Source organism: Natrix helvetica (genome assembly GCF_964273705.1).
Source record: "Natrix helvetica genome assembly, chromosome: 2".
Lineage (NCBI taxonomy): Eukaryota > Metazoa > Chordata > Lepidosauria > Squamata > Natricidae > Natrix > Natrix helvetica.
The window spans coordinates 128,025,508-128,313,865 of NC_138552.1; the positions used below are offsets into that span (position 1 = coordinate 128,025,508).

Consider the following 288,358-nt stretch of genomic DNA (forward strand, 5'->3'; position numbering starts at 1 on the left):
ATGAAGATTGCTTAACATTCCCACTAGTGCAGGGGTGGCGAACACGCGGCTCGCGAGCCACATGCGGCTCCCGGCCAAAATAAATGAGGCTCTTTGCCTCTTATCATTATTTAGTATACTGTGGCTCGGATCGCGCGCTCCCTTTCGGAAGCTGGGGAGGTCCTTTGCAGGCAGCTAGAACGGGCCGCCTGCAAAGGACTTCCCCAGACTTGCTTTGAGGAGCACGGGGCGACTGAGGCTAGTTGTGAAGCCCCAAAGCCCCCACCGCCACCGGAAGAACTGCTGCCACCTCCTCCTCATCCTCCTCTAACAGGCAGCACTGCCGGATTTGCCGCCCGGTGCTGCGGCTGAGATGAAGCCGCCAAAGCTCCAGCCGGCATCTCCGCGCGTGGCAGCGGCGCCTCCCCTCCGCTCGGAGCAGCTGAGCTCAGTCAGCGCTGGGTTACCCCTGCCCCCTCCTCCTCCTCCGCCGTGCTTTTGAGGAGCCATGAGGCTGCAGGAGCCAGTAGGAAGGCGGGGGGGAGCAGGAGAAAAAAAGCCTCATGGTCCTCAAAAGCACGGAGGAGGGGGAGGGGGCAGAGGTAACCCAGCGCTGAGCTCAGGAGCAAATCTGGTGATTCTGTTGGAGGAGGAGGAGGAGGAGATAGCAGCAGTTATTCTGGTGGCAACTCGTACTCGTCGGCATCTTCAGCAGAAGCCCTGCCCACAATGAAGAAAGCAAAGATGGAGCAGATCCACGCAGATGACGTCGCTGCAACATGACTGGAGGAGGAATTCTGGGAGTTGAAGTCCACAAGTGTTAAAGCTGTCAGGTTTGAAGACCCCTGGGGGATTTTTCCCCTAAAGGGTTAGGGGTGCAAGGGTCTTGTAACTTGACAGCTTTAAGAGTTGCGTGCTTCAAATGCCAGAGTTTCTGAGCCAACATTTTGGTTGCTAAGCAGGAGCGTTGTTAAGTGATACTGATATTATATAACACTTTGAATTAAGTGGGTACCTTGAAGAAACATAACTTTGAGTTTCAAATAATACTGATTTCGTTGTTGTCTTAGGTGACATCTGTGAAAAAAATTCGGGTGCTCAGGCATGAAAATGTGCCGCTCAAACACTATACTTTTCTGCTCACATCGAAAAAAAATTAGAGGGAACATTGCTTCCGGGTCTGTTTTGGCAGGTCACTGCGTGGTGTGGCTCTCTGACTCTCACAGTTTAAAATTTTGGCTCTTTTTGTCGAACTTGTTTGCCACCCCTGCACTAGTGGGAAACGGATCCAATGTTCAGCCTCTTGAAACTGAAAATAGCTCAGTTTGGGACTTTTGCACTATGGGTTTTTGGCAGCTGAGACACATTTTTTAAAAAATATCAAATAGGTCAACTTGGCTGCCCACGAGGAAATGTTAGCGTGGGAACCAAGAGGTTGTATTCCCAACAAGGCAGAGATTGGATTTGATAGTTATCACTTTCTTCTCTCTCTGTTTCCTGCAGTCAAGAAGTCTGTGGCAATTTATGGGCCTCCCACAAACATCTCTTTCAGAGTTGGGAGATATTCTGAGGAATGATACAAAAGTTGTAGTGAGGCTGCAAAAGTCCAGATGATTACTAGAAATGTAGAAAACTCTACACCTGGATGTTTTTCAGACTACATATGATAGCCTTACATCATAGGAACAATGCCAAAGTCTTATATGGAAATGTCTTGTCTGTCCTTGTGGTGTCCACTGATCTACACACACACCTCACTCCATTGTGCCTGTCATCAAGCAAATGAGATCGTATTGAAAGCTTGTCGTGCAAATTTTGCCACTCAACACTAGTATAGCTGGGCCAATTTCCAGGGCCCTGCAGCTAAATGGCAAACATTTGAGGCAACATGCATAGGCCAACAGGAGTGGGATTCAGCTGGTTTGGACCGGTTCAGGTGAACCAGTAGCTCCAATAATCAGCTGGGGAGAATTGACAATTGGATGGTCCCACCCGCCCGCCCTTCGCCCCTGCGGATTGCCGTGCCTCAGTTTCCAGGAACCACAAGGCTGCACTGCCCACATTGCCCCTCTGCCAGCTGGCCCTCCCTGGCTGGTTGGCTGGCCCAAACCACCGCCCCGTGCCCTTTCAGTTGAGCACAGCAGGCCTGGAGTGGGTCTCCCTCCCCCGCCATTGGCCTTACCTTCGCAGACAGCCATGGTGAGCAGAGCGGTGCGAGCCTATGGGCTGGAAGGTGGCCAGGGACCACAAGACTGCATCACCCGCATTGCCCCTCCACCAACTGGCCCCCCGGCCCGCACACTTTGGCTGAGCATGGTGGGCCCGGAGCAGATCTCCCTCCCTCGCCATCTGCCTTACCTTCCATCTCATGGGGCTCGCATCGCTTTGCTCACTGCAGCTGTTCACGAAGGTAAGGCTGATGGCGGGGGGGAAGGAGACTCACTCTGGGCCCATCGCACTCGGCAGAAGGACAACTGGTTGGGAGCCACGGTAGGCAAGGTGCCTCCTCCCCAGGCCCCCGTCCATTTTTCACCCCAACAGCCGTACAAACCTAGGCAAAAGCCATCCAGGAGATGAGTGGCTGGAAGGAGAGGGGCAAGGGACAGGGACAGCCAATGGTGGGATCAGCCAGTTCACCGAACTGCAGAAAAAGTTAGCTACCATTTCGGGTGAACCGGCACGAAACAACTGAATCCCATCACTGGCTTTCTCTTTCAGAAATGCTGGGACTATAACTCCCACCTCTACTTTGTGAAGAATGACATTTGGTAATGTCCTAAAAACTATGACTATTTAGGAAACCTTGAGCTTGTGGTCTTAAACCTATCTGGAAAAAAATCTCATTGAGATAACTGGCCAACATATTCCATTGCAGAGAGCCCCTTTGAATCAGCTACCTGGAAGAATGTTCAAGCTGATCCCTAAGGTATCAGTATTTCTGCAAATCTCAGACACTGGAGTGTTTTATGATCATTGTAATATGTGTCTTGCTAGTAATAAACATTCATCTTTTGGAACTAATGGAAAATGATAGAATAATCTCATGAATGTTGTTTCCTAGATATATTTGTGTTGATTAGGTGGGATGACATATCTCCAATACGTAGCATGATATTAATGTGGTTTTAGTATAATTAGAGTCCTAATAATATTACAGATGAGAAAACAATATGGTAAGCATCCTGTGGAGAGGAAACTCTAATCAAATAGTACATATTAATTACATGATACATTATATAAATAAAGCCATAAAAGTCATCTTGACTTTGCTTCACAAATGTTTGTCAAATGCCTTCTAATAATAGCTAAACTGCTAATAGGTACTTCATAGAGAAGGGTGATCCAAATGAGTAGTAAGGACTTGCAATCTAGATATTTCACAGAGGAAAGGAATTGGGGCTGTCCACAGGAGGCTAAAAAAATCAAATTTTCTTTCATTTATCAATTTAGCCAACATGTTCACATTTCTCTATGATTTCCCATCCATCCTAAGCGGTTATGACCCTATTTAGCTTTTTTGAACCAATATTTAAGAAACATATCTTTATTCAGAGTAGTGAAAGTGCCACAAAACAGCATTCAAACATTTGACTTTCAAGAGCAAATCACTAGAAAAAAAGGCAGAAAGTTAAAAGAAAAGGGAAAGAGCCCTGTCCATATAAAATAACATTTTTGAAGAAATTGTGTCTGTTTTGACGTTCAAATTAGGTTTTTGAGATTGTTGGAATGATTCTATGTCAGCAAAGGCATGCTTTTTGGGTCACAATCAATGTCACTGTTTAATTGAAGAGACCTAGAATGCAAACTGCATAGGTTCTTGCCTTGGAAGAAACAAGAATAAATAAACACTATTGTTTTAATATTAGGAAAGCCAAATCATAATATGGATGAACTCAGTGGTGGGATTCAAGTAATTTAACAACTGGTTCTTCCTAGTGATCGGCTGGGTAGGCGTGGCTGGCTGGGTGTCATGTGACTGAGTGGGCATGACCAACTTGATGTCATTCACAGCAAGGCCCCGCCCCCTCATTGCCTGCCCACTGGCAAACAATGGCTCAACTGCTGCAGAGACAGGCCGATTTCCTAGGTACCATTCAGCAAAAAGCCCATTCAGTCTGCACTCACCAACACTATGGCAAATCTCTTTTCCAGCTCACCCAGTTTGAGCATTGGGAACTTGAGGGGTAGATTGTGTGCCCCGAAGTCCATCTGCTGAGAGTCCATGCTTCCTGCATTGCTCATGGTGGGAGATCGGTCTACCTCTCTGTCTGGATTTCCAAACCAATAGACCCGAATTAACGGGACCATTTCATTGGACATTGAACATGTTTCTACACACTTTTCTAATGTTTACTAAGATGATCAACATTAGGGACAAAGTAATAGACAAGCAATCATGTTTCCCACAAAATTATTAGTACAAAATTATCCTTGGGAACTCATTATCAATTATTTTCAAATGTTTTAAATCCTAATTCAATCAAATCAAAGCTGAATCAAGTCTAATACCAGATTTCCATTGTGGTATTCAATGATTAAGCTCCTGTTAATTAGAACCATCTCTACAATGTGTGTTGCCTAAGGGGGAAAAAAGCACACCCTTGGGTATAAAGGGAACTTGTATGGTAGTGGGATTTTCACTTCAATTCTGAAGACTGATATTTTCACTTGTCCCTGAGAATCCTAGCAGATTATACAACACACACCTCTGTCCTCCATCAGAGAGATGCTCAGGAAGAATTGCTGGCAGAGACCTGCCTCTGTGGCTTCCTAAAATCTGCCATTTGAGGTAGTCACTTCATTCTGCCCAATGTTAGTGGTAGCTCTGCCATCAACAGGATCCAAAACCTACATCAGACCATTTTTCTTTAATGCTTGATTACCTCAAATACCTTATTTTGGCATCATCAGGAAGGTGCTACGAACACTATGAATGTTAATCTTCCCATTATGCTCTTTTCCTCACTCTTCCAGGGCCTAATTGTAGCACAGCAATCTGAACTGCACACATTACCCGGCTGCTTTATTTCCAGTTCCTGCACTAATAAGGCCCACCACATTCTCAACTAGTCTATGTAGTCTGAGATTGCAGTGATTTTTATATTGTTCAAAAGTTTAGATTTCAGGTGGTGTGTAGCATAAAACCAGCTCTCTCCAAACAGAAAAAGGCAGCACCTAGATGTAGATTAAAACTTGTTCAATTAAATTATACACAACCTGGTGTCCCCAGTTTTTTTAAGACAAGTACTAAACTTCCTAGCTACATACCTCGTTAGCTGAAAACACCTGGAGGAAAACAGATTGGCTACCCCCATTTTAATCAGTAACTAGTATTATTGGAAGTATTTTGTTATATAGCATTGTAAACTTGAGGAGTACCTCAAAGATCATCTCTCTACCTTATGGAGGGTATGGACAGGGAAAGGCTTTAATAAATGATTTAATAGAGAATTTGTAACAGTTAATTTGAATAGGGCTAAAATGAATAAATAGTCCATTAAAATATATCAATCAGAATAGAGATGGAAGGGACCTTGGAGGTCTTCTAGTCCAACCCCATGGTCAAGCAGGAAACACTATACTATTTCAGACAGGTGACCATCAGTCTTTTCTTTAATACCTCTTTTCTAAGAGCATATGAGAGGGGGGGTGTTTTTCTTTTCCTTCATACTTTAATTTTTACATGGAATCTTAATTGTTGGTCATTCAGTAAAAGCAATCATGTTCTAAAGCTTTTCTAATTCAGTTTTGGGTGTTATCAATCACCCAAAGTAACTAAACTTAAATAGCGCAATCTCTGGTGAAGATTTTTGGATGGTAAAAAAAATGATGATGGTGATGGCCATGATAATGTCAATGACACAGAATATGAATACTATTATATGCAAGCTCAAATTGGTTCATCCATTCCAATCCACTGACTCGTGATGCAGATGCCCCAAAGTGACATATAATAAGCAGATGAGTGTTTTGATCTTAGCACTAACTATTACAACATGGTTGGTGTTAAGACTTCTTTCTGGAAGAATGTTAGTATCATAAAATGCCTCATAATCATGCTCAATAACATTTATTGCTAAAGCATCCATGGAAGCTGTTTACAAAATGATGTTCTCTGGCATGTTGGAAATTGGATGGACCTCAAGCATAGGGTGCCATCTTGTGGCATTGTACAGCCAACACAATACAAAGCATATGTTGATTGTTTCTGAAATAACCTCTTAGCATTTCTATCCAAGCTGTGTTTTTATAAGAAAGACTATGAACATGGTCTCAGTCATTTTGGGAATTCCTGATCTGGGCAGATAGATGTTTCCATCTGTGGTGGGAATACTGCAAAGTAGGAACATAATGGCAAAATCACGTATTACAATTCTTGATCCAGATCATTTAACATTTTTAAAACCAACAAATTCTATTCATTCTATTAAGCTAAGCCAAGCATAAAGACATACAGTGATATACAATATACAAACCACAATTTACAATTACCCAAACTGCTTCAAAAGATATGAACCTCAATCTAAAGAGTATCCTAATAGAGTTACAATGTCTATAGGGCAACTATCTGGTCCTCAGATCAGCTATATACTATACCTATATAATTTATGGACTCATCTAATTCCATTTAATGCTAAGGATTTTTTAAAATTAGGACTGCAATCCCCCTTATGTTAAATTTCCCAGTTATTAAAAAAAAAGCCTTGAACTTTCTTAAGAAGTTATCCTATGGTTCCTTTTGATTTTCCCCTATGGGTATATTTTTGCATTATTTCAACCTGATGTTTTGGAAGATATATAAAGAACATAGTTGGACAAGTTGGAGAAGGTTCTTATTACAGTATGCACTGAAAACATTTTATTTTACACCTCAAACTTCAGAGTTTAGCCAACAAGCAATGTTAACAATGTTAAAATGCAGAATTTCAATCTACTGTCAAGCATGGAGAAAAATATCCCTGTTGGACTCAAGAAATAATCTGCAGAAGTTTGTTAAACATAAAGACTGTCAGATGTACCCAAACTATTTTAAAGTGTCGTGCTGTGAAACTAGAATTAAATAGAAAACGGTAAACCCTGTAATCTGAAGTCCTTCAGATAAGAAGTGAAAAAATGTTCAAAGAATAGCTTTGAAATTCCATGGAAAGAATTTCAAGAACACTTCAGCAAGAGTTTTATTGGTTTATTAGTGCTTGAAACAACTAGGAGTAAAATCCAAATAAAACTTTTATTTTTGTCTTCTCTTGTTTTTCAAAAATCATAACAGTTGAGGATAGTGAACAAAATTTAGATGAAGCAAGGACTTTAATAAATGAAATCTTAAAATGAGAAGGAAATATTTATTTCACAATCATGATAAAACGACAATATTGAGCAAGTCAGTTTCTTGAGAAAAATAGCCATCTCTGCAGAAATATCTAAAATTAACAAACTGAACTGAAAACTTCTGAATTCAGAGTATTGATAAAAACTTAATTTTGAAAAATGGAGTTTCAGTGTTTTTCATACCTTTATATCTGCGTGAAGAAATATAATTGGGAGACTTTCTGAAGTAAGACTAACAGTGAATATATTACTGTAAAATACAGACATTTATTAAATCATGCATTTTAATTATGTCATTAAATCTATTAAATCAAACTTTATATACTGTATATAAAGGTTTAAATAATATAAACAGGCAAAATTGTTCTCCTGCTTGCCTCTCCACATGAAAGCAGTGGTGAGCTCAGCTTTCAAACTCAACTCAACTCAACCTCAGTTTTCCCTAATCTGTTGAAATTGTAATCCACTACATGAAAAGTCAGGGTTTAGGAAGTCAAAAAATATATGCCTGTTTGTTGATTCTGGCTGCTCTGTATAATCCTCCTTTTATCACTGAATAGTGAAGACTAAATAAGGCTACCTATAAGATTATTTTGCATGGATTATTGACATTTTTCCATCAGTAAAGTTGTACTTTTGTAATTTTCAGGGATCCTAACCGGAGGATCTTCCAAAAATGATTGCACGTATTGTCTGCTTTTTTAAACTTCTATATTCCCAAAATGGGATCACTGTGGAATAAGCCTTGCTACAAACCTCAAAGTCAAGCAGTTGTGCTAACTACCTTGATGTATGCCAGTGAGACTTGGATTGTATATAGGAGGCACTCTAGGCAATTGAACCACTTCCACTTGACCTGCCTCCACAGACCTCTGAGGATCCAGTGACAGAACAAAGTGCCAGACACGGAAGTCCTCTCCGGAGCAGACCCACCCTGCTCATGAAAGCCCAGACATGCTCGGCAGGCCATGTTGCAAGGATACCAAACCCCCGTATCCCTAAACATTCCTCTATGGTGAGCTATGGCTCTATGGTAACAAAGGAAGGGATACAAAGACAAAGGAAGGGATACAAAGACAAAGGAAGGGATACAAAGACAATGGAAGGGATACAAAGCCTCCCTCGATATCAACACCACTTCCTGGAGAACTCTGGCACAAGATCAATCGACATGGTGCATATTGATCCACCAAGGCTGCCAGACATTTGAAGACAGAAGAACAACCATAGCACAAGAGAAGCCAGAGCTGCAAATGCTGCAACAATGATGCTCACATGTCTGCCCAACATGTGGCAGAACGTTCCGTGCCGTATAGGCCTTACCAGCCACCTGAGGACACACCCTGGACAGCCCACAACCTGTTAGATGTCAAGGTCCTCTTCGAAAATGATGGACAAACATCATCCCTGCGGCCAATCCGCTCTCACAGGGAGGGCCTTCTCCAGGTGCCGTCCACCAGGCAATGCCAGCGGGCGGCGCCAAGGAATAGGGCCTTCTCTGTGATGGGCCCAACCCTCTGGAATGACCTCCCCCCAACATTAGAACCACCACGGACTTCCGCTCCTTCCGACAAAAATTGAAGACTCACCTGTTTCGATTAGCTGGCCTGGCATAATTTTAATTGTTACAACTTCTTCCTCCTGGAAGTATACTCTCAACTGGTTATTTTAAGGGTAGTATTTTAAATTTAATTGATTTTAGGGCTCTTAGAGCCATATTTTATTCTTCTATACAGTTCTTTTAATTTTTTAACCTCCTCCATGTGTATATGTATATTTATATTTATATTTATATTTATACTGTACTTATTACCTGTTATGTGTTGTGTGAACTGTACACCGCCCTGAGTCCTTTTCTGGGAGAGGGGGCGGTTTAGAAATGCGAAGAATAAATAAATAGAATAAATAAATTCCCAAAATAAGGAAATTACAAGCGCCACAAATTTCATTTATTTTAGAGCACTTTTAGATCCCTCTGGTTTTCAAATACATTTTCTAAGTACTTGGGCACTTAAATAGTGCCATGTGAGAATATTTGTTGCCCTTCAGGAGCTAAGTAGTACTTGTTCAAATAAAAAAATTCATAAAATCATGGGAGTTGTGGAGGAATCAGCATTTTCCCAAAAGAATCAGAATAGGCTTGAAAAAAAGCTTCAGAGAAGCTTTCAGAATGAGTTATTTTGTTCTGAGCTGGCCATGGTAGCCAAAATCAACATTGATGATGGGCAGGCCCTGCCTATCTGGTTTGACTATAGCTTGTAAAAATTCAGATACGGTCATCAGATTTTTCAGTGATTCAGAAAGGGCCTGGTTTCTTTATCACTCAAAAGTGCAGGCGGGGTGGGGTTGTGGTGGAAACACAACTGCTGATTCAAGGCACTAAGCTATATCAGCCATACAAATACAGAATAGTAGTCCCCCACTGCATGTGTAGCTCATGAAAATTATGTCTTTTGATTAAGTGATTCACCTGGAAAAGGTGCTACCAGACTGCTCCCGAGTTTTTAGAATAGTTGCCTCATAAATGTGGCACTGATAGCCGTACAGTAGCTAAGGCTCAGGAAAAAGGTACTGAGAGGTGATTACAGAGAGGAAACTAAAGGCAAAGCAGAAGGGATATTTAATCTTTCATTTGCTTTAACTTTGTAACTTAACTCCTTCCCTTACTAGGTTTTACACGGCAAATTTTTGTGACTGTGTCTAGTTCTCTAACTGGAAGAAGGCCTCAGAATAAGAAGGTAGGTAACTGAAGAATTATACAACTTCCTTCTACTCATTCCCTTTTGATGCCACTGCAGAAATTGATATAACAGGCTGTGCTTCAAAAATACAAAGTAGAGGCATTCTAGGTCTATTATGGTTATATGCCCCCCTGCACATCAAAACTACTTCCCGGATATGGAATCAAGACCTGATTAACAATTGGCTGGGGAGCCCATAGCAAAGTTGAAATTCCCCACAACTCCCCCCTATTCAGGTAAAAAGAAAGTGTTTTTATCCTTTTGGAAAATCAAGATTCAGCAGGAAAGAGAGAATCTAGAAGAAATTAAGGCTTATAAAAAGACCTAAGATAATAATTGCTTCTAAAATTCAGATTTAAAGCTCTGATCTAGAAGAGTCAAAAGAAGCAAATAGAACTTTTTTTTTGCTGTAGTGACCATGTCTCACAGGTCTAAATAAACATTTTAGCCAGGAATCTATTAGATCTTTGATTTCTTTAATGTGTGCATTGAGATCTACTCTATTTGCACTCTTTTTATAGTGGAGGTCAACAAACTCAGAAATTTTGCAGTATCAGGTGTCTTTTCAGAATCTTGTACCTTTCTGTGAGAAATATTTTGAGGTTTTTAAAGGTCTTTTAATTTTAGCCTCATCCCAGAACAATTTAAATAATATAACATAAAGCAGGAATGTAAAACACATTGGATCCAAAGCCAAAAAGATGCTTTAGAGTAGATACATGCAGACTATCAACACTTCCTTAACTCAAACATGTATTTTTGTGAAAATCTGCATCTACCCAGTCAGTTCAGGAAAAGATGCATATTTTTTAAAGGGGTGGCAATTTGTGTGCTTTATGATCCTCTAGCCATGCAAAGCATCTTTCCACTGCCTAATATTCCTGTTAATTTAAGTATTCCTAGTCATTTTGAAATTGCTAATAAATGATTAAAATAAATTAAGTTGAATGATATTCTTTGCTTGTGGGCATTTTAGGGTTTATTCAAAAGCTGTGGATACTGAAACCTGTCAAGAATAAAAACATTCCTCATCCACCAAATATACCAATGTTTGCCAGCAATGTGACATTACTACTCAGAAAAAAATCCAGTCAACACTCCCATTTCATGCAGATGCTGTAAGGCAGAAGTAAGCAAATTGACTTGCATATTTTCATGCTTATTAATGGAAGACTGTTCGTTTTTTTAAATCTACCAGTATCAAAATCTTTGTAATGTTTATTTAGCTGCCTATCAAAAGTAGGTATCCCTGCCTCCTGCAGGGATAAATATGTACTCTAACAGTTTTATTTGCAGGATTTAAAAAATGTATATAGCCTATTCTGACCAGTGGCTCTTGGTCAAACCAGTGAAGTCACAGGCATTGCGATCCAAAATCCATCTGTGATGGAGGGATAATATTAGAGTAGACAGGTGATTCCAATACCAACTATTTTTTTCATAGAAACTGTTTTCATCCTGGCCATTGGGTTTACCTAAAAAATCTGAGTTGGAAATATCTCATTGATCACTTCGTGGCAGTAACAAGATTCAGATACCCTTGACTCTGCCCCTATCTAGTGGCCACCCTTGCTTTCCAGGCCAGTTTTGTTAGCTTTAATGTATCGTGCATAGGTAGACAGCTTTTTCTCCAAAGTACAAGTATTCTCGGATTATGATGGTAATAAGAACTAGAATTAGCAACTGTAATCCTAGCAGTTCCAGTTGCTATTGTTAAGTGAGGATCTTATGTGACTGCAACTTTTCAACAGGCAAAGTCAATTTGATCCCAGCCAGATACTATGAAATGGAGACAGGGATGTTAGCAAGTGCTCAAATTGCAATCACAAGCTTGCTGCAATGGCTGTATCTGAGGACCATTTTTAAGTATCACTTGTACAGTAGTCACAACTTTGAACAGTTGGTGAATGAATGGTTTTTAATGAAAAATTACCTATAAATGCCAATTGGATTGTAGCCACATATAAAAGGCAATATTTCCTCCAGTAAAGTCCAACAACTTCCACTGACTATTGTGGACATGCCAATGTAGCTTTCCTGGTAATATAAAAATGTTTGCCATTGCTATTTTCCAGGATGATTCTAAAGTACCAAATCTAATCTATATTTACTTTTCACATTTATATGGCCACCCATTTCACCAGAGGTGACATTAGACCGTTAGGATTTCCAAATGGTCTCCTACCCATATTCTGGGTGGACTCTGCTGAATATTTAAAGATCGCGCCAAATGGTCTGAACATACCTACTTTTCTCTTTCCTAATCCTGCCTCTTCATTCCATTTCAACTGATTAAAGATTCATTCCTGAGGATTACACTTCTGTACAAATATAAGCCACAAAAGTTTCTTAAAACTTTTAACTTTAGAAATGCCTGTAGTTACAGACTCTTGTATTTTTTCAAGCTCCTGACCTTAGACAGGGCTTCTAGATCTGGACAAAAGAAGATGGCAGCAAAGAGAGGTTTCAAAATAAAAAGAAATCCTAACTCTTTCTTGCCATCCAGTTGTTCAGATTTTGGCAGCCCAGATAAAGATGGGATAAAAAATATAATAAATAAAATGACATGATTAGCCAATGAAAGTAGTCATTTGTATAGGCTTACGTAAAGGAGGAGAGTGTCCTTTGGAGTCAGCTTTTGACACCTGGTGACCACTTGCCATGCCTCTTTTCTAGAGCTGTGAGTTGATATGTATTTATTGGGGGGGGGGGTGCACGACTATAAAGATTGAATTGAATTGAAGTAACTGGCCCAAAGTCGCCAGCTGGCTTTGACTCTAAGGCAGCACTTGAACTCCCGTCTCCCGGTTTCTAGTCGGGTGCTTCACCATTAGATCAACCTGCTAAAATTTTAAATCCACATAGTACGAAGCCCGCTTTCCTAATACAAGTGGGCAGAGGCAAGCATGACTTTGGTTTGCTTTGCCCTTCAAAGTTGGAAAAACGAGGATGAGGAGATCAAACTTTTCTCCCGGGACCTCGTCAGCTTTATTTTATTAATCTACAATTCTCTTTAAGATCTCTATATATCTCATGCTGGGCTTTGTAGCGTTCACCGGTAAAAAAACGGACCGTAACGATAGTTCGAATACATTTTAGGATTCCCGGGCACCGCCCTCTTCGCCAGGTATCCGAGCAGCCCTGGAGCGCATGCAGATGTCAGAACTGCAACAGTAGCAGCTGAGAGACCAAGTTGCACGCGAGGCGGGGCCCGACGTAGACTGCGGGTCCGAAGTCGGCCCCCCCCGCCCCCCGCCAACTAAGGGAATTCTGCCCTCACCAAACATGGCTGCCTATGCACCGATTCAGCTTCCTTTTCCCGCAGACTTCAAAATGGCCATCCCGTTCCGCTATGGATCAAGCGTGCCCACATTTGATATGGCGGGTCTCGCTTCCTTTGGCAAATAGACTGGGGCATAGGGAAAGTTAAGAGAGAGGTTCGGCTTCTGATGCTTTCCTAGTCAACACCACAGAAGTGGGCTTTTCCGGAGGGCTCGGGATTTATAGAACTTTTCAGATCTCTTCATCATGGCACCACTAGATCCAAAATAATTACGGCGAAGTAAGTCGACGATCTGAAAAAAGCTTTTCCCACCTCGCCCCCACCGGATGTGACGTTGACACGGGATGTGGCGCGTGGAGGGACACGCAGAGCTAGGGGAGCGTTTAGCCGCGCGGCATGCCGGGAAGCGGCGAACTAAGTGGGCGGCGAGGGGAGGTGGGTCAGTCCAAGGCGTTTCCTGGGCTCTCGGGGCGGGAGGGGGAAGTTCGAGATGGATTCACCTTAATGGCGGTTGCCGCGGGAGGCCTCGAGTCACCCTCCCAGTCCTGTCTGGCCCGGCCATGCCCGGCCCAGCTGCCCCTGCAGGAGCCCAAAGGTAAGAAACCAACGGCTGCTCCTGCCGCCGTTGCCTGATGTGAGGAGGCGCTCAGCCGGACGGCCAGCCGGGACCCTTCGCCTCGGCTGCCTGCTGTGTCCCATAGTCCGGAGCGTGGAAGGGAAGCCGCCACCTGTACGCCGGCCTCCCTCTTCGCTCCGCCCCGCACCCCTCGGGTCTCAACAGGGGAGCGAGTCCGTCCCCCCCCCCCGTTTCGGGTGGCGGGGTACGAGCCAACATCCCTTTTTCTGCCCGGCTGCGGGGGAGCGTGTTGCTGCGAGTAACGTGTCTTTGGAAAAGTCCAAAGCGGGAAGGAAACCGCCATGTATCCCGGAAGGTTCCCTCTTCCTCTCAATTACTAGGCGAGCGCATTTCCTCCCTTTGAAAGTTGGAAGAAAACAACCAGGGAAGGAAGGGATGGAGGAATGGGTCCTGTCGTCATGACGTCGTGCTTCTTCTTCTTGGCCTGGTTTGGGCAGTCAGAGGTGTTGGGTTTCTTCTGGAGTTGTTCCCAAGCTTGTCTCTTGTCTTTGTTCTCCTAAAGCAGGAATAGCTGCTGCATCGCTGGCCTGTAAGTACCGGGGTTTCTTCACCTCTTCTTTTCCCTCTCTCATTCCTCCATAGGCGAAGACGGATCAAGCAGTGGTGAATTTATGCTAACTGGCACTGTGCCATATTAGTGTTTTTTTAATTGTGGGAGTGTGACACAAATTAGGTTGCTGGAATTGCTTCCCACCTACCTATCCACAGTGTTGTTTTAACCCGTAAAATGAGTGTATTAGGGGATTCCAATCTGAAGGATAGTATTATAAATAGCAGAGTCAAGATTCTCATTCTCCTCATTGGAAAAGTGCTGAAAGATAATAACTGTTCATTTTGAAAGCAAAAAGAGAGAGAGATAAAACAGCTGTTTAATGCCACAGCAACATTGTGGAAGTTGCACTTATCAAGTCTTATTTTTGTCGTTACATTAAAGGTTAAAAAGTAGGTTTCGATTAAAAATTCTCATAAAAATACTCCTCCTCTAATCTTTTGCTTCATTGGAATTGTAGGGGGCCGTGTGTACCCCATTTTGGCTGCCAGGGGCACCACAGGCCAGTCCTTTGCTATTTCCAGGCCAGCCCCATGGGTCACATTTGAGCATTTCTGGATCTGGTCTGCGGGCCTTGAGTTTGACACCCCTGCACTAGATTCAAGAGATTTGCTGTTTTTCTCAAAAGTATTCCTGTAGTATTTCTATTTTATTTCTTTGTGATATCAGTGGAGTACTTCCTGCAACTGGAAGAGAGATGCGAAGTCAACTATCTCTATTCAAGAATGGACTTCTTCCCTTATAAAAAGCTACATTTGTGGGTTCTCCTCCAGTCACCAAATCTTTCTATGATGTTTTCACTGACTTTTAAAAAAACAAAATTTAATTCTCTATAGTTGACCATGTAACCCCTCCTTTTTAAAGCACATTTTCATATGAAGAAGAGTATGCCAAAATTCCTGAACTACCATGTTGTAAACATTCATATATGACCTTACTCTAAGAGAGCAGGACTTTATACTTTTTGTTTTGATGTTTCATGCACTTGTAAGCAAGAGAGAATGCAGCAACACAGGTAGTAATGGGGATGTTTTAAATGCCCATGTGTCATCAGTGCTGTGTGAGTTGCTTGGTTGCCACATGACTTCAAATGCTGATCGTCACTTATAAAGTCCTTCATGGAAAAGGACTTCATCATTTGAGATACCATGTTTCTCCAGTGTTTTCTGCCCACCAGATAACATTGGGAAGAGTAGGGGTGCTCCAGTCCCTTCAATTAGTCATCTAATGGGACCCTGGAAGCACACTTTCTCTCTTGTCATCTGGAACGGCATGCCCCTTGAGATTTGTATGGCTCTTGCCGTACAAGAGTTACCTATGTCTTTGAAAATGGGATTTGCTCCTATTTGAGGTTAGGTTGTTGAGCCCAGGGTTGTTTTCTTTCGTATTACATTAAGTAATTTTGTCTTGTGCATGTTCTTTTCTTTTTTGTCTTTTTTAATTATGTAGGCCACCTGGAATTACCTCAAATCAAATAAATAAATAAAGTTGTAATAACAGTCCTGTGAGAAAAAATAAATTTTGCGTTGAATCACACTAATAACTAGTAGACCCACTGGAATGAATGGGTTATATAGTACTTGGATTTGTTAAGGGGATTTAAATTTCAGTGGGTCTGTTCTAAATATGTCTAAGCTTAAATCTGTCCCTGTTAATTTACATTAAATATAATACACACATCTTTGCTATAGAATCAGCTAAAGGTGTGGTAAATAACTTCAATTTAAGTTATAAAAAGTTCCAGGACAGATACATTGTATGAATGCTTTAGTGTTTAAGGCAAGGAAATTCCAAAATGTGTGATTCTTCTCTAGATATCTTGGTTTTCCTGTTAACTGCCTACTACTTTTTATTGCTAATTATTACAAGCTACTCTGCCAAAACTTCAAAGCTATGTTTTTTAACTCACTTCAATTTTGATGGAATTTTTCTTCCAGCAATCCTGTTTAATTCTTGGGGGCTGACTGAACAAGTCCTTGTGGTTTTCTTGGCAAGGGTGTACAGAAGTGGTTTGCCTTCTTTCTAGGACTGGAAATGACTGGCCCAAGGTCACCCAGATGGCTTCGTCCCTAAGGCAGGACAGAACACACAGATTCCCATTATCTAAGCCTGACACCAAATTAACTCTCAAAAGTAGGATATCTTTCTTTAACTTACTGTCTCAAAATCCTTTGTGGAACTTTGCCTCCAATATGCCATTTGGAAGCTTGATGCCCTAAAACAGAATAGTATTGAAACTTTCCTGTTTATTCAAAACAGTGGAACAAGTAAAGAGCATTAGGAGGAAACTGGGAAATACTGAATTGAGGAACCAGCACATCCATCCTCAAAATACAGGTCGTCCTTGATTTAAGATCCCAATTCATTATCCACAGTTAATATTACCCTAAATTGCTGACCAAGCTTTCAATTTTGATATTAAATAAGTATTGAAATTGAATATTAATATGGATGAGAAAAGCCATGAGTTCCCAACCGCTTGTTATATTATGAAATAGATATCTCTGTAAATTTTTTCTCTGATCTCAAGAGGTATGTGTGAATTGTTGCTATTTTCAGTGTTGGTTGTACAATGCATTCATACATTCTCATGAAATATATGTGGCTACAATTCAGTAGAATGTTGCAATCTGAATAGAAACATTAATGCACTAAAGATGATAGCCACTAAAGATAAGATATATCCTGAATTCATGTTTCCATTATAATCAAATGAAATATATCAATCTTTATATGATTGCAACAGTGTTTCTAAGAGGAATCTTAGCTGCAATCAAATAATATTGTAGATCAGAGGTCCCCAGGCCCCGGCTTGGTACCGGGCCATGACCTGTTCGGAACCAGGCCATGCGAGTGGCGGACGAGCGCCTAAACATGCACAAAGTTCCCCTTGTGCAAGGGGCAGCCAAAGCTCCCTTCGTGCAAATGGTGGACGCTCACACGCACCTGCCTATCACTCACAGAGAACTATCCCCTCTCCCCCTACTGTGCCCCAAACCAAAAAGGTTGGGGACCACTTTGTAGATGATCTAAACTTAAATTGGCTAAGCTAAGTACAGACTTAGTTTTAGCATGAATTACCATTTAAGAGGACATCATTTACCACCTCTAGCTAACCACCTCTCAGACTTTCATTCTTTTTCATTGACAACAAGTGGCAATGAAATCTAAAGAGAGAATACGCTGTATAGCCTCTACACTCAGGGATCAAGCATCCAAATAGGATTCACATATTTTATATCGTTTAAGCTAAACCCCTGCTTAATTTTGTATTATAAGCTATTTAGTCTTTTAAAACTAAAAACTAATACAAATATAAAACAAGGAACAAAAAGAGAAAAAGAAAAAACAAGAAAAAAGAAAAAGTGATAGCAAAAAAGGCAAGAAAAAAAATAAAAATAGAAAAAAAATACAAAGTGGTTTCCAATATTTTTCACAGCAGATTTAAGCAAAATTGTATTTTAGCCTTTCTCTCTAAAGTTACATGATAGCAATAGCAGTAGCACTTAGACCCAAATACCTCTTCAAAGTGCTTTACAGCACTTTCTCAGCAGTTTACAAATGTCAGCATATTGCACCCAAGAATCTGGGTCCTCATTTTACTGACCTCGGAAGGATGGAAGACTGAGTCAACCTTGATTGAATTCCTGGCAGTGGACAGAGTTTGCCTGCAATACTGCATTCTAACAGCTCTTTCTCTTTTCTTTAATCTGTCCTGTAATCATCAAAGCTGTAAATCACAGCTCTTTTTTTCATTTTATGCAAAAACTCCATAAGAGGCTTCCACTCTAATCAAAAAAGTATCTCACCAAGGACTCAATTTTACTAATAATTCCTCTATAGTAGGTAGCTTGAATTGTTCCATCTTTGTGCATATAATAATATCACCACAATAATCATATATTGAAATCATACTCCATGGCTTTTTTGTAGCTGTTTATCCATTAGTCCTAAAAGGGAATTGTTCTGACTTCAAAAATCTTTAAATCTTTAAAATCTTCTGTGTATGTTTGTGATGCAATAAAATAATGGAATGGTAAGTCTAATCAGAGATATTTGTGATTCTGCCAGTGGGTAAGCTGAGTTACCAGAAATTGCCAAGTATAGAGCATTTTCTATACACATTGGCTGTGATAAGAAATGTTTTATTTGGTGCTTTGATGTTTTTATTGTATTTTGTATTATAAAATATAAGGAATTGTTTCAAATATAGTGGTCTAAATGATTAGTATTCAACACCTACTCTGTTTCAATGAATTTCTATTTTATTACAGGTGCAAATTAATTTTTATAAAGAACTAAATAATGGAACCAGACATCGTTCGAATGTATTCTTCGTCCCCTCCCCCATTAGATAATGCACCAGATGAAGAGGAGGAGGAAGAAGAGGAGGAGTTTGGTGATTTTGGTGGCTTTTCTGATGTTGGAAATACTAGTGTAAGCTTTGATTTTGCATCAGAGTATTCCAGTTCAAAAGAAGAACATAAGTCTTCATTTAACTCCGATTACTCAGGAAGGGTAGATAGTGTTATAACTTTTACCACAATAAGATATAGTAACAATAAGGACAGCATTGCAGAACTTCCTACTTCTATAAAAGAACTTCCTGATAGTACTAAAGAAAAATATGAGTGTAAAAACTTGGGTACATCATTTGAAGATGTCATTCCAGTAGAAGTAAAAAAAGCTGGAAAACTGGAATCATCATATTCTGAAATTATTAGGACTGATCTAAAAGTTCCAAATGATGATCAGCAAATAGACAGCTGTAATGGCGAGAGGCTACCGTGCCCAGAAGTTCTAACAAATGGATTTTCAGAACCAGATACAGCAAACTCTCAGGGAGTAGAGGATCTGGACAGTATTGATGACCCAAAGGGATTAAAAACAATTAGCACTGAATTAAATTTTGATTCTATACCCAGCACACACAAGAATTTTGCCACATTCTCACATAAACAAACAACCCAGGTAGAAGAAACAAAAAATAAAATATGCAAATATTTTAGTGGAAAAAAAGTATTAAATGCACAGGAAAATTATGTAAATAGAATTGGAGAGGCAGAATCTATGAAGGAAGAAAGCTGTGAATGTGAAGGGGAAACTTTCACTGAAGGTGAACACATCTGCATTTCAAAAACTAATTCAATAAATAATGTGAAGGTTGAAAAAGACTGCACCGAATTGGAATCTAATGACACTGTCACTTCTGTACAAACAAATGTGAATTCAATAGGCACAATTGAAAATCCTGAAGAATGTAGGGAGTATGGCACCGGAAACAACAAAGAACATGCTTTTTCTTCTACCAGTGATGCTGCAAAAACAGCAGACCTCAGTCTAAGTAGGCTTGAAAGTCTTAGCAGTCTTCCTAGTGGCGAGAAGGTACATGTTTCTGAAATAGTAAAAAATGGTGAAAGTGACCCTGGGCATGCATCATATAATGATGTTAGTGAAGATGATTTTGGTGATTTTAGTATTGTCAGTAATGGATCTCTTGCTTTTGCGGATAGTGTTCAAATTTCTGCAAGCCAAGAACATTTTCAACCCCCTTTTGAAAACCTCAGTAATGAATGTAGTGAGTTCACAGCTAGTAGTCTTCATCAGCAATCAACAAAGATAGCTCCTGGTCAACCAAATGAGATTTCAAGTACTCTGTTGGAAGAACATCCTATGGTTGCTTCTGATTTTAGCAAGAAGATACAACCCTCCGTAGAATTGGAAAATGGGAAAGATAATGAGTTTGGAGATTTTGATTCAGGGTCAAAAAGATTTCCAGACACGGATGAATTTTCAGACTTTAGTTCAGCTGGTGGTAACCAAGCTGCAGAGTGGAATGCTTTTGAAACTGAACAAAAAGAAAGCTGCTTGTGGGCTACTTTTGAAGATGAACAAACAGTAGAATCTCATCCTAGAGAAGATGTGTGGCCATCCCATACAGTTAGCACAACCTATAGTGCTGAAGATTCAATTAATCCAGCTGCCAGTGAACAGTTGCAAGAATTACAAGTTTCAGCTCAGGTAACTATCATATTTGGTTTTTGTTTTTCTTTCTACAATAGAAAAGCATATGCTGTTGGTTTGATCCTACATTAAGTATGTTTTGGACTAGATGCAAGATTGCCAGTTTTTCTTTTTGGACATGATACTGCAGGAAATGCCTTTATAGCCACAGCCTTTGTGCTGTATTAAATGCTGTTAATCTAAATTCCACAAGTAGTTTTGCATTGGTGAAAGGGATCTATGAAATACAATAGAGGAATACCTTTCCAAAAGCCATAGTGTATGCATAAAATGCATTTGTTTGGATCATTGTTTATAGGTCAAACAAAAGGGCCATTAACTCTATCTACAAAGCAGGTTTGAAATAATATTTATTTAATGTACTTTGGAAAGCACATATTTGTTCTGTAACTGAATTTAGTACTGTCTGGTAGAATAGAAGGTATTGTATACCTCTTGTTCTCCACTTTTTAAATGGAAGAATATTTGATTTAATTTTAATTAATTGAATTAATGTACATTTCTGATATTAGAGAAAATATGTTTACTATTCCTTAACAAAAAACCAACAGTGGATTGTATCAAGGAAGCAAAAGTAATGTTCTGTGAACTTTAAAATGCTACTTCATAATATAGCTGGTATTTTGATAGAATAAATACACTGATAGTTTAGACCTGTGTTTCTTAAAGTGCGTTCCTAAGACATCTGGGAATTTCCCAATACTTTCTCAGGGTTCCACAAAATCAAAATTATTTGTCAACTTAAGTTGAAAAATAATATATTAAAGTGCCATCAAACAAATTGTGAAAAACAGTACTGCCAGCAAATGCATCACTTTTAATTTTTCATATAGAAATAGCCACAAATATAACCCAAGAAACAAATGTATATACTACTAAAACTCTCATGTTTGTCTATGTGTAACTTTTAACTGGGCAAAACAATTTTTGAATCAATGTAGCTCAAATGGGCTAATTTAGAGATTGCATCAAAAATCCAGAATCTCTGACTGTCATGGAATTGAAATTCAGCAAATTTTATAAAATATTTAATGACATAATTATTGTTAAACATAACATAATATAAAATGTCATAAAGTATTTCCTGTGGTCAACTCCTGATGTTTGGCTGTGCTATACAATTCAAAATGAGCTACTTTCAAAGCAGATACATCTTTAAATATTTCTGATTTTTTAAAGAACTTTGCCATTGTTGAAAGCATTGAGGAATCTGATATGGAAATGTTTCTTAAATGATGACCTAACAAGTCATGGGTTGTCTAGTAAAAGTAAAAAGTGCAAAGTTGTCCTAAGAGCAACAAAAACTAAGAAGCACTGCTTCAGATTATACAATTGGATCATTAAAAAATAAAAATTCAATAGAGAACAGATAAAAACTTGAATACATTGAACAAGTCTTCACTTTTTATCTTTGTTTCATACACAGTGATCTTAAGTGAAATATAAACATTGTAAACATCTATATAATATTTCTGCCCAAAATGATGTTTATACAAGCAAAAAGTATTCTCTAGGAGCAATATGGTTAATACAATTCATGGTTGATCAGATTTGTAGAAAACTCTTTTTGTAGTTGTTTCATTTTTTCTTTTTGCTAGAGCAGTTTTCCACATATTAAAGATTATTGAGCCAAATATTTTAATTTTCTGCTCTTTTGTGATAACAAGCTTGGCAGCTAATGAGAGGAATAATTGAGTTCTTATGTTGCCATGATGTATATATGCTAGAAGAAATACAGAACCTAAGCCAACTGAAGGGTTCATTACAAAAGTAGGATGAGTGATTTTCTTAGGTTCTTCAAAAGCTTTCATCCAAAAGTTGAAAAAAATCAACGTTGTCATCTAACATAGTTATGCATGGCAAAAGAGTCAACAAAATCTATTACAATTAATGTAAGAATTCATTGGTGGGATTTCCTTGTTTTTAAATTAAAATATTTTATTATTATTATTTTCAACTCTGTTGAATTAGTTGAGTTGTATATGAATATTAATTCAACAATATAGTGTTGAATTAATGGTATCCTAGATACTTTATTAATGAATAATTATACTTGACTTATCTGAAATCAAGTTAGTACTTGTGAAATTCCTTTTAAAAGACTTACTTTTGAAAGAAGGCAAGGGCAAACAGTGTAATTGAGGAAATTGCATGGCTTTATTTTATTTACTTAAGAACATTTACCGTATTTTTGGAGTATAAGACGCGCCTTTTTGCCTCAAAAAAAGAGGCTGAAAATCTGGGTGCATCTTATAAACTGAATACAGCATTTTTTGCCTCCCGAAGTCCTGGCCCTTCACCAAAATGGCCGTGCATAGCCTTATGGAGGCTTTTAGAGAGCTCCTTTTGGGCTGGGAAGGGCAGAAAAGAGCGGAAAATGGCCCGTTTTTGCCTCCCCAGCCCCCAGCAGCTCTCTGTAACCTTCCTAAAGGCTATGCATGCAATTATTTTGACAACAAACGAGGCTGTTTTTTGCTCGTTTTTGGCGCCCCCCCCAGGAGCACTCTGCAAGCCCCCTAAAGGCAATTTGTGCCTCTCTTTTTTTAAAAAAAAAAAGAGCCCATTTTTGCCAAAAAAAAAAAAAAAAAGGGCCGTTTTGGGGAGGTTTGTAGAGTTCAAAAACTTTTTTCTTTTTCCTTTTGGAAAGTTCTTTAGTTAGAGTGGTTGATGAGAATTACATTGATCAAGTGCTGTGCCTGCAGAAAAAAAGTCTTAGGTGCTGCAGATTGTCAGCAATTTCCTTCTCCAGCACATGGATAAAAACACCTGGAAACATCTACCTACCTACTGTATTTCTCTCTCTCTCTCTCCCTCCCTCCCTCCCTCTCTCTCTCTCTCTCTCTCTCACTCTCTCTCTCTCCCCCACATATATGCTGGTCTTGTATTCGGGTCTTTTCCCATGTAAGATTGAGATTGTCTTGGCAATGTTTCGGCGAGGTCTCACTCGCCATCTTTAGGCTGGGTTTTGGGCTTAAAGTGTGTTCGGAGCTGCTGTCTTTCTATAAATCTTGGTGGGGGTGGGGGTGGAGTGCTGGCTTTGTTTCCGTAAGTGGAATGATTGGTTGTGTGGTTGTATCATGAGTGGTAGATTGGTGCTGGCTGTATGTCCGTTGTTGTTTCGTGTTGTAACGGCCTGGGTGATAGGTGGGGCTTGTTTGTTGACTAGAGCTGGTTTCCAGATGTCTGGTAGGCGGGAGGTATCATCATGTTTATTCATGTTGTGGGGGTGTTTCTCTATTTCGATAGCTTCCATAATTATTCTCTTGTTGAAGTGTTCAGTTTTGGAGATTAACCTGGTTCCTTCAAAATTAATTTCATGTCCTGTAGTTTTAAAGTGCTGGAAAAGGGAGGAAGTTTTTTCTTTTTTTCTGACTGCGTTCTTGTGTTCTGCGATGCGTGCATTTATTCTCCTGTTTGTTTGTTCTATGTATGTTGCAAGGCAGATTTTGCATGGTATTTCGTCATACATTTTAACGGGTGTAGATATGCTGGTCTTGTTGTATTCTACCTGAACACAACAAAACCAGCATGCATATATATATGTGTGTGTGTGTGTGTGTGTGTGTGTGTGTGTCTACTGTATTTCTCTCTCTCCATCTCTCTCTATTTTTCTCTATCCCTCTACCTACCTACCTACCTTCTCTCTCTCTCTCTCCCTACCTACCTACTGTATTTTTCTTTCTCTCTATTTCTCTCTCTCTCTCTCTCTCTCTGTCTCTCTCTCTCTCTCTCTCTCTCTCTCTCTCTCTCTCTCTCTCTCTCTCTCTCCCTCCCTCCCTCCCTTTAACTACCTAACTACTCACTCTTCCTACCTATCTACTGTATTTCTCTCTATCCTTCTATCTACCTACTTACTTTTTTAAAAAAAATTGCCTATTTAAAACTTTGGTGCGTCTTATACTCCAGTGAGTCTTATACTCCGAAAAATATGGCACATGGCCATTCAACTCACTCAGAGTGACTACAAGCAGTTTACAAAGGTAAAACCTCCTTCCACAGGGAATCATTAATCGCAGTCAGAATCTACCTGCATGTCATCTCCATAGAAGCTTTCACAAGCCAGGTAGGGCATGCACTAATACTCCCTATCCATTTCCTCAGGAGCAGTGGGGGGCAGACCTTTTCCAGGTAACCGGACAAGAATTGCCTCGGATGCTTTCACCAGATTAGCAAACATACTAGCATTTTACTGGGAACAAATTTGAGCAATTTTGTCTTCCAGAAAATCAGAAAATTCCTCAGTGTGCCTCTTCAGGTGAATTACTGTATCCTCCTTCCCTAGGAAGAAGTGATTCACCTTAAAGAGGGTCACTGGCCAATTATCTACAGACTCGATTAGTGCAGAGAAGTATTTATGGTTTACCCCCGAATCATCATGCTTTAATAGCAGCTCTTACGCATGTTCAATTGAGTTTGTCCCTTGTCTTCTTCCAGCAGCACTCTGGATGTCTCTTTATCCATTTCATTCCTCTCAATTCCTCCATATATCATGGGAGACAAAGAGGTTTATGAGTTAGGAGAGGTCACAAGGGTGTAATTCTATCCAGAGCCTCAAGTCATCTTCCTATTCCAAGTGGTGACTAAGACTTTGGCAGGACTATACAGAACATCTGCAGTTATAACCCCAGTTTCTTCTGAAATACATCTAGGTCAATTAGTTGCTAGGGGCGGATTGACCTAATAGATCCTGCCTCCCCGCAGGGCGTGTACATTTCTAGAAAAACTGATCACCACCAGACTGATCTGACCATGACAGGGGGACAAAAGATATATTCACTCATTCCAGGTCGCATAGGCACTGCTCCATCAAGAACATCAAAATCCATGTAAACACTTAAGAATTTGTCTATTTTTATTTAATAGTTTATCTTTTCACATTTAAAATGACAATTCTGTGACAGTTTTTGAGGGACTCTAAGAACCATGCCCAAAGCTTTTAACAGGAATACAGCAGATCATACTTTTAATGTAAAAATTATGATCATTTTAATTTTAAATGATCACAATTAAATATACAGTCTACTTTTCAAGCCACGATGAAAGAGTAGATTGACATGAATATAATTATTAAGCAAAATAATGTGGGCAAAATAAAAGCCTTGCTTTAAAGGTCAAGAGTCCTGAAACCTTTGGAAGCAGTCATCTAGGTTCTTTCAAAATTGTTACCAAGTTGTAATTTTCAAATAGGAAGAATAGGAAAATTATTAATTACTTGGCAAATAATTATATTAGCTACATGTTAAATTAAAAAATCAAATTCTAACAATTTTCTTTTTGTTGAACATGCCTGTTCTGGATTACTTAGTCTCTGCTTTGATGCTTAAAATTGCTTTAATTTCAAGCTGTGTACCTCAGCCAGGTAGCATTGTTGCATTATTATATTATTCCACAGATTTTACTCAGAAAGTGTGTATGGCCAAGAAATCGTTGGCAGAGCAGAAGAATGAATGTTGATTCAAACATACTTTTTAAAGAAATCTGCCTCTAGCACTGACCAGCCAAATGCTTTTAAAGTGTTTAGAAGCCTCTAAAAGCCTAAGCAGAAAGTACAGAATAGCACAGCAGGTATAATTTTACCATCATTGCCCCAATTTTTCATAAAATGGAATGTAATATCCAGGTCTTGGCTGTGTGTTGCATACTTAAAATACATGCTGCCCTGATTTATTTTTATTTTTAATTAGTCATAATCTTTTCAGAAGATTATCCTGGCTATTGCACTGTTTCTAAGAGGTTTGTAACTGGAATTGACTGTAAATTTTTGCTGAAGATTTTTAACTGTAGAAGGCACTTTGAGGTCTCTTCCTGAATCATAGGGAAGCAATACGCAGGATCCCAAGATATTTGTCATTCCTTTAAGATAGTTCAGGCCACAAAATAAACTCAACAAAGACCATTGAAGCTGTATTATATAAATGCATTGTATTCCCCAAAAACTTTTAAAGACTTGCAGAGCTCTCAAACCCACCCACCCATAAATAGAATCAAGGCAGAGCAATTTTGATCCCCACCTTATTGCTACCTTTCAGAATTAAATAGGTGTTTACCAACTACCCACTGCTGAATTCATTCAAAGCCCTCTCCATATTCTTCTATACTCATCAGATACTCATCTGAATATAAAACTAAGAAGATTTATTCATGAACACATATTCCAAAAATATTGAGAGGTTATAATGTCTCACAAAGGTAATCACTGAAACCATCATTAGCTATACTCGTGTAAGTTGCAATGGAAATGTTGCAGGCCCTAGGATTAAGATTGATCAAGTTGAAAACTCAAGTGCAGCTATTCACAAATAAATAGACATTTCAATTGCTTGGAAAATTCTGACAACAGGTAGTACTTCCTTCATAGAATTGGAACAGGCAACTCTATTGCTAAGTGATGCGGTCATAAAGCTAAACTTAACATGACTGTGTCAATTTAAGACAGCAGTTGTGGCAGTTCTATTTGCATTTATTAGGTAAATTTCATGTAGTTGCAGTGTCCCACATTGCATGATCATCATTTGTGATGACCTATCAGCTGCTTCACTGATTTTACTTTCAAAAGCCAGTTAAGTACACAAATGGTGATCACATGGACAGTAGATGCTGTGGCCAATCTAATTGTGAGTTGGTTGCCAAGTTTCAAACCTGTACCAAGGGACGCTGTGACAACCACATTTGTAAGGAACAGTACCCTCTGAATAAGTACCCTCATTCAGCGCATTTGTAACTTCAAAGAGTCATAGAATAGGACTACTTATGCAATCAAATATGGTGTGTTTGTGAATAACAGAAAACTAGATAAATTCTTGTACACATTGCTTATAGGAAGTGTTTCTGCTTGATGTTCTACTGCATTCTCAGAGAATCCTAGGAATTCTGTATAGACAATTATATCTGAAAGTTATCATATTATTTTTCCTGTAATTAAAAAGATACTTGGTTTTCTTTGTCCTAATACAGGTTGTGCTTCTAAATCGTCTTGAACAAATATTCAAGGCCTGTTTTCCTCCAGTTCTTGTTTCTGAAATGAGAGAGGAAATTCCTCCTTTAAATCTCATGTTAGAAGTGGGCAGAAAACCAGAGAGAACAGTGAACTTGTCAGAAAGGTATGGAATATTTAGTGGCATCAAAACATGGAGAAGAAGACATTTACATTTTTGGGAATATTTTCTGAGACAAACTGTCCTGTTGGACAGAAATAGATAATTTGGATGTGGGGTACTGCTTATACTTACAAAAAAGTATTTATTATATGTAGTGTTTTCTAAGTAGACACCAGTCTATTTGCTGCAAACCTCATTTTTTCATTGTATGGTAAAAGAATAATTGTTCTTAACTATCAGTGTTAATTTCCATAGCGGTTAAGTGCTTGGGTGGGATCTTAATCTGTACTTTTTAAAATATGACAGTCATTGAAAAATGCAGAAGACAGCAATTAAATCTGCTGAGTGCCAGTGTTTTTCTTTTTTGCTGTTTCTCTTGACTTATAATATGCTTTGTAGGGAACTACTTGATGTGTGGGCAGAGCTTCAGGATATCCATGATGCTTATGGACTGAGATACCAGTGGGGTGGCTCCCATAGCAACAAAAAGCTTCTCTGCTCTTTGGGAATCGACACAAGAAACATTGTGAGTTTTCAGTTAAGGTAGAAATTCTTCCATTCTTCTGGAATGCAGAATAGTGTATAGTTTTAACTCTTTGAGAGTATTTTACGTGATATTATATATTTCATAAGTAAACCTACAAAACTGTTGGTCTTGTTTGAAAAATGGTTCTTGAGACTAATTGAATAACTTTGCAAATAGCTTGAACTAATTCGATTGAAATGTCTTTTGTTTTAGCTTTTCACAGGTAATAAGAAGCAGCCCGTCATAGTTCCCATGTATGCAGCAGGGTTGGTAAGTTACAACAGCTCAATGCGGTTGCATCTGCATAGTAGTCAAATCGAATGCCCTTTCAGGTCAAATGCAATGGAACCTCCAAGTCATGTATTGGTTATTTAAATTTTAGATAAATTAGAGTAGCGTTTAATTTAATGTATTAGCACACTTTATAATATCATTTCTTGTAATATTATTTTACTGAGGGAATGTATCATTTAATGTAAGATTCTTCCACTTCCCTACACATTTTCTCATGTGTGGTGGGGCAGTTCTGATATTGGGGAATTATAAGGAGCTCTATTCTTTGATGATTACTTAGCTCATAATAGAGCTTTTTGGGTGCATCAGGTTTAGACAACAAGGTCTGTTGCACTTTTGGATCAGTTATTCTGCTAGGCGCTGCTTGGAGTGTCCAAGCATGGGTTAACTTCAGCTTGCTGCTCAAGGACTGAGTTTACATCTTTAGTGCAACCACGCCTCCTACTACTTTGGAGGTCAGTTTGAAAAACTCAGTTGCCCTAAAAGGATGTGTTTGAGATTTCCAATCCTTGAGCTGGATTTCTCCTAATAGCATTAGTATACCCTTTTTATTGTTTTTTTTCCACTGTGGTAGTTTTAGATAGACGAAGGTTTTTTTGTTTTACCAATGAATAGAGTTCCCTTCGTCTAATTGCTTCCTCACGCGCAGACCAGGCTGCTGGGAGCATTACAGCCTTCCTCGTTTCCACGAGGCTCTGGCAGCACCAGGAGGCTCGTTAGCGGCTGCTGGCGAGCCTTGGGGTCAGTTAGGTACCCCTGTAATCCATCGGAAGACTCCTCCTAGCTCCGGAGGCTCTACTGGGCACTCCGGATCTCCAATGGCAGCCCGGTATTGCTCCAAAGCCATTTTGGGAGAGAAAAAAGTGCGCGCTTTAAATCCAAGCCGCTTTTTTCCTGTTCTCTCTGCTGCAGCCTGGTCCCTTAGCAGATCGCCACCAGGAGGGGTGCCAGTCAAGTGGCCTTGCTCTGGGTCGCCAGGCAGGCCTTCCCCTCCCTTGAAGATCTTGATTGGCAGCCACAAGGAGTTTGGCTTTCTGGGCCATTCCTTGTCCCTATTAACAGCACGGATCTGCAGCGCCCTGAGGACTTCTCCTATTGGCGCCATTTTGTTGCTGCATTCCCTGCCGAGCCGTTGCCTCAGAGACTCATCTCCTATTGGGAGTCTTCTTACTCCCCGCAACCTTCTGAATACCAAGGTTTGAGAGCTGAGAGTTCACCATAGACAGCAAGAGTGTGGAGAAGGCCGCAAATCAGGCAGGGCTTACCAGCAGCAAGCGCAGCAGGCCCAATTCTGTGGCCAAGGGTGCCAGTGCAGCATGCCCCATTAAAGGGAAGCAGCCTAGAACAAAGAGAGGGTCCAAGGCAGAGGAGATGGTGGCTGAGAGACACCAGAGAGCCCTAGAAAAGCAATTTCAAAAGGCTCAGGGCAACCAATGGCTTCAACAGGATCTCCCTCCACCTGCTGAGATTCCTGCTGATCCTCCCATTCTAGATCCTCATCCAGATGAGCCCCCATCAATGGCAGATGAGGGTGATTTTGGGTTCTCTTCCAATCCCTCTAGAGCCTCTCCCAGATCTTTAGCCTCAACCCTAGAGGAGGAGTACTTGGAGGAGGTCGGTTCCCTATTGGAGGAAGAAATCCCTCTTTCTGGGCCTGTCACCAGGGCTTTGCCCCAGGACCAGGATCACACCCCCAAGCTGACCACAGCCATGAAGGAGGTGGTTGCAAGAGCCATATCTCAAGGGATTGCTGATGGCATCCAGCAATAGGGCCTCTCCCTACCCCTCCCAAGTTGAACCAAAGCCAAGGCAAGGGTTCCTGATCCCCCGCAGCAAACTGGCAGGGTCTCCCCTCTGGCCTCCTCAGCTGTCAGTGAAGCATCTGACATAGAGGAGGGCAGTCAAGATGCCCCAGATTTGTCGGAGGATGAGAATCCGACCCTTGACGTCCCCACATTTTCAGGTTTATTCAAGCCCTCCATGTTCCGGGCCATTCTTACCAAGGCTACAGCATTTTCTATCTAAATGGGGCTTCCCGCCCAATCGGATAAGAATTCGACTGATCAGGACAATAAGCCAACAGAGGGAACTCAGAATCTAGGTGCAGGACTGTTCAAAGAGACCACTCCCCCCCCACAGGAGCTGGTTCCAGCTCCCCAGTTTTTCCTGGACATTATTCAGCGCCAATGGGCCCAGCCGGGTTCCATGGCAAATCCAAGTGGGGTGGATAAGAAGCTGTATTCTATGGAGGCTGCCATGGAGGATATCCTAAAGCTTCCTCAGGTGGACGACCCCATAATGTCCCTAACCTCAAATTCGTCTCTCCCAGCTGACCTGCTGAAGGGACTTAAGGCTGAGGACAAGAGGGCAGAGAGAGCCTGTCACAAGACTCACATAGCCACTGCATGGGCCATAAAGGCTTCCTCTTCCTCCTACTACTTTGGTAGGGCGGCACTATTTTGGCTGCGCAAATTGCTGTCCACTCTCCCGGCTAGCTATGTTAGGTCATGCCAGGATGTTGTCAAAATAATCACGGTGTTCGAGTATTCGGCCGCCGCTTCGCCAGGGCCCTTGCCTCCAATATGACCTCGCGTCGCCTGCTGTGGCTTCATCACTGGCAGGCGGACATGAAGCCGAAGTAGAAGCTGCACGTCCCCATTCACCCAGCGCACCACCAGTTTTTGAGGTTCCAGTACGCAGACCATCATTACCAGTACAAGGCCCTTCCCTTTGGCCTCTCATCGGCACCAAGGACATTCACAAAGCTCCTAGCCGCAGTCGCAGCGTTTCTCCAGTCTCGTCCTATTCGTCTCGTTTGTTACCTGGACGACATCCTCCTATTGTCGTCATCTGTCCCATAGGCACGGCGGAACCTCAGCCTCACCATTCGCACCTCGAGCAGCACAGCTTCTCCGTGAATCTGAAGAAAAGTCCCCTGACTCCAACCTCCAGAATTCAGCATCTGGGCACGGTGATCGACCACCATTTGCAAGGTTTTCCTCACACAACAGTGAGCGGACAACATAACCTCCCTTGTGCGTTGCATCAAGACGTCTAGGCCAGTTTCCATCGTGACCTATCCCAGTTGTTGGGGAAATTAGTCTCGTGCATAGGGGTAGTTCCCTGGGCTCGAATGCACGCAGAAGAGCAGTGGTTCTTACTCCTGGTTCAGCGGCACAAGGCCAGCAACTCCAAGAGGATGGTCAACGTTCCTCCAAGAGTCATCTGATCGCTCAGATGGTGGCAGTCGCTGGCTCTGCATCAAGGTCTCCTCTTCTAGGATCCAGAGCGCCTGGTTGTCACAATGGATGCCAGCTTGTACGGCTGGGGCGCCCACTTTCAGACTCAGGTGACACAGGGCAGATGGTCGCCAGCAGAGTTCGCCCACAATATAAATTGGCTGGAGCTCAGGGCGGCCAAGCTGGCACTTCAACATTTCCACCAGCAGGTATCCGGCGCACACGTCCTAATAATGACGGTGTCAGCGTTCCAAATATCATGCAGAATTAAATCAGAATCAAAAACAAACCTTCCTTAAAGTTCCAATTTAATAAGACAGACATGTTGGCATTGTGCTATGAAATCCCAAATCTGATTTGCTTCCTGGGATACCACCTAGTTGAAAGTTCATGATCTATCCCCACACCCACAAATCCATCACATGTTCCAATCATCATCTTCCACGCTGGCATCTACACCCCTCTGCTTCCGGTCAGGTGTTGAGGTGCGGAGACAAAAGATGACCTTGGCTTCTATAAAAGAATGTCAACAATACATTCCACAATCCTACTCCTTTCTATTCCCCCCTCCCAACTACTACACTAATGAAACAGCATAGGAAATTAATAAAAAGTGTGGCAGGCCAAAGATCCTAAAAAGAAACATAACTACAGGCCTGACAGACGGACTACATTGCCACCAAGGCATACATAAATCATCAGGGCGGCACTCGATCGAAGACCCTGATGCTGGAGGCAGAGGCTATCGGGCGTTGCGCCGAACGCCACCTGGGGTCGCTGAGGGCCGATCATATCGGGGGAGGAGAACACAATGGCAGACTGGCTGAGCAGAACGACAATCAGCAACTCGGAATGGCGACTACATACATCTCTCTTTCACCAACTGTCTGAGAGATTCGGTCTTCTGCCGATAGACTTGTTCACCAGTCCGTTGAACACACAACTCCCTCGGTTCCTCTCATGCTACCAGTGCCCCAGAGCGGAGGGGATGGACGCCCTGAAATGTTGCTGGCCTCCAGGTCTCCTTTACGCCTTCGCCCCTCTCAACCTCATTCCTCAGGTGATCAAGAAGATCCTGCGGGAGGGGGCCGAGGTGCTGCTGATTGCGCCCCATTGGCCGAGAAGATCCTAGTTTGCCGACCTCGTCGAGCTGTCCATGACCAAGTGCTGGTGCATTCCTCAGGAGCAGATCTCCCTCAGGGGGCCATTCGACACCCGGATCCTCAATGCTCCAGTTGGCCGCCTGGCACTTGAGGAGGGATTCCTGAGCTGTGACAGCTTCTCAAACAAGGTCATCCACACCATTCAGGCATCTAGACGTCCCTCCATGGTGTGTATCTATGACGTTACTTGGCCTGGCTTTTCAGCCTGGTGTCTACCGCATCAAATTGTCGCCACGGCCGCAACTATACCACAAATCCTTGAATTCCTTCAGGATGGATTGGACAACGGTCTTGCCCCTAACACCCTTCGGGGGCAGACTGCCACCTTGGCAACCATCTTATCCAGAGACGACTACACCGCTTAGCAGACACCCATGGTTCGCAGCTTCCTGAAGGGAGCTGCCAACTTACGTCCCCCGACGGTCCACCGATACCCGACTTGGGACCTGGCAGTTGTTCTGCAGACATTGACTTCTGTTCCATTTGAACCACTTTGTTCTGTCTCTCTGCGCCACTTATCATTTAAGACTGCATTTCTCATTGCAATCACTTCGGGTCGCAGACTCTCTGAATTGGCGGCCCTGTCGATCAGGGGGGACCTTTATGTTGTGCATCTGGACAGGGTCATTCTTCAGCTTGACCCCTCTTTCCTCCCTAAAGTCAACACCTTGTTCCACCGGTCACAGGAGGTGATTCTCCCTGATTTTTGCCCACATCCTAGACATCCCAGAGAGCGGGTCTGGCACAAACTCGACGTATGACGGGCAATATGCATATATAAGAAGAGGACAGCCTCTTTTCGTAAGTCCGAATCCTTCTTTATTTCCTTCCAGCCCGCCTCAATGGGCAGGAATGTTTCTTCTTCGACTATTGGGTGTTGGCTGCGTGCCTGCATTAAGCTGGCTTACGAACATCTGGCACGGCCAGTTCCTCCTCGAATCACTGCTCATTCCACGAGGAGTGCTGCAACCTCGGCCGCATGGGCAACCCAGGCGCCCATCGAAGAGATATGCAAGGCAGCGACTTGGACCTCGCCATCCCCATTTGTTCGTAACTATAAATTGGACTCCTTTGCAGCAGCGGACGCCTCTTTTGGAAGGAGGGTCCTGCAGTGAGTCTTGGTGGCTCCGGAACAACGGAATGTTTCTGTTTCCCACCCTGGGACTATATAGCTTGGGTATGTCCCATGCTTGGACACTCCAAGCAGCGCCTAGGAAAATGACCGTTGGCTTACCTGAATAGTCGTTCTCTAGGCGCTGTCCAACCCCACCCTGGGGTAATCTGGCAGAGCCAAATCACCTCTCCTTAAGACATAGTTCACCTTCTTCGACATCCTTCTGGACTTCACCTCCTCATTTTTCAAACTGACCTCCAAAGGGAGCAAGAGGCGTGGCTACACTAAAGATTTAAACTCAGTCCTTGGGCAGCAAGCTGAAGTTAACCCATGCTTGGACACTCCTGCAGTGCCTAGACAATGACCATTCAGGTAAGCCAACGGTCATTTTGTGTGTAAGGTATGGAGTAATGTTCTTGAATTCTATTGGCTCTGGGACACGAGCTTTGTTCCATTTTGTAGGGCATTTGGTTACAAACACCTGATAGTTAACTGTAGAAAATATCATACCTATCACTAGATAGGTCTTTCCTTAGATTTTTCCATGACTCTTAGACATTTAAGGAAAAAATAGGAGCCAGAAAACAAACCATTTTGATTGCTTAGGCTCATTCAGCCCCTGTCCTCCTTTGCATACTCCAAATCCTTCCATTTTTCCCAAGTTCAGAAAAAAATCAGATTGAGATGTAGCTTGAATTAAACAAATTCTGAATGCTACAGATTATATTTTGCCTCAAGATCAAAATGGGAAATCTCAGTCTGAATTGATATTCACTTACATTTTGGGAATTGATTACAAATCGTTGCCTAACTTGCCTGATTCATACTTGATGAAAAACCTTTTAGTAATAACCAGGAAATGATAGAGCTAATCCCAAAGCTATAAAGATATGACAAATCATTCTCTTTGGTAAGCTAAAACTGCTATTCCATCTTTAGCCAAATCATTTCAAACAGGAGCACTAGTACTTCTAACGATACTGATTATAGATACTGATAATGAGAGTTGTAGAGCAGCTGTACCACATCACATACTAGAAAGAGTCCAGTTTTGGGGCTGAGAGACAAGCTCTGCAAGAGCTTAGGGATGGACCTCTTATGCGCTTCTCCAGTAACAATGGTTTAAATTAACACATGAATAAAGCGGTATGGACTAGAAGGGAGATGCTGTTTCTGTACTAATTGGTCATCTGGGGAAAAACTCTGAGGTCCCTTTCATGTTGAGGGCAAATGTGGGTGAGCCACAAATGTGTGTCTGTCTAGAGTAAAAATGGTGGGGATGTGAAAATGCCCATTCTACATCATTCAACAGCACACATAAATTACAATGTTGTACTGTAATGTAAATATAAATACAACCTGCTAATTGAATATATTTATGCAATGGGGTGCAATGAATTTTTTGGGAAGTAGGATTAAACAAAAAACACCTTTATTTTCAGTACTATGCAATCATATTTTAAAAAGTAAAAAAATGTTTCTATGATTTTGAATGTAACAATAAAAATAAATATAACAATGCTAGTCTTTTTTCTTTTCAACCAGAAGTAAAGGTTTCTTTATGCTCAATAGTTGATAAACTAGACAGACATCATTGTTTTAAAAATATGCTTCATGTTTGTTTATTCAATGTTACTAAAATGGTATGTTTTGTGTTCACAACAAAACACAATAAGTGTTTTTTATTGTGTTAGATTTAGTTGACCATATGCTGATTTTGTTTCATTGTTTTTATAGGTTTTTTTAGTTTTCTGTTCGTGTACATGCTTTTAAAAATCTTTTTAAACTTATTTCTTTTATATTTTTACCTTTTAAAATTACTAATTGTAGCCCACCCTCCTTATTTTTTGCCTATGACCATAATAAAGAGTTGATTGATTGATTGTGTTCATTTCTAGGGTATGTTAGAGCCTACGAAGGAACCCATGAAACCAATTTCTGCTGCAGAGAAAATAGCTTCAATAGGACAGACTTCTACTATATCACCAGAAATTAATATATGTACACCTGATCAGTTGCAGGTAAAAAAAAGAAAAAGAAAGAGTAAGACTATTTACTGTTCAATCAATACATTCTTAATGACAATATCTAAAATTTTGTCAATCGGCCTCTGAAATATAAATCTTCATCTGCTCAGAGAAAGCTGCTGAATTTCTCAGAGCTAGATTCATTAGCACTCATCTGGTGATGGAACAGCTTAACATTTCTGAGCGGGACTGAATTTTTTCTTGATTGTCCCTCCTGTTGAACATCTACCAATCTATTACTAAAACTTTGGGAAACGCTTCAGATTGAGTGGATGCAAAGGACCAATGGTGTGATAAAAGGACAGGCTCATTGGTCAAAGAAACCTGTAACATAATTTGGATGTTGCATATTCCATAATTTCAGTTTCTAATGTTATCTAAGCTCATGTGTCACTTCCCCAACTCTTCCCTACATGGATTTTGTCCCCCTCGTGAGTGAGTGAAGCCTGTTTCCAAAGTCTTGCTTCACCAGAGAAAAGAACAATCTCTGTATTAGACTGTAGGAGTCTATTCTGTCTTAAGAGTTGTCTACTTTTTAACAATAATAAATAGATGAACAGTTATACTTCTAACAGATAACAGTGGCTTAACAAATAGTTTGGTGCTTGTTCATATTGGCTCTCTTCTGTGCTAAAATTGCTAAGCTTTCCTTATAAAAAACTTACCAAGCTTTAATTATGCTTTTCCTATTATATTAACATTTTATTTAAACTTACATATCCACTTTTGATTTTGAAAAAAGTCACCTAATCAGTGAGAGGAGCAGCATATAAATTTAATGCATAAATAAAAGAAATCCTACTGTTGTGATAGAATGGCTATTTTTGCTTAATTTTAAAATAGCATTTTGATAAAGATTGTATATATTATATAAGATTACAAGTAGTCCTCGACTTATATCCATTGTTGGCACTGGAATTTTGATCATCAAGCATTGTAGTGGTTAAGCAAGTCATCATGTGACTAGACCTCATTTTACAACCATTTTTACTGTGGTCATTAAGTGAATCATGTGGTTAGAAGCAAATCTGGCTTTGCCCATTGATTTTGCTTGTTAGAAGGTCACAAATTGTGATCATGTGGCTGCAGGACACTAACAATCGTAAATGTGAGCAGACTGCCAAGCACCCAGATCGCAATCATGTGACTGCAGAGAGAGGGCAGGATAGTCAGCCTTGCAAGGGTGGGTCATAACTCACTTTTTTCAGTGCTGTCATAACTTTAAGCCTTCGTTAAATAAATGGTTGAAGACTACTTGTATTGGGTGTGATTCAGGGGAAATGTTCAACTAATATTGAAATCTTTTGAGAATATGAACAAAATGTAATGTAGAAGTAGTGAATATTTATTTTATATCTAAACAAAACAAAATTTTAAAACAAAATATATATCCAAATAGAAATATATTTCAAATAATAGAGTGATTAGATGAGTTTCTTTGTAAAGTACGTAGACGTTTTGAATCACAGAGGCTTGGCCAGAAGATAGCGTAATGAGGTACTGCTATCTTATATTTCCTTTCAATTGAAAATTATAGTAATAATTGAAGAAGTAGCACTTTTTGGCATTTCTGACATTTCACTTTAGGTAAAAGCAACAATATCTTGAGCTATTTGATTTAAATGCTGCCATATATAAGGTTTTTGTGATAGATGATGGTAATTCTGTGCCAGTGCTGGACATCCTCAGATATGGGGATTGTCCTAATCATCATCAGTTGTTAGAAATATGTAAATATAGCCAAAGCAGTGCTACTACATTGTGCTCTTCTCCACTGAGTAGGTTAGAAGTGTAGTGTTTTGTAATTTTTGCAGGTCATTGACTGAATAAATATAATTGGTTGATTCTATTAGCAGACAATTTGAATAAATTAAAATTAAGCATTCTGTCATAATTTAAGTTATATGAAATACTAAGTAAAATCCTAAATTGCTTTCTTATACATTCAGTATTACATTGTGCAGTTTTGTACGCTTTAATTTTAGTTAAAGAAGATTTAGTGAAATTTTTGACACACTTTGCTCTTGCTTTGCATTTATGCCTTTTTGCAAAAAAGAGATAAAGTTCGAAAAGAATAAAGCATGAATATGCTAAACAGAAGGTATCAGATGGATAAGGCAACACCTGTACAAAGAGATAAAATATACAATAGTAATAAAGAATAACGGTGTTTGCATTTGCTTATTTTCATTTAAGCATCATGAAGCTCTAAAGCAGGGGTCTTGTAGCTGGCTGAGGAATTCTGCAAATTGAAGTCCACAAGTCTTAAAAGTTGCCAGGTTTGGCGACCTCTGCTCTAAAGGACAGTACAATAGTTTTATTCTCTTTGCCTGTCAAGGTAAACTTAGAATCTAGAGATTCTTTGGGACATTTAGTTAGTGTTAGGTCAGGATTTCTTTTCAGAAGATTTGTGTTTATTTTAGAAAATGTTAATTTTTGTTAACTCCCCTTTTTTCAGCATTGTCCTATAAAAGTTGCTATGGTTCTGCAGAATTTTAAAGAGTAGCATGGCACTGCGGGAGTACAAAGGAAAGGTGTAACCAAAAAAAGTCCCTTATCCTTTCTTTAGTAGGAAGTTACTGCTGGATCCTTGATTCTTTTACAAATGAAAGTAGTCTTTTTTTTGTAACATCTGCAACTTTTTAAAAATGCAATATGCATTACTAGTTATTAGTGTGCAATTTGTCCCTTTGTCTTAAGTTTCAAAATTAGAAATTTAGGTAGTAATAGTCTTCATATTTTTGTTGTTTTCTTCATTCTAATTAATTGTCATTCTTAATACCTGGTGTACTAACCATTTTGAAACATAAGCTTGCTGATTGTAAGAGTTTGCTTTTTAGTGCAATTCAGTGTTTTTTTTAATTATTAAATAATTATGACTTTACTATAATTATTTAGAGAGTTCTAGTAACCCATTTTTGCCCCTTTATTAAATATACTTCATTAAATACATGGTGATTGTCCCTTTGCATTTTCAAGTACTGAAGAATTAGAAAATTGTATTTTGCTGTTACTGTTCTGCTTCTCTTGTATTCATCATTTATACTTTTTATCTGCCTGTTGTGCCAGAGCAATATCCCTGTCTGGAGTAATATATTGTAATTTCTAAATATATATGCCCATCAGACATATCTAGACACACTCACCCACCCCCAAGTATTAGGAAATAATTAAACCTTTTCATGGGTTACATGAAATGCATTTTAAGGATTTCATTTTGAACATTTCAGCATTGTGCCTTAAGTCTGTCTTTTGGCTTTTCAATGGTAGCCTTTTTGCTTGCATGCACAAGAGCACATAAGACTTTTTATTATATTATGACCTAACTATTAAATCTGATTTCTGACTTTTCAACTCTAGGAATCCCTACCACCTGTCCAGTTTGACTGGAGTAGCAGTGGCCTTACTAACCCTTTAGATGGTACGTCTCTCCGTAGAGCCTCTAGCACCAGAGCTAGAGTTAAGAAAGCTACAAAGTTCAGACAAACATCTCTCTGCTGATAGCTTAAATATATATTTTCTTAGCTTTGGAAATTCAGGCTTTCTTTCTGTTTAACTATGCTCAATTTAAAGCAGTCTGTAGTGTTTTAAGAGCAAGGTAAGACATATTTTTGCTCAATTTGTGTTACATACACATCACTGTGTAATATTGTATTAATAGAACATAAGTTTGGAGTAATTAGATTATTTATATTTAGTTTATAGCTTTCATCTCAACAGACTGTTGCCTATTTAGGCTTCTTTATAGTTCTAAATAGCAAAATCACATGTGTAGTAATTGCTTCAAAGGTTTTTTTTTAATCAAAATATGTTTGTAAAACATTCACTTTTTAAAAGCTACTTTTCAACCATGTACAAATATTGTATATGATAAAATGCTAGCCCACTTTAAGTTTTGTTCATTGTGAAATTTTACTAGAGTAAATCTTTGTTAATGGCTGCAAACTTGTATTGTCATGATTTTCTCTAGTTAAGTGCCAAAAATAAGAACAAAGCTTCAAAATGTAAAAATATGTACATTAAATACATCTGATAAATTAAATAAGATTTAGTAAACATAGCATCTATTCTGTTACAGTTCAGTCATACATCATAATTACCAGCCATGTCGGTGAACTGAAAACATTGCTAAACAGTGTTTGAGGATGTTACGGTTTTGTGATTCATATGAAGGTGCTGAAGGAAAGCCTGGATGGACTCTCTTGCTGTTGTCTGGTGTCTTATTTCTTCAGTCAATTCATCATGCTTTCCTTTAAAAATTTCTTTAAAATGTATTTCTGATTTTTCTGTTTCAGTATTAAAGGGGAACAATGTAACTTCACACCAAGGAGTTGGTTGTAATGAGAACTACTACTACCAATATTCCTATATATTGCTTTGCTATTTTATTTAAGTTGATAAATCATTCTATGCCTGCCAAGCACCTGTGGCAATATATAATGAGTTATCACAGGGAAAAAAGTAACAATGCACAATAAAATTTCAAAACAATAAATGAGAACATACAGTCCTTACTGTATTTTTATAGACAACACATTATTCATTCATGCACAGTTCAATTTAAAATGGTAAAGATATGCGCATTTATTACAACTCATACTAATTTTGTACAGAAGTATCTTTTTTCATGTAGGGCAGTAGCTTTGAATTTGCAAAATTGTTTCCCTTTAATTGGACATACCCTTCTGATTCTCTCTGGTTCTGTCCATTGTTCTGAAAATGTGGGCTAGCTTTTAAGTTACTAGTATTGGGATCTCTGCTGCATTTGTACATGACAATGTACATTGATTTGTTAACGGCTATAGAAACTGCAAACTAATCTTGTAAGCACTATTATATTTTTTTATAAAATGATGTAATAAGTACTAATTATAACTGGCATGTTCAAGTGTGTGTCTTACCCCCTTTTTACACATAAATCCCTCCCTTGGCTTACCTTCTATATGGCTGCCTACCAACATGGTCATTGAATTTCAAGCTAGTGGAGGTTCCACTCTTCTGAACCTTGATTTCTTTGGGCCCGTGGATGACAGTAGCTCTAGCACCACCACCACCATCCCAGGTCAGCCAAAACACTAAACACTGCAAATTTAATCTCTTAACTTTTGTACTAAAAGCATGAGCTGCATTGTGTGACTTTCCTACAAACAAGAATATATGAGTTTTAATTTATTCTTGGATGCCTATCTTTGACACATAGCTTCCTCCATAACTTGTTCCAGTCAGTAGTTAATTCTTCTTTTTTTCTACAAGCAAGTTTGATAATTAGTTTGGTTAATGTATCTCAAATGTGTAGTATTTATTGATGTGCTTTAGCCAGAGATATCCAACTTTTAAAAGTATTTGGAACAAAATACGAGTATCACTAAGAGTATTTTCAGTTCGCGATCTTTCTGCTTGAAATTATGCTCATTGGTCTCAGTATCAAACTCTATAGAATGTAGCAATAGGTAGGTACAACTAATGAAGTTGCATAAACAAGAGCTGGCATCTTGCTGCTTGTAGAACAATTGAAAAAGTTGATATTAGGCAAAAGCTTGTGTTGTAATTCTAAACAACAATTTAATACTTCTGAAAGATTTCAAAGCTGAATATGGGAAGATTCTGCCAGCTTAGAATGAAATATGAGAAGGGCATGTTAACAGAGTACATTTTGCTTCTGTTTAGTTCTCTTGATGGGTAAAGGTTTCAGTTTACTTGAAAGATTAATCTGTAGCAAAATTAATTTTTAAAAAGAAACGGTCATTCATCAAGGTTGTTCTGTTAAATGTTGCAGATACAGCCTTGCTCTAAAACTCTTGTTTACTTTGAATTATCCATATGGATCTTAAACAGCTTACTGCTTGAGGCAAGATTCTCCTCTATGGATGAAGCAGTCATTTTAAGATGTAGAAGAGGCCTCTCTTGCCTAGTATTGTTCAACAAAAGTCCAAGCTATGATGAGGCCGAAAGATCTGTATATAGTGTGTCTCTTATATCCCTTTCTAATACTTTGCTGGGAGTTCAGATGTCTTTCCGTGGCAAAGCATTGCCTCTGTGTACATATGAGACGGGTAGAGGAGTACAAGTCTCTGTTAAGCTTTGGTGATCAAATATCTAGGAAGAGCATCCCTTATCTTTGTAACTATTGAAGCTTTTGGTAGTACATTATGCATTTTTAACTCTTTAATTTCAGAATTGATAAATCAACTTTCTTAGAACTTGGTGATTTAATTTTGCATGAGGCATACGTATTATTTGATACATTAATTTTTATCCATCAATTTTAATTTTCATAGTATTGCTCAGCAGTGCAGTTATTGGCCTCTTGTAAAATCAAATTTGATTTCTGACATTAATTTAAAATAATTATTGTGAAAATACATAATTACCTACTCTTGAATTTTCATTAAAATTTTGTCCTCAAATTAATAGAAAGCATATAGGAAGTAGTGACATCTATCTTGTTTCTTGGAAAGTCATTTGCTTCTAGCCTGCAATTCTGAGTGTTGAAAGTGGATGTAACAGTGTATGTTCCTAAGCTTAAAGCTTGGTCTTAACTTAGATCCTGAATTCTCTCAATCTCATTACGGTTTTTCAATATGACCATTTTTATATTAAAATGGGATGGATATTTCCAGGCATCACAGATTAGTTGTACTTACACAGTCATGTTTCATATTCATTTTATTTCAAAGGCCTTAGTTTAAAAGTAGTGAAATCAAATTTAGAACAACTTTATTTCTTAATCATATGTGAAGACAAACAGTTTTAGCTATTGAATGTTGTTGGTTTATGGCTTGAAAATGTTAATTGTAACAATATGTTAAACATATCAAATGATTTCATTGTGACTTTTAAATTTAGAAATACTGGCAGGTTTATATGCTGCCATACTTTAATGGGATTTCTGAAAATCCATTAACTATTTTTACAATTGTATGTTTCTGTTTATTTAAGAATTCTGTAAATATCTGAAAAATTTAAAATACTCTATACCCTGAATTTAAAGTTCATATGTTACTTCCATATTTTCAGTTGAGTAATAAGTTTACAGTGGATATAAGGTTACAAGGGCCTTATTGGGTTAATTAAAATGTTTTTTTTATAGTTATAGAAAATGACAAATTGTGTGCACTTTAATCTTCTCAAACCCATTCTGAAAACAATTGGACGTTTTCCTCAGAGCCCTCATTATGCTACCAGTATATTTTCCTCTCTTTGGTTTCTACTCCTAGATATGGCAGTTAAAAAAAATACTGAATTTGGAGTTTTCCAAAAAACACTACTTTCAAAAATTGATTTATTTTATGGCTCCTATTGGTTTTCAATATCCATGCCTTTTTTAATTGCGTTATCATAAAACAGGAGAAACCAAAATATTTTTTAAAAAACTATTGAAACTTTTTTTTCGTTACTAACATGGAGAAAAAAATGGCATGAGAACTCTAAATATTACTTGTGTAGTGATAATGGAATGAAAATTGATTTATACAGTAATGTAGAATTTAAACCATTCTGTTCCTGATTTCATTTAAAAAATACTATTTAATTTAGAATAAACTTCTGTCTGACTTTTATGTCATTTTATCTGCTGCTCTTGACTCTCACTTAATAGAATGTGATGGAAATTAACAAAATGTCTATGATTTGCTTATCAGGAATGTTGATAGTTCAGATGTTTACAGACAATGCAAATAAAAATTCCTTAACTGAGATTATATGCAAACAATTTCTGCTATCTGCTATTAATTATAATTTTATGCTATAAGGTGTCGATCCAGAATTGTATGAGTTGACAACTTCCAAGCTAGAAACTTCCAAAACCACCAGTAAAGTTACTGATGCATTTGCAAAGCTAATGTCTACGGTAGAGAAAGCAAGTACATCGGCAAGGTAAATTGCATTGACTAATGACATTTAATGATTCTTGAGTATTGATATATTTTGTAAATTCAATGGATTGCCTGTCTCACAACTAGGTGATGAACAAGGACTAAAGAGATAGCTACCACCAATAACTCATGATGTCTAAAATAAAAACAATACATCCCAATCATGAAAAGCCACATCAGATGTAATTATATTCTGAGAATCCAGGAAAAAGAAGAATTTCTCACCAAATTTCAACAAATCAAATCAACTACCATAGACTTAAAATTGTTAATTTTCTTTTGAAGTCTTAATATAGCACAAGGGATTGCACAGTGTGCAGTAAACACTGAAAGTTCAGCAGTCCAGGCCAAGCACATCAGCAGAATGCCTTTTAATGTACCGTAACACTATCAGATTTGAGGTGCAAAAAATCTATATGTTCTGAGTCTCACTTTACTCTTTTTATTTTTGCCAACTAGTAATTGGACATTTGTAGTGTTTGATTCAGTGTTTTTGATTCAGTGAGCTTGACAATCAACAGGATGCTAGTGCATATATTTTAACACACTAAAATACTCAACATTCAATCAACTATCCAGAGCAACATGGAAAACTTTCTGAAACAACATTATGTTGTTAGATTGATAGGCCTGGGGAGAAGAGTATATCTGTTATGCATGTTCTTATATCCTATAGATTGTGGAACTTTCAGTTTGCCTTTGAAGATACAGTCTCACCTCATTTCTAAAGATAACCTAAATTTGAATATCACTTACACACACAAATATCTTCACACTCAATAAGACAACTAAACCAAACCGGCAACAATACTGTTTAAGCAGTGGTCCCTACTGCTTGTGGCTTGGTGGCCCAGCTGTGGTGGAGAGGGGAACTGGTCTGCGTGAACAGCAGAAAGGCAGGCATGTGCATGCACCCCTTGTGCAAATGAGCCACTGCACATGAGTACAACTCGACTTGCGTGAGCAGTGGGCTGGTGCGCATGCATTCAAGTGGCTGCGAGCCCACCCTTTGCGCAGATTGAGTTGCGTGTGCATGCCTTCTGGCCAGCCATTCACACAGCCCAATTCTGAATGGCCCGGTAGTGGGTCACAGCCCAGGGGTTACAGACCACTACCTTAAAGTATGTCCAACACTTAACATTGAATTAGAACACAATTGTGCATTGGCATATATTCAGTTTTTTATTTCCCTGCCACCTTCCTGTGAACCTGCCCTATCAACTATAACAGTTAATTCTTTTTACTGAAAAAAAGAATAGCAGTTTATGTTCCAGAAAAGTAGACAATGACTTTATAATACTGGAAGTCGAATACACCCCCATTTCTGCCCAGGTTATGATTTGAGAGTCAGAGCAACACTTAATGCATTGTGTATACAGTGTGGAGTGAGGCTTCACAGCTAGTGTACTGCAGTTGTTAGACCTGGGTCAGTAAATAGGACCCAGCAACCTCATCATTAGCTGTATAAATAAAGCATGGGAGTGGAGCTGAAGGTAGGGAGGGAGGCTATTAAAATATCGCCTTTGGGGAGATGGGCAGCATATGCATTTGATAAGTAAAAGATACAATTACAGTGATAATGCTATTTGGGGTATCCAGCTAATATGAATACGATAGGTGTTTTATTGTTATTTTTGGGAGGAAGTCAAGACGAAGCACCAGCAGGAACACTCAGTCTATCTTTTTTGAAAAAAAGTTTTTTATTGGTTTTATAAAAATTTAAGGGAAGGGGTAATAGGTATGGGTACAAATTTTGACAGCTACATCGTGCAGGAAATGGTATTCCCCCCAAGTCTCATAACCTTTACAAAATGATAAACAAGATATTATTGCTTAACTAAATCTTGACAGCTTATTTTTGCATTGTATCTTTCATTAATTTCAATCATTTACTTTGTATCAAACAAAAAGATTCATTGTATCAACAATTGCAATGTTTTTCTAGCTTACTTTTGTGATCTGAGTTTTCTCATTGTTGCCTCCTCCTCCCCACCTGCCAGCAAAGCCTCGGCCCCTCCCTCCTTCATATCTTGTGTATTGTCTTCCACTTTGTCTAGGAGTGCTTTGTTTTTTTCCATGAAGGCCTCTGCCTTTTTCCATGAAGGCCTCTGCCTACACTCAGTCTATCTTTATTGTGTGGTAATATTAACAGAATCTTGCAAGTCTGAAAGTTCTCCTCCTGTCCCTCAGTTTCTTTCTCCTGAAATTAGGGAAGGTTCCTTCTGGGATACTTTTGCCACCCCTTCTCCCTCTTTCAGATTCTAATTTATCAGACAGGCTGAGGTTCCTCCTCCTGTCTCCCCAAGGTAATTTCCAGTTACCATTACAGTTGTTCAGGAATTGAAAGATGCCAGAGTGAAAAATGTGGACTTGGGGGGCTCTTGTTTATTCAATCTACTAAATCTAGCTCCTGCCTTTCTGAATATTCCATTCAGGGCATTTAAAGCTATAAATCATAAGGCAGTAGGAGTGACTCACAATCTACATAACTGCTAATCCTTTGCAGGTCCTTTCCTGGTCCATTCTTTCTCTCCTATGACTTTCAATCCAAAATGGCTCACTGGGCCATGTGGTGGTTAAAGGTCTGCTTCTTCCTTCTACTATTTCACAGCTGCCTCTTGAAGTTGGTTGGGCTGAGAGTGAAAGACTAGCCCAAAGTTGCCCAATGAGCTTGGTGCTCAAGTGAGGAATTAAACCTGGATTTTTCTAATCTAAGCCTAAAATTATAATTGCTGGTCCCTGACACTGATTTGTCCTGGTTGCTGAATTGATCCAAGCAGAGAAACCCAAAAGTCAGTTGTTGGATGGAAGAGGCTAGACATCACTCCATTTACATTGCCCAGAACAGCAGTGAAAACTAGAAGCAGCTCAGGTTGAACTGGGACGGTTGTGTTCCTCTTATGAAATGCTTGAAACAGCCATTTGAAGCTCAACACAGTTCATGCACAGAGACTGTTTTTCACACCCCTATTAGCACTTCACAGTGCTTTGTACAATTGATTTTCTCATATCTCTATTTATAGGTGTGTGTGTGTGTGTGTTGCATTATAGTGTGTCCTGGGAGTGCCTCACCATGCTTCTAGTCTGTCAATTTTCTGGTATGCTGCAAAAATTTCCATTTGAATTTTGTATAAAACTTATTTATACAAATGTCTACATAAGTAGGAAATACTTATTTAAGTATTTGATTTTTAAGAGCAGAATATAAATCATAACAATATGACTAGTGCTGCTATGCAAAATAAAAGTAGAAAATGACAAAAAGAAAAGGGCTGCAACTGTTTTTTTCTTGTTAATTGCTAGAATTCTTGCATTTAATTGCAAGATTAAATTCTGTCCACAATTACTGCATGTAAAATGAGGATATGTTCGTCCTAGAAGTATAACATTCATCCCTCACAAGAAATGTATTCCAAATTTCAGAAACTGTTTCCTTAGCAACTGAACCATTTTAAATTGCTACTATATAAAATAGCCTTCTATCATCTCCAACACATCTGGATGTTTTGGGCTGTTAGTGTCTAGCCAACGTGAAATCTCACCTGACTAGAGAGCACCAAGCAGAAGAAAGCTGGGCTAACCTAAAGTACTTACATTACTTTAATATTGTGCCACTAGGGGGAGTGCTAAGCCTCAATGATTTGGGGTTATTTTAAACTTCGTTCTTCATAAATACAGGGAAGTTTCCCTTCTGACACACAGGTCAGTGTTTGTTTATTTTTTTAGATAACATATTAAGCTTTTTTTGCATTGAGACCATTCCTTGATTTCATTACTAGAACATATAGATGATAGATGGTCTCCAAAAGCAGATTTAGTTGCATATTATTTTTGTCAGTTATTTACCATGTGAGTTCTCTCTGCATTTGGACTAACATTCATAAATTTGCTCTAGGTTGCCTGAATTTTGCTCTACTGGTATATTAAACTTAACAATATTTTTCATTAAAATTACAATTTTCTTAGTATAGTCATTTAGCTGATTTTTTTTAATGTTACAGAACAAATAATAGTGGTTCAAAATAAAGCTATATTCGGACATAAAATGTAAGGTCTCCAAGTTTTCTGTGACTTCACATCCATATCTCTTGTAGTTATCTTGGCAACAATATGGAAGTAATTTGCCATAGCCCCTTCTGAGATGTTTTTTTTTTTACCTCTCAGCCTAGCCTGCAGTTCTGGTAGTCCCTAGTGTCTTCCATCCAGATACTATCAAGATACAACCCTGCTTAATTTCTTACATTCAGTGGACTAAAATTTAAACAAATAGTTCCTTCCCAATTATAAGAATTAGTAAGTTGTACCTGCCTCAAAGCATGATCTTATTTTCTATTGTTTAACCTGTTCTTACCCATACATTTGTAATTGAACAGCCATGAAAAGAGTTAACATTTGTTAGATTCTGCTTGTTGTAGAAGAAGAATTATAAAAGAAAATTGGAAGCTGCTTATTTTATGGACTGTCTTCCTGTAACTTAGGAGCAGCTGGAATAATATACACATTTCCAGAATTCCTAGTTGGGGAATAAATATTCATTTAAAATTAATGTTTAGCATTTAAATCAAATGTTGCTGAAAGGGGAAAAAATACAATTGGGTATGTTTCAAGGATCAGGGGGAAAAAACAGCCGCATTCCTGATAATTTGATATTTTGCTTGGAACTGGGATGAATTAAAGTCAGGGTTGCTCACGCTACAAAAGGAATGTACAGTATGTGAGATACCAATATGTTTATGTCATTTAGGGGGAACAATTTGTTTTCATAATCATTACAGTAGCTAAAACCTAAATATTAGGTGATTTTTATAAATTTAAATAATATTTTAAAAGTTTGGTTAAGCAGGGCTATAGTTTAAAGAAATAATTATGAATGTTGAGCAGATACTCAGAAATAATGGATAGAGTGAATAGAGAATTTGAAATAATGAGATAGTTTTGGACCAGGAAGTGTCTAGATATAAAGGCAAGGGATCAGGAAAATAGAGGATGAAACTAAAAGTATGTCAAACTCATCCCTGCAGCCCTGAACTGTCCTATTGGTTAACTAAAACAACACACTGGGGGGAACCCATTACGATGAATTTGAATACTTCTGGGTAAGACAGTCAGGTACTTAAAAAATAAAATTATTTGCAAAGAATCATATGACCTTGCATCCTGAATGAAGCACTATTTTGAGAACTGTCCCTGCTTATTGATGATTTTAAAAGAAGCATTTCTGAATATGAGACATTTAGGGAAACAATTGTGACACTCTTCTTTTTATGAGAACCATTAGTTTTACTGTGATAAGGGCTTTTTGGATAAGCTTCCCAAAATCACTGTAGAGTACTTGAGCAAAAATAGAACTATCACATTGTGGCCTAGAGTGGTTTTTCTTAAGCCCCCTCTTGAGTTCTATGGCCCTGATCATCATTTCATCTGCTTATTCATACTTTTGTTCCCCAAGCTGCATCACAATAGGTCAGTGATACTGTGTGCCTAACACTCTACCATGCTGCACCTTGCCCTTCTGCTAGGTTTAATTAACTACTTTTGGTATTCTTATACACACATAACTTCGTATTGCTCAATGAAATGTGACATGGGAGTAAAGCCATCATCCCATTTTTAGTGGATACCTGAAATAATCTGGTTAATTGATTTACATGATACGTCATCATCATTTTAGCCATTGTCTATCCACTGCAGGATGAAGGCCTCTTCTGCATGTTTCCTACCAATATGGTCCTAAGCTTTCTTTTGCCAATTTGGGCCCACATTACTTGCTGATGTTGTCTCTTCATCTCGTTTTAGGTCTCTTTCGTGGACACTTTTTATCAAGTGAAATCCATTCTGTGATTGCCTTGGTCCACCTTCTTCTTGCCAAGTTGACCAGCCCATTTCCATTTCAATTCTTTAACATTCTTGATGATTTTGTATACTTTTGTTTGTTCTCTAATCCATGTGCAGGTCTTTCTGTCCTGTCTTGTAGTGCTGAGCATGTATGTTTCCATGGCTCTTTGTGTCACTCGTAGCTTTTGTATTGATTGTGAGGTTAGTGTCCATGTTTCACTGGCATATGTTAGAGCAGGTAGCACACACTGATCAAGGTTGTTTTTGAAAATTATGGTTAGCTTGCCGAATGCCTGCCATACACATTTAACACGCTGTTCAATTTCCTGTATTGTATTACCTTCCATTGAAATACATTGGCCAAGGTATATGTAGTGATCTATTAGTCTAGTTCTTCTCCAGATATTTTTCTTTCTTCCTTTGGTAAATTTATTAAACATTACCTGGCTCTTTTTCAGGTTTATTATGTACATTCCAAAAACAAAAATGCATTGTTTTTTTTTTTATATTGAAGAAAATGCATTAAAGCTATGTAAAAAATAATAATATGCACTTTTATTAGAAATGATTACAGATTGTTCCTAACTTGTCAATAAATTGTGATTTAAGTCAGTGTCTCAACCTTGGCACCTTTAAAATATGTGAACTTGTGGAGTTGAGTTCCCCATATGTTGAAGTTGCCATGCTTGAGAAGCACAGATCTAAACCATTAAATTAAATCTCCCTTATTAGTAATTTAAATTAATATAATTGAAATCCACCATACTGGTGGCATGCAGGATTAATAAAAAAAATGAGTAAGACCAAATATTCAAGGCACATATTACATTATACTCCCCAAAATTGGTGCCAGATTAGATGAAGTGCAAGTAACAGCCGACAAATTGACCTATCTCATGAAATCCAGTTTTCTTCATTCTTGATTGTTTACCATCTTGTGTGTTGAACTACAATCCCCTTAACCCCAACTATTACATGAAGATGTTTACTGGCTGGTAAGAGTAGGTAGGTTATTGCAAAGTTTGCAGATTTAAAAAAGAAATAGCTGTATTTATATGGAACAAGTTGTGATCTTGCTTGGTCTTTTAAAAACAGAGAGAAAAATAAGACGTTGTGTTACTTTGTGGCTAAGTTCCAGGTTTTGAATGAGTTAAACTTGTCATTCAAGGAAAGTGGGTTTGGCAGCAAAATTGGAGAGGAAGTTAAAACCTGGATCCAATGAAATAAAAACAACTATTGTGATATTTTATTACCTGATTTTTATGGAGACAAATGAGAGAAACAAAGATAGTTCTGTAATGTACCATATATACTTGTGTGTAAGCCCCTCCATTGATAAGCCAACTCTTAAATTTTTAACCAAAATACCATGACAAAATGTGCCATCTGCTGATAAGCCAACCCTTGAAATTTTCGTATGTTTTAATTTTCACACTTAGCTTATCCACAGATAGCACATTTTTCACTGTATTTTAATTTATCCACAAATATATACAGGGCATGGTGGCACTTTTAAAAAGTATTGCTGTAAATATTTGAGGAGAAGCCTGCTTGCAGGTAAGCCACACCCATTTTTAATGTATTTTGGCACCTAAATTTCTCAGCTTACCTGAAAGTATATATAGTAATATTATTTGAGAATGCAGTTACTCCAATTTGAGGGGATTTATTATGTCCCATTGTATCATTTAAAAAGCTTTTTTTTTACTGGAAAAGGTTTAGGTAAAGTCCATAGCATAGGACCTAGTTATCTGCAGGATCACATCCTACCACACACGTCCCTACGACCAATCCGCTCACACAGGGAGGGACTCCTCCTGGTGCCGTCCGCTAGGCAATGCCAGCGGGCGACACCTAGGAGTAGGTCCTTCTCTGTGATGGGCCCAACCCTCTGGAATGACCTCCCCCCCGACATCAGAACCACCACCGACCTCCGCTCCTTCCGTCAAAAATTAAAGACTCACCTGTTTCAATTAGCTGGCCTGGCACTCTCTTAGTTTTGCCTCCCGGGGATATATTTTAACTGGGTTTGGGTATTTTAATTGGGGATGTATTTTAGGGTTTCCATAGCATATTTATTTCTTGTACAGTCTCATCTCCTCCACCTAAATGTCTAGTATTCAATTGTTTTATATTATTTATATTGTTATTCATGTATTTTATCTGCATTTTATCTGACTGTACACCGCCCCAAGTCCCTTTTTGGGAGAGGGGGCGGTTTAGAAATCTAAAGAAATAAATAATAAATAAATAGAGAAGTTTATGGAACTTTTAAATCAAAAACTATTGAAAGATCTGCTACTTTTTCCTTCAATATATTTTTGAAAAAAATAGATTCTCAGGACTTAGTATAACTTATACTAAATATTTTAAAACAATCTTTAGAAAAAATTGTATAAAAATGGGTTTTAATATTGGGAGGAGTCAGCTGCAATTATTAATTTGTACTGTCCAGTATGGTATAATGCAGTTCTCAGTTTTTCCCTTCTTACAGCAACAACTGCTCTATCAAAGAAACCTTGATAAAAGACCCACTTTTTCCAAAAAAGTTGTATATTTACAAGCAACAAGATCAGAGTCTGGTGCAACTCAGTTTAATACCAATTACATTGTTCTTCTCTTCATCTTGCATGATGAAATCTTCTTGGAAACCACAGAGCTTATTTTGTAAACTGGTTTTTTTAAAAGCATTACCTCAGTAGCATTTTTTGGTTTTTTTTTTTCTCACTGTTAACTGCTTTTCTCATAATTAAACATACCTGCTTTTGTTTTTTAAGGTACTGGCAGGCAAATAAGAGAGATCTAAAAATGCCCATAAACTGTTCCCACTCCCAAATAATAATTAGCCATTAAAATCTGCACAAACATTATGAACAAAGAGAATGTAGTTGTCACCTTCCTTCTTCAAAAATTTAAGCAGGAGGAACATTAGAATTTGGCTCTGCAAATAACTTTAAACAAACAGGAATATAAACAGGATATACTTTTGTATTGGAGGAATGTATTTATACTTTGGTATTGCCACTTGAAAGAATCCCATTCTTAAAAGAGGGGTGCTAGGTCTGTATTATCAGTAAAGTATGCAGATTTAAATTGCAGCTACAGAAATCTCATGGTACTTAAGTAAATGTATGCATTTGGGATTAAATTAAGCAGATTCATAGATCTTTTGCACATATTTGTGCACAGTTGCATATGTTGAGGTAACCTGAGGGACTTGTGTCTACCCAAGTGCACAACAACATGTGATTCCACTTAGGCCTTCTTCACTTGAAGGAATGTGTTAAGTGTACATTTATACTTTCATCTGCCTACTCATTCTGATCAGAATGATGACCCACAGAGAATGGCAAACTTGAGATCAGCTCTTCATTTATTATATACTATGTATGCCCTCTTCCATCCTGATTTGAGCCTTATATCATGAATGTAGACTTTTTTGCATGCTTTACTATAAGGAGATATCCATTCCAAAAGGAAATTTAAGGTCTCTCTGTGTTTAGTGAGGCGTGTGATAGTAGGAAATAAATTTAAAATTAAGGGTGGGTATAAACAGATTACTTGGTCTTCCTGCAGTTCCATTTGAACAGTGAAGAACAATAAAACTTAGTGTCATATGACTGATTTGAAAAGACAAGACAGTGATCTTGTTATCAAGCTTGGCAACAGTTGAACTTGAAATGTACTTACACAAAAGGAAGAACCCTTTTCTTCCCGCTCTCCCTCCCAATCATGGCCCATGGCTGCCCTATAATTGTACATTTCTTGAAATGGAGATCCCATCCCATCCTTTCCACATAGACGAGAGTTTTCAGAAGTTAGGATTCTTAGTTGATGGGAACAACTTCTGCAAACATCATCTTCAATGAAGAAACTGTTGACTCAAGACCTACACATTCTTGATATAGTTAAAATCAGGATGTCAGAATGAAATTCTAGTCATCAGAATAATTTCAGATTGTGTATGTGAGTTCAGAATCTATTTAAAGTTAAACTGGAATTGACTCTCTTGCACAGGCTTTAGTTGTATGTGCAGGATCAACTTAGCAAGACAAAGTCCTGAATGGTATTCAGAATAGAATAGAATAGAATTCTTTATTGGCCAAGTGTGATTGGACACACAAGGAATTTGTCTTTGGTGCATATGCTCTCAGTGTGTGTGAGGTAGTGTGTGATTTTCCTTGTTGCAATACCAGCAGTGAACCTTGCCCTACTGAGAGGTGCTGCAAATAGAATTTGTCAATGGAAAGGTTTTCTCTGAATAACTTGCTTCTATAACTGGTTCCAATTATATTAAATATTAAATCTTTTTTTAATAGAAAACCCCCAAAGGAAGAACAACTCAGCGACGAAGCTGCCAAGGTGATTTCTAGCCTTCCTGACTTATCTTTCATGCATGCCAAGGTGTTGATGTTCCCATCTACATTGACACCTTCAACAGTTTGCCAAGGCAAGGTAGACTAAAAGTGAAGTGGAGTGGACAATTTGTATTAATTTTACCCTAGCTCTTTTCTGTGACCTACAAATTATCTTGCTTTAATTAAAAATCCAAGTTCAGGTGATTTGTTGGTAAGCAGCACTAGAAAGATATACATAATAATGTATATTTATTTACATACTGGAGCCCTGGATTTATATTAGAAAAAAATGTAAATAATTGGGGAGAATTGCACCTTTTTTGAAAACATCCTTTTTTCTGTGTGCTGGGGTGTAAACATTTGTCTTTGTGGAATACACTGGTTGTGTCCTTCTTATAAAACTTTATAAACATTTTTTTAAAATGAAAACACCCAGTTTTTGCTCTTCATGAAATTTTCCAGGTTTGTTTGTTTGTTTGTTTGTTTGTTTGTTTTTGGTCAGAATTAATCACTTAACATTTGATGATTTTTTTTTCCAAAAATGGGTCAGGCCTTTTGTTTTTGGGGATTGGGTGTTTTTTTTTAAATGCAAGGCCCTTTTCATCTAATGAGGCCTTTCCTTAGGGACTTAATGGTTGATTTTTAGTTTTCTGCCTTCTATTAATAAGGCTTAACATGATCTTTTAAGAGTTTACTTTGGGTTCATTTTAGAAAAGTAATAGATCACTGCCTAGCCATTTGATTCTTGTGATCTATGTAGTAATCAATATGGTTTGGGATGGAAGGACCAAAACTATCTGAATGTCTTACAATGAAATATACTTGTTACATTTTTTTTGTTGTTGTACCACTATTCTTATGTTTGATTTTGCACAATGTAAATTTGACATAATCATAGGTTGCTATGGTTTAGGCTGTATGTACAGAAAAAAACTATGGGTTGTAAATGTTTGGGGAAATTCCTATGGAAAAAAAGAGAATGCTATGTAGAACAACCTCTAACAAGGTTCATGTGCATGCCTGAGGTCTTTTTGAAATTTCAGTGTACAAATTTCTCTTAGCCTAATCAAAATAAACAAATAAAGTTATATAGTCTGTTAATGCGTGTACTGATGTTCTCTCTATGTTTTCAATACTGCTGAAGGCAGAACTGAAGAATTCTTTTTTCCATACATGGAAAGAAAATGTGTACCTAAATGACTTCTTACCCCAAAGAAGTAACAAAACATACACTATTATTAATTTAAAAGTAATATATTTTTATTTCCTATTAGTATGTGAAAAATTGATTCCTTCTTCTTGGGATACCTGCCTGTAAAGAACTGGATCTTTTGGGAACTTAGTTACAGTTTCTCCTGAGGGCCAAAGCTGTCCCATTTTAATTAGGAAGCTTAAGGATTATCCAAATGCTTCAGTTTTCTCTGACACATATATTGAAGAGCTATAGGTAAGTGTATAAAGAGACAGAAAATAGGAAATGGAATGGAAGTATTACTGTATTTTTCGAAGTATAAAATGCACCTTTTTCCCCAAAAAAAGAGGGTGAAAATTTGGGTACGTCTTATACACCGAATGTAGCTCCACCCACCCCCACCAGAGGCGCAAAACGCAAGCATGGAGGTAGTGATGGTCTGTGGCAATCCCTGCAGCCTGGAACAGCTAATTGGGGGTCTTCCTGAAGTCCGATCCACCCACCAATCAGCTGTGCTGAATCAGGCTGCAATAAGTGCTAAAGCTGACCTGGCTGGTCAGAGTTTGCAGCAGCAATCACATTCAGAAAGTACACAAACTAACTGATTCAGCAGGATTAATAATAATAATAATAATAATAATAATAATAATAATAATAATAATAATAATAATAATAATAATAATAGCAGCACTGGAATTACATTTAAAACAGTTAAAAATTGACAAAATCACCATCAGTCAAATGCAAAAGGCTGCACTGCTTGGATCTGCACGTATATTACGAAAATACGTTACAACGTCCTAGGCCCCTGGGTGAGGCCCGACTAGTAATCAATGCCAAATCCGGCGAAACAACTGGCCGCTGTGATACACTTCTGATAATAATAATAATAATAATAATAATAACAACAACAACAATAACAACAACACAACGCAATACAATACAATACCAAAAGCAGGTTTTCCAAGGTAGCAGTAAATACAAGCAAAACACAAGCAGTTTCACTTTCAGTTCACAGCTAAGCCAGGCTCCTTGTCTCCTTGTTGCTCACACAGCAAATACTATTTCAGAGTCCAAATAGCCTTCATTGGCTGACTTAATTGATATGCCTATTCATTGGCTGACCTTGTTACCATGGGTTCCAAGTCATGAACTCACATTGACAGGAAGTTAGCCAGCTGAATGCCATGGATGCTGGTAGTCAGAAGCAGAGTTTTTTTTCTTCTCATTTTCCTCCCCCACAACTAAGGTGAGTCTTATACTCCAACAAATACGATACATAGCAAAGAGCCAATTTGGTGTATTTATTTATTTATTTATTTATTCGCATTTCTAGACCGCCCCCTCTCCCAAAAGGGACTCGGGGCGGTGTACAGTCCACACAGCAAATACATCATCCACAATAAAATTCATTAAATAGATAAACAGATAAATAAGTGAATAAATATAAATATGAAGGAGGTTAAACGAATTAAAAGAACTGTACAGCAAGAATATAAATATGACTTTAAAACTCTAAAATCAATTAAATTTAAAACAATACCCTTAAAATACCAGTTAGAAGTATATTTCCAGGAGATAGCAGTTATAACAATTATAATTATGCCAGGCCAGCTAATCGGAACAGGTGAGTCTTCAATTTTTGTCGGAAGGAGCGGAAGTCCGTGGTGGTTCTAATATCGGCGGGGGGAGGTCATTCCAGAGGGTTGGGCCCATCACAGAGAAGGCCCTATTCCTTGGCGCCGCCCGCTGGCATTGCCTAGTGGACGGCACCTGGAGAAGCCCCTCCCTGTGAGAGCGAATTGGCCGCGGGGATGTATGTGGGAGGATGCGATCCCGCAAGTAACTAGGTCCTGTGCTATGGAGCGCTTTAAAGATGGTGATCAGAACCTTGAAACGCACCCGAAAAACCACAGGCAGCCAGTGCAGCTCGCGCAGGAGTGGTGTTACGTGGGAGTATCTGGTACTCCCCATGACTACCCGCGCGGCCGGCCGCATTCTGGACTAGCTGCAGTCTCCGGGCGCGTCCCAAGGGAAGCCCCATGTAGAGAGCATTACAGTAGTCTAGGCGAGACGTCACCAGCGCATGAGTGACTGTGCGTAGGGCATCCCGGTCCAGTAGAGGGCGCAATTGGCGCACCAGGCAAACCTGGTGGAACGCCCCCCTTGCCACGGCTGCCACATGGTCATCCATTGACAGCCGGGCATCTAGGAGGACGCCCAAATTGTGCGCCCGTTCCACAGGGGGCAATTGCTCGTCCCCTATGGCCAGCGATGGGGTCAGCTGGCTGAACTAAGGTGCCGGTAGCCACAGCCACTCAGTCTTGGAAGGGTTGAGTTTGAGTCTATTGTCCCCCATCCAGACCCCGACGGCTTCCAAACACCGGGACATCACTTCGACAGCCTCGTTGGGGTGGCTTGGGGTTGAGATGTACAGCTGGGTATCATCAGCGTACAGATGATATTCAACCCCAAAACCACGGATGATCTCACCCAAGGGCTTCACATATGCATTGAACAGAAGGGGCGAAAGAACCGACCCCTGCGGCACCCCACAAGAGAGTGGCCTCGGGGTCGATCTCTGCCCCCCTGTCAACACATATTGCATCCTGCCGGAGAGGTAAGAGCTGAACCACCGTAAAACGGTGCCTCCGACTCCCATCCCCTCCAGCCGGCGCAATAGGATACCATGGTCGATGGTATCAAAAGCCGCTGAGAGGTCTAATAGGACCAGGATAGAGGAACAACCTCTATCTCTGGCCCTCCAGAGATCATCAACCAACGCGACCAAGGCTGTCTCCGTGCTGTGCCCGGGTCGGACTGGCGTGGGTCTAGATAGTCGGATTCATCGAGGTGACGTGGAAATTGCTGCGCCACCACATTCTCAACAACCTTCGCCAGGAAGGGAAAGTGGTGTAAAAAATGGTGCTGTATAGCAGAATTTTTTTATGAAAACATAAACATGTCAAATACACTCATATTTTATAAAAAGGGCTAGTGACCTTGGGCTAGTCAATCTCTTTCAGCCCTAAGGAAGAAGGAAATGGCAAAGAATTTCTTTAGAACATTGCCAGGAAAACTGCATCAACACTGACTATAGCACAGAAACAAAAATATTAGATAGCAATATTCAGTTGAAAACTCTTGGCAACATTGTATGACAATATAGCAAACAAAAGGGTAGGGTGATAGGAAAGGAAAGGAATTTCAAGTAAATATTAGAAGGAATTTACTGAGGGTTATGATCCATTTGACAATGAATGGACTACTTTGGAAAGGGGCCGACTCAACTTTGTTAATCTAAAATAGTACTGTGCACAGCATACTGTGATAAATGGGCCTTCTGAGTCAGTTTGAAGGTTCAGCTAGGTGAGATCAGCTAGTTGATTTCAGAGATCCCATTCACCTTCAATCTAGCCTACACTTTATTGATACAATTGGATTGATTTGATTGCATTGTCCTATGTCAGGGGTGTCCAAACTTGGGAACTTTAAGACTTGTGGACTTCAACTCCCAGAATTCCCCAGCCAAGTTTGGACACCCCTGTCCTATGTGAAAGGTAAGGCTACAAACTGGGTAACAGATATGTCAAGACAGCTGTGTGTTGATGCCAGCTTTGAAAAGGCACAAACTTTCCAGAGATCCTATATATAAATTTAAGTCAAAATCATTGTTTACTAATTATGAACTTGCAAACAATTAACTGTGAAGAATAAACCTTTTAGCCTCAAAGTAAGAATGAATGAAACTTTCAGAAATATCCCCCCTGGACTACAGGAGAGTATTTTGTTGCAGGCTTTTTCTGCAAGGTACAGAAAAAGCTTTTTTTGAAGTGAGCATTTGCTTATTATTTGCCATGAAAACATTGCAGGAAATTGCAGTAAAGCTCTGCAAAACTAAGTAACATTTTGTGGGATTGTATGACATCGTTAACTGATAATACTTGAAGATCATTTCAGCGGAGGTGAAATGCTTTAACATTATTTCTCTTCCCTTCCCACTTAGAACAGCCTTCTGCATGGTAACTGCAGCTGCTTTTGTTGCCATGGCCTAAAATACCTTTTTTTTTTTGAGCGGGGGACAGCACTATAGCTGTAGGAAAGAACTAGATGGCTATTGTCTCAGAGCAGAAGCTGAGAGTTAACTCAAGATTCAAAGCTAGTCAGGTGAGCTGTGGAAGGGGTGGGGGGAGAGACTCAGTGGCGTAGCGTGGGTTGTCAGCACCCGGGGCAAGGCAAGTAATTTGCGCCCCCTAACCCGTGGCAACCCACGCTACGCCACTGGACTCGGGACATGAAAGGGAGCTCTGAAGCAGCCGTCCTCCTTAGCAAAGCTCGCAGTGCCCTCTATAGGCCCAAAGCAGAATCATTTTCTTCCCTCGGTTCTGGGAAAATAGGAAAGGGAAAGCCGCCCGAGGTCTTCACTTGCTCTAATTTAAACGTATCGCGTTATTAACGTCCCTCGCCCTGCCCAGCAGTCTTCAAGAGACCCAGATCTGCAGAAGAAAACTTTGGCCCTCTTTCGTGCTCTCGACCCCGGAGAAGACCTACTCGCGTCTCTTTTGTATTAAACGTGGGAAGCGTTCCTCGGCTTCATTCAATTCAAATTCAGCCTTGAAATACATGCAAGTCAACAGCAGAGAGCTGCGAGCGAGCACCCCCTCAGATGTTGTGCCCGGTGCGACCGGCCCCCCCTGCACCCCCCACGCTATGCCACTGGAGAGACTGGAGTGGAAATGCCAGCTGCAAATTTTGGGCTGCTGAAAATTTTGCCTTTGGGGGCAGCTGCCCAATTTCTCTCAATGTGCAGGGCTGGGGTAGCTGAGCAAAAGCCAAATGCAAGCACAGCTAGGGAAACCTCTTCGATAACTCATTGTAGTGTGGCCTGCCATTCTTAGCTAAAATTGTCCATAAAGGGCTCCTCTGCATTAAATTATTATTTTTTTCAGCTCCCCTCTTATTAACCTTCCCCCAGCAATCCTTTTCTTGTCTAAATTGCCTTTTTTAAAAAACAAAAATGCTTGGATTCCTTTATTGCTTCCTTGTATAAAGGGGCTCTGCATCACACCTGCCCTGCAGTTGTTGTAACCTTGACATACACAGTATATGTTGCACCAAACCTTCTGTTCTTATGCTGTTGTTGAGCCTGAGCCTATTGCAAAATTTTCAGAGCTGCTCACTTCCAGGAATGCCTTTTGCTAAGCAAGAGCCCCTCTTCTGTAATCCCTTTTACCACAGGCAAAAATGCAGTAGAAAATTTTTTTTGTGTGTGTGTGTGTGTGTACATACATACATACATACATACATACATACATACATACATACATACATATATATATATATTCCTTTTTGATATGGACAAAACCAAGGCCCCGGCAAAAGTTACTCTTTGCATCACTAACATTTCATAATCATTCAAGCTACATATGATAGTTCCTCATCTATTTTCTGAAGGAGATCACATTGACTGGATGGAAAAGGAAATGATAAGCAGCACGAAGGACAAAACACCAGCAGGAAAGAAAAAAAAGCTATTATATGCCTCTAATGACCTTCTAGAACATGCAAAATATAACCATAACCCAGCCATGCCAGCCATATATGAATATTTCTCCTCTTCCATATTAAATAAGCTTTCCTATTTACTCTCTGTTTTATTTGTTTTAGAAAGCACATGGGCAGGGCTACCAGATCTGGGCTGCAAAAGTCCAAATGGCCACTAGATGGCAGCAAGGAATTACAGAACTCTTAACTGTTGCTAGGCTAGCCATATTTGGGTAGTTGCAATGCAGATCTGATTGATTGAGCATCTGAGCAAAGAGCATAATCTCAGTTTAAAGATTTGTTGCTGTTCTCCAAGCCTATATTGGTGTAACTAACATTGCTTGTTAATTCAGTCCTTGTTCAAATCAAGATAGAGCTTCTTTTTTAAAAATGAGTTGCCAACTAAGGATTGATCAATGTGAGTATGCATTGTTCTGCACTATGTCTAGACTAGTCTACAGACTTAGTCTAGATTATGCCGCTGTGCATATGTAAATGGAAAAATATTCATTTGTGTATTGCAAACAGGCATATGGCTGGGTGCCCGGTAATCACTACAAAGATATTTGAATTTGAATACTACTGCAATGTGTGTACATCTCCAACCATGGCAGTGTAGAGGACACATTTGTGCCAAACATCATGGAACAATTACATTATCTAGCAAGAGTTAATTCTTAACTCTAAACAGAATCTAATTTGTTTAACTTTTTTTAAAAAAAAATATTTTTTCCCTTTTGTAAAAAAAAGGGGGGGGATAGAAAAAAAATCTGCTGACATGCTAATAACTTTTGGGGAGCAGGGCCATTGAGTGCATTGCTGAGAGTTATTTCTAGCCTCACAAGGTAATTTTGTGGCACAAATTTCTTTGTATCAGGTGATATTGATCTGAACTGCCCTTGAATAACTTTGAGGTGCCAATGGAAAGCTGATTAGAATGTATAAATGAATAGACTTTCCCCAAGGGCAGCAATAATTACATTTAAAACACTATACATTATTTGCTGAGTAATCTGGGATTTTTTTTTCTTTTTGAAGCTTTGTGTATTCTGAACGGTTGCATCCTCAAATATGACTGACACTCTTGGTACAGAATAATTTCATCACAGAAACCTTACATCTTTAATTCAATATGCTGATCGAAGAATTCAAAGAGCTGCCATATATGATACAAAATCCTTGAAAAGCAGAATATTTATTTTCATCAATATACAAATGACAAAGATGTTGATGCTACTGCATCTGTTAATTTGGGTATAATAAAATTTCACAGTTGTTTGATATATACACTTCGGGGGATAAATTAATCACGCCAAATTAGTCAAGGAACCTATTATATATTTGCCCATTTATGGTCTTAAACACTCTAAGATGATTTTCACAGCAAAGGAATGAATGGAAGCAATACATTTGCTAATTATTCTTTTTTTTTTTTAAAAAGCAAATGAACAGTTGCAAAATGTATTCATAAATAGTTATTGCTTATCCAACCTAGCAAGGTTTAACTAGTAACTGGTCTTCACTGTGGATTTATATTATTTCTGCCTTTGCTAATAGAAATAGACATGGCTCTGTTCAACTATATTAGATTCTAGTTTCCTTTTATTTATTCTCCACTCTGCCTCACTTATTTTCTACAGATTTGTCTAATCCTCAATTGTTTTGTGCTTCTATCACTAATGTTTGGTTCCCTAGAAGCTAAATAATTAAAACAATATTATGTTCTTGGCACTTAAGAACATTACTATAGTTAGATTAGATACCATTTGCCTGAATGAATTGTGAATCTGTTCATTTCTCCATTTATCCTATAGCTGAGCCATGAAACTTCTTTCTCTCCTCCATCCTTCTGTAAATGCTGTGCAAAATCATTGTTGGAACAAATGGAGATGGATGGGAACCCATCAGCCTGATATGGAAATGGGTTTAGCTTTAGTCCCCAAAATAGTAATTAACTCAGCTCATTGCCAAACCAATCCAGACAGCTCTTCAAAGCCCACAAGAAAATAAGCCGAATGTTTCTCTCCAATATAACCAGGGTCTGTCTTCAGAGAGCTGCCTCTGAGAAACGTGGCCTTGGGAAGTAAACAGCCATCCTGCAGTTTGGTTAATCCCATGGATGGGATTGTGTTTTATTTCCCTAATTTCTGAGGATAGTTTGCTAATGTAGCTCTGTAGCAAATTGAAGAAGAACCGTCACTGTTTCTTTGGTAGGACATCGTTCGAAGAACTGACCCATGTAAAAAAAATCAGCCGTGGGAATGATTTCCATCCAACCCCATTCAATATAGCATCTCTCAAAGATCCCAAATTGGGCTAGGCTGAGATTGACACTGAGGCGTTCCTAGTTTTTAAGTTAATCTATCAATTCTGCATGGTATGGGGGGTGGGAGTTTGGTGTGGCTAGAAATCTGAATCTTTGAACTTAGAAAACAATTGCTCTAAGCCTTCACTTACTAAAAGAAATGAAAATGACCTACTTGCAATGGGTGCACTTAAGGACTGGTTATTCTTGAACTGGAACCCTTATTTTAATTCCTTAGCTTAACATGTGGAATGGCAGCTATGCAACAATCCTTCCCAAAACAACAACTCTGCTGATGTGTCTCTGCTCATGTCTTTTGAACTGTCATCATACAGGATGGCCTGACTCATAGAGATGCGTGATTTGGCTGGCTGGTGTAGATGCCTTGATATTCATTTCCTGTTACCTTTTCCCTTTCCTTGGAGTGGGAGGAGAGACTCTCTTTAGTGCAAAACCCCGTGGCCACTAGGGGGCAGCAAAAGGGGTTTCTGTTTGTTGCCATCTGCAGTGCAGATCTGGGAAGCCTTCCTCAGGGTTTGCAAGGTGATTGACAGGCGTGTCCATCTGCTCACCTAAGGAGAGTGAGCCCCCAAGCTATTCCCTATATAGTCAGCATACCTTGAAACAGGTGCTATCATAAAGTGGCTTTGGCTGCTGCTGTGCAGAATAGGATTGTGTTACAGTGCTGGTAAGGCTGTCTTCTATCCAAGTGATTATCACAAGAAATTATCTCTCTGCTCTGCTTAAATTGAAGCAGTTTAGAAAATAGGGAGAGGAAGGAAAGGAGGGAGGGAGGGAGGAGCAGTCTAACTGCAAACGTGGTGCTGTATGCTGCTGTCGTGAAGATAGCGAGTTTAAAGCGGCAATGCTGAGTGAAGCCTGGAGCCGTGTCCAAGCCAACCAGCCACCCTGTCATCAAGCACTTCAGCAGCCCGCTTTCCCTCCGCTAGTTTTTCTGCCTTTCTTCTCCTCTCTCTCCTTACGCATCAGGAGCTCTGTGTTCCTACCCCTGTCCTCCTTTTTGGCTGAAAGAAAGGAAAGGCTGGGGGAAGTTTGTTTTCAATACCGGGGGGGGGGGGGGGGGGCTTGTGAAACAGTTTTCCCTTTGAGTGAATTCCTTTCTGCCCACCCATCTTCGGATGGCTTGCCAGAGCCCTGGATCTGTTCGTGAGGAAGTGAGACACGCTCCTACTGTTGGCATTAGGGCAGCTTCTGAAGTAGAAGCTGTTGAGAATTTGGTAAGCTAATGCCAACACTTGGAATGAAGCAACCGCCTGGTATTAGGATAGAAAGAAACCTTAATTATTACTTTGACTCTGTTAGGATTCAAAAGCTGTCAGTTTTGCGAGGTAGATCAGTCTGGAAACTGGCTAGATGAGCGAATTCTACTTTATTTTTTAATGGTTTAACATTTTTAATAAAATTAGTGAACGTTATTAATTCATTTTTATTGAATTATAAAATACTGTAAGATACAAAATACAAAAGTAAATAGGAAAGTGGTGGGGAGGAAGAGGGGGAAGAGACGTGAGGCAGGAAAAGAAAGAAAAGAAAAAGAAGCATTGACTTCCGACTCTCTCTGTTGTAGTAGAATAAGGCATTAACATCAAATCACAACTTTTTGCTTTTTCATAATAATATGGACAAGCCATTTCTACAAAGATCAATCAATCTACTTGGTAAAACCCAAAATAAAAGTTTCATTCTTTTCCACCTCAAGCACGAAGTTCAGAAGCCGTCTCCATGTGGAAATAAAAGCATTTATGTTCTTTTCTTTAATCAAAATAGTCATTTTTGCTATTTCAGCCAACTCCATCAACTTCTGCAATCACTCGTCCACAGTACGAATAGACAAGTCCTTCCATTTTTGAGCATTCAATAGTCTTGCTGCTGTCAACATATATAGTAACCAAGTTCCATTTTTTCCTGCAGTTCTTTTTCCAATAGGGCCAAAAGGAAAATCTCTGATTTCATTTTTATCTCCATTTTCAAAATTTTCTGAATCAAAATATGAATTATACTCCTTTTTTTTTTTTTTGCTTTATCACATGTCCACCATAGGTGATAAAAAGTCCCTTCTTTACTTGTTATTCTATCCATCACACCACAAGGTGACTCTGGGTGGCTTACAATGTTAAAAGCAGTAAAATCATAATAATATACAGTATATATATATATATATATATATATATATATATATATATATATATATATATATATATATATATATATATATATATATATATATATATATATATATATATATATATATATATATATATATATATATATATATATATATATATTAATAATAATAAAAATGCAAATTATTATTAAAGATTAACAATTTGAAAGTATATTCCCCACCCCTTTTATATCGCAAGAAACTAGGGAGTCCCTTGCCCTGCGAAACACCCTTCCTCTGAGATTGGCAGGTCCTCAACTTTTAAGCCTCCTGAAAAACCCTAAAGACTTTGCTATTCTAATCAGCACTCGGGTGGTTTAAGGCTGAAGCCCAATAAAGTTGTGGATGTGTATGGGAAATGTTGCTTTTGGGGGCACCAGTGTGGAATTTTTGTGTTGGATTTTATTTTCCTTTATTTATTTTCCTCTTTCGGTTGTTATTTATGAGACATAAAATGGGCAACTATATACCGTATTTTTGGGAGTATAAGACGCACCGGAGTATAAGACGCAGCAAGATTTTGAAGAGGCAAATTAAAAAAAAATGTTTTACACTCTGCAGACCTCCCACAAACGGCCCATTTTTCGTGAAAGGGCATGCATAGCCTTTAGGAGGCTTGTAGAGTGCTCCTGGCGGCTGGAGGGGGGGGCAAAACCAGCAAAAACCAACCTATTTTCCACTCATTTTTCCCCTCCCCAGCCCCCCAGGAGCACTCTATAAGCCTCCTAAAGGCTATCCATGGCCATTTTGGTTAAGGGGGTGGGGTTTCAGGAGGCCAAAGATGCTGTATTCAGTGTATAAAATGCACCCAAATTTTCAGCCTCTTTTTTAAAGGAAAAATGTGAGTCTTATACTCTGAAAAATACGGTAAGCCTTTTAAATAAATATATTTAAAAACTGCTCTCATCTTTTTTACAAAATGTTTTGGGGATTTCCTAATGAGAAATGGTTAGCAGGTAATTTAATAAATAAAAATAGGGTTGTGCGATTCTTCAGTTGGGAAAAGATGCACTGAGTCGAAAGAGTTGTGCTTTGAAGCAGTTTTTGCCTTCAAATCCTAAATCCCACTCAGAAAATAAAATGCCTTGAATTCATCTGAAATTATGAAATATGCATCTCTCTTCTCCCATCCAAGGAAGTACTATGAGTTACCCAACAAGAGTATGCAAGACTACACTCTGAATGCAAGACGACATTCAGAAAAACAAAGTTACATTTCCTTTGAGTTCCAGCAAAAAAGGGAAAGTTTTGTTTGTGGCCAAACATCAGTAATTAGATGTAGATTGGAATTAAAATTACATGTATTTCAGTTTTAAAAGATAGTGCTCTTCTTCATTTACTCTGCATGTTTCAATTTACAGCAATATACAGTCACAGAGTTTCAGATGAAACCTAAGCTTGGGTGATATGGAAAAACTAAGCTGTTTCATTTATTTGTTTAATTTATTGATCACATTTTAAAACCATCCATCTCTCTCACAGAGGGACTCTGGGTGGTGTACAATAAGGTATTCATGCCGGGTTGAGAAATACTGGGAATTCCCACAGTATTAGACTAGACCTGTGTTAGCTTGTTTTTAGGCTTTAGATTTTAGACACTGTCTTGATAAGAATATTGTTCACGCTTTTCTCTCCTTTTCTGATTTATGACTGTTTGAAATATTTGCATTTCAATCAAGGCAGTTAGATGTGAGGATGGTCCTTGATGATCTCACAAAGTTGCTTTACACTGCCCAAAGGTAAAGGTTAGTCTTTTGTCTTTGGCCATGAGATGGCACTCTGCAGAACAAAGGAATGCCAAGTAAAAGAATATACAGTAGTCTTTGTTTTGGTAGTGATACTAAAGATTATAACAAAGAATAATGGTTTAAATATAAAGGGAAACAGTGTACATGCATAAAGGAAGACATGTTGGCGTTATTAACTCATCCAAAACCATAATTTTACCGTTGCTACTCACAGGGCTGGAAGGGCCCATTTAGTTCCATCCCTGCATCCCCAAAAGATGGCGATCCAGCTTCTTAATCATATGCAATCAAAGGGAATTCATCACTTCCTCTTGAAATGGCTCTCACTCTGAGGATATTTTTCTTTAGTTTCCATAAAAACAGCCTTCGAGTAACTTCACGACTTGCATTTTGGAAGGACCACAAATAGGTTTTGGTGTTCTTTTCTGTGACGTTTCTTCAGGTTCTTGAAAAGTCCAACGATGTTCCCTCTGGCTAAACAAAAATCCAACCATGTTCTTAAGGTTAAACAGACCAGTAAGCCCAGGTCTCTTTCCCATTGAAGGGCATTTGCCCAGCCTTTGGTTGATTAAAAACCACAGTAAGTAAAAAAAAAAAAATCAATTCCCAAGCCCCATCCTGATTTAACTTCTGGCTCACTGTCAAATGGGGCTCCATCAGCTCTGTGTTCATGATGAGTAAAATAGTTCCTCTGGATTGTTGCCTTCTCTTTTTTTGCACATAAGCAGTTGGTGGGAAAGCAACCAATCATGGCGCTGCAAAAGAAATGGGGAAGTTTGGCTATAGATTCTATCACTTCTAGGGTCTTTCCTGTGTCCTTCCTCTAACATCAAACTCAAGTGGTGACTCAAGTGCAATAAAGTTTGAAGACAAGATTGGAATCACGAGATCTGAGTCATAAGAGGACTTTTACTGAGATTGCTGTCTACCATTCTTTCTTCATGGAGATAACAAATCCATATTCTTCCATGCTGGGTTGCAAAAGCAATGCTAAGCTTGGTCCCGTCTCTACATTATTCCCAGCATTTGTGACTTGCAGTGAACCAGTAACAGCCACAGTGTAAGCACCCACACAGGATTGCCAGTGGCATTGCACAATTCTGGTAGGCCCATGCTACATCTAGTGCTTCTGGGAAGCAACAGCAGAATAGCTTCTGGGACTGAGAAGGGAGCAGGCCCATATTAGAAGTGCCACTCTTGGTCACTCGACTTTGCCTCCCATAGAACAGATTTTACACATCTCGAGGCTGTACTTGGAGGTATCGAAATAAGATGGAAAAATTCATTACTGACTACATAAAATTAAGGCATCTTACATATGCTTACATATGTTAAATGAAGGCAATGTCATAGCAGAAAAAAAAGATGTTGCTAAGGTTTGTTTGTACAAAAGTACAAGGGGGAACCGAACCTTGAATCTTACCATAAAACATGTTGTAATCTGGCAATAATACAAATTAAAATGGCAGTAGCAGCCATACCACACTGCTGACTCCTATTTAGCCTATGATCAATTATTGTTGCAAAAGTCAGATAATATCAGCTTTCAGCCCCTGTGTCCTTGATATCTGTTTCTTAAGAGAAGAATCTGCACTTTTCTTTATTCACTTCTGTACTATTATTTTATGCCCATTTCCCTAACCTCTAAAGGCAATTCTGAATGGTTTTTTTTCTTTATTTCTAGCTATTTCCTATCCCAATCAATTTTGTGTCATTGACAATGCGTCTGTTCTTCCAAGTTCTTAATAAAGATATTCAAAGGTAGAGGGCCTATGAATGAACCCCACGGCACCCCATAACATTTTCCTCCAATTTAATAAGGAATCATTCACAAGCATTCTTAGAATATGATTTTCAAGCCATCTGCAGATTTCCCTAATAAACATATAATCCAACCCATACATAAAAGGTTGGTCAATCAGAATGTTCTGAAGCATAAATTCATATATAAATACTTATCATGCTCTTCCTTTTCAGAGTGAGAACATAACTATTCCAGAAAAGAAATAAGTGATAAGTCAAAAATCCAAGAGGTGGGAAACAAGAAAACAAAGAGGAACTAGGACAGAGGTGAGTTGCTGCCGGTTCAGCCTGGATCGGTCGAACCGGTGGTAGTGGTGGCAGGAGGCTCTGCACACCTACCCGCTTCTGCACATGCGCAGAAGTGTTGCGCGCGTGCACAAGCGTGCACGGAAGCGCGCCTGCACCAGTAGTGAAAAAATTAGCAACCCACCTCTAAACTAGAACATAATTAACTTACATCACTTAATTCACTGATTCTTCCCATTCATGCAAACATCTTTGTTTCCACAATATTTTACATTTCCTTTGTGAGTGGGGCTCAGTAAGCTCCATTTATTTCCTAGTTAGTCAGACGCAGGCAACAATATGTTGGCTTGCAAAATAATATCTGAAAGAGAGATTGTAACTTGCGCAGAACATGCTGAGTATGTTTGGGATAAAACTGTGTTTCAGTGATAAACTAGCCAAAATATATCAGATCTGATGAGCTTTGTTTTCATTGTTTTGCAAGAAATACTGCATGTGTCACAGGTGTGCCTAAGGATGGCAACCTGATCTATACCCTCTCTTAATTTTTATTTATTTATTTATTAACAACTTTTTATATGCTAATCATTCCACTCTGGGTGGTTCAAAAGTACAAAATAATGAATCTATGAATCCTTAACCAGCATAATTTAATTAGGAAATGGTTACCCAGTTATCATCAACTCAGATCAAATGCCTGTTTAAATGAGGTGATTTTTTAAGAATGTCACAAATGAAGGAGAAAGAAAAAACTGGAGACTACAAGAATTACTGAAGGAGAGGTGGAGAACTGGTGCTTTTCTAGATACGTAATATAAGAAATATTGCAGCCTGTAAAATCTTCATATAATTATAGACAAACTAAAACAAAACAGAAGGATTGGATAGGGGAAGTCCATTTGTACATAAGGGACTATTGCAGTTTTTCTGAACTTTAGCCATTTTAAGTTGTGTGGACTTCAGCTCCCAGAATTCTCTAGAATGCTAGAGAATTGAATCCACATATCTGAAAATTGCTAAGGTTGAAAAACACTGTACTATGATATTGCTTCCTGAGTTACATAAATTATCAAAACTTTTTCTTTCTCTCTGATTATTATAATGGAGTGAATGCAGGAGAGAACTATAAAAATCTTAAAATGAATCCTAGCCCTGCGTTTGTAGAAATCAGCCGAATGTAAGTGATCCTAGGCTTGCAGAACTGATAAACCTCCAATGCTATTCATCTGAGTCTGCAACTGAATTCTTCCTATTACTACAGAAAGAGACAACTGGAAATATGTGTCCCTTTTCAGTTAATATAAAAGGCTCTTCCAGATGGCAGACTTAACTTAGAAATCAAAAGATAGCAATTCATTCCTTTACTCGTTGGGGCTGCCTGATTGCCAGCACTCTCATCCTTGTGTACGGTTTGGTGTGTGCGTGTATTAAAAGAAGCAACAGGTCATTTAGAATGGGAAGATGTTCTCCAAGACCCTATAAATTCTGCATAAGGCAAAACAATTGCAGAATCAAAGAGTTATGTGAGTAACTTTAGAGTTCCTTTCTGTTTACATGTAACTGTAGCTACATGAAAGTTTTTCCACAGAATCAAAACTCCAGTGTACCTTGGGCATTTCTAACTGAGAAGAAGGCACTTAATGCACATTTCCTCCATAATACTTTTACGCTGTAAGCAGCTGTAGAAAGAATATCATTCCTGTCACAGCAGATGGCAGCACCTAGCCAGCTTCGCTGATCTTGAAAAATCTATGCAGGATTGGATCGGGTTAATAGCTAGAATGGAGACCACTAAGAAATGTCTATAAACTAGACTGGAAGGTTAAGAACAAAACCAAAACTTTCAGAAGAAGACAGTGTCAGATTAACCCCATGTTGCTACCCCCACAATTATATGGAAGTGTTCATATAATTAATTGGATGCTTTCCAAAGTTTCCACAGCCTAGCTAAGGCGTGAAGCCAAACAATCATTATTGTGTAGTTCATGTTTTTTAACCATGGTGCAAGATACTCACAATGGCTAGAGACTTTGGGGCTGCTGGGGAAATGGGTCAGCCTGGGTAAGACATCTCATCTGGAGCCTTGCTCTAGCCTGCCACACCCATACTGCTACCAAAGGAGGAGACCTTCGCATCATTCTCTTGTTGTGAATTTTTGTCATGCTCTGCCACCCACACTTAGGCCTCGCCTGGTTCCCTCAGGCCAGGAAGCAGTGGGAGGGTGAAACAGCTGCATCCATCTACAGCAGAGGCTTGGGGATGAATGAAAAGGAAAGGAAAGCAGGAAGGAAGACAAAGGGAGCCCCTAGAGAGGAGAGGGGAAGCCTCCCTTGGAATGAGCAGCATCAAGATCCAAGAAGCAAGAAATGGAGTGGATTGCCTTGGGGACGGAACTGGATGGTTTAGAGAGCATGGAATCAAGCGTCCTTCTGCCTAACAACACTTGAGTTACTGACATTCAGAAAACTGACAGTAGCTAACAGTTCTTGAGTGGGCTTACTGACTCCAGGTCTGCAGTTACTACGCTAAGTGGAAGGGAACACAATCATGAATGTCTAAAAATGAGATTTCATTGGGGCTGGGAGGTGGGGGAGAAGAATCCTGTACTTCTCCTGTATCTGGTCAGTATTATACCAGAGCATTCATTACCAACAAATATGTGTTTTCAGAATATGGGGCACATAAAAGAATTTGCTTACTTACTAAATCAGTATTTAATTCTTAATTAAAATTATTTAGTATTATTATTGTAAAATGGAAAGGAAGACATTCACAAACACTTGCTATCGCCTGTGACATCCACATGGGCTTGCTGCTTTGGTCAGAATGATTTGTCAGCGTTGCCATGTCTTGCCACAAGTTCTGTCCTCTAGATGCAATTTAAGAGTGCACATTGAAAATGGGCAGAACTGGCATCTCAATCCAGCTACATTCCGATATTGCTTACATCGCTCTGACTGCCTGGCCCCCTGCACCCTGACCATAAGTATAAGCTTATTTGCCAAAAATGTACAAGGGAGGTATTTGTTTAACTGGATGTCCTCCCACTTTTTTTGAATGATGGTTTAGTGGCCCATGGCTGCAGAATGTTTGAGAAACACTTTTCTAGCCTAAGAAGAAGAACAAGAAATGAGTGATAGGTATTTTCAGGAACTTATTTTTAAGCCATTCTGATTACATGTAACTTTCTGCATTCCTGAATAAGTAATTGGTTCTTTCTGTTATATGATGTGTTCAGATGTAAAATTCTGTTATGTGTGATAGCATTTGACAAGTGTTAGCACACAGCACCACTAATTTCAAATCTCACAAATAATCTACCTTTGATTTCAGTTGATTTTACTATCAAGTCACCATCTTGTGACCAAAATATAACCTGGAACTTTAAAGATTTTGGCATGGTCATCCTCAAGGTAGCCCTGAAAGTGTACTGGCAGCATATCATAAATGTTACCTAGGGTCAAATATTAAGAGGCAAGCAAGCTGTTGTCATTTCCTTTGTAAGGATTGTTAAAGATGTAGATTACCTGAATATTATGCTAAAATTCCAGTCTCCTAAGGATTATTTCTGTGAAACCACTGGGCATGTTGTGCTCTTGATCATGTAATGTTAGAAGGAAACTAGGATAACATCTTGGCAAGATCCCGCTCGGCTCTTTTGAATTCTAATGCTGCAGCCAGTTGACTTATAAATGTGATCCGCTTCTAATTGCTAATCTTCTACAACTTGTACATGCATGCATGCATACATGCATAAACAGAGTTGCTTTTCCAGTTGACATGACCTTGATTATTTGTTTTGGAGATGATCAAGATGCTTGGATAATTACACTAATACCACAGCATGTTGAAGAAATATTTTCTTCAGTAAGTGAGCTGAACAGTAAATATAGCTGACTTACATATTGCTACTAAATGTATTCTAAATTGTACTGTTGGAAGAAATGTCCTTCTGGATTCGGCTCCAAGTGGGGAAAAAGACACTGGAGACATGGAGGCTGCTTGGAAAGATGGTTTTAATGGTGGACAGGACCGCATGGCTTGAGTCCTGAACAGAAAAGGTGATCGCATGCTTCAATGTTGGTGGAGAAGAAGAGAAAACAAAAGAAGGGCTTGCAAGGATTTTTATAATCTGTTCGGCCCCACCTATCTGTTTTCTGTTCCTGTGTAAGAAATGTATTCTGATTGGTTGCCAGACTCCCATGGGCCCGTGCAAGGGCAATCCTCTAGGCTGAGTTTTGAATCCAGGTTTGGTTGAGTTCTCAGATGCCATGTGGTCAGTTGAGTAAAAGCTTATATTATCATGCCTTCATTCCCATCCCCCTGGAGCTGAAGGAGAGAACTCTTTATTATGTAAAGTGGACTAGCTTGGCCTTCTTAATGGCCCATTGACAAAGTGGGGATGGGCCGGAAGCTGCAGGAATTTACTTTGTGTTTAAAATGTGTTTCTCTCCAGTTCCGGTTCCGGCGGCAGCGGCGACGGGCAGCTCTTTGCCCGCTCCGGCTCTCCGGTGGGCTTCCCCACTCCTTGGGGGGCACAGGACACCCCTCAGAGGGGTCCTGCCGGAGGGGCGGCATCGCGGGGAGCTCCTGCATCGGCGGCGGCCGGCGGGAGGTCTCTCGCGCGCCCAAGGCACCGGGGAGCTAGATCGGAGGGCGCCTCGCGTTTCTGCGCTTCGCGCCTCGCTAAAGCCGTCGGGAGAATGAAGCAAGTGAAGGAAGCAGCTGCGGTGCGGTGAGGCTGCTTCTCTCTTCATGCCCTATTTTGCACAAAGAACTAGTTAGCTTTCTTTAAATAACTTTCGGAGTATTCTGGAGGCGCGGCTGGAGGGAGGGGGGTTTCCCCCCCCCTTGGATAAGCGGCGAGGAATAATCTTGCTCTCAGCCCCCGGGGAAGGAGGAGGGGGGAGAGCCAACGAATGAAGCCTCACCCAGGTTGGATGATTTTCTTTGCAATTTAATTTCACTATTTACTGAGATTTGAGGACCTTTGGAACTTTTTAAAACTTTGATATGCCTCTGTGCCCAAAACTGGCAGGGCAAGATGGCACACTTCCGTTGTCTTTATGAACTGTGAAACCTGACTCCACCTTTAAAATTCAGGCTTCCGGTCTTTGTCTCCGTGTCTCCCAGAGGAATCTCTTGTGGATTGGTCTTTTTGAACTTTCTAGGGGAAACCTTTCATCTATTGCCAGACTTATTAGAGAGATTCTCTTCTGCCTGGTTCTTCTGCTCCCGGACCTCACCTGGCTACCCTTCTTTTCTAACTGTTTATCTTATATATGGACTGAACTTCTAATGTTATAAAGGATGGCATCCAAAAGACCACCTCCTGGGAAATCTGGCTTTGCCACATCTGCTCCAACATCTGTAACATCCAGTCCAGCCACACAGTCCAAGATAACAGAACTGATGCAACCTAAGACTATAGAGATGGACTTTCAACAAATGCTTCAACAAATTTTACAGGGCCAGGAGGAAATCAAGAAACAGCTAAGGGAAATGAAAGATGAAATTAAAGAAAATCAAGCCCAAATTTATAAGAACTCACAGAGACTGGATCTTGTGGAAGGGGGGGTGGAGGAGGTGAGGGGGGGGGTGGAAGCTGTGCAGAAAGGGAACAAAGATCTTGACATCCAACAGATGAAATTAGAATTTGAGAGAATGTCCTATTATCTTAGATTTCAAAATGTTATAGAAGAAGATGGGGAAAATATAAGGGACATCATGACAAACATTCTGGCTGACTACACACACAAAGAAAAACAACAGATGGGGTGGGATATAGATCTGGTTTATAGAGTGAATTCAGCTTACGCTAGAACACACAATGTACCCAGGGAGGTTCATATTAAATTTCTTAGAAAAAGCACAAGAGATGAAATTCTGGGTGTACAAAGGGGGCAAGCATTGATATATCATGATATGGAGATAACCATTCTGAAGCAGATCCCTAAGAAGATTAGAGAAAAAAGAAAAAATTATTCGCAATTAGCGAATAAATTATACCAGAAAGGGGTGTGGTTTAGATGGTTGATGCCTGAAGGTATGCTGATATTCTGGGAGGAGACAAGAATTAGAATTAATTCACCCATAGAGGCGCAGGCCTTTATGGAAAAAAATAAAACATTCCTAGAGAAACCACCAGATACCACAACGGACACGCAGGACACGGGAGGGGCCAGAGCTCTGCCAGTGGAGGGAGATGGGGCAATAGCAAGAAGACTCAGATCACAAAAATAAACAAGAAAATCATATTATTATAAACTGACCGAAAGTGAAAATGGAATTATATTTGGATTTTATACTGTAATGTTTAATTTGATTGAATTTAATAATAGAACTAATATGCTGACTGTAATCAATTATATACTAATGCATTATATTAAATGTATACTATGGGTATGGAGGGAGGGGGGCCTCACACACTTTGCAACTGCCAAAATTTGTATACCTGTCCATTTACCCTTTTCCCTATAAATCTTGAAAAACCAATAAAATTTTATTATAAAAAAAAAAAAAAAAAAAAATGTGTTTCTCCCTTTTTCACATCCAGGAAAATATAATATTCTGCCTTTTCAATATTTCCTAGGATATTTCATTTTTTCTGGGAGAAGGCTGGGTGATAACTTCCAACAGTACACTACGTACAAATTCCCATCAGAAATAAGTTTCATGTGGCTTATTCTGAGATAAATGGAGAGGATCTGGGTAGTAGGACTTACTCCTAAATGTATTTGATTGGTTTAAGAATATATGAAAGCAATATGAATGGGGACATACTGTCTTCTCTTCTAAACATTTTCCTTTTAAATTCCTCATGTATCTCCTTCTAGACTTCTAGACTTATTTTTTCTAAGCTTGCTTTTTAGCCAGTAAAAACATACATTCTACCCTCAAATCTGGAATTTGATCATATAAGGCTTAAGACAAACTCATAGCGAAGGCCTTCTTAATATAGTAACAAGGCAGCAAACACACAACAGTAGATTACATACCATTGTTTCATTTGTGCTATTCTCCATCCTCCCCACAAAAATATTAAATGGCGTACTGAATAGACTTCCCACTGACAGCCAATCGGTAATTGTGAACAATATAGGAAGGAATTGGGACAATATAAGAATAAATTAGCATCTGTATTGATAATTATGCAGTCCTGTGATTTAGCATTATATTTTGAATGTGTCTTATCAGTTGTTCTTATCAGTGGGGAATTGCTGTTGGAAGTCTCTGTTATGTTAACCCTCAGGCTTCTGTTAAAGTTACACTATATAAAGCATCTGCCTTTATTTTGGAAATGAAGAATTTGGGCACTTGAGTTTCCCTGCTTCCAGACTGGCAATGTAAAAGAAGATGGGGGAATGAACTGTTTTTAGACCTGGACAAGCTTGAGGAAAGACAGTATTACCATAATTATTATTATGCTAAAATAAATTATGACTCTCCAATCTTCTTAAAGCAGGCCCTCCCTGTTTTTGTAGACCTGTTTGGAATTCTGAGAGGCCTTGTTCACCCTCACCAAATGGTTAGCCTTATGGCTTTTCATAAAATGGATCGCTTCCATGGAAGCCAGGACCAATTTCCATGTATTGTTTCACCTGAAGGCGACATGCCACCCTCTGTAGCATCCTCAACTGCCCGATGCTCCATGTGACACTTCTTTCTTGGGCAACTGACCCACTTACAAATAAAACTCTGGGCTGCTGCCAGCCAGCATTTATATTTCCTCAGAACACTTAGGGGATCCTTTGGGCCCTACAGGTGTTTCTAGAAAGAGCGCATTTGGAAAACAGGGCTCTGCTATGCAACAGATAGGTAGTCCTCGACTTATGAACGGTAATGAACCCTGTCCGTTGTGGTCCCAAGTGATGACAATTGCTAAGTAAGATGGCCTTGCTTAACAACTCCCTCCCCCTGCTCTCCTTGATGCCATGGATAGATGAACATGGCAGGTTATTAAGTACGCATGAGGGACTTAATAGTCTAACTTAACTTACGAAATGATGATGATTATACAGATAGTCCTCTAGATATAACCAGTCACTTCAACCATTCGGAGTTACGATAGACCAAAATCGGCATTCTGTATCAATCGTACAGCAACCGCAGTGCCTCCCTGGTCATTCACCCTTATAACTGACCACAGGGATACTGCAATTCTCCCCCATTTCTTTTTTCTTCACATCCTGCTCCAATACCCTGGAGCATTTGGACCTGCTCACACACCTCCCAGAAGCAGCTGCCATTTTCATGGCATCATTTTGAAAACCCAAGGTTGAAGGAGGAGGAAAAGAAACCAACCGTAAATAAATAGTGGGAACCAGCAGAGCAAAGGAAGAGACCTGTTGGAGGAATGGCTGACATGTAGGAAAGAAGGACTCAGAAAGCCATGTCTCTGTAGGAGAGCCATGAGGGGGGAACATTTTCACTGAGAAAATGGTGTGGTGGCAAGAGGGAATGCTATTCCTCAGGGCAGTGGACCCAAACTATACACAAGTTTCAGGAATGACCTTACTGGTTTTATTTGAAAGGTCGTATATCTGCTTTTTCTCTGAGAAATTCCATGATTTTCTTTGGGGAATGCAAAGAGATGAGAGGTCCATTTGTGGATCACATAACCTTGCTAATTTGGACTTATGGTTATAATTCTCCAAGGAGAAGCTGTCTTTTCATTTAGAGACACGGCCAGTATATAATGAGCACATTTCCCCTCTAAGCAAATCAACACCAATAGGATCCAGACACCCAGATATTTCCCTTGATCACAGGCCCCAGCCCAGAATTAAACCAGCCCTCACTTCATATTCTGAATTAAGAGAGGTTTTGTGCTTAATTAAGCACATTAATTAGACAGTTTTACTAAACCTCAGAAAAGTAAATTATGTTGTAGCTATGCTACTTAATAGCCCTTTAAGTTGCTGCAAAAAAAAATAAATCAGGTGGCCTGCTTCTGAATGTTGGCAAGAGCAATAGCACTTAGACTTATATACCGCTTCACAGTGCTTTAAAGCCCTCTCTAAGCAGTTCACAGAGTCAGCATATTGCCCACAACAATCTGGGTCCTCATTTTACCAACCTCGGAAGGATGGAAGGCTGAGCCAACCTTGAGCCGGTGAGGATCAAAGTCATGGCAGTGAGCTGAATTATACTACAATATTGCATTGTAACCACTGCACCACCACGACTCGTTATATTCAAAGTATGATCATGTCCCCTTGCAGTCACTAAATGGCATCTCTTACTTCAATTTCTCTGTTGGCGTTTGCCCTCTTATTTAGGACTTGGCCCCAGGATATCCCTGCCAGCCCTTTTTGAAACAAATCACTTTGCCTGCTCAGAAGCTCTGCTATCTTTCCCCATCCACTCCTGTTTCTCTGATTCTCTCCTTCCACCTATACAACCTATAATCATAGCCACCTACCCCAGAAAGTGTAGAGCTGAGGCCTGCACAAGGAGAGAAAGATGCCTGATCCAGCTCAGTGGCTTCAACCTGACACAGTGTTGGTGATTGTGCCTCCCAGTTGAATGTTCAAATGTTTTGGCCCACATAACTGTGCTTCTACAGTGGAGAAGAGGTGAAAGGAATCCGGAAGAGAAGTAGACTTGCACAAAGTGAAATGGCACAAAGGTGAATTGGAAGTGGCAGGGATACGGGAGCCCTGCTTTTCCTTGTTGTAGCATTTATGCAGTGTTTCTGCTCACAGCTGACGTTGCTGAAGGAAAAGAGTGACTGCAGCAGAAGAGAGAAGTGGTTAAAAAAAGGTATTCTGGCACACCCACAAATCAAAAAAAGGCAATTTGGCAAACAATCCCTCCCAACTCGAGTGATCTAGACAACCAAATTTATGAGGGTATAGTTTTTGCTGACACAAAGAAGATATTATGGTGCGTTAAGCCAGGAGTGGGGAAATGGCCTTCACCTGCCATAACTTGTAAATTGTACTCTGGGCTTGCTCTGTTCAGAAATCTTTTCCTAAAATTCTTGTCTCAAGAAAAAAAAAATTCTATGTGTGTGAGAGAAAGTGTGCGTGTGCGTGTGCATGTGTGTGTGTAAATATTACATGAGGAGTGTAAATCAATCCAGTTGTTTGGTAACACAACGAATCCCAAATGCAAAAGTGTGAAAAAAGGTAGGAGCATGATTCCAGATTGCCCTGGATATCTAGGCACAATGTCTTTAGACAACATTTTGTATTAAGAGATCATATAGATGCCAACATATTTTCTAGCCTTGGTGACTTGTGGCTGGAAATGACACCTGCACAATCACAAATAGAGCATCTCTCCATAATCAGCTTTGATATGTTTATTTTAGGTTTTGTTACATGAGTTAAACTTCTTTACTCCACAAAAGGCTCTCCTAGAGTTACTCAAGGAAGGAATTGCCTCAAATTTAGCAGGCCTCGGTAAGATTTTTCACTAACTTCAGAGGCCCTTTTTCCTTTGCACACCTTATTCTCTCCTAGACCAGTGGTGCAAGTTATTGCATGTGAAGGAGACTGAATCACAGTTTAATTTAGATTTCCTTAGCTTTCTGAATATTAACATAACTTGACACTCAAGAAAAATCTCAACAAAAAGTCCAATGATCTTTCCATGAAATTGTCATTTAACACTTGGAAATATCTTACCAATAGTGCAGAAAGAAATAAAGAACCAGGATTGATATGTAGCCCTTCAGGATTCAATTTGAGGTCCCTAGGAAATGTCCCTGAAATGCCCATATTTCAGCAGTATAATTTCAGCTTATTTTGAGATTCTGGGGTAGTTTAGGATGGCAATGAAAATGATTTTCCTTGGGGGGGGGATCTTGTTTCCCTCTTCTCCTTTAATTCCTCTGAAAAGACCATTCAGCAAGTTTGTTGGTAGACAAGGGGCAAGCAGCTTAAAAAGTTATAACTATTGCCTTGCTAGATTCATCATTTTTAATTTTTCCTGATTAAATGATTAATATGATTAAATGTTCTCAGGAACAGAAATGCTATCCCCGAAGTATGCGTCAAGAAATAAACGCAGCTGGGACTGGATAGTGGTGTGTCTGCCCCTTCTGCACACGATCCCTTACTCTGGGGGATGATCTAGATCAAAGATGGGAAACTATGGCTCTTTTATGACTTGTGGAACTTCTGACTCCCAGAATTCCTGAGCTCAAGAATTCTGGGCATTGAAATCCACAAGTGATAAAGGAGCCATAATTCCCTACCTCTGACCTAGATCATCCCTCCAGGAATGACAGTGTGACAGGAATCTTGAAGAGCCAAAGTGGCACTGTGGTAAGAGTGCAGTACTGCAGGCTACTACAGCTGACTGCTAGCTGCAGTTCAAATCTCATCAGCTCCAGGCCTTCCATCCTTCCGAGGTGGGTAAAATGAGGACCCAAATTGTTGGGGGAAATATGCTGACTCTGTAAACCATTTAGAAAGCGCTGTAAAAGCACTATGAAGCAGTATATAAGTCTAAGTGCTATTGCTAATAAAAGCCTCTCAGTCTAGACTCTTCTGTTGAATTGACTGTGAGAATGTTATATCTCATGTGGTAAGAAATAGCAGGTTAATACAGAAAACAGTACCTGAAAAACAATATTGCACATTTGCTAATGGATCTTTGGCATATCACAGGAATTATAGGATGAACAAATGGAATCCAACTTTTACCCTACCTGTGTTCAGAAACCATCAGCAGTTGAATATGTACACCAGGGGTTTCCAAACTTGGGAACTTTAAGACTTGTGGACTTCAACTCCCAGAATTCCCCAGCCAGCTGGCTGGGGAATTCTGGGAGTTGAAGTCCACAAGTCTTAAAGTTCCCAAGTTTGGACACCCCTGGTGTACACTATTACCTTTGAATGCCAATGCAAGAGTTGTGGTGTTTCCCCACCACCACCACCACACTTTTCTCTGAAAAAAAAAAGATCTATTTCCTCCCCACTCCCCCCACCCCAAATCTAGAAATCTTCACTTTCACTCACACTTCTCTATTGTGGGCAATTTGGAGTTGAGGACTCCTATTAAAAAAAAATGAAGCAAAACAAATGGACTTGTTTTTAAACTGTTTATTGTATAATATAAAACTACAAAAGTAAGACTGCTCATTTCCATGTAATTTGCCCATTTTTATTATTATTACAGCCCATACCTACAAGTGAATACAGTAATCTGGTTTCAGATGTATATGTCTGTAATATTGCATAGAAAAGGCACAGCTCTAAGGTCTGTCGCGGGATAGGAATGGGGGCAGGGGGAGAAAATATCAGCGTTTTGGACAAAACAGGCCTTGTTTTAAAACAACCATGCACCAAATATATCCTCTTTTTTACATCTTTCTCTTCCCCCTCCCCTGATATCTCTGCTTTAGAGAGTCTTGTGTGTTATTACAATGTTAAGCATCTGCAAGGTTTTAACTTACAAAAAAAAAAGCCCAAAGTTAGCATTAGAATGATTTTTAACATTGAAAAAAAAAGACTATAAAATGAGTGGAAGTCCCCCCCCCCCAAAAAATAATAATAATTCAGACACATTATAAGCATATTAATAAAAGCAAGGTCTTGGATTTTCTTTTTCTAAGAATCACAATTACATTCTAGATCCAATGAGCCATTTTAGGAGGGTGCATGCCCATTTGCTCACGGTTGTTATCGAACTGTAAACTTTAGATTCACGGGTCAGGTTCTACAAGACAATTGGGGAATCACATGGTACAATTTATTCTCATCCTGGCCTCTCTGAAAAAGCAGCCTTAATTCTGTCTCTTAATGTAAAGCAGAGCAACTAGCAGGAAGAGTAATGTTGGTGGCAACAGTTCCCATGTGCAAGTCTCTCTCTTGCAAGTAATTGGGAGGAAGAGGGACTTCAGGGCACTTTCCTTGGCATGGTCTACAAAGTGCCCACAATTCCGTCCAAGAATCCTAAACATTGCCTGCTTAGACTTCGCTCTCTGGAGCCAAGCCAAGGCTGGACCTTCACCTTGTTTCCCTGCACAGTTGATGTTCTGAAGAAGGGTGGGAGATGTGAATCTGGGCCTTTGACTCACAGTTCATCCAGCCTATCAAATATTCTTCACTCCACCCAAGACACTAAAATGACTCCCCTCACAGAATACTTCAAACTACAGCATTTTGCCCAAGGTCTTAAGGTCTGTTTGCGCTTGTCTAAAAACACTTCCCTAGGAAGGCTGGAGGTTATGTGGTCAGATTTGCCTCTCTGCTGATGAAACTGTCTTAAAAAGTGGAAACAAGGATCTCTCTTGGAAACCAATAGGAAAGCTTTCCACCAAACCTGTTAGCTTTCAGCATGGCTTACTACACCTACGAGGTATCTCCTTATTAATCCTTGGAAATTTGGTATAAACATTTGCACCGACAAATCTACATTTTGGCCACCTATCTGCGCATCCAAAGCTGCAAAACCCAACAGATATGTGAATGCAAATACTTTTAGTTGATTTTTGTCCCTTATTTTGTCCCTCCACCATGTTTCTCATAGAGGTTTCCTTGTCCAGTTTCATATAATATGTCTAGGACAATTAATCTGAAAGCTATATAATACCTAGCAGATAAAAGGAGATGTCGCAAATTGTGTCCTACAGCTAGCTCTACTAAGACCTAAAAATCAACGTTGTCATGGAATTCCACACTTTCCTTCTCCCTCTACTGTTTTCTGCATTGCTTTGTTTTCTCCTGAAAAGTCTCATCAGGAAATGCTACTGGATACAGGTGTATCCAATACACAATAGTGCACTGTACATTCATCATATTTGATCTACAACAGGTCACTTTCAACAGTGCTCTTTAAACAACTACTTATGCATAATCATTTGAAGCAAGAGGGACAAGTTATAAATATGCATTTTTGAAATAGGTTGTGTTATGCCACTTTACACTCTCTCTGCAGAAGAAAAGGCACACTTATGTGTAAAGTAAAGGCTAATCTTACCTTAGGTTGTTTAATGGATTTTGGCACCCCCGTCTCCCGCTTAAAATTTCCCAGTTTTAAGCACTAGCAGCTCAAACTGAAATTTGGGGGGGAGGGGGGGGGACGACACAGATTGCTGTGATTGTGATGGCTCAGGTTGCCAAAGCAATTGAACTTTTCGGTCGGAAAGCTGCTTTCACCTTACATCATCTTCCATTGCAAGAAGCCAGCTTGCTCTGCCCAGTCTCTCTAGGGTGAACAAAGTGGTGCATGCTGCTTCTGTGCAACTTTGATGGAAGAGGAATCTTAAACACTCTTCCTTTATTCATCAGCAAACATATACTTCAGGCTAACTTGCATCCTTATTCAGTTCCAGCTACCAGAGTGAGAATATATCATTTTAGGCCTTTTAAGACTGAAATTCTATACAGGCTTATTCAGGAGTAAGTTTAATTAAACTCGGGACTTACTCCTGCGTAGACATTATACAACAAAGTCTCACTGAAACCAAAGCTGTATTTGACTGTTTGAACTAGTATCTGGCCCATTTGAAATACCCAGTGATACCAAAAGTTTGATTTGTATAACCAAATTTATAATTTTTTTTTTTTTTGCACGTCCTACAGAATCAAAGTGACTCTCAGTAGAGAAAAGCAGGAGAGACGGGAGAGAGATCTAATGAATGACATGTATTCTGAACAGAACCCAGATAATAATCTCCAAATCTAACTTTCAGTTCCCTCTTGTATAGATTTCACATTCCTACAAGATAATACATTCCTACCATACATTCTGTACATGTTACAATCCAGATGTTGTTAGCTTCACAATAAAATAAATATATTTACAAAAGAAAAAATGGAATAAATAACTTATGAAAAACAAAATGGAAAAAAAATCACTTCAAATTCAAACAGCTCTTTTTAATTCTGCTCTCTTCTTGTCACTTCATTGCACATTTTGTGTCATCAAAAACGTCCCCAGCATTCAAGATGGAATTTGGAGAGTGGGGAAAAGAAGAATTTGTAGTCTGGCAAAATCTGATCCTTTAAGGGAGGAGGTTATATTACAGAGACAGAAATATTTAAATTGGTATTTCTGTGAGGCCACTCATCATACTTGAGTGTCTAATTCTATGGAGTGGATGCACTATCTGCCATAAATCATACTCATTTGCATCAGAGAATGTTGCAATCAGGACTGGTTTTTGCTCAACATTTCAAATGGCTTTGTTTTGTAGGGCAAGGTTAGCATTTGGAAAATCTACTATTCCTCTCTAAAATGGTGTTAATTTGAACTTCTGCCCAACATGTGGTACTTGTTTACATACTCCATTACCTCGTCCAAAAAGGAAAGTATTGTTTCTGGATTACGTGTAAAATCAGATTTTGACAATGGTAAATGTTTGTTTATTTTTTCCTTGATATTTTAATTTTAATCTAAACCTAGACTGTTCCAGCAAAGCCTTGGGATGCTGCCATCCTGATTAAAACTAAATTGAGTGTTTTCTAGCATTGCACATATCTGCACCCAAGATTATCCCAGTTGGCTAGTAACACATCAGTAAACATCTTATTTCATCTTTTCTACCATATCTGGCTAGTTCTGCAGAGATCTGGACAACCAAATGGCGGAAGCAAATATATATATATATGTATACATATACATACACACACACATATACATATGTGTGTGTGTGTGATGTGTGTGTGTTTGCTACAATTTGGTGGTATTTTGGATTTCTGCAGCCCAGATTTGAAAGACCTTCTCAAATCCACAAATTCCTAATGAAATTGTAATTCAGTGTTATTTTATACAATATCAGCCATATTCCTAGTGATTACCAGACTAACAAAAGAGAAGAGATCCTTGTTCAGGGCATTTTGTAATCTAAATCAGTTGTTATAACTGCTAATTAATTTTTTTGAATATGCCAGCTCTCTTTTTCCTCCCCACTGCAGGATAATTGGGGAAAATATGCTTGCTTATAAAGATGAGCAACTTCGAATTATAACTATATTGTTATTTGAATGAAATAAACTTTTCAAGAAAGATAGCAAAATATGATTAATGTATTAGAATTTAGTTGATAATTTGGCATGGCAAATTTAGTGTAGGCATGCAGCACTCTAATTACACAGATAGTTTGGACACAAATGAAAAACTTGTGGTGTGTGCATTATATATAATAAATTACATGCATTTTAAATAAATATATATGGCCCGTTCTAAAGTGCCAGTTTATAAAGCTGCCATCTTAAAAGGCAGAAAAGACCCAATTTTAAAAAAATCCATGACAAGAAGTAAGCAGAACCAACTGAATATTGCCAAATTACATAAACATAATTTAAATTTTCTTAAATAAATATAAACGTTATTCCTAAAGAAGCCATATGCATATCAACAGTATAGTTTGTAATCTGCACTCAATTAAGTACCATTTAAAATTAATATGCCATAGCAATCTCGGCAACAGGCATGAAAACATTGCAAGTTTTCTTTAACACAAATGTACATCACAATGAACAGAGAGAGAAAAATTGCAACAGGTGCAGAAATGAGACGACTAAAGTGGGGAGGAAACATGCATAGAAGATTGCAGTTTCAATACATTGTCAAACAGGCCATATAAAGTATAAAGCAAGGAACAGAGTGGAATCAAGAAACCAACCCCCCCAAAAGATACTAAGTGTTCAAAGCACAACTAGCTCCAGTTTTAAGAGCAATGGATACTTGAGTGAGTCCATCCAGTGCTGATAAGAGATGATTTCACTGCAGTAATACTGAAGTTAGATTTTTTTTTCAGCACTTGCCAACAGAGTGAATAAGAATATTAATGTTCCAAGCAAAGGGCAAGAATCATCATGATTAGAAGAAATAAGGTACATTAGAATTATACTGTCACAGAGACAAAAGGCCTTTTTCCACTCCTGATCCTAAACTCAGTTTCTTGGAAGGAATCTCTACTGATTTCAATGCAACTTGCTTTCAGGCTTTAAACAAAATAAAAACCCAAAACAATTAAACAAAATAATTTGCTACAAACACAACATGCTTCTCCTTAAAACTGGTAAGTGTCTCAATTGTGACGCTCTAAAACTAGATGTCATTACTATGGTAATACCTCAAGACAGAGCAAAGTATACCAAAGCTCACCCATTTCTACTGTTTGAATCTGAACGGGGCACTCTTTCAACTGCACTTACTGAAAAGAAAAAGATATTTCCAGGAACACAACTTTCTCACCAGGAAAGCTGTAAAATATTCGAGAAGGCTGAGCTCAACAGACTTAAGGACACTCTACTCTGTCAGAGGAAGGATGGAATCTGTTTTGCACATTTTAAAAAAGCTTGGTTTGACGAAATATGTTTTTATTTCTTGATCCTTTTGGAGTGAGGGAAGGGAGAACAAGGGAGTTTCATCAGAATAAAGTTTCACAGCTATTTCTTGCCAACTGTTTGACATCAGTGTTGGAAAATACATGGCTCTAAGGTTTTTGTTAATCACAGTAGTAGGCAGCAGGGAGTAAATATCTGTGAAACTTAAGGGAAGAGCCCTTGGTCTTTTCCTTCAAGCATGGTGTCTGGATTCAGGGAGGCCAGCTGCAGACTGATTTGATCCAAACTTCTCTTTGCACCATTATATGCATATAAAACACTACAAGTCTGTATAAAACTACAAGCAGTTCTTGTACATCAGAAGGTATATGCAGGAATGGGGTGAGCAAATCCTACCAAAATAACTATTTCCTTTTTTGTGTGTATGTGAGTACAAACAGCATTTTGTTTTGTTTCTTTTTCTTTTTCTAAGAAAAAAACCCAATATCATAAATTGCAGAATCTATACAAAAATATAAAATAAATTTGGGGAGCAGTTTCTAAAGAGCCATGTAAATGTAACATTTAAAGAGGAATCATTAATACCTCTAAAAAGGCTGGATTGCTAAGTCAACCTAGACAGTGCTAAAATGCCAAAAAGGTACTGCAATTATCTAAATAATATTTGAACCTCTTGCAATAAAACTTATAGAAAAAATAGACAAATATGCACATGCAATTTACAGCTTTTTCCCAACATAATCCTTGTGCTTAGCTTTTACATTTTTTTTGTCAAACATATTTATGTTTTACAATATGCATTTTCTTCCTATATTAGGATTTCAGGTCTCCCTTGAGGAACCACTTTCAGAAATACATTAAAAGTGGTCATACATGAATGAAGGCACTCCAACTCTGCTTGAAGCAAAAACAAGTATGATCCTAAAAAAAAAAAAAGACAAGCAAAGACGCATGCACAGTGGTGTGTGTATTTGCGTGCGTGCATATATGTGTGTGTCTATGTGTTTCTTGGTAGGTTTGGAAGGAGAGGGGGCCTTGTGAAAATACTACCAAGGATTTATACTGGTGCGTTTAAAAAGTTGCTATTAATTTATGACCCAACAAGCACCTCCATAATGTGATCCAGTTCTGTAAGGTCCATTTTGAAAGGCTGATTGGGGGTTACTGGCTGGGTACTGTAGGGTGCCAGAGTTTTGAGGAGGTCATCTGCGGAGACAGGAGCCATTTTTGAGGCAGCCCCTGTAGAGGATGTGCAAGGGTCAAAATCATACATAGACGTATCAATGTCTGCAAAGAGAATATCATCCAGGGTCAAGTCTGTAAGAAAACCTGTAGAAGTTGTGATCTCAAAATTGCCAGGTAAAGAGTCCATGAGTTTAGGCTCACTCATTCTGTTTTCCTGTATACCCTCAGGCTTTTGAATGCTGGATTCACTGGAATTCTCCTTAGAGTTATCTGGTGCAGTTGTATCTGCTGCTGCTGTAGTTACTACTGCCTCAGCGGAGGTAGGTGTTGGACAGAGCTCCTCAATTTCATCCAAGGCTGAGGAGAAGCTGTCCTTTACTGGTTGGATCGTTGGAGGTGGTAATTTTGGAGGACCATCTAGTGAGATAGTCTGGGAAGTGCAAAAAGTGTCATCCTCAAGCAGAGAGGCAGGGGTGAGGCAAGACTCCAGTGGTGTAGGGCTTGCTAAGTCAGTGGGGTGGACTGGCGGAGAGGCCAGATGGCTAAAGGCAGGCTGAGCTTCTCGAAAGTTGTCTCCAAGAGGATCTGTAGGCTGTGATGGGGTGAGGAACATAGGCCTCAAGCTGCCTTCCTGTTTGAGCTCCTCTTGGATCCGCCTCAACATGTTGTTAATTAAAACAGTCTTTTGCAGGCTCGGCTCTGTTAAGGGCCTGTGGTTATAAAGTTTCATAAGGGAAATGTTGAAGATAGTCTGGCGCTGTAAAGTGTAAGACACCTTAGATGGACCATCGGTAGGAGACACCACTTTGCCTTCCAGCCCATCTTCATGCTCATCAAACTTCCGTTTTCCTCCTTTCCCCAACATATATCTGAAAATAAAAGAAGAGAAATATTGACTAGGATAGAACAATCATCGGTATTGTAGCCACTCTAGTTCAGTCTATTCAAACCTGAAGCCCTTGTGATGTGTTTAAGATATTTTTCGCTGTGAGCTGTAGTACCAACATATTGGAGAGAACCAGATATAGGAAGCTGGCTCACAATCATCTTAAGAAGACACAAAGAAAACAAACCCAAGTATTGTCAATCTATTTATCTTGCCTTAAAAAAAAGTCATCCAACTATTTAATCAACCTGTCAATTGCAACCTAATAGTGAACTAGAAACTGAACCAAGACTATAATCTCAGAAAAAACTGGTTGATGATAGAGATAGATGCAAAAGCATCAGAGTAAGTAATTAATAGAGTAACAGTAATCCTTCACACTGCTTATCTCAGACTAGTCCTAAGACTTCATATTCCAATTCACCAGGAATAGAAAGAGCAGGATGTGAATCCAAGAGATTTTTATTCTAACTCATAGCACATTAAAAAAAAAGGATCACGTGGCCAGACATGGATTTCAGATCCCTTTGCCACCAAGCAATTTAACAAAAGCAGTAGATCTTTTTCCTGAAAGCCTGCCAAGCAGGAAGAAATATATGAGAGGCATGTAGAGAAGAAGGTGTAAACAGGAGGTCAAAGAAAAACAAAATGTATAAATGCTTTCTTTTTTGGCTTTGGTATAAAGATTCATTATTTTATTAATTTAGATTACAGCCTATACTTGGCTTTTGAAAAATGTATTGAACATTTGCACTTCAAAACCACAGATAGAGCCATGGCCAAAAATAGACTTGGTTTCCCATGAAGATTACTTCCTAAACCAGTTAATAATTGTTCTCTTTAAATTAAATAATATTGAACATTAAAACATCCATTTAGCAACACGTTTTGAAGGTGACAATCAATATTTTCAAGGGCTATTTATAGCTTTAGGGCTCCTTCTCTACCATTTGCTTTAGTCTCTCCTTCCTTAGTACTACATCCTTCCTCTCCCCAATAAATTACCTCAAAGGAATAGAAAAGACACACCCATCCATCCAGGAAGTCCCTAAATATAATGGCAATAGCAATAGACTTATATACCACTTTACAGTGCTTTACAGCTCTCTCTAAGTGGTTTACAGAGTCAGCCTACTGTCCCCAACAATCTGGGCCTCCATTTTACCGTCTCGGAAGGGTGGAAGGCTGAGTTAGCCTTGAGCTGTGAGGATCAAACTCCTGAGCTCCAATGAGCTGAATTAGCCTGCAATACTGCATTTTAATCACTGTGCTACTATCACTCTAATACAATGGCACTCCAACTATTGAATCAGTTAGTTATGTAGATATATTAATAAATAATTATTAATATGTTATTTATTAATAAATAATTGCTAATTATAAAACAAAGGGACATGGTGGCTCAGTAGCTAAGATGGTGAACTTGTCGATCAGAAAGGTTGGCAGTTTGACGGTTCAAATCCCTAGCACAGTGTAACGGAGTGAGCTCCCGTTACTTGTTCCAGCTTCCGCCAACTTAGCAGTTTGAAAGCACGTAAAAATGCAAGTAGAAAAATAGGAACCACTTTTGGTGGGAAGGTAACAGCATTCCGTGCGCCTTCAGCGTTTAGTCATGCCGGCCACATGACCATAGAGACATCTTCGGACAGCACTGGCTCTTCAGCTTTGAAACGGAGATGAGCACTGCCCCTGGAGTCAGGAACGACTAGCACCTATGTGCAAGGGGAACATTTACCTAATTATAAACCACACTCCTGTGACCCTCACAAGAGCAGAAATGCTCAAGAAATTCAAATCTTCAAATGCAAATGAAATATGAGAGTCCATCTGAATTGGTGGTTTTCTTGAATGTCACACGAGAGCAAGAGCAGGAAATGCCTTTCACATTATGGCCACATATCAGAGCCAGCTACAGCGTGAATGTAAAATAGCCCTGAAGGTTCCACGCCTGGCCCATTCTGTAGTCCGCCCATCAGTCTTTAACAAGTTGCTCATATAAAGTGGAGGAATTTTCCAGCTCTGAGAGTTACAGAGAGAATGCTGAACCTGGTTTCTATTAAGACAGCTGGAGTTTTTCTGTGATGATTATGGAATGGGGTTTCTTTTTCTAGCTACAACTGCCACTGTCCCATGATATTGAAGGAGTCCCTATGCCCCCCTCCTGGCCCCTGACAGGAAGTGAAATACTGGGGAAACTGGCAAGGATGCCCTCTAAAACAACAGGACCTCAAAAACAATCCATGTGAACACTGAATTAATTATAAATATCAGTGGGCATGCAGGTTATAACACTAGGAGTTACTTGACGATTTTAGGTTCTTCGTGTTCTTTTGTAGATAGCCCACAAAAGAAGGACTATGTTGCAGCCTCTTAAAAGTTTACAGACGAAAGCTGTAAGCTACCAACAGATGAAGAGATAATAAAAAAGATATTAGATTGTGCAGAGATGAATAGGTTGACAATGAAAATAAAGGATAAAGAGGAATCGGAGTACTTCATGACGTGGGGAAGATTTTATGATTGGCTAGAGAAAGCAAGCTAGAAAAGAAAGTAGGGAGAAGATAAAGTACCCAGACGATGAACTATTAAATGGAAAGGGGGGGGGGTAGAGAAGGGGAAAACAGAAAATAAAATATTAAATATTTAAGTATATATTCAAGAGCGAGATATAAAGGGGGAGGGGAACATGACTAGGGTAGACTAGCGAAGGTAAGGGAATAAGAAATGATACTAAATTAAATTTGGGTTGGCGGAAATACCATCCCAAGGAAACATAAACTGAGTTTTGAAATATACACCAACAAAAACAGAAAAAGAAAGGGAGGAGGAGAGAATGAAAGGAAGACAGGGGAAAGAGGAATGAGGTAAGGAGAGGAGGATGGAAGGTAGAAAAAGAGAAGGAGAGAGGGTAGGAAGGGGAAGAGGAAGAGTAGGGGTAGGAGAAAGGGAAGGGAAGAAGGAAGGGGAAGGAAAGGAGGAAGGAAGGAAGTAGAGAAGGGAGGGAGGGAGAAAAGAAAGGGAAAACAAGGAGGTGTTACAAAAGGAGGAAGGGGTGGTAAATAAAGCAACCCAAACTGTACATTATAACTTATTAAATGAAATAATGAATGTATAAGAATGGTAAATGTAAAGAAGAATAACAATTATGTGAATGTATACTTAAAAGGGTATGTAAAAGAGAATAAAAAAAATAAAAAATCCTTTGGGGGAAAAAAGTTTACAGTGGAAAGAGGCAGGTTCCTCTATCTGCTTTGTACCACAACACTCATAACCAGCAGGTGTTTAATAGAAGGTTTATAACAGACACACAACGTCTAGCAACTTTAACTCCTTGGTGCTGAGTCTGGTTGTTTTTCATTACTCAGCTAGGTAACATTTTCAGTGCTAGAACTGGGGCTAACACCGCAGAACCAGAGAAAGAATCCATAGCAACAGTGTCATGCAACTACCCAACCTAATCAAATAAGTAAGATCTTAACACCCAGAATGATGGACCTTCCCATCCTCTGCTTCACTGCCTAATTTCAGTTTGATATGGAGATATATCAATAAATCAGAGGAACCCCTATGAGATCACCACTCTTAGAACACATAGCAGAGATATGCAGCAGGTCTTTAAAACTACGGTATAATACCCCAACGCATACAACCCTATCTTTGGATCCAGCTGTATATAACACTTTTGTCATAATAAAAAAGGAATAACTAGAAAAGTTACGTGAACAATCAATGTATTCAAAAGAATAAAATTCACATGGGCAAAAGAAAACACCAACACCACACTGTCCTTCCTGGATATCCTCATCAGCGGAGGAAATGGTGGCAAATTAGAAAGACAAGTCTATCATAAAACCACCCACACTACCCAAGTGATCCACCTCAAAAATGCTATCAGTGACAATGTTATCTAGCCAATGTTATCTAATGAACACCTGTATGAAAGCAATCAAATTCAGAAAGCATCAAGGACTCCACAGTTCAACCCTGTGCTATAGACATTCTTTTTCATTGGTACTTAAAAGGCATATAACATGACAACACGCATGATTCTGAATTACTTGGCTACCCGCCTAGCTGAATCCTGAGTTGCTTTCCCATCTCAAATACAGCTGCCTATTTTATATGTGGTGGAATGTTTCTTAAGCTCCAACTATCACAGCTAGAACCCCAGGGCTGTGAAGTTTTTAAAAACTATCTCAACTGAATAAGGTACCTCAACCTTGGAATTGCAGCTGTAAAAGTTCTCTCTGGAATTATTCCAAAGCAGAAAATACAAGCACGCACAAAGCATTCCTTCAACTGCACACACCCGCACGTAGAATAGAAATGAAAATAATTATGAAAATGCTAACCTGATAGCATATAAGAAATACAAAACGTATATTGCAAGTAGAGGAAAAAATAACAAGGATGTTAACTGTAATATTTTTAGCATTGACTTATTAACTTTGTTGAGAACTATCTATAGGCTTCTTTTCAATTAAAAACTCTTCACAAAGCAATTTATAAATTAAGCATGCAAAAAGCTGAGTCAATGCAATTGAAACAACAAATGAAAAATAACGTCCATACCAAATATCTGGGGCCAACACAGACAGAGGCTCTAGGTGTAGAACAGATTTTACTGCTCTTATGGAATATGAAAAAAAAAGTTCTCAAGATTCTAACTCTATCATTTAAGCAAATTTATACAACATAATATTCCTACAATGTTCTTAATATTTCTAGAAATAAAAAAATAGTGTCAGTTATATATTACCCAAAACTTAAATCAATTTTTTATTTAGGTCACAGAATGAACCGCAATTTCAATAATAAAATGCTTTCCTTCTCTTTCCCAATGTATTCAGCTACTGCTTCCTTTGTTTGTTTCCTGAATGTTCAACATCAGGACCATGCTTTAAAGCTGGAGCTGTTTTGCCACTAGATTTTTACAAAGTTTGAATTCATTTCTGGAGAAAAAATAAAATGCACGAAGTTGTCTTCCCTCGTGCATTAGAAATGCTATTTTATAAGGAGCGAATAGAGTGAGTAAAGATAAGATGCTGGACCCACAATCACAATCCACTTGAGCCAGAGAAGAAATGTTGTAAAATAAGGACACTTTCTTGTTCTTAAAAGAGGAGAAGGGTTTTACTATAATTTACTCTCTGTCTCCTCACAGGGTCATAGTTAGTCAGGATGCCATAAAAATAACAGTATGATTTTAAAAATGGGCTCAGCCAACTACCAAAAACAATTGATATGGAACTTGGTAAACTGACAGACTGTCAGACTAAAAATGTTTTTCATCAACTAATAAAACACGGAGGAGGAACAATTCAACCTCACGGGACAATTAATTATGTAATGCAGTCATGACCACTGAGATGGTCCTTTCTTTTATCCCTGTGGAAAATCTGGTTCTGAGGGGCATTTATGGTCTTAATTGTTGTTTATCTGTAAGGATTTTCTCCTGTCCTCCCCTGAGACTTCTCAGTGAGGCAGAGCCACATCTAACAATTATGGTGGAGAATATGGACCACATATCAACAATCTGAGGAGAGATGATAGAGGAGGAGAAGGCATCTATTTCCCTATTTTAAATGCACACAAAAGGTCCTGACTTCAATGTCTGTTCTCCTAATACCCAAGGATAGTTTTTGGAGAACGAAGTCGATAGCAAGATAGAGAAGATATCTGGGAGGGGTGGGTTGAAAAATAACCTGTGAGAGGGGAAAGGGCTTGTCACTCTAAGGGCATCAGAAGATCATGAGAACCAGTATAGCATAGTGCTCAGTGACTAATAGGTAAGAGTCCTGAGAAGGCAACTCAAGGAAACTTTCAGTGAAACAGTCATAAAAAGGAAGCACAATTTATTTGGGGAGAGGGGAAACAACGTTGTGTGTGGCATCGAAACTTTGGCTAAAGTATGTATAGGTCAGAAAGTAAAAATGCACCTGCAGTGCAAGATTCTATACAGAACTGGGACAGAAACCTGGATGTACCTTTCTGGCACATTACATACAACCAACTCCATTCTTTATGGACATCACATGAGGTTCCTATGGGTGCATCTTTTTGCCTTTTATGTCAGTATCCAAGCAAGAGTACACAAAGATCACATGGCTTTACTTACTACATTAAATATCAGTAATTCCAAAATTAAATAAATGAATCTTAATCCCTGAATGTGCCAACTTATTCCTGTATATGCTAATGAGGAGGGAAATGGGTTTATTCTCAATTTTGCCATTGTTCTTGTTGGTTTGTTTAAACTTTCCTGAGGCAGAAGCATGGAGAGAGAGAAATGCTCAGATATAAAGGCAGATGTTTTAAATAAAGGAATAACATCTTTGGAAGATACATATGTAGATAAGAACACTGTATCAAAAATACTATAAAGTCTTCTCTTGTAACACCTTGAACTAAAGATATACATATTTATAATGGCATATGAGCCACTTCATGGAGTTGACTGGCTTATATACAGTTCCTTGGTCAGGAAAGTCAAGAGAAGAATTAAAAGTTCAGACTACAGCAACTACATCATAATTAAAAACTTAATGTATGAAAAATCATTACTGTGGCCTTTTATTCTTAGAAGAGCATATACATCCTTAAGTATTTTCTAATTAGGAGAAACAAAGGGCACTGTGGCACCCGAAAAACCAACAAATTTATTATGCCATACATTATTGTGTCGGGCAGCAGTGGGCTCATGTCCACTACTTTAAATGCAATTAGTAGACTGCTTTTCAAATTCTACTACAATTAATTCACAACACAGCAAAAATTATAAATCTTCAGACAAATTGTCTACAGGAAGGAAAAGGTTGCTGTGGACTATATTAAGAACAAGAAAACTGCAACACTATTGGGTTTACTGACTTCATGAGAACATATTTATCACATGCATAATTAGAATGAGGTGTACATCTTTCCCATTTAGCACAAAAAGAAGAAATCTGGAGGATTAATGCAAAAACAATCTGAAAACTGCTTTTAGCCCATGATGTCATGGAATGTGCCTTAAAAAAAAACCCCTCACTTCTTTCCTGCCTTTATGGTGAATCAAAATGTGGCAGATTTAACAGAGGCCTCTAATGTATGATTTATTCCTTCCTTCCTTGTTCTAATAGCAAGAGATGATCCCTTCCCCCAATGGCACACTTCTTGCTTTGGCTTCAAATGGGTGTACTGACAGCAAAAAACACAAAGCACACAGACGCTAAGAAATGATCCTGATCCTTGTTATTTTGTATTGGGGTGAAAACTGGGTATGCTGGGAGAAAATTTTTAGAACATTCTGATGTGAATTTAAATGCTTGTCGACAACAATAACTTGCATTTCTTGACAATGGTACAGAACGAACACTACACCACCACATAATATTGGGAGTGACACTGAATATATATTCTGGTGGAAGGTTAAGGGAGTGTCTTCTCACTCCCACATTCTCTCACAAAAAAAGTCGCCTTTGAAATGCTGGGGACCACCAGCTTTTCTTACAGAATCTCCTCATACAGCAGCCGCAATTCCCCATTAAGCATTAAGAGCCGCAGCATGGATCAGTTGGATAGACTGGAGGCAGTTTTCTGGGAGTTCATCTTAACTATTGCTTTGATTTTTAACATTTAATAGATTATGTAGAAATTGTTTCATCATTAGAGAAACAAATGCTTTAGAAATGCTGAACAATTTCTACATAGCCATTGAAGTAGATACACTAATGCAGAGGTGTCATACTCAAGACCCATAACCTGGAACTGGTCCATGGGGTGTTTAGATCTGGTCCCCAGGGCTGCCCTGGAAACAGCAAAGGAATGGCCTGCGATGTCTTTGCCAGTGAAAACGGCGCTCGGGAGGACAGTGAGTGGCCCTTCCGAGCTCCGCTTTCGCAAGCAGGGGGTTACAAGAGGCCATTGAGCAGAAAATGGAGCTCAGAAGCCCATTTTCTCTGGCAGAGCGCCACCACAGGCGGCGACACGAGTGATGTTGACCTGGCCACGCCCATTCTGGCCCCGAGGTCAAACACAACCCTGATGGGGCCCTCAATGAAATTGAGTTTGACACACCTGCTCTAACGCCACAGGAACTGACATCCAATGTAAGTAGCTTTATAATGGCAGCTTCGCCCTAATTTTTATCTGAGCTGACTTTTAAATAGGACATAAAAAGTGCAGTACTTGGTAGTTAAGAGTTATTATATTCCTTCTCCCTCCCTCCATTCCTTTCTCTTAGAAATTTTGGTGGAAGGGAATCATGCACTTCTAATTTATAAGACTGTTTGCTTTCAACTATCTGTTTTTTTATTAAAATAAAAATATACCCTGCTGAAAACTATTCCTTTATCACAACTGAGACAAAACAAAATAAAAAAGTGCTATGCTCCTGACATACAATTACAGTAACTGCAACTTCAAATGTCACTTATAGAATTATATAGAAATAAGATATGGAGGTATCCAGAAAACACACTGAACAGGGAAATCTTAATTAATACTCCTCTGAATTGTCCCCTCTGTAAAAGGCCCTTTTGGGAAATTAGTCAAAGCATGTCTAATTATCTTTTAGCCAAAATATTCCTTTAAATTCCTTTTCAATGGCAGGTATCCAAAGAACTTCCCCAAATCTCAAAACTTTGGGCCTATCTTAAGGGATTTCTCGACTTCTTTTTTTCTTTGAACAGCAGAACTTCTGTTTCCTATCCTGTAATCATATCCTGATTTTAAAAACTGTCACTCCATTTAAGTTGTTAAAAGTTCTTTCATCTAAGTTTGTGTTATTCCTATTGTCACACAGGACAACTGTTCCTTCCTCTCCCTGTGGCATGTCTCCAGAGCGACTACTACTGTCAATGTACAGTAGTTTACTTGGCAAGAAAATGTGTGGTGTGTTTTTTTTAAACTTCCCAATGTATATTCCTGGAATTCTGGTAGTCTCCTATTCAAGAACTAGCCAGGTCTGATCCTCATTAGATTCCAAACCGAGATTGTCAGATGCAGTCAGCTGTTGATCTCCCTCCCAAATATTACAGTGTTAATTTGAGATACACATAGAGGGCGGTGAAAGAAGAAAATGAAAAAGAAATCTGAGAAGTACTGCTCCATGAAGCAGAATCATTACAAACTTTAAATGAAATTTGCTAAAAATAAAGAACAATTGAGCTAGTCTTGAGTAAAGTCATAGTACATGTATAATAAAGGAGTGTACTGAAGAAAAGGAAATGCAGCATAATCTCATGATGCTCCAAAATTATTTATGGAGGAAAAAGTAAATATTGATAAATACTGAACTGCATGAAAAGCTGATTTTTAACATGTTAGACGGAAGCGTTTACACCAAGGAGACTTTTTTTTAAAAAAAAAATGTTTCTTTTGCAGTGAAGAGAAATTCAGAATAGGTGGTCCATTTGTGAACACAATTGCACAAGAAATTCCCTATTAATTCAAGATCTTGACAGAGAAGAAATGGGGTTGGAAAGCAACAAAAAAAAAACCTTCCAACAATTAAATACATTTTGTCTTATTCCATTGGAAAGGAGGGTACACTAGTTAGACCAGTGGTCGGCAAGCCGCGGCTCGCGAGCCACATGTGGCTCTTTACACATTTTAATGCGGCTCTTCTGTGTGCCGGGCGCCCGCTCCCCTCCCTCCTCTCGGGCACTTCAAAACAAGCGCCCCTTTCCCTTTTTTCTTTTCGACCCACAATGATTAGGGAGGATCCTGAAGTCGGGCGGGGACGAGAAGCGAGGAGGCAGAAAAAGAAACTGAGGCTAAGGAGCTTCCCCCCTGCCCCCTCCCAGCAAAAATCTAACCGGGGAGCCGGGCGGGCAGTAGCAAATTAGCCGATCACGCTGCGTGCGTGATCGGCTAATTTGCTACTGCCCGCCCGGCTCCCCAGTTACATTTTTGCTGGGAGGGGGCGGGGGGGGAAGCTCCTTGGCCTCCATCTCTTTTTCTCCCTCCTCGCTTCTTGGGGCTCCACCAATGGGGGAGCAAGGCCCGCCCAGCGCCAGGCTTTGGGCTAGCACAGAGGTCTGCAAAGTTGGCTGTTTTAAGACTGGTGGACTTCAATTCTCAGAATTCTGGGAGTTGAAGTCCACCAGTCTTAAGAGCCAATTTTGCAGATCCCTGGGCTAATATGATTGATGCCCTTGGTGGACTTCAATTCTCAGAATTCTGGGAGTTGAAGTCCACAAATCTTCAAGCTGTCAGGTTTGAAGACCCTGGGTTTTTTTTTCTAAAGGGTTGGGGGTGCGAGGGTCTTGCAACTTGACAGCTTTAAGACTTGCATGCTTCAATGCCAGAGTTCCTGAGCCAACATGACTGGAGGAGGAATTCTGGGAGTTGAAGTCCACAAGTATTAAAGCTGTCAGGTTTGAAGACCCCTGGGCTTTTTTGTCTAAAGGGTTAGGGGTGCAAGGGTCTTGCAACTTGACAGCTTTAAGACTTGCGTGCTTCAAATGCCAGAGTTTATTGAAACTAAAAACAGTGTACCATCCTATGTATTTTCGGTTTTAAAAATGTGGCTCTCAAAATAAATTTCAATCGTGGTTTTGGCGAGATTTGGCTCAGTTGAAAAAAAAGGTTGCCCACCACTGAGTTAGACCATCAAATGTCAGCAAGAAATATTTCACAGAGGAAGAGCAAAATATGCAGTCAATGGCCTGACTTTCCCAGCAAGCTAAGTCATAGTTTAGCAACTCTGAGGAAGCAACAGAGCTGGGATACTTCCTTACTTTACATTCAGATATGGCATGTGGGGAGCAGTGATTCAATCTGCTGAAGGATCTTACCAGGTATAGCAAAATATTAAATTGTGCTAAGGATTTCCCAAATTTTGCTGCAAACAAAATATTTGTAGACTCTCCATTTTGGGGAATTTAAAGTAAAATATGAAGTGGTCCACCCTACCTGAGCCACGTGGCCCAGAATTCAATTCTGATGTCTCCAGCAAGGAAAAGCTGAATATTTTGCCGGTTTCTTTTTTTAACGCCCCACCTTTTATACCTATGAGGCCATATGAACTGCTTTCTGTGATTCATTCATCACATTCCTGCCATCTTCTCCTTGACTGGCTGAGCAGGAACGGGCACAAACATTTTCCAACCCTTCTGATTTCCTGCTTCTTTTTTATTGCAACATTTCTACAGGACTCTTCTTCCTTTCCAGCTCAACACTTTTCTCTGGATTTGCCCTCTGAAAAACAAACTATTTAGCTGACTGGGTTGCTGTCTCTGCTTTCTGTTTCTATTTCTCAGAAAAGGGAAAACAATTTTACACCAACTCCTTCCTCCAGCCTTTCTGCCTTGTTGCAAGGCTGATGGGCCAGTTCTTTCTCTTTAGTGAACTGGGGAAAACAAGTTATTACAGTTCCGGGTAGCTCGATTTCTGATCTTGAGCACATTCACAGGATACCCAAGCCAGTTTGGGTGGCATTTTTTTTTGTTTGATGGGAGTTTCACTTCTAACATTGGGTCAATTTCAATTAAACAGCCCGGTTTCTCTATCTTGAACTATTATTTTCTAATGTGCTAGTTTTCCTAGCTTGACTTTCTGTGTTTCCCATGTTATTTGGAAGTAATTCCAGAAAACATTATATTGATGAATTTATCCCATTATAGTTCCATACAGTTAAGGATACAAAACCACCCTATCAAGTTTAGTGGTCATTAAAATTTTTAATGGTCATTAAAATGCTTAATATATATCAAATGTGGTCAGATTAAATTCTCAGGTATAATTTTTCATTATTTTTTATAAAAAGACAGAAATCCACTTAGAAAAAAAAGAGAAAAATATCTTAAAGTGGGCCTTTATAGAACCTATAGTTTAGAAGCAACAACTTGTCCTGTTATTTCTTAACTGGTATCTTCAGATATTTCAAAAAGGACGGTCCTAATTCTAATGAAAAAATATAGCAATTTTAAATTTCTATAAACAAAGCAATTAAATCTCAGTTAAAATACCAAAGCATACCTATTCAGTTTGCAATACACCTTGAGGGCACTAGCTGAAGTAGACTTTAGTTTGCAGCCAACTAGGAACAAGGCAAAATTAATAAGTGTTAAAACTAGTATTAACTCCCCCAAAACACTTCGTTTGCACTCTTTATATGTCTATCTAGAAATAAATCCCATTAAATTAAATAGGACCTAAGCTTGGGTAAGTGAAGATAGGACTGTAAACAGAAATACTGCCTCATTTTAATCATTACTAGAAACAGGTATTAGAACCCAAAAAGATGTAAAAGAGGAGGGGAAACCCACAGAAAAATTCACATGATTAAAGAGCTGGAGGAGCTCCCTTATAAAAGAAACACTACAGTACCCTGGATTTCTTTTTCTTTTTTCTTTTTAAAGGAAAGAGCTGTGTCAGAAAACAGGAAACAAGTTGGAGGTACATAAAATCATGAAGAGTAAATAAACTCAACAAAAAGAAGCTTTCTCTTTCTCTCGATGTGAGAATGTAACGGTATGTGAAGACTGACTTTGAGAAACATGGCAAAGAGATAGATACTGCCTGGGGAAGGGTCAGATAAGGGAGCGCATAGCCTGCAGTTGCATAATGGGCAGAGAAAGAAGCTCAGAAGGGACCTTCCCCGACTTCTCAGCTGTAAAGGAGCTCGAATAGGAGATTCAGAGTTGCAAGATTAATGTAGAGCCTTGAAATAAAGTAGAATTAGTTCATCCAAATAACATTTTCTATCTGGCATACCTGGGGAATTTAGGTCATATCTTAAAACTGACTGTGGGGAGATTCAGACTGATAAAGGCAAGTAAGCGTAGCATCTCTCTCTCTTTCTCTCCTATCATATTTTTAAAGGTAAAGGTTCCCCTTGCACATATGTGCTAGTCGTGCCTGACTCTAGGGGGCGGTGCTCATCTCCGTTTCAAAGCTGAAGAGCCAGCGCTGTCCAAAGACGTCTCCATGATCATGTGGCCAGCATGACTAAATGGCAAAGGCGCATTGAATGCTGTTACCTTCCCACCAAAGGTGGTCCCTATTTTTTCTACTTGCATTTTTACATGCTTTCAAACTGCTAGGTTGGCAGAAGCTGAGACAAGTAATGGGAACTCACTCCCTTACGCGGCGCTAGGGATTCAAACCCCTGAACTGCCAACCTTTCCGATTGACGAGCTCAGCGTCTTAGCCACTGAACCACCGCGTCCCTGTCATATTTTTATCCTGCCCATATTACTTTATAAGTAACTCAAGGTGGAAAACATCGTTCCTCCTCCTATTTTCCCCACAACAGCCTTGTGAGGAGGGTTGGATTGAGAAATATTAACTGGTCCAAAGTCACCACCTCTTTAGTTTTGAAAGGGGACAGAACAAATGTATGTAGCTATCAAGGATTACTATTTTTGCTGGTTCTGGAATCACAGGTAGAATGCCTTGAATACCAGCAGCTAAAGAGCAAAAGTGGGGCAGAACACAGGTAGTCCTTGACTTACAACCATTTGATTAGTGACCATTTGAAGTTACAATGGCACTGAGAAAAGTGACTAATGACCATTTTTCACATTTATGATCGTTGCAGCATTCCTATGGTCACATGACTGGCAAGTGGTTCATATTTATGACAGAAGCACTGACCCAGGGTCACATGATCACGTTTTACAAACTTCTCTGACAAGCAAAATCAATGGAAAGCCAAATTCACTTACCAGCCATGTTACTAACTTAACAACTGCAGTGATTCACTTAATAACTGTGGCAAGAACAATTGTAAAATAGGGCAAACTTCACTCTTGCTTGCCAACAGAATTTTTTGGCTCAATGGTGGTCGTAGGTTGAGGACTACCCACATTACTTTTCTCTTTATGCGGGTGAGCTTCCTGAAGGCATATGGTTGGTTGGTTAGGATGACGCAGAATGGTGAACAAATCCAGCAGAACTTGTTTTATGTTCCTATGGCCCTCACATTGAACACATGTGACTACAATATAGGATGTACAGGTTGTCCTCGACTTACATTAACAATTGAGTTCAAAATTTCTGTGGATGACACAGTTGTTAAGTGACTTTTGCTCCATTTTACAACCTTTTTTCCTCAGTTGTTAAGTGAAATCATGGTAGTTGTTAAGTTAGTAACACAGTCTTAAGCGGATCTGCTTTCTCCATTGACTTTGCTTGTCAGAAACTTGCAAAAGGTAATCACATGACTCTGGCACACTGCAACCATCATAAATATGAGTCAGTTCCCAAGTGTCTGAATTTTGATCATGTGACCATGGGGATGCTGCAATGGTTGTAAGTGTGAAAACTTTTCAGTGCCGTGTAACTTTGAATGGTCATTAAATGACCTGTTGTAAGTCGAGGACTATCTGTACTTCCTAAAATGGACCTAACTACCAGAACTGGCTGGTACCAGCTGAAAATGTCTGGCCCCTTTATTTGTGTTTGTGAATAGCAGTTTTAGAATTCAAGTAGATTGACCGTTGGCTTACCTGAATGGTCTTTCTCTGGGCGCTGCGGGAGTGTCCAAGCACGGGTTAACATCAGCTTGCTGCCCAAGGACTGAGTTCGAATTCTTGTAGCTCCGCCTCTTGCTCCCCTCAGAGGCTCAGTTTTAAAAAACGAAGGAGTGTCCAAAGGAACTGTCAATGCAATAGTCCAATCCAATGAAGAAACTACCCCGCGACCCGATAGGGTGGGGTTGGACACTCCCGCAGCGCCCAGAGAAAGATCATTCAGGTAAGCCAACGGTCATTCTCCTAGGCGCTGCTTGGAGTGTCCAAGCACGGGACATGCCAAAGCTATGATCCCCCAGGGAGGGAAGAACTGTTCACGGGCGCGGGGCTAGCCACAACCCTCTGCAGAATTCTTCTCCCGAAGGCTGCTTCAGCCAAGGCAAAGGTGTCCAGTCTATAGTGCTTGACAAACGGTGACAGGCCTGACCACGTAGCAGCCCGGCAGATGTCCTCAATGGATGCTTGGGTGGCCCATGCGGCTGATGTAGCAGCACTTCTTGTCGAGTGTGCAGTGATATGAGGAGGCGCCGGCCTGCCCTGATGTTCGTAGGCCAGCTGGATACACGCCCTTATCCAGCGCCCTACTGTAGCGGAGGTGACCTTCTTGCCCATGGTGGCAGGTTGAAATGACACAAAGAGGGCCTCCAACTTGCGGAAGGGAGCTGTTCTTTTCATGTAGATCCGCAGGGCACGGCGGACGTCCAGCTTATGCCACTCACGTTCCCTGGAGTGCTTGGGATGCGGACAGAAGTCCGGGAGGATCACTTCCTGCGAGCGGTGGAAAACGCTGTTGATTTTTGGTACGAATGCCGGGTCCAGACGTAATATCACTCTGTCGGAGTGGATGATGCAAAGGTCCTCTCTGACTGACAAGGCCGCCAGTTCAGAGATCCGGCGTGCCGAAGTGATGGCAATGAGGAATGTCGTCTTGAGGGTCAGGTGGTGTAGTCCAACTGTCCGAAGAGGTTCAAATGGTGGCCCGGACAGAGAACGTAGCACCACGGACAAGTCCCAGGTAGGATACCTGTGGATGGTAGGAGGAGCCAGATTAGTGGCTCCTTTGAGGAAATTGCGCACCTGCGGGTGTTTGCTGAGGGACAGGTGCGACTCAGTAGACAGGATGGAGGCCAAGGCGGCAGTCTGGCATTTGAGAGTGTTGGGTGCCAGACCCCTGTCAAGACCGTCCTGCAAAAAGTCCAGCACTTGGGGAACGGTGGCAGAAGTGGCAGAGATCTGGTGATGAAGGCACCAGCGAGAGAAGGCCGACCAGGTAGTTTCATAAATTCTGACTGTTGATGGACGTTTGGAGGCCTGGATGGTGAGGATCACCTTATCCGAATATGCGCTGAGCCTCAGGATCTCCCCTTCAAGTGCCACACGGCAAGTTTCAGCCACTGGGGTTCCGGGTGATGGATGGCCCCTTGGCTGAGGGAAATGCGGTCCTGAGGAATGCGCCAGGGACGAGACACTGAGAGACTGACCAGGTCGGCGAACCAGGATCTCCTCGGCCAGTGAGGAGCTACCAGCAGTACCTCCGCTCCCTCTGTCAGGATCTTCCCGATGACCTGTGGGATTAGCGGCAGGGGCGGGAAGGCGTACAGCAGACCCGGAGGCCAGGGAGAGCGAAGAGCGTCCGTGCCTTCCGCCCCTGGGCACTGGAACCTCGTGAAGTACCTGGGTAGCTGGGCGTTGGCCGGAGACGCGAAGAGGTCGACAACTGGAAGGCCGAATCGCAGAGACAACTGATGAAACAGGTCTGGGTGAAGGCGCCACTCCGCGTTCTGGATGGTGGATCTGCTGAGCCAGTCTGCAGTCGCGTTGTCCTCTCCCGAGATGTGGTCCGCCCGCAGAGACCTGAGGTGTCGTTCCGCCCACCGACCCAGGGATTCCGCCTCCGTCATCAGAGCAAGGGATCGTGTGCCGCCCTGATGATTGATGTACGCTTTCGTGGCGATGTTGTCGGTCAGGACCAGCACATCCTTGTCCCTGACCAGCTGGAGGAAGTGCCTCAGGGCCAGTCTGGCAGCCCGGAGCTCTAGCCAGTTTATATTGTGGGCGAGCTCCGCTGGTGACCATCTTCCCTGGATCACCTGGTTCTGAAGGTGTGCCCCCCACCCGAAGAGGCTGGCATCTGTCGTGATGACCAGGCGCTCCGGCTCCTTGAAGTAGGAGCCCTTCAGGAGAGCATCCGACTGCCACCACCGGAGGGAACGAATTACCTTGGGAGGGAGACGTATCACCCTCTTGGAGTTGCTGGCCATGCGTCTCTGGAGGGGCAGCAGGAACCACTGGAGGTCCCTCGCGTGGAGGCATGCCCACGGGACCACCGAAATGCAGGACACCAGCTTCCCTAGCAGTTGAGAGAGGGAAACTACCGTTGCTGACCTGGTGGACCGGATCCTCCGCACGAGAGACCTGATGCTGTCCACTCTCTCTTGTGTGAGGAAGACCTTGCAGGACTCCGAGTCGATGATGGTGCCGAGATGCTGGATCCTGTGGGTCGGGTTGAGATGGCTCTTGGCCAGGTTGACCGAGAAGCCGTGCTGTTGCAAGACCTGAATGGTGGTGTTGAGGTCTTGCTGCGCCTGATCCCTGGATGACGAGTGGATCAAGATGTCGTCCAGGTAGCACTCCAGCCTCACTGGAATTGAGCGTAGGTGGGCTGCGATGGCGGCCAGCAGCTTGGTGAAGGTGCGTGGGGCTGACGAGAGTCCGAAGGGAAGGGCTCTGTACTGGAAATGCTGGTTGGCAAACTGGAACCTCAGGAACCTGCGATGCGCCGGGTGGATCGGAACGTGCAGGTATGCCTCCTTCAGGTCTATCGAAGTCAAGAGGTCTCTCTGCCTGATGCAACCCAGGATGGTCTGCAGGGACTGCATCTTGAAGTGCTTGTATTCTAGATGCCTGTTGAGTCGCTTGAGGTCCAATATTGCCCGCACCCCTCCCGATGGCTTGGGGACTAGGAACAGGATGGAATAGAAGCCTGTGCCCTCCTGACCCTCGGGTACCCTTTCTATGGCTGCTATCTCTAAGAGGTGGTCTATCTCCGCCCTCATTAGTTGGAGCTTGTGAGGTGACCTGGGAGTGGGGCAGCGAACCCGGGATCTTGGGGGGGGGGGGGGAAGGAAGTCCAGGGTCAGGCCGTGACGGATCGTGTTGAGGATCCACACGTCCGTCGTGGTCTCCTCCCACTGGGCGGCATAGAGTTGGAGACGGCCGCCTATGGGAGGGTCCCTGTGACTGTCACTTGGATTTCCTGAAGGGGCGGTTGGAGAACCCCCCTCGGGAAGGTTTACGGTAGCCCTGTTGTCTATTTCTATCCCTGTAGAAAGGTCTGTCCTGGGAACGTTCCTGTGACTGGGAAAAGGGACGGCCTGAACCACCTGAGGAGGTGGAAGGCTCGGAACTCCGAAAGGAACCCTTCCGAAAGGGCTGGCCCTTGCATTCAGGTTTCTTGGTCATGGCTGGGAGTACCTTGCGTTTATCCTTGGATTCAATCAGAAAGGAATCCAAGCCTCCCCAAAAAGTTTCCCACCCTTAAAGGGAGCGGAAGCCAGCTTCCACTTTGCCTTGACATCTGCCTGCCAGTGGCGGAGCCACAGTAGGCGACGTGAGGTCACATTGGCGGCTAATGCCCTGGAGGAAAACTTAGTGGCACTAAGTGAGGCATCAGCAGAGTATTCTATGGCTGCTATGATTTTATTCACGTTCTGCCTCATTTTAGTGTCCCCAGCCAGTAGGCCGGACAATAGTTTGCGGAGCCAGAAGAGCCAGAAGTAGGAAGAGGCAGAAGATGCTCTCATGGCCCAGGCAGTGGCCATATGCGTCTTGATGGAAGACGATTCAGCCCTTTTGTCCTCTGCCTTGAGCCCCTCCAGTAATTCAGCAGGCAGAGCCGAATTGGAGGTAAGGGACATAATGGGGTCATCAACCTGGGGGAGCTTTAGGAGCTCCTCCAGAGGCTCTTCCATGGTATATAACCTCTTGTCGTTCCCGCTGGGATTTGCCAAGGAACCAGGCTGGGTCCATTGGCGTTGGATAATGTCGAGGAACAGCTGAGGGGCTGGAACCAAGTCTAAGGGGGGGGGGGGAAACTTCGTTGAAAAGCCCTGCCCCTGGGTCTTGGGGACCGATGGTCTCCATGGAAGCCTGATCCGAGGTAGGTTTGGGCTTAGGGGCTGGAAGGCCCATCTGGGGTCCTGCAGCCCGGGCCTTAGTCAGAATAGCCCGAAACATGGAAGAGTTGAAAAGACCCAGAGAGGGGGGAGGTTCTGGTGTGGGATTTTCATCCTCAGAGAGGTCTGGAGCATCACGCTCCACCTCCTCTGAATCAGAAACCTCGCTGATGCCCGAGGGGTCAGGTGAGGCCTCCCTAGCTGGAGGACCTTGTGCCCTAGCCGGTTTTCCCTTACTGGGATTAACAGAGGCAAAGGGAAGCTTAGATGCCAGTTGCATCATTCCATCAGTGATACCCCGAGAGATGGCCTCTGCCACCACCTCCTGCATGCTTTTGGGCAAGGGAAGATCGTGGGCCTGAGGGGTATCTGGCCCAGTTATTGAATAGATGAAGGAACCCTCCTCTGCCAGGGAGTCTGCCTCATCAAGGGAATCTGCTGCCAGGGAATGGCCTGCGGAACCCATAGAGGCCCTGGAAGGATTAGGGGGAAAATCAAATTCCTCTCTTTCCCCTGGAAGGGAGGGAGGAATCCCCTGCCTGGAGGTAGATGGAACAGGAACCCCTTCCTCCCCAGGAGTAGGGGCTGGGGGAAGGGCCTGCTGGGCAGATAGGGCCTTCTGGAACTGTTTCTCCAGGGCCCCCTGCCTCCTAGCATCTAGTCTCTCCTCAGCCTTAGAAGGCTGCTTGGCTTTAGGAGCCTTCCCCTTAGCTGGGCATCCCACCCCTTCACCTTTAGCAGCAGGGTTGGTCCTGCTGCGTTTAGCTGCTGGTGGGCCAGCCTGCTGATCCACTTGCTTCTCCATAGCGTTGGGAATCCTTCCCGATGGCTGAGGTGCTGGAGAATCTGAGGCTTGCATCGCTGGGAACCTCGTGCTGCAGGCAAGTGGTGGCTGGAAAATGGCTCCGGCTGAGATGAGGCTGGAAGCCAGCAGATCCGCGCTGAAGAGGCAAGGGTGAATGGTCTAGATGACCAGAAGAACCCCTGCGGCCGCTTTGTAGGTCTGGAGGGAAGAGACCCAGTCAGGAGACCCTGCGATGGTCCTCTTCAACCCTTACTGCGGCGATCTGCAGAGAGCGCAGGCAACGCTATGAGGCTAAAAGCCCCGGCAGAAAAAAGCGCGCCAAATTTTTCAAATAAAAATGGCCACCGTTCGCGTTTTCGCGCCTGGAGCGGCACCGGGGGAAAAGGCTACAGCCTAATGCTGTCCTTTGGGGTACTAGCCTCCTACCTGCTCTCCAGTTGTTCGTCGGCAGCCGCCAAACGAACCCCCTCCGGTGCGATCGCTCTCGTCGCTGCGAGAAGCGAGTCGCGCTCCAGGCAGCCTGGCTCGCGCGCGAAATTCAAACGGCAAACAGTCGAAAAGTACTAAAAAAATAACAAAACTCTATCTAGGAGCTAACTAAACTTAAAATTTTTACTTAAAGGGAGCAACTACACTAACCAGAGGGTCCAGTCTGCTGCTCAAGGACTGGATCTCCCCAAATTGCGTCCTGTAGGGCGACTGAGTTTTTAAAACTGAGCCTCTGAGGGGAGCAAGAGGCGGAGCTACAAGAATTCGAACTCAGTCCTTGGGCAGCAAGCTGATGTTAACCCGTGCTTGGACACTCCAAGCAGCGCCTAGGAGAATGTCCTGAAACCGGAGAGATAGAAAACTATTGTCTCAAAGAAAACGAAGAGTATTATGCCAGTTCTAAGCCCTCACCTAACTAAAGAGGGTTTGGGGGACAGTAAGTCAACTAGAAAATATTGAAATAATAGACAAGCTTCAGTAAAAAGATTAATTCTATTCAAATAAGAGGCAGCAAAACAATTGAGGAATTAAAAAAAACAGCAGCAGTAAAATAAATAGAAGCAGTATCCCTTCCCAGGCAGTGAAAGTTGGAATAAACTTATGTTTTTGCTTCATTTCTTAGTATTAAAAGCTATAAGGTTAAGCTCACAAACAATATTTATTTTGTGGATTTCACTAACAATAAATTGAATCTGTTAGTATAAAGGGCTTCACAGAAAGCTGACATGTTAACAGCTTAGTACTATCGTCTGCTGCACCTAAACCTGTGATAAAATTTTTTGAAGTGCTGCAAAAATAATAATAATAATAATAATCTGGGAGCTCAACCTTCGAAAGGCCCTTAGTTGTACAAAACTCCATCGGTGTACTGTCCTACCAGTAGGTCTGCCAAGTTTTTTTTTTGTTAAAGCCATTCTTCTCTATTCCTATGACTAGCCCTGAAATTTTTGTTTGCTTTAAGCTGTATCCTATGGAGACCAAATGAGAATGAATTTCCAAATGCATACTCTGCAACATTCAACATATTTGACCATGTGTAGATTTCTCCCCAATGTACATTTATTCCTGGATATGCCTTCTCAGTAGCAATCTTAGAGGACATGATTACTAATCTTGAGATGATAGTGAGGTGAGTCAGAAACCCACTATTTGCCAGACATAGTTGCCATCTGAGGACAAAATAAACAGAAAAGAGAGCTATCTGTAGACTTTCAGGCAGGAAACATGTTTGCCAGCAGAACATGGACCAAGTTCCATTTTTGCTCCGTGAAATTATTCATTCCAGTGGGGTGGAATATGCAGAGAAATTGTACTACTGTTCCAGGGGTGAAATACTACCAGTTTGGACCAGTTCACCCGAATTGATAGTAAAAAAAATGCTACCAGTTCAGGCGAACCAATATTTCCGATGATCAGCTGTGACACACGATTTATAGTTGTGAATGCCCCAACACTGGAAGTCTTTAAGATGTTGGATAGCCATTTGTCTGAAATGGTATAGGGTTTCCTGCCTAGGCAGGGTGTTGGACTAGAAGACCTCCAAGGTCCCTTCCAACTCTGCTATTGTATTGTATTGTATTCTATTATATCAGCTAGAAAGCAGGCTTCCTAGCTAATCTAAATCATGTGGCACAGCGGATCCCCCTCCTCGCTGTTCTACTTACCTTTCAGGCACACTTGTAGCAGGCTCCACTCACTTGCCCGGGCATCATCACATCCATTTTTGATGCTCTGCGCATGAGCGGTAGGTCCTGCACATGTGTGGAGGTGGCACATGTGTGCGGAGCGCGCAGATGCTCATATTTGCGAACCGGTAGCAAAGGCAATTAGATTTCACCCCTGTACTGTTCCCAAATGTAGCCCTTTATGTGGAAACAAAGTCACTCAAGGTAAAGACCAGGTTATGATTAATACTTTCAATTTATGGCTGAAGATGACTTTCCACTATTTCCAATTGTTTTACAGCTACTTGGAAATGTGAAATCAAAGAGAAGTCAAAAGAAGCAATGCTAAATCAGTATTTTGCTGTAGTTATGGATTGGATACAGAGAAATAATCTCGAGTTTGAACTACCTATTTACTTTTTATGTTGCCATGGGGTGTGGTATCATTAGTATGTTGATACCCAATTATATATCTCTGTCCCTGGCAAATTAAGTGATGCTATGGATGTCTTTTCCCAATGGTGGCTGTGTGGGTCTGGATGGGAAGGAACAAGCTCCTGTTGAATCGTGACATGAGTAAGTGGCTTTCCTGGCTTATCAGTTCTAGGATTATTCCATTGTTTGTGCTGGATGGGTTGCAATGTTCCAGGCAGACCCAGTGTGCAATTTGGAGATTCTCCTGGATTCACAATTCCTGCTTGAAGAGCAGGTGGCGGTTATGGCTAGGAGAGCCTTTGCATCTCTCAATGGTTGGAGGTACCATTGTCTAATGGCCTGAAGTAATACTATTCTCCTACACTAGACTATTTCTTCTATATAAGGTCCTTGACTTACTCTTCTCATGGAAGCCTACATTGCTTTTAGAGGACCATTGATTCTACATCTAATGAAGATGTTGGCTACATCATAAATAGCCTTTTGTCTAAGTTATTCATATTCTAATAATGTGCAAGTTAGACTACTATAATGAAGAGAGATAAAAATTGGTAATTATTGCAAATTGCAATTATGGTAACTGCTATATTGTAATGCCAATTCATATTATGCCAGTAGCTCAACAAGAGTACTCACCAAAGATGCCCATGGTGTATGTTGTCCCATAAAGTTGAGATAGGGACTGTAACTATGTGATTAAAGTCCTATCCCCCTTTTACATGTATCATGTTTGTAACACAAATAAAAAGGGCCTAGTACTCACATGCAATCACTATCTTCATTTTTTAAAATCATTCAGAGATCATGTAGAGGACTCCTCTTTAGTGGCTCAATAACCTAAAGTTGTTATTAAGATTCATGGCTGTTACCTTCAGCCATGATAACTTTTTAAAAAAAATATCATTCCATTTATAGTTTGTTTTGCCAGAAGTTTAAAATCTCTCTTTATTTCTTCATCTTTTGGGGGGATTTGGATTGCTTCTTTATTATGCTGCTCACATTTTAATTTATTAGATCATTGGTTTTTAAAAAGCTGCCCTGACAACTTGATAGGAGTATAGAGTAGGAAAAAATAATGCAGTCCAGAAAATAAAATATGTATATTTGACATGTGCATATACAGTATCTTCAAGAACAGAAGGATATTTGACACTAAGGTTGTAAAAAAAGCCCATAGATTTAAAGGTGTTCAGGGACTGCTGAGGTTATCATTAGGCAATCAATCATATAAAACTGGCCCTATACATGAACTATTGAGTATATGTTTAAATTAGATATTTTAATGTTTTTTAGTATTTTAGTCTGTCAAATATTTAATTTTCTACATAATCCCCTCCTAAATCCCTCTCAAGAACTGTGAGAAATTGCACTGTTTATCAAGCTTATGTTTTTCTGAATGACAAAATTAGCCCTTTTTCAGTTTAGCGAAATAGCTAAACTGAGAGGCAGGGAGCCAAAGCTTGCAGAATTTCCTTTATACAAAGGATCCTCACTACAAAGATTTTGATGCTGCCAAAAACTACCCATTGGAGAGTCTGCTGCTTTATATATTTAAAACAAGCTGATTTTCCTCATTTTCTTCAGTATGGATGATGGGTAGAGTCAGAGGTTAATCCAACTGAAGCCAGATCGCACACAACGACAGAGAGCAAGTTTATAATCCCTAAAGAATACTTCATGCTGGCGGAAATTCAATTCACAAATATTGCTTTCAGAAGCCTTTTGAGGACTGGCTAGTAAATGTATATGAGCTACAGACTTGTCAAGAGTTATTTGCTGATGTGAAAAATCAGGAATACTCAGTAACTGAAGACTCAAATTCACTAACAGGACACCAAAGGAGAAGATGGGGAAACAGATTGTGCTGATTCTTCCTTCTTCCTGCAGATCTTTTATACCTGCTGAAATGCTGCTCAAAGGGCTGCACTAGAAGGAGGAGATGAACAGGCGAAAATGGACTCTCTTCTGTTATGGGACGATCTCACACAGTCTCACTTCTACTCACGATCAAGTCACAACTTCCAGGACTTTTAAAACATGTCTTAAACTGAGCCAACAAAATAAGCTTGGTTTACCTGAAATTGGGTTTCCAATTTAAGGAGCTGGAAAACTAACACATTAAAGATATTATATCTAAAGTAAGGATCACAACATTTTCAGCTGATGGGCATCATGTCTTGGAATCACCACGCTGGAAATAAAACTAAAACGGTCCAGTTCTTATCAAATCTCATTCAAGAAGCCAAAACTTTGGGGCATTTAACACATTTATTTTTTTAAAAAAAAAACTTTATAGAAGTCAATAGAGACTACCAAATGGTGCTATGGTCAAATAATGCCCATGGGCCTTGTGTTGCTGATCCCCATTCTAAATACAATAATCAAGGATGATAATACCAATATAATTTATTGGGGAGAAGGGTGTTAATTGAACTGCAAAGAGAAGACATTTAAAACGCCTTGCTTCTGAATCCTCATTGATCGAGCTTTGCACCCACGTTTTTTTTTTTGCAGCGTACTTGTTTCTGCTTGTATGTATTGAACATCACCACGCTTGTATCCTGAGTTCAAATGCAAAGAAGGAATTAGATATAACTGTGCAGATTAAATTAAAGTACAAGGGTACACAGCTCTTTTAGTTTGCTAATTTAAACTTGTTTAGTTGAGAGAAACTCCACTTAGATTTCTACCATGTTCAGAGTTGGTCGAGTTCAAACAACAACAACAACAACAACAACAACAACAACATGTTCAGTTGACTGAGTTTCATGTTGAATGAAATAATGAATAAAAGAGACGACGACGACAATAATAACAATAACAATAATGCTACTGCTAGGTGACTATCATGATTTCTACAAGCCAACCCAGGAGTTCTAATATCTTAATAACAACATCCATATTAATTGGGAAGAAAAGGGAAGCCTTTTCCAACAAATAAGCAACACAATTATGCGGCAAGTCAATAGCGTAAGCCAGCTAACACACTCCAGTTATATTTTGAAACTGTAATCTGATACTACTGTTTCCATCCTCGTGCCTTGCCCGCACTCCCTTGTTGTACACTGTACTATTTGAGGCCCAGAGGGCGAAGTGAGTGCTTGCTGTTTATTAATGATCAGACATTGCACTGCAAAGCTGGCCAATGGGGAGGGGGGGAAGAGGAGGAATACCACATTACTTTCTCCAGAGTTGATGAGCCTAGACTCAGAAGCTCTTGCAATAAAACAATACCAAGCATGTTTTCTTCTCTCTGGTGTCCTCAACAAGATTTTATTGCATTAAAAGAAGGGGGGGGGGTGGATAGGAGAAGCTGCAATCTACATAGGCCAAGATGTGGCTTGCTAAGATTTTGCAGGAAGGTGTAGTTTGTAGTGTTGCCTGTTTGTTCAGGGTAACCCTCCTTTCACCTCCAATAAGAGATGCTTGTTTAACGGTTTTGACAAATTGCAGTCGGTTGACAGGACTATGTCAAATAAAGCGGGGAAAGCCCTTCACTAAATATATCCTTTGGAATAAATTACCACCTCATTAACTAATCCCCTGAAAGAGGTCCAGGACGTGTACACTACAAGAGTGCTTATATATCTTGAAATACTAAATCCACAGTTCAGCAATAACTATTAGAATGAACTAAAATGGCACAGAGGAGCAAGCAAGCTTTTGAACTCTTCAGAATTCTTGCTGGTACTGATGGAAGATTAGGGACAATTAAAAAGCTTTGGACCTATTTTACATTATTTGTCTTGTCCCTAAAAAAACCCTCTTCCTCTACCAAAGAATCTTTTCCTAACAGACCAAAGTGAAAAACTAGTTTTAAAAAAATATAAATGTAAAGAATTGTGTTGCATTTTCTAAAGCAAAATATGAATAAGCTTCTCTCCCTTATTTTGGTATTCTATTAGAAATTGCACTAGAAAAATCAACCCCCTGTGCTAATTGATAAAGTAACTGTTGGATATTAGTGGTTAAAGGGCTGGCTTAGAAACCAAAAGGTCATGTGTTCTAGGCTTGAATGCCAGCTGGGTGACTGGGCCAGTTACCTTCTTTCAGCCCAGCCTACCTCACAGTGTTGTTGTTGTGGGAAACAAAGAAGGAAGAGGGAATATTAGCTTTGTTTGCCACCTTGAGTCATTTTTAAAAATAATAAAGGCAGGATATAAATGGAGATCCACTAAGATTAATAGTTATCTACTGAGAAATATAATGGTAGAACATAATTTTGCTTAAAAAGGAGCAGAGACACAGAAGTGCTTTTAAACAAATTCATTGTTTTATCTTGTGCATATTATATTTTATATCAACACAAACTTTTGAAACTGTGGCCAGAATATGAAAAAAATAAATGTAGAACTTTTATACTTACTGTTGTTCTTATCATGTTATGAAAGTGATAGTAACTGATCATCAAGAATAAATCTGGACTGTTGCTACTTTGGTTTTAGAAATATAATTTTGTACTTGTTCGCTCCTTGTTTAAAGTTTTACTGAGCCACTGGAGAAGGAAGTGCTTGTATATACAGTATGCAGGAGTGTGCATGTATCTGGACTAACCAGGCTTTCTTCAGAAAACCTACACAGATTTTCTTCTGTGTGGTATTCTTCAAATAAACATCACTTTGATGAACATGTTACAAACTAAACTGAATTGAATCTAATGTGGCAATAGTGCAATGAAATCTGCTTGCCAAACATAAATCAAATTATACCACACTGTTTACATAGAATTCAGACTTCTATGAAATTATGTACCACATTTTATGGAAATTCCATTGTTTCTGAAATAAAAGACTAGTAACAGTAGTTATCAAACTATTATTTGACTATGTGGGCACACAAAACCAATTAAGACATACATACTATGAAACTAAAGTCATAAACATGATCACAAGATACCCCCAATTTTGCATTGCGGTTGCTACAGAAAACACTAAAGACAAGTCTTCCACTTATAACCATTTGTTTAGAGACCACTCAAAGGTAGAACCGCACTGAAAAGTGACTTAGAACTAGTCTTACAATGTACTTACAACCACTAATGCATTCCCAGTCAGGATGATCAAAATTTGCAACTGGCATCTATTTACAACAGCTGCAGTGTCCCCGGGTTATGTGATTGCCACTTACAACCTTCCCAAGCAGAGTCAGTGGTGAAGCCATATTTACTTAACAACAGCACGATTGATTCGTTTATCAACTGTGGCAAAAAAGATTGTAAAATCAGACATGGCTCACTTAACAACCACTTTGCTTATAAAGAGAAATTCTGCTCCCAATGGTGGTTATGTCAAGAACTACTTATATCATTGGTGGAATATACAGTTGAATGTTCAACTGAATTTGGCTTCTCAAATGGCTTGGCTCCCATCTTCCAAAAACTGTAATCAAATTATAGTTTTTAATTCAAAGTAAGTGAAAAATTATTAAATGTATGCAGGAGAATCCTCCTATTACTGAATTTCAATATGAATCAAATCGAATTTTCTTCTAACCCAACACATTACTTCCTTCCAACTGAAAACTAACCCAAAATATCTCTTAAAGTCAATCTTCAGCCCTAGAAAAGTTGAAGATTATTCCTGAGGGATGTAAGAGTCATATAAAGAAAAGTCTGTTTACACTATCAATAGATAGAAGCCTTTACCAAATAGGCTTCTTGCCCTGAGGATACATAGTGGATCCCTACAAACTACACTGATAGAAAAACAAGTTATAATAGTTATGTAAATTTAAAACATCTAAACTGTACAGAAAATGTTGTTTCCTACTCTTCAATTAAGAAACAAACTTAGCTGAACAAAGAACCGTGACTCTAAATTAAATTTAAAAAATTTAAAAATCCCTGCGAAACATGAGCAAATCCCATTAATTACTGTGCACTGAGCTTCCTCTTTTAAAACCTTACTTGAGGTTTGAGGAAAATATAATAAATAAAATTGGATAATCTTTTAACCCTTTGATAATCTCAGTGTAGTAACCCATGCAGTATAGCTGAATGGAAGAATGTTAATTATTGATGTATGTCACTGTCTAGACAATTTAATTTGTGCATTTAAAATCCCTGAATCTTTAGGCTCTCTTCTCCAGTGCAGGCATCCATTTTATATTTTTTAAAAAACCTAATGAGTTTTGAACCTCTATTCCAAATCACTTGGCATTATACTAGGTGATTTCCCTCCACCCATATTAATAATTACTTGGCTAGAGCCTTTATTTTTAATCCTGATGAAAAGTCTTTTCCCTAAAGATACCTTGTTTTTCTCCTCACGGCGGACCCTTAATAAAATGCACTAGGGGAGATGGGGTGAAATGAAAAAACAATATTTAGTTTGAAAGCTCAAAACTTTGTTCCATCACTGCATCAGAGCTTGGGGTGGAGTGGGGGAGTTATTTGATCAAACTTAGAAGCCAAATCAGCTAGCAGAAGGAAAAAGTTCCACTGGTAGATACATGTGGTTTACTTTTAAATAAAGACACGAGGGACTGGTAAACCAATACTGTAAAGAAGAATACCAGAAAAGTTACATGACTCCCTCACCTCCACCAGTCAAAGGTAAATAGGGGCAACTGCAATTCTCTGATAAATTTTATTACAAAAATTGGCTTCTAAATCAGGCATCCTGTGAACAACAGGAAAAAGGTAATGATGAGGGATAAAATGAGGTACTTTCCACCCTAATAAACATTCTGAGACTTAGACACATTACAGGCAGTCCTCGACTTACAATATAGTTCATTTTGTGACTGTTCAAACTTGCAACAGCACTAAAAATGACTTATGACTGTTTTTCACACTCTAGAGCAGAGGTCTTCAAACTCCGCAACTTTAAGACTTGTGGACTTCAACTCCCAGAATTCCCCAGCCAGCAGGCTGGAGAATTCTGGGAGTTGAAGTCCACTAGTCTTAAAGTTGCGGAGTTTGAAGACCTCTGCTCTAGACCATTGCAGCATCCTCATGATCACATGAACAAAATTCGGATACTTGGCAACTGGTTCATATTTATGACAGTTGCAGTCTCCTGGGGTCATGTAATCCCTTTTGCGACCTTCTGATAAGCAAAATCGATGGGGAAACCAGATTCACTTAACAACCATGTTCCTACCTTAACAGCTGCCATGATCCACTTAATAAATGTGGCAAGAAAACTCGTAAAATGGGGCAAAATTTACTTAAACTCAGCAATTGTGATCGTAAGTTGAGGACTATCTGTGGTTGACCTGAAAGTCTCTTTTTGAAGCACTTTTTTTGTTGGAAATGAATTCTGGAAAAAAGCATATGGCAGTCATGGCTCTAGTTGAACTGCAATAATTCAGTCCTACAACTGTTTCTGGAAATACAGACTTCCTTGGTTCTATGGCCATTTACACACATTATAAACCACTCAGAGCCAGATATGACCGGAGTGGCATATAAGCCTTAGTGATTAATTGCCCCTGAACTTGACTAAATGTAGAATGACACTCATAGGCCAGAACTGACTAGGATAAAATTATTTAACTTTCCCCCCTAATTCTTCTCCTGCAAAAGACCCTGACTTACTTTCAATTTCATAGAGCATGAAAAAAAAAAGGATTTGTAAGATATTCACACTAGAAAATACAATAAAGTTAAACACCCCTTGCTTTCTTTCTTGGTTTGTTTTCCTCCTACAAATCCTGTCCCACACTTCAAACTGATACCTTTTTGATTTTCTCCACAATTTGCATGTGCATTCTCTCTCACACCAGCTTTAGTCTAATAACATCCTTTCAATATCAGTTCTGCTATTTTCCACCAGACTTAAAATTCAAAAAGTTGAAAACTGAGGCCACCAGACATAATCTGTAGCTACTAAAATGGAAGTTCCATTCCAGGATCTGTGTTCATAGATTTTATTAAGCCATAACTTGTTTGGTTTGCTTGTTTTTGACCTATTCATTGTGGCATGTAAACTATGCTTTACGGCTTTAATGTCATATGTATGACTCAAACTCGTCTACTTTGTTAAACAAAATTATGGTTAAAACAAAATCTTGGCTGAGAATAATGTGTGAAGCCAACTAGTTCTATTTTCTTCTCCTGACAATATTATTTTCTTTGGACATCCATTCTTAAATACACAGGGAGGCTGGAAGAGCAAACTTTAATATACTGCTAAGCACCCACCATGTGAAATGTTTAATGTATTAAAACGGTGCTTCCCAAACTTTTTAAAAAATTACCGACAGCCACCTATCAGAAAGCCCTTATTTAAATGTCCATGTTGTGATTGGATAATAGATTTGTCATTACCGCCACCACCCCAAAACCCCATTTTTACCTAATTCTAGGTAATGTACCCAAGTTTGAGAAGCACCAGATTAAACCATTTACTTTTCTAGATCTGACTAGTTTTGACTATTGTAGTTAAACTAGTTTCACCCATCTCTCTTCCCATTGTCTGTGGATCACTGAAAGCTCCACCATATTCTAAGTCCAGATCTGGAGAAGACCCTGCTTGCTCTTGGAAGATATGGCCATTTTTACAGACACAGCATTCCCTTCATAGAACTGAAGATATCACAGAAGCTGCCTCTCTTAAGTCTAACCGGGTTTAGGTTCTTGGATTTCTGAAGCAGAGAACTTTAGCTTCATAATTTACCTTTACAGAGATGTTCTTGATAAAGAGATTTTTAAAAGGTGATAATATTTTAGCAGGGGAATAATGAAATGAGTAAAGCTTTGTTTTGAGTAATTTCCCCAGGCTGGATGTGTGGAAGGGGAAAAAATAACTAATTCTCTACCTGTGAGTCCATAGGATACAGAGGCTTGGTATTCTTAAATCTTAGTTTAAGGTTACCATCATTGACTGTAGCCAAGTTTGAGTGCTTTCAAGTGGTTATGATTCTTTGAAAATGGCCATCCTGGCCTTGCGTGAAATTTGTCTCTAATTTTTCACTTGGTACCACCACCAACAAAGAGGTGTAGTCATTGAATCTTTGGATTATAATAAAGCTATTAGTCTTGTAACACCTTGAACACTCACTAATGTGACTAACTGTCTAGAACAGGGGTCTCCAATCTTGGCAACTTTAAGACCTGTGGACGTCAACTCCCAGAATTCCTTAGCCAGCTGGCTGAGGAATTCTGGGAGTTGAAGTCCACAAGTCTTAAAGTTGCCAGGGTTGGACCTGATCTGGATGGTGTCTCTTTAGGCCTCTCACTTTTTTTCCTGCTATTGAATTGGTTCTACTTCCTCCAGCCTGCTGGCAACCAGCCAATATGCTTTACTGCTCAGCCTTCTTATTTATCACTCCACCCTGCTTCCTGCCAACAACACTCTCTCTCTGCAGAAGCTTTTTTCTACACCCACGCATCTTGCACCCCTTCCATGCCTCATCTTCTCAGTTGTCTTCCAAGTTCCCATTGTTCCCTGTATTCTTTGATCTGGGTTCTGTATCTCTATTCAGTGCAAGTACCTCTCTCTCTTTCTTTGGACACCCAGAGACCATTACCAATTCTGCATTCCTGGGCCTTTCATCAGCCTGCTTACCAACAACTTCTCCATCTATCTATCTCTATAGCTAAGACAATGTTTTAGTTTAAGCTTGCAAGTGCCCTCAATTCACTCAGAGGAGAGATAGTAAACAAAACACCTCCTTCTATTTATCAGTATCATATTTAGTTTGGTCAACTGAAGGGGAGGGGGCATTCATAGTTCATTAGTGCAAGTCAACATCTGCTAAAATGTGGTGGCAGAACCAAGTGAGTAATTTTAAGAGAATCACAATCTGGGAAGGTCTGAGATAGGGCCAGATAGAATAAAAGAATTAAAGAAGATTCAAAAAAGAGAGAAGCAGCCAAGAAAGTAAAATGATCAGTCAGTATAGAATAGTATGGATATAATCTTGAAGAAGGAATGCAAGATCATTAAGTAAATGATAAATTAATCCTGGGAAACCCAGAGGGTGAGAAAGAAACTCAAGATAGCCCACTTTGATTCTGTTTGGTATGGGAGAGGCTAGAGTGGAAACCAACAGGTTTTCAAGGTTCTGCTCATATGTCCTATAGCAGTGGTGGGCAACCTTTTTTTTCAACTGAGCCAAATCTCGCCAAAACCACGATTGAAATTTATTTTGAGAGCCACATTTTTAAAACCGAAAATACATAGGATGGTACACTGTTTTTAGTTTCAATAAGTTTTTATTGAGAATATTCTGCATGCAAGTATCCACATAGGTCGGGAGGATACAAATAACACAACTAATAAAACAAAAACTTTAGAACGATATTATTTATCGATAACGTTAAATTCCGTAAAATTTGCCTTACAATGTAGAGAAAATTACATCCTGACAATGACTGAGAAAGTCACAACCACTAATGTGAACATTGGCCTTGTATTTCCTTGGATAGTTTGAGTAAGTCAGGTTTGTATGTTGTTGTTTTTAATTTCATCTCTCTCTCCCACTTTCTTTCTTTTTTTCTTTTTCTTTCTCTCTTTCTCTCTGGCTCTTTGTCTTTCTCTCCCTCCCTCCCTCTCTGTCTCCCTCTGTCATTTTCTCTGGGTGTCTATCTGTCTGTCTCTCTCTCTGTATCTCTGTCTCTCTTTCCTCCTTCCCCCATCTCTGTCACTCTGTGTGTGTGTGTCTGTCTGTCTCTCACTCACTCTGTTTGTGTGTGTGTCTGTCTCTGTCTCTCTCCCCTCCCTTCCTCTCTCTCTGTCACTCTGTGTATGTGGGTGTGTCTGTCTCTCACTCATTCACTTAATCACTCACTCTGTGTGTGTGTCTCTCTGTCTGTCTATCTTTCTCTCCCTCCCTCCCCCTCTCTGTCTCTGTGTGTGTGTGTGTGTCTGTGTGTGTGTGTCTGTCAGTCTCTCTCTGATTCCCTCCCTCACTCCCTCTCTCTGTTCCTCTCTCTGTCTGTCTGTCTGTCTCACTCACACACACACACACACACACTGTGGTCACCTTGTTGAGTGTTCCAATCACATTTGAAACACTCAACAACTGGCCTGCATTTATGGTATTTTGCAGCATTCTGCAGTCATAGGACCAAAATTGGAACTTGTTGTCACTCGCCCGGGCTTTTGCAGAAGCTTCCCTCCGAAGCGTTCCGAGGGAGGAAGGGCCAGTTGGGAAAGGGGCTTTGCTCCTGCTCCGGGCTGTAATTGCGCCTATGTTTTCCACGGCGTGGAGCAACGGCGAGCTCTGCGCAGCCAGCGATGATTCCGGAGGCCATCAGTGGGGGGCAGGGTCCCCCCTCGCGTTCCTCGTCTTCCCGGATGGCCCCCGGAGTCATCGCTGGCCGCGCAGAGCCTCGCCACTGCTCCACGCCGTGGAAAACAGAGGCGCAATTACAGAGGCTAGCTGCAGAATCCTGACTTTTGGGGCGGCCGCCCGAGAGGAGGAAGGAGAGCGGGCGCCCGGCACACAGAAGAGCCGCATTAAAGGGTGTAAAGAGCCGCATGTGGCTCGCGAGCCACGGCTTGCCGACCACTGTCCTATAGCAACTGAGTTCCAGTAGTCCTTGTCTTGTTTGTTCCCTGACCTAGCCTACTTCAAAGGGCTGACAGAGACAGCCTATGATAAAGTCTGGAAAAAGGAGATTAGAGATTTTCTAAGCAGGAATGCATAGGCCCCCCCAAAAAAAAAATTCTGAAGGCTTGAGGGGTGGAAGGGACGACAACAACGATGAAAGAAATCAAAGGTGCCAAACTGAGTTTCACATTGTTTCGTCACAGGGTTCTATTTGCCAGACTAAATTGGCTTGAAAAATCTAGGTTGAGTTTCTAAGCAAGCCATAGAGACAGCTGCCTGCTCCCATGCATGCTGTTGCTGAACTGCAAACACTGTGTTATCTCTCAAAAGGTTGTCCCAAATATAATGGGGAACATAATCACTGTATCTTCCTTAATCACTAACCAACTACCTTAATTTGAAATACCTTCATGTTGAATTGGATTTTGCTTCACGGGAATGGTAAGCTCTGCACCAACTGTTGAGTGAAGCCTAGATGAGAAAGCACCCTTGTACTGTATTGGGGGAGGGGGCCGATAATGAGAATGAAAGAGAAACTTTCCTATACAACCAACAGAAGAACAAGTGGAACTTTCTCCATTATGATACATTTAAAACAGTGGCAACGCAGTGGTACACTTTTTTTTCCTTTCTTGGGACCATTTAAATCTGTCTTCTTTTTACTGCACAGTTAAAGGCAAGAGGAAGAAAGTAAGAGTATAGTATTGTGAGATTGCATCACATGTATCATGTTTCATTCACACTTGGAGCACAAGGCAGCTATGTAAGATTAAAAAAAAAAGAAAAAAATGAGAAATAGGGAACATATTCTGGCAGGAGGATTTTGTGCAAACAATAAGTTGATCTGGATCTGCTTCTCTAACAGATGGAGAGGAAAACACAGCAGCCAGAGATCAATAAAAGGAAATGCCAGTTGGGGAAATGAAGAAACCAAAGAAAATTTGTCTCATGGCAGAAAGTTCACTTATCTGGAATACAAAGTGTCCAAAAGTCAAAACACTGATACCATTAAACATAAGGATTTCCATGTTGCAGAGGATTCCAAAAGAAAACGCCTCGCTGTAACCTCCCACATGCACGTTTCGGCTTTCTGCAATCTCTGCCTTAAATATAAAGCTATCTTTCTATTTTGTTCTAAAGACTTCAATCCTAGAGTCCTTTGGACAGAAATTTAGAAATCACCATTCAGAGTCAGCAAATACTGTAAAAGTGAAAGAAAGCAAAGCAAATTGTATCTCGTGTAGCTTTCTTTTTAATTTGGGAGGGGGGAAAAGAGAATTTTATGAAAAATGTTAAAGTGGCGCTACACAGACAAATTTGCTTTTTAAGAACTTTGTTTCATAGCTACCTACACTTCATTAAATCAAACCTACCCCAGGGCATTTCAAAACTCGTTGGACCTGCTGACTGACTAGCTGTACAATCTGATTTAAATAGGCTCTTTTTTCAACACCCCCCACTTCAACATATCTGCATAGTTTACTTGCCATTGTGGGCGTTTCTTCCTATGTTGTTGCTCACTTTGCAGAATCTTGAACATGGGAAATGAAAATACTCTGCATCTAACACAGGAGCCACCTCTTATTTGTCAGAGGTACCAAGAAAATAAAACTGAAAGCAATAAACCAAAAAATCCCTTCTCTTTTTGTAAAATCATAGAACATAAAATAAGTTTCTGTAGCCTGCATATGAAATAATTTATAAACTAAACTATGCCATTAGTGCCTTTGTTATTTGCCATCCGGAACACAAGTATTTCTTTTCCCTTCTAGCTCTTTCCATATTTCAACAGTTAAAATGGGGCACACAATTTCTGATGCCTCCTAGAGTTTTGTGCATTTCAAATGTGTGGCTCTCATTTTTGGAAACTTAGTAATTTTTTTAAAACAGCAATTGCATCCATTCCATCGTCTTCCAGTTTTCTAAGCTCGACCACAAAGCAGAAAACTGTTTGCTGTTGAAATTAACTAATCTGCTGCTTTATTTGGTCCCATCATTCTCTGGAACTACTAAAGGCACACTTTTTTCCAAACCTTAAGGCAAAAACACTCCTTATTTAATTACCATTTAGCCCCCCAAAATGCCTGTATAACTATTGAGTTGATCTTCTCCGTAAAGTAACACAACACTTCATTCTCAGTCCACTTTTAAATGGACTTAGAATGGGAATGAGAAATACAATTTTAGATTGTATATTTTAATTTTTAATTCTCGTCAGAGAGATCTGCTTTGGATCTCTCAAAACAATTCCCAATCCCATTACAGATGTATAAAATGATTAACAACAGGCCTAGATTACTAGAAAGTTGCTTAGCACTCTAAATAACTTTCTGACATACAGGAATACTCAAAATTTTAATAAAACTTCTCAGTAACTCTGAGTTAATATTACACCTCATTTATGTCCTCAGTATTATATAATAATGGCTGAATCAAAAGACCCAAAATCAACCACTATCGTCTATCCCTATGCAATAAAACAAGGAGTGGGTTTTGTTGTTACTTGCAGAATCAGATTTTCTTAGAAAAACTCATGGGAAGACATGAAGGCAACAACACAGTTTTGCATCCATTATGGCTGAAAATAGAACTGGTTGTGTAACAAACAACTTTTGTGTCACCTGGTCAGCAATAATGGCTGAATTTACCAAAACCTCACTCTGATCTTTAGTCATGTGACTCAGCCATGTGTATTGGGAAAGTATAAAATGTTCTCATAAATGTTAATAAGAATATTTGGATTCTTCCCGTTCAAATCCCTAAATCTAGTGCTACTAGGCCTTAGTAGCAAAAGAATCCCGACAATCATTATATAACAGCAAAGATCTGATTATGATATGTTCTGTATCTCTTTACTGCCAACTAATGGTTGCCTGGGTTTCGGCAGCCTAGATTTCCTTGCCCTGCCTAAAATGTAATTGTTAACTTTCATGGCATTTAAACATGATTAGTGTCTTATTCACAGATTAGCAATTTAAGTTAGCTTAAGTAAAATGGAGTGTCAGGCTAAGGCTACTTTCTTTAGATATTGACAGATTCTTTGTCACTTTTAAGACAGAAATTAATCAGACCCTCTTTTAACTAAAGCTGATTTGGAGCCAGTAATTTGCCACAGCAATAGAATGTTAAAAGGTGGCCATCTAATTTTTTTTTAATCTCCTTCATATCTTTATAAAGAGTTCTGCTGGGGAGGGGAAGAGTTAAAACACATCTTATGCTTTTAATCATTCTTTGAAGTCAAGACAGATTATCAAATTAAGCATGTGTGAAATAGGAATCCATGCTATTCCTAGTCATTTCTGCATCAAAAAGCTGCACAACCCAACATGGAAAGCAAAATCTATCCGCTCAGTTTCAACTCTAACAAACTGCATGCATTGGAATAACAAGTTGAGAAAAGCATAGGAGATAGCATGGCACACATAAAATAGCTTTTTAGTCATATACTCAGTTTCTTTTAGATTAAACTGCACCAAATTTAAAAGGAACTAATACCTTTTAAGTAGGGGCATCAAACTCACGGCCCACAGAACGGATGTGCCACGCACTGGCCACGCCCACCCCCGTTTAGTGAAGGGAGGAAAAGCTGCGACATGTCACGTGACAACGTGTCGCCCGAGTTTGACACCCCTGCTTTTAAGAGTTAGGGTCATGACATCAATGCACAAGCTTTAGAACTTCAGCTCTATCACAATGACTGTATTTTATGATTGATGTCCACCTGAAGCAAATTGATGGAACAGATTAGGCCATGAAACTATACCACACCACGGTCGGCATAGTTTGGTCTAGTGGTAAAAGCACCAAGGCTAGAAACCAGGAGACTTGAGTTCTCATCCCACACCGTTAGGCATGAAAACCAGCAGGGTGATTTTGAGCAAGTCACTCTGTCTCGGCCCAATTCACCTCACACAGTGGTGGTGGTGGTTGTGAGGAAAATAGTAGGGATGGGAATTATTAAATATGTTCACGCGTGAGTTAAAAAAACTAAAATAAATAAAATAAGCACTGCTGAAAATCGGTTATCTAGACCAGTGTTTCCCAACCTTGGCGACTTTAAGTCCTGTGGACTTCAACTCCCAGAATTCCCCAGCCAGCTATGCTGGCTGGGGAATTCTGGGAGTTGAAGTCCCCAGGACTTAAAGTCGCCAAGGTTGGGAAACACTGATCTAGACCAGGCATGTCCAATTCGTAGCCCTGGACAGCTAGTAATGCAGGCTCAAAAGTTTGTAAACTGTTAACTTTCTGTGGTTTATATACCGTGTTTCCCCCAAAATAAGACAGGGTCTTATTTTCTTTTGATCCCCGAAATAAGAACTTGGCCTTATTTTCGGGGAGGTCTTATTATTTTTGAGGGCATGCCTCACACCATAGCATGCTCCCCCTTGCCTGTTCAATTCTTTACTTCTGTTCAAGTGTCAGGCTTTTTTGCTCTGGTTAATAATGGAACAATTAGCAAAAATCTTGCTGATTATGGGAAAAATAGATCAGCTGTTCTTATGTCCTAGACTCATTCCCTCCCTGCAGTCATTTAAACTGGACCTTGGACTCACTCACTGGCTTTCCTTTAGCGCATAAAATGATCTTTGGACTCGGTAATCAGAGCCTGCTGTTTCTGGCATAGTTTCTTTTCTTTTCTCTCTCTCTCCCCCCGCCCCCCATTTTGGCCAAGAAGCTGTTGCAACTGGCGCTGTCTCCATTTGTGTTATCTTTTAGACAAAAACTGTACTTCCAAAGGAGGCACTAAAGAGCCCTTATGAGAGGGACAGAAGAACACAGCTACATTAAAAAAAAATATCAGTCTCCTTTCTGATATGGTGCACTCTCAAATACAGATGAGGCAAATGCAAAATTCACAAGCCTCACTCCATTTAAAATGTGCAAAATATCAAACGAAGCTCTATTGTACTTTTCACACTGATGTGTCATACCAAAGGTGAAGAATGAACATTTGTCAGCAAAGTAGTTCAACTGACTATTGTTATGTAAGATCCTCCAGAAGTTTTAAATTCAGGGACAAACTGTTTTGGTATATATACAAAATCAATCTATCATCATTAAGATAGCTTTTGAAAATCTGGTATCTAGATTACCAAAAGTTTTTCCCAATATAAGCTTTTTCTACTGTTTTTTAAATGTTGGAACAAGTATCCTGTGTTTTTTTTTAAAAATGAAACATTTTTTTTAAAAAACTAAACTTGTGAACACATATATCTGTGAAGTTTTTGTACTTTTAGAGGACACTACTTGTACAAGCTGTCTTATTCAGAATAAAATTAATATTAGAACAGGTTTTCCCATCTATTTTAGGCAACATCAGAAAAAAAAACCTGCAGCACAAAACATTTTAGGAAATTCTCTATTACACGCTTGGTGTAAATCTCAATAAACATAATTGCAATATTGGAAAATTCTTATTTCCTGCTCCTGAAGACAAACTTTTTTTAAAAAATGATGCCCCCAAAGGAAGAAACTCATTGCAGCTGTTATACTAGATGCTACAATTCCTGTTTGAACAATGGAAGTGTTCCCTAGGATACAGACTTATATACCTGTCTGGCATCAAAGCTGCTAATCCCTTCTTCATCTCCAATACACACTGTCAGTCAGAAAATGCTTCCTCTTAAACTTAAAATTGGTTTCCTTCTATGGACACCAGATTGTTTTATTATTTCAAGAAGAAAGAACATAACAGGGCACTGCAAAGCTTCAGATTCAATTCTAAAAGTTGCCTTAAAGTGCAAGGAACACAAATGTAGCACCTATCTACACAATCTACAATTCTTGGGGAAAGGATATGGCTGCTTTAAAGAGCTGCCCTAAAAAAAACCAAGAAGCTTTTGAAGGGGGAGGGGAGAAGAGATTGCCTTTTCCTTGCTTTGCAATACATGTATCAAATATACGTTAGTAAAATATATTAAAACTAAGAATTCTTTCCTACTGCATCAGACAATTAATAAAACAATAAATAATTGATCAGTTTCTTCCTGCCACCTTTTCTGTATCTCTAAAGCTACCCAATTTGGTGCAAATTTAGGGTAACATGAGTCTTGAAGAGGAGAATGGCTGAAATCAAGAGTAAGATTTCTCTTTGGGTGGCACAGGCCATATAGCCCAATTGAATCACATGGTCCATATAGCAACACAGTAGCCTTCCTCAACCCATAACCTCCAAAAGGACTACAAATCCAATCTTCTCTACTCAGCACAGCTGTTGGCTATGGAAGCAAAATTTGTAATCCTAATGTGCCTGGAGGCCAGCACATTATAAAGACTGGGTTACAGTGTCATGGGCTAGATGGGAGTGGTTAACACAAGGCTGATCTTTGAGGGCAGGAAGCCAACACTTGGATACAAAGTCTAGGCTAACTCTGAACACTATTTTTCTGCCACTTTCAATTAAAAAGAAACAATCACTGAACAAACCCAATTGTATACTTGATATGGCAGTGGAATCAGGCCTTTACTCCAAGCATTTATAAAACTTCACTGAAGCCAAAAGAGGCATGCTTCTTTGGAGCAGTGTGCTATTCGATCTCAAGGGAGCAACTGGAGGGGGTGACTCTGATTAAGAATTCTGAATGGTCACCATTGCCGTATGTATGTATATATATTGCAAGATCTTACATGAACTTCCAGTCAAGTGAAACAAAGTTGGAGAGCTGTATTTCAATTAGTCTTGCCAACTTCTGCTCAGTGGCGACCCTGCTCTATCTGATTCAAGGAATGGAACTTTGCATTTCATATTCAAGAGTTGCTTTTAAACCTACTGCAGCTTTTAGGAAGCCAAAATTACAGCTATGATTTTCCAGATATACCAATCCTGCTGTTCCATACCAAGACATGCATTAACCCAGTTGGAATATACATACTTACAACCAGGATAAAACGCTAATTCTACAACACAGAGAGCCGCCTCTTTAAACTTCCTCCTCAGCAGGCCATCATGTCCTAACCAAACAGACAAATAATGCACAAATACTCAGGCTTTGCTCACTCAGAACCCCAGTTTAAGGTTCTCTTCCACCCACACATTTGCTTTTTCTCCAACATGAGAAAAACTGGTAAGCAGCTGCTACACACCGCATCTCCGACTCCACAGCACACACGGAAAATTGTCAAAGCAAAACCAAGTTGCACTGTATAAAGATGGCTCTGAAAAACTCTCGATATATCACACTCGGAGAGTGAAGAAGAGAGCGACAAAACGTGCATAGAGTTACATTCCTGCCGTAAGCCACACGAGTAGGCAGGCACACACACACACCTGCTCCAAGGAACATCGGACCCTCCGATCCTCTCTGCACGTTGGGATTCAATGGTTTTGTGGCCAGAAAAGTAACTCTTCTTACTGCCCATCGCTCTCTCGGAAGGCGAGGAAGACGGTCATCCGAAGGGTTTACAAGGGGGGAATCCAACCAAGACATAGAAGAGCGGAGTTTCCCGAGTCTTTCTCGCGAACATCTTACGAGGAAGACATTTATTAAGCCAGGGCCCCCGAGATTTGTCTATAGTGCATCTCCCCGTCCGCCCGCCCCCCGTCCCCGCGCACACCTCCAATTCCCCCTACTTCGCTGACCGAGTCAATTACATCCCCCGCTGGATTGTGCGTGACTCCTGGCGACGAAGAACCCCCCCCCGGCTCGCCCACTTTGGCCCGCTCCTCTCTTCAGCGGCGAGTTGAACTTACCACATGCAGTTCCTCCTGAGAACTAAAGCATCAGGGTCTGCTTGCCGCGAGCTGAACGCTCCTAATCTTCCACTCGCTCCATATGTCACTCTCCTCGCCCGCGGGGGGGGGGCTGACGGTGGGACAGAGGAGGTGGAATAGGGTGGGGGGCGGGGAAGCGAATGCCGCTCGGGGAGGATTTAAGCCTCCGCTTTCCTGTGGCTGCGGCGATCACGAAGCATTATACAATGGAGGAGGAGGAGGAGGGAGGGAGGGAGCAGGCAGGCGAGCACTGGAAGAGCAGCAGCCTGCGCTTCCAGCACTTGCCAGGCGGAGAGAGTGACGCGAGGAAAGGCTTCTGCAAGCTCCTTGCCCTTTGGCTCACGTTGGAAGCCCCGCCTATGTCCCTAGGCAGGCAGGCAGGCACTCCATCTCCCTCCCTCCTTTTCTCTTCTACCGCTGCTGCCGCCGCCGCCGCCGCCTGCTCTCCACTCCCCTCCGCCCCACCTCCCTCAGAAAGGCCTGGGAGGCAGGCGACACATGCCCCCTCGCTGGGCCAGCTAAGGAGGCGGGGCGTAGGGCCCCGTTCTCCCTTACATGTGCCTTTGTCCCAAGAGATCAGCTATGCTAATATAAATCTGCTGCTTGCTGCAGAAGACAACACGAGCGCGCGGTCACCGCCCGCCCCAGCCGCACACGCCAGGGAGAGAAAGGGTGACAGCAGGCGCAGTCAATGTCGCTATCATCCAGCCCCCCGCCCCCCCCCCAGCCCGACTCGGATGCCAGAGGGGCTTGGGAAGAGCGGGCCGATTTATTAACAATCAGTCAATAACTAAAGGTGATGAATGGGCACTGGAGGGAAGGCTATACCTTCGAAATGTAAAGGTAATATGCTGGTTCCAGCCCTCATCTTGGGCGCCCTGGAAGGCAGACCCGCCTCAGTCCCTCCGGTGAGCCGTAATGATTTAGGGCTGCCCTCTGCACATGCCCAGTGGCAGTCACGGCTTATGTTGTACACCTTCCGGGTTCGTACTCTAGTTCTGGAAACGGCCTTTCCAATGGGTTTCCTTGGGACTCTGAGCGCATCGGCTCTATTGTGCCAGTTCTACGGAGCGGTGAGGTTGCCGGCCACGAATTTCGATGTTCCGGACCGAGGCTGATTTTGGGCTGAGACCAGCCTCTAAACTCAATCAGCTCCAATCTTAGGGGAGGCACAGAGGAAGAAACCTGGATCCAGCCTTTCAGCCTCCAGCACACGCCATCTACATCACGCAGGCGACTCTTTCAAAAACAGAAGGCGGCAACCGAGCCAAGCAACTCTCGTTTCCGAAAGAAAAAGTCAGCCAGGCCGAAAATGGCAGGGAGACGAGACGCCACTGTACTCGCCGCTCGGATTGCGCAGAATTGGCGCGGTTCTCGGGGACAAAACGCAGCCCGGCTGGAGTTCCTGTGCGGACGCGCTGACGCTGAGCCTCCCTGCCCCCGCCCGCCCGCCCGAACCCCACCCCCCAGCAACGAGTCTGCAGCTTGAAGCCAACCGCAACTATGATAAGCACGCGAGCTATTCAACAACTTGAAATTAGTCAACAAGTCAAACTGGAGCAGGACTGCGAGTTCCTGAAAGGAGCAGCAACAGCAGGCGGGCTCCGCAGAAGGGACAACAGCTGGGCTCCCCCTCGCCAGCCAGAGCCGCGCTCCAGAGAAGTGGGCGGGCAGTGCAGAGCGGGGGTTTCGCTCCCAGTGCGGGGAGGCCTCTCTCTCTCCCTGGCATGTGTGCGAGGAGGGGGGAGGGGAGGCCTGTTTCGTCCCTCAACTTGTGCAGGACTTTTTCCTCGCTCTTCCCAGGAGATCCTTGGGTCCCCCCCCTCCCCTCTGTCTTTCTCTCGCCCCTCCCCCTCGCCAAAGGCGTAGGTGAGCAAGCCGAAAGCTTCCTTCTAACAGAGCATTGCGTAACTCGTTTAAGAGGCAGTGAGAAGTGGGAGGGGGGAAAGCGAAACGCCCGGGCGCGGCACGACGGTGTGAGGGAGAAATGAAAGCTGGACTTTCCGGCCGTCACGAAGCCTGGGTGATTCGGTGTAGATCGAGTGGATCTTAGGCTGGGAGGGGGAAAGAGCCCGCAAGAGATGCACTCCTCCCAAGGTCTGCGATCAGTAAGTACTGTAAGCCGCACCAACAAGCCACACAAACTATCCGATTTCTGATCGAGCCTGCGGACTAACTTTTTTTGTTTTGTTCCCTGGATTCCGTTCCTATGACACACACACAACCCGGCCGCCAAAGACAACGGCAATAAAATGCCCCCTCCCTCCCCCTTCGCCGCCCAACAGAAGTCTAATTCGCAAAAATACGAGTTACAGAGCGGGGGAGACAATGGATGATCAGACCGTGCATTCAGCAGTAGTAGCAGTAATAATAGAAACAATAGTGCTACTAGCAATCTTCAATAAGGGATCCATCCAGTGGAAAAGAAATTCTGGTGACTTAACAGATAATGCCAGCATTAAGGAAGTAGATTTCCACTGCTTTCTTCCGGGATCTTTTGGTCTAGGACAGGCCAGAGAATCTCTCCAGTAATAACCAGTATGATTCTCCTTAGCTTCCAAGACAGATGAAATGACCCAGCCCCTGGCACACAATAATCAGTTGAATGAAAAGTAAAGGAAGAAACTCAGTAAACTTTGCCATCTTTCCTCCCCCTGGGTATTGAATCAGAGGAGACAGGTTTTCCTATCACAAAACCATCATTTCTGTAAAGTCACACTTGGGTCACAAAAATGAGATCAATACATGAAGGAAGATTTGAAGGAAAACCATTGTAACACTATCAATATTTTAAATGTAACACTTATTTCAAAGAGTATTCTAAAACTTCATCCACACCGATTCAAATCTTGGCGACCACTTAAAAATCTTCATTAAATAATCCTGACTTTTAATTATTCACCAAGTTGTACGAAGTAACAACCCCTCCAATGAAATATTTTAGGGAATATTAAAAGAGGCAGAATATTATATTTCCCCAAAGGAGAAAAATCTTAACTACTTACCTGCTTTCTACCTAAAGCAACCCCAACAGTCTCCAGCTTTAGATACCTAAAGCCTGAGATGAATAGTTTGTGCCCATTAAGAAAGATTGGGGCAATCTATTCACAAACAAAAGACCTTCATCTCCAGATGATGGGATTAAAATTTACATCCCCCACCCAAATTCTAAGAACAGGACATGACCTTTAGGACATAATAGGATTAACCCACCACCATTAGAATAGCAAAAGACACCAGGCTCACTACATTGCACAACCCCCTGCAGCATCTCAGAACCCTATAAAAATCGATATACTCATCAAACCAATTAGTCAGCTGTCCCAACATGCTGTTGTTGCTTCTGCTCATCAATAAACAGAGTCCTTCTTTCCAATCATCCTCCATATTATTTCCAGTGCCTTTCTCCTGGTTTGGAACCGGATCAGATTTTTCTTCCAACAAAGTGCATTGAGAAAAATAAAGCTTTAGGACTTACCATAGTAATATTATTAGTCATTATTTGTGAAAGCCCGATTGGTCGAATGATTAAGACATGGGGCTAGTAACCAGGAGATTGTGAGTTCTAGTCCTGCCTTAGGCATGAAAGCCAGCTGGGTGACTTTGAATCTGTCATCCCAACCAACCTCACAAGACTGTGGGGAAAGTAGAAGGAGGGTGTATACATAGTCCTTGACCTATGACCACAATTGAGTCCAAAATTTCTATTGCTAAGCGAGACAAGTTAAGTGAGTTTTGTTCTATTTAACGACCTTTCTTATCATAGTTAAGGAAATCATTGCAGTTGTTAAATTAGTAACATCTGGCTTCCTCATTGACTGCTTGTCAGAAGGTCACAAAAGGTGATCACATGACCCCTGAACACTGCAATGATAGATATGAGTCAAATATCTGAATTTTGATCATTTGACCATGGGGATGCTCCAATGATTGGAAGTGTGAAAAACAGTCATAAATCACTTTTTTCAGTACTGCTGTGAATTTGGTCACTAAATGAAGTGCTTTTTTTAAGTTGAGGACTAACTGTATGTAAGTATGTTTGCTACCTTGAGTTATTTATAAAAATAAGGTAATGAGTAAATAAATAATATCAAGGCAGCTGATATCAGTCAATTATCTTCCTGTAATCGAATCATATTTTAGAAGTTCAGAAGGCATGTCTGAAAAATGAAATTCATCTGGAAGTGCAATCTTTAACGTTTCATGCAATATAAGTTTTTTAAATTCAAGACTAAGCAATAGAAATGATATACATACCCCCAATTTTAGATATCCAACATGGTTGTGAGAATGGAGACTTTATCCAATGTGTTCTGAAGAATTTGCATCCTACTGTAACCATATTTAATCATTTAGATTTCCATACTTTTACAATCTAATATTTTCCTTGGAGTAAACGTTTATATTTTTGTTTAAATTGAATAAATTATTATTAAACATAAATAAGTTTAATAAAACATACTTTGTGTATTATTGTAATCCACAATTGCAATTCTTAGTCTTCTCTTTCTCCTTAAAAAAAACAGGACTCATCTTGATTTTTAATTAATCAAAACCTGGTCATGCCATCAGCCCCAGGAGCCCCAAGGGATTGGCAAGGTGACTGTCATTATTTTCAACATCTGTTGTCCGCTCTTAGCTTTATAAACATTATTTTAGATTATTACTATCTTGTATGTCATCAAGGGAGAGATGGGTGTCTATATAAATGTTATGGTGAATGATAAGTAATCTGAAGTTAGTTTCTATATTGGTATGTTATCATGATGTGTGAAAGCATTGTGCAGAATGAAAGCATTGTGCAGTTTATTTTCAGTATTGAGAATTACAGTTTATTTTGCAGCGGAGATTTTGGGGTGTTTTTTTTTAACAAAATGATTTTTTTTGAAGATAGTAAGCAGATAGTATAAGCAATTTTAATTGAACTTAAGCAAACATCTACACTTTTAAGTTCCCTTAAAACATATAGACAGACAAATAGACATACATACAAAAATTCACTCTGCACCACCAAATTTAGAAATAAATTCATTGCCAGAATTCAGTGTGAGAATGTCAGATTTAGACTCAACTCCCACTCCATTCTGCTCCATTAAATGTAAGTGCAAGGCCAGTTACAGTGAACACCACAGGAATTGCGAATTTTTTCTCTTTAAAAAGTATTGTTCATAGTACTTACTACAATAAAAACCTGAATGAAATAATATTTCTAAAATTCTGTTCTATGATGGCCAACTGTTTGTGGATGCTGTAGAAATGGTTCCTGCATCAGAGAGTTGGGTTACTTGACTTCCAAGATACCTTCCAATTCTTACATTCTACGAGGCTATGAAATTCATCTAGGATTTAGAGCTTTATCAAATTGTTCACCTAAGTCAGGGATGGGGAATCATGGCCATTTTATGTCTTATGGACATGCTGGCTCAGGAACTCTGGGAACTGAAGTCCACAAGTCATAAAAGGACCATGGTTTCCTATCCCTGACCTAAGTTCTTTTCATTCACTCTCCTCTCCAAAGCACAAGTAGTAGTTGCAAAAATATATTTATAATTATTTTAATTATAAAAATATAAGCTGGATGTACAATTCTGTTCCAGTGATGCTCCTATACCCCATTCTTAGGCCCAGGGTACCTGCGAGACCACCTACTGCCACCAGTAGCCTCCCACCGTCCAGTACGATCCCACAGAGTTGGCCTCCTCAGGGTGCCATCGGCCAGGCAGTGTCGGCTGGTGACCCCCAGGGGGAGAGCCTTCTCTGTGGGAGCGCCTTCCCTCTGGAATGAGCTGCCCCCGGAGCTTCGCATAATCCCTGACCTCCGCTCCTTCTGACGCGCCCTAAAAAGTTGGCTTTTCCAGCAAGCCGGCCTGGCCTGTTAATTTTAATTTTAACTTAGCTTAAATGTATTGTTTTTTAAAAAAATTTGGTTTGTTTTTTTGGAAATGGATTTAATCTTTTTTAACTTTTGGGATGTGTGTTTTTTTAATGTTGTACGCTGCCCTGAGTCCTTTTGGAGAAGGGCGGCATATAAATCCAAATAAACCAAACCAAACCATTCTGCCCATCATTGAATGTAAATAACAGTAACAATAGTAATAGCCGGGAGACTATTTGTGCTACAATGTCTAACAACCACTAGCAAGTGGATTGATAATCTGGAAAGCACTTGGTTATTTTCTAAGCAGAAAGAATAACTAAATAACATCTACAACCAAGAAGTGCAACGGGAAATCAACCGAAGGTAGATAGTCTCTTTTTCAATGGAACTCTTAACCCCATCTTACACCCCACAGATGAAGACATGACCTCTTGGAAAGTTGTAAAGACATGGCTACTTTGTGGGACCTTTCAGCATTGTTTCTGGGAACCATCAAAAATTTGATATTGCAATAATATTATTATTGCTATATTTTATTATACAGTGTAAGCTGCCCAGAGCATGGGTGTCCAACCTTTCAGCTTGCCTGAGCTGCATTGAGTGAAAAGAAATTGTCTTGGGCCCCTTATAAAATATATAATACAAGTTAATGTATATAAATCACATAATAATGTTTAAAGTTTACAATCTTTTGGGGTTGCATTACTAGCTGTCCCAGGTGACATGTGGCCTGCAAACGATGGATCGGACACACCTGGCCTAGAGTCTGGATGCTTTCATGTTTATTAATTTCATAATATTGCACTATGTTATTAAGGCTTCAGAAAAGTTCTTCACTACGGGATCTCAAAAGTTTACAATTCAAGTATGTAAATGGTATAAAAATTATAAATTGCATAGACAAATTTACAGTTGGGGTGTTTTTTTTAGATATTATAGGAAAAAGTTAAAATGTCGTTAGAGAGCTTCAGCCGCTGTCATCACAAAGAACCAAAGCACTTATCAGAAAACAGCTGGGGGAACTGGAATTCAGGATGATATATAAAGCTCCCTGCCCCCCCACAACTTACTCCCATCACCAAGGGAACTGGCCTCCTAGAAAACAAATCAGTGAGTTTCATATTGCATTTTCGTCTGGTGGTTCTGAATGAATGCTAACCTGAGCACCATTAAACCAAACGTTAAAGCATATCAAAATCAATGGGACTTCGCTGTGTCTAGTTTTGGAAGACAAAAATCCCCAGAAAACACCCATATGAATTTCCGGATTATTTTGACCAGTGTGGAGGAGGTGGCGGCGATTATTGGAAGAATCAGTATGTATATCAAAATTCAGCCCATTACCCACAATACCTTGTGCTAAATTTTCATTTTAGAGTATTTGAATTTCTTCCCCACTGGATGTTGTGAATGAAAATCTCACACTGACCAAAAGGAGTCTATTGCCATTCTTTGTTAGATTCTTCTTTCATTCTAAGTGTAGATAGAGCGCTTAAGGAAAAGCACAAGGATATTTGTGGAAAAAAGCATAAGGCAGGAGTGTTGTGTCTGGTGCCTTGAGCTCCTGAAGGGGGGAAAAAAGGGACACAAAGCTCATAATCCATACATCCATGCCTACAACTGGACTTTTGAAAAACTGCTTGTTGAGATTCCCAGGTCAACAGGTGGGATGGACTTTCTTCGTTGGCATCCATTGCAAAGGACTGTGCTACCATTGGGAGACAGAAAGTGCCTGAGCCTGCATGGGTAGCCTAAGAAAGTGTCAGCCAAAAAGAACAGCCTCCACAATCACAAAATACACTGGTTGACAGCCCTTTCATTCTTCCAGGCAGCTGATTTATAACTTTTACTTTTACAACAGGGTGAAACTGTCCTTTGTAAAGCACAAAAGAAGCCCCATCATTTTCTGTAGAGAAATCTCATGCACTTTGCTTTTGATGTGATGGGAGCAGGCACCTCCGAAGCATAACTTGCTTCTTCTTGGGTGTGCGGGAGGGTGGGGCTTGGCTCTCTGCTAAGTGTGGGTGGCACTATCAGAAGGAAATGCAGTCGTGTGAATGAGGAAAAGTTTCTTGTCTTCCACTAAGGAAAGCTGCTTCGTTTTAATGAAGCAAAGCAAGGCGATCTGTTTGAAAGGAAACCTTTAGAAGTTGTAGTCACGCTGCTGCTGTTCCTCCCTCCAACCCCCCTCTCCAACGAGCAGTTGCTGAGTAGCTAAGGTGGTTCTAAATAAAGAACTGGAGTCAACAACAGGAAATAACTCCCACAGAAAAAAGAGAGCGAGCGCACTGAATACAAACTCTCTCTCCAACTCTTGCATGCAGCCGACAGCAGTCTTTTTGTTCTTTGCATATTGCATCAAAAACCATAGCTTTTCAAAGCGTGCAGTTGGCTTTTTTACCACGGCAAGTTGGCCATTATACTTGCATTTTGCAGAAAAAGAACTGCCCTCCCCCCAGTAGATAAGTTTCGCCTCTCAAACACCACCCTCAAACCCCTCCCCACCTGCCTTCCTATATAATTCTGGCTGGGCCAGCCAAACTACCGTATATCCCTCAAGAGCCCATCCAGCAAGGCACAAAATGTTTAACTGAAAAAGCTTTTTAAAGAAATGGTGTTCCCCACAAATCCACCTGCATCCATGAAAAATGAAATTGGGGGAGGGGGGTGAATGTGAAAGACGAAGTGACCAGTGGATAGAGTAATGGGGCAAATGTTGGTGTCTTTGTTGCATGCAGTATCAGCTCTGAAATTAGTGGCAACCTCCGCTTTCAACTGTAAAACCCATTAGCTTCTTCTCAGAAGAAAGCATTAAAAGCACTGCACCTGTTGGACAGTAAAGAGGATATTGGACAGAGCCATCAGAATTAATAGAAATGAATTTGGTTCAGGAGCTGTAGTTTACATCTTCCATAAAATTATAGATACCTCTGTATGACTGGCAGCACACAAATAATTAGTGTTCTCAAAAGATAGCTCTTAATTTTGAAGACTGCTAGGTGACCAGTTTTTCAAGATGCTTGAGATCAATTCTGGGGAAATTAAGGCACTTCAAAGCCATCCGCTCCCATGGGCTAATATAATTTCTTCCTCTGTACTACTCATAATATAATTACTCTGTACTCTGTACTATTGAGGTGATGTGCTATTGGAATAGCATGGCTGCTCTTTTTTGCAACATCCCCTCAAATTAGGCCCATATGATATAGCTATTCCCCAGACCAGCTCCTCTGCCCTGTAAATTAAAATCTTGATCCCCATTCACATTGGCCCTTGTGAGTGACTAATACTTGAAAATTCAGTGATCCTGTTCTCAGCTTACCTACCTAGAGACGGGTTTCCAATGCCTGAATCATCTTTTTAGTACACCCTTCTGTATTGGCCAAAGTCACAAAGGGCTCTGAGAAAGACCTGGTGAATAATCAATTGCCAAGAGGATCTTTCTGATGCAAATGGGGCCTAGATAATAGGAAGAGGGAGCAGGAAGTCAATCCTCAAGCGCTTGAAGGAAGCTCCAACAAAAGGAAGCTAGTTCACTCTGCAGCTGGGAGAGATTCCTGTCCATCAGAGCTGATTGATGATGAGTCATTTAGCATTGCCCATTTAGGCAAGGATGGAAAATGTAGAAAAATGAAGTCATGATCAGCAAGAATGTTAGGCACCAAAAGAACCAGCATTGGCATCATATTTTAAGAGCACTGTGGCTTTCCATAACTCAAAATATATACATGGAATATTTAAATAGGAATTGTACCTTACACATTCTCACATGCACGAAAACTGGATTTTTAGTAACCAATGAGAATATTAGATGCTGCATCCTGAGAGATTCTTTCCTTTTTGACCCCAAAGATTAATAGGGGAGGTGTGTGTGTGTGTGTATGTGTGTGTGTGTGAAGGGAGAAGGAAGGTTATTACGTGATTAAAAAAAGATGCAATTCCGAGCATTGTTCACAACATTTCCAAAACTGCAACCTCCATAGTATTTTATCGCTTTATGTCTTTAGACATCAATGCATTGTGCCCCCTCACAGGGCTACTGACACTGCAGCTGTGAGGGGACAGAAATGGAACAAGTGGCAGGAAGTGAAGGAGGAGGCTAATTCCACAGCAAAAAGAAAAAAAGGATAACAAGATCAGGTAGGAAGAGATTTTAGAAAGTTATTCTGGCAGGCAAGTTCAGAGGTTGAGGATGGTGGAATGTTGCAGTCCTGGACAGAAAAGCAGGAGGAGACCTTGCAAGGCCTGGTGTGTGACCTCCCTTTTCCTGTCCAGTAGTAGTTCTGGCAAAGCTGACCAGCAACCCCATCCCCACTTCTATCATTGTGTGCAGTTGCTACCCTGATAAGCTCTAATACATAAACCCAGCTCTGAAAATACAGCCACCAACACACCCTGGCCTGCATTTCCTTCTGACAGCTGTTTTGACAGTTGGGCTGTCTTTGCAGCAACATGATTGAGCCAGGCCAGAGGTTAGTAGTAGGCAAAATCATAAAAATATATATGAATAAGGGATTAGCTAGCAAGTTATTGATAAATACAAATAGGAGGAATGTAAAGATATGTGTGTGTGTGTGTGTGTGTGTGTGTGTGTGTGTGTTACAACCCCTGGTATGCCCAAATATGGGAGGGAACTCACTATTCCCCCTTTCTGTCTATTGGCTCACTGCAGGAGACCATCCAGCACAAATACAACACACACACACACACACACACATGCATTTTGCCCCACTTTTAGCCTTCATTTATGAGCTATTTTATGGCCCCTGCCAAGAACAAATGGAAAAGAAATGTTGGGTGGATTAACTGAAACAATTTTCCACTAGGATAGCTTACTTATGTACTGAAGCATATTATAATCAGTCCACGCTGCAACAGAAATAAGAATTTCAATATTGCTGAGCTACAGTTAGTAGAATCCCTTGCCATTTTCCATGCTGCTGAGATTTACTGGGGGTAATTCAACAACATCTGGAAGAATATGGCTTCACCCACACCTGCACAATGATCACCTGAGTACATGTTTAAATATGCTCTTACTAATAAACAACTGACTATATTATTCGAGGAGGTGGGGGGGTTTCCTCTTCAAAATATACGACTGTGCCAGGTAATCTATCATCCTTCTCCATCCATCTCTACTTATTACCATTTTGGAGACAAAAGCCTGTTTTAAGCCATGTTAAGTGAGAGAAGCAGTTTTTACTTATACGCTTGGAAAATCTACAAAGGAGACGAAGCCAATTTTATTTGGTAAACAGGAATTGGCTGCCAGGAGAAGAGCAAACCCCAGCAAAAACAACATAGAGATTTGAGAGTAAAACTTGGTAGCTGTTCGAGCAAATCCCAGTGGAAAACTTTGGTATGCAAGCCAAAATCCTGACTCAGTCCTTGCCACAATTGCAAACAATTGTACCTACTGCTATCTGAAGTTGAGCTTTTCTTACTGAATTTTTTTGAAGTTGTTAACCATTGATTTCTCCCCCCCCCTCTTTAGCAGCTAAAAATCTACAGAGATGCACACAGTGGCAAATCTTGAGCTTGTTCTCTGAAAAAGTAACGGGAGGAAGGGGGGTGGGAAGAGAGAGAGAGAGAGAAAGACTGAATACAAGAATCTGTGAAATTGCAATGTTTACAAGCTCACAGCTCATTAGCTTCAACCTTACATCTGAAAAAGCGCCCTGTTTCTGCCCACTTGAACTGATACACAAAGCTTTAACAACAGCCATGATTCACAGTCAGCTCCAGTCATGCTCATAAGTGATGTGGCACATTCTCAGTGCCTCCAGTATTTGCGTAATTGAGCTTCATTTGTTCTGCCCCTAGCTTGCGTGGAGTGCTGAAAGCAGCAGTGTCATCCGCCCCAGCTCCTCCTCCTCCTCCTACCTGGCCGACAGCACGACTCACTATGAATAAGAGAGAAAACTATGGATGACAAAAGGTACACTGAGGGATCAGGAAGCGCTTTCTGTCTTATCCTCTGAATCAAAAGGAACAGAATGAAACTCTTAATATGGTTTAAGGTCTCTACAAAATATCATAGTATCATAGAAAATATCATTCATTTTGGAGTGCATTCTTTGGGAGGCAAGCCAGTTTGGTGCAGTGGTTAAGGAATCAGACTAGAAACCGGGAGATTCTAAGTTCTAGTCCTGCCTTAGTCACAAAGCCAGCTGGGTGACTTTGAGCCAGTGTCTCTCTATTTCTTAGCCCTAGGAAGAAGGCAAGGGTAAGCCACGTGTGAAAAACCTTGCCAGAAAACTATTATTAGAGCTTCACACAGAAACAAGTTACTAATGTCATGTGAAAATCCAAAAAAGTTAAGTCAAATCTGATCCTGGGAGAAATGAGATTCCAATGAGTGAGTGCCCAGAGGAAAAGGCCAGATGGCACTTTTTAACGGAATGGAATGGTATGAAAGAATGACTTTGGGAGACAGAAGAAGAGCCTCAGACTAGACAACAGTCGGATAAGAGCAGCTCAGCCCACAGAAGCAAGGGAGGTGTGGCAAACGTCTCAGAAGGGACCCTCCCTAGTTTCTTTCACTGCAAAGGGAAGGTGTAGGGAGATGTTCTTTCAACTAGTATGATTCTGTTAAGATAAATTTACAAGTAATCTAGAACTAGTACTTCTGGGTATGCTTCTTGTCTGGACTACCTCGCGAGGTTGAAATGGATGGGACCAGAGCATAATACTTCTGTCCAATGTAGCAAACACTATTGGGGAGATATGGTGCTGTGCATAATCTGGTTCCAACCCATGGAGGGTTTTAAAGGTGACCTCCAACGCCTTTGAATTCTACTCAGAAGTGCATGGTTGCCAAAGCAGCGTGTGGAGAAGTGACATATGTTCCAACAACCAATGTCCACAAATGCTGAGGCTTCTGAATATTTGTCAAAAGCAGCCCAATGTGGAGCACGTTGCAGTAGTCCAACAAGGAAGTCACTAAAGGTGTGAGTGACCATGAGTAGGGACTCCCGGTCTTGGAACAGGTGCAACTGGTACACAAACACGGAGCTGTGCAAAGGCACTCCTACCCATGGTGTAATCTACACTTCAGGCCAATTAGTCGCTTTAAGTACAATTAGCTCCATCAGTTTTAGCTCATGTGGCCTGTGCTACCAATACATTCATAAAGATACAAAAGTATATGAGAGGACGGCCACATCTCACAAACATGTTTCTTTAGACTGGTCACCACTTGAATGCCTGGGTATCTGCCATAGAGCCCCACAGGCTATAAAGAAGAATCAACCCATCCAATAAGAACATCTCGGAGGTGGGGGGGATTACTTGTACCTCCCCTATATCATGAAATCAGAGGGAAACAGGAAAGAAGTGATGGTCTTGTCCGTGATGGCCCTCACATTATCTAAGGAAGGTCAGATTACTCCTGACATTGTGGGCTCTTCTTTCTTTCTTTCTTTCTTTCTTTCTTTCTTTCTTTCTTTCTTTCTTTCTTTCTTTCTTTCTTTCTTTCTTTCTTTCTTTCTTTATTAATTAATTAATTAATTAAAACTCACAGGAACACTTACATTGCTCCAATTAGATTGTTGGTTTACATTTTGATATTATCGTACTAACCATTGTTAGTTACCCTGCGGGCAATTTATGTTTGTGTTTCTACCAAGAAACACATCCATCAAGAATAACGTGGTTATGTCTGCCTATAAATCTTAAAAACATTTTAAAACATTGGCATTAATTTACTGCATCATAAAGACACTCAGTTCTTCAAACATAAATACTATTTTTTTGAAACAACAGCAACAACACATCCTTGTGAGATATAGAGAAAACTATTTTTATAGTTTCACTTTTATTATTTTCTTGATACTTCCTACAGTGAATAAGGTAGCAGAGTTGAGAAAAGACAGAAGCAAACTTCAAGGGCAAGAAGAATATTACACAGAGTGGATGCAACAATAATGTTGACATGTGGCAACAGGAGTTTTGTAAAACCTTTTCCCATTCTAAGGACAATAAAATTCCCACTTCCACCCAGCCCTACAAGTTACAGGGGATATTTTCTACTTGTTGTACTTTATTGTATTTATTTATTCCTACAAATGTTTGCTCTGTACTTAATTCAGAAGTGGGATTTTAGCAAACTCCCAATATACTTGCAATGATGCAGCCAAAATTGAGACACAGTTATCCACATCTACTAAGTAAACAGGTATTTGGAATAGATGGAAGGAAAGAAATAATGTATATATTTGTGTAGTTTGGAAGAAGGATTTATTTTATACAATATACATTATGTATAATAATAGTAATTAACAATAAATATTAGTTACTATGTATAGTAATAGTATTAACACGCTTGCTCGTGGCTAAGATGCTGAGCTTGTCGATCAGAAAGCTTGGCAGTTCAGCGTTTCAAATCCCTAGTGCCGCGTAACTTGTCCCAGCTTCTGCCAACCTAGCAGTTCGAAAGCATGTACAAATGCAAGTAGAAAAATAGGAACCACCTTTGGTGGGAAGGTAACAGCGTTCCATGTGCCTTCGGCGTTTAGTCATGCTGGCCACATGACCACGGAGACGTCTTCGGACAGCGCTGGCTCTTCGGCTTTGAAACAAAGATGAGCACCGCGCCCTAGACTCGGGAATGACTAGCACATATGTGTGAGGGGAACTTTTCCCTTTCCCTTATAGTAATGGTAATACTATACTAATACTAATAATACTAACACTATTACTACACAACATTACACTACACTACACAACACATGTACACTACTCTATAATGCAATCCTTCCAGGCTTCTTAGATACTTAAAATTCAGCAAAAGAAATATATAAATCTGAAGCATCTTGGTCTCCATTTGAATGGTCTCCAGTAATTATGCCTTTGATAAAGCATCACCTACATATCTCCAAAAATGTACAATAAGAGAACATGTTTCACTAGAGAAAAATCAGAAAATCAGCACTGTCTCTTCGAGAATGTGGGAATCCCTCTTTTGGACTTTAGTGTTGAAAAGATTCTTAAAAATGCCATGCGTAGCCAAGAAATCAAACAAATGGCTCACAGAACCAATGAATTCAAAGTTCTCACTTGAGACACAAATGATGAAGTTCATATTATTATATTTATGCAAATATATGTAGGTTGGGGATCATCCTAAAGACATCTTAGTGGTTGCTAGGAGTCAATACTGACTTTAAAGCACATAATCAATTAATCAAAAAAGGTGTGTACCAGAGGCAAATACTATGGAATCAAATACTTCTAGCTAAAATATGACGTTAACCATATACAGTTAGGAGCCCCAAGAGTTGGGGAACAAGCATAGGGATGCTCATTCTGGCTCAGAAAATACTGTCTCCTCATCTTCTATCACATTGTGTACCAAACCTCTGCTTATTTCAATATAAACTATCACAGCAAAAAGCCTTTTTGGAATTTGATGGCGATAAGAGCAGAGCAGAAGAGGACAATGTATAAACATAATGAAGGATTTCCATTTATGCTTGATATCTAGCTTGGGGGCAAAGTTCCAAGAGAAGTAAATGGCTTAGGCCTGCAGGCTTTCAAGGGGACACATTCCTTTGGAAAACAAAAAGCAAAAGTGCAGAGACTCTAGTCAGCCTGAAAACAACCCAAATGGGTGCAAACCCAACCAGTTTAAGGTAACATGATGGAACGGTGCTGACCTCAAAGAATATCAAACGTAGGTTGGTGAAAGAGTCTTCTATTGACAGAAAGTTACAAAGAAACATATTTTAGCACTAGCTTCCTATTGGAAGAAGTTCTTTCAACAGATTGCCTCTCTCTCTCTCTCTCTCTCTCTCTCTCTCTCTCTCTCTCCCTCCCTCCCTCCCTCCCTCTTTCTCTGAATTCTGTCTGCCTGTCTCTCTAGCAATCTATCCAGCCGGCCTAGTGTTGAGGTTAAGTGCCACACCAGGTACCTTAGGCAGCTGGCTAGATAATTAAGGCTAGTCACTTTCATCCAGCCCTCCATTGTGAAGTCAACAAACATCTATACACCAACCTACACCAAGCCAGCACAACAGATCATGGTCGTAACCTTCAGTGAAGACATCTTGGCCCTGAGTGGATTGATATGGACTGATAAAAATAAATATAAGTTATATATTTCCACCACCTTGGAAGTGAGTCGCGCGGACGGAGCTTTGGGGCTGAGGAGAGAGGCAGGGACGGAGGGAGTGGGGGGAGAGGAGCCGCCCCCCTCACCCCCCAGGCAATGGGGAAAGCTTTCCCCAAATGGGGGGGGTGTCGCGGGAAATAAAAAGGGCGCACGCTGGGGGGGACGAAGGAGGCTTTGGCGCACCTTAGAGGCGGGCGGTGGTTGCAGGCGGCAAGGCTTGAGCGGGGTGAAAGCGCAGCCCCTTTCATTGCTTTCCCATTCACCCCGCTCAAGCCTTGCCCGAGGGAGCTGGGGATCGGGCTTTGGGTTGGTGGGAGACCTTGAAGGAGTGGGGGGGGAAAGGGACTGGCGCCAGTGGAGGAAGCAATGCTACGCAGATCAGTGCACTCCGCAGTCCCCTTAATGTTCACTCAGGAAGGCGGAGAATGGGACTACGTGTGCTGCACACGTGGTCCCATTCCCCACCTTCCTGATGACATCACCAGCCTCCCCAGCCATAACCCTCACTGCACGTCACTGAATATAACGGTTCACATATATATATGTCCAGCTTTGCTCTATATGACCTATATAATGAGATCATTATTAGGTAATAATGAGATCATTCTTCTGAATTGCTCAGAGGACTGGGGTGGATGGGAGGGAGTTATGTTAGTTCACCTTCCTTCAGCGTTGATGCAGGTCTGTGATGATTGGGGAGGAGAGGTCTTCCCTTGGCCCCTGCCATGTGAAGTGCTTGGTGCTTTCTCCTTCCTTTTCAACATCTACATGAAGTCACTGGGTGAGCTCATTCATTGCCATGGGACTAGGTATCAATATGCTGATGATAACTAATTATATATCTCTGGCCCTGGTGATCAAGTGATGCTATGAGCTTCTTATCATAATATCTTGGAGAATCTAGTTGGGGAACAACAGACTTCAGCTGAGCCCTGGCAAAACTGAGTGGCTTTGGTTTGGGGGGTGGGCTTTCTGATTCTAGGACTATGCCATCTTTCATGCTGGATGGGATTGCACTACTCCAGACAGACCTAGTGCGCAATGGAGGTCCTTCTAAACCAGGGATGTCAAACTCGATTTCATTGTGGGCTGCATCAGGTTTGTGTTGACCTCAGGGGGTCAGAGTGGGTGTGGCTAGCTCTACATCACTTATGTCGGGGCGCCTGTGACAGCCCAAACACTCTGTGAGAGAAAACAGGCTCCCAAGCTCCATTTTCGGCTGCAATGGTCTCCTGCAACCCTATGCCAGCAAAAATGGAGCTTGGGAGGATTGCATACAGCCCTCCCCAGCTCCATTTTGGCTGGCAGAGGCAACACGGGCCAGTCTTTTGCTGTTTCCAAGGTGGCCCAGTGGGCCAGATCTAAGCACCCCAAGGCCTTGATATGGCCCCCGGACCTTGAGTTTGACACCTTTGTTCTACACTCACAACTCCTGCTTGATGAGCATAGGGAACTCTTGTCTAGAAGGACCTTTTTCTTATGTGCCAGATACATTAGTTCCTGGATAAGTAGGTCCTAACAGTCACTCATGCTCTAGAGTCACCTCCAGACTGGACTACTGCAATGCTCTTTACATGGGGCAGCCCTTAAAGAGTATTCAGAAGCTTCAGCTGGTACAATTATGTGTGCTCTTAGGGCAGAGCATGTTACATCTCAGCTCTTTGAGCTGCACTGGTTGCCAGTTTGCTTCTGGATCCAATTCAGGGTGCTGGTTTTAACCTTTAAACTCTTCATGGCATTGGAGCAGGCTATTTGAGGAGCTGCCTCTCTGGAAACATTCCCATCATTTGCAGTTTATTACAGTATTTTAAAAGGCCATAAAATTCCCAGACTGTGAATTTAATTGAAGACTAAATCAACAACAACAACAATAATCTACCTTAGTAGCTGTTAGGCCCTTGGTTAGTACTTGAACTATTGAGTTTTTACCAGTCCCAGACTGTGAATCGAATTGTAGACTAAATCTTTAATAATAATAGTTTTGTTGTTGAGGATGATAACAAGAACAAAATTAATAGTAATAATAGTAAGCTACCTTAATAGCTCTTAGGTCCTTGGTTGGGACTTGAACTATTGAAGTTTTTACCAGACCCAGACTGTGAATCAAATTGGTTAAATCTTAAATAATAATAATAATAATATCATCTACAAAAAAGGGTTTGGAGGGGTCAACAAACGTTACAATTAACCTACAGGAGAAACAGAGTAAAGATTTCCAACATCCACATTTTCTGTCACAATGCACTTCGTCTGATACTTAATCTGCTAATAATCTGGATCAGAATGTGTAGGACATCAGTGCATAGTATTCTTTTAATCACAAAGCACAGTTTTAATTTAAAATCCACAACAGATTAATTAAGGCAATAAACACAACATGATGGTGAATGTTTGGTAGTTACTCTTTCCCCTGCAGGGCTCTCCAGCTCCCAGGAAAGATTTTTAGGGCAATCAGTGGGAATCAGTAAAAACAAAAACAAAAACCCTTCCCCTCTTCTGTGAAAAACAACTTCTTGGGACCTATTCCAATAAATCTGTGAATACTGGGATCCTTCTCCAATTCTGCATTAGAGCTTGTTCTATCCAAGATCAGTCCTTTCAGTCCCCAAATGTGTCTTCAATGCCACCCTGAGATTGGAAATAAGCCTCTTGAATATGGGGATTAGAGTGTGGGTCAACATATACAACTATTGGCTCAAAGGATCCTTTTTTCCTTTGGCTTCTCCCATTAACTATGAGGGATGTCTTTCGACCCACATGGAAGAAGGCAGGGGCAATGAAAATCTCATCCTTGGGCTTCTCTCCAGGTCTTCTAGTCAGCATGGATGTGATCAAGTCAAAGCACTAATTAAATAGCAGTCACAAAAGCGCCCAGCTCTAGCCAGGTCCCCAATCTTTTTTTGCCAGTGAATCCAAGTACTCTCCCTCCCCCATGGCATATTTAACCAATTTAAAAATACCCAACTCCCAGAGGGCCTTTATTCTAGCATGATGTTCCCTCAGCTGTCCTTGGAGGCCACTGCAGGAAAATTCCCTACCTGGAGAAACAATACCTCTGTGACTCTGGACACAGAAGAAACAGAGTATGTGCTCCTCCAGTATCTGTATGGCAGAGACATTCGTAGTACCTTTCTCTCATCCTTATGGCATAAATACCCAGGTCCCACAGGATAATTCTATACCTCCCTGATACTTTCAGATATCAAGCCTGCTACAACTACAATATAAAGTTGCCAGATTCTGTAAAGCACTCCCCAAAAGCCTCAGATAATAACCTGTGCTATAAACCAGTCTTACTGAGTAACTAGTTTGGCATTCTAGAGTTGTCCATACTGTACTTCAATTTAGTTTACTGTAATTTAGTTTACTGTATATTAACCATTATGCTCCCCTACACCTACGTAAAGTTCCTACCCTCCTTTTACATTTCTTATATACTTTTATTTTTATATACACTTTTGTTTTATATCTTTTAGCTTTTTTATATAAAAGGTATGTTTTAGACTCTATATTTTCTATGCTTTTTAACTGATTGTACTCACTCTCCTTAGGCTGGGTCTTTGACTGCAATAAAGATTTGATTTATAATTTGCTCACTGTGATAAGTCCTATCCCATTGTATGCATGTACATTAAAAATAAAAGGCCATTCTGTATTTTATACATGATTTAGCCAAACACATTTCGCATAGTAGCTCATATTTCCTACCTCACACAAATAAAAAAGACAGCTTAGGAACATCCCAAACAAATTCATTTAGCACCACAAAGTTTTTTTCATTAATCAAGCAGAATCAAATGCTGATATTCTTTTTGCAGAGCATCTGAACAATGCCTGAACAGAAAGGCATACAGTTGAAGTGAATTTATAATGCATGCAACATTCAGAGTCAGTGGAATTATCAAAAATCCACAGGTTGTGTGGAGTTAAAAGAAAAAAATCCTGGATTACAATTAGTCTTAATGATCCAGATATATTTCACTGGATTATTACTACTGTAAAGATATTGACAAATGGGTAACTGCCCAGTATTCCTTGAAAACACAATGCAACAGAAATGGCATTGCTAAGCAAAGAAAATATCAGTTTGCATTCCTTTCTGGGTTCAAGAATGGGAATACCCTAAACTCACAATGGGAAAAAAGAAAACCGGTTGTCTCTATGAGCAGTTGGACTTTACATTCATAACAACATTAATATTCGGAAACCAGATTGTTATTACTTGCCCCATCTTCCAAAACTTAACAGTAAAAGTGACTGCCGTTTTAAAAATGGTTTTGTTTAATCAGTTCATTCATGAAAAAAAAATGTGGGTTGATTCCCCCCCCTCCCCCCAGTTTTGCTACTTACAATATGGCTTATATCTCTAGATCAGTGTTTCTCAAACTTGGCGACTTTAAGTCCTGTGGACTTCAACTCCCAGAATTCTGGGAGTTGAAGTCCACAGGACTTAAAGTCGCCAAGTTTGAGAAACACTGCTCTAGATGATTAGATCACAATCCCCTTTTGAACAAACTGATGTACAGATATGTTTAATTGGCTAAATAAAGCCATCAGGTCCACAGCATTTAAGTTACTTGAAGCCTGGAAGATATTTGCTAAAACCTCTCATGCAAAAATATAAAAATGCAGAATTCAGCAGTTAAAGATATTTTAAAAAAAACAGTATTTATAAATCAATAATTGCATTTAATGTATCTAAGATGTCACTGGAGAGATTAAAATCCATGATTGTTTTTCTACATTGGACTCCTTTTTTTAAAATTACACTTCTATCCTACATGACTTTGCAATGCATATTGCAAAGGTGACCAGCATGAATCCCACAAGGTAAACCAGTCCAGGAAATCAAGTTTCCTACAGACCACAGAGGAAATTTGGAATTTAGTATGCTTATGTAGTGTATTAAACTCTGGCTATAGGTGAAGGCTTGGCTGATCACAAAATGGCTGCTCTAGTCACAAACCTGACCCATTTACCGGAAGTGAAACTGGTGAGGCTACTCCCAACAATCCCAATTAATTTCTGCCACCAAATACTCCTTAACATAACCTATATCTTCATGAGAATCCCTTCCAAAAAGCTCTGGTCTCATAGGGCTAAAATTATTTTTGAAATAAAAATGACACAAGCTAGGATTTTCCTTTTCAGCAAATCAATTCATTTCATTAACCCTTTTTAAAAATCTATGGATCAAGTTGTGTGGTAGGCACCAAGGAATGGCCACAGGGTTGGAGTCCCTAGTTTGAATTACATTTTGTAACTAGGATGTCAGGACAAAGCAGCATGCTCTGTGCTAGTTAAAACCATCTCTTTTTTATACTTCTTTTGTTCCCAGCAATATCAGTTCAAGAAGGCTACTGACAAGCGTATAAAACCCTTTCATACTTCAGGTGCACATGAGTGTGCAAAATGCGCAAAGATCATATAACCATGTCTTATATTCAAAGGACCCTGTTTAAAAATTGCACAGGAATCCAGCTATTTTAAGGTAATATGAATAAATCTCAAAGATTTATTTCCCTCAAATGTACAAACTCATATCCACACATGAACAAAGTAAAAACACTTCCTGCTCCATCTGACACATTCTCCATCTCCCAAGTTGCTCTGCAGCCTTCCTAACGCCACTATGGTCTTCCTGCTTCTTTCACCCATTTTTTCTTGTCATCCCCAGATCTTCATTGGATTATCTCCAGTTTTCCTCCTTTTATAATTTTCCACCAAAAGTAGTATGATTTTGAGGGCTCTGGGTCTGTAAAAATGGTGTCACCTGTTATCTACCTTTGTAATTTTCAGATGAAGACAGTCCAAAAGAAATGGACTTGTAAGAGACAAAAGCAAAAGTACCTTTTTCAGTTATTCCATACAGCACCTGAAGTAATTCGTTGTAAATGTGCTAATGGGTAATAGGAAGAGTTCATGCAAGTATGAACAAGTAAACTGTAAAGATAAAAGACATTCAACAACAAAATAAGCTGCTGCAGACATCAGGTGGGAAAACAAATTCCCTGGAAGTGTTTGAGGCCAAAGTAGGTGTTTAGATAGGTTGTGTTATCCTGGTTAAGGTATCCGACTAGAACTAGGCAGACCCACAATGAAGCCTATTTCAGCCTCCAAAGATCACTGAGTGACTTTGAATCATTTTTTCTCTGTCAGCTGCACCAGGTTGTTGTGGGACAACTAGGAGGACAGAGTGCTAAGGAAAGGCAGGCTAAATCCAACCAACCAAAGTACTATTATACCAAATACAAATAGCAGAATTCTGAATGACCACTTGGAAGAAACGGAAGCTGAGGGGATTTTTAGTCAAATGTTTTACATTGTTTTTAGGGGGTTCCAGGGAGGGGGGGTGGGTTAACCAGGCCGGGAGGGAAGCCAGCGCCAGTCGAACAGGTGAGTCCAGGAGGGAAGTGAGCGGGGGGGGGGGAGAGGGAACAAATTATTCCGGTAGAGGGTTGTTTTATTACATCGGTCGCGGGGAGGGGGGGACGCGAGGACAAGAGGAGATCACAAGGTCGGTTGGGAGACCGTGGCTGTTGGCTACGCCCGGTCGTTTGTACCAACCCCCGCAGCCTAGGTGGTCAGGAACTACAGAGCCAGGGCCTGCGGCTGATGCTTTGCAATGCAAGGTCTGTAACCAACAAGGCCCCCCTCATTAGCGAGTTGATCTCGGAGGGGGAGCTGGACCTTGCAGGGATAATGGAGACCTGGTTGGGCCACGAGGGTGGTTTACCCCTCGTGGAAATGTGCCCACCGGGTTTCCGTGCATTCCATCAGCCTCGGGCCCTGGGTAAGGGTGGTGGGGTGGCGGTAGTTATACGGGATGGTCTGGAACCGAGAGAGTTCACTGTTCCTCAGATACCCGGTTGTGAATCCCTAGGTGTGAAATGGGGCCCAGGGAGGCAGTTGGGCCTGCTGATTGTATACTTGGCTCCTCGCTATACATCAGCGGCCCTGCCCGAGCTCCTCGAGCTGATCTCAGAGACGGCGGTTGAGATCCCCAGGCTTTTGGTCATGGGGGACTTCAACCTGCCGTCGACGGGAGCAGCATCTGAGGTGGCTCGGGAGTTCATGGCTTCCATGACAGCCATGGGCCTGACCCAATTAATTCAGGGCCCCACACACGAGGGCGGTCACACACTGGACCTTATTTTTGTATCTGAACAGTGGACGAGTGATCTGGGAATAGGGGACTTAGTCATTACTCCCCTGTCATGGTCAGATCACTCATGTCTCCGGCTCGACTTCCCTTCCGCTACCCCCCTCCGTGAGGAGGCGGAGCCAGCCTGTCCAAGCTGGTACCGCCCCAAGCACCTGATGGAACCGGATAGGTTCCAGACGGAACTTGGGCCACTACCTGTAGCCCTGACCCGCGCTCGGTCGGAGGACCTAGTGGCCGCCTGGAATATGGTGGTGGCTGGGGCCTTGGACCGGGTTGCGCCTTTGCGACCTCTCCTACGGCAGCGATCCACCCGAGCTCCTTGGTATACCGAGGAGCTAAGGGTGATGAAGCGCCATAGGAGACGTCTAGAGAGCAGGTGGAGATCCTCACGCTCCGAGTCTGATCGAACACAGGTAAGAGCCTATTTACGGACCTACCTTGTGGCATTGAGAGCGGCCAAACGTAGACATTGTGCCGCTCTTATTGCGTCCGCGGATAACCGCCCTGCTGCCCTGTTTAGGGTGACCCGCTCTCTCCTGTCACAGGGGACGCGGGGGGCACCCTTGCAGGGTAGAGCAGAGGAGTTTGGGGAATATCTGCAGGACAAAGTCGCTCAGATCTGGAGCGGATGGGCCCCCTCCAGTGGGCCGGACGAGCCGTCAACAGTGAGTCTTGTGAGACCATTCTGGGAGGAGTTTGACTCTTGCCCCCGAGGATTTGGACAGGTTGCGTGGACGGCTGCGACCCACCACATGTTCAATGGACCTGTGTCCCTCCTGGCTGGTACTGGCATCCTGGGAGGTGACACGAGGCTGGCTTCTGGGCCTGGTGAACGCCTCATTGGGTGAGGGCTTCCTACCAACTGCCTTGAAAGAGGCGGTGGTGAGGCCCTTGCTCAAGAGGCCTTCACTGGACCCAATGGAGCTGGCTAATTATCGTCCAGTCTCCAACCTTCCCTTTTTAGCGAAGGTTGTTGAGAATGTGGTGGCACAGCAATTTCCACGACACCTTGACGAATCCGAATATCTAGACCCACGCCAGTCCGGCTTCCGACCCAGGCACAGCACAGAGACAGCCTTGGTCGCGCTGGTTGATGATCTCTGGAGGGCCAGAGATAGAGGTTGTTCCTCTATCCTGGTCCTATTAGACCTCTCAGCGGCTTTTGATACCATCGACCATGGTATCCTATTGCGCCGGCTGGAGGGGATGGGAGTCGGAGGCACCGTTTTACGGTGGTTCGGCTCCTACCTCTCCGACCGGTCGCAATGTGTGTTGACAGGGGGGCAGAGGTCGACCCTGAGGTCACTCACTTGTGGGGTGCCACAGGGGTCGGTCCTCTCGCCCCTCCTGTTCAACACATATGTGAAGCCGCTGGGAGAGATCATCCGTGGTTTTGGGGTTGAATACCATCTGTACGCTGATGATACTCAGCTGTACGTTTCAACCCCAAATCACCCCAGCGAGGCTGTCGAAGTGATGTCCCGGTGTTTGGAAGCCGTCGGGGTCTGGATGGGGGACAACAGACTCAAACTCAACCCCTCCAAGACTGAGTGGCTGTGGCTACCGGCACCTCGGTTCAGTCAGCTGACTCCAACGCTGGCCATAGGGGGCGAACAATTGCCCCCTGTGGAACGGGCGCACAATTTGGGCATCCTCCTTGATGCCCGGCTGTCAATGGATGACCATGTGGCAGCCGTGGCAAGGGGGGCGTTCCACCAGGTTCGCCTGGTGCGCCAATTGCGCCCCCTAATGGACCGGGATGCCCTACGCACGGTCACTCATGCGCTGGTGACGTCCCGCCTGGACTACTGCAACGCTCTCTACATGGGGCTGCCCTTGGGACGTGCCCGGAGACTGCAGCTAGTCCAGAACGCAGCCGCGCGGGCAGTCATGGGGAGTACTAGGTACTCCCACATAACACCGCTCCTGCGCGAGCTGCACTGGCTACCTGTGGTCTTTCGGGTGCGTTTCAAGGTTTTGACCACCATCTTTAAAGCGCTCCATGGCATAGGGCCTAGTTACCTGCGGGATCGCGTCCTCCCACATACATCCCTGCGGGCAATTCGCTCTCACAGGGAGGGGCTTCTCCTGGTGCCATCCACTAGGCAATGCCAACGGGCGACACCAAGGAGTAGGGCCTTCTCTGTGATGGGCCCAACCCTCTGGAATGACCTCCCCCCCAACATTAGAACCACCACTGTCTTCCGCTCCTTCTGGCAGAAACTGAAGACACACCTGTTCCGACTGGCTGGTCTGGCATAATTCTTAACGTCTACCTCCTGGCATATATATTTCCTACTGGTTTTTTAGGGGACTTAATTTTATAGGACACTGGGGTTTTAAATTTTGTATATTTTAAATTATTTATTTAGCAATTACAGTTCTGTCTATTTTATCCTCCTCTTATTTATATTTATGTATTTATCCATTTAATAATTTTTAATTGTTATTATGTATGATGTTTTTGATATGGACTGTACACCGCCCCGAGTCCCTTTGGGAGAGGGGGCGGTCTAGAAGTGCTAATTAAATTAAATTAAATTAAATTAAATAGCAGCAAAAAGTCGTGTTTGGAGGTGAGTGTTGTTCCGTATTTCTCTTATTATCAATCTAGTGACCATTTGGATTTTTGCAGTTCAGTTCTGGCGCCCTTATGATATTTAGCTTCGGAAAAGAAGAGAAATTGGATTAGATGACCCTCTTGCTCCAAGACACTTGCAAATCTTTCCCAGAGTTACAGGAAGGAGAGAAGCAGGCAGGGAAATGGCAAGAGCAATTTTACTCATCTTGGAAAATAATGACAAGAACATTAATCCATGTGCCTGATGTTATAGCTCCCCTCAGGTAAACACATGAACACCTTACGTGCGCCAGACACTGGTTTAAAAGATTTCTTTTTGTTGTTATGATGGCAACATTATGGCATGTCTTACAGCAGGGGTGTCCAAACTTGGGAACTTTAAAACTTGTGGACTTCAACTCCACATGGTTGGCTGGGGAATTCTGGGAGTTGAAGTCCACAAGTCTTAAAGTTCCCAAGTTTGGACATCCCTGTCTTACAGTAAAGTAAAATTCACACACGGGGGGGGGGGGGGGGAGGACTAACTGGGTTCTTCATTCTTCCTTAAAATGCCTGTATTGTTTAAAAGCAAACAAACAGAATCACATATCCATACACTCTCGTACAAATGATAACCAAACAGCCCTACTAGATTTTACTCTGTTAATAACCCTGTGCATTTTTTTTTTCAAAGCATAGAATGTGAGTCTCAATACCATTTAATCTTCAGGCTAGAATAAGAAGCCCAGAGAGAATGTTGGAGCTTTTTGTTGTCCTTCCTTTACCCATTTCTGACTTCAAGTTCTTATTGCCAGCTTGCATGCTAATGAAACACCAAGCCCAGGAACAGCTGCCCGAGTCTATGTCAAACTGCATCTGGCACCCATCTATCTTCCAACAAGCTTCCTTCACTTCTGAAATCATTCCAAAGCAGCCACCTAATTTTTTTTCCCCTTGTGCCTCTGCAACACACCAGAATTTATTTTATCATTAGTCCTCCTGAAGCAATTTATCAGTTCCTTTGCCTGGTCTTTTATGGGTATAATTTTGTAAAGCGTGCATTAAAGCATATCAATCTATCCATATATCTGGCAAACCTGGATGAAATGAATTAAAGTCTCCCTCCCACAGAGTCCTGTCAAATTCTCACAGGCCCTCATTAAAACTAGTTTTGGCTAAAAGAGAACATTTAAGGGTTTTTCAATATAGACATTGTGGTGCCTACAACATTCAGGCAAGGGAACGTCTGCTGCACAATTCTCAAATTGTTGTCATAGCCATTAAATGTGGAGTCCTTGAAACATTCAACAAGACTAAAAGTTTGCTACATGCTGGCTCCAGAAGGTTGGGGGGGGGGGCGAGGGGGGAAGGCCTCCCATTAAGGAAACAAATTACTCTTGCTAAAATACTAATCTCTGAAAATCAATGCCGATGTGTGGTATTAAAATCAACTATGGACACATTTCTTTTTTAAAAAAATACAGTTCACTTTTCTCATTCACATTTGGTAGACTCCAAAACAGCTTCACACACACACCAAATGTACTGAAATGGTACAATTAGGCACTGTACAGTCATCAGCTTACAATCATTTGTTCAAAGTTACAACGCTGCTGAATGACTGATGACACACGCCTGAAGTTATGATGGCTTCAGAATCCCTGGGATCACGTGATTAAAATTCAGGCACTTGGTAGCCCGCCCATATTTAAAACCACAAAGGTAGTTCAACTCCTCCCATCTGCCTATCTTCTCCCCAACTATGCCCTTTTGTACCCCTGCTGTCCCTTGTTCCGGCTGCTTATGAGATATGCTCAGCCTGGCTGCTGGGCCGGGCTGGATTTAAGTAGGATTAAGCTGTAAAAAAGAGGGAAGGAGAGAGAGAGAGAGAGCTTCGGCTGGGGGGGGGGGGAGAGAAAAGGGAAAAGCAGCCACAGGTTTGGTGCACCACAGCAGGAGTCTTGGGGGGTGCTGGGTGGTGAGAATGATTGCTGCTGAAACTGGGCTGTGGCAGTTTCCTGGGACATGGTAAGCAGTCTCAGAGCCGTGTGGTTGTGTGGCTGTTTGCCATCCCACAAAGTAGGGTGCAGATTGGCCAAAGGGCAGAGATGAGGGGGTAGATAGGCAGGCTGGGGGAGTTGGAGGCAATCCCTTACCTAACTGAGGTTCAAGGCTGAGAGGGATCAAACTTCAAATGACTTGGATTGCGGTGAGTACTCGCTTAATGACAATTAATTAATCACAATTCTCAGTTAATGATGGTAACCGGGACTGCCAGGATTGCGGTCATTAAGTGACATGGTCACATGACATCTTGCTTAATGACCATATGGCTTAACAGAAATTCTGTTCCCAATTTTGGTCATTGGCTGAGGACTATCTGTACCTTGCTTTCGCTTGCAGAGAATACATGAATTCATTATAGAATAAACACTTCCTTTTTGGGAAGGCAGTCATTATCTGGGCAACTGGGACTGACTGGTATTCCTAGTTTCACAAGGCATTATAGTTTCTGCAAAACTCAAAGTATGCCTACTTTAAAGTGTAGCAAATTCTGCCCTATTTTTGATTCTCTCAATTGAGTTAAAAATGAATGTTATTTTTAAATTAATAACAACTATGGGGGGATAATCATGATTCACCTTCAACCTTCATACCTTCCTTCATTTGCATTAATTGCAATCTTCACCTCTTTGCAGCAACAACAACAACAACAAAAACTTATTGCTGGCCTAACAAAGGAGCGACCGACCATTTTTTCATTGAAAGGCAGAATGGAGAAAAGAGTTAGGATGTTCCCATGGCTTCAATCTCGTCACATGGAGCTCCAATTATCCTATTTTTTCTTAGTTAATAAATTTATCTAATGCCCAGCTTCCTTATATTAATACCGTTAGAATTATATCTTCTCCCTCCAGTTTCTTCACAAGAAACAGAAGGTGGGAGGAGATGAAGAATGGCATTTCATTGCAAAACACTGAAAATTTCTCATCTCCAGACTCCCAGCTATGGTCTATAAAGAAGGTACCAGCAGCCGTGGTGGTCTGGGAGATGCATGGACAGCTGGTCTGTAGGAACTGGACTTGGGTTCAGCCACAGTTTATGCAGGCCAAAGTTTTTTAGCCAGTTATTAACATAGTATTCTATTTATTCAAGAGGGAAAGACAAGAGATTTTATGGCAAAATAGCCTTTTGACTAGCTTCTTCAATCTGATGACCTCCAGATGTGTTGAACCTCAATGCCCCAGCCAATTATGCATTACACACTCACATAGACATATATGAATCACACAGACCTTTTGATTTACAAAACATGCTCCATTGCAATGCCATATAAACTATACTTACATCATCTACAATAACTACAGTAAAATGTAAACTACTAATAAAATTAAAATAACAAATAATAAGAACCAGCAACTCAATGTAAAAGTATCACAAAATTCACAGAGGGAGGAATCACAATTGCCTCATTGAATGGAATAGAAAAGTTTTGAAATCCCTCCCCATCCTTGGTCAAATGCAAGAGAATGGATATTTATACTAAAAAACACAATCCCCGAAAAGCCTGAAAGGCTGAAGAAGGCTACTCCAGACATTCCTAAAATATAATTTGCAAAAAGTATTTCTCTAGTAACATTTTGTTTGTTTGTTTCTCCCTGGAATACAAACAATACTGGTCAACATTTACATCACTGGGACTGTTTATTAGTGAAAAATGGAGAAGAAATTTAAACAAACAAGTAAAACAAGTTGCATTAGACATCTTCAGGCTATGTCCACTTGTTCAGCTCTAAGAAAATGTGAATATAAATCGAGAAATGGAAGGATGGAAGGAAGGAAGGAAGGAGGGAGGGAGGGAGGGAAGGAAGGAAGGCTATCTCACAAGAAATGATATAGTTGGCAGATAAATACAAAGCTGACATCAAAAATGGCAAGGCATCTACCAAGAGAATGATAGTCTAAAGCCCCTCACATTGGTTGGTCCTTCTTTTCATCATTGAAACCTACTTATTCACTCCCCTCTAGTTGGCTGAAACAGTGATGCATCCTACATTATTCTTTTACAACATCTACTGTGGTAGCAATGACAAAGCCAGAAAAGCAGAAGAGCATCATCATTATCATCATCTGGCTATAATGCTAATAATGAAGGAGGGAGACATTCTTAACTAAGAGCCCATCAGAACCTCCAGTCAATTCTGATAACTATGCTTCCTCAACCATTAGCAAACATTTCCAAATCAAGTTTAGATCTCCTCTGAAATTACTCTTCATTTTAGAGAATGTTTTCAATAGCTACAGTAGACTGTTGGGAGACATGAACATTTATTATACACGAGAGCTCACTATGGCTGCATATATTTCTTTTAGGGACATTATGGAGCAAAGGCAGTAGATTGACCAGCTCATCTGCTTGTTTACCACTTCTGCTACATGACTGAATTCCTTACGTATCTTTTGTCCCAAGTAACCATTAACTAGGGAAATCCTTGATAAATATGGCTGTTTGTAAGTCATTTCATACGCCCACTGTTGGTCAAAATCACAGACTATCTTGTAGTTACTTGAAGCCAATCCCACTGGATCAGACCTAATAGTTCCAAATAAAATCAGGCTGAAATATATATTACAATTTCATATTGTGTTGCCCAGAATTGTTCAAAATTTAATTACCATAATTCCCCCCATTTATTGCTTTTAAAATAGACTAGCACCAAGATAGAATATATTCTGCATATGTTCAGAATGAAAGAAAATTGAAAATCAGAGGAAAACTGATTGGAATGACCTTAAGTATTCCTGCAGGTCCTTTAAACACACATGCATACATACCGGTGCACACCTCATAGATGCAATTGCCCATAAAGTATATCCTACTACATTTTTAAAGTGTTCTTGTTACATAAACTCCATCAGACATTTGAGACTGGGAGCCTGCAAATGTTTAAAATAAATAAATAATAAGCCTGTTTTCTAGCAAACAGGCAGGCCCAATGAGATTTTTTTTTCTTGGAGATTTTGGTGAGCACAACTTAATGCATTTGAGGCATTATGTTGTTGTTGTTGTTGCCATTGCTTTTAGATTGTTAACACCTCATGGAGCAAGGAAATCTTACATGTTGTAAGATGTGTACATGTTTTCATGATGCCTGTAGAGTGGTGTTGGCAGATTCCCATTCCATTCATTTTCTTCTCATGACAATGCATCCTGCAGGCCTAAACACATGATATTTCAACTGCTTGAGAGGAAATCAACCCACCCTGAAACCAGAAAGTCACTGAACAAATTAAGGAGGCTATGCTTCCCCCCCCCCCATATTTAATATTCATTCTTAATTTTGGTTGCATACTCTTTGATATGTTATTGCATAAATTAAAAATGGAAGGTGCCATTTTTTTAAAAATTAAATTGAAGAATAAAGGGGATTGAGAATGTTGGTGGCATAAATGGGGTGGGGGGGAAACTGAACAGAAACTAACTCTCTTTCATGCTGATTCTCAGTACATCTATACTTATTACAATCACAAAATATTTTTCATAAATAAACCATATGGATGTTTTCCCCATCAACATAAGAACTAAGAAACAGCTCATAAAAATAAAAACACTGACTTTTCAATATTCCATATTCCCATCTAAGGATCATAAATCAGAGCACATGTTTATTCAGAATTGGTTCTATGTTCAACTTTTCACACATGCAGTTTTCAGATAGGAAAAGATCCCTGCCCAAAACCACGGTAAGTTGTTAGCAGTCAGAAAACACAGTGTTTCTGATTCAGTTGCTTTGTTTGTGCAAAATACTAAATGAAAATAACTGAGTTCACATACCACATCAAGCCAAAAGTCAGTTTGCATGATGGTTTAATGTGATGTGTGAACCAAGCTCTGAACCTGGTTGGGGAAGGGGAAGATGGAGTTTATTATCCAGGGAGGTTCTCTCTCTCTGAAAATATGTCCAAGGAAACCATGTCTCAAATCTGCTCTTATAGTATTGTTTCTGGACTTCGGGTGGAAATCAGAAGCATTTAACAATATTATATAATCCCAATTAACCAACAATATAGCAAGATTCACACAAATGCCAAGCAACAATGCAGATTTTGGCTTAGCAGGTCATGTGAGTGTATCTAATATATGTTCCTTCCAGACTCTGTGCCTTTTTACAGTTTCTAGCTATACCTTCATTTGCATCACTACAATACCATAAATCAAGGCACCCTTTCCTCGGCAGTTCCTCTGACCTTGTAGAAATCTTATTAAGATGTATTTTGAACAGTGCTGGAGGCGAGTATTACCTTTGTGAAACAATCGCCCAACGAAATACAGAGAATTTCATACTCTACCTTGAGGCAAAGCAAACATAGTATCACCCACAAGAGGAATGCCTTTTTCTCCTTCTCCCATTACTCCTTTTTCAGAAGCAAATTCCCCAGCATTTAGCCAATGCTAAGGAAAACATCATAATCAACTGCCAAGGTGTCAATCAAATCTGAAATTTTAAGCTTCATAATTGATAAAGGAGAATATTTGTAGCTCACAGTTGAATTGAAGGGGTCCTTGGTGCTCTGTGAGCTTGATTGTTTTCTTGCAGACATTTCATTACCCAAACTAGGTAATATCATCAGTGCTAGTAAGGAATGGGCTTTGCTCTCAATTTATATTTTACTGGCTTTCCCTGTCATTGTTGGTGGAATGGTTTTAGAAGTTCTTTGGTTAGGCTGTTTACTGCTGGCTTGTTTGGCAGTTCCTTGGTTGGGGTATTGTTTACTTCTTGATCATTGGTCTAATATTAATCTTGGTATTAATCTATACTTATCTGGCTGTTTATGGCTGATGGGAGATTTTTGGGTCTTTTTGTTCCCTTTTTGGCTTGTTGACTATCATTTTTGCATACTATGTAGATGTTGTTTAGGTGTCTATTGATGGCCAATTTATCAAATTTCCAGGAATTCTCTAGTGTTAAAAGAGAGTATTATACCTATATCTAAGTCCAAGATCAGGTAGCGTGGAATGAAATATTTTCTCGTATGAACATATGAAGTGGGATTATAAAAATCTATGTACAACAGGTTTGGAAAATCTGACTACACCAGATTTCCAAAATATATATCTAACAATGTTATTCCACCTTATGCATGTTTGCTATAGGAAGCAACACTTGAACATTAATGTTTTCCAAACAGTCTTAATATATAGCATTGCACTGCTTTCACTGGTAAAAGAGAAGTAATGCATTGATGCAATCTGAGAAATTTTAGCAAAGTTTTATGTAAAATAAGGATAGACTTAATAAGTCTATCCTTTCATTTGTTTAGATGAAGAGGATAAATTTCTTATGAAGTTCCTATGTTATCTATAAATGAGGTTGTTGGTTTAGTTGGTAAGTTGTGTACAACTCTTTGCACTCCATGGACCATAGCACACCATACCCCCATTCTCCATTGTCTCCCAGAGTTTGCCCAAATTCATATTCAATTTACCAAACTGTAAATTTGCTTGTTATAGTTATTGCAGTCTGAGATCAATAGAAAATCCAACCATCAGAAGCATCAACCATTAGTGATACAATTAAACACACAAACTCTTTTTCTAGGAAAGCAACAAGAGCCTATTGGGAAAAAAAGAGGCACTTACTACCAGTAGGTTTTTTTTGCGTGCAAAGAGGAGGTCAACGTTCCTTTGCTTTCTATATGCAAAGCATCAATAAGAGAAAATTAAACCTGGTTTTGGTTGAATGTAAGATTCCAACTTCCTGATTTAGTCCTTTCATTTTACTGGAGAAATATTAACTAAGTCGGCTCTTTTCTCTGATTTGGGGGAGTGTAGTGTAGGGCAAAGAAAACGTTTTGAAACTTATGAACCCAATATCTATACCTTAGTAATACTCGCTTCCACAATGGGGGCACCCTTAGTGGCAAAATAGTGATAATGGAGTCTGTTGCTGCCATTGCAAAAAAGGGGCACCTGAGAATGACCATTGGCTTACCTGAAGGGTCCTTTTCTGTACACTGCGGGAGAGTCCAAGCAATGGGTTAATTCAGTCTGCTTGCCCTTAGGACTGAGGAACTTTTTTTCCTTTAGCCACACCTCCTGGTGCGATCAATCCCCAGAATTATTAGAAAGAGTCAGTTCGTGAGGACGGAGCGAAGCGTCCAAGATGATGTACTGTTGACACGAAGAACCCGAATCCCGGCCTCAGATAGCCAGGGTGGGTTGGACTCTCCCGCGGTGTACAGAAAAGGACCCTTCAGGTAAGCCAATGGTCATTTTCCTGTACACCGCTTGGAGAGTCCAAGCAATGGGACATACCCAAGTTATTGTCCATCCGGGTGGGCAGAAGAAGGCTCCCGGGATTCGGTCTCTGACACAACCGCCTGGAGCACACGCCTGCCAAAGGACGCCTCAGCCGAGGCGAAAAAGTCCAATTTGTAGTGTCGCACGAAGGGTGATGGAGAGGACCACCTAGCGGCACTGCAGATGTCTAGAATCGAGGCCTGAGTGGCCCAGGCCGCCGAAGTAGCAGCGCTCCGTGTGGAGTGCGCGGTAGTGCCGCGCGGAACCGCTTTGGACTGACATTCGTAGGCCGACGCAATGCAGGCACGAAGCCACCTGCCAATCGTGGGGGAAGAAACCTTCTTCCCCAGGGAACCTGGCTGGAAGGAGAGGAAGAGGGCCTCTGACTTCCTGAACTCTGCAGTGCGGGCGATGTAGACCTTCAGGGCCCTCCTGACATCAAGATTATGCCAGGAGCGCTCTCTGGGATGCGACGGATGTGGACAGAAATTTGGCAAAACAATGTCTTGCGCCCTGTGAAACCATGAATTTATTTTAGGGGTAAAGGTCGGGTCCAGTCTCAATATGACCCTGTCAGGGTGGATGACGCACAGGTCCTGGCGAACAGACAGGGCCGCCAGTTCGGAAATCTGACGAGCGGACGTGATGGCAATCAAGAAGGCCGTCTTCAGCGTCAGGAACCAAAGAGACATTCTGCGTAGAGGTTCGAATGGAGGGCCAGAGATGGCCCGTACGACCACGGACAGCTGCCAAGTAGGGTAGCGATGAACGGTTGGAGGGCGAAGGTTAGAGGCGCCTTTGAGGAAGAGGCGCACCCTTGGAATTTTGCTGAGGGGCAGAAGGGGGTCGCCCGACCAGATGGTGGACAAAGCCGCCACTTGGCGTCGAAGTGTGTTTGGGGCCAAGCCCTTGTTGAGCCCCGCTTGAAGAAAATCTAGGACTCTGGAAACAGGCGCGGTCGTCGGTTCGATGTGTAGCTCCTCACACCACCTCGCGAAAGCGGCCCAAGATGCGTCATAAATTCTGGTGGTTGAAGGACGTCTAGCCGCCTGAATGGTGCACACTACCTCCTCCGACAGGCCTTCGCCTTTCAGTTGGTCCCCCTCAAGTGCCAGACGGCCAACTGGAGCCACTGGGGCTCTGGATGAACAACGGCCCCCTGGCTGAGGGAGATCTGGTCCGGAGGGATGTGCCACGGAGGAGACACTGACAGGTGGACAAGGTCGGCGAACCACGACCTGCGGGGCCAGTGTGGAGCCACTAGAAGAACTTCTGCCCCCTCTGCGATGACCTTGGATATGAATTGAGGAAGAAGAGGTAGAGGAGGGAAGGCATACAGCAGTTCGCGGGGCCACCTGCAACGCAGTGCATCCATCCCCTCTGCCCCCGGGGTGAAGAACCGGGAGTAAAAACGGTTGAGCTGCTTGTTGTCCCTGGACGCGAACAGGTCCACAGTCGGAATTCCGAATCTGTTGGACAGCTGGTGGAACAGGCAAGGGTCCAGTTTCCACTCCGCGGAATCTATGGTTGTCCTGCTCAACCAGTCCGCCTGGGTGTTGTCCACTCCGGAGATGTGGTCGGAGCGGAGAGATTCCAGATGGCGCTCCGCCCAGCGTCCCAGGGACTCCGCCTCTCTCATCAGTGCTCTGGATCTGGTGCCACCCTGGCGGTTGATGTGCGCCTTGGTGGCCACATTGTCCTCATCAGAAGTACATGTTGGCGATGGATGGACCGGCAGAAATGGCGCAGGGCCAGGCGAGCAGCCCTCAGTTCCAGTAGGTTGATGCTGTAACTGGATTCCACTTGGGACCACTTGCCCTGGACAACAAGGGGACCCATGTGGCTCCCCAGCCGGAGAGGCTGGCGTCTGTGGTGATGATCAACCTCTCGGGCTCCTTGAATAGGTGGCCCTTGAGGACGGCCGGAGACACCCACCAGTGGAGAGACCTCTTCACCTCCGGCGGGATGCGAATCGGCCTGGGAGAGTTGCTCCTGGATGCCCTCTGGTGCGGCAGCAGCAGCCACTGGAGCGCCCTGGAATGCAGGCGGGCCCACGGCACGATGGAGATGCAGGAGATCATTTTCCCCAGCAGCTGCGACAGAAGGACCATTGGAGCCTGCCTCAAGCGCAACACCTTGTGGGTCATGGACCTTAGACCGTCCAACCTGTCTTGGGAGAGGAAAACCCTGCACAAGCTGGTATCTATCACCGCCCCCAGGTGTACAAGTCTGGTTGTTGGAGAGAGGTGGCTCTTCTCTATGTTTAGAGAGAAGCCGTGATTCCTGAGGGATCTCATGGTGGTTTGAAGATCCCGCAAGGCCTGCTGCCTGGCCGACGACTGGATAAGGATGTCGTCCAGATAGCACTGGAGCCTTATAGGCCTGCGTCTTAGCTGGGCCGCCACTACCGCCAGAACTTTGGTAAACGTCCGAGGAGCGGACGAGAGGCCGAATGGAAGAGCTTTGTACTGGTAGTGGCGGCCGGCATAAAAGAAGCGCAGGAACTTCCTGTGCTGGGGACGGATGGGAATGTGGAGATATGCCTCTTTCAGATCTATAGATGTGAGGAGATCTCCCTGTCGAATCCCCGCCAGAATGGTCTGCAGGGACTGCATCTTGAACCTCCGATAGGCAATGTGCCTGTTGAGATTCTTGAGGTCCAAGATGGCCCTCCACCCCCCCGAGCTCTTTGGTACAAGGAAGAGGATGGAGTAAAACCCCCTTCCCTCCTCGTCCGGGGGGACGGGTTCCACGGCCTTGATGTCTAAGAGATGTCTGACTTCCTGTTCCATGCGTTCCCTCTTTTGAGGGCAGGTGGGAATGGGGCACCGGATGAAGTTCCGGGGGGGAAGGGATAGGAACTCCAGGGAGAGGCCTTCCCTGACTATTTGCAGAACCCAGGCATCCTCGGTGGTCTGGGCCCAATGGGAGGCAAACAGCTGGAGCCGCCCCCCGATGGGTGCCGAGATCGGGCAGTCACTTTGACTTACGGAACGGCCTGTTGGAGGCCCCACCGCGGTTATACTTGCGGAAGCCGAACTGCTGTCTGCCTCTGTCCCGGAAGGGCGCCCTGTCCTGGGACCTGTCGCCCTGCTGACCGAAGGACCTATTGGAGGGAGAGAAGGAAGAGGCAGAGGTGGAAGGCTCGGAGGCACGAAAGGACTGCCTCCTGGAATAGGGAGCGGCCTTGCGTTCCTGCTTCTTGTTTAACGAAGGGAGGACCTTCCTCTTGTCCTTGGACTCAATGAGGAGAGGTTCCAGGGACTCGCCAAACAATTTAGATCCCTTAAAGGGGGCGGAAGCCAGTTTCCATTTGTTTTTCTGGTCCGCTTGCCAATGACGGAGCCAGATCAAGCGGCGAGAGGTGATATTGGAGCCCAGCGCCCTGGAGGCAAATTTGGTGGCGTTGAGAGATGTGTCAGCAGCGTATTGAGAAGCCGCAATTATCTTAGACACATCCTGGTGGAGTCGGACGTCTCCCGCCGGGAGCTTGGTCAGAAGCTCGCGCAGCCAAATCACCGAGGCCCTGTTGAAGAAGGACGCGGACGAAGAAGCCCTAATGGCCCAGGCCGCCGCCAGGTGAGTTTTGTGGCACGCTTTTTCCGCCTTCTTGTTCTCCGCCTTAAGGCCTTCTAGGAGGTCGGCCAGTAGGGAGGAGTTGGAGGTGAGGGCAGCAATGGGCGGGTCGACAGTGGGAAGGGCCAGAAGGTCCTCCAGCACTGGCTCCATGGTATAGAGCTTCCTATCTACCCCACTGGGGGAGGACTGCGGGGCTGGCTGAGCCCACTGGCGCTGGATGAGGTCGAGAAACAGCCCTGGGACCGGAACCAACTCTTGTTGGGGTGCTGGGACATCGAACATGACCGCATTGGGATTAGCCGGGGTGGAATCCGCCGCTGGAGCGGCCGGTTTGGGCTTGATCCCCACCCTGGTGGTAGCCTTAACCTTGTGAAGAACAGACTTGAAAAGGCTGGGCTTGAACAGACCCGCAAAGGCGGGCGCCCCAGGGGGAAGGTCCTCGTCATCCGAAAGACCTAGCACCTCTGGGTCAGGGTCCTCAATGGCAGAGACCTCACTAACCACCGAGGATTCCAAGGAAGGGTGACGAGCACGTTTACACTTGGAGGGGGAGCGGCCTGATCGGATTTGGGTCCCCTAGGGGTCACTGCAGGGGGATCCTTAAATTTCATGGCCTCCGTGATGCCCTTGGCAATGGCACGGGCCATCAGCTCCTGCATGCGGGGAGAGAGCTCCTCTGAATCAGAATCAGGATCTAGGCCCTCCTCTAGAGGGGGTTGAGCCTCACCCGGCATATCGTCCATGCTAGCATCCCCAGGGGGAGGAGCCTGCTCACAGGCCCAGGAGGGGGCTGGGGAAGCCGGCTCTGCAAATGACCTGTTTGGGGATAGGTCCTGGGACTCCACCTCCTCGGCAAGAACCATTTGGAGATCCTCCCGGGAGGGGGGAATTCCGGAATGGGACTGCTCCCTGCCTGCCTGGCGTCTGGCCTTCTCAAACTGCTTGTCAAGGGCCCGCTGGCGCCTTTCAGCATCCTTGGCCTCAGCCACTGAAGGGGTTCTGGAACGATGTTTCCCAGAACTACCCCCACCACTCTTGCCTGCACCCCCACTCCCCGATGAGGAGGAACCCTTGCTAGGGGCCTGAGAGAGGCTTGGCCTAGTATCTTGGGAATCAGGGGGACTGGGCAGGTCCATAGTCAATGACCACACAAGATGGAGCAAGGCTATGACAAGGCAGTAAAGGTAGAGCGAGACTGGTTTGCTGCAAGGGGAAAAAAACAAAAAGATTTGTCAAAATTGCTATTTGCACAGTAAAGGAGTCGATACATATTAAAGATCCCTTGCTTAATACCAGTCGGAGGCCCAGGGGTAGGATTGGGGCCTGCACCTAGGCGCAAGGCCCCGCAGGAGAGGCAGGGAGGAGAATGACTAGAAAAAAAGGCTTTGGCCTGCACTTTACAAAGGCCTCCTCCCTGAGCCGGTATAATGACCGTTTGTATGGCCCAGGAACCAGCACCGCTCGCAAAAATAGGCAAAAAAGCGAAGGTGGTGACCCCAGCCTGGAAGCCCTTGCCAGGCCCTGCCACCTCCAGCGGTCTCCTGATAACGAGGCTGATGCAAAATGGCGGCCATAAAGGAGCGCGCTTTTTTCGCGCCTAAAATGGCCGCCGCAACAGTGTGGGGGCAAAGGGAGAGCGAGGAGCGAACGCACCTTAATGGCGACGATCGCTCACTCCTCCCTGCGGCAGAGGTCGTCTAGCAGGCCGGGGAACGAAAAAACTACGTCTAAAATAACAAACGAGGGGCCTGGGGAAGTAGGAACCTCGCCACTGCAGCCGCGCCGTTTTAAACGACAAGCGGCAGGCCTCCGAAGCCGTCCCATAGAGATCGGCTGAGGGGCACCCCCCCCCCACCTTCCAGCTTACCTCCTGGCCTTCAGAACGAAGAATCTGCTGGAGAAAAGTGCAGCAATGAGGAGAAAAACGTCTCACAAAGTTGGGGAAATATCAGGAAAGAAGAAAAAAACACAAATAGAGAGTCCAAGCCAAAGAAGGATTAATTCAGCTCAGAGCTCTAGCTAATTACGTCCAAACGGGCTGACTGAGGAATAATTCTGGGGATTGATCGCACCAGGAGGTGTGGCTAAAGGAAAAAAAGTTCCTCAGTCCTAAGGGCAAGCAGACTGAATTAACCCATTGCTTGGACTCTCCAAGCGGTGTACAGGAAAAGCAGACCATCTTCTCTGACTGAAGAACTATTTCTGCTTTGGAGACAGGCAATTCTGCAATCCCCTATAACCCTTTTCAGCTAATGGAAACTGAGTATCCTTCTGCTAAGCAATGAATTGTAGAGGAAAATACTAAGAGTTGGGCATATGGTTGTTCCACCAACTCTACAATTCCTGGTATAGGAACTGTAGAGGAGTGGGAAAATCGTGGACCAAGGATGTAGTGTGACTTAAAAATGCAAATGTTAGATGCTACAACTGGGTCCTTTCTTCACTGCTAAGCTGAAGTGTTCACCCATCCTTGAGTCAGAGAAACCTCTTCCAGCATGGCATTGACTATCTCCCATTTCCAATCCTTATCCTGTTTCATTCATTCATTCATTCATTCATTCATTCATTCATTCATTCATTCACTTATTTATTTACATTTCATATTTCTTAAGTGTCCTGTCCCTCAGAGAGGGGTGTGCACTTTCCTCCCTTTCCTGAAAGAGCCTAAAGGTTTTTTTTTAAGCCTACTTTTAGGCTGTCCTTAGCCAAATTTGGAAGGGAGAAAGTGCTACTTTAATACTGACAGGTGCAGAAAAATAGGAAGAGGGAGCACTATACACACTCCCTTGAGCACCTGAAGGGATGGAAATCAAATCCATCAATGGGTATGGTTGTCTCATTCATGGCTGGAAATGAGATAAAGATAAAGACAACCTTATATGGAAACCCAGCACAAAAAGGTACAGCCAGGGTACATACCATGGTTAGAAGACATGCAACTCTTTGGAACAACTTCCCTGCCTTTTCTTCTAAACTGTCTGAAAGCATTCTAGTTCCACACATGAGAAATTACTGTTCATAAAGCCCTCACAGATCTTACAATATCTGAAACTCTTACTCCAGCCCCTCAATTTCTTTAAAGATTGCACGACAGTCTCATTCCTTAGCTAAAAGCTCTCTGAAAAATATTTTATTTTGCCGTTACATAAGGAAGCAGTATCAAAGAAGGTTGGCCACCAAGAAGTCCACCAAATGAAAAAAGAGAAGGCAGTGAAAGGTATTTAGAAAAGAGAAGATATGTGCACCCAAAGCAGGAGGAACAGCTTCCCTCTGTCTCTCTGTCTCGCCTTCTGTCTCTTTTACAACAGCATTTTGAGAAGATTAAAGAGAATTGAGGTAAGAGGTCAAGAGGCCCAAGATGGGGAAGAAGCAAGAGATAATCAGAGCTCAGATAAGGATCATCAGGAGGAGGAGGCAAAAAAAAGACCTGCAAAACCAGGATTTTCTCATTAATTAGTATTATTATAAGATATTCGCACCATCTCTGCAATTTCCCTCCCACTTCCACAGATCTATAGATCATTCATCTGTCAAGAAATATAGCTCAAAAAGCTATATAGCTATATAGAAATACAGCTTAAAAGGTTGACCCTCTTCCTCTGCTTTTTCTTTGTCTCTCTGACTCTAGAGGACCCAATTGGACTTAGTCAAAAGAATCTAACAGCATGTCTCTTTCCAGACTTATTTCCAGTGAAAGAGATTGCAAGTAGAGAAATGGCAGGGCTAAATCCTGATAGCCTTGATGGCGATTGGATTGACTACCTGTAATTTGGGGGTGGGGGTTATTTGGAAAGTAGCCACTCCAAATGCTATAGCACACTCTGCCTCTAGGGCTTTGGACACACATCACCAGCCCATTCCTCTTTGAGCACACCTGCTGTGGAATCAGTTTGTTTGGATTGTCTTCCTCTTCCTGTTATTTTCTGGAGTTGATCCATGATTTCCACTGCTTGCTTATTGCCCGGTGTTTTGCCTTTCATTGCCTTTAAGCAAGGTCTCCAAAACTCAGTTCATACTCCTTCAGTCCTGAAAAACTTGACAGAAGTCAGTTTGCCCCTAAATATGCATTCGAACTTCTATTTCCTCACTACCAAGTGATTGAAATACATTTTTTTTATCAAATTCAAATGAATGAGCAAGAATTTAAGGGCAGACAAAGCTCTAATCATGTCTATGTTCTAGCACTGTTTTCAGCATCTTGATTCTGAACCCAATTTCTAGACCTAAGATAGCCTGCTCTTAAGACTTTGAGTTTCTGCTCATTACACATACTATAAGTCTTAATACTTTTTGACCTGGGAGAATGTTTCATTTCAGCCAAAATTAAATTTTAGTTTGCCCCACAGAGTATATAGACAAGTTCCTAACAAAGAGAAAGAGAGTTAGGGATCATTCATAATAAACTTTTTAAAAAGAGAAATCATGGAGAAGTTATGTAGAACTGAAGCCAAGAAAATAAAATGAACTGGTAAATATGTAATACCACACACACATATGTAAGAATCTGTATACACAAATAACATGCACTGCTATGCATGTTTTGCAGACAAAGTTGAAGCAGTCCATCACTTATTGTGATATCTTTGTATTCAACAGATGTTTTCCCTCTGTGCCTCGTTTAATTATTTCAGGGTCACAAAAAGGGTGTGTTTCAACCTCCTTCTCTGCACACTGTTGCAGAATTCAAATACATTGTAGTATACCAGCACTTGTGAAATGTTGCAATTTAATGAAACAAGGAACTCTTATGCATGTTTACTCAGAAGTAAGATTTATTATAGCCAATGCAGCTTAATCTTGGGTAAATGCATAGAGGACTGAAACCCATTTTCCTCTCCCAATGACAACTCTGCAATAATTTTAAATCATTGAAAAAGAATGCAGAGGAGAATAAAAATGAGCTGTGAGGCTACTGCGATCCTGGATTACAGATTGTTATGAAACTGAAGGATGGCATGTACTGTATAGAAAAATAATTGTGCTACATGTTTTCACATTCAGCACATTTAAAACTGAACATTACTGAAAAGAGGACCATAAAACCCCGAACATTCTTGGTAGCAAAACCACTGAAGAAGAGGAAGTTCCACAATTCAACTGTAAATTTTGGATCAATGCGAATAAATCAGTGGAGATAGAGATCCTGAACCATCTATTTGAATAGGTGCAGAACAATGTCAACAAAGCTGAGTTCTTATGAATTGCATTCTAATGTTTCAATTTTTCTTTTGTTGGGACCTTAAAGGGCGGGTAGCAAAAACAGCTATTGTTGAGATTATATCTCTTCTCCCTGGTCCCTAATGCAGAGTTCCCCAAGTTCAAACTCCCAATGTCCCCAATCAGGCAAAGCCATTGCCAAGAATGGCAATGAAGTCCAGTCTGCACATCTGGAGGAAAGCACCTACAGTAGCTTTGATAAGCTTCCCTAACGCAATGCCCACCATCCAATTAAGAGATTCTTCAAAAATTGATCTCCATAAACCCACTGCTTTCCTTTATACTCACTTTCTAATACTGTGAGACTTCCAGCAGGGCTTTTATTTATTTATTTATTTTTTATGGAAAACTCTTTTAGCATTTACTGCCATGGATGAATGGAATGAACAAAGTGCTCCTGTTGAGATAGAAAACTCTTAAATTGTATGTCAGGTCCTGCAGAGTAAAACATGCACAACCTAGTTATGGCTGTTTATATAAAAGACAACAACTTATTTTACATACATACATTTATACAACTCTTTAATCAGAAAGCTAAATAAACTGGAAACTATATGCACCTAACCTGTTTTCCCAAAAATAAGACCTCCCTGGATAATAAGCCCAATTGGGCTTTTGAGCATACGCGCTAAATTAAGCCCTCCCCCCAAAATAACCTGTCCCCAAAAATTTTGCAACACAGCAGCAGCCATGATGTGACCACGCTCTCCCCCTCCTGCACCTCAAAAATAAGAAGACCCCCCCCAAATAAGGCCAAGTGCTTATTTTGGGCGTCAAAAGAAAATAAGACCCTGTCTTATTTTGGGGAAAACACAGTACAATTGCCGTAAATTACCTCAACAGAAGATAGCTGTATTTATTTTTAAAAAAAACATATCTGAAGTTTTTTTTAAAAGTTAAACACTACCACTCCTCTTCTTTCTCTGCCTCTGTTTGACTCACTAACACTAAAAAAACCAATTCACTCTCCTACCTAAGTGCAAATGCTAGCATGATTTAATAATCAGAGCTGGATTGAGGTTAGAGAAACTTAGTTTGAAATGCTCACTAAGCCATGAAGCTCATTGGTACTTTGCAGAACTGTTACAAATATAAAATGGAGATACATAGCTAAGGCCAAAGCCCCAAAGGTCCTTTAAAGCCCCAAAGGATAAATAACAATAAGGATGTATTAGAAAGCCTGTATAATTTTAAAACAACATTTCATAACATTCATAATTACTTTTCTCAATATTCCAGATAGGAAGTTATAAACTTCTTCCCACAACTGATCACTGAAACAAAGCACATTATGAATGTTTACCTGTGGTGGAGATCCTAACTTCTAACTTCATGTAAACCAGTGGTTCTCAACCTGTGGGTTGTGACCCTTTCACAGGGGTTGCCTAAGACCATCGGACAACACATATTTTCGATGGCCTTAGGAACCAAGACACCAATTCTATGGTTGGGGGTCACCACAACATGAGGAACTGTATTAAAGGGTCACGGCATTGGGAAGGGTTGAGAACCACTGATGTAAACCAATATTGTGGGTCTGTGTCCTCTCACAGGAGACCCCTGAGCAGCTATTTTAACGCTAAGTTCTGTCATTCTCTAGCTGCAGGACTTCAATGCAAAATTAGCATCGTTCCTCATGAGGTGAGAACTTGAGCATCTTCTTCTGACACTCATCTTTCAATCTTTCTCTTCACCACCATAGTACCTTTTCTTTAAAAAGTCTGCCTTGTGATTTAAACGGGACAGAAAAAGATATTTAGTCCAATGGCAATGTATCAACACAAAGGCCAAAAATAAGACTGTGGGTGTATGTGCATCTTCATCGCCTAGAATGGCTGTTGACAACATTCTTAAAGGCTGTTGAACAAGAATGACTGGAAGAAATCAAGAGAAGGAAGGTGGGAGTGGCTGTAGCCTCTCCTCCTCGTCTCCTTTGCACAATGCAGTTTTCCTTGAAAACCCCATGCCTTAAAAACCAAAGTAAGACTCAGACCAGCATCTCTTTCACTCCTATTGTTGACGCCATGCCTTTGATCACACATTGTGCCTAAGGAAAAAAAATGCGGGCAATTTCTCAACATTTTTTTAAAGTAAAGATTTGCAAAGATTGCTTGCTTAAGAATTTAAGTCTGTAGAGATTCTCAGTCATCCAGGCCATGGTTGTCCCAAAGATGCTTTTTAGGGAGGCAACTGGACTTTTTTGTTTTCCCTTTGAAGATGTTTCGCTTTTCAGCCAAGAAGCTTCTTCAGGTCTGACAGGATAGTGGGGAATTGATTTAAGCTTTTCCATTTTCTATTGAACAATAATTTCAAATATGTTGGTTTTATATTCATGTTGACAACCTCTTCTCCTCACTAACTCTAAGCTAGAAATAATCCCCCCCAAAACTTAGGCGAACCATCCACTGCAGTGCTTTGGTTATCCTCATTTTGTATCTTGTAAAATCCAATCGTAATTACAAAAACACAAATAAAAATGGCATTCTGTTTCTTCAGTACATTTATTGAACAGCCCATCCACAGCCTGACTTTCTGTCCCCCCCTGCTCTTGTTCTCTCATCTTATTCTCTCAAGCCCTCCTCCTGCAGAAGTGAAATCTTCCCTTGAAATGAGCTCAACTCCTAGTTGCTACATGGAAAAATCCATGTCCTAGTGGACAACCATTTAAATATGAGCCAGCAGGGTGCTGCAGCTTCCAAAAAAGGCAACACAGTTTTAGACTGCATTAACAGAGGGATAGAATCAAGATCATGTGAAGCATTAATACCACTTTATAATGCCTTGGTAAAGCCACACTTGGAATACTGCATCCAATTTTGCTCACTACGATATAAAAAAGATATGGAGGCTCTAGAAAGAGTGCAGAGAAGAGCAACAAAGAGGATTAGGGGACTGGAGGCTAAAACATATAAAGAACAGTTGCTGGAATTGAGTATCTCTAGTCTTATGAAAAGGAGGACCAGGGGGTGACATGATAGCAGTGTTCTAATATCTCAGGTGCTGCCACTAAGAAGAGGGAGTCAAGCGATTCTCCAAAGCACCTGGGCAGGACAGGAAGCAATGAATGGAAACTAATCAAGGAGAGAAACAACTTAGAACTAAGGAGAAATTTCCTGACCAAACAATTAATCAGTGGAAAAACTTGCTTCCAGAAGTTGTAAATGCTCCAACATTGAAAGTTTTTAAGAAGAGATGACCATTTGTTTGAAATGACATAGGATTTCCTGCCTAACCTTGGGGCTGGACTAGAAGGCCTCCAAGTTCTCCAGCTGATGGCGCAGGAGGGTCCAGGAATGGGTTGTTCAATCCTTATTTGCCCAAGAGACTGAGTCAGAATTGAAGCCACACCTCCAGCTTCCCCTGCTGATATCCAATTCCAACTCAGTCTTGCCTGAAAAGAGATGTACTTTTTTTTGCTGTGAGTGAAAATTGGTTTCTTTCTCAGAATAGTTTTTCATTTATTTATTTATTTCGCTTATCTTTAATGTTATTAGCAGAAGGAAGATGTTTGAACTTGGCTCACAAGTTCTTTCCCATCTGTTTGTGTTAGGATAGTGAATTGTGCGGGTTGGATCCTCCTGGAGTTTCGCCAGGTTCCTCGCAAGTAAGCAGCCGGCTATGCCAGCCATCGGAGTCTATTGAGGCTCTGCTCGGCTTGATTCCGATTACTGGCTTGTAAGAAGCCAGGGAGGTTTCCCTGCGTTGCTGCTGGTTCTCAGGGGCTGCAGCGGGCGGACATCGAGGCTGCTGGTGCGGGGAGCGTGTGTGTGGTGCACTGGCGTTCCCGCTTGGCCAGAGAGACGACAAGAGGGCGCGCGCCGCCGACTGGACTTACGGGAGAGCTGCAAGGCTGACTGGACGTTCTCGGGGCCGTTTGCTCACCAGCACTGCTGGTTTACCCCAAAGGCTTCTCCCTTGTGAGTATGGGGCCCTGGGGAGGCCATTATTTTGGGAGACCTTATTGGGCGGTGGCTATCTTGGGGAGGCCCTCATGGCGGTGGCCATTTTGTTAGTGGCCATGAGGTGGTGGCCATTTTGTTTGAGCATTTGGTGGGTCACATGGTTGGTGGCCATTTTGTTGCCCCTTTTTCCCTACCATGAGGCTCATTGCAAGTGCTGGCTCCAGTGAGAACAGTCGCAGATTACTGTGCTGGTTCCTAAACTGGGTAGAGTGAGGCCTTGGGGCACGGAGATCGCTACAGTGCCATGGCTGTTTCCCTCCGTGAAAGTCACTCTGGGGCAACTTCGGCAGCTCCCTCGAAGAGCTCCAAGAAGAGGAAGGGTTCCCTCCAGGATTCTCCTCCACTGGTGAAGCACGCTCCACCCAGGCAAGGGGGTTCAGGGGATGGGGGGAAGTCCAGGCAGGGAGATGGAGATAAGGCTCCTCTGTCTTCGGTGAGGTTCCCCCCCTCCTCAGGGCGGCTCCACTTTCTCCATCCCCTTCTCCTTCAAGGATTTCTGGATCCCCAAGGGCCAGTTCCATCTCACCCCCCACTTTCGGAGGTTGAGGACGAGGAAGGCAAGTACCATCTGCTTCCACGCATTATGCCTGCTCCTGAACCAGGACACAGGCACTCGCTGGCTCCCAGGGCTGGGCCCAGTCATGACATTGGTGAATTTGAGGACTTGCCTGATAACATTCAATCTCTTATTCATCGAGCCATTGCACATGGCATAGCCCTCCAGGGTCGCCCACCTGACCAGGTGGACGCAGAGCTGTTGGAGGCCAAGCGCAGATGTATCCAGGATCCGGTTGCTCGCCCAGACAGAATAAAGAGAGACATCTCTCCTTCGCTGAGAAGCGAGGTTTCACTCCAGGAAGAGGAGGAACAAAAGGAGACGGAGCTTTCTGATGATGAAGCTTTGGTACCGGATTCCCCTACCTTTGCCCGTTTGTTTCCTCCTAATTTGTTCCGTTCCTTGCTATTTAAAGCCAGGAGCACTGCAGTCTCGTCGGAATTGGATATCAGCAGGGGAAGCTGGAGGCGTGGCTTCAATTCTGACTCAGTCTCTTAGGCAAATAAGGATTGAACAACCCATTCCTGGACCGTCCTGCTCCACGCTGAGAAGAACGTTCAGGTAGGACAAAACGTTCCGTCCCTTCCAACTCTGTTATTCTGAGATATTTCACATTTTCAGAATGTAACGTTCTTAGCAAGAATACAGAAGAACACATACAAATACAGCCTGCCGCTTCTTTTCTTGCATTCTTCCATATGCCCGGACCATTGGGCATCATGTCTGCACAAAGGTTGCATAAGAAAGAGATCCAAAATGTGTACAGGTAAACCCTCGATTTACAACTATTTGTTTAGTGACCATTCAAAGTTATAACAGCACTGGAAAAAAATGACCTCTGATCAGTTTTCACACTTGCAACTGTTGCAGCCCCATGGTTATGTTATCAAAATTTGGGTGCTTGGAAACTGGCATGTATTTATGTCCCGGGGCCATGTGATCACCATTTATAACCTTCCCAATCTGCTTCTGACAAGCAATGTCAACGTGGGAAGCCAGGTTCACTTAATGACTGTCTGATTCACTTAACAGCTGCAGTGATTTGCTTAACAACTGTGACATAAAAGTCGTGAAATGAGGCGCAACTCAATTAACAATTGCTTCACTTAATGATGGAAATTTTGGGCTCAATTGTGGTTGTAAATTGTGGATTATCTGTACTCCAATCCCTTAAATGAAAAATAGGATGTTTCTACAATGGTCTTTCCTTCAGCATAAGAACAGCAGGAAATAATAAAATACCTACCAAAATGGTATGTCTTCCTAACTTACAAAAGCAAGCTACACCACAAGGTTCAGGAAAGTGCGAACTGAGGCATCTCACAAACAAAAATTCCTGGAAACTTGTGCTTTATTTTCAGTCTGGCTAAAAGCACGCACCATATACCATTTTCCGTGTCTCTTTAAGACCATATATTTGTTCCACCTCATCCATCATTTGTATCATTAGAACCACTTTTCTAGAGAGACTTCACCTTATTTCCACACATAAGGAAACAATCGGAGATAGGCCCCTGTGAAATGGACGCAATCACAAAATAACCATCTATTTTGAGGAAGGTGAGATGATTTGTTAAAGCTGACAATACCATCAGGACACAGTGTGATATATGAATGGAACGATACAGGGAAAATATTTGATCAAACTGGAATTTGTTTGAAAAAAACTACAGAAATGTGTTTTTTTCCCTAAAAGGTTGATTTTTGAGGCCTCTTTTTCAGTGAGAACAGGCACTGTGCACATTGTCCAGAAGGAGATAAAATAATCCATGGCAAACTCTGATGGTCTTCAGATGGGTCTTTGCAGAGACCAGGCCCCGAGGCTCAGATTGAATGTACTGTAATTTACCTTAAAGACAAAAAACTACTATAGATGCCTAATAGTTCCTTTCATTAATTGTCTTCTCCCAATTGTTCATTTGCCCAAATAAAATATATAGCACATTTGCATGCCCACTAAGTGAAATTTGTTTACACAATGTTGTGTAGGGTAGCTTGAATGAAGCAATTAGTCTTTATGTTATTTGCTGACAGTTGCTTTGCATCTTATAACATGCTGCCACAGAGACACAATACTATTTCAAAGTTCCCAAAGAAGATGATCATCTTTATCCTAATGATTTTTCTTCTTAATGAATTATAATTTCCTAAAACCAATTCTACTATGCAAGGCTTGCAGGGGGTGGGAAGAGTAGAAATGGAAATAACATATCAAGAAACATAGATATGTTTTATGTGTTTTCTTAAATGGAATTATCCTGCCTTTCCTCCAGCAAGCCAAAGGCAGCTATGTACATGAATGCCCATCCATTTTTACCTTATCTATAACCTTGTCATGTAAGTTACTATAAGAGATGTAGTACTGATGTTAAGTTGAATGACATAAAAGAAGCAAGCTAATGCAAACTACTCTGATAACATCCCCCAGTTCTTCTCACAACCAGGTAAATGAAGTATGGAATCTGAATTGAAGAGAAGAACCAGTCAGAAATTGGTTACATGCAAAGGAGTCCATTCTTCCTACATGGAGGTTTTCGATTTGCTTCCTCATGTCAGCTAGTGACCTTCAGAGAGTGTTGTACTAACATTAATTCAAGAAAAATCAGAAAATTACTGTCAATAAGTAATTTATCATCGGGGTGGGGAGAGAAAGGAAGAGACTGATATACTTCAATTTGAGCAGTAAGAGAAATCTATATATGGTTTATATAGCCATTCCAGATTTTTCTGTCCTTGACTCAGAAAATCCTGCTCATACTCTATTACCAAGCCATTGCATGGCTGGGTCACAGAAAACAAACTAGGCTAACCATTAAAGAAGATAATCCTGATTCCAACATAGAATAGATATCCAGTAGTCAGTGTAAAACAGAGACCTGTGTCCTCTTGATATTTAGGGAGAAAACTACCCAAATCCTTCATCACTGGCCATATTGGGTGGGACTTATGAAGTCTAACATTTCTGGTGGAAACAGAAAGTCAAGAGGAAAAATATGTCCTTGCATCCCATTTTTAAATACCTACCGATGTCATGCAGTGAGATGCACATAATAGCCAATTCTACGTTCAGATATAGCATTTGAGCGTTATTCAATATGTAGACTGTCAGTATGATTAACTATACTATTTGATTAAATCAATTCTAAAATCATCTATATTTTAAAACAGAATCTAATCTAGAAAAGACATAATTAGCATTTATCTAAACAAATGGGGGAAAAGATATTTGCAAAACAGATGAAATAGTAGATCATCTATTAAGATTATGCCGTTGGAGTCTAGTAGTTTCTATGGTGATTTTCTGGGTCCTCAACAGCTTCAGCTGTCTGAACACTGTCTTAGGACACAAAATAAGAATAGAGGAAAGGAAGGTGGAAAGGGTCTGCAGTAAAGCCATGGGAACTGGTGCAAGGGCTTGCCTCTAGCACACCTTGCCAATACAGAGAATAACACCAACATATATGAGACGCTCCTAACTGAATATCTGAGGAACCCAGATGCAGAAGATCAGTTACAGACACAGCTTAATGTTGGTTCTGTTCAATGGTACATGTTTTATATGTACCCTAGACACAAATTCACTATACCTGTTTTTAGGGTATTTTAATTCCCTCACTGATTTTGAGAAAATGTTATCCCAAACTTTCCCTTTTCCTTTCTTCCTCCCAACATAACAAAATAAGGGAATTATTAACCACATCTGGAATAATAATATTAGTCATGTTTAATGATTGCAATTATATTTAATATATTTTTTGTCAAGGCTATCCTATTTTAGTTAATATGACACATAAAGACCAAGGGCAGCTTTTGGCTTGAAAGACCCTGCATATCCATGCTCTGAACAGGGTTTTGCAGATGCTAATCATGCAGAGAAAATTATTTGGCTTTGTTCAGAATGAAACAGTCGGTTGGTAGCCAAATTCATATGTAGAAGTCTAGCATGCAAAATAAAAGTGGAGAGGCTTAAATGTTCCTTTAATGTTATACAATTTTTAAATTAAATCTGGTCCCATTTGATAATGCAGATTTTTCTGGATTCTCCATGCAGTAGATCACAAGAATTACATATGATTCTTTTTAGTACAAAAACGGAAGAAGCTCCCTGTTGAAAAGACCAAAGTCTTAGCAGCTTCATCATTTTGTTCCCATTGTAGGAAACATTAATTGATTGATTTATTGACTGATTAATATGCCACCTTTATTATTTTTACAAATAACTCAAGGTGGCGAACACATCCAACACACCTTCATCTTCTTATTTTTCCCACAGCAACAACCCTGTGAGGTAGGTTGGGTTGAGAGAAAGTGACTGGCCCAAAGATACCCAGCTGGCTTTTCAGGATCAGGTGGGACCAGAACTAATGGTCTCCCACTTTGCAGTTGTAAATGTGAAAAGATTGCCAAGCACCCAAAATGTGGTCATATAATGGGGGGTAGGGGGCATACAACATTTTACAATATCAGGAAGCCCTTCTGTAAAGCACTTATTCCAAGGCCACTGCGACAGTCACTAAACGACCAGCCTTAAGTCAAAGACTACCTGTACACCCCACTGTTTACAAGTTTGCTAGAAGACAAGAAAGGACAAGCTCATGTTTAGACAAAAAACCTTTCTTTAGCCCTAGATTATATTTTGAAATCAGAAGAAGCATCTACTTTAAATTAAAGCTTCTTTCAGATGCACACCTCATAAACACGTGTATTTAAATAGATACACCTACAACAAGGTTCATATTTAAAGTGCTCTATGAGACTTAATTGTTTCTCATTTAATTCTCCTTTGGATCTGCAATGGTGGGCAGCATGCCAATCAAAATACTGTAGCTCCTTGTAGCCTACGGATCAGTCTGCTGCTCTGACTGTGTCCAAGATCTGACTAAATGAGCATGCATGCTTTAACATGTTTGTCAAACAACTCAGATAATATGGAGGTGAAAATGTTTTCACAAGAATACAGTTCCCTTCTGACTACTGTAGCAACAAAGCAAATGCAAACTGGTTGGAAAACATTATGACATCACTTAAGAGTAAATTTCTACAAAAAGGTAGAGAATGATTTAAAAGAAGAGTTTTCCTCAGTAAATAAAAATGGAATAATTCTGTTCCATAAAGGTAGGATTAGCTAAAATGAACTACAAGAAATATTAGAACTGGGTGATATTTCTGAGGGGGAACAGTGTGTGTGTGTGTGTTCTGCCTACTCACACATATGCATTTAAGCAAAATGGTGAAAGAAAGCAGTGTAACTTTCTAAAACAATGCAAATTCTAAAACACATCAAGCAAAAATAGAAACATTCTATTTTCGAGACTCTTTTTTCAAAAGTCAGATTCTCATTTAATGTTCCAGTTTCACTACTAATTCCTCAACAATTTGGAGCCAGTGAACACATTTGACATTTTGGGAGCACATTATAAGCATTCTCACAAAATAAAAAAATAAAAATACTACAAGATAAATAAAGCCCTGGGCCTCAGCCATTCATTGTTTTAATTTTTTTAAAGGATGCTTCTGGGTATTATGTGCAGTCCAGATCCCCACTAAGAATACAAGGTGTGCTTGCATTTGATGCTCTGCTTTGGAATATGCTAGTTTCTAATGTTTTAAATTAGAAAAAAAGTAAACCTAAGTAGGGCAGGAAATCTGGTATGTGACAAGAAATGTGTTGGGAGATATGTGTGTTGGTCTAGGTGCCCTTTGGTGGTTATTAAGATGATGTTAATATAACACACACATACACACAAACGTAAGACTAGTAATCCAGCAGATTCCAGCTCCTCAAAGATTTCTTGGGAAAGGCAAAGTGCCACAGAATCCTACAGGGCTCATTTTCACCATTCCTTTGATTAGTAAAGAGAAGGAAAAGAAAGTTGAGTTTCTCTGCCCATCACCTCTGCTTCTTAGAAAATTTTGCCTCCCACAGAAACATATCATCAGAATATTGCCAATATTAACTCCCTTCTGTCTAGTGTAAAGCCTTTCGATACTTTCACCAACAAAACTACTTAGAAAAATCTTAAGTTATGCAAGCGGCCATAACTCCCAAACTCATTGCTATCATAGCAATGTACATTTTCTTAGTATTGGTTCTTTTGTAATCAAGAAGGTGCCACTTGCCACAACAATATATCAAGGCATATTAAATGGGGTATCAACAGTTTAAGAAACTTTTAGGGAGATGCAAAAGAGAAGAGTTGTGAAACTATACTGTACATGTGCTGGGAAACTACAAGCAGGATCCAACATCTTTTTTTAACAACAAAAGGGAAAACTTTTTTTAAAATGAAAGAACTAGTTTAAAAAAAGAGAGACAAAGAAAAAAGGCCAGATCTCTTACTAATGCCTGAGATAATTTAAAATCACAGTAATGGAAATTCAAATAGAAAGTATTCTACAATGTAAGAAAGGCTCAGCCAAGCCCAGGAAGAAAGAGGGCACCATCACTTTCTAATCACATCCAGGAAGCTATAAAAACTTAAGGCTTCTTTCAGGAAATCGGAAGCCTGCCCTAAGGAGAACACAAAGGAGCAGAAACACTGGTAAAAAGTATAAATTAATAATATGGAATACAAAATAATTAGAGGAATATATGGCAAAAGCATTAAGAACACCTAAAAATATAGAAGAAAAATCACTCAAGGAAGCAAAGGACAACAAAGGAGTAAAGGGAGTTTATGCAGATTGCAGAGAAACTGAACAAATTTTTGGTGTTTGTTTTTACTTGCAAAAAATACTGGACAGATACTTGAGCTTGTACAGTACTGAATTTATCTTAGAGTGAATTGGAAAAACTAAAGCAAATTGAGGAAACAGAAGAACATCTTGAGGGACTACCCTGATGACATCTTAAAAGGCCTTCACTGAAATTGTTGATATTTTGAGGCCTGATCTGAGGCCTCAAATCAGTCTCAATAACCAAAGGCTGGAAGATATCTAGTGTGACACCATTTTTTTAAAAAATGATGTAAGAGAAATCCAGGAAATTCAGATTCATATCTGCTCCGAGATAATTGGTAGAAATCGTAATCATTACAAAAAATAATAATCAAACAAACACCACACAAAGCAAAACTAAGCATAAGGAGGAACAAACCTTGCTGAAGAAAAACATTATCCCAAAGGTAAATCCATCTCACCAACTTTCTAGAATGTTTTGAGAATCAATCAGAACATGGACAGATGTGTTTGAAATGTACTTGAATATTAGTAGCTTGGGCTGTTAGCTGGGCTGCCGATACCCTGTCCGATGCCCGGACAGACAAGCACAATTCCAAGCGCACTGACGATGTCTCCTCAAATGGTGATAAAAACATTTGCAACCAAATTGCCAAGCTCGGAGCTCAAACCAACAACCCAGAGGTGTGTTCATTTTATAGCTTTGAAATTGTAAGATGGGAGCTGGAAAAATATAGGTATTGAATGAATGAATGAATAAATAAATAAATAAATAAATAAATAAATAAATAAATGTTCACACTACATATCTGGATTTTCAATAAGTCTTTTACAAAGCTCCTCCACAAAGGCTCCTGAGTAAACTTAGTGGGATAAGAGGACGGTTTTCATAGACTGCAACCTTGTTTTTTAAAAAAGGAAGCATAGAACAGAACAGAATACATGAGTGGTTTTCCTGAGCTACATATTACTTGTTTATAGAGTAATATATATAACTCTAGTTGCAGGATACATAAACTATACTAAAGGTAAAAAAAAAACAGCTTCTAAATTTACGTGATCTCTACATACAAATCAAAGAGCAAATAGAAAATTACTCCGTTGTCCAACAGGATGATTAACTGATTACATTTATACCCTACCTTTTGGCATCTTTGTGATTCAAGGAGGCATAGCTATGGTTGCCTCCTCCCATTTCCCTCTTATAATTACAACTATGTGATGTAAATTGGTTTGACAGAAACTAATCTAAGTCACTTGCAAGCTTCCATGGCTTACGGTGGACCAGATTTTGTGTCTCTCCATTCCAAGTCCAATATCTTAACAACCACGCCGCACTGGCATTCTTAATTACTGAGTTAAAGCAGCATTTGGCTCATTTTGCATGGCCAATATGGAACAGGAAGCTCAGGAGTGAGGGATATATCCCACCACATTTTCGTATTTGTAAGATACTGTAGACAATAAAGTTTATACTTATACTTATATAAAGCTGCCATTCTATTTACCTAGCAGCAAACCTTGTTGAACATCCCCCTAAATGGATATCCATTGCTCTGAAAACATAGAGAATATACAGCATATACACATAGACCTCAATTTACAACCATATATTTAGTAATTGTTTGAAGTTACAATGACATCGAAAAAAGTGACTTATGACCCGTTTTTCACACTTACAACCCTTTCAGCATTCCCATGGTCATGTGGTCAAAATTTGGATGTTTGGCATGTATTTATGATGGTTGGAGTGTCCAGGGGTCATGTGGTCACTTTTGCAAACCTCTGACAAGCAAAGTCAATGGGGAAGCCAGGTTCACTTAAGAGCCATGCCACTATCTTAATCACTGCAGTGATTCACTTAACAACTGTGGCAAGAAAGGTCGTACAATGGGGAAAAACTCACTTAACAACTGTCTTGCTTAGCAACAAAACATTTGAGCTCAATTGTGATAAGTCGACGACTATCAAGAGAGAAAGGGGGGGGGGGAGAAAGAGAGAAATAATGAATACATTTATTCATTGAATTTTATTCCACTGTAGACCAAACTCTCCTTCACTTTTGCAGACATATGCTTGCTCTTTATCTTCTTCTTACAAGTCATCTCAAGCTTCAAACTGGCTACAGTATCTGCTTTTAAAATATTTCTTTCTTCAAAGACTTGAACAATTACCCAATTAAACATTTGTGAAACATTTGTTTATTGAATTCTTTAAAATACCGAGCTTTTAAACTTTTGTTTAAACTTGAAGAGGTGGGCCAGGGAAGAAGAGATGTTTTTTTTTTTTTTTTGTTGGATTGGCTTTATATCAATCAGCACTCTGCCAAACCTTTTCAAGTGCAATGTTAAAAACAGATTTCTCAAACCACAATCCAAGGAAAAGATAAATTAGAGTAGAACATCAACATGTCAATTCCTCTTTCCTTCATTTTCTCTTAGCATCACAAGGAAAAGTGGGCAAAAATGTACATTAAAATTGCACATCCTAGAGAAACTTTTATAATTTAATAATTATCTTATTAAAATGGGAATGTGTGGCCTCCAGTACAACTGTTCAGGTTATGGCAGCCCTTTGAGTAGGCCAGGTCAAGAAGCAGACACTGCTAGGAATGCTGCTTTATTGTTCAGAAGCCTCTTGAAAGGGTGCCCAAAACTTTTACTGCTCCTTTTCAAGGACAATAAAGTCAAAGCAGTTAGTCTGAATCTCTTTCTCACAATCTCTACTTTCCCAGAACTGAGCAACTGTTTCCCCTCTCCCACCTCTTCCTCAAGGCCAGAGCTAAATTCCTCTACAGGTGATCCCACATAGATATGCTCCGGTTCTGCTCTTTAATCTTTAAACCAGTTTTGGATTGGATGGGCTTCCAAAGAGAGGAGATGCCCTCCTGAATGTAGCAGACCATCCTAGGTGTCCCATGAGTAGAAAGATGGTGATATCAATAAATTAATTAAATCATTTGGATCAGCTTAATCAGCACCATTGGGGGAGAAAGGATTGGTGAAAGCATGTAAAGCTACACTGATCCATTAAGTTACAGGGGATGAAAGACATAGAGAAAGAACAGAAATATTATGTCTGTGTAATATTCAAGGCATATATATTTGGACAGAAGTTCATACTTCTTACAGTTCTTTTCCCTTGATGCTTAAGAAATCCAGGCAACCTCTGAGTTTCCCTCCTTGGGGAGTTGTAAGACAGTAGTCTATGATCATGTAGATCCAGTGTTCTAATTGCTTCATATCTAGCCAACCTAGCGACTATGATATTCCTCCTCCCAGCTGCTTTAAAAGAACTGAAAGTTCCCAAAGTTGGAGGAAACAATCTCCATTATACAAGCAAAGATCTGAACTTATCCTCATTTCTAGGATGTGGTTAATTCAACTCAAACTTAAAGTCAGATGTTGATGGATGGGACTGGAGGTGGCACAAGGGAGTCTGTAGGCCTTCTATTCGTGTCTCGCACTATTCTTTGGAGAAACAAGAGATCTTCAGTTTCCACAGCAGCCAGTCAATTTGGCTCTGCTCTGGTTGCTTAAAAACTACCCATTGCCAAAATAAATGGTTTGCTATTAATAGATGAAAAGCACTGCAGAATTTATTGAGACAGCATACCTCATATTGTGTATTTGAAAAGAATCAAGCGTGTTTTCATGGCAATCAGCCATCCCAATTGGCCCCTGCAAATGACAAACAAGATCGGTTTTTCTCAACCTCACACACACACACACACACACACACACACACACACCAAAGATATTAAGGACTGCAAATCCCAGCATTCCTAGCCAGTTGCAGTCTCCTTAAATCTGGAAAGTGCCAGGCTGAGGAAAGCTGTGCTAGTCCAAGTTCTGAACAAGCAGCTTGCAGAGGAAAACGAAACAGTTTCCCAAAAAGAAGCCAGCAAGGCTATACAATTGCATTGCAGCTCCTTCTGTGCAAAAAGTACTGAATCAAACATGTTGTAGAATAAATACCAACTTCTAAATATTAAAAGTCTGACGGGTCTTGTAAAAGAACAGACCACCTAACTGGTAACTTGTATTTTGGTTGGTTCAACTATTTTGCAAGTTGCAATAGCCAATTGCACTTATTAGCCAAGGCTTCTTATTGGAGTCAGCAAAAACCAAGAAGGGTTTTTTAAAATTAAATTAATATATTGCCCATCTTGCTATTTAGGGCAACACTAAAGGTTGATATATAATATATATCATGTTAGAGAAATCTGTTACAGATTCATACAATTGTTTTATATTCATATATTTTACAGAAAACATGTTCTTATCTGGGAAATGGGATACAGAATTGCAGCCTACATAGTAGCAGTAAGATTCTTCTTTGCAGATACTGGGTTTGGAGGTACCATTTTAAAGTGGTTGTAGCCATATTTGGCTGCATCTTATCAGAAGATAAAACCAGTAGATTACTTTTGGCTCTATGCATTTCTCCATAAATCTGTCAATGGTTGGTAGAAGAAATCATTCAAAGTATGGAGCTGGTTTCCAGTGTTATGCTGTAACTCTTATTTTTTCAATTTGCATCAAGGCGGCTCAGAAGATCTTTTACTGGCACAAGTGCTGGCTGTCTCTATTTCCATGAGCATATGTTTCTTAAGTGTTTCTTGGTTTCAGTAAAATGTTTTAATAAAATTTCATAGATATTTTGTCAGCCAAAAATGTGATTCCTTGGTTTATTAAATAAATAGATGTTGCATCTCTCTATTATAGGGGTGTCAAGCTTGATTTCATTGAGGGTTGTGTTTGACCTCGAGGGGTGCAGGGTGGGCGTGGCCAGCTCAACGTTACTCATGTCAGGGGCGTCTGTGGCAGCCCAAGTGTTCTGCCAGAGAAAATGGGCTCCTGAGCTCCATTTTCACTGGCAAAGAGACTCTGAGCCAATGCTTCACTGTTTCCAGGGTGGCCCTCCAGGCTAGATCCGGCCCCCGGGCCTTGAGTTTGACACCCTTGCTCTCTTACATGAGCTATGACTTGGCAGCTGATAAAAGGTAGACAAATGGTTCAGTCTTTTGCCCAATTTCCAAGAATTCCAACCACTCTTAGTAAAGTTTAGTTCCTATAATGGCACAGGACTGCAAACTAAAAGAATTAATATTACATAAAAAATTAAACACGAGGAGTAGGAATATGAAGGATATAATATTAAATCAAGAGAACACCTGGCTTCAGAGGGATGTACATTATAAAGATTTTTGAGTGTACAGTTGAGAGAAAGGTTTAAGGTAGATAATAGGATATTTTGACCTGAGCAGAAGACAGAATTTGAAGGTGAACCATATACAAACAACGGACATGTAATTGCTAATATGTATAAGCTTTTATTGAAATTGGAAATGAAAAAAAGTGGAAGACTATGATAAAAATGGGCTAAGAACTTTGCATACATTATACTGATGGAACAGTGGGGAAATATGTGGTGACAAGAATTGAAATGTACCGTATATTATAGTTTAAAATATTTTTTTAATAAAATGGTATATAAAATGGCATTTGCTTGCAGAAAAGTTGTCCAGAATGTATAGAGGTGTTTCAAATTTATATTGGAAGTATGGAAACCTGAAAGAACATTTTATCTTGGTAGATTTGTAAGTAAGACAGAAATTTCTGGGTTCAAATATATAATGATACAAAGAATTTTAAAGATCAACATTCAACATTCAAATGAAACCAGAAACCAGAATCTTGCTGGGATTAATGGGTAGTCAATTAGAAAATAGCAATGAAATATTATTTCATATATGGTTACTGTTATTATATAGGCAAAAATGGATGGATTTTTGAAATATCTACAATGAAGGATTGGTTGGTGAAGATGACAGGACAGACTCACGGAGTTGACAAAATTAATTTGTTAGAGAAAAATCAACAACTACATTTATCAGTGACTAGAACCCCTTATGGACTTTTTGCTAAAAAGAAAAAAAATGATTTTAGGTTTTATAGGTTTGAAGATTAGAAAAGGTAGCTTATGGAATGAAAGTAATTATGATGTAGAATTAGAGAGAGATGGTAAAATTTATATGCATTTTTAGCTACTGTCAAAAAAATTACAAGCCTTTCATAATAATTTTCCTTTTCCTTTTTAAATTACCTTTTGTATTTAATTTTTTCAATTTTTACTATTTTTCTTTTATTATTTTTATTTTTCTTATGGCTTTTATTTTGTTAAAAAATTAACAAAAGTATATAGAAAATAAATGTGAGGAAGTGATCACAAATTAATTTTGTGAATTAACAGAGTCCTTCTGCTTTTAGTTCTTATGTCAATCTCAACTTACTCAATTCATACTGAATATAATGAAAATGATAAAAATGTTAGAATGTTCTTCATATGAAAATACATACTAATACATACCATACTTATAACTTGCAAAAAGAGAAGCAATGGGATAAAGCAAAAAATCCCCAACAAACAAATAAAATAGCAAAGTAATTGTTAATAAAAGAGTATGAATGTTTGGTCTAATCTGACCCTATTAAACCAGTCATTTGTTCACTAGACATATTTATATGTTCTGAAGTATACTCTCCAATTTCTCTGGGAGGTGACTTCCAAGATCTTAGATTATCTGTAAATCACCCTCTGAGAGAAAGAATGTATTCCTTTCTCTATTAAATGAAAGAGTATTACAAGTTGGAACAGGCTAAAACAGTACATTTTTAGGAGACCATGGTAAGTTATTATAAAAGTAAATTAACAGAGCAGATTATTAACTTACTCACATCACAAAAAGATTGCTCCATTAGATCAGAAGAAATTTCAGCTATCCTTTTTGGATAGGTGAATTGATTCCAGCATAAATTCCTCTTACAATTTTTTCTAATTTGTTTAGTTATTTGATCATTCATGTCTCACGTTTGACTCACAATGATCACAAACAGATCACTTAGCACAATCTCATTTCCAAACTGGCAATAAATTTCTCTGGAAATTGTCATCAGTGATATACATTCTTGAAATAAATATTTTTTGCTCTGTGTTGTTTTCTAACATTTTTTCCATAATAGTCTCTTTTTTCCTCAAGATATATGTTTAAGAATGAATGAATGAGTGACTAAACTTATGAGATTATTTTTATGCTTTGTGTCATTACTTTATCATACATCTTTCAGCTAATTATTCTCTGCAGTTCTTACTGTATTTTAGTTTAGGGTCATTTGGGAACTTTTTTGTAGCTGTGGAGCAGACTATGCATAAGAAAAACCACAATGTTATGGGGTACAGAGGTGTCACTGTTGTGAACAAAGTACTGTATATGTTCTCTCAGAAAGTCAGATAATACAACATAATAAATAACATTTCTCCAGGGTAATTCCAGATGTTAATTCAGTCAGCAGAGCAGCAGACAAGGAGATAATTTTGACATGCTATTTGTTAACCTCAGTTATCTTAACACCATGTGTATGTTACAACTCAGAAAGTTATCTCAAGGCTGTATGTTGTTCAGTCTTATCTAAGTGGCAAGTGGAGACAACAAGGCTTAGTTATAAGACAACCCATCCCCATTTGAACAATAATGTATGTAGCTCAAATTCCAAGTCTTTGATAGCACCCTAATTTACAGGAGAGAGGGGAAAAATCAAGTAAACAATCAATGTAGAAATATTTTACCTATTTTACATTTTTCTTCACCTGTTGTCTTTCTTCCTCTCTCTTTCTTGGAAAAGATGGTAAAAAGCAACTAGCTCTAAATTTATCATCAGGTAAATGTGGGAATCCCAAAGAAGTGCTGTTAAGGAGAAGAACATTTTCTCAGCAGCAGAAGATAAGGAATATTATTTTATTAGAAATAATACTAGTTAGAGTAATACTTGCTAGAAATTATACTCAAAGATAACATAGCCATGAACACAGAGAAGAAACCTACAACATAACGTAGTTATAAAGGAATTACAGACATATTGGCCAACTAGAAAGGGATACTAGAGATAGCAAATAAATGATTAGCAAGAAGCACCTATGCTTACAAAAAGAAACACAATGTTCTACTTAAATTATCACAATATGTACAGCTACCCATAGAAGCTTCACTGCTAGGTTCTCTATTGTATCATTGCTGAAGCTCCATAGCTACCCTAATTAAACCATATGAAACATATTATCCTAATTTTTCCTTTAAAGCATCAAGTGTGATTTCAAAAATGGAAGCATGGGGGTAAACGGAGCCAGCTACAAATCCCTGTCTTACATGAGGAATATCTTTTCCTTTTCAAACATTGTTGTACGAACTGCTGGACTTTGTACATTTTGCAAAATTAGTACATATGTAGGAAGGACACTCTTTTAGAAAAAATCCAAAGTGACTGATTCCTGCTCAAATTCAAATCCCATGGATGTCAGAACTAAAAGCCTGAAAGTGAAAGTGTATCCAATGTTATTGGTCATATTATTTAACGCATTTCTGAATAGGGGAGATAGCTGTACTAAATATATTTATTCTCAGTATAGGTGATTTATTTAATATTAACCCTCACATGACTGTAAAATATGCTGGACTTCATAACAAAAGCATATCAGAAATCAAATGAAAAGTTATTGATCCTTTGTGTATTTGTAACTGCAGATCAAATGACAAATTTTATTGTTGCAAGCACCACAATGCTACCAGGGTGCTATAGGGCTCCTGCTGCAGGCAAATCTTGATTAAGTACATCTTAATTAATAAACCTGTGTGGGTTAAGCCAGTGTGCCTTTTTTTCATTACCTCCTCTTCATTTTCAATATGCTAGGGGCAGCACAAGAAACATAACTGACTTTATACAATAATTACAATCAATGTATATACACTTGATGAAGTATAGTCCTCTGGTTTGGAACATCTTTTAATCAGCTTCCTTAAAAGCTTTATCCACTAGTGTTAATGGATTAATATGCAACTAGCAGATGTTAATAGCCAGACAGATGTTGGCATCTGTCCCAAATACTGTTCTAGGCAACTCCAACTAAAACAGCAAAATACCTCAGGTTCACTCTCCCAAAATACTACAACTATCGTATATTAAAGCCTGCTTTAGTGTACCTTTTATAGGAAAATCATAAGAAAGTAACACTGCCTCTGGTTAGGAATGTTATTAGATGCCTTGATGAATTGGTATGTTCTGGAAGATCAGGACTCAAATTTCGTATATTTGCTATTCCATCTGTAAAACCAATTTACAGCTGAGTCAATTGTAGTTACTGTATGTTTTGTTAGATATTAAGATCTCTTAATCACAGTGGCTTTTATTATGTAAATTATGGATGTTTTGTGTATTTCAGCTACTGAGTACTCCAAATGAAGATATTATCTCCTTCCCTCCCTGTATATTTGTAGAGGAATTGGTTGTCCACTTGTAGGATATCATGTTATGTATAGCCAACATAACTTTGCTCATCTGACTTGGAAATTCAACTCTAGTACAATGTCATTGTACAAGTCTTAAAATTTTAAGAACAAGAAGTTGAAGGCAATAATAAATAACATGTCCATATTCAGTAACCTGACATATTCTCTAACATTTCTAAAGAGGAGAGTACATATTTTAAACATAATACTGGTAGTTCTACATCTCGCTAGCTTGCTATTTCCACTAGTCCCTAAGCATTTGTCTAATACTCTTTTTTAGTTGCTTATTATACTATGATCTACATGTTCAATTAATGTTAAAAACTAATATTGTCAAACACTAGAGGACATTGCTAATCACTTATAGTTAGACTGCAATCTGGGTTGTGTTTACATTATGCTCAATTTCAACTCTATTACCACATTCCAAATTACACAATTAAACCAAAATGCATTTTTAAAATTTGTATACTTCATTCAGCAAGCAATGCCACATACATCCTATCTTATCTTCCCAGTCACTAGCTTTTTTTTCAATAAAATACAGATTTCTAGGAAGCTGAGTTATATAAGATTTTTATTTATTTTATTTAATGGCTTTACATATATGGCTGTCAGTCTGAACCAAATAACTGAGCAGCTAACAAAACAAATGAATAGAATAACAGAAGATGAACTGTTTGTATTTGTTATGCATACATCTAAATGTAAATTAAAATGATAGAAAACATCTTGAGAAACACAAACAGCTTCCCAAGAAGGGCCAACATTTAATTCATTTATCATGTATATTAACATTCTTACAAACTAGCATTTTGGAGCATAGAATACAGTTCCCAGAATCACTAGTCAGCCTAGTATTATCTAGGCTGGCTGGGAATTCTTAAAGTTGCAGTTCCAATGTATCTGAATGGCACCGTATTTGGAAAACAGTGCAAGCAAATAAAGAAAGTTTGAGAGGTCTGACAATTGCACACAGTGGAAATACAACTTTCCCAAGAATGGAGAGTGTGACATGTAATAGTGCAAACCACGGATGGAGGAAAATGCCAGTTACCTGTCCTTGCCAAGTAATGAAAGTTACATACTTCCTTTTTTTCTTTTAGGTATATGGTTGCAATGAGCTTAGGCTACAAGGCAAGAATCTTTTTGAGAAGATCTTGAAATTTGAAAAGAAAACTGAAGGCAATAAAAAAGAGGCTGAGAAAAGTCTGGATGACTAGATATTATCAGTGATGATATACCATATTTTTCAGAGTATAAGACGCACCAGAGTATAAGATGCACCAAAATTTTGAAGAGGTAATTTTTTTTAAAAAAAGTGTTTGCACTCTGCAGACCTCCCAAATCCTCTGCACGCCTCATTTTGGGGGGCATGTAGAGAGTTTTAGAGGCCTGCAAAGTGATCCTGGGAACTGGGCAAAGACGAGCAAAAAAACAGCCTGTTTTTTGTGAAAATGGGCTCATTTTAGCCCCCAAAAAGGGCAAGCAAGGAGGCTTTTAGAGTGCTCCTGGGGGCTGAGGGAGCAAAAATGAGCAGAAAAGGTTAATTTCTTTTGCTTGTTTTTGCCCTCCCCAGCCCCCAGGAGCACTTTGCAGGCCTCCCAAACCCTCTTCACACCCATTTTTCGGAAGGGGGCAGGGTTTCAGGAGGCCAAAAATGCTGTATTCAGTGTATAAGATGCACCGAGATCTTCACCCTCTTTTTGGGAGGGAAAGGTGCATCTTATACTCCGAAAAATACGGTAAGTATGAGCTTACAGAATTCAAAGAAGCCATTTCTGACAGATTTAATTTATCCTGTTTCCCTGAAAAGACCTCCCCAGATAATAAGCCCAATAAGGCTTTTGATCGCATGCACTAAAATGAACCCTGTCCTAAAAATAAGCCCTCCCAAAAATATTGCAACACAGCAACAGCCATGAGGTGACCATGCTTGTCACCTCTTGCACCTCAAAAATAAGATCTTTCCGAAAATAAGGCCAAGCACTTATTTCGGAGGTGAAAAGAAAATAAGATCCTGTCTTAATTTCCAGGAAACTTGGTATTTAATAACAGCTCATTTTTAATCAACTCTGGGCAGCTCCCAATCCAAAATATATAGTCCTGACAAAATGTCCATTAGGTAATGAAGAGTTGGAAGCAAACAAACAAATAGAATAACAATAATTCATTATAACAAACTTTAGAACTCAAAAGGCAAAAATCAAAACCAAAATCATTTTGAGTTTGTACTTTTTGAAAGTACAACAAACCATACCTGAATATGGATGGATTTTAATATGTCAGAGCTAATGTATCCATTTTGCAAGTAACCAATGGCATCTGCCATGGTGAGAGAATCTTAATAAAACTAAAATAATTAACGGTGGCTCTTTAACTTTTAACAACTTAAAAATACTAAAGAAAGCAATAGCTTGTAAAATGTAAAGCTGCTATACAATGCTCTTTTATTGAGGAATAAATTGATGTGATATCTCTGGGATTTTTTTTTAATCCAATAGGGCCCAACAGTCAAAGCCATAACCATTTTAAACTATCAAACTAAATCCTAACAAATGTAAAGTTAATTCTTGCAGCTCAGTAAGATATTAGCTTTGTCCTCTGCTTAAAAGCTGTATATGAGCATATTAAGAGTTTTTACAGTATAACAGCAAGGATTAATTCAATAATGCAAAAACAAAAATTCAGAATACATTTAAAAAAAATTTCCTGCCTCTAGCAACTCAAATTACATATAGAATAGCAGAGACATTATGAAGAATGATTAGTACTACCACCGCTTTAAACCTCTTTGCTAGACTGTAAAGGACATTATTATCAGGAGTTGATTGTTGTTTCTGTCATTAACCAATCTAAATTTTTTATCCTAGGTCCTCTAAACCATAGCCAAAGATTATCAAAACCAATGATAGGCTTTCAACAGCTTGTCCAGCTGAAAATCTCTCTCAAGTTGAGCTGCTATCAGCATTGCATGAACTGACGTCACACTGTTGTTTACAAGTGATGGAGTGTTGCCAAGTTCTTTCTAGTGAATTGAAGACAGCAGCATTGTGGTACTCTATTGATTGTGCAGAAGCAAAGAACAAGTTCTTTTTGTCCGTGGTAGACCTTACTGGCTGCATGTTTGGATGGACGGACACACACACACACACACACACACACACACACACACCCTTGGTCATGATCAAATCAAATCAAGTTCTTAAAAAATAATAGCAACCATGCTGACCATTAAGGGGGGGAAATATTCTAGAGATATAGTCTTTTTTTTAACCAAACTTCATTCTTGCATGCTTCTAAGTTTAAGAACTTTAAAGTGTCTAATTAACAATCATGTAAGGTATGGAAGCACCTAAAAATATACCTCCTTAAATTTAGTACAACTACATTTTCAAAAGCTGTAATTTGAGACATGAAATATGCGGATGCGGTTGTTTCAGATGGGGATTTTCTCCTTAAACTTTGGAATTTTTTTTTCATGTATTCAACAGCAAGAAATACATAAATATGAAGAAACATTCTGCCCCCATGAACTTTTGTATGAATCCCTTAGAAATGTTTAGAATAGCTCACGTTCCTTCCTCTTTTGGCAGCTAGGAAAGCCCCATGTTAGCAAAAATTTCAGTGGAAAACAGTTGTTCTAAAATACCCTCAGTTAAAGAGAATAAAGTATAATTTCTTCTCCTTCCCCTCCCTTATGATTAAGTTTCATTATTTTAATTTGGCACTTCTAAAATACAATAACGCAGATAAAATGTAACAACTTTAACAAGCTCACACTTTCTCTTTGGGTACAGAGTTTTCTGAAATAAGCTAATTCTTTCCTTAAAGCTAATGAAAAAAAACCCCAAAGCTTGTTTTGGATGGTGATTTCTCCTCATTTTTTAAGGCCGATTTCTTATAATGATTGGGGCCACTGTGATCTGGCTAGAAAGCATTATAATCATACCCTAGCCAAGATTACCATGATGAGAGCTGACAATGATTCTTCAGATACTACTACCAATGTAATGTAGAACTCTCATGCCATTGTGTAAATATGTTACTCTTTTTTTCTCAAACTTTTGGCTTCAGAAATTTGTTTACTTTTTAATTGAACATCTATTCAAGAAAAAGGAATGTATAGCTATCTGACCATCACCACTGCAATATGAAAGAGGAAGATCCTTGTGTCAAGATGTCTCTACAATTATTGTGGTTCCCACAGCAAATACTCAAGCTCCTGACTTTTTAATGATAGGTTTACAAACTATAGTATCTCAGCCTCCACTGGTGATACATACATACATACATACATACATCCCTGACCAGTATCAAATCTGATGCAGCTAAAATAAATAGTTTCTGTTCACAAAATAAATGGCAGATTATTTAAAAAAAAAAGTTTTGTGATACACTATATTTTCCTTTAAAAATTCAAAGGGACTTGTACAGTATAGATTACCTGTTACCACATTTTGATCAAACAATTTATTTCTTTGTGCCAGTATTAGAGGATTAGGTTTTCCCACACTAATCATTATATATTTCAATTTAAATCTAATTTTTCTTTTAAAATTGAAGTAAATTATACCAGAAACCAGAAAGATCAAATCCTACCTTAGCCATGAAAGCCAGCTGGGTGACTTTGGGCCAATAACTCTCTCTCAGCCCAACTTCTCTCGCAAAGTTGTTGTTGTGAGCAAAATAGGAGGAGGAAGGTGTTTTGGATATGTGCACTGCCTTGAGTTATTTGTAAAAATAATAAGAACAATATTTTATTTGTTTGTTTAATTAATTAATTTATGTTGCCCATATGCCCTATAAGGTGAATCTTGGAAGCTATAAGGTGATTCTGGAATACAAATAGATAAAAGAAATAAAATAATTTGACTTAATTTAGTAAATGAAATTGAGATCTTATTGAAACTTCTTCAGACTGTTGACAAACAATACAATACAATAGCAGAGTTGGAAGGGACCTTGGAGGTCTTCTAGTCCAACCCCCTGCCTAGGCAGGAAACCCTGTACCGTTCCAGACAAATGGCTATCCAACATCTTCTTAAAGACTTCCAGTGTTGAGGCATTCACAACTTCTGGAGGCAAGCTGTTCCACTGATTAATTGTTCTAACTGTCAGGAAATTTCTCCTCAATTCTAAGTTGCTTCTCTCCTTGATTAGTTTCCACCCATTGCTTCTTGTTCTGTCCTCAGGTGCCTTGGAGAATAGCTTGACTCCCTCTTCTTTGTGGCAACCCCTGAGATATTGGAACACTGCTATCATGTCTCCCCTAGTCCTTCTTTCTCTTAAGCTAAACATACCCAGTTCCTGCAACCGTTCTTCATATGTTTTAGTCTCCAGTCCCCTAATCATCTTTGTTGCTCTTCTCTGCACTCTTTCTAGAGTCTCCACATCTTTTTTACATCGTGGCGACCAGAACTGAATGCAGTATTCCAAGTGTGGCCTTACCAAGGCCTTATAAAGTGGTATTAACACTTCACGTGATCTTGATTCTATCACTCTGTTTATGCCATTATTTTTCTTTAGCACAGTGAAAAGCAAGCTCCTTGCATGTAAAAGGCTGCACGGTGCAGATAAAATGTTCTAGTCCAACTTGCTCTGTATTCTCTTTAGTTTTACAAAGACAGAACAGCTTTTTGTTTTGTTTTGTTTTGTTTATAATAGAGGAGGCTGTCCAAAATGATCCTCCCTCATCAGAAAAATATATATATTATGCACACCTATTCTGTATGTGTAGGTAGGATAACTGGGAAAATGTTAAAATAGGGATTTAGGTTGCAAATTTAAAAATTCATCTTGCTAGATCACTGGGAGTCTTGCAACTACTGTATAAGGAAAAGTAACAAGAGTGAATACAATGCTCTTCCCTCCCCCTCAAACTATGGGCAAAATGTTCATTAAGTGGGGGAAGAGGTTTGGCAGAATTCTGAGGTACAAGAGATGATGATAAACAACACTTTGTTTATATATTTTTTATATTTTTTATAATTAAAGTTTAAAAATGCAAAATTAAAAGCAAAAAACAAGTTAAGACAAATATAAAAGATTAAAAAAAATGAAAAGTGGAAAGAAAGTGGAAAGAAAAAAGTGGGAAAGATACAAAACAAGGAAGAAAAATATATAAAGAAATTACTTTCCCTTCAACAAGACATGTACAAACAATTTCAGTAACTTCTTGTCCGAAGATCTCTTCCAATATTTTAACTCTTACCTTAAAACAAATTATAAACTTTGTTACTGAATCATAATTGAGATTATCAGAAAGAACATACATACATACATACATACATACATACATACATACATACATACATACATATTAATCAAATAAATCAGTTCCATATTCTCTTTGTTTAAACACTAAACTGTAAAAATGCAACAAAAATTATTCTTCCCACATTTTATCTCTTATCTATAAACAGATCTTTAAAGCCTCACCATTTGAACTTACTCAAGAAAAATCCATTTAAGAACAACCAGAAATAGCAACAAATTAAACATCTTGATCTTTGAACTCTTCAACTTAATTTCTCATCATTTTCTCTTTGCAGCCTCTCAGAAACTCATTCAGAAGTTTAACACATACCAGAAATAACACCTGTACTTTAACCTTAACTGAATAAGACTACTTTGTAATCTTTTCCTTTTAAAACCATAGTTTATTACCTTCTCTGAATTTTTTTTAAAAAATACCCTCTCTTCTTCCCACACCTTATCTATGAAAAGATCTTAAAAGCCTCTCATTTGACCTTGGTCGAAAAAAACCCATTAAGAGTCACTAAAAGATCATTACATATATATCAACTAAGATCAACTAAGCCAACTTTATATTCCTTCTCTTTACTTTTAAAAATCCTGATGTCTATTTCCTTTTAATAGTGCCCTAAACGCTGATTTTATTTTCTCTTTGTCTTTTCTCAAGAACTCCTTGTGGGTATAACACATACAGTGCATTCAGAAAGTATTCAGACTCCCTTCACTTTTATCAATTTTACTATGCTGTTGCCTGATTATGCAGTTGTTGAAATTCATTTTTTCCCTTATTAATCTACACTCATAGCCCCATAATGACAAAATGAAAACAGAAGTTTTAAAATGTCTGTAAATTCATTAAAAAGAAAAAAACCGAAATATCAAATTGGCATCAGTATTCAGACCCTTCACTCAGTATTTTGTTGAAGCACCTTTGGCAGCAATTACAGCTTCAAGTCTTTTTGCATATGACACAACAATTTTTGCGCACCTGGATTAGGGGATTTTCTGCCATTCTTCCTTGCACATCCTCTCAAGCTCAGTCAGGTTGGATGGTGACCTTCAGTGGGCAGCCATTTTCAGAGATGTTCAATAGGATTCAAGTCAGGGCTGTGGCTGGACTACTCTAGGACATTCACAGAGTTGTCCCTAAACCCGTGTTGTCTTGGTTGTGTGCTTAGGATCGTTGTCATGTTGGAAAGTGAACCTTCAGACCAGTCTGAGGTCCTGAGTGCTTTGGAACAAGTTTCCATTGAAGACATCCCTGTTCTTTGCTCCATTCAGCTTTCCCTCAACCCTGACCAGTCTCCCAGTCCCTGCTGCTGAAAAACACCCCCACAGCATGATGCTGCCACCACCATTCTTCACTCTTAGATGACATTGGGCAGGTGACAAGTGGTGCCTGGTTTCCTCTTTTTCAATATCAACTTTTATCTTGCCATTTTAAAATTCATAGCCAAAACAGCCTGATTCCCAGATGTGTCTCTTCTATTTCCTCTTTTAAAGTTGTTTTCTTGGTAACAGGCGGTTCTTGTACATTGTACATTGTTGCCAAATGTCCTTGAAATTTTCCAAAGTTAAAATACTTCACTACTCTAACTCTATATGGTAATATAATATATTGGACAGAACTGGAAAAGAAACTTAAAATCAAAGAACCTTTTCTCTTTGTTGGGAAATTTGTAGGGAAAGGCGTACCTCCCGTCTTCCCCCCACCCGCTCCCCCCCCACTGGCCCGCAGAGAACTACAATGCTGATCCTGCCATCAAAGTAATCCAGTTTGACACCCCTGCTCTATAAGATGAAAATATTAAAACAAGTAGAAAGTACTAAAGAACAATGTCTATCTGCCTATCTGTTCCACTCTGCCAGAGAAAGAAGCATGAAGAACCAAATAACAGAATCTTAATATCTGTCTGGGGGTCACAATTCACTCTGCCCCAAAAACTATTTAAAAAGCTACATTTAAGGGCTTTCCAAAATGACAACATACTTTAAGGGAGACATTTGCTGTATTTTAGAAAGGATTTTAATAGAAACATGACTTTTCTGGATCAGGGCATTTCAGAGAATGCATAGTAAGGCTGCATGATATTTTAATGTGTTTTGTAAATTTTATATTTCCCAACATGGCATTTTAGTTTCATTGGTTCCCCTGTAGGAGTTCTTTTATGATGTAATTTATGGAGTATTTTAATTTTTCTTTATATCACCCTGAGGCCTCCCATTACCATGTCTTATAAATCAAATTAATTAATTAAATGATACTAATATATGCTTTCTGGTATACATTTTAGTCCTTTTATTCCTAAACTTGCACCTTCTTTTCTCTGCACATATATTATCCAAATTTATTCCATAAGATCTAAACTTTCTTTATACAAGCACACTTTCATTTAATTTCATTTCTTTATACTTCTTATTATTTCTTTATTATTTTCCAAGTCACCATCTTCCATCATGGCTTTCAAAGTTTTTAGTCTTTGTAGTAAGAAAAAAAAAGCATTAGCTTTAGTTGCAGCCAAGCCACATGCAGCATTTCCCACAAACAGTACTAGGTAGTAAGTAAGTAGGGATATATTTCAGACAGTATAGGTCAGGGGTGTCCAAACTTGGCAACTTTAAGACTTGTGGACTTCAACTCCCAAAATTCCCCAGCCAGCAGAGCAGAGCTGGCTGAGGAATTCTGGGAGTTGAAGTCCACAAGTCTTAAAGTTGCCAAGTTTGGACACCCCTGGTATAGGTAGTTTTCAACTAATGATCAGTCATTTAGCAACCATCCAAAGACTACCTGGGTTTGAAGTTCTGATATCTACCCCCAAACCCTTTATGGTAACATAACTGTGTTTTGGGTATTCAGCAACTGGCTTGCATTTATGACTATTTGCAATGCCGGGCAGTCACGTGATCACAAGTCAAAATATTATTGCTAGAAACTAGCATTTTTTTTCTTGTTTCCAGCAAAAAACAGCTCATAGTGAACATTGGATTCGCTTAACGACTGCAGCATTTGCACAATTACAGTTGTAACTCAAGGACTACCTGTATAGGCTAAGAGCAACCAACTCACTACTCTGTACAAGCTAGGCTCTCTAATCTTACTTGTACAGTTACAAGCTAACATACTGTTCACATCATATGAGCCATGGTGGCGCAGTGGTTACAATGTAGTATTGCAAACTAATTCTACCGACTGCCAACAGTTTGATTCTCACCGGCTCAAGATTGACTCAGCCTTCCATCCTTCCAAGATCGATAAAATGAGGGCCCAGATTGTTGGGGGCAATATGCTGACTCTGTAAACTGCTTAGAGAGGGCTCTAAAAGCACTATAAAGCGATATACAAGTCTAATTGCTATTGTTATTCCATAACTAAAAGCTACATTCACTTACTGGCACATTCATGGCACATATTATAAAAACTAACAAAATATCTCATTCTATATAAAATATAAAAATGCAATTTGTAAGATCTACTATTTGTTTGAGTAGGAAAATAAGAGATAAAATCATAAATTTCAAATCCAAAAAAATATATAATTGCAATAAATAATGGCACCATAGACTACTTGGTTCACCTGCTTTTCAGTAGTTGAACTGAAGCTGAATTCAGAGGGTTATTTTTCTCATAATTTGAGCAATATAATGTTAAAGTAAAATTTTCCTCATAGAAAACCATTAGACTAAATTTCTAACTATTGAGCCTATCCCCCCCAAAATAACAAAATTCGCAAGGTCCACCACCATTCATCTGTGTCACAAAACAAAGCAGGGGTGTCAATTGCAGCTTATGAGCTGGATGAGTCACGCGCAGGCCACGCCCACCCCAGCTTTGCGAATGGAAAAAATGTTGTGAAACGTCAAGTGACAGCAATGTGACACGGCGAGTTTGGCATCCGTGTCCTAGAGAGAAAGAGAGAGATCTCATTGTCCTATATACACATAACACCTCTCCCTCTTAGGTCCAAAATTTCTTTTGGCCAAACTTACCTTTAATTAGCAATTTTAAACAAGCACTTTTCTGATTTCCCATTTTAAGTCTTCTATCAAAGAATCCATACAACTAATATATATTTCTGCAATATACTCTAGGGTGCTGGTTACGTTTTCTTGCCCCCAGCAGTACCTTGAATGCAATGAACAAGTTCCAACACATCAGATTTTCCCTGTCCAATTAGAAGACAATTGCTGAGAAAATTGAAAACTGTAACATTGTTAAACATTGCCCTTGTATATCCTTGAGTACAGAAATCTTTTTTCTTCTTCTTGATTAATATCATCTAGAATTTTTTTCAATTCTAGCTTCCTACAACTTTTATTTCATTTTTGTAAAAGTACATTAATTTTCTTCAACCAAACTCATGCATAAGTTTCAAGTTGCCGTATCTCTCTCCTAGTTTGCAGTAAACATCTCTCTTTTCTACATGCAAAAGAAAGAGATAATATTTATTTAATAAAGTTGGTAAGATTTCTGAGATATATATATTTTAAAAAGTAATTTCATTGTCACAATTGAAGAGATATTAAGCCAGTTTTATGAGAAATGGATATACACTATGTATACAACATACAAGCAAAGTTAAAAACGCTTCTCTACTGAAGTAAGACATGGACTGAACCCCCAATTTAGTTTGGTACTGATAAATGGCTGATTTTAAAAAATCATTTGTATTATATAGCAATAGATTTTCAACATGTAAGCAATATTGTATGAATTTAAAAACTGTTAGTCATGGAGCCTCTTAGTCTAGGATCTTTATTTCAAAAATAGCTAAATTTTACCCATTTCATTAAAAATTGTATTTTTTGGAGGTGTCTTTTTTATAATAAAAACAGAATAGTCTTCCTCAAGCTGGCAGCCTCTAAAGCCATTGAATTACTGTACAATTGCCATAACTCCCAATCATTCCCGGCCAGATTGGGAGGGAATTCTGGGCTCCAAGATCTGGCCTACAGAAATCTGGACAACCACCAGGTGGTAGAAAATGATACAAATAAATACATAGGACAAATATTTGTAGCTCAGACACAATTGCTTTATCTAAGTAATACCCCTGGAGAGGGCCAGGCTGAGGAAGATTGGTTTTAAGCATATATTGGGATTGTTGTTAAACTGGCTCTGTATAACTTCTGAGCATGCATTTTAAGAGCAATGCGCTCTGAACCAAAACTCATCCCTAGAGTTATACCTGTGACAACACCCCAGTTCCCTTGGCAGAGAAGGAAGGTGGAGGGGAAGTGGATCCTGTCAAGTCAGTGCCAGAATATCTTCATTCCGATTGGCTTATTCAGATGGACAAGCCAGAAAGACTGGAAATTTAATTAGTCCAAATTAATAGGTATGTTGAGTGAGTGATATTTAGAAGAGATATGGCCTAGGTATTTTTGCTGGAGCTGTAACTATTTTAAAAGGAGTTTCTTACACTTCGCAACCAAAAATAGTTTAAATTTACAGCATCAAGGGCACAAATTCTTTGGTCAAGGATTCAAGTTGCTTGATCGCAAGACATTTGGCGTCTCCTCTTTGAGCTACTGCATAGGCAGTTCCATCCTCCCTCTTTGGTTTCCTCTGTCATATTTGAATAGTAATTCAGAGATGCAGAGGAATCACCAGGAGCTCAAAAAGAAGAGTGGGAGGGTTAAACCCCACCCAAAGAGAGAGAAAAAACACAAAGAAAAACATTGCCCTTTCCTCAGCCAGGGAAAATGCAGGGATTATTCTTAGATGATGCCCTCTGTTCAGCATCCTCTCACTCAGATAAAAACCATTCTGTCTTTCAGGATACAGAAGCAGTCACAGCCCTTGGCAAAAAGTGACCATCATTTCGGCACTCACCCCTGCATCAAGCAACAACCGTCCTGGATTTGGAGGCCGTTTTTATTTACTGCAAAAGTCTAATTGTAAGCCTGAATTATAGAGGATTTTCAGGAGACACATTTCACGAGCCATCGAAAACCCTAGTAGCACGCTCCAAAGTTTATGATCTAAACTGTAAACAAGCAGAAATGTCTTTCACTGAAACTTCCTTTCTTCTAGGCCTGCCTCCTACAATGCATTTCTTTGCCTATTTTTTTAAAGACCTGTCAGAACTTCTGCTCTTAAAATTAAGCTGTACTGAGTCTACCCTTTCCATTTAATGAAATTATCATTTATCCCGAAGCCGTGATGAGCGCTTATCTGGTTACAGGCTCCCCCCCATAACTCATCATTTGGTGGACTTTGCTTGGTGATGAATGAGGACCCGCAACACATGTTTTCTAACAGCTCTACTGCATTTAAACTAGCTCTATAGCTGAAACAAATCATTCCCACCGTAGTTCTGAATTATACATGGCACCACTCAGCAGCTCAAGGCAGTATATTCTTCAACAGTCACAGGGCCTAAGATATTTCAGACAGAAATTACTCAAGACAAGGTAAGTTCTCGTTATGGCCAAGTCAAATTCCTACCAAGGGAAAGGAGAAGAAATACAAGAATCCAAACAAATCTAGATGCTTACGGAACCATTGGGATACTACAGTTTCTTAGCCAGGAGGTCAGCATTACATCTTATTTTTCAAAAACAAGATGGAGAAAGTGTATTGTACTGTAACCATCTTACTACTTAGGTAGGCTTATAAAATGTTAAAGGGATAATAGGTAATCTCAATTTATTCCCATCAGGTTTAGGGATGGTTTGTCCTAAAATTGCTTAGGGTCCACATGACCTTCAGTAGTAGCTGAGAAACAAGACTCCATTAACTATCACTTGGCAATCTACTAAGCTAAGCAACTGGGAAATCAACAACACATATTGTATTAACTCACTATATGAATGATGTAAGACCCTGATGGAGAACCTATGACACGCGTGCCAGAGGTGGCACACAGAGCCCTCTTTGTGGGCATGCGTGCTGTTGCCAGCTGCTCTTCTGGTTTCCAGCACGCCAGCTGGTCTTTGTGGGCGCTGGAGCACCAAAAAAACAGCCTGAAAAGGGCCCCAAGGGCCATTTTTCGGTCTGTTTTCAGGCCATTTTTGAGCCATTTTCAAGCTGTTTTGGGGGCAATTTTTGGCCTGAAAATGGCCAAAAAACAGGCAGGCATACGCCAGCCAGCTGGTCTTTGAGTTTCTGGTGCTCCGGCACATGTGAAGGATAGTTGGTCAGCAGGCACGTGCATGCCGGAAACCCGAACACCAGCTGGTCGGCGCATGCATGCGCACCAGCCAGCTGGTCTTCGGATTTCTGCTGTTCTGGCGCACATGCATGTGCTTTCCAGTTTGGGCACTTGGTGCGGAAACGATTTGCCATCACTGATCTAAGACTTTGCTTTAAAAAGAGTCAAGCAAAGGCTTTGATTTTAAAGAGAACAATCACTGCCATGTTTCCATTCACTTGCAGAGCTTGTATTCTTTCTTTTTTACAGGCAAAGGTTATCAAGCAAGCATCTCTGTGAAGGTAATGGGATCTTCACTGAAGGAGAGATAGATGCTAGGATACTGTAATAGTGGATTCGTGCACAGAGCAGGGGATTGAATGAGATTATCTCAAGTTGGTCCCAACCCTTATCTTTGAAGTCTAGAAAAACAACAATTATAAAATACTAAGTGCTTAAAGGTAAAGGTTCTCCTCGCACATATGTGCTAGTTGTTCCTGACTCTAGGGGGCAGTGCTCATCTCCGTTTCAAAACCAAAGAGCCAGCGCTGTCTGAAGACGTCTCCATGGTCATGTGGCCGGCATGACTAGATGGTGAAGGTGCACGGATCGCTGTTACCTTCCCACCAAAGGTGGTTCCTATTTTTCTAGTTACATATTTACCTGCTTTCAAACTGCTAGGTTGGCAGAAGCTGGGACAAGTAACTAGAGCTCACTCCGTTACGCAGCGCTAGGGATTTGAACCGCCAAACTGCCGATCTTTCTGATCATTCCTTCTGATCTAAGTACTTATTATTATTTATTTTATTTATATTACTTTATTACTTTACTTTATTGGATTTGTTAACCGCTCCCTCTCCCCTAGGGGACTCGGGGCGGTGTACATACAGAATAAAAACATTATAAAAAACATTACCGTGTTTCCCCGAAAATACACCATGTCCTGAAACTAAACCCTTGCGACATTTTTCGCGTGCGCAAAAATATAAGCCCACCCTCGAAATAAACCCTCTGGACAATCCCCCCCCCCTCCGACCAGGCAGAGCACCGCTCGCCGACCTAGCGGTATCCCAAAGGCACCAAGCCACGGGAATGAGGTGGGGGCAAAGGCGCTTGTGTTGTTTGGTGCTTTCGGGGTACCGCTAGGTCAGTCAGCGGCGCTGTGCCCAGCTGAAGAAGGGGGGGTTGCTGGGCAGCTGCTCTCTTGCGAGCGGGCTGTCGCAGCAGCAACGCAGCAGCCATGAGGTGACCAAGCTTATGAGCAGCCGCCCGGCAACCCCCCTTTCCAGCCGGGTACAGCGCCGCTGACCGACCTAGCAGTACCCGGAAGGCACCAAGCAACGCGAGTGCCTGTTCGCCGCCCTCCGCCTCCCGTGGCTCGGTGCCTTCGGAATGCCCCTAGGTGAGTGTACAATCTGCAGCCCACAACCATAGAGCGTACTTCCAGAGCGGCATCCATCCTCCGTGCTTTGAAAAAAAAAAACCAAGCGGCGGACGGCGCCAGCAGCGCAGATGCCCTTCGCGCGAGCGGGGAGAGGAAAAGCCGCTGCGAACTCCCCTCCAGCCATGCAGAGCCCCATTCACTCACCTAGGGGCATTCCGAAGGCACCGAGCCACGGGAGGCGGAGGGCGGCGAACAGGCGCTCGCGTTGCTTGGTCGGTCAGCGGCGCTGTACCCGGCTGGAAAGGGGGTTGCCGGGCGGCTGCTCATAAGCTTGGTCACCTCATGGCTGCTGCGTTGCTGCTGCGACAGCGCAACACAGCCATTCGACCCTGAGGCTGTGCCCGGCTCTTCGGGAACCCAGTCACAAGGGAACAGCCGCCCGGCAACCCAAAAATAATAAGCCCTCCCCTTTAATAAGCCCAAGGCCATATTTCGTGGGTCAAAAAAATATAAGCCCCTGGCGTATTTTCGGGGAAACACGGTATATACAGCAAATTACAAAACCCCATAAAAACAAATTAAACATAAGTCTGTACAATAATGCCTAGATTAATTAATGATTAAAACCAAATTAAAATACCCCAATTTAAAATAACCAGTCAGGAAGATCAAGGGATTAGATCATGGTTGCAATTGGGTCAGGCCAGCTAATTGAAACAGGTGGGTCTTGAGTTCCTTACGGAAGGAGCGGAGGTCAGTAATGATTCTAATGTCAGGGGGGAGGTCGTTCCAGAGGGTCGGGCCCGTCACAGAGAAGGCCCTACTCCTGGGCGTCGCCTGCTGGCATTGTTTGGCGGACAGCACCCAGAGGAGTCCCTCCCTGTGAGAGCGAATTGGTCGCAGGGATGTATGGGGTAGGATGCGATCCCGCAAATAACTAGGTCCTGAGCCATGGAGCGCTTTAAAGGTGAGAATCAACACCTTGAAACGCACCCGAAAAGCCACAGGTAGCCAGTGCAGCTCGCGCAGGAGAGGTGTTACCTGGGAGTACCTGGTACTCCCCATAATTGCCCGCGCGGCCGCATTCTGGACCAGCTGCAGCCTTCGAGTGCATCTCAAGGGGAGCCCCATGTAGAGAGCATTGCAGTAATCCAGGCGGGACGTCACCAGGGCGTGAGTGACTGTGCGAAGGGCGTCCCGGTCCAGTAGGGGGCGCAATTGGCGCACCAGGCGAACCTGGTGGAAGGCCCCCATAGCCACGGCCACCACGTGGTTGTCCAGCGACAGCCGCGTGTCTAGGAGTATGCCCAAATTGCGCGCCCGGTCCACGGGGGGGAGTTGCTCACCCCCAATGGCCAGAGATGGGGCCCACTGGCTGAACCGGGGTGCCGGTAACCACAGCCACTCCGTCTTGGAAGGGTTGAGCTTGAGTCTGTTGTCGCCCATCCAGACCCATACGGCTTCCAGGCACCGGGACATCACCTCGACGGCTTCATTGGGGTGGTTCGGGGTGGAGATGTATAACTGAGTATCATCAGCATATAGATGATACTCAACCCCGAAACCTCGAATGATCTCACCCAGCGGCTTCATGTATGTGTTGAACAGGAGAGGTGAGAGGACCGAACCCTGTGGCACCCCACAAGTGAGTGGCCTCAGGGTCGACCTCTGCTCCCCTGCCAACACACATTGCGTCTGTCCGGAGAGGTAGGAGGAGAACCACCGCAGAACGGTGCCCCTCACTCCCAATCCCTCCAGCCGACGCAACAGGATACCATGGTCGATGGTATCGAAAGCCGCTGAGAGATCTAATAGGACTAGGATGGAGGAACAACCCCCATCCTTAGCCCTCCAGAGATCATCCACCAACGCGACCAAAGCCGTCTCCGTGCTGTGACCGGTCCGGAACCCGGACTGGCGCGGGTCTAGATAGTCAATTTTCTCCAGGTGACGAGGGAACTGTTGCACCACCACACTCTCTACAACCTTCGATAAGAAGGGAAGGTTGGAGACAGGACGATAATTGGCAAGCTCTGATGGGTCCAGGGAAGGCTTCTTAAGTAGGGGCCTCACCACCGCCTCTTTCAAGACAGCTGGCAAGGACCCCTCCCTCAGTGAAGCGTTCACTAGTCCCAGGAGCCAGCCTCGTGTAACCTCCCAGGCTGCCAGTATCAGCCAGGAGGGACACGGGTCCAGCAAACATGTGGTGGCCCTCAGTCGCCCGCGTAACCTGTCCATATCCTCGGCGGCAACAGAGTCAAACTCCTCCCAGAGTGGTCCCTATTCCCTCTTTATCATTTTTATAAACAACTCAGAGGTGGGAACATATCTAATATCTAATACTCCTCCTTCTCCTATTTTCCCTACAACAACTTTTTTGCTAAAAACCTACATTTATAAACATATGGGCTACTACATTTTTAGACAAGCTGAAGCTTTCAAAAACATCTAAAAGCATAGACCTATATAAAATGTGTTATACGTATTAGGTTTTATAGCCCACAACCAACAAGATTAAACAATGTTTGTTAGAACTAGATGGTCTTAAAAAGTTCATATACAGTAATCTAAATTATAGAAAAACTTCAACTTTAGCTACCAACTAAGTACAAAGGTGATGTAGAATTCAATCAGTAATGAGTAATCCCATATTTCAACCCCATAGGGCAGTGATGGCTAACCTTTTTGTCGAGGCGTGCCAAAAGTGGGAACGTGGGGGGGGGTCGGACGCACACATGCCCACACCCATAATGCAATGCCCTTCCCCCACACATGTTTACACAATCCCACACACACATGCACGTAGGCCTCACTGAAGCCTCCGGATTTCCGGGAGGCGTATTGGGCCATTTTTTGCCATCCGGAGGCTTCAGAAGGCTTTCCTGGAGGGGGGAAAACGGCCCAATGGGCAATGCGGAAGTTCGTTCCCAAACTTCCGGTTTATGGGTTGGGAAGCCTTGGGAGGGCGAAAAACAGCCGAAAATCAGCTTGCTGACGGGGCAACTCCTTACATGCCCTAAAAAATGGCTCCATGTGCTACCTAAGGCACGCGTGCCATAGGTTCACCATCACAGCCATAGGGAATACCCTGATATTATAAATATAAGCCCTTTTTTATAATTTTACTTCTTGGCAGGTTCTCTTTCTTTTCACTTCTTCCCAGAAATAACAATCCTGGACTATAAGATCCCAGAGTTTTCTGGGATCTGGACTAAACTATAAGTCTATTCATCTGAATGCACAACTTTTTTCTCCAGAGGAATATTCATTTCTCCATGCACAAACCATTTAAAATTCATTTATTTGCCTGCATTAATGGGAAGATCATATCTTACATTCATTACGCCTCCACCCAAAAAAATATGGCTCCAAATCAGTTCCTGTTCACTTGACTCTCAAATCACTCAGTATCCCTCTACTAATCTTCAAATTTCTCCCCAACGTTGAACGTTCCCATCCCCTCAAATTCATAATCTGTATATTGATCAGATGCTCATATTCCTACACCCAAACCTCTTTCATCTTTCCTCACCTGTCATCCATCCAAAACCTTATGCAGTATCTCTACAGCAGTATTTTGAAAAATTAAAATAGTAGTATCTGGAATTTAAGCTGTTGCAAGCATCCAAATATTTTTTTTTAAGAGAGAGAATTAAAGAAATGTATTAGCAGCAGCCAGAGGGGCTCATGGGCCTCACAATGGAACTCCATGGGTAAGGGGTTTTTCACCTCAGTGAGAATTAGACATTAAATACAATCTTACAGACATTATAACTGTACTTTCTAGCTTTCTATTGTGGTTCTTTTGTTGCTTGAAGGAATAAATATTTGATATTAAGCCTGCAGTCTGTGCCTCTGCATGTTACAATAAGTTAGAGTTATAACCACCAAAGATGCAAAGACAATTACTAACCCAAAACATAGTTGCTTTCTCTTTATTACTAGCTTTCAGTTCCTCATTTTCTTCCATAACTGACATGGAAAAACATGTAGGCCACATTAGTTGTTATTTTTAACCACGCTTCTGTTTCCAAGAGGTAAGATAAAAATCTGCTGCACAGAACTACATTCATGCATATGTGAAGGGAGAAACTCAAAAGTGTACTTTTCCTCACCAATTTTAAGGTATTGCGGAATAAGAATGGAAATGAATGCATCAATGTTTAGTGAAGGATTAATTAAATTTCAAAAACTTCCATTAGGTCATGGAAGGCTCGGCTGTGTAAATAAGTCTCTATACAGAATTTCATTTTCCCAGAATCAGAATAATAAATATGACCATGTACATCCATAATAGCTGAATCCATAGATTTGATTCTCCCTTATATATAGTTGCAACATCCAAGGTCCTGGGGCAAGGGGTAGGGAATTCTGGGTGTTGAGGTCTACAGGTTGTAATGGGGCTGTAAATTGTCTTTTATGAATGAAATAATTACTTGTCTCAAAGGACATCACAGGATAACTTTGGGAAACCAGAAATTCCTAAAACTCTGCCGCTTCTGCTGAGACTTTCATATATTAGTTACCAGCTCATAGACACTTTTACAAACATAGCATGGAGAAAAAAAAACTAAATTCAGCTACCAAAAGGGTTTTTTTTGGGGGGGGGGGGTTCTTGTGGAAGCATCTAGTGCCCTCCTTTATTCACATTTGGGGAAATTATTTAGGAAGTCCCAAACAGTAGTCAAATTAGTTATAAAAAATTAACTAATAATAATAAGCTCCTAAGAAGTGTGTCATAATATATACATTTAAACATATATTTATTCAATGTATTTGTTCCATTTCAACACTGCCCCATCCCAGTCTATGTCTTAAGCATAATGATAAGTTCACTTTATCAGATGCATGAAGTATTATCATAAATTGCAAGTAGATGTATATACTTGATCTTAGCCAAAAGGTCAAGAAGTGATGCAAGGGTATGTGCATTTAGCAAATCTGCCAAACGGTGCTTGTAATAAACAAGCCTGAATTACTAACACCAAGTCTTTCCCCCAAATCTACAGGAATGCAAAGACATTGCACAACCATTTAGGATTATTCAGTTCACACTTGTAACATTAAAGAATATTTAATGTTAAATATTAAGAAAAGATTTGCTTAACAAATACTGTTGTGCTTAAAAGTTTGTGAAGACTTTGTTTAACTGGATTCCCTTTATCAAGTTTTAGAACTTGTGCTGAGAGGCATGAAATCTGTATTATCAATATCACTGCTTTGTAAATGCTCATAATTAAGCACTAATGTACTTGTCATTTTGTATACATTTGATGTTCACTCTTCATATGAGCACAAACATGTGTATATACACTATATTGCCAAAAGCATTCGCTCACCCATCCAAATAATCAGAATCAGGTGTTCCAATCACTTTCATGGCCACAGGTGTATAAAATCAAGTACCTAGGCATGCAGACTGTTTTTTCAAACATTTGTGAAAGAATGGGTCGCTCTCAGGAGCTCAGCGTTGAATTCCAGCGTTGAACGCTGATAGGATGCCACCTGTGCAACAAATCCAGTCGTGAAATTTCCTCGCTCCTAAATATGCCAGAGTCAACTGTCAGCTGTATTATAAGAACGTGGAAGTTTTTGGGAACGCAGCAACTCAGGCACGAAGTGGTAGGCCACGTAAACTCATCCAACATCAGTTTGTGACCTCACAAATGCGCTTCTGGAGGAATGGTGAAAAATTCCCATAAACACATTCCTAAACCTTGCGGACAGCCTTCCCAGAAGAGTTAAAGCTGTTATAGCTGCAAAGGGTGGACTGATGTCATACTGAACCCTATGGATTAGGAATGGGATGTCACGTACAGTAAATTCATATGCGAGTAAAGGCAGGTGAGCGAATACTTTTGGCAGTATAGTGTATTCTGTGCAATTTAGGATGACGTATCATGCATATTCTGAAGTAGCTATAATAAATACATTTTTACCTTAAAATACTCAAATATTAAATAGCTGTTTATAACTACTTCACAGGATTATCATATCTAAGATACAAGGGCATATCAAATAAAAATACTAAACATTAAAAGAAACACACAAGACTAAATATGGGATAGAGACATCTATGCAGCTCTGATGCCAAAATTCATTTTTATTTTACCACTAAAGCTAAGGAGGGAGAAATCACAAGAAAACTTCTTAAAATTTGTATTTAAAATTCTACTTTTTGCTTACCATGTATCCAAACAGAGTACAACCTAAGCATTTGTCTTACCTCTTAGATAATGCAATATTCAGAAATGACAGAAATCTTAGCATTGGATTGAGTGTTACTTGTACTTTAGTTCTTTCTTTCTCAATTGTAAGGCCTTATTTTATTTTCCATAAAAGCAAGTACCGTATCTTACCATGATTATCATGAATGTGCTTATTTCCAATTATTTCAACACACAGAGTACATTTTAGTTATAGGCATGGGATATGGGGCCAGTGCTGTAGATTTCAGTTTTAAGAATATCAGGCCTACCAGGTCTGGGCTGCCCAAATTCAGACAGCCACTAGATAGCAGCAAAGATGTGCATGTAAATAGCCCTCTGCTGCCATCTAAAGGTTGCCTGGATTTTTTTTTCAGCCAAAGTCTTTTAAGTCTGCAAAGATGTACAAGCACACTAATGACGTGACCACTCTTCAACAATTGAACAACTTAGATTCTTAGATAAAAGCTTCTGTACATAGCAGATATGTGCTTTTCCAAATGAAAATCAATGTCCACTCAATGATCTATGCAAAGATGTTGTAGGGGAAGATACCTCCTTCAAGACTTCTTGGTACCAGAAACTATAAAAATATCGCCTCAACTGAACCAAAAACATTGCATGCATTTAATATTTTAGTAGCAACAGTCAGATTTGTTTATGACATCTGCCTCAGTTGCTCAAGACGTGTGCAGTAAGATGTTCTCCTTTGATTGTTTGGTTGGCTGGTCTTTGTTTTGTTTTGTTTTGTAGCTTGCTTAAAAATATGTTTACAGGTAAGGAGAACTGATTCTGCAATGTTATTCCTTCCAGGCATTTTTCTCCTACCTAAGCTCAATCCTGGAAACAAGTTGGAGAGAAAACTAGGTGAAGAAAAAAGTAGGGTGGAGTTTATATCGCTCAATCTTGCCCAGTTTTTTTTAAAAAGAGACGAGCACTTTTATAAATTAATGGCCATTAAGACACATGAACAACAAACATGACTGCTGCTGTCATTAAAATGGCTGTGAAGTGGTAAATACTAGACATAACTGAACTTCTTAGGGGCAATTATGATCTAGAACGCAAAAAGAGGGATCATTCATTCACAGCCAAAAACAGGGTATGGGTTTTTTCAGGCCACAGTATCACTTAGTTTAAAAAATATATTTCCCAGAACTTTTGAATAGGATGCATATGTTCTTGTGATACAAAACTGATTGTGTTTGAGTCTCTTTTTTTATTTCTTTTCTGCCCTTGATCTCCCATGGAACCTCATCATGTTCTTAGAGAACCTTAGAGTTCCTCAGAACGCAGTCTGAAACCAAACAAGACTGTCTTTTCCCACTCCTTAGCTAAGTTTATAAATTAGAGAGACTGTTCATGTTTCATAATAAATATTCTAATCTTGTTTGTGGCATGGCATAAATCCAGCAAAACCATTAGAAGAAGAAACCAGACAAACCACCAGTGCATGTTTTGGTATAAGCGCATGCATACACCCGCACACAAACAAGCAACATCACAAAAGAAGCAAGCTTCCTACTTCCACTATAGTATGGAATCCTATTTATAATTCCTTATCTTCGTAGTTCTCAGAACCTTTAACAAAAAGAAATAGATATTATTAGCATTACAAGATATACTGATTTTCCAAGATATTCCAGAGATACTAACTAGGATATTTCAGACCTACAGAGAAAATGGATTTATTCATGCACAGATACTTCCAAAGTGGTTAGCAAAACTGATAAGTTAGTGGTCTTCACGTCTGTATAAACCCTGGGCAGTTGTAAACATTTCCAAAATGCAGATGACATCACAGCCGGTCTTGCAACTAAGTGCAGCAGGTAAATTGCCCCTTACATATCTGTTCCTTTGATACCACAGTATAAGCATCCTTAACTAAATACCTGACTTGGGACACTGAATATCTTTTAAAGGGCTTTTGAAAAGTCTTTGGTTATCAAATGAAATCCATCTGCTTTTTAATTAGCATTTTTCTAGCCCCATCTGGCTAGAATCTAAATCCAAAAGGTAAGAAGAGAGGCACAATACAATTGACTAAAGCATACTGGACTCATCTGTGACTCAAATTCTACTTCTAGAGGTTGTATAAAACTAGGCAACTGATTAATCCCCAAACCATGGGTCAGTTCACTACTGGTTAGTTCATTGTACAAACACAACCAGAAGAGATGAAATGTGTTTTTTATTCCATTGTGATTTTTATCACTTCTTCTGACCATTTGAAAAAGTTATACGCTGGAACTCTTCAAATGCCTCCTGTGTTCTACAGGTAGTCCTTGACTTACAATCTTTTGCTCAGTGACCGTTCAAAGTCATAACAGTACTGAAAAAAAATGACTTATGACTGCTTTTCACACTTGCAACTGTTGTAGCGTCCCTGTGGTCCCATTATTAAATTTCAGATGCTTGGCAACTGGCTCATATTTATGATGGTTGCAGTGTCCCGGGAGCAGGTGGGGGGGACTTTTGCGACCTTCTAACAAGCAAAGTCAATGGGGTAGCCAAATTCACTTTATAATCAGGTTACTAATTTAACAACTGGAGTGATTCACTTAAAAATTGTGGCAAGAAAGCTCGTAAAATGGGGCAAAACTCACTTAACAACTGTCTCATTTAGCAACAGAAATTTGGGGCTCAATTGTGGCCGTAATTCGAATACCTGTATTTTACCTTCCTTTTTAATTACTATATCTCTAAGTGCGGGTGAGTAAGTCCCCAAACAAGAACGTCTCTACCCTTGATGGCTAAAAGGATGTTTCCTTTTGAGTTCTGTCTTAGAACAACAGCTACCTCTTGAGAAAGAAGAACTCTGAGCTGCAGACTGAAATACACAATGCCAACAGTAATCTAACCTACAAAAGATTGCAGAGAAGGTTCAATTTTATTTTGTGTGTACTCAAGGCAAACCAATTCACTAAACCTGCCTGATTTCCTTCGATGTGGTCTGTTTCTGAGGCCCAATCTCCGTTTTAGATGACCAACTCACTAGTTCTTTGTTTACACTTCCTCTTTTGAGGCCTAATCTTTTTTCTTTCAGCCTCAAAGCATATTTCTTTGCTGTGATATCTTTTGGGTGCCAATTTCTGTTTTAGATTGTGGTTCAATGACATGTCTCAGAAGAACAAAGCTTCTCCAGATTGAAAATCAAATAGAGACATACATTGGATTTGGGTCTTTCAGATTTTATTTTTATTTAGCGTATGGCAAATACATGGACTTATAATGGGTCCAGTCCACCCAGTCATTCAAGGACAGGGTAGTCTGTGTTGAAAAAAATCAGACATTGGGCTGGTGTAAGCTCTTGATGGACATTTGGCCACAATACGGTGGATATTTTGTTGAAGAGCACCACAGTCACACTAAGGGGTACAGAACAGACACCACTTAAAGAATGAGTCTTGGCAGACACCATGTTGGGTACAGATCCTGTTCAGAGTTGGCCAATGCTGGCAAGGAAGATCAAAATCTGGCACCTTTTGTAAAGGGTCATCTACATAACTGCCTGTATCTGCGCGTTCAGCAGCCCATTTGAGTTTTCACTGTGTGTTGACATCAAAATTGTTAGACAGCAGTTGAGCGAGTGCCAGAGAGGATTTCCTGGATTTAAGCCTGTCAATTGATAGATGAGGAAGATCAGCATGCACAGGAAGAAGTAAGTTTCTCATAATGTTGTTATAAGATCACTAAGATCCATCAGAAAAAGATACAGGTAGTCTCTGACTTACAACTGGTTGCTTGGAAGTGTTCAAAGTTCCAATGAACCTCTGTGGGATGTGTTGTGTTTGTGTGTGTGTGTGTGTGTGTCAGTGGTGGGTTCCGGATCCCGTTCCAACCGGTACGGTGCGCGCATGTGTCGTACCTGCCTGTGACACTTCCGCAAGCCTCTGTGACGCTCCAACTGCTCGGCCGAGTGTTGTGCAGGTGCTGTAGGTGCCATGCGCGTGCCCGGAAGCGCCAAAGGCTTAAAGGACAGGTAAGGAGCTTGGGCAGGTGGGTGGGGGTGGGTGGGGGTGGGTGGGGGCCCACCCACCGGAGCACCATACCAAAACGGTACCTGGTGCTCCGGGCAGGCTCCGGTACGCCTGTACTGGGGCGTACCGTCTGCAACCCACCACTGGTGTGTGTGTGTGTGGGTGTGTGTGTGTATTGATCTGGATTAAGTTCCAATGGTGCCCCTCCCCACAGTCAATTGATCACACTTCATACACTCAACTATCAGGCTGCATTTTATAGTCATTTGCAGCATCTCACGATCATACGACCATGCTTTATGATGGTTTTGTTAAAATATGGCATTTACTTCCAGTTTTTGACAAAACTACGCCAATAGTGAACTACTGCTTTGCTTAACAACTGCCACAAAAAAATGTTGTAAAATCGGGTCTGTTGGGTGACTGGTCTGCTTTCTGTCCATTATGAGTTACAACCTTGAAAGGCAAGACTATTTGTAGGAAATACATTACAAAGCCTCCACAGGGGGAGACCTGTCTCTTTCGCAGTAGCATGAGAATTTCAGAAGATTTTCTTCTTATTTATCAAGGTGTTTAGATGTACCTTCTCTAATTATTCCTGTACACCGACTCTCCCCAAGGAGGTCCAGTCCAGCCTCCACCTTTTCTACCTGCCCATTCCAGTTCAAGATCATTAGCCTGGAACTCTGGTCTTCCCCTTAGAACAGGGGTGTCCAAACTTGGCAACTTTAAGACTTGTGGACTTCAACTCCCAGAATTCCCCAGCTGGCTGGGGAATTCTGGGAGTTGAAGTCCACAAGTCTTAAAGTTGCCAAGTTTGGACACCCCTGCCTTAGAAGAAAAACAGAGATGGTTTTTAAAAAGTCCCTTCATCCCAGTTATGTCAAAGTGTGCAAAACTGGCCAGCCTCACAAGGCAGTTGTGATACAGGAACTGCCCTTGTGTGCAAGAATGTTTCTGTAGCTCTAGCTCAAGTCTGATAGAAGACATTCCAGTAAAACAGGAAAACAGAACACTATCCCATTTTCTATTGTTTCTCCAGTGTTTAGGTGCACATGAATAGGTTTCCCTGCAGCATGCAAACAACAACCAGACACAGCCAGTCATTACAGTAATCAGCATGGCATCCAAACATGAATCCTAAAAGGTGTTGTGTCTCAGGTATATGACAAAGAATGGTACAGGGAAGAGAAGGAGGCAGTTTGTCCAAGAAGGATCTCAAGTTCCCTAGAAATGTAAGAGCTGAGAGCAAGTGAATCATCTGCATCTGATTAGGAATGGCCACATAAGACCAACCATATGGCCATGAACTGGTAATTTTTTTTAAAAAAGACAGTGCGACAGTTGCTATGGGACTACATATGGCTTGGTCCTAACATGAGGTAAAACGAAGCAGCTGTTTTTAAGGCAGCCAATCTGGAGAATCATGAAAAGATGGTGATATAATTTAGTACTGTTGTGTTTTTCACTCTTAAGGAGGGAAATGTGGAAATTTGTCAAATGACGAGACTAGGTTTACGTGTGACACGGGGAGGTCCATTTGCTATTCGGCTTCAGTAGGTGAGAAGTAGGCAAAGAACAAATAGATCTCTACGTTCTTAATTTATAATACAATCTGATGTCTTTATAGTAGTTTACTTCTATGGTATGAGTTCATAATATTTCAAGTTATAGTAGTACAGCAGTATTATGCCATAACAACATATTGAGAGAGCCAGTGTGGTGTGCTGGACTAGGAGTAGGAAGACCACATTCCAGTCCTGCCTTTGGCTTGGAAGCTAGCTGGGTGATGTTTGACCAATCAGTCCAAATAAGTGTCAGGGTTTGTGACAAGCTACTGTATATAATAAACAAAATCCTTCATTGCAACATGCATTGATGGCTTTGCTGTAAGAACTAGGCGAGATTGTGCAAAAGCAAGGCAAGTGGGATAAACACTAAAAAAACCAAGAGTACCTATAGCAATGATGGCGAACCTTTTTTGCCTCGGGTGCTAAAAGCATGGGCGCATGCCCCCCCATAATTTAATGCTCTCCTATGCCGTGCCCCATGCACATGCACACATGACACACACCCTGCTGCCCCACCCATTTGCATGGCTTTCTAGGAGCTTGGGGAGGGTGAAAACGGCCTCCCCCGCCCCCTAGAGGCCCTCCGGAGGCCAGAAATGGCTCATTTTCTGACTTCCGGTGGGCCGGGTAGGTGCATTTTACACTCTCCCAAAGCTCCAGAGGCTTTCTAGGAGCCTGGGGAAGGCGAAAAACGACCCAACACACAAATCGGAAATTTGGGAATGGACTTCCGGGTTGCCAATTGGGCCGTTTTTCTCCGTCCGGAGGCTTCAGGAGGTTTCCCTAAAGCCTTTGAAGGGTGAAAAACAACCCAACACACAAACCAGAACTCCGTTCCCAAACTTAAGGGTTGGGTGTTGGGCGGTTTTTTGCCCTCCAGAGGCTTCAGGCGGAAAATGACTGAAAATCAGCTGGCCAGTGCGTGCATGCGTATTGAAGCTGACAGGCCCTCAGAAATGGGAGCGTGCCCTCAGAAATGGCTCCGCGTGCCACCTATGGTACGCATGCCAGAGATTCGCCATCATGGACCTATAGCTTTGCTGAGATTGTGCAAAGCATAAAGAAAAGCATGAATCTCTGCAGCAATATTCCTCAACTTAGATCTTTCAGCCTTTTAACTCCTATAATCCCAAATTGGGCATGCTGGCTTCTGAGCCTTTAAGCACTAAAGCCCAACTCATCTAGAAAGCACCAGGATGCAGAAGGCTTCAGCAAAAGAAAAATAATAAACACCTGAGTATTAGATTGGGTAATGAATAGGCACATACAGGCTTAACGGTAACAACAGCTCTTTATTAAGTACAACAAGTGAGAACAATCCAGCGAAGGCTGAGTCTGACAGCAGCCCTTTTATAGGAAGCTGTCAGACCCTTTGACCAATAGGATTAAATCTCTGTTCCCACCGGAACAGAGGACCTTGGTGGAAACCACTATAGTTAGAACAAGTATCTAACACCCCTCCCCTCTTGGATGGAATAATCCTACTTGTTACATAGTCACGCAGGTAGGTGGGCTTTTGGGTAGCTCTGCCAGACCTGCGCAGTTCAGTAGGAGGGGTTTCCTTGGACAGGTCGGACAGACTGGTTTGCTCCGCAGCTCCGCTTGGTGGAAGCTCCTGGAACCTTTCACAGGCCGCGGCTGGAGCTTCTAGAGCCGGTTCACTCAGATCTCGCTACGGGCATGCAACATAACCAGATAGGTTTCCCGGGACCCTCAGGCTTGAGCTGGCCGGGGAAGGAGTGAGTGTTTGCTCTGTTTGGGTAGGGCTTTGGCTAACTCATTCAGGAATTACCTCTGATTGTCTAAGAGTGGAGTTGGAGAGGCAGCCACAGAGTTGGTCAATGTGCCTTCTCCAATTCCGACCGTCCTCGAGCTCTAAGAGGTAAGAGCGAGGGCCGGTGATGCCTATCACTGTGGCAGGAATCCACAGAGTTCCCCTGGCGTAGTTGTGGGCATATACAGAATCCCCTACGCTAAATGTCCGAATCTTGCTTGTGGAGTCTGGGGGCGATGAGGTAGAATAGTTGAGATGTAGCCGGTCTAAGTGGGGAGTCTGGGGACCTTAGCTGGTGACCCATGAGAAGCTTGGAGGGGCTTCTCCCTGTAGTGGCACTGGGTGTGATGTGCTGAATTAACAAATAGTGGTCAACCTGTGTTTGCCAATCTCCCGGGCCCATCCTAGAGAGGGTCTCTTTTTGCAGATCTCACCATTCTCTCTGCCTAACCATTGGAGGCCGGTTGGAATGGCGCGACCAGGGCATGCCTGATTCCCTGAGCTGCTACGAAGGTCTCAAATTGCATGGCTGTGAATTGGGGCCCGTTGTCAGAGACCAAGACGTCAGGTAGGCAGTGCGTGGAGAAAAGTCTCTGTAGCACTTGATGACCGCTTCTGCCATAGTGGAAGTCATCAGGACTACCTCTAACCATTTTGAGTAGGCATCCACAACTACGAGAAATGTTTGGCCATGAACTGGGCCAGCAAAGTCAATGTGCACCCTAGACCACAGTGCTTGAGGTTGTTCCCACTCCTTAGCAGGCGCCTCTGGGGAAGCTGGTCTGGACTCCTGGCACGTTGTACAGGTAGCCACCCACTCTTCGATCTCCCTGTCCATGTTAGGCCACCACACGTAACTCCTAGCCAAAGACTTCATCCTGACAATTCCAGGATGCCCTACGTGTAAAGCCTCTAATACTGCAATGCACAGTTTGGGTGGAACAACGATCCGATCCCCCCAACAGCAAACAGCCATTTACAACCGATAACTCATCGTGTGTGGTAAAATACATTTTGAAATCAGCCCCAACAGGCCTCTTGGGCCACCCCCTCCACACCCAGTTCAAAATTTGTTTGATAGTGGAGTACTTCGCAGAGTGACGGGCAATGTCACTGGACGAGACGGGTCCAGTTTCAAGGCAGTCAATGAGGAGGACTGGCGTCTCGGGGGTAGGGTCAGTGAGAAGTTCAGGCAGCGGGCAATGGCTTCAGTGTGCCCCAAAGTGGATACTGTGGCCCTTTTATAGGGAGCTATCAAACCCTTCGACCAATAGGATTAAACAGTTAAGGGAAATGAAAGATGAAATTAAAGAGAATCAAGCCCAAATTTTTAAGAACTCACAGAGACTGGACCTTGTGGAGGGTGGGGTGGCGGAGGCGAAGGGAGGGGTAGAGGCTTTACAGAAGGGGAACAAAGAACTTGACATCCAACAAATGAAAACAGAGTTTGAGAGAATGTCCTTTTATTTAAGATTTCAAAATGTAATAGAAGCAGATGGGGAAAATATAAGGGACATTATGACTGATATTTTAGCTGAATACATACACAAAGATAAACAGCAGATGGAATGGGAGATAGACCTAGCCTATAGAGTGAATTCAGCATATGCCAGAACACATAATGTACCCAGGGAGGTTCATATTAAATTCCTTAGGAAAACCACAAGAGATGAAATTCTGGGTGTACAAAGGGGGCAAACACTGACATACCACAACAGGGAGATAACCATTCTGAAGCAGATCCCCAAAAAAATTAGGGAAAAAAGGAAAAGCTATTCGCAATTGGCGAATAAATTATACCAGAAGGGGGTGTGGTTTAGATGGTTGATGCCTGAAGGTATGCTGATATTCTGGGAGGAGACAAGAATCAGAATCAACACACCCATAGAGGCACAGGCCTTTATGGAAAAAAATAAAGCGAACCTAGAAAAAACAGAAGACACTACAACGGTCATACAGGACACGGGAGGGGCCGGAGCTCTGCCAGCGGGGGGTGAAGGGGCAACACCAAGAAAGCTCAGATCACAAAAATAAATAAGAAAACCACAATGTTATAAACAGACCGAAAGTAATAATGAATTTATAACTAGACTATATATTATAACTATATAAACTGATTGAAAATTATTTTTTCTAGAATTAATATGCTGATTTTTTATGATTATGTATTAAGGTTTGATATTTTGATGTAACCTAGGAGTCTGGAGGGAGGGGGCGTCTGCCACACTTGCAACTGCCAAAATTTGTAACCATTCCACTTACCCTTTTCCGCATAAATGTTTTTAAAAAACCAATAAAACTTTTTGAAAAAAAAAAAAAAGGATTAAACCTCTGTTCCCTTACACATGAAAAGGACATTAGCCTCCTCTCAATATAAACAAAGCAATTTAGAGAGCCTTGCTTAAAAAGAAGCATTATGGAAATCTGTCCCTTTAAAGCCTTATGGTTATAGGAGTGGCATGCTGCTGGAGATAGAAAAGCAATGTTAGAGAGAAGTAGCTTCATGATTTTGTTAAGTTTTCACTGCAGGCAAAGTTGAGAATGAAGTGGAACTTTATTTGTTTACTTTTTAAAACCCTCTCTGTATTTTGGCTGACTTTCTAAGCCCTTCGTAGCCTTATGGGACAGCCATAACTCTAACATTAAAAGTTTTGTCTATTCTACATCAATCTCATTTAATAAGAATAAAATGCAAGATTTGTTTTAATCTTTTTTTTTTAAAGCTGTGGAGACGAAATAGAGATTGTGCTGGGAAAAAGAAATTGGCGATAGTTTCCTCTTGCGTTGAAAGCATGAAATAAAAGAGTACACATCCACTATAAAAAACACTCTGGAGTGTAACCACACCCCAACCAGCAATCCTTCTGAAATGTCAACATAAACTGTATTATTAATTTTCCAAGTTGCTGACCTTTACTTTTGCATGTATCACCAAATGGGCAATGTGAGGAGTTTCTGTTCTCACATGCATACAGGTTTAGTAGGCCTCATCAGAAACAAAGCTGATTTGAAACAAGCACCAGGTTCCTCTTTACAGAGTTACTGACAGTTTCCTTATTTTTCTAAAACTAATGCATGCTAATCAGCTAGACCAAGTCAAGCAGTTTCCCAGCTGCATCTCAGAAAATGAGTTCAATCCCATTCCGGATTGTTGATATTACTACCCAGGATTAAATGCTAAGCAAAATGGAACCCAATGAGATTGTAAGCAAAACAGAGCAAAACAATTTGGCATCACTTACTTATTCCGCTCCTTAAAACTGTTATTCTATGGTACAGAGAGTCCTCGACTCAGAACAGTTTGTTTAGTGACTATTCGAACTTATGGTGGCACTGAAAAAAAATGACTTATGACTGTTTTTCATATTTACAAGCATTGCACAATTTCTATGGTTACGTGAGCAAAATTCAGATACTTGGCCATTGACTCATATTCATGACAGCTGATGTGTCCTAGGATAATGTCATCACCTTTTGCGACCTTCTGACAAGCAATGTCAATGGGGCTTAACAACCGTGTTACTAAAAACTATAGTGATTCACTTAGCTGTGGCAAGAAAGGTCATAAAATGGGGCAAAATTCACTTAACTGTCTTGCTTAACAACATAAAATTTGGCTCAATTGTGGTCATAATTTGAGGACTACCTGTGTTAGGTTTTACCTAGAAGACAAGAAAAAAAGAAAATAATGGTCCAGGGGAAATGTTACTAAAGATGTTATATCTACTCTTACTAGTGTTAAAGCTTTATTTCTGTACCACAAAGGTATGTAAAGGGTGATTGTATTGTATTAGAATCTTTATGATATCAAATCAAAAATAGTGAAACTAAACGTGTGGCAATAATATTGAATCCCTTGTAAATAAAAATTATTTATTTAACAATAATAAAATACAGGAGAAAAATATATAAAATACAACCAAGGAAATGTCAGTAATTCATTAAAAAACCTTCTGGGGACAGAACTCCAGCATTTTATTGACTTCCAAACATAATAATTAGAGTTGGGTGGGATGGGCCACTATGTAAATTTGATTAATAAATAAATAATTTACTAAGCTCACAGGCATTATATTTTAAGCTATATAATGCCCAGTTTCTTTCTAAAGATCTTAATTTGCCTGACATACCAGCCAGCTTAATTTCTTTTTATCTTACCAACTAGATGAGTGAGTGAAGAGATCTGAAACAAGGCAATACTGTAAGAGTGATGGAAATGATGTGCTTTTGCTGAAAACAAACACACAAAGAATAAGCAAAAACTTTAGTCCAAGGGCTTTCAGTGTTTCTTCCCCCAAAGCAGCAGCTGAATTTCTTCAATGTTTTTGCAAATCCCACTCCCATGAAATTAAAAATATTTCAGGTTTGGCCTTTTTTAATCTTTCACTTTGTAAAAGATAATAAACTTTGAATGTTTCTAATTCAGAATTTATACGAACAAAAGTAAATTCAGGTATGTTTTGAATATGTTGGAAGTCTGTAAGGTTTTAAGTATGGTTTATTTCAGGTGGATTTAACAGTATTTTCATAAAGGTAGTACACTGATCCTTTAAAAAAATAAGAAGCAGATGTGACTCTTCAGTTGAGCCAGTTTGAAACACATGAAATCTCTCTCTCTCTCTCTCTCTCACTCACACACACACACAATTTATATATATATAAAATCCTACCCACACCACAATTTCAAAAACGCTATTACTCATTTCATAATTGTTCCTTCTCCTCCAGTATTGATCAGCAGGAAATGTTTTTAAAAGGTACATTTTTTAAAAAACGTCATCTGTGCTGAAAGGTTCATCAAAGTTCCCACATGTATGCATTTTGTTTACTCCATCAGCTATTAAGATCCAGAAAGTCCCTAAAGGTAATTTAGTTTGTACGATTAATGTTAATACTAAATCATCTCCATTGGTGACACAAAGCTAGCAATGAACGCTCTGTCAGCCAAGTGAGAGGAAACACAAAGCAAATTTCCTTCCTTCTGGGACCTCCAAAAAGAATTAAAAGATGCAAGCAGTAATCAGAAGTCTATTAGCACATTTTCAGATCAACAATTTTTTTTTATACAAAGGCATAAACTGTTGTGGCTTATTTCATCGGATGTATGCAGTCATGGAACTGATGTTACACAATTATCTCATACTCTTATGATTACAACTAAAAGATCACTCTTTTCTACTATCCTGGTTTTTTTTTTCTAATCATCATAAAATTATAAGTGCATTTTTTTTCGATTTCATGTAAAAAGTCTACAAGTAGTTTATTATCTTTTTTCTAAGCAAAGAAGTTAGTAATTTAGCTATCTTTGCAAGTTCATCATCTTCACCAACCATTCTTCTGTTGTGAGAATTGCTGAACATTTCCACTTTTGAGCATGCTGCAACTGTCAAATATAAAAAAACAAAGTTCCAATATTATTTTCTAGTTGCCTATCCATTTGTTTGCCCCCCCCCCCGCAAAAAAAGGTCTTGGGGTTCAATTGTATCTTTAAAACCTTTTGAATTAATGTATTTGTAATATATTTTGTATGTATCCAATTTTTTTAACTTTTTCTATATCCACCAGGCATCCAGCAAAGATTCAAAGCAACTTTATACATAATAGTCAGTTTATTCGGTAATAAATACCAGCAATACATCATTTAATAAAAATTATCTTTAGGAATAGAATATATGTATATTTCAATCCTTTCAACCACATATTTGACCATTGATCCATTGACCATTGATTTGCTTATTGCAACAAAAGATTATACAATTTAGTAGTAATAACATGTCCATTGTTAGTACATAATTCTATTTCAAACTCAGTCTTATTTTATTCAAAACCATAAAAACTTTTATTTGCTTTAAGCTTTTCTGTCTGTTGTACATAAGAAAACCATTGACAAGAGTATATTTCTGTTATCAAACCTTCTCTTGATTTCATTTTACAATCTCTTTGACAGAATTCTAATATATCATAAGTTAATTATTTATGTTTACTTACACATCCTCATCTATAAAATGTTTCTTGGGATGAAAATACAAAGATGTTTTCAAGCAAAATCTAAATTTATAATTGCTCCATAATCTAAGAATAGCTTGCTTGACATGATTTTTAAAATCTAAGTTTGCCTTAAGTTTATCATTCCAAAAATATCCCATACCATCCAAATCTCAAATTGTAACCTTTTAAATTCAATAACCTTCTGTCTCTTAATAAGATCTATTATTCCATCCAAACCAAACAGCAGGCAACAAAATACAATTTACTATATATTTTATTTTATATTATCCTTCAATAAAGATTCTTTATTTTTGGCTACCACAGGCGAACACAGCTCTTGTTCTACAATGCACATTAATATAAACCCCCTACAGCAAAACTCCCAATTAGATTCTTAGACTGCCGTTTTGACAATCGCTGGTTTATGAATTAGACTTTTGGATATGGTTTACTAAGTAAGTTATATATCTGAGTTCTTAGGCTTGTATTAACATGGTTTATGGATGAATGACAGTCAGGTGAATGAGTGAATATGTGCTGACATTTTGCTAGCCACGTGTCAGGGTTCCAAAAAACACTTCCTACTAATTTCTTTAGGTTTATTGTTTGTCTGGCTTTATTATGTAAATTACCTGAACCCAGATAGGGTATCTTATAAACATGTGGTATGAATCCAATCATTGTGATTTATGCCACAAATGATTAAATAAATGATTGGTTATCACAATTTATGAACCAAGTCATTTTTCAAGAGCCAGGTTTTCTATAGAAACAGGCAACATTCTCTCTCGAGTTACGTACTTTACTGAGAATATTGCAATACAAAAACACCAGGTCTGGTTGCAATAAACCTTGCTTCCACACATTAACTAAATGGCATGATAGCTTTTAAAATCATTCATTAAATAACTATATCTAAGTAAATAATAACCGACCTGTAAAGAAAAGTCAAGTATAATCCCATTCCTTTTGAATTTATTTGATTCATTTGTTTTCTTTTTAAAAAGATTTGTTTTCACAACATGTTTTTCATATTGCTGCTTGTCAGTATGAAAAGTTGCTCTAAGGCAGGGGTGTCCAAACTTGGGAACTTTAAGACTTGTGGACTTCAACTCCCAGAATTCCCCAGCCAGCCAGCCGGCTGGGGAATTCTGGGAGTTGAAGTCCACAAGTCTTAAAGTTCCCAAGTTTGGATACCCCTGCTCTAAGGCTTGTGGGTGTTGTAGCTGGTTGTGGAAATAATTGTTACAATTCAAGAAGAAAATTTTCTAAATTCAAAATGGACACATAGATCCAAGCCACCGATCTGGTTATATTATTTGAATATTCCCATTTTTCAATGGTTAAGTGTCTAACTAAGGCTAGACTTGCATTTAGGAAGACACAATCTCATCTTAGAATGTTCTCCAGAGATCAAATTCTTAATAAAAGTGACCACATCTCTTCAGAACTTTTATAATTGTTAACCTAGATTTCAAATTCTTCATTGGAAATAAAGGGGAGCTTTTATAAACCTAAGGAAAGTGAAGATGAACAACAGGCAGCTCTCCCCAATGCTGTTGCTAGCAACAATTCTAGTCAAGATACTTTCCAGTAAGGGATGATGGGAAGGGAAGTTTAGCAATATCTGGCAGGCTGTAATTATCTACTTCTGACCTAAGCTGCCAATTCTGTTAATTGTAGAAGAATGGCTAATCCGGTTATGAGAATATGCTTTAATATAGAGACTAACTTTGTATCCAAAAAACCAATCTGATGTAAAATTCAATTCTAACAGGAAACTATTCCTGGATAGAATCCCAGAATAATAGCATCTATCTTCTATCTATCATCTATCTATCTATCATCTATCTATCTATCATCTATCAATCTATCATCTATCTATCTATCTATCTATCTATCTATCTATCTATCTATCTATCTATCATCTATCTATCATCTATCTATCTATCATCTATCTATCTAATCTATCTAATCTCTCTCTCTCTCTCTCTCTCTCTCTCTCTCTTTGTGTGTGTGTGTATGTATGTATGTATGTATGTATGTATGTATGTATGTATATGTATATATGTATTTGTGTTACAACCCCTGGTATGCCCAATATATATATATTCATCCATCCATCCATCCATCCTAGTTATGTTTTTTTTTTGCCACAAAGCTAGTTTCTTATTTTGGTTTTGTCTCAATTGTGGCCACTTTGAATACAGGAAATAAATAAATAGGCCAGACTCTCTTTTTCTGCCCCAATATGCTTCCATTTCCACTGCATTATCCATTTTATTGGCCTCTTTGGACTGAATTTTATGGAATGCTTTATACTCTGTGTTATTTTTACCATTCTAAAAACTCTGATGTCATATAGGGTGGAAACATACTTTGAAGATGGCTAAAAGCTATTAGAAACAATAATGTCCAAGCACAGCAATAGAAATCAAAGTTTTTTTTAATCAAATTACAATTCCATACATCAACAAGTTCTGTTAAAATATTTCTTAAATCAAGAATAAAATTCAATTGTCTTTACATGCTTCCTTGAAAAACTTGGTTTTAATGTATATCTTTGCCATTTGAACTTAGCAGCCTAGACAAACTTTTGTTGGGAAGAAATTCTATAACAAGATACTCCCTTTAAAATATATCCAGTCCCTTACTTACATCATCAATCTTAACTTAATGTTTTTTCCACCTGCTTACAGATATGTATTGGGAGATAACTATCAGGGGGATTCCCCCCCCCCAATTTTTAAAGATTCCAAAGTCTTAAAGTTCAAAACAAGCACACTAATTTCCAGGCACAGCTTAATTAGGAATTGTTGGAGGTAGAAACTAAATACCACATTCTAAATCAGTTCAGGTTTTGGGTTGGTTTTCAAGCACAACCCTAGAAGTTTCTAACCTATTGTATAACAGTAGTTACATCCAGTAATCTGCCTCTAAGAATGGCTAGGATTGATGTATCATTTGAGGCTGATAAGCAACTTCATTGGGAATTAAGGAGATTTTCTTGATCCAAAGCACACCTCCACTGCAACCTATCCAGGAACACACAACATTTCCAAGCCGAGAGCTGCCCTTGCTCTGACTGTCATGCTTGGGGCCACATTCTGAAACAAACAAGACAAAAACTGAATTTGGTTTCATTTTTACTTAACTGGCACTAAATTAAATTAATTAAGTCATTAATAGGATTACTTCCTAATCATGTATTTAATAATTTTCACTACTGGGACATTAAAAAATATGGCCTATTTTGGGAGGGCATCTTGAGATCACCTCAAGCCTTTGGGGGGGTTGCCTGCAGCTTTGGTGTTTGGGCAATCCATCTCTCTCCTAGTCCACCCAGTCCTAAGCAGAACACAAACATAGTTGACTCATCTACTAAACAAACACTGATTGGATCATTTTCATTTGCCCTGAACTAAACTATTCTCAGTCAGTCCAATCTGAATCCATTTAAACTTTCTTAGTAACCACTGATTCAGATATAGGGAGAAAAAATAATTGGACTACTTCTACCATATACAGGTTTCTTTTGCTTCATATAAATTCAATAGTATCTGATGGATCACTGTCATCAAAGAATTCATATTATATGAAAAAGAAATGCTGCTAGGCAATTTGTGGTAGTATAATTAATTTGAATCAAAGGTTTGGAGATACGCTAAGATGTCTCACCAAACTCCTTGAACGTTTACCTGCCCAAACCTCTTTTTGTCATCCCTTTCGCCTTTATAATCATATTATGCTTTTGTTCTAATTGTGCATCCTCTCCTACTTACTTCTATATCTATACCAACAATAGCTGACTGTTAATATGAGGTCAAAACATCCATTAACATATTACCGTATCCTTATATAATACAAAAAAAGAAGACTAAAAATAGTTAGACATTATATCATGTTGAAGTTGGGTTAGCTCTAGATCAGCTTTTAACCTGGGCAAATCTACTGTGTTCAATATAATAAAGAATATAACAAAATATGTAGAGCTGTGATGTACACTACTTTTCTCTACCATAACAACATTCGAAAAGCAGCTGTAGAAAACATGGAAAATGCGTTTTCAGTGTTAAGAGAAGATCAGACTAGGAAGAAAATGTGTTTGAGTACTGAAGTCCTCCAGAATAAGGAAGGCCCTAAAAATGTTTGTATATTTTTGTCAACTACTAAATACACCACAACCACCTTTTTTCTACTCATTGTCCTGCCTTATATGAATTTGCTTTTTGTGAGGTTTTAGGGGCATCTAACTAACCTAAGTGGATTAGAGATTTGGAGATATTAAATATGGCACAATGTGATTTGTGAATACTGCCAGCCTTTTTCATGGAGGTCTCAGAATTATTTTAGAAATATTATTTCTGCATATGTGGTGAGGATGTTGAATGAATGTTATCAGTTTAAGAAAACAGCAAAAAGTAAACAAAAAACCAGTAAATTCTAGACATCTTATTATCATGTATTATCCCTGGTCAAGTAAGGGCCATTTGGTCAAGTAGAATTACCATAAAGCAAAAACTTTAACTTCTTTCAAGCTACCCAATAGTATAGTAATTGCAGGATACCATAGTCAAAGGACACTGAAAGCACTTCAGCTATGTAGGAGGTTCAATCACACTCTTAATCTCTGTCATACACTTATCTTTATCTAGGCAGATCTTTCAGGGAAATCAAGGTAGTTTCCATTGCATTCCACTAGCCACAGGGTCCGGTTATTTAGATTCTTAATCCATTTAATCCAAAAGTCCCTTACATTGCCTAACCATTACAAACCAGATTCCCATGCCCAGGAACAGACCATTTAAACGCAGCTCCTAATTCTCCAGTTTTTAGGAGTCTCCATGTTTTCTTAGTCATATAACTTTCTTACAGGAATTTTTACAGGGTTGGGAAATGCTCATTCTCAAATACAAATATATACTGCTCTGCATGGATAATTATTGTTTACCACAAATAATAAAACCAGACCAATTAACAGTAAATATTAGTGAATTAATCCAAAGGAGTTATCCATATACAAAACAGGAAAACAAGCCTCACACACAACTTCCATATCACCATTTTTACAACAGCTAGACCATGGATCGCCAATCTTTCGTACCTCAGGGACCACTAAATTCATAATTTTAAATCCCGTGGACCACTAATATAATTTTTTAAAAAATAAATAGTATTTAGTGCAATATAAAAAATGTAAATAATTTTTCTGCAGACCACCAAAATGTTCTTGTGGACCACCAGTTGGTGACCGCTGATCTAGACCACTTAGAACTTAGGAGACCTAGAGACAATTTTATGTAGCTGTTAAAGTACCAGACTAGAAACCCTGAGACAGTACGTTCTAGTCCTGCCTTAGCCACAAAGCCTTAGAGCAGTCCCTCTCCCCCAGCCCTTGGAAGCAGGCAAACTACTTCTAAAAAACATTGCCAAGAAACTATAGTTGCCAGGAATCAAAAATGGACTCAAAAGAGCACTGGCATATACATACACACACACAACTTCTTGCCACAAAATCACACTATTAACATTTGACAATAAATTGATGGTTTATTGCCACACTGTTTATATTTGATAATAAACTAATGTTTTCCTGCTTTAAAAAAGACTTTAAAATATTTTGTGTTATACTCCCAAAGTGTTATTTTATCGATTCTTCAAAATAAATAAATAATAACTGCTCAAAATGTTTACCTCTGTTTTCCCTGGTGGTATTTTCATGCCATCAAATAAATAAAAGTAAAATTATGTCCCCAATAGCAAAATTGATGTCTATGTCTAAGGCGCCTGATTATCTATCATCCTATCATATTTAACTAATGCATCTCTGAATACATTAGTTGACCATGACCCGTAGTAGAAGGCAATTCTTATTAAGCAATCTACAACTCAAGTGGCACCCAAATTGGGAGTCCATGCCTGATGCTTCACCTGTAAAACACTGCAAAACACTTGTTCACATTCCTCCAAGCTCTGAGACTCTTAATAGTGTTAGCCAGACATAAAAGACCTGCTCTTCTAAATGCCATTGTGTGCGTGCTATACAGATGGAGATTCTTTTTGTTGCCAGCAGAGCCACTGAATACACCTTCAAATGGCCGCTAGCCTATTTTCATTCATATTTATTCTGAGTTTCCTGCCAACATTGCTCAACCAGTCAGCCCTGCTGCTTCACTGGCAGCAAACAGTTCTCCGAAATACCAGGAAAATACATGGGCTCTTGCACAGAAGAGAAGGGCTTGGAAAGCAGACTGTCAGCTACCTGAATTAGTTCCCCATTCCAAAGACTAGTAACAATTTTAACAAAATACACAGCTGGATTGGCTAAAATCTGGCAGTAATTTAGAAAGTATCCATATCAAAGCCAATTTAGGAGGCACACCATCTCAGAAAAAATGCCACCGAAACCAAACTTCTTCATCAGACTGGAGAAATGTTCTTGAAATTTGCACAATCCAAAAACAATACAAAACAACAGAGAGTACCAAATCCAAAAAATGAAAAGGCATATGTCATGGGCCTGTTTCTATGAAGTCTTTTATTTTTCTTAAGAATAGACATAAAAACCATGGCAATTCTTACATATTAGGATTCCAAGTCCAAGACCCCAAAACAGAAAGAAATAATGCCACTCTATATTGTTAAATTCACAAAGCTTGGAAACAACCATAAAGGAAATAATATGTTAAAAAGAGGGAGGGGTTGCTAAATCATGACAAAGGAAAAGTTAGATGGGGAAAAGTATGCCAAGATTTCACCTTATAGCAGTATCCACTGGAATATTAGCTATTTCTTGAACAGGCCCATTTTATCATGTAGGAATACTCACAGCCTTTCTAGTTACTATTATATCTTTAAGTAAGTACAGCCTAGGATTTCATTTTTAACCCAAGCATGCATTTGGTAACCTAGTTCTTAAATATTAAATGGGTTGTTGCTACCTATCATAGGTAACGCACCTCCCCCGTAATGGTCCACTCCCACTAGCTAGAACAATGAACTGAAGTGCATTAAGACCCTCTGCAGGCAACATTTATTAAATTAACAGAGGATAATCATAACACACAATTTAGTCCCATGTCATATCATCCTTTGTACATAGAGTTACAGGAAGTGTCTATTCAGCATAACATTAAATACAAAATTTGAAATTGCAAAATGAAATGTGACACTGGCACCAGTGTTAACTGACAATTTATGACATACCAGTCAGGCACTTATTTTACCCAAGATCCATAACTTTAGCCTATTAGTAGCTTAAAAATATTGAATGATGAATGAAGGAACTGTGAGACAAAAGTTGACTGCTAAGAGCTTCATAGAATTATATCCGAGGTCCATCAGATACAACATTGCTTGCCACAATGCCCAAATAAATGCTTTTAGAAAGCTCATAAGTAGAACATGAGTCTAACAGCGATTTCTTATTAAAACTCCCCAGCAACTGGTGGTTACTGGTAGACTGCTTCAAAATTTGGAGGATCTATTCACTATAATTTGTAATCATCTAAGAAGTTCTTAATGTTTAAATGAAAGAGTTAATAAGAGTTTTAAGTATATTTTGCCTGTTTCAAAATGTGGTCATTCTTGCTACCTAACAGCTATTCACTTTTCTTGTGGGCCCACAATAACCACAATGCACACTAGAAACAGAGGGTGCGATTTTATACTTAAATCTCAGCATATAAGCATTTTGTACCTGAATGGATGCTACAAAATGTGTCATTCCTTTTAACATATCAGTCTATATCATCAGGCTACTCCACAAATTAATACTACAGTGGGTATGTATGAACAGAATTTTTCTACCTCAAAGTTGCAATGAATCTTTTTGAAATAAGTCTCTGTGTCATCCATGAGCTTAAGTATGGTTGGGGTTACAGTTCACATATAGACATATACAGTGTTTACAATGAACATCAATCATTTCATACTGATAATGATCAGTGTTCAATATTATTATGAAGGAGGTGGGGATAGAGTCATTGTCAGCCAAGATAAGGAAGAAACAGAAGTAAACGAGGAGCGGTGTTAAGGAAAAAATGTATTTCTTTTTAAGTTTTAAAAAATTTAAATTGTTTTAACTTTCAAAAAAGTTAGTAATAATCTAGAAAAAAATTAACAGACAACATATTTTTTTTAAAAAAACCTCACAGAATAAAGCTTAAAAGCTCACCTCTTTCCATTACGTTATATTTATATAATTTATATAATATACATTCCAAATAGCATTTTAAAGCATTTTAAACAAATGCTTTAAAAAACACCACTATTTATTCTCTTGTACTCACCCTTTGCAGGAGAATTCAACGATCCAAATTCATAAGCGCAGAGGGGAAAAGGGGGGGACTAAAAGATTAAAAAGGGGGTGGAAAGAACAAGGAAACAGGGGAAGGGGGATAACAAGAAAAAGAAGATAAGACAACGGGGAAGACTTAAACAGCGGGGGCAAGAATGTGATAAGACGACAGGAAGCGGCGATCCACGCTGCTAAGGACTTATGTATAGACGGCCGAGGGGATTCAAGCGGCTTCTGCTCTATCCCATCACTTTGCTGTAGCCTCTGCCAAACAGGGAGGCTGGCTGGGAGGGAAGTTGGTACTGCAGCTGGAAAGAAGGATGTGACACCTAACAAGTACAACCAGCTAGCCAGGAGGAGGAGGAGGAAGAAGAGGAGAGACCTTGAGGAGCCGAGGCAGCCCGTGCCCTGGAAGGGCGGAGGCAAGAGAAGCAGGAGGAGCCCCGTGCTCTGGGAGCAGAAGCGGCGGCGGCAGCGCTAACACCGCATGCCCGCCTGCACAAGGCATTTAATGGGATTGATGGGTTGTGCAGTCAGTGACTCACAGACTTTTGAGTTAGACACAGGAGGAGGTGGAGAGGGAACCCCGCCCACCACTCTCCAGGGGCCCTATGTCAAAGCCAACTGGCACGGAGTGACGGCCCTGCCCACCAATGCCTAGGGCGCTCTTTGCCCAAAGGCCGGGGGAGGGGGGGTTTCCCTGCCCCTTTTCGCTCAATGAGTCTTCTGAGGACACTGCTGCGGAACGGTGGGGGCGGGAGGGGGGAGTTGAAAAGGAAGAGAGAAGCTGGCCAGGGAGAGCAGCGGGGGAGGGATTCCCCCCTTTTTTTCTATCCCTGGTTTGTCCAAAGTGGGCCAATCCCAGTAGCATTCGTTTGATAGACAAGATAGGGCCGCCCAATCACAGGAACAGGAGAAACCAGGGCTGCCTCTATGTTGGTCGGGGTGTGTGAATGTATGTGTGTATTTGTATATGTTCCCCTTCCACGTCCCTCCCGGCTGAGCCGGCTCCCTCGGGCTGGCTTGGGATCCCCCTGCGTATTGACGAGGGGACGGAGTACTGCACGGAGCAAGAATTGCGTTATAGTTCCAGTATTGCTCCTCTGCTATCTGGGAAAGCTGAAATACATCAGGGCAGGAAAATCCAAGGGTGCTTTCCCTGAGCTGGTTCTTTCGACCCTGGAAAAGCGAGCCCAGGCATAGCGTAGCTGTGTGGCTGAGGCTTCTCGCTCGGGAGGCATCCCGAGCAGCCACAGCGTGATCGCGGGTGGGTGCTGCCTTAGGGTGACGAGCGGCGGCGACTCGCAAACACACCCACCCGCCCCGCTTCAGAATCGATTACTTCAGACGGCTCTCAGCTTCCAAGTGACACGCGGGACCTCACGCATCAGAGCCACGGCTGTGTTAACTATGGGTTTATTATTACCGAGTCGACTGGGTTGGGTAAACAACGTACTCAAAATCATAATAACCCAGGTTGTTGGGAGGGACCGTACGACAACCGAAACGAAAAACGGACCAACCACTGCATTATGCCTTAAAGCGATGTGTGAATCGAATCTATATTTATTTATTTATTTTATTTAGTTTGTCAAGCATGTACAAGATAGCAGGTATAAGTATGAACATTGACATGGAGGGAAATGAATACAAATAAATGGGGACAGTAGGACAGGGATGGTAGGCACACTGGTGCACTTATGCCCACGCCTTTTATGGACCCCTTAGGAATGGGGTGAGGTCCACGGTAGACAGTTTAAGGAGAATATATATGGAATATGGATATAGCCTAATAGTATTGGCCAGCATTGCAGAACAGGCCCCTAGCCTGCTTTCAGTGCGCTTAAATCTTCAGCAATCTAAGTATGCAATCTCTGGGCCACACCTTTTGGCTTGCCTGGGCCACATTGAGTATAGAGGAATTGTCTTGGGCTGCATATAGCAATAGCACTTACTTACATACAGCTGCAAAGTGCTTTACAGCCCTCTCTAAGCAGCTTACAGAGCCAGCATATTGCCTCCAACAATTTGGGTCCTCATTTTACCCACCTCAGAAGGATGGAAGGAGGAGTCAACCTTGAACCTGGTGGGGTTCGAATTGCCAAATTGCAGGCAGCTGGCAGTCAGCAGAAGTAGCCTGCAGTACTGCGTTCATGCCACTGTGCCACCGAGGCTATATAGTGCAGCTTTATAATATAAAATCACATAATGTTAAAAGTTTACAATCTTCTGAGGCCACATTACTAGCTGTCCAGTGTTGTGTGCAGTCCATGGTTGGGACACGCCTGGTGTAATCAGCGGTAACAATTCATAGGTTCTGTTACCTTGTACCAGCTTATTTGAATTAACACTCATTGCCTGGGTGATTAATAATCTTGCCAATGTAATTGTTTGTAAAGTGTATAGAGTTTATAAAGACAAGGAGATGTGATAGGCTAATTTAATTAATTAATGCATTTTATTGTATAAAATTCCAGAAATACTGTTACAAATATCAAATTCAAGTCAAGCTTGACACCTGATGACTTCATGAACATATCCATAGTATACAATATTGTTTTCTTGGCAACAGTATCAGAATGATTTGCCACTGCCTTCTTTAGGAGGGTTTTTGACTTCTCAATTTAATCTTAGTCCTGAATTTTCTAATGGTCTCCCATCAAAATACTAATGAGATCTGATTCTGCTTAGTTACTATTTTTCAAAATCAGTTGCTTGCTGTAATTATCAGTTTGATTGGGATTGGATTTACATATCCTGCATCCAGCATGACAGGACCCTGTTGTGAATTTAGATGCAATTGGTCATTTGATATGCAAATTATATAATTATTTTTTAATCTCTTCCCACCAAAACTCCTGTCTTTCTTTGGGAGCAATAATGTAGAGTTGTGAGTGTGCACATGGCCATGGAGTTGTGAAAATAAAATTTCTTATGTCTTGAAGCACGGACCAAGATATACTGAGATCAAAATGATGAATGATGTTGAATGGTTTCCCATTGGGTGAAACAACCCCCTTATCACAAGGGTTAATAACATGGCACCACTAATATACTGTATCAATGTGGCATCTGTATTTTGCCAATATTAATTTTAAAAATATATATGGTAGAATGGCAGAAATTTCATGGGAACTCCAAATAAGTCCTGGTGAAATCTCATGGGAATTCTTGTGTAAATAATGAGATTTCAAGACAAATTGTTTTTTTTTTTAAAGGAAGTTGGGTCATTCTATGAAATCGCACAATAGAGACAACCCCTATTATAATTCATGTTGCTCAGAATCTGCAGGGTTTTGTATTAGTACATATAGAAAGTTCTCAATACTTTTGTGACCAGTAAATAGGACTACTGTATAAATTAACACTATATAAATAGTCCTTGTCTTGCAATTATTTGTTTAGTGACCATTCAAAGTTAAGGTTCCCCTCACACATACCGTATTTTTCAGAGTATAAGACGCACCAAGATTTTGAAGAGGCAAATTAAAACAAAAAGTTTTTGCACTCTGCAGACCTCCCCAAAACGGCCCGTTTTTCGCAAAAATGGGTGTGGTTTTTTTCTGTCAAAAAAAGAGCATGCATAGCCTTTAGGAGACTTATAGAGTGTTCCTGGGGGCTGTGGGGCAAAATTGAGCAACAAACGGCCCATTTGTCGCTCATTTCTGCCCTCCCCAGCCCCCAGGAGCACTCTATAAAGGCTATGCACGGCAATTTTGGTGAAGGGGGGCGGGTTTCTGGAGGCAAAATTTTTTGTATTCAGTGTATAAGACGCACCCAGATTTTCAGCCTCTTTTTTGAGGGAAAAGGGTGCGTCTTATACTCTGAAAAATACAGTAAGTGCTAGTCATTCCTGACTCTAGGGGGTGATGCTCATTTCTCTTTCAAAGCCGAAGAGCCAGTGCTGTCCAAAGACGTCTCCATGATCATGTGGCCAGCATGACTAAAAGCCGAAGGCGCACGGAACACTGTTACCTTCCCACCAAAGGTGGTTCCTATTTTTCTACTTGCATTTTTACATGCTTTCGAAATTCTAGGTTGGCAGAAGCTGGGACAAGTAACGGGAACTTGGCGCTAGGTGAGTTACTGGGACAAGTAACGGAAACTCGGCATTACGTGGCGCTAGGAATTCAAACCACCAAACTGCCGACCTTTCTGATTGACAAGCTCAGTGTCTTAGCCACTCAACCACCCTATTCAACGTTACAGTAGCATTAAAAAATAACTTATGACTAGTTCCCACAGTGAACACCTATCATAGCATCCCCAAGGTCATGTGATCAGAATTTGGGCGTTTGCAACACACATGTATTTGCAATGATTGCAGTAACCTAGGGTCATGTGACCATGATTTGTTACCGTTTCTGACAAGCAAATCGAATGAGGGAAGCCAGATTTGCTTAATGATCGTGTGATTCATTTAACTGCAATGAACTGATTAACAACCATTGCAAAAAAAAAAAAAAGTTACAAAATCAGGCACAAGTCACTTAACCACCGCCTTGCGTAGCAACAGACATTCTGGTCCCAATTGTAGTCATAACTCAAGGACAACCTGTATATGTTTACATAGAAACTCCATGGAATTTGGAAGTCTTTAGTTATGAGTTAAGTATGCATAGCACTTTTCATTGATTCTCCAGTCAGTTAAGCTTGAATAAATTTGCATATCATCACATTCTCACTGCAGATGCTTTTTTAAAGGATGAGATGTTTCAATTTAATAACAAAGTATGTCATCCCTTGTGATAAAAAGACAACCATTCTCTTTTCTATTTCACACTTGAACCAACATAAACTTCAGAATGTGCAAGTAAATGTTAGGCTGATTTGAGAAAATTTCTCTGAGATAATTAATGAACTAAAACAGCTTTCTCCAACTCAATGCCTGAGGATTTATAATATTTATATAGCCACTCATTTATATCAAACTATGGGTGACTCCCAGTCAACAATTAAAACATCATTTATTTCCTAGTTATCACATTAAGTGTTAGCATCTGCATATTATAGAAAAACAGTTGAATTGACAATCTTTTTATTAATACAATAGTGGCTGCATTAATTCCTTAATAGCTACCCCGGGGAAAATAGGTGATACTCTAATAAAATTTTTGCTAGAATTTTTTTAGCTCTTAATGGTATTTTGTGGAAATCCTTAAGTGTTTATCTTTGTGACATTATACTTTCTATTTTTATTTCTGAGGGGTCTTTACAAATCAGAAAACTGTTAGGCAGCCGTTAGTAGAGCAAGTGTGATCACTTTCATTTTTGTACCAGGATATCCATAAAATCATATTAAATAATATTTTAAAAAGTTGAAATTCTGCGTACTATATGTACTTCTGAGTAAGCACACTCTATATCGGTATGAGAAACATTATTAGGGATTAGACTGGAGATCCTCATCTTGAATCCTTGTTTTTATCCTGGTTGATTAAGACTGAGTGGAAAAGAAGGGATCCACTAATACCAATAGAAGATGCGAAAGACAAGATAGCAACCCAAAGTATCTGCTAGATAGAAGAAATGAAAGGGAAGAATGGGAGAAGTGAGTGAAATGCACTCAAATTGAGAGCAAGGAGACCGTCTTCTGCTAAAATTATACAGAATGAAAAGTTTGCCTTGAGAAGGAGGCGAGGTGTCTCCAAGACAATTATGTAAGTCAGATAATAGGCACTGCAAGGACACATGGAATACAGAAAAAAGGGGGAGAAGCTAGGAGAAAGGTGGATGAAATGGGGGTGAGGACCAGACTGATTGCCATAAAGAGAAAGTCTTAGAGCTTGGGAGAAAAGGTAGCATTAGGAAAGTCTGTTTTAGAAAGCGCCTAGCAATAGCGAGGGATGAGCAGTTTTCTGCAGTGAATACTGTATTGGCAGATCAACTGCTCTTTTTACAGCCCTAGCTCTCAGCTGCCTTCACAGAGAAAGGATAGGTTGAGCAGAATCTTCTCAACTCATGGATGGTGAAATTATTTGGAATTTCATTTGGGTGAACAACAAATTGCTTTCCTAATTACTGAAGTGTGCGTGCTGGGAACAGATTTTGAAGCACTCGTCATTTATTACACATCTGTGATATCGGATATAAGTAGGTCGGTCATATCAAAGCTTGGAATTCTTAATTCCCTTTCCCCACAGATTCTGCTTTTTATTTAAAAGATTGCTACAAGAGTAGTATATTTTGTTCTCAGTATACTATAGATTCACTAGTGGTACTGAAACAATACCAGATACCATCGTATTGGAGACTTCCAGACGCAGTTGGAAGCTGACAGTGGCATCAAAAACATGGATACAAGGGCAAAGAGATTCTTGCAGAATGAAGTCACAAGTAAGCATAATTTACGGTTGATTTATCCCTAAAGAACTGTAACATTGACATGTGTATCAAAAATGGCAGACCAACTAAGAAAAAACAAATCTAAATACAGAAGTACGTTTAGAAAAGTGTTTATAAAAGCTATGAATAATGCTGAAACATTTTATTGTCTAGTACAAGTGGGAATACCCAGTCAATATGTAATAAAAAGGACTTGACAAATTCTGCTCTTAATTTCCAAGTGGCCATAGCAAAGAGACTATTGGGTTAATAACTTTTTCTTCATACCCACTCAGGATAAAGAGTTTTGTACTTTGTTTAGGACCACTGAACTTAAAAGTGAGTTTCCACGTGGTTTCTCATGAACTCAATGGAACTGAACATATTTATTTATTTTTTTAGATCGTACATTGCACTGGGGGAATCTGGAGAAATGAAAAATGTCTTCTATCAATTTTATTTGGTACCTGAGTTTCTCATCCATTGCTTAACATCCTCATGCAGTTTACATACAATATATCAGCATCTCTTCATAAGTGCAGCATCAGGTGATATAAGTGCTAGCAAGACATTAAACGTGGATCAAAAAGTGGACTTTAACAGACGTAATATCAATTACAAATGCAAATGTATGATGTTTTACAATGAATCAGTTAATACATTTTGATGCCGTCCACCAAAGTATAATTTATGGGAATACATACACATATATAGTACATAGACACAGGCATCCTAGTTGAAGCCAGGAACTGTGAACTGACTGAACCAAAAAGTATAAATATTGATATATTACTTCAAATTTAGAGATAGGCAATGAAAAGGCATCTATAAACCTCAACTCCATCCGAATAACATACCAAAAAGCAGATATCGACACATAAATATTTTAAATCATAATATATAAAATCATTGGTGGATTCTAGGGATTTGCAGCTATTCAGATCCAACATAAAAAAGCTTCTTTTGTCTGATTGGCTTCAGTGGGCAATAAAGTCAGATCAAGATTGGCCACATGTCCATGTCTCCTACTCTGCTGCTGCTGTGTTTAAAGTAGTGATACCACATATGAATTTGTAAAGTCACTGTTCTATATGGAATTTGTTCAGCTAGCATTCTTGATCCTGCATAAGTGAGGCATAAAAAGAGGCTTTCTCTGTGTGGGAGGGAGGAAATGAAGGGAGAAAATTACTAACAATTTTACTATGGTATAAGTTTACATAAATCAGCTCCACTCCTTCAGATGCTCAGAGAAAAGGAGCTTTGCCACACAACATGAGTTAACTGACAGAATAAGGTTGTCTGCATTGCATCTAGGTTTTGTGGATGGCCATTATACCTCTTGCATTTCATTGTCAACATTGTTCATTTTTTCCCACCACATAAAATATGGGTGCATACTGTATATATGTTTATATCAGGATAATATGGCCTCACTGTGAAGATATACGCTACTATATTTTTAAAGCTTTTAGGTGCTCCTAGACTTGGAATTTGCTGCTAAGATCAGCTTGGAAAGAAGCAATTAACGTATAAGTGGTGAGATCTGCATGTAAATTCCTTAGCAAATATTGGACTATAAACCCTAAGAGCAAACTAATCCACTAATAGCCCTTGATTTCTTTTTATAAGCAGCTAGGGTTATTCTGAAAGGAGATGTGTATAGATGTTCCTTCATTCCTTTTCACTCTCAATCACAGTCACAAGCTGGCTACAACCCAATGAGGATGTATTGTCTGAGCAGTGGGAAGAGAAAGAAAAAAACATAGTAGGGGCATTTACTAGATGTGAGATACAGAAACATTGAGCAGCCTCCAGATGCCAAAAGGCCTTGCAATGCTGCAGCTGCTTGTCTCTAAAGGACCAAATACCAGAGGAAAAGCTGGCTGGGAAACATTTGGCATAAGATGGCAATATGTTTGGAGTTCTGTACCAAATCTTCATCATTAGGACAGTCCAGAAAATTCATACCAGTAAGTCAGAAATGGAAATAATAGCAGACACGTGTCCAATATGGAGGGCAATAATATTGCCCTGAATTCCATTGTATTAGCACGTGTAGATTTAGGAGCAAGCATCTGTCTAGAGAACATGCAGTTTCCATCTGATTATTAGGCCAATCTTCTGTCCTCTATCTTTTAGAGTATGTCTATACATGTCTTTTTGGTTTGGGGACATAGTTTATCATTTAAAATGTTAATAGAAAAATGTCCTCTTCATTTCTTTAATCCAGAAATTGATAGCTTGCAGTCCATGGACTATGTACAACTCCTCTAATATCTAACAACTCCTCTAGAGTAGTATTTCTCAACCCCAACAACTTTAAGCTGTGTGGACTTCAACTCTCAGAATTCTCCAGCCAGCAACCTAAAGCTGCTGAGGTTGAGAACTACTGTTCTCAGAAATCCACATTGCCTTTTAGTATCTCTTCCAAACCAAGCCAATCCCCCCCCCCTTTTTTTAATTACTTCTTTTTTGTACATCCTCTCAGTTACAAGAGCCTTAGAATTAGGACTTAAGGCATCTGTTTCACTTTAAAATAAAATTTCTTTTTCTAACATTTTTTGGCTGTGCTCACTTCTGGGACCTCAAGTATTAGCAGGCGGCAGTCAAACAAATATGCAATCATTGGCGACAAAGAGCATGTTCGCCTCTGCCACAGATATAATTCTGATAGATCAATGAGTCACAATGAATCCAAACCAAAAATCCTGCTGGTATGTGAAGTGTTGTGGGGAACAGCACTATTCGGGCGCTAAAAATATTACAGTCCACAGTCTGAACTTTAGCCCTTTCAGGGATGTTTGAACCTCGTATTGTCCTCCATTAATAAATCAAGTTTCAAAATTAGTGAATAATTTTTTTCTTCATCTTTGACCTCAGGGTTTATGAAATCAAGTAGGAAAATTAGTTTTAGATTAGTTCAGGGGTGTCCAAACTTGGGAACTTTAAGACTTGTGGACTTCAACTCCCAGAATTCCCCAGCCAGCCATACTGGCTGGGGAATTCTGGGAATTGAAGTCCACAAGTCTTAAAAGTTCCCAAGTTTGGACACCCCTGGATTAGTTAAAGCACTTATTTGGCTTAGGACAACCGATACCCCTAAGTGAGAAAAACTATGAGCACTAGCCTTGTCCCAAGTTTTACACATTTACAGATCATCCCTGTTCACTTCCCAACACTCAGAGTAGCTCTATAATCACGTAAACCTCTGTACAGTGATTGCTTTAAAGCAGAATTAACGTTAGAGGCCTGGAATCTTTATTTCCACTAAGTGATTTGTTTAGCAGTGTCTCCATAGCAACTGTATTAAGTAAGCAGATCTTTGGTAAACTGAAATTGGTAAATGATTATCAAAACTTTTGTGACAATTTAATTTATAAATTCTCCAAAAAGGAAAAAAACCAGAAAGTCATCTATTAGATGGTTTCTTAATTTTTTAGTTTGAACATATTATGGTTTGATAATGTCTGTTTTTAATAACACCAGGATGTTTTGCAATCTTCTGAGATTGCAAGATACCATACTTATTTTGCACCTATTAAAACAAACTCTCCCATCTTCTGATTTTTCATGGTGATACATTTAAATGCTGAATTATAATCTACAAATTATATGTACCCATACCAAGCCATCATGATATCAAAATGATGCATGTGTCATGATGTCATTGCACAAATGATGCAAATATTGTATACAATTGCTTCATGACATTTGACCCAAACATGTAAATCAAATAATTAGCATAGTGACAACAGAATATGTGGGTCTTTATTTATCCTATTTGCCCCTCCCTCACCATCTATGCAGCATATATTTATTATATCAATGTGCTGACTGAAGCAGGCTATATAATTTCCTGCTAGTACTCATAGAAGGCAAATAAAATAAGCTATATTTTGGGCCTAGGGCCCAGCTTGTATCTGCCCCATTATCTCACTAACAATCACTAATCCTTTTATTAATACCTGTTTGCCACTGCCTGGCAAACAGGCAGCATGAAGGCTCCTTTATTACCAGTTGCATTCTATTTCTTATTGTAAAACACTTCTTAAAATACATTGACTAAGGGACTTTTAAAGAGTGGCCAAAATGGTGTTTTGATTAACTGAATCCAGTTACGATACATACAGTAATCTCTTTCAATTAAAGGGATTTGTATTGACACACATAAAGCACATAGGATCAAAATATTTAAGTAATTTCTTTGGGGAATAGCAGAACATAACAAATTTTAATTATTTTAGCTGGAGGAAGTTAGTAATTCAATTTGAAATACCTAATAGAGTAAAATGCTATATCAAAAATAGAAAAAGAAACTGGCAAGTATGAACTCACACTTCAAGGGGATTGGGGTAAAAGTGTGGAGAGGCTCTAATCTGAAGACAAAAGAGGAGTTTTTCTTTCAGAGTCTCACTGGACCAGCCTATAAAGTAGCTAGAGAATGGAAGTAGCCTGGATCAAATCAGAATCATTTTAGCTCAGCTTTGTGTTTCTTACAATGGCCAACCAGATGCTTCTGGATGCTCACAGCAGGAGATGAACATTCGCCCTTCTCCCCCTCTCGGTATTTTGTGGGATGTATCCACAACTGGAATCTTTAAAACAGACTTTGATAGATCTATCCTCCCACAAATCTAGCCAATCCCTTTAAAACATGCAGAAAGTAGCGACCACCCTCACCATAATAAATAAGTCTTACATTAGTTATATGTTGTATATGTTCTAAATTTCTTCCAGTCAGTTTTATTAGATGATTCCTGATTGATGGATTGAAAAAGGGACATTAATCTCTGTCTACTTAATTCATGCATGCATAGTTTTATACACTTTGATCTTAGTCCCATTTAATAAACATTCTAGTTTTTTCTTGTACATATCCAAGCTTCCTAATAATTCTGATTGCTCTTCTCTAAACTTTTTCTACTCTATTACACATTTTCAAATGTGGCAACCAGAATTAATACAAAGTATTTCAGGCTCAGTCCTATTTAGAATTATATACAGGCATTACAAAGTTGGCAATCTTGTTTTCAATCCCTTTATTAATGATCTCAAGTAGAACATTGCCTTTTTCTCACGCAAGATGTTGGCATTTTCATCAAGTTATTCACTGTGACTCCAGGATATATTCCAGTTTAGTTATAGATTCTACCTGTATAGCTGAGATTCCACCATATACAAGAAGTTAAAGGAGCCCCAATATCCATCACTTAATACATATTTAAATTGAACTGCGTCTACTATTTGATTTGTCTATCCACCCAATTTAAAGGGATGCTTCTGGAGTTCTTCAAAATCACAATTCTATCTTATTTACTTCTCTATACAAGAGTCTCTGCCTTTAGGAGCTCTGAAAACCGGAAAACATTTTCTCTGGTTTAGAGGAATCTTAATTTCCTGGGCCACTAGTCTGGCACTCCTCCCAGACCTATAATAGCTCTCTTGCTTTCTCTAGCAATATTGTGGGTGGGCAAGGACACCAACTTTGGGAGCTCTAGGACATTCATTTTTGCTTGGCTATGAATATAGGGTCTGCCAGATTCAGCAGGTGATGATGATTGATTACGTGCTATCAAGCCGTTGTGGATTCTTAGTGACCACATATATTTTCTTCATGATTCTCTGTTCCTAACCAGTCCTTCAGCTCTTTCAATAGTTGCACTCATTGCTACTATAACAGCCTATTCACCTTGCTGCTAGACATCCTCTTCTCTTTCTTTCCACCTTTCCCTATATTAAAGCCTTCTTCAGAGATTTAGGTCTTCACATAATGTGTCCAAAGTAGGATAATTTGACCCTGGTCATTTGTACCTGAAGCGAAACCTCTGGGTTGATTTGTGAGGTACAAGTGAGTGAACACTCCCACCCAGAGGTGGGTTCCTACTGTTATGGTACGGTTCAGCTGAATAGGTAGTAACTCCAATGGACACCCGAACGTACGGCCATCTTGTTTTTTGCTTCTACGCAAAAGCAATTTTTTTAGTACTGCACATGTGCCCTACCCCGCCCAGTCTCTGCTCTGCAGCTTGCCTGCCTGAAGCGCTGTGCCCTGATCAGTCTTCCAGGTAAGCCTGAGAGTCGCGGCTTAGCTAGCTGCCCCTGCTCCCTTCCCTGTGGCCTGCAGCACTGCCTTCCAGGCATCCTGTGGCCTGCTTGAGAAGGAGGGCCAGCAGAAGGCCATGTGGAAGGCAGGGAAGCATGGAGGCTACTGGCTCCCTTCCCCGCAGCCCTACCATGCTACCCTACCTTCTACGCGGCCTTCCCGGTGTCCCCATGGTCAGCTTGCGAAGGCAGGCAAGCGGAACGTTGGTATCCAACCCAGCCTGGCGGCTCTTGGTAGAAACACTGGGGCTGAGAGGGGCACCGGCGGTGGTTCTCCGGGAAGGCAAGTGGACATCCCGGGGCTGCTGCACATGCGCCCGCCTTGTTTCTGCAAAGGCAGAGCCGCTCCCTGCAGGGCGATTGAAATAGGGGAGGGGGATGCTGCAGAAAAGGCTGCCTTCCACCCAGGCCCATGTGTTTCCTGTGTCAACTCTGTGGGGTTTCAGGCTCCAAAGCAGCCCACTGGCTTCCCACCTGGCCACCTGCCTGCTCTCTTTGCAGATTGGAATGGCTGGCTGTTGGCACCACTTCAGGAACTCAGCCAGTGGAGTCCAGTGCTCCGGAGGAAGGAAACTCGATTGCAGCGCTGCTTCATGCGCTACAACCGGGACAGGGAAGCCTGGCAAGATGGGTGTGAGGTTTCCAAAGGATGACCCAATTAATTTACGAGCCTTGAGACAAGGTTCAAAAGAAATCCATTCATTTATTAGGATCAACATTTTGGCATGTTCTTCTGTGGAGCTGAAACTGATTTCTGCTTAATTGCGTTTGAACTTTACCCCTGTATCCCCTCCCCTCTGTCTGTGTCATAAATCACATCCACCAACAAGGTGCCTACGGCAGGTTATGAACATGTGCATTTCACACACCAGCTGTAGGAATATGAGACCTGACTCTGGCCAAAAGTATGCATGGAATTCTCCTCCCTTCCTCCCCTTTTCTAGGTCGACTTGATAGTAGTCATGGAAATGCTTTATAAGTTGACATCCAGTTCCCCTCACTTCCCGAAACCGACCAGTGTGAAAAGCACCCGGAGTGGCCCATGTGTGCAGGGCGCTCGGCTGGCTCTGGCTATACCCGAGCTGGAGGAGGCGGTAGTTGCAAAGCCGCTGCCACTGCAGGTGCCCAGCAAAGTGTGCTTGTCCCAAAGGCCTCCAAAGGCAGGTGCACAGCAGCGGGGGCTGCCGCTGTGGGTGCCCAGGAGACAGCGAAGACCCCAGCCTGACCCCCTCCCCTTGTCAAATTTTTTTGCCACCGTTTCGGTGGGCATAGCTTGGTGAGGTGTGTCATGTGACTGTGCATGAGTGACGTCAAGTTGGCCATGCCCACTCAGTCACATGCCCCCCCACCTAGCTACGCCCACCAAACCAGTAGTAAATTTTTTTGAAACCCACTCCTGCTCCCACCCAAATTTGGGAAACTGCAGTAATAGGATTACAAAGGAAAGAAACACTGCAGTGTATCTTGATTGGCTTTAGTCCACCAAAGCAAAAAAGCATCTTGAAGAATAATGACATTATAAGGAAAACATAAATATTCCAGAGTACTTGACCTGAGCTTGATTGTCCCATTTGCAGGGAAGACTACTTTTGACCAGATTAGCATGACCAGGAGAACTGATAACATTGATTTGACAAGGTTGATTGGCAAAGGAGCTCTCTGGAGATATGCTTGTGACACTGAAGTATTCATCAGCATCAGAAATTTAATTAAAATTGTTAATATTTCTTAATTCAAAAACAGGAAGATAAACTCTTTTCTAAAAGCAGCTCTCTTGATTGCCAAGATTCAACAAGTGACAATTTCTCATTTTGGCCATTTCTTCTACATAGTTAGGATGGAGTAAACAACTCTTTGAAATAAATTGTTCCTAGTTTTGTTCAACCTAGCCTGAAAGATAGAGGGGCAGAACTGCTGCGATCTATTTTGTTATTTCCCTGTTCATAACTTTCCATTATGAATGTGCTATCTAATGACACTCGTTGCAGAAACAGCATAACCTTGAAAATGGTGCTGGAATCCTCTCCATCACTCCAACTGGCTTGCTATTTTGAGGAACATCAAAATGCAGTCTTATTGGAAATATCTCAGAACTTTGTGGCAATAATTGATCCAATTGGCATACCAATCAGGGCATTGATTTGATCTGTTTTTTGGGGGGTTGGGTAGATTAACAATGAATGTAGATTTTCCCCCCTATAGTTTCATTGTCATGGATAAATCATTAACATAGGGAGTATACTTCCCTGGACTTAGATTTCTGCAAAGATGGAGATTTAATTAAATTTTTCTTTAGCAAGTTGGGGGATCTGAATAGCTTTCTGTTGACCCTTTGAGATTTTCCTATCAGTAGGTGCTTCACAGTAGCCACAATTTTCCATCTCTCCTTTCAAAAAATAGTGTCCCACATTCAGAACAGTAGAGCATATGATATGCTAAACAAATAGTTTTGTTGAAGACAAGAAAGAAGTATTAAGTATGCAGAGCTGCCTTATGTAGATCGCTGCAATCAAATCTTCAAAGACCTTTTCCTCCTTCCTTCTCAAGTCAACAACTATTTCTTACTGCTGTCTTCAATGCCCTGAGAGGCTAACTGCAGTAATATGGTTTGCCCAGAAGTTCTGTCTAGCTTGAATACTACTTTACCAGTTTTAGCTCTGTGGAATGGAGAAATGGTAGACACAAGTGTGCCTGACAGCTTTGTATACAATTTCAAGGGAGTTTACAGCAATAATGCAGAGTGATAATGCTGGCTGAAGTGACTGACAGAAAATGCCAATGGCATATTGAAGATGTGTTACAGTCCATTTGAGAGCTTGTATAGTGATGATGGTGGTGGTAGCAAAGGATTGTCCATCTGCATTTGCAGTCATCCAGTTAAAACGATCAGACCTGTGAGAAAAGACTACTCAGTACAATAAACACATGAACAGTTGTTGTTTTTACTTCACAGACATTTCTTCTGTGCAGCTTTACTGCCATGACTGAAACAAGTCTTCAATTGTTCAGTTAGAAGGAAACATAAAGCAGAGCAAGGAATGAGGAAGTAATCTGTGGTAATGTTTCTCAACCTCAGCAACTGGTAAGATATGTGGACTTCAACTCCCAGAATTCCCCAGTCAAGGGAACTGGCTGGCTGGGAAATTCTCGAAGTTGAAATCCACACATCTTACAGTTGTTAAGGTTGAGAAACGCCACTATAGTGCATGAGATCATATTGCCACTGTTTGTGATTTAGAGATGGTGTGGGCACCTGAGTACAAGTGTTGTCTCCTACTGTGGAGAAGAAATCGTTTAAGACTCACATTCCAGAGTTAGGCTATTTCCTAATTAATCTCTTAGTGTTAACCAGCCTTTGTTGAGTCCTCGCTGCTATGATTTTAGCGCAATGATGTTGAATTATTCCAGATGCTGTAGGTCACTAGTTGATTAGTTTTCAATCTATTGCAGAACAGTAAGTGTAGATTACCTACTTGAAGAGGGAGCCAATTTCTGAGCTCAATTTTCTTTTCATAATTAGAAACCAGTTTCTTGTGCCAAAGCTTCATAGGCCAAAAAATTCGAGTCTTTTTTTTAAAAGAAAAATCTTTTGTTTCACATGATCCTTTTGTGATTTTTTGTTAATATTCAGAACAAAACAATGTTACTTTAAGCACGTGGAAGGTGGATAATTTGAATGGCAACTGTGGGCTAAAAGGATCAGTTCAAGAGTCTTCAGAAAGGATTTGGACTAAACGTAGTAAAAAACATACGGAACAGAGCAGTTTAATAAAGGAAGGAGGAAGCAAAGGTTGCAGAAGTGAAGGGAGCATGCTTTCATTGTTGATCGCCGTGTCATCAAAACCGCATTTTTAGCAGTTACACGGCTCCAAGGGCACAAAACATACCACGGGGGTGACTGAAAAACAAGAACCAAAACAAGGAGCAAACCACAAGGCTGCATTTTCCGAGGTGCAAACCACCAAGATAAAGGCGCGCGCTTTGAGTATAGGACCACTCAGCGGGAAGGCGCCTGAAACTCTACTACTTGGTTCACACCTCGGGAAGTGATTATTTTAAGACTCTAGTTTTCCAATTCGCAGAGCAATTGCACGGCAGGAGGGGACCCCCCACGACACCCTGAACCACAGCCAGCCAAGAGGCCTTTCGGAAGGCGGGGAGGGGGATTTTCTTATCGCTCTCATTGTCTCGCCTTGCACAATAAAACAAAAAAACACCCGAGTACAAGACAAGAGTTGTCACGCCGCCGCCAGAAAGCACGCGGCCACGCTCCCTGCTCTCCCCCTTCCCCTCGCGCCGAACAAGGGAAGCAGCGTGTGCTCTGCGGCGGGCGTAGGGCCTATAAATAGAAGCGTTCTAATACCAACAGGGGTGCGTCATTTCGCCCCGCCCACAGAGGTTAGCTCAACCCCTCCGAGTACGCGCCGAAGGGGGGGGGGGGCTGGGACCAGGTAGCAACAGCGGCGGCAAGCGGCATTGGGAGCGGTTTATAAGGCGCCTTGAAGGCGACGTCTCCTCTCCTTTCGCGGACTTTGCCTCCAGCGCGTTGGACAAGCGTAGTCCTCTTTGCAAGACTCCGGGATCTGAGAGCGAGGGACAGTCCTTCTCCCCCGCTCCGAATCCGAAAGGGAGGAGAACTCGCTGCTGGCAGGTCTCGGGCGCTGAAGACCGACCTGTCGCTAAAGAAAGCGGCTGCCGTCGAAAAGGCAGCGCAGGCAGTCGCCTGTCACTCGGCGGGGCGGGGAGCCGTAGAGCAGCTTTTGGCGGATTTCTGGAACAGTTCGGGGACATCTGGAGCAGAGGGCAGCGTTCCCTTCGAGGAGGGAAATGTGAACGTTTCTGGAGGTCGGGACAAAGCAGTGCTGGTTCATCCGCAGAGACAGACAGAAACAAGGCTCGGGCTGAAAGGGAGACAAAAATCTCTGCCCGCGAGGAAGGTGTTGGAACGATGCCATGGGAAGGGGAAGAAGGCCCCAAGTAGGTGGGAGGGAGCTGCAGGGTTGGAAAAAAACATCATTACTCATATCAAAAATTGGACCGAATGAGAAGATCATTGCTATTCCTGAATTTAAACTTTATAGCTAAAAGTTGGGGGGGGGGGGAGAATGCAAGATAAACTAAACATCCGGTAGAACTAAATCCTAAAAGCACCAAGTTCAGAGTGTCTTGAAACTGACTGATGTCCCTACAGATAGTGCTGAAATGGGGGAAAAAAGCAAGGCAATTGAAAACCCACTGTGGAAAAAAATATGGCAAAAATGAATGGTTTTACATATAGAATTTTAAAATGTGCAGATCATAATAAAGGCATTTTATTTCCACATGAAATAGATAACAAGCGTCTTTACGGGTAGTCCTCTCAGTCCACTCAGTGGCCATTTAGAAAGTGGTGCAGGAAAGGGGTACATCTGGTCGGTCTTCAAAATTCCAGCTACTATTGCAGCACTCCCAAGGTCATGACATTTAGATTTGGGCACTTAGCCACTGGCATGTCCCCTGGTCCATTATATGTGACCACCTCTGTTGATAACACAAGAAGGGAAAGTCTCAAATCACCCCCATAAATTGACCCCACTCCCACTGCTTTTTCTCCCTGCTACAAAGTGAATTCCCAGGCTTCTCCTATTCAGTAGCCTGCTTCTGCAACACCTTGACCCCACTCTGTAGTGTCATGCAGATTGCTTAAAGGAAACAACTCTTGTGATTAGGACTTGCAGCTTTCCCTTAACTTGCTGGTTGGAAGCTGATAGTAAGTGTCAAGTCGCAATCACATGAAGTCCTGCTAAACTGCAATCCTCACTTAACATTGGCCACTGGATTTGCTCTCACTAAATGATCTGGTCCTGTGACTTGCACTTTGCAACTATATATCTTATTGATGCAAATTCCAGTCCCAATCTACCTTCAGTAAGCAAATAATACTACCTATATTTTAAACATGAATGGTGCACAGGAATAATTGCACAGATTGTTGAACTATGGAAAAGTGTATTGTAGAACTAGCAACAACATGTGTGTTATGTGAAGCAATTTCAAGGCATAAAAAAATCAAATCAGACTCACAGTGCTGAGGAGGGACATTTTAGTTATTTTCCTTACTGCTGTAATCCTGGAGAACTGATCTTCTGTTGGTGCAGCTTACAACTCCATAGTGTACTGGCTGAAGATTTAATCAAGATTCCAATGAAGACGGAAATGATCCATCTTCTTTACTGTCTTCCCAGTCTATATTCTTCCAGTCCTTGATTTTAATTATAATAACAAGCTGAAGTTATTTCATGGGATACTTTAGGTAAAGTGTATTTAGACCCTCATCACTGCTTATTTAAATCATTGAAGCTCAAGTGGAATGTATAGTACCAATTACGAAAGACATAAATATAGCCAAGATGAGTCTGTTAAAGAAGCTATAAAAAGCTGGAAGGCTCTATTTCAGAATCACAGCCTTTCCTAAATGAAGAAAATAAAAGGAATTAATGAATACATCTAAGTTTAGACTAAGGGAGATTTTATTTTTAAAAAACCCAATGAATATATATTGCTAAAACATTTCATTTGACTGCCCTGAATCTCCTACTGTTCAACTGCCAGTAATATTATGAGATAAAAGAATAACATTTACTCACCGTTTGCACTTTGACAATAGTGTCTGCCATTATTCACGCTTTATCTGAGGTTAAAAAGATCTCATTAGTTTAAATATGTTCTAGCAGCATGCCTGCTATAAAATTGTCTTACAAGGCTAAACTGCTCCTATCCTATCTCTTGTACATAACTTCTATAAAGGCTGCAGAAGATGTTGGTGAAATTATTAACTGATTAGCACTGCAGTTAGTCCTCAATTTACGACCCCAATCAAGCCCAAAATTTCTGATGTTAAGTGAGTTTTGCCACACTTGTTAAGTGAGTCACTGCGGTTAATAAATTAGTAACCCAGTTGTTAAGTAAATCTGGCTTTCTCATTGACTTTGCTTGTGAGAAGGTCGCAAAAGGTGATCACATGACCATGGGACACAGCAAAGGTCATAAATATGAGCCAGTTGCCAAGCATCTGAACTTTGATCACATGATCGTGGCTGCAAAAGTCATAACTGAAAAATTGTCATCAGCCATATTTTTCAGTGCCATTGTAACTTTGAACAGTCACTAAAGGTAAATCAAGGATTACCTGTATTCTTTTATGCCAATTTATTTGGCTTTTGAATTAGTGTCTGGTTTAGTTTTAACATGCATTTCATTCCTATTTATCTTTATTATAGTCCATTCTTGGATCTTTTTGGATAGCTGGTATATTAGAAATATTTCAGATTTAATTAATTACAAAAATGAATACATTTGCAATTTGTGTCTTACTCTTTTATACATTCATCTTGCAAGGGCTCAACATTTTTCATCTCCTTTTTTTTAAAAAAATCCAAAAACCAGAGGCCAGAAATGAAGGTGATGATTGCTAGAAACATCCAGAGTATCTGGGTGCCACCAATCCTCAAATCTTGTTCCTCTTAAGCCTTGAGAAAACCAGGAATGAGAAAGGAAACTCTATAAGTTTCCTAAGGGGTGTCAAACTCACGGTGCCATGGTGGTGTCACATGACATATTGTGACTTTTTCCTCCTTTGCCAAATAGCGTGGACATGGCCAGAGTATAGTGCATGTGACCCGCAGGCCATGAGTTTGACAGCCCTGCTATAAGGTAATGCCAACAACAACAAATCTCACAAAAGTTGTTGATATACCCAAGAGAAAATTAAGTTCTTTTATACTTCCTATATAAATGGATTTGTATGCAAAAGCCCTCCTTTACGTGTGTGTCTCTGAGCTTAAACAACCCTATTTTCGCTCTCAATATGCTCATGAGCACTTCTTTTCAAGATCTTAATTGCTACCCAATCATTCTGTGTGCCATTACATTTTATTCCTCACTGTGTATTTGATCTTAGTATGGAAGAATAAGCATGTAGAGTTTAAGAGTGAGTTTCTGGCGCCCTAGAAACATTGACAAAATATAAGTTTAGTACTAAATATTTTGGAAAGTGTGAGCATAATATGCTAGCATCATACTGTATCAAGTCTGCATGATTCTGGAGGCAAAGGCACTCCGCATGCTGGATGTAAATTATGTTCCTTTTTTCTCTCTTCTTGATTTGCTATAAATCTCCTTGGCTTGTTCAATTAGTTTTGGATCGTTTGACAAACAGCTAAAAATGAGGGGATTGTTTAAAAAAAAGGATTTACAAGGGTAGTCAAAAGGGGCCATTTTTCCAAAGAAAACTTCCTCCTCCCATAAAGACATTATTGCCCACACAAGAAATTCCAAAAGGAATTGAAACCAGCACTGAAGAAATTCAGGCACAAAATATATAATTGGGAGGGGAGAGGGGGGAAGCAACTTCATTGCTGGCAAAAGTAAGACCAAGAATAAAAAGAGTTACTTAAATATCAAAAATAGAAATCTGGCTATGGAGACGATTGCACTATCAGATGGCAATGGGATTAAAGGAGTACTAAATGACAGCAAAAAGGAGAGTCAATTTTCTACATTGTTGCAGAAGGTCTGAAAGTGAATCTGAGGAACTGTGGCAAAAAAAGGTGATAAGCTTTTACATCATAATGACAAGTCATAAAGGTCTAAGGGGATTCCTCAAAAAACCATTTAGGTTTTTTTAAAAAAAAATACCAAAAACATTTAGCGCGGCTGAGATTTGTGGTCATATCAGAGGACAGAAAGGAGATGAGAGAGAGGATTCAGGAAATTATAATCAGGTGGCTAGATATCTGTTCTGGGTAAATCAGTGGAAAACTTTGCTTTCTGCAAAACTCTTCAGAGACAGAAGTGCTGCAAAAATATATCCTAAATTGTATGGTTTCCTTCCAGAACATTTGGAAGCTATAGCTTCTGAGAATGCTAAGGAGACTTGGACTGTACTGGGTAGGATTATGGCTGGTGTCATCCAGTACATCAAGACTGAGAAAGACTGCTCTAGCCTTCATACTACTGCTATCACCAACCCCTATAGTATAGTTCCTTAATTTATTGCAGACAAGAAATGATTATTAAGGTAATTTGGCTTTGGCATAGTTAGCCCATCTAGTATTATGAGCTGCGGTGGCGCAGTGGTCAGAGTGCAGTATTGCAGGCTACTTCTGCTGCCTGCAATTTAACAGTTCAGATCTCACCAGGCTCAAGGTTGACTCAGCCTTCCATGCTTCCGAGGTTGGTAAAATGAGGACCGAGATTGTTGGAGACAATATGCTGACTCTGTAACCACTTAGATAGGGCTGTAAAAGCACTATGAAGCAGTATGGAAGTGTTAAGTGCTATTGCAATTGCTATTGCTAAATAAAGCCTGGTTGGCCATTTTTGAGATGCTGCAGTACACTAGTGGATTCCTGCACTGGCAAGCAGAGGTGGGTTCCTACCGGTTCGGACCGATTCGGCCAGGCACACCCCCAAACCGGTTCTATCGGCAGCACCATCTCTTTTTTTTGCTTCTGCGCATGCACAGAAGCAATTCTGTTTACTTCTGTCCATGCGCACGTAGCGAAGTACATCCCTGAGCAAACTGGTAGTAGCAGAAGCCGGACCCCACTCCTGCTGGCAAGGTGTTGAACCAGACGATCTCTGTTCCAGCCCTTACAATCTTAGACTGTGTAGTTCTGATGCAAAATTCTCCATTGACCTCTCTAAGCTGGTTTTCTCACATCCCATTTGACATCCCCAAGTTCAAAATAATGTACAATAAAGTGATTTGGGAACATAGTAAACATGTGTCTACACCACCAAACTGATTTTAATAATGCCAGTATAATTAGGGCAGGGGTGTCCAAACTTGGGAACTTTAAGACTTGTGGAAGTCCACAAGTCTTAAAGTTCCCAAGTTTGGAGAGTTGAAGTCCACAAGTCTTAAAGTTCCCAAGTTTGGACACCCCTGAATTAGGGATACTGAGGGAAATACCAGGATAGAAGTAGCCCCAGAGGAGAGAGAGAACACTTGCCAATAGTGCATAACGCGTAAGTCCTAAGTAATTGAAACTGACTAACTGGATTTTAATCTCTTACATCAGGTGAAGGGAGAAGTGATGGGAAACTGCCAAATAATACAAGTACAGGTAGTCCTCAACTTATGACCACAATTGAATCCAAAATTTATGTTGTTAAGTGAGACATTAAGTGTTTTGCCCCATTTTATGACCTTTCTTGCCACAGTGAAATACTGCAGTTACTAAGTTAGTAACACGGTAGTTAAGTGAATCTGGCTTCCCCATTTTGCTTGTCAGAAGGTCGCAAAAGGGGATCACATGATCCTGGGATGCTGCAGTTGTGCTAAATATATGTCAGTTGCCAGACATTGAATTTTGATCATGTGACCATGGAGATGCTGCAATGGTGTGAAAAACAGTCATAAGTGACCTTTTTTTAGGGTCGTAACCAGTGAATGGGCACTAAATGGACTGTTGTTAGTTGATGATTACCTGTACACACCTGATTATATTCAGGATATGTCACTGAGGAAAAATGGGGTGGAGGGAAGGGTACATCTATCAACTGATGCCTTTTCAAAACTGCCCCAAAAAGGACCACACAAATGCTACCTCCTCTCTCCAAACAAATTAATGAAAATCAGGCAAAAAACAACAACCTAATCAAGGAATCAATAAGGAGGCAACTACAAAATTAACACAGTAAGCAATTATACATAAACAGGCAGCAAACCCCACATTCAACAGTGCTGATGATGTTACGTAGTTGGGTAATGAAATGTCTGCAAACAACCAAGTTCAGAGAGCACCAAGAATACCATACTTCCTAATATGCTTTATTTCCCCATCTAAGCAAAGCAACCAAACAAGAATATTATTGGAGCTGCCTTTTGGAATCTCTCTAATTATAGAGTTGCCTCTGGTGCATTGATTACTTTTCTGGTCTCCTCTTGTAATTCTGGCTCTCAGTTTCCCTGCACTTCCCCAACACCAAAGAACTCCATTCTAAAGTAGGCACCAGATTGCAACCAATCCTGATTACTGTTTTCTGCAGCTGCATCATTTTCTCCAACCTAAAGGTTTATAGCTCAATCAATATTTGGGTTGTTTCAAGCCATTCAGCCACTGTAAATTTGCCTTCAAGTGGTTATGTCATCTGTATCCACATCTAGTCAGTTACAGAATCACCCACTAATGAGATGGTTGGCTAAGTGCTTTTCATTCATTTCTTTGGCAGCCTACTTGTAAGATGTTTATTTTAACTATTATCACAGAGTTGTCAACCACTACAGCAGAGTGGTTAGAACCATTATTGTACACAATTAATTCACTTTCTACTGTGAAAGTGGCAAAAAAATAAACATCTTGAGCCTGACACCCCACCATTGTCCACAGGCTCTGAGAAGTTGCTTATATTTGCAGAAAGCAAACAGGAAATGGTAGTTCACTCGCGCTACCGTTTCCTATCAGTTTATCCAGTGGAGATGCCCGCAAAATAAAAGAATGGAAGAGGAAACAACAACTGTAATCACATGTATGATTACACAGAGCTCCAGAATGGACACAGCATCAGCATCTGGAAAGGAGATGGACATGAGAAAAATAAGACAAAGTTCTCTATTCTCAGCATTTAATCTGTTAACTATGGGGTCCTTGGTGCTCTCTGAGCTTGGTTGTTTTCTTGTAGAGGTTTCATTACCAAACTACTTGATAGCATCCTCAGCAGGGGTGGGTTCCTGCCGGTTTTAACCGGTTCACTAGAACCGGTTCCACAAATCTAGGATGCCATTTAGAACCGGTTCCAGCGGTGGAACGCCCCTCGCTCGCTCACCCCCGGGCCCCGCCCATCTGGTCCCTGCTGGTATCTCGCTCCCCCCGCCTATCCACACAACGCCTCTAAGAGCCCTAGGCTCTCTATTGCTGCCTGCTGAGGAGGTAAGTAAGCTCTTTGCTGGCGGAGCAGCTTTTGGGGCTAATGGGGCTTGGGTTTCCAGCCTGACAGCCCCCACCACTTCTGGACGTCTATTGCAGTCACGAGGAGCAGAGAAGAGCGCGAAGGTTCTTGGCGCTCCGGGAAGCTGCAAAAACGGCTGGGAGAGGCACGTGGCTTGGTTTAGCCTCCCTGGACGTCGCAGCAGCAGCCCCAAGCACGCTGATCTCTGCGTTTTTCACATCAGGGCGTGCTGCAAGAGAGAGTGAGTGAAGACCTTTTCCGGATTGCTGATGGTGGAGGTGCGGGCCCGTCGCCCTGTGCTCAGCAAAGCAAGTCCGGGGAAGTCCTTTGCACAGGCCGGAAAAGGTCTTCACTCATTCCCTCTTGGAGCACACCCTGATGCGAAAAACGCTGAGATCGGCACGCTTGGGGCTGCTGCTGCGACATCCAGGGAGGCTAAACCAAGCCGCACACCTCTCCCAGCTGCTTTTGCGGCTTCCCGGAGCGCCAAGAACCTTCGTGCTCTTCTCCACACTCTCCTTGGCTCCTCACTACTACAATAGATGTCCAGAAGCGGCAGGGTCTATCGGGCTGGAAACCCAAGCCCCATTAGCCCCAAAAGCCGCTTCTGGAAATCTATTGCAGTCACCTCTCCGAGGAGAGAGCGGAGAAGGGCGCGAAGGTTAGGGTTACTGGGCAACGTGTGTGTGTGTGATGGTGGGGAGGCTGGAGCAGTCCTGCTCTGAATGGAGAGAGAGGTAAAAAGTTGGGATTCTCCCTGCTGCAGCCTTTAAATGGCAGAGAGAAGCCAAACTTTCCCCCCTCCATTCACAGAGAAGCTGCAGCTCCCCTTAGGCCCCCCTGGCTGGCCCCCTCCCTCCCGGGGGTCAAAGTACCTGAAAGAGACAGGCAGGCTGCCACAGCTCCCTGAGAAGACATTTCTGAGAAGAGAAAGGGCTCCAGTCCGGCTGCACTCAAGCTGGTGGAGTGCCTGCAACCGCCCGCCCATTGCCAGGGAGACAGCCAGTGCAGGTGAGCCACGCGGTGGAGCAGCAGGGGGCCGGTGTCCAGCGTCCTCCTCGGGAGCTTCGAGTTGCGGCCATTTGTACATCTCTCCTGAGCTTCTCTCAGGAGATGAAATGGCAGGTCCCCCGCTGGCAGAGCCTCCAGGTGAAGGTGAGTGAGCTGGATAGAGGAAGGGGGAAACTGCTGGAGCTGCAATGCGCCCTGGGTTCGGGGACTTCTGCCCCTCGTACCACACTTTGCAGCCGCCGGAGGCCTACGCGGACCTCTTCAGGGTGCTGGGCAACCTGGTTCTGGGGATTCCCTCTCCCCAAAAGACCGCCCCCTCGTCTCTCCAGATCTTGTGGCTTTTGGGGGGGGTTCTTTTTTTAAAAAGCCTCTCCAGAGGATCTTGAAAACTTGCGAGGTTGCTTTGGGAGGGGGGACAGATGGCCAGCATTTCCCCCCTCCCTTCCCTGGGTGCCTGCAGCCTCAGAGCCAGCGGGGAGCATAAGCAAAGGAGGAGGTGGAGAGCTGGGTGGAGGAAGGGGAAAACTACTGCTACTGCTGGAGCTGCATTGCCCCACTGGGCTCGGGGACTTTTGCCCCTCGTGCCGCACTTTGCCGCCACCAGAGCCCTGCACAGACTTCTTACTCCAGCGGCTGCAAAGCACAGCATGGGGGGAAGAAGTCCTCGAACCCAGCGGGGCAACACAGCTCCAGCAGTAGCAGTAGTTTTCCCCTTCCTCCACCCAGCTCTCTACCTCATCCTTTGCTTACACTCCCCGCTGTGTTCGGGGGCTTCTGCCCCCTTGGGCCACACTTTGCAGCCTCCGGAGCCCCACACGGACCTCTTCAGGCCACAAGCAACCTGGTTCTGGGGATTCCCACCCCCAAAAGACCAACCACCCATCTCTCCAGATCTTGCGGTTTTTTCGTGGGTTTCTTTTAAAAAACGCCTCTCCAGACGAACTTGAATGATGCTGCCCATCTGTCCCCCTCCCAAAGCAACCTCGCAGGTTTTCAAGATCGTCTGGAGAGGCGTTTTAAAAAAAAAAAACCAGAAAAAGCTGCAAGAACTGGAGCAACGGGTGGTTGTTCTTTTTTTGGGGGGGGGGGGGTTCCCAGAACCAGGTTGCCCAACAAGGTTGTCTCCTTCAGAACCCTGGGTATATTTTACAAAAGAAAAATTAGAATCTCTGTATAAAGATAATACCAATTTAGCAATAGCAACAAGATGAATTATGTAATCTTCATAAATGAATTAAATGTGCACTTTTAAATTTACTCTTCATACTTTTCTTCTGTTCTTACATATTATACAGAGTGATATAATATGTAAGAACAGAAGAGAGGTAACAGGCTAAACAAGGTAGAAACTCTCTTCCTAACAATTGTTTGTTTCAAGATTCACCCTGAACTTTAATTTCTTGAATGACATAACCTTTTTCACTGTCATAAGACTAGAGACTTACTGGTATATGTGATGGGGAACACTTAAAACAATAAATAAAGCTCCGGATGTGGCTGCCTAGTTATCCCCAATCTTCTGGTATTTTGTAAAATTAGTAGGCATAGATCATATCCTTTAAAAAAGGCTGAAAGCCATGATGCCTAGAAATGCACGGATTTTAAAAATTAAAGCACATATTCTCATCTACTGAATTTTGCAGCCACTAGCAACCAGCGGTATAGCTCTTCTGAAGGGGAGAATGTTGAGGAAGGTTATAATGCTAAAAAAAGTCAGATTATTTCCCCAAATCATTTGTGTTTATTCACTATGTACTTGACCAATAGAATAAAGAATAAGTGTTATAAAATTACTTCCATAGAAATAACTGTGATAATAACATTTTTGTTCATATAGTCATCGGCGTATTACTACAATGAAGCCCAAAGGTTTTGCTTTTAAGTGAGCCATTTATTAAGTGAGTTTTACCCCATTTTACGACCTTTCTTACCTCAGTTGTTAAGTGAATCACTGCAGTTGATAAATTAGTAAACTGATTGTTAAGTGAATCTGGTTTCCCCATTGACTTTGCTTGTCAGAAGGTTTCAAAAGGTGATCCCATGACCTTGGGACACAGCAAAGGTCATAAATATGAAGCCATTGCCCAAGTACCCTGTTTCCCTGAAAATAAGACCTCCCCGGATAATAAGCCCAATCGGGCTTTTGAGTGCATGCGCTAAAATAAGCCCTCCCCCGAAAATATTGCAACACAGCAGCAGCCATTAGGTCACCACGCTCACTGCCTCCTGTACCTCAAAAAAACCTTCCCGAAAATAAGGCCAAGTGCTAAGACCCTGTCTTATTTTTGGGGAAACACGGTATCTGAATTTGGATCACATAATTATGGGGATGCTGCAAAATTTGTAACTGGGAAAGATGGTCATAAGTCACTTTTTTCAGTGCCATTGTAACTTTGAATGGTCACTAAATGAACTGTTGTAAGTTGAGGATTACCTGCATTGTAATTTAAAAATCTGTGTACAATTGAAGCATTTTTGGCCTATATGATTTTTTGATCAGTGATATGATCATGCAAATAAAATTACTTATTGTCTCCCACTGAGTAAAGATTACAGTGCAATTTCTCATTGCCTGGGATTCTTGTAGCCTTTGCTGTGATCTGAATGGATGCAGCCGTTCTCCAGTAAGATCCAAGGAGCTCCTTTACTTTTGAGCTGCAGATCATGCTTTGCTTTGTTACTATGGTTCCCCCACCCCTTCGCTTCAAGAACTTAGAAACACAAATGGTTTGAAACAAAGGTGTTCAGAGCAAAAGGAAAGATAATGAATGAATAGGTGCTCTTTTATATTAAATTTCAAACCATCCACTAACAGGCTTCTCAGTGCAGATTAACAAGCTATTAAAGCAATTCTAAAAAAGATGAACAGCCAGGGGGGAAAAGCAGAAATGTCATGATCTCTGAAGGTTTTAAACAGCTCAAAAGCTCCATTTGGCACAACAAAAGAAGCAATGCAGGTGCCAACCATGCCTCTTGAAAACAAGAAGAGGAGCCTCACTGAGGCTGTTCTTTATAACCATCCCTCCATGTTCAGAGACAGCCAAAACAGAGCAGTCTGTTCTTACAATGGATGGTTCCACATACATTATGCCAACAAAAACAAACTACCACTGAAATGGAAGGTGGTGCATGAACCAGCTTTGGAGTATATAAAGCTTTGAGTTGTCTTCTTTGGCAAAACAACAACAACCCTAAAGCAGACCTGTTAATCTGTGGTAAATGCCGCACAGTTTATGGCAGCTTTAGAGCCCTACTTTGGCAACTGCTTCTGTTAAGCATTCAGAGTGAAGCAATAGGCTTCCCTCAGGTCCGCCATTCTGGCGGGAAACTAAATCAAATGTGATTGGTCAAGCCATTTGACAGCTCCCTATAAAAGGACAAGCTGTCAGATAGGCTCTTTGCTGGGCTGTACATAGTTGTTGAATAAAGAGCTGTTTGTTGCTGATCGTCGAGGCCTGTCTCTTCCGTTCACCTTATTCCAATCCCAGTCTTCAGAATTTGGAAGGCTTGTAACTCCTCCATCAACTGAAAAACCCTATCAGTGTTGTAGCCAGATGATTTAAGCAAATAAATAAAGAATTACAACATAGAAACGGGCCTATTGTGTGGCTACAGTGCTCTTGGCTACATCTTGGAGAGTCTGAAGCGCTGCCTGTTCTCACATCACCAGCAGAGGCATCTTGAAACCATCTCCTGCAGGCTGGCTGCAGACTGCAGTGAGGGGGAGTTTTCAGTGAAAAGCTGGCAATCTTCCCCAATCCTTAAAAGCCAAAACAGTTTGGCTCTCTTCCAGCAAGAGCAAACTCTTGCTCATTTCCACCATTAAGTAAAAAAAAAATGCTGGAAAATCCACATTTTTTATTAATCAAAAAGATGAACCGAGTTTTCAGCACAGTTTTATGGAACTCAACCTTACAATTGTGTGCTCCTCCTTCCTTTTTTTCTGCTTTTTCTGAAGCTTGCTTTCATTTCTAACAAACTAGGATACGTTTATGTCCAAATGAAGGACTGGGATTAGCATTAGCATCTGTGGTTTCATGAAACAGCATAAACCAGACTGAACATTTTACTTATCAGTTTGATACTCTGCTTCCCCCCCCCCCATTGTGTTTAACACAAAAAGGTACAATTATGTTTTAAAAAGAAATTTACATTTTAGTTTCAGAACAGCTGTAAAACAAAATTCAACAGGACTCCTTATAAAAAGGCAAATGTTTCCCTGTCCAGTCATGTTCAACTCTAGGTGCTCATCTCCATTCATTGGCAGAGGGAGCCAGCATTGTCTGAAGACATTTTTTGTGGTCATGTGGCCAGCTTGGCTATGTGCCAAAGGCTCATGGAACACAAAAGCAAATCCCATTATTGGCTTATTTCTCTTAACCATTAGTAAAACTAAATTCAGTTATCCAAATTCATATGTAATTGTGACATCTGGTTCAGACAATTAATTGAATTAATTTTATAATTTCAAAGAATAAAAGTAAGTTCTTTAGAAACTGGAGTATAGAATGACCGAAATATTGGCAAGGCGATTATGTTTGAGAGCCTAATCTGTGTAAATTGGAGAGTTTAATCTGTGAGCCCACTGGAGATGGACAGCCAATGCGTTAAATGAATAAATAAATAAATAATAATAATAAATAATAATAAATTTGAATTTATTAGCCGCTCCCTTTCCAGACAGGACTCGGGGCGGCGTACAATAAAACATATAAAACATACAAACACATAAACATACACATATACAAAGACATACATGCACGGAGGAGGTAACAAATTACATCACATTTAGACAGTTAAAAATCACCATTAAAATACCCCATTAGTAATAACACAATTTAAAAATTTAAAAATTTAAATGGACTGTCAGGAGGAATAAGAAAAAAAATTTACGGTTGAGCCAGGCCAGATAATTGAAAGAGGTGGGTCTTCAGCTGTACACGGAAGGAGCGGAGATCGGAAATAATCCTGATGTCACGGGGGAGGTCATTCCACAGGGCTGGGCCCATCACAGAGAAGGCTCTGCTCCTGGGTGTCGCCCCCCGACACTGTTTAGCGGACGGCACCCGAAGAAGTCCCTCTCTGTGTGAGCGGATTGGTCGTAGGGATGTATGGGGCAGGATGCGATCCTGCATGTAACTAGGCCCTGTGCCATGAAGCGCTTTAAAGATCATAATCAAAACCTTGAAACGCACTCGGTAGACTACAGGAAGCCAGTGCAGCTCGCGCAGGAGAGGTGTTACAGGGGAGTATCTAGTCCTCCCCATAATCACCCGCGCGGCCGCGTTCTGGACCAACTGCAGTCTCTGAGTGCATCTCAGGGGAAGCCCCATGTAGAGAGCATTGCAGTAGTCCAGGCGAGACGTCACTAGCGCATGGGTGACTGTGCGTAGGGCATCCCGGTCCAATAAGGGGCGCAATTGGCGCATCAGGCGAACCTGATGGAACGCCCCCCTTGCCACGGCTGTTACATGGTCATCCATGGACAGCCGGGCATCCAGGAGGACGCCCAAATTGCGCACCCGTTCCATGGGGGCCAGTTGCTCGCCCCCAATGGCCAGAGATGGAAGCAACTGGTTGAACCGGGAGGCCGGAAGCCACAGCCACTCCGTCTTGGAAGGGTTGAGTTTTAGTCGGTTGCCATCCATCCAGACCCGTACGGCCTCCAAACACCGGGACATCATTTCAACGGCCTCGTTGGGGTGGTTCGGGGTGGAAATGTATAGCTGCGTATCATCAGCATACAGATGATATCCCACCCCAAAACCACGGATGATCTCGCCCAGCGGTTTCATGTATGTGTTGAACAGGAGAGGCGAGAGCACCGACCCCTGTGGCACCCCACATGTGAGGGGGCTCCGGGTCGATCTCTGCTCCCCTGCCAACACACGTTGCGTCCGGCCAGAGAGGTAGGAGCCAAACCACCGTAAAACGGTGCCCCTGACTCCCAGCCCCTCTAGCCGGTGCAGCAGGATACCATGGTCGATGGTATCGAACGCTGCCGAGAGATCTAATAGGACCAGGATAGAGGAACAACCCCTATCTCTGGCCCTCCAGAGATCATCAACCAACGCGACCAAGGCCGTCTCCGTGCTGTGCCCGGGTCGGAAGCCGGACTGGCGCGGGTCTAGATAATCATTCTCCTCCAGGTGACGTGGGAACTGTTGTGCCACCACACTCTCTACAACCTTCACTAAAAAAGGAAGGTTGGAGACTGGATGATAATTGACTAGATCCGTTGGGTCCAGGGAAGGCTTCTTGAGCAGGGGCCTCACAACCGCCTCTTTCAAGGCGGCCGGCAGAAACCCCTCACCCAAAGAAGCGTTCACTAGGCCCAGGAGCCAGTTGCGCGTAACCTCCCAGGATGCCAGTACAAGCCAGGAGGGACACGGGTCCAATAAACATGTGGTAGGTCGCAGACGTCCACGCAACCTGTCCAAATCCTCGATGGCAACCGAGTCAAACTCCTCCCAGAGCGGTCCCTCAAGACTCGCCTCGGGCGTCTCAACTGGACCACTGAAAGGGGCCCATCCCACCCGGATTTGAGCGACTTTGTCCTGTAGATATTTCCCAAACTCCTCTGCTCTGCCCTGTAAAGGGGCTTCCCGCGGTCTCTCAAGCAAGAGGGAGCGAGTCACCCGAAACAGGGCAGCAGGGCGGTTATCTGCGGACGTAATAAGAGCGGCGCAATGTTGACGTTTGGCCGCTCTTAATGCCACAAGGTACGTCCTCAAATAGGCTCGTGCCTGTGCTCGGTCAAATTCGGAATGGGAGGATCTCCAACGACTCTCTAGGCGTCTCTTGTGGCGTTTCATCACCCTTAGCTCCTCGGTAAACCAAGGGGCCAGGGTGGTTCGTTGCCGCAGGAGAGGCTGCAAAGGCGCCACCCGGTCTAGGGCCCTGGTAGTCGCACTATTCCATGCGTCTACCAGGTCCTCCACTCGGGGGCGGGTCAGGTCCACAGGAGGTGGCCCAAGCTCCGTCTGGAACCTATCTGGTTCCATCAGGCGCTTGGGGCGGAACCATCTAGTACCTTCCGGTTCCGCCTCCCCGCAGCGGGGGGGTAGCACCGGGGAAGTCAAGCCGGAGAAGTGAGTGATCTGACCATGACAGGGGAATAATAGTTGGATCCCCTATTCCCAGATCACTCGTCCACTGGCCAGAGACAAAAACAAGGTCCAGCGTGTGGCCTCCCTCGTGAGTAGGGCCCTGAATTAATTGGGTCAGGTCCATGGCTGTCATGGAAGCCATGAACTCCCGAACCCCCTCAGACGCTTCTCCCATCGACGGCAGATTAAAATCCCCCATCACTAAAAGTTTGGGGGTCTCAACCGCCACCGATGAGATCAGCTCGAGGAGTTCAGGCAGGGCCGCTGATGTATAGCGAGAAGCCAGGTATACTATCAGCAGGCCCAACTGCCTCCCTGGGCCCCATCTCACAACAAGGGACTCACACCCGGATGTCTGTGGCACAGTGAACTCTCTCGGCTCCAAGTCTTCCCGGATAATCACTGCTACCCCACCGCCCCTTCCCTGGGCCCGAGGCTGGTGAAATGCTCGATAACCTGGCGGGCACATTTCCATGAGGGGTAAGCCTCCCTCGTGGCCCAACCAGGTCTCAGTTATTCCTGCGAGGTCCGGCTCCCCCTCCAAAATTAGATCGTGGATGAGGGGGGCCTTATTGACAACGGACCTCGCGTTGCATAACAGCAGTCTCAGGCCTTGGGTCTGTAGATCCTGACCACCTAGTATGCAGGGGTTGGTACAAACGACCGGGTATGACCAAAAACCCCGGTCTCCCAACCGACTACGCGCTCTTGATCTGTCCTCGCACCTGCCCCTCCCCACGACCGTTGGTATCAAAGAGCCCTGCACAGGAATGCTATCTTCCCTCTCCTCCCCCACTCCGCTCCCTCCTCCTTCGACCACACCTAGGTGCCTGGCTCTCCCATCCCTCCTGACCTGTTCCCCCCCCCATCCCTGGAACCCCTTACAATTTTTAAAAAGCAATTAATTAAAAAACCCCTCAATGTGCGCTTCCTCCACCTCTCTGGGTTAATGAACCCATCCTCAAGGTGGGCCCTCGAAAGGGCAGGAGGCCATAACTGCGAGAGGGGGGACTCTCGTAGCTGTAGCAGGTCTAGCCTCGTGTATAACATATTGGACAGGGCCAAGTTCATCAAGTGGAAGCTGTCGATGTTAATATGCATCAGCAGCCGCAATTCCCACTAAGGGAATAATGAACTATGACGAGCAATAACTCAACTGTTAAATAGGAAAGCACCAAGCACAAATGAAATGCCCACTGAAGCTGCAAGAGAAGAGTCACTTCCAAGTATTAAGAGCTCTATGCCAGCAAATGTGGAACAAGTTTACATTGCCTAGAAAATGGAAGAGATCAGTTTTTATGTTCAGTTTTATACTGAAAAACATAGTGACAAGAGTTAGTGCAAACTGTTGAACCATTTCACTAATACCACACACATACAAAATTTGGTTTGAAATCTTACAGAGAAGAATAGATCTTTCTATGGAGAAATTCCAAATGCATAGAGATATTTCTGAAAAGGCAAAGATCACATAGACTATATAAGATAAATAATAGAGAGCATGAGAAGAGGAGGTTTTCCAGTTTGACAAAAAATGGGGTCTTTCAAAATTTAAGATTTCCTAAATTGGCTATGAACAAATCATAGGTTTTCCCCTTATGCTGTTGATGGAACTGGCTCATTCACTAATATACCCATATTTTTCGGAGTATAAGACGCACCTTTTTCCTTCAGAAAAGAGGCTAAAAATCTGAATGCGTCTTATACACTGAATACAGCATTTTTTGTCTCCTGAAACCCCGCCCCCTTCACCAAAATGGCCGTGGATAACCTTATGGAGGCTTTCAGAGTGCTCCTGGGGGGCTGGGGGAAGACAGAAATGAACAAAAAACGGGCCATTATTTTGCTCAATTTTGCCCCCGCAACCCCCAGGAGCACTCTATAAGCCTCCATAAGACTATCCATGCCCTTTTTTTGATGAAAAAAAAACGGGCCAATTTTCGCGAAAAACGGGCCGTTTTTGGGAGGTTTCTAGAGTGCAAAAACTTTTTTTAAAATTTGCCTCTTCAAAATCTTGGTGTGTTTTATACTCTGGTGCGTCTTACACTCTGAAAAATATGGTAGATAGCAAATCAAGCTTTGTTGGGATCAGTACCAATCATAATTAATTTGCATCTAAAGAGTACAGTTTTTATTCCTATTCTTATCACTCTGACCATCCTTTGTCCCTCCCCCACTCATTTTCAGTATCTAGAAATCCAAGTTTTGTCTCAATCTATATAATTGTTTTGCTTTGACTATAATTTGAGCTTTTCTTAAAGTAGCAAGTTTTCTTGGAAGAAAATGAGATAGCTATGATATCAATTTGAAAATGAGATAGCTATGATAGCAATTTAGGCTGTCAGGACTGCGTTGTGTCTAGCATTTGTAGATTTCATGCATGTATGTTTCAGAAATAAAGATGTCATGCATGTATGTTTCAGAAATAAAGATATGACTGGAAACTTACAGTCACTCTAGCGATATACCTGGGCTGCAGAAATCTGGATGGCAGGAAAGACAAATAGAAAGTTCAAACCCTTCTGCTATAATAGGGAAGCTAGAGGGTGTAGTAGAGCAGTGGCTTAATGAGGCTGGAACTGCTAACCAGAAATGATCTGCACTCCAGCGGTTCGAGACCAGCTCTGAGAGACAGGGTGAATTCTCCTGCTCACTCCCTGGCCCCTGCCCACCCAGCAGTTTGAAAGCATGCAATATTGCAAATAGATAAACGGGTATCACTTTGGTAGGAAAAAACTAGCTGCATTTGTGTGTGTGGAGAGTGGAAGCCAGCACTGGATCTAGGTGGGATTCGAGGCAAGGCAACACAAGATGAGGTGAGGTGAGATCAGTGGAGGAGCCCGGAAGAGCCAGCAACCCTACTGCCACTAGTCAGCTGGTGTAAGCTAATTAGCCCCCTGCACTGCACCAAGGATAGGCATGTAAGTGCTGAACAGAATGAACTAGCAATTTAGGCTGTCAGGACTGCGTTGTGTCTAGCATTTGTAGATTTCCCTGACATTGTATGCTGTGCGCTAAATAAAAAAATAGGGAAGCTTTAGCCTCGAAGTGTAGCAAAATAGTGATATGTTCTATAAACCAAACTTAGCACTGTTATTAGGTAAATGTAGAGCTGGGGTACAGATGACTAAGAAAACCCTAACTTTTATGTAAATAAATAGGATTTTCATTGTATCTGTGAGAATCCTGACTTTCTTTCTAATAAAAAGCTAGGCTAGAAGAGAGGCATATTTTCAAATAATGAATTTATAACCTAAAAGATGATGAATGTTGAATTGGGATAGTTTGCATTGCTTTAGAAAGCACAATTTTTGCTTCTTTGTCTGCTTTTCGCTGGAACAAAACAGTATCTAACTGTTTAACTTGTTGTTAAGGATTATTTTTATCAGGCCCTTCTGTAGGTAAAGAGGCCTGCATTTGGTAGTATGCCTGTAGTATGCCCTGCACAGGATTTCTGGTTACACACTGCAACTGAGTAACATAACAGGAAACTTGGAGCTTGATGTTATTCCACAGGAAAGATTAGCTATTTGGAAAAAGAGCTCTACAGCAACCTAATGGATTTTTGGAGAAAAGGCAAGCAACACAATTTTAAATTCACAAAGCAATATTATCATTTGGGAATCACCTATCAAAAGCAGCCCGTTTTTTTCTCTTCTATCTGTGTATCTTTTTCATTCCAATTCTGAGAACTTCATATGGGAAAAAGCCCAGAAGCCCTTTTCATTAACAGAGTTCAGTTTTATAATCAAGAAAGATGATCCGTAATCAAGAAGTTGATGGTACGGGAAGAATGTCATTCTTTGTGGAGAAATTAACACTAGTTCTTATTCACGAAACATCAAGGACCAGGGCTTGGTCTTAGATGCTAGAATTGCTTTCATGGTGCCTAACATTGTCATGCATTGACATGACAACTATAAATGCTGGCACCAGGATGGGAAAGGTTGCTCTAACCTTGCGAGAACTGGGAGATTGACATCCTCCTGAACTACACTTCCAGCAACCTGAATCATCTTCCTTGGTCATCTGATGGAGGTTATAGGAAGAGCATCACAATGTCTGTTAGGTTGTTATTGTTTGTCAAATCAACCCTTACAATAAGGTTTTCAGGTTGTCACAGTTTGGCAATATTTTTGCAGGTAGCATGGTTTTCTTTGTGAGAGTGGCCTGCTTCAGTGCCTAAAGTAGCACTAGAACTCATGGTCTTTTGGCTTCTAATTTAGCACATTAAATAACAATTGGATCCCACTAGTTTTTGCTGAGACAGTTAGAGAGTACAACATGAGGGGGGATTCTAAAGGAACAACAATAACAAAACAAAACCAACAACAGTAGTTGTAACATGATACCCATTGACATTAATGGTTCATAGATACATGCTTTGACATTCCCCAATCTTCCTGCCCCTCCTGATTACAGATGGTATTCGACTTATGACTCAAACTGGCATCTGAACTTCTGTCACTAAATGAGGTGGTTATTAAGTGAGTCACACTAGATTTTATGATATTTTTTTGTCAGGGTCATTAAGTGAATCAGACCATCATTAAGTGAATCCAGCTTCCTCCATTGACTATGTTGGGAGCTGACTAGAAAGATTGCAAATAGGTGTCACATGAATCTGGGATGCTGCAACCATCGTAAATATTGCTGGTTGCCAGGCACCCAAATTTCGATCACATGACCATAGGGACACAATGACAGGTGTAAGTGCAAGAACCAGTTATCACATTTTTCAGTGCTGTTGTAACTTTGAACTGTTGCTAAACAAATAGTTGTAAGTCTGTACCTGTACATGCCTTTTAAAAGATTAATTAATTCCAAATAATAAATGGGAACTAGTTTGCTACAAAACAAAACATTAGTCTTAATTGGCACTTTTTAATTCGTCATATATAAAAAGGATTTTGGCTCCACAGAGCCTTAAAGAAAAAGACAATTCAAGGTTTTATTGAGTAGCTGTTCACTGAGCCAGAGGACAAGGCCAAATTTCAACCAGAGTAATTGAGAAAATATTGGTGGAGTGGAAGCAGGGGTGAGTTCCTGCCAGTTCTAACCTCTTCTATAGAAGAGGCTCTACAAATCTACAGTGCCCTTTAGAACCGGTTCCATCTCCCTCCCCCTGCCCGTCCGCACACCATCAAGATGAAGAGCGAGAAGAGGAATTCTGGGAGTTGAAGACCACAAGTCTTAAAGCTATCAAGTTTGAACACCCCTGGAGTTTTTTTCTAAAGGGTTAGGGGTGCAAGGGTCTTGTAACTTGACAGCTTTAAGACTTGCATGCTTCAAATGCCAGAGTTTCTGAGCCAACATTTTGGTTGCTAAGCAAGAGCGTTGTTAAGTGAGTGTACCACATTTTACAAGTTGGCCATGCCCACCCTGTCACATGACTGCCATGCCACTCCTACCTGGTCACATGGCCGGCAAGCCACTCCCACAAAGCAGGCCACACCCACAGAAGAGGTTCTAAAAAAATTGGAAGCCCACCACTGAGTGGAAGGAATGGTGGAGTAGATAACTCCACCATTTGCTCTCTGGTTTTAAGACCAGCCATGCCTCTCATGCTAGCCATTTTGTCAAAGCAAGGAGACATGCTCTCAGTGCTCTGAATGTGCCCATTGATCTAAACGTTTGCTTCATCTTGAAGTATAGCACTATTTCTATGACCTCCCGGGTGAAATACATTACACACATGTGAAAGAAGAAAAAAAGAGCTCCATTCAAGGCATTTTGGGTTTTTTTTTTGTTTCCAAGCCATGTGGCATGGATTTTGCCACACAGGATGCTCTCCCTTGCTCTGACAATGGGATGCATCCAGAGCCATGGAATGTCTCCAGCCACATGCTGTCTTTTCACTGCCATCTCAGTGACAGGAAAAGATTGTTAGAATCTGTATCCAAAGAGCCCCATGATTCACATTCCTTTTGCATTTGTTTGTGTTCCCAGAGGGAATGTGGTTTGAAAGGGGAGGGGGGTTTGGAAGAACTATTTTTAAACCAGCACGATATGCCACTTAATATAACTTTTCCACTCAGAAATCACTGAAGTGATGCCTACTTCAGAAGCACAATGTTATTCCTTCCTAAGCACATTTCCTACATTTGCCCAAGAGATGCTGAATAAGGTCTGCCAGTCAGTGCCAAACAGGAAAGCCCCCTTGAGACTGTTGGAAGAAATCTCCATTTGGGTTCAGCTCCAAATGGGGAAAAAGACTTTGGAAACATGGAGACTACTTGGAAAGATGGTTTAATGGTAGACAGGATCGCATGGCTTGAGCTCCTGAACAGAAAAGGGGGATCACATGCTTCCAGATGTTGGGTGAAGAAGAAAAGAGAGTGAGACGCTGAATGTTCCTGGCTTTATGCCCTCTCTGGCCTTTGATCTTGATCTTGTATTCTGATTGGTTGTCAGACTCCCTTGGGGCCATGCAGGGGCAGCTCTCTAGGCTGTGTTTTGAGTCCAGGTTTTTGGTTGAGCATTGCTTCTTCCCAGGTGCCCCATGGTGAGATGGGTAAAAGGCTAATATGATCATGCCTTAATCCCATCACCCTGGAGCTGAAGGGGGAGATATTTGTTATGTAGAATAGACTGGCTCATTTTAATGGCCCATTGACAAAGGTGGGGCTATTAAGAGTGAGTCTGTTTCCTGCCTAAAAACACATTTCTCCATTTCTTATCCAGGGAAATGTAATATTCTGTCTTTTCAATATTTCCCAGGACATTTCATTTTTCTAGGAGAAGGGTGGGTTTTAACTTCCTACAAGATCCTCATGTCCTTGGGCTGAATTTTGGATAAGCTCTGGAGCTTCGAACAAGCCAGGCATTGAACACTTGATCTATATCTGTGCTTCTCAATATTAGCAACTTTAAGATATGTGGACTTCTGGAATTCCCCAGCCAACAAATCTTAAAAGTTGCCATGGTTGAGAAATATGGATCTGGATACTTAGACACACAAGTGGTGGGTGTGTCTGTTTGAAGAAGAAAAATGTTATGAAAAGATTAACTATTTCTCTCACCAAAGCACATTTGTTGCAGAGGTGGGCTCCTACCGATTTGGACCCGTTCGGCCCAGTAGGTAGTAACTTGGCCTGCCACACCCCCAAACTGGTTCTGTTGGTGGTGCTATAGGTGCCACCATCTTGTTTTTTGCTTATGCACAGAAGCATTTTAAAATACTGAGTGCCCGTGCATCCCTGAACGAACAGGCAATAACAGCAGCCAGAACTCACCCCTGATTTGTTCATGTGTTGAATATGTAGAGAGTGCTAATCTTTTGCTGAAATGGTGGGTTGGGAACAAAATCGGTTTAGCCAGAAGAGATGGCATCTTTACACTGCTGCAAAAATATATCCTAAATTGTATGGTTTCCTTCCAGAACATTTGGAAGCTATAGCTTCTGAGAATGCTAAGGAGACTTGGACTGTACTGGGTAGGATTATGTCTGGTGTCATCCAGTACATCAAGACTGAGAAAGATTGTTCTAGCCTTCATACTACTGCTATCACCAACCCCCTATAGTATAGTTCCTTAATTTATTGCAGACAAGAAATGATTATTAAGGTAATTTGGCTTTGGCATAGTTAGCCCATCTAGTATTATGAGCTGCGGTGGCGCAGTGGTCAGAGTGCAGTATTGCAGGCTACTTCTGCTGCCTGCCGGCTGCCTGCAATTTAGCAGTTCAGATCTCACCAGGCTCAAGGTTGACTCAGCCTTCCATCCTTCCGAGGTTGGTAAAATGAGGACCCAGATTGTTGGGGGCAATATGCTGACTCTGTAAATCACTTAGAGAGGGCTGTAAAAGCACTATGAAGTGGTATATAAGTCTAAGTGCTATTGCTATTATCCAAATATTTTGACTCTTACTCCCATTAGTGTCCAGATCATGGGCATTGTAACCCAAATATCTGGACTGCTAATGTCTTTGCACTGCTTTATGATATTTAAACTTCATAAAAGCTAGATTAGGCTGTCTGCCTATGTTTCTATGTTTCCAGCTCTCTTACAAAGAATGGTAGGGAGAGTTTAAAAAAATAAAAAGGATGTTTAATGTCTCATTGCTTTTGAGTAGAAAACTAAAGCAGCTATGATAAATGAACAACTGAAATGACTAGTATCTTACAGTATTCTATTTCTATTCCAAATCTTATCAGTTGCTAAGTAGATTCTAACATAACGAACATTCAAGATGATTGAAATGATCATTGAACTAACTCCAAATTTCAACAAAAGAATCACCATAGAAACAACCCTTTATCCAGAAAGCTGCCACAAAGCTTACAATGATCTTCACTGTGGTTTTTTTCCTCAGCTCTCTCTTGTGTTAATCAGGGTTAATTGTCGCTCTACCTGAATAATACGGTCTGAGGAAAAACATTTGACACTTTCGAAACAAGTTTTCCCTAACACCATAACAAGGCTGTCAGAAAGAGTCAGTGAAGCTGTACCTATAAGTAATCCCAGCAAAGGCATCAGTTTTCAGTTCCCTAGTCTTTCCAAAATGGGGTGGGAAGCTCTTTTTGAAAGATTGAGGAGGGATCTCAACTGAATGTCATCGCCCCCTGGATGAATTGGTTTGATTATGGCTGCAGAATAGAGGTTTATGGCCAAATTCTGCATATTGATATCCAAGTTAGCTACTTTCTTTCAAAGGAAATGGAAGTAAGACCATTATCTAAGTAGTCTTCCCTCAAAGCAGAGACATACCTCCTGGTCCCAGATGGTTTAGGTTTAGAGTGGGGTATTAAACTTTGCTAGCAGATGAAGACTAAGTTTATTTTATTTTATTTTATTTTATTTATTTCTTGGATTTCTAAACCGCCCCCTCTCCCAGAAAGGGACTATTCGTAAGAGGATTTCTCCAATCATATATGGTGATAAGTAATGTTATTGTCCAGTACTTTCCATCTCTGAAGACGCTGCAAAACAACTAATACATTTTTAAAAAAAGCTCTCTCTCTCTCTGTGTATACACATACCGTGTTTCCCCAAAAATAAGACCCAGTCTTATATATATATTTTGCCTGCAAAAGAGGCATTAGGTCTTATTTTGGGAGATGTCTTTTCCTCCTCACAGAGGAGGCACTGACAGCCCTGCACAATCAGGAGACAGGAGAAAAAGAAATCTAATTAAATTTAACTGAAACAATTCATTGCATCTCTCCTTCCTTTGTACCCTAACAAGGCATTCTTGCTTCTACTGTATCAGTGATGGGTTGCTAACCGGTTTACTACTGGTTCACTCCTGCTTGTGCGCGTGCAATGCTTCTGTGCATGCCCAGAAGTGTCCAGGCAGGTGGGCGGAGCCTCCCGCTGCCACCACTACTGGATCAGCCAAACCAGCAGTAACCCACCTCTCTACTGTATCCATAGACTACTTCATTCATGGCTTTTTATTCTTATCTGTCTGTGTCCAACAATTTTATAAATTCTGTTCAAACACAACTTTTTTGGATACGCTCTGCTCTTCAATCCATTCAGTCTTCCTTCATATATTTTGTGATTTAATCTTCATCACTTTTCTCTATATGATTAAATCATTGTAAGAACATCTTTTGTTAATCACTTCTGAATCTGGTCCACATTCATAAGCACAATAGTTTCTAGGTCCTTTGTATGCCACATATGTACAGTATTTAAGGGCCCCATTCTCGTTGCATTCAGCTTATTTTTAATGTTTCCCTTGGCATATCCAACTCTTACTTCCTTATTACAGAGCAGACAAAAGTATGCTCTTCTACACTGACACTTTTGCTTCTTTTGTCAAAGATTCATTACTCATAACAAACCACAAAAATAAAGGTTCCCCTCGAACATTTGTGCTAGTCGTTCCCGACTCTGGGGGACAGTGCTGATCTCCGTTTCAAAGCCGAAGAGCTAGCGCTGTCCAAAGATGTCCCCGTGGTGATGTGGCTAGCATGACTAAATGCTTAAGGTGCACAGAATGCTGTTACCTTCCCACCAAAGGTGGTTCCTATTTTTCTACTTGCATTTTTACATGCTTTTGAACTGCTAGGTTGGCCAAAGCTGGGACAAGTAACGGGAGCTCATTCCATTATGCGGCTCTAGGGATTCGAACCACCAAACTGCTGACATTTCTGATCGACAAGCTTAGCATCTTAGCCACTGAACCACCGCGTCCCTTTTAAATAAGTTCTATCTTTCTGTTAATAATTGTTAAAATTTCTCCATTCATTTCCCCATTTTTTGTTAAACATTCTAGCAATGTACATACATTCCTTGAGTAGCACTAATTTTTCACAATTGATGTTAATTCAGTTTTCTCTGTCAAAAAGCTACGCTGATCTTGGGCACCTTCATTTTAATGCCAATATCCCTTGCTGCATCATGCAATATAACGTTGGCATCAAACTATCCGGGTTCTCAACCAACAATATGATATAGAGTACACATACTTTAGTTGGAAGGGGAAGGAGGAAGTTATTAAGAGGACTTATCTTACATAGTTGTGTGGGTTATCACGATGCAAGTATAAAAGTCCACTTGAGTCATGCTATCACAATGCATGTATCATTATTTTGGTATCATTGTGATTAGGAACAGATGCATATGGAAGTACACACACATTTTTGTGTACCAACACAGCTTTTAACAAATCACAAGCATTCTTTACATATTTATCTATAAATAAATATTACATATTTATCTATAAATATTTATCTATAAATATATCTATAAATATGAAAGACCCCCCCCCCCCAAAAAAATAATGTATCTTCACTGATCTGAGTTATATAAAAAAGTGGGAAATAACAACAATAACTTTATCTGACTCTGCGTATGGCATCTAACCATTTGCTAAGCATTCAATTTATCCTAACACATCCTTTACTTATGCATTTATTATTCTAATTTATATAGCTACCCATCACATATATATGACTCTGGAGGGGTTACAAATAGTTAGAACAATATATTTCCATCATATACTATTCTTATTTCACATAGCAAACAACCTTCAACTCCATATTCTCATATATCATATACTGCTACAGGAATTGTAGATTCCTACACCTTTTCTTTTTTTCATTTTATGCTACTTAATTTTCGGGAGAAAAACCTCATCTCCTGATGCTGGTTTTTAGGAAAATAACAGGGCCATTGCCATACTTTCTTCCTTCTCCTTCTTCCACCATCAATTTCTTTGTTTACTTTTTCATTGTTATTCTAACACATCCTCAGTAGTATTGTACTGAATCTTTCTCTCATCACTGACAAGATTAAGTCTTTCAGATGGAGCTCAGCTAAAACCACAAATATTACAAGTATATTTTGTTCAAATTCTTCCTGTTTATGCTTCTTAAGACTTATCTTATGTACCTACTACTATATCTAATGCTATTTTCTCAATAACTGAGCCTTTTCATTACTAAATCACATCAAGATGTTCCTTCTGCCATTGTTTCTATGATTTCCTCTCCTGTGTATTCTATTGATTTAAAGCATGGCTGTCCAAATTTCTGGCTTGTCTGGGCCTCATTGAGTGAAGAGGAATGTCTTGGACTTCATATCAAAAATTAGTTTATAGTTAATGTATATAAATAATAAACTTCCTTTATTGTTTAATATTTTTATTATATATTGTGGGGCCGCATTACTAACTGTTCAGAGCCACATGCAGCCTACACACACCTGTTTTGGAATGTATATGTGCATAATAAATTCATAATAACTTATACAGACCATCTTTGACTTATGATCAGTTGCTTAGTGAGCATTCAAAGTTACAACCTACCTGAAAAAGGAGACATGACCGGATCTGAAGTTCTGATTGTTCCCTCCCTGCAGTCATGTGACCGCGGTTTGAGCACTCAGCACTTACGGCCATTTGCAGTATCCATCTTCTGGTTAGTTTACATGGATAATCGCCCCCTTTCAAGTTGTAAAATCTGCAGTCATGTGACCTGCCCATTTTATAACTGTTTTACAATTGTCATGGGTTGACTCCATTATACAAGTGGGGCAGTGATCTAGAGGTGGAGCTCTCACCTCACATTCAGGAGGCTGTGAGATATTTCTCTCTCTGGACACGTTGAGATTATATCAGCTGAATATAACTCTGCATTGGCAACAGGAAAGGCATCTGGCCAGTAACACTCAGCTCCATTCAGTTGCCCAGACTCCACCCTGCAAGGGACGTGCAGTCAGGGGAGGCAGAGCCTCACCGCTCTCATCATGAAAATAAATAAAAAATACTCTGGGAAGCCATTCCCATTCCCCTTGCAAGGATCCCGGGCTCGCCCAATGCAAAAAATGCCTAGGTAACATCATCAGTGCTAGAAGGGGGGGTGGGGGAAGGAGGAGAAAGGAGAAGTTTCTCTTCTCAGAAATGTCTTTTCAGTGGAGCTGCGGCAGCCTGCCTGCCTCTTTCTGACATTTCTGAGAAGAGAAACTTCTCCTTTCTCCTCCTTCTCCCTGCCCATTCCCTTCTAGCACTGATGATGTTACCTAGGCATTTTTTGCATCGAGCCCAGGATCCTTGCAAGGGGAATGGGACCACATGTGCAGGCGGCTTCTCAGCTCCAGCCTCAATCAGCGCAGCCGCGGTCCCCTTCATGTTGGCTCAGGAAGGAGGAGAATGGGACCACGTGTGCAGGGGAAGGGAATCGCGGTTGTGCTAATCTGAGGCTGTGCGCTGCTGAGGAGCCACCTGCACACGTCCCATTCCCCATGCAAGGATCCCGGGATCGGCCGATGCAAAAAATGTCTAGGTAACATCATCAATGCTAGAAGTGGAGGGGAGGAGGAGAAAGGAGAAGTTTCTCTTCTCAGAAATGTTTTGTCAGTGGAGCTGCGGCAGCCTGCCTGCCTCTTTCTGACATTTCTGAGAAGAGAAACTTCTCCGTTTGGGCTGCGCCCATGCGATCGGAGCAACCACGCGGTTTGATGACGTCACCAGCCTCACCAGTCATAAACCTCACCGCACGTCACTGCAAGGGATTATGGAGTCATTAAAAGACGATGATGGTGATGATGATGATGATGATGGGTAGGCTCTATTATAATCTATCAAAAACTACTTGTATTACAATGCTATAGAGAGAATATAGCAACATAAAGAAAGAGATGTCTATGCTACACTTCTCTCAATTCCAAAATTCAAAAGTATCATTGTCTTTTTTTGCTCTATCTGCAAGTGCTTCATATTTCCTTAACAATACTGATAGAAAGAAAGAAGGTATAGAAACTGTTTTCTCCATATATACCTTTCTCTAATGCAGCTCTAGAAAAACAAAAATAAATTAAAAACATATATCATATATTCCACCACATAAGGCGACTGGGAGTATAAGACGACCCCCTACTTTCAGGTGCCCACAAGCCGGCTGAAAGCCTCCGCGCTGCCAGGCTTTCATAGTTTGAGCTCAGCGCCTTCTTCCTCCAGACCTCCAGCCAGACCTTACTAAGCCATCCCAGTGCTCATCCATCCACGTGCCCAGGCGAGGAGCGCCAAGGTATCAATTGAAAAGCCGGCATCTGCGCTGGTGGCGGTGCGGCTTTTTGCTTGGCGCCATTGCTTTTTCTTTTGTTTTGGTTTTTTGGTATACCCGGCGTATAAGACGACCCCCGATTTTAAAAATACTTTTTTGGGGTTAAAAAGTCATCTTATATGCTGGAAAATACGGCATTAAAGATTAATACTATAGTCACAATCCTTACAAATTTTTGAGCCTAGAAGATATACGTGTAGTATTACAATTGCATCTTCTCTTTACAAGAGTTTCAAAAAAAAAGTCAATACCACATTTCTAATTCCTGTAGGGAAAACTGCATATTAAGATTACATGACAAGCAAGGATTCTGTCTCCCCCACTGGCATTTAGTTATGGAAAAGCAGAGCCATTGAGTGAGATGGGTGGCTATATATATGTTTTCGTAGATTTAGGTCTTTTCCCATATAAGATTGAGATTGTCTTGGCAACATTTTCGCGAGGTCTCACTCGCCATCTTCAGGCTGGGTTTTGGGCTTAAAGCATGGTTGGAGCTGCCATTTTTTAATAAATCTTGGTGGGGTTGTGTGGAGTGCTGGCTTGTGGAAATAGAAGCAAACAACCAACTTCCCTTTCTGGATGTCCTAACCTACAAAAAAACCAATGGCTCTTCTAGGACACACCATCTACTGGAAAAAAACACACACCAACCGGTACTTAAACACACAATCCCATCACCACCCTGCACAGATCAACTCTGTGGCCAAGACCCTCATCTCCAGAACCAAACGCCTAGCCGACAAAGACCACCTCAAAACTGAATTGCACACTCTCACAAACGTATTAATCTCCAACGGATTCCAAAGAAAAACAATTACCAACCTAATCCAAAGGGAGACTCCCTCCAAAAACCGAGACACAGAACAGGACAATGGCATCACCCTCCTCCCTTACATCAAAGGCACCAGAGATGAAATCAGCAAAATTCTCCACAAACACAATATCAAGACAGCCTTCAACACTGACCAAAAAATAGCCAACATCTTAAGAAACCCCAAAGACAAATCCAGCTAGAAAACCAAGGAGTCTACGAAATACCATGCAAAATCGGAGTTAATGCATAATTGGGAATGACAGTGAAGGCAAAAAACATGCTGCTATAGCCTTCTGCCATGTCAAAGGTTGGATGGGGGAAAGGCCATTTTTGCCATATTAGTTTGTACATTAAATATTGGAACAATCTGGCTCTATATTTCTATAATATTTCCATTAAAAACTAATAGAGGACAAATATACAGTGTATAGAAAAAGTGTCCTGTGTTTTAAAGCACAAGGCATGGAGAAGTTGATTTTGGTCATTCATTGCAGAGAGACAGCAGATGGGTAAACCAAAATAAAGCATGGATCTTTCTGTTATAAAGATAAGTATCACTCTCTGGATGTCACAATATCTTAACCCAGGGGTTACAAATGGAATGGGCAGGCTCCAATACATTCTTAACTCAATGACTACCTGTTCTTGACTTGCAGTTCTATGTATTGATCAAAGATTGAGCAGCACACAGAAAAATGAGGAATATTCCAAGAAATCATAAACAGACATTTGTCATTGTTCATATATGACATTAAGCCACAATTGCAATAATAGGTGATAAACCGTTTTCACATTGTGACTTACTCTTGTAAAACAAAGCTACTGTGCATTGCTACTGAGCCAATAACAAACAAATTACATTATAGCTTAGTGATGGGTGATTTCTCAGATCTTCTATACAAGATAGCACAGAGCATATCGGTCTCTTAATTATTCTCACCGCTGTAGTGGAACACTCTTGTTCATATTTCTGCAGAAATAATTAAAATGGGTATTCTTTCTTACCATATTTTGGGAAAGATTATTAAGCAAAAGCCACCTGTTTTACCATGCAACTTCTCCAACTTTAATTATAGGAATACAGATAAAAGTCATGAATCATTGAAGCAACTGGGTATTTGGCACAGTTTGGCATAGTCTGAGAAACTGCATCCTTGTGGTTTGGAAATTATATCCTAGCAATGGAAGAATTGGGCTTAACCTTCAGAATATATGTTTGTTTTTTATTATGTTAACATAGAAGATATAAGATGTATCTGCCATTGTGTTGAAGGATTAGGTTTTTTAAATCATTACTGTTGTAAGCTTACTTATTTTGACTACTATGCAATGGTACCTTCAAGGCAAGTTTGCATAGTCATGTTCAACTGTCTGAACAAAAAGGCTTCCTCATATACAATAGCCAGACTGGTTTGCTTCCTTTGAATGTCAAAAATACATCCTGTGACTCTACCTTTAACACCATCAAACAATCACATCTGCCTATCCCGGGTCCTTGGGAAGGACTCAATAGGTGGATAAAAATGCCAAATCCAGTCTAAACATCTGCCTGTGGGACCAACCATAAATATCTAACAATATCTTACAGTAAGAAGATTCAATCTACGGTCTAAGGGCACAGCCCAATGGCTGCATTAAAATATTATCAATCAGCCCTTGCACTGGCAGAAAAGCAAGCCAGTGTACATTTTGCTGGACTTACAGCTTTTAATTGAATTTATTGCTTATTACTTCTAGTGCAGTTAACAGGGCCAGTGACTGGTACTATACTTAATGTTTCAATGTGGAACAAGTTTAGGAAAGAGATTGGTAAATCCGTCCTGTTTAATTTCCCCTTATACTTTCCAGTGAAAGAACAACTACCTATCTGTCTCCCTAATGTGGGATGGGGCATGGGGAAAACTGAATGATTGTGTCAACCACTGGTCAAGTTGCTGGACTAAGAGGTTTCTCACATGGAAGTGTGAGTCCTAGGTCCTATCGATTGGGCCACTTCTGAACCAAAGTCTACTGCTTTTTCTTGAGTTATCCTCCTGTCAGCAGCTCTGAATTGATAAGTAGTAAAAAGAAAAGTCCTTAATTATCTTCCACCTGATACCTTACATCTGAACTTTATATATAATTTTGCAAATCATTTCACTTTCTTCACTAGTGGTCTTCAGTGCCATCAGCCTCCTTGTGTTTGAAAATGAGTCACTGTGGCTACCAACTTCTCACTTGGTTCTGTGCTATGATAGACATATGGTCTAACATGCTGTTTGTGATATTGTGATGTCATGATTTGTACTAATGAGAACTTTGGTACTGCAACTAGGGCACAAAATAGAGCTCTTAGTTCATGGGTCTGTCATCCAAGTTTCTTTATCTCTCTCAAACTTGAAGCCCGTGGGCCAGTTGCATCATGTGCTGGCCACGCCTATGCCCGGTGTAGTGAAGGGGGAAAAAGTCCTGATACATCACAGGACATCACTGTGACACGGCAAGTTTGACACCTCTACTCTAGGGAATGAAAAAAAAAGCAGCAGTTTCCTGGGGTATCAGTATACTAATGAAGTTGAGTTTAAAGGCACTCTCCTTTGTTGTGGCTAATTCTTGCTTAATGAAGACCAGCTACTTCATTGCAAAGTGGTGTGGCTATTAAGTGGGATATCATATAACCACAACAGACATATGACCTCACTTCTGCTATGGTCATTAAGCAAATCACCTGTCATTTAACAAGACATCATGTGACCACAATTCACAATTTTCCTGCCTGCTTTTCCATTGTCTCTGTTTGTCAGAAGCCAGGTTTGAAGTGTACATATGTACATATGGCCACGTGGCCATTGGGTGCCCTGATGGTCGCAAAGCATTTTTGAATCTTGTTCATATGACTGTGGGGATTTTAGATGGTCATAAGTGCAAGGACCACTTGTAAAGTTACTTCTTCAGTGCCTTCATTTAAACAATTACTAAGCAAGGACTTCCTGTAACTTAATGAGGTTTTGAAAACAGCAGACAAGATTCTTGGCAGCATCTGGTAAGTTATTGGTGTGAAACTGGGAGGTCAGGTTTGTAGCCTTAGAACAGCAATTCCTAGAGAGATAAGTATACAACATCTTCTCCTTCCCACCACTGTTACCAACCACAGAAACTTTAATCCTGGCACAAAATATTAGTCAAAGACAAGCACTTGTACTCCCTAAATTTGTTCAGCCTCAAGGTTCAAGCACTTGCACAGCTGTAAAGAGATAAACTCAAAGAATATGAATCCACTTGCCTTTAAGGATTTGGCATCATCAAGATTATCTAAACCAAAATAAAGATTGAGGTGACATATGCTTGTTTCTGGTTTTGTAAGAGGCCAAATGCTGGCTCAATTCAACATCGTACAAATCCACATGTACAGAGCTGCAATGTGAACTAATAGGGGTAACCATAAACAGATTGGCTAGTCTTGTGGAATTGTGCCTTAATTCACATATGCTTCTTTTTTCCCCAAAGTTAACAGGATGCTAGTTGAAGCAACTATTTAACTATTGTTTTTTTTTTCAGAATGCCTACTGCCTGGCAGGATTTTGAGTAAAGAACAAAAGCTACTTCCCTAGCAAGAAGAGCCCCCTCCTTTCCTTCCCCTCTTTCCCATCCCCTTGGCTAAATTAAAAGATGGTTGCTGACATTATAATAAATGTCACATTTAAGAATGCAGAGAGCAGAGCTAATTTGCATGACAACTAATTGGGTTTTTATAGCTTCACGGTAGTGGTGGAGAGTCTAATAAAAATGGTTCAACTTGCCAGGGGAAAAAAAAAGAGATGGGTATGTTGTGTTTGCTGAATAATATAGGCCGTGGAACCAGAATTGCTCTAAGTCAAGGAAGGAGAACCTCTAGTGCTCCAGTTGCTGCTGAACTACATCTCTTTGGCAGCTGCATCCAAATTGATCAGTAATAAAGGATGCTGGGAGATGTAGTTCAGCAGCATACAGAGTCCCTTCTCCAAGCTTAGAGGAAATGAAGTTCCCGTGTCTATATTAAGAAAACAACATCTAGAAGACCACAAGTTTCCCTAACATGTCTTTCTAGAATACAAATTCACATCCAGTCATTCAACAAAAACCAACAAATAAAAGGAATACGTTTATTTGAAGCATTCCCAATGCACAGATACAAATATTTATATAGTGATCTACAAGAAATACAATGAAAATAGCCAAGAATCACAAATATCTAGTATCCTAGCCACCCAAGTCCACTACCCAGGGCCAAATCCCATTAGAACAAGAAAGGGGTTTTGTCTTAAGGACCAGGTAATTCCATAGCATGGAGGTTTCCACTGAGATAATTTATCTCTAGGTCTCTAATCCTCCAAGGCTGCTGGAGTCAAATCTATAGATGCAGTAAGAGCACTTTCCCCTATATCAGTGATGGCGAACCTATGGCACGCGTGCCACAAGTGGCACGCGGAGCCATTTGTCAGGGCACGCGAGGCCAGCTGAGTTCACCTTTTTAAAAGCTATTTTTCGCCTTCCCCAGGCTCCAGAGGCTTTATAGGAGCCTGGGGAGGGCGAAAAGAGCCTCCCCCGCCCCCCCCGGAGGCCCTCCGGAGGCTTCAGGGACTGTCCGGAGGCTTCCCTGACCCCTTGGGAGCGCTTAAAACCACCCTCCGAGCAAACCGGAAGTGACTTCCGGGTTGCTCGGAGGGTCTTTTTAAGCGCTTCGAAGGCTTCAGGGACCGTCCGGAGGTGGGGGAGGCTCTTTTCGCCCTCCCCAGGCTCCTATAAAGCCTCTGGAACCTGGGGAGGGTGAAAAAAGCATGTAAAAATGGGGGGGGGGTGCGTTGTGCGCACATGCGCACTGGGGGATCGCACATTTCATTATGGGTGCAGCACACCCGCACACAACCCCCCTGCGCTCCCCCCACTTATGGCACGCGAGCCAAAAAAGGTTTGCCATCGCTGCCCTATATGGTGCTGAAGAGGGGTTTGTATCTGAGCTCAGCTGTATTCATCCAGCATTGTTGCTGTAGGTATCTTTTCAGCTATCTTGTGTCTTGGAAAACCAAGGAAGCCCCCAAAGCTTCCAAAATATAAATATAAATGTTTTTTACTACAGGCCAAGAATCCAGACTAAATAAAAGTTTACTAGGGGAAGCTTCCTAGGGAAATGGCGGTCTGCCTCTGAGCTCCCTTTGACTATGGGGGCTCTTCAACGGGGCAGGGATGCTGCCGGCCCTCTTTGCCATCCCGAGGGCCGGGAATTTAGTTAGCAACCACCCTGGCTCTTTTTAGGATCTTTTTAGGATCAAGCTGGTCCTCCAGGGTGGCCAGACAGACAGGGGGAAAGAGGAAAGAGGAGAACGCACCGTCCAGAGATGGACCTAGAAGCAAAGGCCCGAGCAGCGGAGGGATGGTCTGAGCGGCGAGGGGGTGGAGCGAGGCCCGAGGCGCCGGAGGCTGCTGGAGGCCGCTGGCAGACCAGCGGGAAGATTTGAGGCCGGCCGGAACGGAGATGAGCCATGGAGATGAGAGGCTGAGGGTGAGGGTCTACGCCTGAGCTTTTCGGACTTCTTTACCCTTCTTTACCCTGCCCTTCACTGTCAATCTGCCCCCTCCACTTACTCACCTACTCCAACTGGGATCTCTCCCCTATCGCCTTTTACGAACTGCCTTCCGGCTCCTATCTACAGACTGCGGACTGGTTTCTATCTAGGATGTGGACTATGGGCATCCGTTTCCCTCTTTCATATGGAACCCTGACTTTTAACTTGCTACTGATGCCAGCATTACAACACCCTGTTACGAGCTTGGCCCTGTTGCAGCCAGAAGATTGCTGTTTATTTGAGGTCAGACCTGTTACAGGTGCGAGAGTCCCCCCTCTCGCAGGTATGGCCCCCTGCCCTTTCCAGGGCCCGCCTTGATGACGGGTTCATTAACCCAGAGAGGTGGAGAAAGCGGGGAATTAGGG

The 288,358-nt window shown here is 40.9% G+C and overlaps 2 protein-coding genes across 11 annotated transcripts; one reads left to right on the top strand and one right to left on the bottom strand.

The window, feature by feature from the left end:
• Positions 1 to 13,755: 13,755 nt before the first annotated feature.
• Positions 13,756 to 55,168, top strand: AFTPH (aftiphilin). 3 transcript variants are annotated; one of them, XM_081944623.1, is made up of 10 exons: positions 13,759 to 13,924; positions 18,791 to 20,537; positions 27,495 to 27,640; positions 28,037 to 28,163; positions 28,377 to 28,433; positions 35,872 to 35,994; positions 39,361 to 39,421; positions 40,979 to 41,062; positions 43,752 to 43,875; positions 54,029 to 55,168. In XM_081944623.1, the coding sequence occupies exons 2-10, from the start codon at positions 18,822 to 18,824 to the stop codon at positions 54,171 to 54,173; spliced, it is 2,583 nt and encodes an 860-aa protein (XP_081800749.1). In that variant the 5' UTR covers positions 13,759 to 13,924; positions 18,791 to 18,821; the 3' UTR covers positions 54,174 to 55,168. The 3 variants fall into 3 exon arrangements, 2 of the variants coding, with proteins under 2 accessions (XP_081800749.1, XP_081800750.1); XM_081944624.1 differs by lacking the exon at positions 40,979 to 41,062; XR_014174669.1 differs by lacking the exons at positions 39,361 to 39,421; positions 40,979 to 41,062 and having other exon boundaries at positions 13,756 to 13,924; positions 54,029 to 54,169.
• Positions 55,169 to 81,131: 25,963 nt separating this feature from the next.
• SERTAD2 (SERTA domain containing 2) lies at positions 81,132 to 236,115 on the bottom strand. 8 transcript variants are annotated; one of them, XM_081940872.1, is made up of 4 exons: positions 192,705 to 192,728; positions 191,318 to 191,414; positions 187,283 to 187,347; positions 81,132 to 88,396 (listed from the first exon to the last, which is right to left on the bottom strand). In XM_081940872.1, the coding sequence occupies exons 3-4, from the start codon at positions 187,333 to 187,335 to the stop codon at positions 87,433 to 87,435; spliced, it is 1,017 nt and encodes a 338-aa protein (XP_081796998.1). In that variant the 5' UTR covers positions 187,336 to 187,347; positions 191,318 to 191,414; positions 192,705 to 192,728; the 3' UTR covers positions 81,132 to 87,432. The 8 variants fall into 8 exon arrangements, 7 of the variants coding, with proteins under 7 accessions (XP_081796998.1, XP_081796999.1, XP_081797001.1 ...); XM_081940873.1 differs by lacking the exons at positions 191,318 to 191,414; positions 192,705 to 192,728 and adding an exon at positions 191,297 to 191,315; XM_081940875.1 differs by lacking the exons at positions 187,283 to 187,347; positions 191,318 to 191,414; positions 192,705 to 192,728 and adding an exon at positions 235,596 to 236,115.
• Between the last annotated feature and the right edge of the window lie 52,243 nt (positions 236,116 to 288,358).

Bases quoted from the DNA above. Each gene is read 5' to 3' on its own strand.
- AFTPH (XM_081944623.1), top strand. From the start codon at position 18,822: ATGGAACCAGACATCGTTCGAATGTATTCTTCGTCCCCTCCCCCATTA. The intron at 27,641-28,036 runs GTATGGAATATT...TATGCTTTGTAG, and splicing joins ACAGTGAACTTGTCAGAAAG to GGAACTACTTGATGTGTGGG. The intron at 28,164-28,376 runs GTGAGTTTTCAG...CTTTTGTTTTAG, and splicing joins GAATCGACACAAGAAACATT to CTTTTCACAGGTAATAAGAA.
- SERTAD2 (XM_081940871.1), bottom strand. From the start codon at position 129,304: ATGGGCAGTAAGAAGAGTTACTTTTCTGGCCACAAAACCATTGAATCC. The intron at 88,397-129,212 runs GTGTGTGTGTGT...TTTTATTTTCAG, and splicing joins TCCGATGTTCCTTGGAGCAG to ATATATGTTGGGGAAAGGAG.